Genomic DNA, 259,960 nt, shown 5'->3' on the forward strand with positions numbered 1-259,960 from the left:
CCACGCAGGTGGATCGGCTCCTGCTCCCAGCCCCACTCCCACCCAGGAAGTCCTTCATCTCCATAAGACCTTTAGGCCCATTGGAATGTTCTTTAGAAGCACTCTTAAAACTACAGTTGTCGCCTTTCCAGATAGTTCGCCCGTTGCTGGGCTCCTATAAATCTCTTTTTATAGGAGATTCCCATACTGTCACTTTTCAGAACTCGGAGGAAAGGAGAGACCACTTGACTGAGGCTTCAAATTGAGTCTGGAAAGCTCAGTTTGAAAGCTGTCGTTGAAGGGGCCTTGGTCCCTCTGAACAGACTCCGTTTTCTACAGTTTGAGTTTCTTTTGCTTGAATGAATTGCACCTCAGATCATGGTGACCTCTAGAAATCAGACTAAGAACCGAAGTAGAGGGATGCCTGGATGGCTCGGTGGTTAAGTGTCTGCCTTTGGCTCAGGTCATGATCCTGAGATGGAGTCCCGCATCAGGGAGCCTGCTTCTTCCTCTGCCTCTCTCCCTATGTGTCTCATGAATAAATAAATAAAATCTTTAAAAAATAAAATAAGGTTAAAAATAAAACCTATTTCCTTAAAGAAGAAAAAAAAGAACCAAAGTAGAATATACATATGAGCCAATGCCACGGTTCACGGTTCGTGATCAAGGGCCAATCTTTTCCTACATCCTTTTGTTATCCTCATTTCCCAAACATTTAAGAATGAGTAGGTGGCCTCTAATATTTCTTCTTTGCCTTAATCCTGTCATAGTAATGTAGATTTCCAAAGAGGAAGTTTTCTGACATTTCAAAACAAGTCAATGCTGAAAGATCTAGCCTAATCTCTACCAAACTGTGTGACCTTTTCCCCTTTAGTGGTAGGAATACATATGATTTGGTTAGCAAGAGTTAGTGCTTTCCTGAGTATTTTCTGTTTAATTTTAGTTTGAGGTTGATCATTAGACAAACTGGGGACAGGCAATTTGTAAAGATAATAGGGGCTGGCATCTTCAATCCTGCCCCCACCAGCTGCTTGATCTTGGGCAAGTGCTTACACTGTAGTTCAATCTGCTTCTCCTCTCAGAGAGTGGACTGAAGATCTGTGTTCTTAAAGGCCCCATATTGTGTGATTTGCATAAAAGTATGGCTACAATGTATACCTAGGCATCCCACACATTTGGAGTCTTGGGGAGGTAAGAGTACTATTCTGAAGAGCATCCTGTGTAGGTCTTGAGAAAAGACTTCTGAGTAAATGCCCTAAAACTAAATTCAGATTCTTACCGTACATATGATCAGTGAACTAGAAAATATATGGATGAGTCTTTGAGTGATTCTCTAGGTTTTTTGTTCAATCTAGAACTATTCCACCCCCAAGCAGAAGAGCAGGGAGGTGGGGTAAAGGTACTCCGGTTTTTTGTTTTGTTTTGTTTTGTTTTTTAAATTTTTATTTATTTATGATAGTCACAGAGAGAGAGAGAGGCAGAGACACAGGCAGAGGGAGAAGCAGGCTCCATGCACCGGGAGCCCGATGTGGGATTCGATCCTGGGTCTCCAGGATCGCGCCCTGGGCCAAAGGCAGGCGCCAAACCGCTGTGCCACCCAGGGATCCCAAGGTACTCCGTTTTAAAAAAGATCATTAAAAAAGGATTTTCTTTAAAGATTTTATTTATTGGGCAGCCTGGGTGGCTCAGCGGTTTAGCACCACCTTCAGCCCAGGGCATGTTCCTGGAGACCCGGAATCTAGTCCCACGTTAGGCTCCCTGCATGGAGCCTGCTTCTCCCTCTGCCTGTGTCTCTGCCTCTGTGTGTGTGTGTGTGTGTGTGTGTGTGTCATGAATAAATAAATAAAATGTTTTTTTTTTTTAAAAAGATTGTATTTATTTATTTATTTGAGAGGGAGAGCATTAGCAGTAGGGGGCGCTGAGGGAGAGGAGAGGGACAAGTAGACCCCCTTCTGGGCAGGAAGCCAACTGAGCTGGAACCCAGGACCCTGGGATCATGACCTGAGCCAAATGCTGATGCTTAACTGACTAAGCCACCCAGGTGCCCTGTGGGGGAAAAAAAGATATTCTTCATAAAATTTTAATTTGGAGGAAAAAGAAATTTTTCCTAGATACACACACAGAAGAAATAGAAACAGAAACAAAGGGACGCCTGAGTGCCTCAGCGGGTGAGTGTCTCCCTTTGGCTCAGGGAATGATCCCTGTCCCAGGATCGAGTCCCACATCGGGCTCCCTGAGAGGAGCCTGCCTCTCCCTCTGCCTATATCTCTGCCTCTCTCTCTGTGTCTCTCATGAATAAATAAATAAAATCTTAAAAAAAAAAAAAAGAAGCAAACAGAAACAAAAAACTAGGAAGGTAGAGAGTTGTCAATGGTAGCTCTCTTTCAAGTGGTAGGATCATTCATTTGGGGAATATAAAAATTAGTGAAAGGGAATAACGGGAAAGGAGAGAAAATGAGTGAAAATATCAGTGAGGGTGACAAAACATGAGAGACCCCTATCTCTGGGAAATGAACAAGGGGTAGTGGAAAGGGAGGTGGGTGGGGGTTTGGGGTGACTGGGTGATGGGCACTGGGGGGGGGCATTTGGCGGGACGAGCACTGGGTGTTATGCTAAATTTTGGCAAACTGAACTCCAATAAAAAAAATTTTTTTTAATAAAAACAAAACAAAAAGTAGTAGGATTATGAGTATGCAATTTTTATTGTCACTTTGCTTCTTGGTAATTCTGTGTGTTTCTCTGTAGCTTTTTTGATCTTCACTCCTCTCCCACCCAGAGAAGAAGAGGAAAAATAAATATCCTTGATCCCTTTGTAGGAAAAGTCTAACTCCTCATATAATGTAAATCTTTAATAACCATAGCATGTGTTTAGGACTTATGAAGAGCCAATTCATCAAACATTTCAAGAAGTCATTCAGTAAATATTTGTCCCGTGGATAAGTACTAGGAATTCAAATGAGGGAAAATCCTTTGGGCTAAAGTTGTCTAGCAGGGTTTCATGGAGACAGAACCAAAGCCTGCCCTGAGGGGTTCCAGGTAGAGAAGGGAAGAATCTGCACCAAGGGAAAAAGGGAGAGTATGGGCACAGCCACCAAGCTGGGATGGAATGAGTAGGCTCATCTGAATGGAATGAAGCAAGAGGTGGAATTGAAAATAGGTTGAGACCAGATGCTAAAGGGCCTTGTAACGGCTTGAATCATATCATACTAATAGTTATTTAGTTGATTATTTGTAATTATTTAATGCTGAGTTTGTTCACTATAAGGGTAGAAACCTGTCTGGTTCTCTACAATTCTCCCAGCACCTAGAGAGTGCCTAGCACATAACTGGCTCTCAGTACACATTTGTGACTGAATGGCTAACTTGAATACCAAGCTAAGAATCCTGGCTTTTGTTTAGCAGATAAAAGGTTATCATGGAAAGCTTTTGCACAGGGCTGTGAGGGGATGAGATGTCTCTGTAACCTAGGACTAGAAGAGATGAGGAATGTAGAAGGTGCTTACTTACATTGGTCATTAAAGGATGTAGGTCCCTTGCTGAGTGGAGACTAGAAAATGTGTATGTGGAAACTGACATGATAGACAGCAGTGACAGAAATACCAGCCTGCAAAGAGGAGAGTACAGAAAGGGGGTCGTGGAAAATGAAATTGACTAAATAAAAGAAGGCCAGATTACAAAAAGACTTTGAAAGGCTGATGGAATTACCAAGATTTTACTGCTATTAAATTTTCCAGCAGAGGTTGACAAATATCACCCTAAAAATGACCATGTTCTCCACACTGAAGAGTATAGCATCAGTGGTGCACTTGGCAGTAGACTTGTGCCAGATCATGATTTATCCTGGCTCATTCATTCAAAACTCTGCAGGGCACCTGGGTAGCTCAGTGGTTGAGCATCTGCCTTTGGCTCAGGTCATGATCCTGGGGTCCTGGGATCGCGTCCCACATGGTGCTCCCCACAGGGAGCCTGCTTCCCCCTCTGCCTGTGTCTCTGCCTTTCTGTGTCTCTCATGAATAAATAAAATCTTTAAAAAATAAAATAAAATAAAATCTCTGCAACTTTGGGGGCGCCTGGGTGATGTAGCCGTTTGAGTGTCTGACTCCTGGTTTCAGCTCAGGTCAGGATCTCTGGGTCGTGAGTTGAGCTCCATATTGGGCTCCTCACTCAGCACAGAGTCTGCTTAAGACTCTCTCCTTGGGACACCTGGGTGGCTCAGTGATTGAGCATCTGCCTTCGGCCCAGGGCATGATCCTGGAGTCCTGGGATCAAGTCCTGCGGCAGGCTCCCAGCAAGAAGCCTGCCTCTCCCTCTGCCTGTCTCTGCCTCTCTCTGTGTGTCTCATGAATAAATAGATAAAAATCTTAAAAAAAAAAAGAAAGACTCTCTCTCTTTCTCCCTCTGCCTCTCCCGTTTGTGTTCTTTCTCTAAAATTAATAAATCTAGGGCAGCCCGGGTAGCTCAGCGGTTTAGCGCCTGCCTTTGGCCCGGGGTGTGATCCTGGACACCCGGAATCGAGTCCCGCGTCGGGCTCTCTCCATGGAGCCTGCTTCACCCTCTGCCTGTGTCTCTGCCTCTCTCTCTGTGTCTCTGATAAGTAAATAAATAAATAAATAAATAAATAAATATTAAAAATTTTAATAAATCTAAAAAAAAAACAAAACCAACTCAACTGTGCAACTCTGGGCAAAGTGCCTGTCTGAACCTCAGTTTCCTCACTGTTGAATAGGTATAGCAATAGAAACTCCTTTTTCCAGAGTTTTATAGGTTCAATGAGATAAGTCATCCAGAAGCTCTTAGCATGCTGCATAGCACCCACTAAATAGTCAACATATTGCCTCTCTCCACTGCTCCTCACTGTCAGAAACACCCTTCATCAAGCCCTAGAAAGCTGCAGAGGCTTCCTCACCAGGGGGTTAACTATGGTTTTCCCTCTAGAAAAGAGAAAGGAGGGAAAGAAAAGAAGCAAGGGAGAAAAGAAGGGAGTTAGCATGGAGGCAAGGAGGAAGCAACGAGAAGGACAAAGAAAAAGAATGATGGTCGAATCTGGGACCTTGGAATCTCAGACGTGGAATCCATTCTTGCTGTTTGCAGTTAGGCAAGGCAACCTCCCCTCCCCCAGTGTTCCAGATCCCTCCTTAGGAAACTGAGGATAATAGTACTTATCTTACTGGGCTCCTGGAATGATTACATGACACAATGTCTATTACGGGCTCAGCACAGAGTCTACTGAAGAGTAGTTATCATTATTATTACTTGAGCCTAAAATGTGATTTGGTAAATGAATGTCCTGCTTTCACCAGTTCTGGAAAATACAGTAGTCCCATCCCCCCCTTATCCTGCATTTCACCTTCTGCAGTTTTAGCCACCCATAGCCAACAGGAGCAGGTGATCCTCCTCCTGGTGTATCATTAGGAGGTCAATAGTAGCGAAATTCTCCATCACAACGCTGACATCCGTCACCTCACTTCGTCTCACCAAGGAGGCTGTTTCATCACCTCATGTCATTGCAAGAAGCAGAAGGGTGAGTGCAGTAAAATGAGATGTTTTGAAAAAGTGAGAGAGCGTATTCATGTAACTCCTATTACAGTATCTTGTTATAATGGTTCTATTTTATTATTACTTATTGTACATCTTACTGTGCCTAATTTATACATTGAACTTTATCACAGGTATGTACATATAGAAAAAAAATAGTATATACAGGCATCCATGGCATCCTGTAGCATATCCCAGCAGACAAAGGGAGGGACTCTTGTTTTGTTTTTAATTTATTTTAATTTATTTTTTATTTTTTAATTTTTTTTTAAGATTTTAAAATTTTATTTATTCATGAGAGACACACACACACACAGAGAGGCAGAGACACAGGCAGAGGGAGAAGCAGGCTCCATGCAGGGAGCCCAACACAGGACTCGATCCCAGGTCTCCAGGATCACGCCCAAGGCCAAAGGCGATGCTAAACCACTGAGCCACCCAGGCTGCCCAGGGAGGGACTCTTATATTAATATCAGTACTTCAGTGCTAAAATCCGTCAGGTAGACATGGAGCTTTTCTGAGTCAGCCTACCCCCCTCACTTCTTGCCATTCAAGGAGAGGAACCCTAGTTCCTGCCTCCTAAACTCCATTTGCATTAGATATGATTTTCAGTGTTTTGGGAAAGGTGTGTGCTGGGGCTGCTGGGACAAACATTTCAAAGCAACACTCAGGTTCCTATCCGGGATCAACCAGTGACTTCAGACAAGGCGTTTTATTTCTCAGTCTCTGTTTCATTCCTTGTTATATAAAATGAGTAGGAAGTGAGGATCCAATGAAGGAAGAACAACTCCTAGCAGGACCTAATGCACACTCAGTAAATTGTGAATGTTTTTATCTCAGTCAATAGTATTATAATTCTTGTCTTGTGATGAGAGTTAATGGGGCTTGAAACTTGAAAATGGTAAGAAATTATCCTCCTTTCTCCTATGAAATCTTGATTCAGAAGACAACTCTATTAAATAAGGCAGCTGTTTAAAACATCACGCCTCTGGAGAGCGAGTTGTAGTGTAACAATGATCAGAGCCTTGACTCAACGAATGAAGGTCAAACAGAATTCTGCTTCATTCAGCCTAGTGGGACAGCCCTCTGTGAAATCACACCTCTCACGACTATGCTGTGGCTCTGCAAGAATTCCACTCAAGTATTCTTTATTTTATTTTATTTTATTTTATTTTATTTTATTTTATTTTATTTTAGAGAGAGAGAGAGAGAGCAAGCATGGGGAGAGGGGTGTGCAGAGGGAGAAGCAGATTCCTCACTGAGCAGGGAGCCTATGTGGGCTCCATCCCAGGAACCTGAGATCATGACCTGAGCCAAAGGCAGATGCTTAACTGACTGAGCCACTCAGGTGCCCTCCACTTAAGCATTTCAGTCAAGTGCCCCAAGTAATCAAAACAAGAGAAAAATTAAAGAGAAAAATCATCCCTATGACTGGGGTTTTTGAAGAACATGTGATGACAGGGAAAATGATCACATAAAGTTAAAAAAAAAAGAAAGAAAACTGTTGTAATCTTGAAGTAATTTTAAAATTAATTCATCAAGAGGAAGAATCATATACATAATATATTCCCGATTTTATGGAAAATATATTTGCATAATTATTGAAAGAAATACATCAAAATGTGAACAATTATCTCTAGTCTGGATGATGTGATTAGGAATGATTTTTTTAATCTTTGTCCTGTATTCGGTATTTTCTACCATTAAAATGTACTCATTTGCTAATCAAAGAAGTGTGTTATTATTGATGATGATGATGAAAAATCTTAATGATGTGGAAATGTGCTTAGTATAATGATAAATGAAAATTAGTGGAAAAAAAAACCCTTTATACTGTTAAAAACAAGATAACAGGGACACCTGGGTGGCTCAGCAGTTGAGCATCTGCCTTTGGCTCAGGGAGTGATCCTAGAGTCCTGGGATGGAGTCCCGCATTGGGCTCCCTGCATGGAGCCTGCTTCTCCCTCTGCCTGTGTCTCTGCTTCTCTCTCTCTCTCTCTCTGTGTCTCTCATGAATAAATAAATAAAATATTGAAAAAAACAAGATAACAAACCCCAAATGGTGTCACTTATGCTAAGCCCCATGTCACCAAATTGAGATTTATTTACAGTTTTGGCCTCTCCCAGAAATGGAGTCTCAATATGGTCAATCAGGAATCACCTAGTCAGTGCTAGTGAGGTTCATCTGCCCGTTAGACCCCTGCCATGCCCTAAAGGAAAGTGATTTTGCCATAACCAATCCACTTGTTGCCCAATTAACTTCCTGTTTCTGCTCCTTCTGCCTATAAGAGTCTTTCATTTTGTACAGCTCCTCGGAGCTCTTTTCTACCTGCTAGGTGGGATGCTGCCCAGTTCAGGAATTGTTGGATAAAGCCAGTAAATCTTTAAAATTTACTCAGTTGAATTGTGTTTTTTAACAACACAACATGATCACAAATGTGTGTGTGCGTGTGCACTTGGGTAGTATCAAAACCTTAGTTATTTCTGAGCTGAGTGGTGGAACATGGGTAATTTGTAATTAGAATAAAGAACCACAAAATCATTCATATTTGTTGTCACCAAAAGTAAATTTCAAGCCAAAAGCATTATTGTTAGTTGGAGAGGTGGTAGAGGAGGGGAAAAACTAGAATGTAATGATATTAATGACAATGGCTACTATGAATGTAGGACTATGTGTCATGCGCTGTTCACAATCTGTTTTATTTGTCAAAGTCTTTAACAGCTTTTTTAAAAAAACACTTTATTTATTTATTCATGAGAGACACACACAGAGAGAGGGGCAGAGACACAGGCAGAGGGAAAAGCAGGCTCCATGCCAGGAGCCCAAGGTGGGACTTGATCCTGGTTTCCCAGGATCATGCCCTGGGCCAAAGGCAGGTGCTAAACCACTGAGCCACCGCGGGATCCTCTAATGGCTGTTTCAAGTAAAAACTAAGAGGTCCTACCTAGGATAAACAGTCCAGTTCTTCCCTAGCCTTCCTGCCTCCTGGAGGGAACATTCTTGGTTACGTGCAGACAGACATATGGCTAGATTCCAGTAGACATATGGCTACTTACCTTTAGAACTAATGTAGTATATAGCTGGAGTCTCACCTAGCACTGGCACTGACTTTTTTGTTTTTCAGCTTTTCATCTTGGTCTTTAAATCATGCTGGTGACAAAGATGTAGCTGAAATTTCCACTCAGTGTTTTTGCTTTTGAGATTTATGCCTTTTTATCTGAAAAAAAAAATCAACGTAATGATTTTTGTTATTTGTTTTTGCAACAAACCAGAGAGATGTGATGAATGAGCAGCTCTCACAGGTGTCCACGAAAAATAGATTTTTACAATAGGCTGCTGTTTGGATCACAGACTAGACTCGGCAACGCCCTCTTAGAGACACTGGTAGGCAACTGCGCCACCGTGTGGTATCGAGGGGTATGGTATGGAGGCACATTTCTTTCTTTTTCTTTTCTTTTCTTTTCTTTTTTTTTTTTTTTATGACTTTCCTAGTTTTACACTGTAAGTGCCGAAAGTAACTTTAGTGGCCACTGGGTGGGGCTCTTTCTATTTGTTGTGGAAACTGAGACCCAGACAAGGGTTCCCATCAACCCGGGGCTTGAATCCAAATCTTCAGGCCCTCTTCAGACCCTTTCTTGCCTCACAGCTGCTTCCAGTTCTAGGTATTAACGCAGGGATGTCTGCCTGTCAGCTGTGGGGAAGCTTCGTGCAAAAACTCGGTTTTACATCCAAGGAAACCGAAACTTAGAGGGGCTAAATGATTTGTTGGAGGATCCACACAGCTCATATTGTGTCCCTCCATTCATTTACTCACCAAATATTTAGACATGTGTCTACTATATGTCAGGCTCTGTTCAAGACACTGAAGACACAATAGTGAGCAAAGTAGACAAAAATCCCTTCATACATCCTCTACCAAGGGAGACAGACAAGATAAGCAAATAAAATGCATAATATAATATTTAAAAGGGCTCAATGCTAACATGAGAAAAAGGCAGAATGCTGTTTAGGGGGAGAGAGAGGTGAACTACTGGAAGAGGTCACATTTCAGAGTGGCCAGAGCAGGGCTCTTTCCCAAGATGACTTTTGGAATAAAGATCTGAAGGAATTGAGGAAACCAGCCCTACAGATATGGGGGGAGGACATTCGGGTGGAGGAGACAACCTAGCGGGAATGAGAGTTCCAGGCAAGAAGGAGGTAGGAGAGGTCATGGAGTGGGGGGGGAACAGACCATGTGGGGCTTTCGGGTCAAAGAAGGATTTGGGCTTTTACTTTGAGTGACATGGAAGTCACTTGGGAGTTTTCATCAGGCGAGTGGTGTGGTTGGACTTTAGGATGGAAACTCTTGGGCTGCCAGGCTCACAATGAGCTGCAGAACACAAGGGTAGAGACAGACAAGGAGGCTCTCTGGTGACTGTGGTAAGAGCTAACAGTAGGTCGGGCAAGGGAGGTGACAATGGATATGGTAAAATGTGGCCCCAATTTTAAAATATATTTCACAGTAGAGCAAGAAGCTTTGCTGATGGATCAGGAGTATGAAAGAGAGGAGACAGGGGTGACACCGAGGTTTTTGACCTGAGCAACTAGAAGCGTAGTGTTACCATTCCTGGAGATTGGAGGGAGCCCCTCAGCAGCTTACTATTAGACCCGCTAAGTGTGAGATTGCCAGCCCACACCACGGTGTCAGGCCCGCGGTTGATTATGTAGGTCTGGAGTTCAGCCAAGAACCATTAAGTTGTAACAGTCAGTGAAAACATCACCTCCATAAGGTGACTAAGGGCACCATAATGACTAGAAAACATCCAGGCCCAAATGATAAATACTTCCTGTTTTAGCATTGGGCTTTCCCAACTTCTACCCAAAGAAACCTTTGAAATTAGCTCTGCCTTGCATACAGGAAGCTATTAACCTTTTGCTCACAGACATGAGACTTGAGTCTCCTGACACTGGTTAGGCCTTTTGGAGGATGGATGAGTGTTTCCTAGGTTATGGAATGGAGCCTGTGTGAGGTCAGAGGGCAGCCTGCCAGGCCTGCAGAACATCAGGGAAACTATCCTAAGCTTTCTGTCTTACTAAAGGGAGAGGAGATCCAACCTGAGGCTTTCTCTTCTTTGCCTCCTTGGATTTTATTGATACCCAGGTCAGGTGCAATTGCTTGCAGCTGTGTGGTCTCTTTATTATTTTATTACCTGCACTTGCCATCCTGCACAATAGCTCTGTACATGATGAAACTGACATTCCTTCTTTTGCATCATGTCCTCTCTTGGGGACAAGGACAAGGGAGGGCAGAGTGACTGAGCACTTACGGAGTTTAGGAACTGATCCATATGCCCTCAACCAGTATACAAAGACAATGCCACCGACCTACCAACTATGACACTGATTGTAACAACTGACCTTCAAACAATGGTTTACAGTTCCAAAGGCACTTTTGCATAAGAGCACTGGTGCGCTGATTAAAAGTATAGACTCTGAAGCCAGACTGTTTGGGTTCGAATCCCCCTTCTGCTATGACTTGCTGTTGGTCTAAGACAATTAAACTATGTGTTAAGCCTCAGTTTCGACTGCAAAAAAAATCAGGATAAAAAAAATCGTAACCCCTAAAGTGTTTTAAGAGCTTCATTGAGGTATAATTAATGTATGAATAACTGGATATGTTTGATAGGTACGATTTGATGATCATGTAGGTCTGTAATCCTCTGAGGTCTAAAGTGATTTTAAGGATTGAGATGATACATGGGCAGCACTAAAATCAATGCCTGGGACATAGGGAACCCTTAATCAAGGCAGAAGTGATATTACCTCCTGGGGCCCTCAAAAAAAAATCCTATAAGGTGGATATTCTTTTTAGCCAACTTTACTAATAAGGAAACTGAGGCTCAGAGAGGCTATTCCGTGTGGTAATACAGCAGGACATAGCACAAGCACTAGACCCAGTCGTGAGGATTCCCAAGCTTTCCCACTAGAAATCTAATTCCTTAGGGGTTGACACATGGGGCAGCCCACTCACCCTTCACCCTCCCCTTCCCTTTCTTCTTCCCAAACTCAGAGGCTGAGCCCAGGCGTCCAAGCCCAGGGCCAGGCTGAACCCCTGCCACCACTGGAGATGCAGCATAGTCTCCACCTCAGAGGATCCCTAGTCCAGAGGTTCTCACCCAGCTGGAGGACTGACTGGGGTCGTCTGTTTGGGCCCCAGGGAGAGTGCAGAGACAGTCGGGTTTCAACTCAGTCCCATACCTGCCTGAGAACTAGCAGCCTTGGGAGGCACCTTTCTGCGCCAGCACTGGGGGTTATCCTTGGCCTCTAGACATTTAAATTCCCATGCTCCGCTTCTGAGCCTCTGGCACGTCGTGAGTAGAAGCTCTCTCCGGGGGTGAAATGGAACAATTTCCCCATTGAGAAGTGGGCTGGATGTGGAGGAACAGAAAACCTCCCAGGGGCTTGGCCTGAGCTTAGGTTTTGACTTGAGCAACCTGGCATCTTGTTTTTCCTCTCTCTCTTAATCCTCCCTTCCTTCCTACCTGCCTACATTCCTCCCTTCCTCCCTCCCTCCCTCCTACCTGTTTTTTGCCCTTCCTCCCTCCCTGCCTTTAAAGAGAATGGTGCTCTGTGCTCTGCGGCCTGCTCCCCATGGGCAGAATTGCGACAGACATCCTAAGTGAGCACTAGAGATCTCAGAGATCTGGCTACTCCGACCTGAGGCCGCCTGCTTACTAAACTGGGTGAGCTGGGTTCAGAATGGTCACTTTGCACAATTCAGGTGTCTTTGGTGTGGGGCATGGATTTGGCTAGGTGTGACTGTTCTGCTCCTAATTTAAGCCACTAGTTGTAAATATAGGTCTTGGTGCCTATTAATAACCCGCAGTCAGCACACTTGTCTCCTGTTCCTCCAGTTACTGCAACCGTGCCCTCCTCTCTCCACTGCCTCCCTCTGCAGCTCTGCAAGCACAGGCTGAGCCATCCGTGTACCTCATGAGCCGTGGCTGAGCCTGTGCATGCCGTCCACTTTGTCTCCCTTCCTCTCTTCTGGCGCCAGGACACCAAGTCACTAATGTGGCTAGGTGAGAAGGAAAGGAAAGAGGAAAATAAAATAATAGCACTTCATTCTGATAAACCTTGAAACCCTTAAAATTATAGCACTGGGCTATCCTTGGCTTGCTGTCCTTGGCTATGAAAATAGTGGTCCTGGTTCTTAGCACTCCCGAGGTCAGAGGTTTGGATAAGGAGCCTTTCCACTGGGTAGGATTGCTAGCTTTTGTCTATGAGATTTCCAGTGCCCCATTCAGTTTGCTCCCTCCCATCAGCTTCTCCTTTTTATAACCTGTGGCCAAGAAAGGAGTCGAAATATTACATGTAAATAAGGAATACCGCAAATATTACCTGAAAATGGGGGTTTGAAACTTGAAAGTCACCAAAGAAAAGAAGCATCTTGATAGAGGAGACCAAGAACTCTAGGACAAACTGTCCTGAGTTCTGTGTCCCTAGTTACCAACTAGAGCCCCCTCTTGCCCACAGCTGCCTCTTCCAAAAAACGAGGATAGCAATCTACACCTGCCTTGGTGCAGAGGATGACACCAGATTGTTTCTCAAGATCTCTCCCAGTTCTGATGAAACAAAACTGAACAGAGGAGTGGAAGCTACCAGCAAGCTGGGCAAGAGGAATCAAGAGCCTGTGGTGTCCAAGAGCCTTCTTGGTTGGTACCCATGAAAGCAGATTGCCAAGTGTGGCATCTGCAGAAGAAATGTGAGATCCTAACAGTGTCTGACAGTAGTAATATCAGCCTCGAGCCCTTTGGTAATTCCATCCCAGGTAATCACCCTGCTATAATCCTACCACCTCCCGCAGACATCACTTCCTCTGCCTAGCAAATTCCTTTAACACCTAGCACAAAGCTTCACACACTAGGAACCCTTTCCTAGATATCCTGAAGACACAGGAGGCTTTCTCTCTGGGTCCCGTAGGACGGACCCACATTTGGAGCCCCCAGTGCTTTGCACTGCCATCTGCTGCCCATCCTGGACCATCAGAAAGACTTGGCCTCTTTACCTTTGTGGGGCGCAATTTCTGTATGTCCTCCTTGAATGGAGAGACATAATAGTACTTATATAGTGACCTTCCATCTGTAAAGGGCTTTCCCCTACATATTCTTGTTGAGCCCTCACACAGCCCTGGGAGGATGACACAAAGAGGTGAAGTGACTTGCCCTGGTCATTTGGTGAGAGGCAGAGCTAGAAGATCTAGATCAGTTCAGGAACCATAAAACCCTTGTAGGTGTCCCTGACTGCTTCTTGTCATGTAGTAGAAAGCTTCCCAAAATAGTAATGTCCCCCTCAGCTTCTTTCTCCTTTCTTTCCCATCAAGTTCAAGTGTCAGACAATGAAGATAGCTGCTGAGTCAAGTCCCAAGGGAATGAAAGTGGTAATATCCTGCCTTCTTTACTTGCTTGTCTACCTCCTCTGGCAAAGACCCTTTCTGGAGGCATCTAATGTCAGGGCCTGGGCCCTCTGTCTTAAAGTATGATCTTTATGAGCTGTGTCGCAGACCCTCTTGCTCAGCCGGCAACCTGGTATAAGCCACAGCCTAACTGGGGGCTCTTGAGGGCTTGTCTATATTGAAATACTGTGCAACTCAGTTTTCTCACCTGTAAAAATAGGAATTCAACTGAACAAGCATCACTTAGATGCCACCATGTACAGAGCCCAGAGCTAGGTACTGGGGATAGAGATGCAAGGATACATAGGGTATGGTCTCTGTCCTCAGTAAATGTAAAGTCAAGTGGGAAAGACAAGAATTGAAAAAAAGACAACACAGTGCTCACTTCAGCAGCACATATACTAAAATTGGAACGATACAGAGAAGATTAGCATGGCCCCTGCACAAGGATGACACGCAAATTCGTGAAGCATTCCATACTAAAAAAAAAAAAAAAAAAAAAAAAAGAATAAAAGAAAAACAGACACTACAGCAGAGTGAAATAAAGTAAGATATGAAAGAAAGGCTATTACCTGATGTGCTTACCTCACACAGGCCTAGAATCAAGTATTCTGAAGGCATCATACAAATATAAGCAAATATTACACTATCTGGCTTCTGTAGGAGACACCAGTTGGGTCGTCTGTTCACATCCTTTCTTTTCCAAGAACTCCTGGAGCCAAATTCATGATGTAATGGTGCTCCCTTCCCATCCCACCTCCTCTAAGCACCACCAGCCATTTTACTTGATTGAATTAGGAGCAGACCCCTTGCCCCAGGTAGGACATGTAGAGTCCCTGTTCTGTGTTTGGAATGGGACTGAAGGTCAGTCGGTCACAGTCACCTGGGGCTTTGAGAAGAAGAGATACAAATTCTGGAGGCATGGACCACTATCTTCTGACAAGGTAGCTTGACAGTTAAAGAATGCCAAGCTGCCACATCTGGGTGGAAGCGTGGAGCAGAGGCTTGGAGAGGAGGGAAGACAAGAGGCAGAGGCTCCCTGATATTCAGGACGAGGTTCAAATCTGTCCCTGCCCACCGGAATGATAGCCCAGCAAGGACCATCTTTCATTAAAGATAGCTTTGATGGGCTTCAATCACTTGCAGCTGAAAGGTTCATAATTAAGCAGTTTCTAAACAAATTCAGCTCAGGCTAGTGTTGAACAGAAGTCCTCTCCTAGCCTATGTAAGAGTTGTGTCATTCATTCATTCAGCCAATCAGTTAATGAATATTATTGAATGTCAACCATAACAAGCCTCATAAGAAGAAAAAAAAGTTGGCTGTACCCTCTATGATATAAACTACTGCTGGATGTCAGCCTTCTGACCAGCCAGCCCTCAAAGCTCCTGAAATTACCCAGGTGTGCCATGGGAACACACTGGTGTTAACTGAACTTGCTGTTTTTGCAATTATCCCTGAGAAGTTTTGAAGCATTAGACACTATGATGTTTGTCTGCACCTCCCCACTCTCCCTTATGGTAGCATGTCAGACCCCACTCCGCCACACACACACACCTTTGGGGGGCTTTTCCATCCTGGCCCATGCTCTGCAGGTGAGGTTGCTAATCACAGGATCCTTCCCTCTGATCACAGGATGGACATGGGACCTAAGCTAGGCAATCAGAATCTCTTCCTGGAAAATCTGGATTTAGAGCTGAGACAAATACAGAGGCTCATCTCATAGCAGCACCACATAGAAAAGATCCCCAGCTACCCTGCTGAGCTCAGGGCAGCCGGTGTCCTGCTCTCAATTGTTCAGTTGTCCCTTTAAAGCTGTAGCCTCTCCAGTACCCATCACTCAAAAAATAAGAATCTTTTGAACTAAATTAGCCGATCAGGTATTTATAACCAGAGTCCTGACACATCTTCTTTTTGGACAAAAAGCCCATGGGTGAGTGAAGAAAAGACAAGGAAAGGTCAGGAGAGAGAGGACGGTTGCATCGTGTCCTGTACCCAAGCCTATATCCCAAGCCTAGATCCAATTTTTAAGACTCTTTAATGAATCTATATTTACCATGAGTTTTTTTTTATTTATGGAAATATACACGTGTCGTTTGGCTGAAGGCTCAAACTTATTTCAGGAAAGCAAGTCTGTCATTTCTCCAAAGTCCCTGTTAGCTCCTTCCACACCTGTTCCCCATTCTGCTAAGCCACCTATTGCTCATTTCCAAAGCAAAGAATAAGGACCCAGATTCCAGGGTAGGATACAAGTGATACTTGAAGAGACAGGTCTGTGATTTTTGTCATAAATGCTCTTTTTTTAGTAGGCTGCACTTCTAGTATGGAGCCCAATACAGGACCTGGACTCACAACCCTGAGATCAAGACCTGAGCTGAGATCAAGAGTCAGATGCTCAACTGACTAAGCCACCCAGGTTCCACTCCTCCCTTTTTTTTAAAGTTTATTTATTTAGTAATCTCTACTCCCAATGTGGGGTTCACACTCAAGACCCCAAGATCAAGAGTTGTGTGCTCTTCTAAGCCCACCAGGCATGTCACAGGTGTTCTTAATGGACATTCTGTATTCTTTCCAGTCAACACAGATCCCTTATGAAAATACATTCCATATCTCATAAAGTTGTCTCCCAAAATAAGACTCATAGAATCCCTAATAATAGATCATTAATCCAACCCTGTTATTTTACAGATTGGTAAGCTTGGGTGCAGGGAAAGTAAGTGGCATACTCAACAGCACAGTAGCAGATCACAGAGAGAACTCAGGTTTTATTAGCACCACACCAGAGTCTTTTCCACCACTTCATGTCTTCTTCCACAGTGCAATTCACTTTCTTTTCTTTAAGGATAAGACTGTTCTTAATCTTAAAAAAAAAAAAAGAATGTTATTAATCTCTCTATATAAATGTTTCATTGGGCAATAAATACTTGACAAAGAATCTGGTTACAGAAACCCTAGAGAATTTGCTTCCATTACCACCTGAGATCTGTAAATTATGCGAATTATGACAGTAAGGATACAGAATCCAAATAAGACAATTTAAACACGTTCAAGTCTTAATTAAATATAATGTATACAAAGTAAGTTACCTGGTACCTATGTATGTATATATGTAAACTCCTCCAAGTGACTCAATTACATGGTAGACTTAGAACTAAGGAAAGAAAATGACAAGGAGTTTGATTGGCAGAAGGTGTTTACAGGGACTTCTCAGTGGTGGTGAGTTCTCCATCACAGGAGGTCCAGCAGAGACTGGGCAAACAACCATTTGTCAGGGATAGAGCACTCCAACAATTTCATAAGCACCAGAACCTTCCCAATAACTTTTTTTTTTTAAGATTTTATTTATTTATTCATGAGAGACAGAGAGAGAGAGACAGAGAAAGAGAGAGAGAGAGGCAGAGAGAGAGAGAGGCAGAGACACAGGCAGAAGGAGAAGCAGGCTCCATGTGGGGAGCCCGACGTGGAACTGGATCCCAGGTCTCCAGGATCAGGCCCTTGGCTGAAGGCGGCGCTAAATTGCTGAGCCACCTGGGCTGCTCTCCAAGAGCTTCTTTAAACAGAAATTGCTGCGCCCCACCCCAGAGTTTTTGATTCAAGAAGTCTGGGATGGAGCTTGACATTTGGCATTTCTACCCCGTACCCAGGTAATACTGCTGCTGCTCATCCAGGACCACACTTTGAGAGACACTGTGAGAGAAGGAATTTGAAAGTAATGGAGGTGAGCCACTTCACTGCAGTTGAGCTATACAGAACAAGGTCCCATTACTCTTTAATGTCCAATCAGACAGCTTGAGTCCAGTTTTGCCATGCGAGCTACCTTTGGTGATAGCTCTAAATCCTATGCATTCTGTGCTCACCTTGAGGTTGGGACAAAGGGAACCACCTTGAGGCTGAAGGACACCTAGAGGGCTCCGAGTTGCTGTTTTTTTAGGATCAGCTGCCAGAGATGTGGTGTCAAACTCACACCTGGGACATGATATCCCTCTGAAAACAGCATCACAGGCAACAGAAAGAGCCATTGGTGGTCTTGTGACAGAACGCTGGTCCTCACTCACTGCCAGTGACTTACAGAAGCAAGAGAATCTAGCCATTGCTGCCTGTGGGACCACTACTAAAAGAAGGACATTTTGGGGGTGCCTGGGTGGTTCAGTCAGTTAAGTGCCAGACTCTTGATTTTGGCACAGGCCATCATCTCAGGGTCATGAGATCGAGCCCCAAGCCCTGGGTTGGGCTCCACACCCAGTGTGGAGATTCTTTCTCTCCTTCTCCTTTTGCCTCTTCCCCTCCCCTGCCTCCTCTCAAAAACAAAAAACAAAACAAAACAAAACAAAAAACAAAGAAAAAACCACACACACACAAAAAACAGAAAAGATAAAAAGACATTTTGCAAAGCCCTATACAATCTTTGCCTATACCTATGAAAGCACATAACCAACATTTATTGACCTTTCACCCTGCATCAAGTATTATTCTAAGCAAGTTAAATGCATCCATCTCTCATTTAATCCTTATAAGAACTCTGTAAGCAGTATTGGTAGGACTGGGGCTTGAACCCAGAGACTTCAGCTCCACACCCCACACTGACACCCTTAATCAGAGAGAAAATAGTTGTCAGAGTATAAGGAATAGAGGTCTCTTCTCCCACTGGTCCGCCAGGCCAGAGCTTTAACCTCTGGGTGTTATCATGGCCTTGCTACACCTCTAAAGGGCCGGGCTCCTAGAGTTTCATCTGTGTGCCTCACATGTACATGTAGTTACTGTTTCTGAAGCTTATTCAAAGTCCCAGGTGACTAGGTCAGGCAAGGTTTTCAGGTGTATACACCTCACTGCCCACATGGGCCTTTCCAATATGACAGTCTCTGCTGGTGCTGAGTACAAATTGCCATTCCAGGTTCCCCCACCACCACCGATTTAAGTTACCCTTTGGGGAGCCTTGGTGTCCCCTTCTGCCTGTTGACCTTAGCTGGACTCACCTGAGGCATCAAAAGTGTTGAATAATATTAAACCCCAAAGAAATGTTGTCTGAATATTGGATCCCTTTCATTCAAGGAGGGTCCCTGGCCTCCAATGCTTACTTCTCCAACCTGTCCCCAAAAGTCAACCACATACAAGGGATGAGACACAGCTCTAGCTGGGAAACTCATCTTGATTGCTTTCTTCCTCCAGGACAATTCCTTCTTCCACTGGCTTTGTCTTAGGAAACTAAAAAAGACAACTCAGACAATTCTTGCATACCAAGATCTGCCCCAAGTCCTTTGTTGTATCCATCCAAACATGGGTTTTGGTAGGTGCCTCTTTTAAAAGGCAGCTTCCCTCTATAATAAAATAATGAAGTTTTTACCTTCTTTGGGTCTTCCTACCCAAGCATTGGCAGTTTAACAGTGTTATCATTCGAAATATAGTGAGCACCCATTACATTTAGGGCACTGTGCTAGGAGCAAGGGGTACTAATAAGATACATTCTGTCCTAGGAGCACCTGGGTGGCACTGTTAGTTAAGCATCCGACCCTTGGTTTTGGTTCAGGTTATGATCTCAGGGTCCTGGAATCCAACCCTGAGTTGGACTCCACATTCAGTGCAGAGTGTGCTTGCACTTCTCTTTCCCTCTCCCCTGCCCCTCCCCCCCATGCTTGCACATCACACACTCTGTCTCTTTCTCAAATAAATAAATAAGTCTTAAAAAGATACAGTCTGTCCTAAAAGAAAAGGATGAAAGGCTGCAGCATCCACCCTGGATCTCCTGCCCCAAAGATGATGAAGAAGGACATGGGGTGGGGAGAAGGGGTGGGTAGATAAGAAGGAAGAGGCAGTAATCAGTAGTCTGAAGACTATCTGCTAGTAAAACCAGAATAGCCTGACATTAATTCTATTTAAGGACAGCCTCAACAGAGAAGTCTTATTAGCCAAAGCTATCAAAACAGACCCACTTTCTAAATATGTGGCTAAACTTTTCACTCCCCAACAACTACATACAGAAACATGCTACAAGAATAAATTTTTTCAACACACTCTCTCTAATACATAATGATGTTCCTGTTTGAAGAGCAAAATAATTGAGGTGTAGATGGTGAGTGACTTGCCCACTATTATGATAAAAAATACTACTAAGTGGTTCTTAGGAGCTTACTGGCAACGACCTTAGATTTCACGTGTGGCTGGCCCTTGGGTGAGCATCGTAGGTATCTTATTACTACATAACAAGCCACCCCCAAATTTAACCACTTACAATGACAATTATCTATTTGCTCATTATTCTGCAGTTGGGGCTGGGCTTATCCAGGCTCACATGGGGTCACTCATGTGCTTGCAGTCTTCTGGTGGGTTGACTGGAACACAACGATCTAAGATGAGCTCACTTACGGCCTGGGACAGCTTGATGCTGTCAGACGTTCCTGTCCCCCTGATGTCATTCAGTAGCCTAATGCAAGCTTACATGGCTGCAAGAGTGTGCCAAGAGGGCCACTGGGGAGCTGTAAGAACTCTTAGGCCTAGGTTCTGAAACTTGCATATTGTGATTTTTGCCACATCCCATCAGTTCAAGCAAGTCACAAGGCCAGCCCAAAGTCAAGAAGCAGGCACACAGACTCCACCGCCTGATGGCAGAAGCTGCAAAGTATTGTGACCATGTTTTTCATACTGTGAGATAGCTGGGCCTCATTTCTTCTGCTCCAGACACCCCAGCTCTTATTGTCACTGCTAGGGCATGGCCAGCATCTACCAGCCCCTGCTGTCCATGGGAGAGGATAGATTCATTGGAGCTTCAGAGCTTGGGGACTTAATCTTAGCCCTTGGATGATACCCAAACATATTGATGTTCTTCCAAATATATATTGAAATGATCAATGAAGTTGCAGACTATCAATCACTATGTAGATGCATTAGTGGTAATTGCCGCCTATGCATCAACCCACAGGTGCACAGGTCAGACATCATCATACATTCAAAGGGCACGTGATTTCTCAGGTGATATCCTGGCATCCCCAGGCATGGCCCGTCATTTCCCCAATGACCAGTTAATACACAGTGATAAATAAAGCCATATTAAATGTGTTTAGTAATTTTATTCAGATTTCAAAATATGTTTTAGAAGAAAATTCTTTTCTACCCTTAATTGTTGTTTGTCTCTATAGGTAGGCAGACCTCTCAATATTTGGTGGAAAAGAAAGAAAAGAAAATCCTGGTTCAGACAAGGAGGCCAAGAGTGAGGGAAGAGCCAGAAATAGTTCTGTACAGGGTATGTAAGAGAGGTCAGCATTGCTACAAATGAATTAAACCCACCCAAGTGAGAGCTTATAAAATGCAAATTGTTTTACAGCTTCAAGGTATGCTTTACAAGGTATGTTTTACAACTCCAAGGTATGAGGTATGACTGAAATGGTAAGCTTCATGGGTTTCAAGCAGACAATATGATAATAACACCATTATCTATGAAGCCATCAGTACAATCAGGATAATGAACATACAACTCTACAGATGCTCTTGTGCCACTTTGTAATCCCTCCCTCCTGTTCCACTCACCTTTCCCCATCCCCAGATCATCACAGTTCTGCTTTCTGTTGCTATTGATAGCTTTGCATTTCTAAGATTTTTTTTTTTAAGAGAGAGAGTATGTACCCAAGCAGGGAGAGGGGCAGAAAGAGAGGGAGAGAGAGAATCTTAAGCAGGATCCATACTCAATGGGAAGCCCAAAGCAGGGCTTAATCTCATGACCCTGAGATTGTGACCCGAGCCTAAAGTAAGAGTCAGATGCTTAACCAACTGAGCCACCCAGTGGCCTAAGATTTTATATAAATGAGATCACCTAGTATGTATTCTCTTTTTTGTCTAGCTTCTTTCACTCTGCATGATTATTTTGAGTTTTATCTATAGTGTTGAGTACATTGATAGTTTATTCTTTTGAATTGCTGAAGTATACATTGTGTGGACACAGCATAACTAGTTTAGCCATTCCTCTGTTGATGGATATTTGGGTTAAGCTATGCACTGACATGTGACTCTTCCTTTCCCCAATTAATATGTTGAGACCCTAACCCCCAATGTGACTCTATTTGGAAATAGGGTCTTTAGGAAGTAATCAAGGAAAAATGAAGTCAGAAGGGTGGGGCCCCGATTGGAGAGGATTAGTGTCCTTATAAGAAGAAATACTAGCAAACTCTCTTGCTTGCTTATGCTCTTTATCTTTCCAAGCGCCCTCAGAGGAAAGGCCCCATGAGGACAGAGTGGCCATCTGTGGGCCAGACAGAGAGCCCTTACCAAAATCTCAACACTACTGGAACCCTGATCTTGGACTTTCCAGCCTCCAGAACTGTGAGAAAATGAATTTCTGCTGTTAAAGCAGTGCAGTCTGTGGGATCTTGTTATGGCAGCTCATATAGGATTAGACTCATATAGGTTGTTTATAGTTTGGGGCTGTTGTAATGAAGCTGCTATGAATGTTCGTGTACATCATTGTGTGGACATCTGCTTTCATTTATCTTGGGTGAATATCTAAAAGGGGAATATCTGGGTCACATGGAATATGTACATTTATGCTTTTAAGAAACTGTCAACACTTTTCCACAGTGGCTATATCATTTTGCATGTCCAGCAGCAGCGTATGGGACTTCCAATTGCTCTACATTCTTGCCAATACTTAGTATGTTTAATCTTTTTAATTTTAAAAAATTCAATTTTTTGATGGCAATTTAATTTGCCATTCTGGTGAATGTCTACTGGTAGCTCACTGTGGATACAGTATGTATCTCCCTAATGGCTAATAATGGAGCTCACCTTTTTCACGTACTTATTTGCCACCCTTATATCTTCCTTAGTGAAGTATCTTTTCAGATCTTTTGCCCTCTTAATCACTGAGAGCTAATTAAATGCAAATTCAAATAAGCAGAAGCATGGAATATTCAATTCTGAATCTTCCCAGCTGCCCAGGTTGGCAGGCTGGGAAAGGAGACCAGAATGTCCAGGAAGAGTATGTGGCATTGGAAACTTGGCAGAGGGGGGTGAGGGCTGTGAGGAGAGTGACAGGGCTGAGGATAAATTCTGCCAGCTTCACAGTTTTGTCTGAGTTTGGCCTTGTGACCTCCCTACCAGCCTTCTCACCGCGAGCACTGAATTTCAGCCCCCGGATCATCTGAGAACCCCAATTTCATGACACTTGCTGTGGGAGTTTCTTGTCACAGGAGTGCACCATCTGTGACTCTTGCCTGAAGACGCCAAGTCTGGAGGCAGAGACAGAGACACCCACAGAAGCACCTAGATAAGATCTGGCCCGGAGTCTTGTCTGGGGGCAGAGTTGATCACAAAGTAGCATCTGACACACAAACACATTCCACTAGAGCAAGGGCCTTGGAAAGGAGGGCCAAGGAGAAAGGGCCAAGGAGAAAGGACGATAGGAGGGAGAACTGGTGATAAGAGTCGGAGCCGTGCTCAAGCACACTGTGCTGGGTCCTGGCTCCCTCTGCGCCCGGAAAAGATAAGCAAGAGAGAATCCAGGAAAGAGCAGGATACATGATTAAAGAAAGAAGCAGCTGATTTATGAGGCCAACTTCACAGAGCTCGCTGAAGCTAGTTCATCTAATGAAATGTAACTGAAGCTAATTTTCCATCAGAGCCTGAAAGGCAGTGGAAGTGCTCATATAAAAGATTAGGAAAATTGCAAATGTGAGAGTCAGCTTGTCTAGCAAACCCATTCAGTAAAATTAAAATAACATCTGTATGAATCAGACCAATTCCTGATCTAAACTTGTCTTCTCTGTATCCTGACAAGCCTCTTGTAGACCTTCTCTCATTCTCTTCCACCTCTCTCTCTTTATTCCCTCCCTTTATTTTTTTCTGGCAAATGTCATAACTGTACACAAAACCTCAGCTCTACAAGTTCTTATTGTTTCACCTTGAGAGGAATCTTCCTGGTTGGCTGGCGTCATGGGTCTGTCCATCCATGGACGTATCCGTATTCATTTGGCTCCATCCAGCTCACTGGGGCTAAGGTTTACCCCTATCCCTTCTCTCACATCCCAATTGCTCTTTTTTTTTTTTTTAAGATTTTATTTATTTATTCATGAGAGACACACAGAGAGAGGCAGAGACACAGGCAGAGGGAGAAGCAGGCTTCATGCAGGGAGCCCAATATGGGACTCGATCCTAGAACTCCAGGATCATGTCCTGGGCTGAAGGCAGGCACCAAACCACTGAGCCACCTAGGATTCCCCCAATTGCTCTTTGAATTAGGCCTTTCTTCAAGCCAGAAGCTTAGGAAAAGATAATAAATGACCCTTAATTCGGTGGAATCCTGTTAAAAAGAAACAACTGGCCCCAAATGGAGTCACTTTTGCTAAGTCCCATCAACACCAAATACCTAACTGCAGTTTAGGAATGGAATTTTAACCAATCAGTCTGAAATTTTCTGATCAGCACCACTGAGTCATGGCATAAGACCCTCTCTTGTCCCCACTCTGAGGGAAGGTGACCTCACCTGAAACAATTTTTTCTCTTGCTAATAACCTCCTTGTCTTGCCCCATTTCCGCCTATAAAATCTTTCCACTTTATTTTTTCCCCCTTTTCCCCCAAGTTTTTATTTAAATTCCAGTCAGAGAACATAATAGTGTAATATTAGTTTCAGGAGTTGAATTTAGTGATTCATCACTACAACACCCAATGCTCATCACAAGTGCTCTCCTACATGCCCATCACCATTTAACCCATCCCTCCTCCCAACATCTTTCCATTTTGTACAGCTGCTGGGAACTCCCTCTATTTGCTAGATGAGATGTTGCCGGGTTCAGGTATTGTTGAATAAAGGCAGCTTAGATGCTCAAATTTCCTCAGGTGAATTCTTGTTCAGCAGGCCTCACTTTGCTCATAGCATCATGCTGTGTCAGCATCCAGAGAGTGAAAAAGCAAAAGGATTGACTCCCCTTGTCAGATGGGCACTTGGGGATGGGGCGCTGAGAGCACTGAGTAAAGGATCAGAGAGTCAAGTGTGGAGAGATTCATGGAGCCTCCCATCCCCCACCACCTAGGAAGAGCAGCACCAGGCAGGATGTTGGTGGCCCAGGAGAAGCTGAAGGGGAATAGGGCAGTCACGCTGTGCTCCTTCCTACTCTGAGTCTCACCATTTACAACTTTGCCTGGCTCAGGAACTCAAACAGCTTCCCCAGAGCCTTAGCTTCTTATAAGACAAGCCACCAGATGTAAGTGAAATTGTCCTTGACTTTCCCAAGAAGTGCCTCCCTAGTTACCTCTTTTCATATAGAGGCATAATCTGGATATATAGCCCACTAACAATCTCTTCAAGCTTCTGTAGCTTTTTAAATGACGAGTCAGTGAGCATTGAGTGAAATCCACTGACACTGAGAGTCGCAGAGTAAACATTTCTACTCCATGTTAATGATGCCAAAGTCTTGTTTCAACTGTTCAAGTCTAGTAGCATCTATATTAGAAGATAGGGATGTCATTTCTCCATTGTCTTGAGCAGCAGTGGAAGCCTGTTGTCATTTATACAAATCAGCCCAGTTATAGCAATGGGTAGAGGAATGATGTGGAAGTTTAGTGCTCTATCCCTGATTGGCTCTGTGACTCTAAGCCATTTTACCTTTTAAATTTCAATTTCTTATTTGAAGAAATCAAAAGAGGGATCCCTGGGTGGCTCAGCAGTTTAGCACCTGCCTTCGGCCCAGGGCGCCAGATCAAGTTCCACATTGGGCTCCCTGCATGGAGCCTGCTTCTCCCTCTGCCTGCTTCTCCTTCTGCCTGTGTCTCTGCCTCTCTCTCTCTCTCATGAATAAATAAATAAAATCTGAAGAAATCAAAAGATTGCGCCAGAAGATTTCATCAGACCTAATCTGTATTGATTTCCTTGGGCTGCTGCAACGAAGCATCACAAAATGGGTGACTTATCAAGGAGCTGGAAGGGCTGGGGTTCTGAGGGAGAATCTCTCTTGTCTCTCTTCTAGCTTCTGGTAGATACAGGTGTTCCTTGGCTTGTAGATGGCTTTCTCCTCCCTGAATCTTCACATTGTCTTCCCTTTAAATCTGTCTATCTGTCCAAATTTGCCATTTTCAGAAAGGAGGACACAAGACACATTGGATTACCTCATCTTAACATGATCCTCTGCAAAGATCCTATTTCCAATAAGGTCACATTCATAGGTACTGAGGATTAGGACTTCCGTGTGTTTTTAGGGAGATACATTCAATACATAGCACTAACTTTAAAAAAAAATCAGTAAGGAAGAATATATGCAAACCCAAAAGTAAACTGAAATATCTACCAAGAGAAGTCGGAATGAATGATGGGTAAGTCTCCATTGCTGTCCACCTAGCCTGATCTTTGCCTAACTTAAAAAAGATTTTACAGACTCCTTCCATAGAGATTACAGGATCTATGGCAGCGATAGTACTCAGGAGGAAAATACAGTTTCAGAGGCTTCCTCAAATAATACCAGAAATACATACATATGAGTGCAAAGGTATATATGGATTTATTTGTCCTATATATCTATAGAACCAGTAACACACATATCAGTCTAGCCTTTCACACACAATGAAAAGCCAATGAATCTCTTATGTAAATATTCAAAAATCTGCCACTGGAATATTTTCATTCATTCATTCATCAACTAGATCCACCTGCCTATATAAACTCCATCTTTATTTTTCCTGTGGGGTGAAAATGGAAATTTCATTGACTTACCCTAGCCCTTAAGTTCTTAGAAATAGTGAGGGGTGCCTGAGCCATCAGGTTAGCCATCAGGTTAGCCTCAACTGGCTCAGTCAGTTGAGCTTTGGACTCTTGCTTTCTGCTCAGGTCATGATTTCACCGGTTGCAGGATTGAGTCCAGTATGGGGCTCCCCACTCATCCAGGGAGGGGGGACCTGCTTGAAGATTCTGTCCGCCTGCCCTGCCCTCATTATCCTGCATGCATGTGCTCCCTCCCTCTCTCTCTCAAATGGATAAACAAGATCTTGAAAGAAAGGAAAGAAGGAAGAAAGAAATAGCAACGCTTTCATCAGCCAGACATTTAAGCCAGAGCCTAGAGAATGGTTTGTACACTGACCAAAGGTCAGTTACTTTTTTGCCTTTGCCTTCTTTGTTCCTGTCATACTCTTTCCTTTCCCTCACCACACAGTTCTCTGTTGAAAGATGCAAAATCTTCGTTAAGTAGCAACCTCTGGAACAATGAGAAAACTCCTCCCCAGAAGACTTGGGACAGATTGGAGCCAAAGCATTTCCTCCAGTCCCCAAGCACATTGTTCCCCTCCAGTGACTTCTGCAATCCAGAAACAGCTGCAAATTCCAGTAAAACAACATTCTGATCCAATCCTTCGAGCTATCCTTACCCTTTTGTTTTTCTCTAGGGAGGGAGGAAAGAGGAAAATCCTTGAAAAGCTGGCATGGTGCATTATTTCCAAGCATCTGTTGATAGAGGTGTGAGCCAAGCAGCCTTTTTTGTTAGAGGAAAGAGAGGGCAAAAATGTAGGAAAGAAAAAGTTTTAAAATAATGGAGAAAAATCTGAGTGAATGAAAGAAAGTTGTACAATGGGAAAAGCATGGAGCAAAAACATTGTTCATGCAACACAACTGAAATGTGCTCCTTCAGAAGGCTTAGGTTCACCTTGCCTTACACTTGGGATGAGCCAGGAAGTCAGTTAAGTTCAATATTTAACTTGAGCCATTCTTATTTGAAACTAACCTAACAGGAGAACAACAGGATATATAAAAATGGCACATAAAGGTGCATAAAGAATATATTACTTCACAAAATAATTTACAGTAATACTTCTGTAATTAGCAACCTCTTTAAGACACTTAAATGGTATGCCGGTTTATGAAATTATCTTTCATTTCTCCTTTCAGATTCACTGTTTACCTTTTCTCATTCTTTGCTGTGCCTGGACGACTGGTCTTTATGAGTAGAATCAATGCCTGCCCTCTAGCCTCTAGTGGGGGTTGGCTAAGGGAAGCATCATCAGGATACTGAAGAGATTTATTAATGTGGCCCCCTCCCTTATGGATTTCCATAGGTTGGCTGCTTCTCCCTCCTGGAGATCACAGCTCCTGGGATAGGAGAATAGCTTTTCCTCTTCACACAGCTATGCTCTGCTCCATCACCTTGTCTTTGCATGTGTGTGTGTGGGGGGCGGGGGGCGGGAGGGAGTAGGTAACAGAATCCCACTGCTGATCCCAGGGCACTCACTGCATGTTCCTTCCCCAATTTCCTAAACCTCACCTGTACCATAAGAAATATATTAGTCCCTTAAACCCTTCTTAATTGTACAGTTTGAATACGTTCTCTGTTTCCAGGAGGTGCCCTGACTACTACAAGGCATAACTTTTTCTTGGAGCTAGACTGTCTCTTCAGTGCAGCCTTATAGGATGCCCTGTGTCTCCTTCAAAACATCTAGCTTGGTCCTGTGTACAGAGTAAACATTGGTCATTCCTGCCGTTGATGATTTGAGGAAAGACTTCACTTCACTGGTCCCTATTTCCAAGGTCACACTGCCAAACCCATTTAGTGAATCATATAAGATTCTATCTGTTTACACAAAGACTGGCCATCATTGTTGCTCAAAACTTGCATTTAATGGGATTTTGCTGCCTCTAAAAACTGTGGTATAATGGAAACAGTAGGTGTTGTATAATGTGGTATAATGGAAACAGTAGGTAGTTGAAGCCTTACTGACCCAGGTTCAATTTTTGGCTCTGCTACTTACTAGTTGAGTAACATGAGGAAAACTACTTACAGTCCCTGGGAACCACTGCCATCCTCTATAAATCTGAGACGCAGCATTGCCACATCTCTGCCTTCTCCCCCTTGCTCCTTTCCCATCTTCACTAGTGTGGCCAAGTAGAGTTCTTCATCCCTGGTTTGAGCACAATGTCTGGTGGTAGGATGAAGCCAGGTTCCTGAGGAAGAGGGGATAGAAAAGAAAGAAAGGGAAAATGATAGAAATTTTAGATATATTGACAACATAGACCATATGGATGATTAATATGGAAAATGTTTTGGGGAGATGTGGAAGAAACTGAAGCTAAGGAAAAAACATAAGAAGAGGGATAAAATATGAGCAAGGTGGAATATTCCAATTATGCCTGTCTGAAGCAATGCTGCTATATTAGTAGTCTTTTCATTGAACACAGATTGAAGAATAAATTTATACAATATATAAAATAGGGCACTGAGTAGAGAACATGTTCAAAAGAGGAACATAGGAAGTGACCATATTTTTTTCCACCCCTCAAGTGAGTTGGTTTAGAAGTAACTGATAAGTTCTGATCAAAATGGAATTTTTTTCTCTTTTTCTAATCCCACCAATAAATTGAGCACCAAAATGCAGGACTTTTGGAACAAGGTGATTTACTCTTATTATTATTTTTTTTTAATAGATAATATCCCAGTTCCCTTTTTTTTTTTTTTTTTTTTTTTTTTTAAGTAGGCTCCATACCCAGCTCCCACACTGAGAGTAAAGGAACACGACTCGGGGCTTGAATTTATAACCTTGAGATCAAGACCTGAGATGAAATTAAGAGTCAGACGCTTAACCAACTGAGCCACCCAGGTGCCCCTACCCCAGTTACTTTTATGGAGTAGGGGAAGAGGTATCTAAGCATCCCTATAAGGCAGCCTTGGTGTGGACTGAAAGACAATTCAAGAGAAAAGGATACAACTGTTTGTATCATATCCAGGGCTCAGAGTGTCTCCATCACTGGCTACAGTTAAATGTGTTCTTTTGGGAATGGGCCAAGCCTGCGTGCCTGCCTGGCTGTTACGAAGAATCATAGCAGGGTCACAGGGATTATAATACCTTCTTTAAAGGGTTGCTATGAGGCAGGTCAATTGAGACAATATACATAAAGAACCTAGTACCCAGCACATAGGAAGAACTTCATACCTGCTCTTTATTATTTTTTGTAGGGATTTAGACTCTGTATACAATTTAGATAAAAGACTTTTTTCTTTTTAATTTGGAAAATCATGATGGTTGATATTCTTCTATTGGTCATGCCAACTACTGCAACACCTCCAAAGGGTTTTTTTCCCACCTCCTTTACACACCTATCTCCGCAATAAACAATAAAGACATCTGATACCATCGAGGACCAAATAGTACAATGGAGTTAAGTACACAAGTATGTAAGTTGTTCAAAGTTGACTATGTGTTCAATAAAAGAAAAATACAGATGAATATATACATATATGTCATTTCCTCCCCAACAATATGGCCCTTAAATCCACGCCAACTACTTCATCTGGTGCTTAACCAAAGAAACAGCCATGGCCATCTGTTCTAAATCTGGGGGAAAACTGGCTGTGTGGAACTTACTAAGAGATGGCACAGAATGCATGGAGCAGTGTAATCTGTACCGTAGGAGTGATTAAAGAGATTTTTAATGTAATTTTTCCATATATGATTTTAGAACCCCAACTCCAAGCAGTGGTGGTAGCCACATGCTAGTGTGTGTTATTTCAAGTTGTCGGACCCTAAGTATACAAGGAAAGTGACTCCTGACAATACCCAATATTACTTTTAGGTTAATTTGGAGACTGTTTAGGAAGCCTCATAGCTATGAAGACATCTGCATGACCATGTTCCCTCTAATACATTCCTTCTGTCAATTCTGGCACTATTGGTATTTTTCAATTATTTATTTTAAAAATCTGTACTTAGTATCTACTACCTGCTAGGCCCTGTGATCATCTCTAGGAATATAGCAGTGGGAGAAACAAGCTTGGTCTCTGGTCTCACGAAACTCACATTCTAGGAGGGAAGTCAGATATACTGATCAATTAGTCACACAAATTCATTAAATCATTCATTCAACAAATATTCATTAAGAGCCAAGTATGTGCCAGGCATTATGCTAGGCACTGGGGATAATATAATCAACAAAAGAGACTCAAACCCCTCCTTCATGCCATTTATATTCTATTAGGGAAAATAGGAAATAAATAAGATAAATATGTGGGCAGCCCGGGGGGCTCAGCGGTTTAACGCTGCCTTCAGTCCAGGGCCTGATCCTGGAGACCCGGGATTGAGTCCCACATCAGGCTCCCTGCATGGAGCCTGCTTCTCCCTCTGCCTGTGTCTCTGCCTCTCTCTCTCTCTCTCTCTGTCTCTCATGAATAAATAAATAAATCTTAAAAAAAAGATAAATATGTAAACTATATTGTGGTGCTCGCTTCGGCAGCACATATACTAAACTATATTGTGTAGTAGATACTTGTAAAGCCCAAGGAGAAAAGAATAAAGTAGGGAAGGGGATCTTTAAATGTTGGAGGGTGGTAAATTTCAGATAGAATGGCTAGATAGCATCCCTGAGAAGGTGACTTTTGAGTAAAGCCTTGAAAGAAGTGATAGTTCTAGCCCTATGGGTATCTAGAGGAAGAATATTCTAGGCAGTGGAAACAATCAGTGGAGAAGCATTTGTGGCTGCTGTGGAGAGGAAATGTTAATAGTCTACAGCATTCTGGTCTCGAGGGATAGATGATCATTCTCCAAATGGTTTCTGGGCAGAGCTGGGACATTGAAGACAAGGGACACAGGAGTGGTCTTTGCTGTGAGCTCTCAACTGCTGTAGAATCTATAGCTTCAAACTGATTGGTCTTCTGTAACCTCTACAATGATGACGGTCTGTGTTCTCTTCATGTGCAATCATCACACTAACCTGCCACCATGATAGCATGTGCTTTCAATTGTGGTTATTGCTTTCTACCAAGATGATAGATCTGTACTGCTTTAATCGGACTCTTCCAATTGATCATCTTCTAAACAATGGATGTATTTACAGATGGCTGGCCAGGGTCAGGGGAGCAGTGTGCAGCTATAAAATAGATAAAGGAAGGTCACCATATTCTGGAAGTAAAGCCATGTTGAGCAAACTAGGCCTAGATTTTGAATTTGAACTTTTTGAATTTGAAATTGTCAGCTGGAAGATTCTTGTAGGAACTAGAACATTCTTCTGCTCGCATATGTAGCACATATGTATGCCTTTCAACTGGTTTTGCACATGTTCATCTTTGCCTTAATTATATTCACTCTTTAAATACCCTGATTATAATGAAGAGAAGAGACAGAAATGAAATGATTCCATTCTATTCCTCCCTAGAAAATTGATTCTGTGACTCTAACCTTGACTCTATTTCTGAACCATCTATCACTCTAGGATATAGCAAGGAAGAAGAGGATACAAAAACAAGGCACAATCAAAAAAGAATGAATGAAGAAGGAAATTAAAATAGTTAACCTTTATTAACCACTTTCCATGTGCATCATCCAAGGAAGTGTAATTATTAGGTATGATTCACCAATGAAACATGGAAGCTTGGAGCAATGATGTAATTGGCTAGAAAGTCACAGCTCGGCTCAAAGTCAGAATTCCCAACCTGGAAGCCTGACTCCAGATTCTACACTCTTAATCTTTACTATGTTGCTTTCCTGAAATGAGCAAAGAATAAAAGAACAAAAGTAGTAACAAGAAAAGCCTGGCTCAGTTGGTTAAGTGTTTGCCTTGGGCTTAGGTCATGATCCCAGAGTCTTGGGATAGAGCCCTGAGTCAGGCTCCCTGTTCAGTGGGGAGTCTGCTTCTCCCCCTTCACTCCTGTTCTCTTTCACTCTGTCTCAAATAAATAAATAAAATCTTAAAAGGGAAAGAAAAGGGACAGTTAAACAAGAGAGAACAAAGAAAGGAAGAGACTTAAGTAGATTCTACATTCTGGAAAGTAAATGAGTAGAATTAATGCTGCCTTTAAAAGAGAACTACTTTTTCAACCTTCATTCTATTTTTTTAAAAAGTCATTGCATTCCATCCTTTTTCTAACTTTGCACAGTGCTTAGAATAATACTATCCAGACAGCATGTGTTCAATTAACCCTACTAACTAATCATGTATTTGCACAGGAAGCACTGAAGGACCCTTAGACCAGCAGATACATTGTAATATCTGGGGCAATGAGATCTTTTGGATGATACATTTTCCACTGTATACTGCTTGTTTAAAATGGTAAGTTCAGGGCAGCCCTGGTGGCTCAGTGGTTTAGCGCCACCTTCAGCCCTGGACATGGATGGAGTCCCACGTCCGGCTCCCTGCATGGAGCTTGCTTCTCCCTCTGCCTGTGTCTCTGCCTCTCTCCCTGTTTCTCATAAATAAAAATTTTTAAAAATCTAAAAAAATAAAAATGATAAGTTCATAAGAACAAACCCTTAATGGGAGTGGCCCCCATAAAACTGTCTGCTGTGTAAAAAGTCTTGCATTGACTCTCCAATGTGGGTTCTACCACAGTCCAGGTGGGCCCTCAGTGGTTTGAGCCCCATCCTTATCCCCACTACCAGTAAATGGGTCTGGATGAGGCTGGCTGAGGCCCATTTGGGCCAGAGTCACAAAGAGAAGTTTTCTAGGCACTTCCAGAGAATATGCTTCCTTATTCTTAAAAAAGAGCCATAGAAAGTTAGCAGAATATAGGGGTGCTTGGGTGGCTCAGTCAGTTAAGTGTCTGGCTTCAGCTCAGGCTCAGGTCATGATCTCAATGTCCTGGGATCAAGCCATAAATTGGGCTCTCTGCTCAGAAAGGAGTGTGCTCCTCTTCCCCTTGTTCTCTCTCCCCACCCCCACTCTCTCTCAATTAAATACATTTTTAAAATCTAAAAAAAAAATAGCATAATATAAAAAGGGAGACAATTAGTCCAATAACTACTAGAAGACTTCCCCAAACCAGGCAACTTACCTTACCGATGGGGACAGGACAGTAGAGAAATGGAAAGAGGCTTTGAAGCCACCAATCCTGACCCCTCGCCTTATCTCTGACTTCCTGTATTCATTCCAATAAATGTATTGGCCATGGAAGCTAGGTTGAAGAGTTGGGTTTTCTTTTACTCATATTTTAAATTATCCTACTGATACAGCCTAGTAAACATTAAAACAACAACAACAACAACAAGAGTGAACATGCCGGTCTGACGTTACCCCCAGCATGGTTAAGTTTTTCATCCTCTTCCATAATTGTGATGGCCTGTTTATCTGACAGACACAGCCTTTCTCCTGTCATAGCAGCCTGGTGAAAAACCCCAGCCAGAGTTTCAATACTTATAACCTCCCTTCCATGCATCCATCCACCCATTCATCTACTATACAGCTGATGGATCAATAGATTTATAGCAAGCACTTATCAAGGCATTTCCTAGGCATTGTAATGCTACCCAAAAGGAAAAAATCAGTCTAAAAGAGAAGAAAAATTATGTACATACTTACCTATGGTGAAATGTATAAAATTATTGTGTCACCAGAGAAGTACAAATAAAGTACCACAGCAGATCACCCAAAGGAAAGGATTATTTCCAGCTGGGGGGAGTAGAGCCATTTTTGTGCTGAAGATGGATTTTGAGCTAGATCTCGGATAATACAGAAATGGTGCAAAGAAAATGAACATTCCTGGCAGAGTGGAGAAGCAAAGGCTCAGCATTAAATGGCAGAGAATGGACAGGGAACAGTTGGCTGGAAAATAGGGCTGGTACTTGGAAGTGTCATTGAGGCCAGATTGTGAAGGGACATGATTCCAGATCAAGGTGTTATTCTGTGAGCTGTAGAGTGGATTTTGAATCAGGTATGAACTGAACCGTAAAATGTGGTTTTGAAAGAGAGAAAGAATGTTCAAGACATGGTAGAACAGGAGCAGAAACCAGAACCTAAGTAGAGTGATTTCCCTGTATTAAGAGGTAAACTGAGGCACATTAAAAAATTTTTTTTCGGGATCCCTGGGTGGCGCAGCGGTTTGGCGCCTGCCTTTGGCCCAGGGCGCGATCCTGGAGACCCGGGATTGAATCCCACATCGGGCTCCTGGTGCATGGAGCCTGCTTCTCCCTCTGCCTGTGTCTCTGCCTCTCTCTCTCTCTCTGTAACTATCGTAAATAAATAAAAATTTAAAAAAAAAAAATTTTTTTTTCAAGGGTTTATTTGAGCATACATCCTCTCCGATTGGGAGCCAAACCAATGATGGTCAGGGCCACTCCACTGACAGAAGATAGGGGAAAGGTTTTTATAGAGAGGATAAAGAAGCAAAGCAAGGATACTATTTGGTTAGCTATAGCTTAAGCAGTTCCCTTATTTGGGAAAGCCTGGTTGGCTGTTTGGGATTGGTTGTTCATAAGTTTCTTTTTCTCAGGTTTGAGTGCATCTGCTTTGGCTTAGATTTTGGTTTCCTTATGTAGGTGGCCAAGGCATTAGAGCCACCGCAATCTAATGGCCTCCTTATTTAATTACTTTAACACCTGGAACATCCTGGAAACACTCTTCTGTAATCATAAGCCAGGCTAGAGGATATAGGAGACTCTACTTGTGAGGTGGGATCCCAGGGGAGGGACAGTTATCCAGAGTCTAGGAGTGTACATCTAGTTCTTTACTGGGCAGGCCCAGCCAGCACACCCATGAACAGCGAGATGAGGAACCCCATAGATCACAACCACGTGGACAACAAGAAAGAGGTGTATGCTATATTTGTCCAGGGGCCAGACAGGTGGGCATCTGGGCAGAGAAGACAGGATCCAAAGGTGGTACACACCTGGGAAGGACAAGAGAAAGGCACTGTAGGAGTCTACTGGCAGTAGCATCAAAGATCCAAGGATGGGGTTCAGGAAGAAGGTCAGGAGCTTATTAAAGGAGTCAGGACAACAGCTATGTTGTGGACAAAGTGAAGAGACCATAGGCTTCTGAGCCAAGCATGCCCAGGTTTCAATCCAAGGGCAAGCATTTACCTGCTATGTAAACTTAGGCAAGCAACTTAACCTCTCTGAGTCTATTTCCTTGACTAGAAAGAAACATAATAATGTCTTCTCCACAGAGTTGTTATAAGGAGTATAAATAATTCATGAGAAGTGCTTGGCACTTGGAGCACTCAACAAATGAGGGCTATTATTATTATCAATACCATCCTCATTATTTATATTGAACCATAGAGATTTCTTCAGCTCAGGCTCAGAGGATAAAGCAAGGGAGAGGAGTGTTTGCCAAGAACAGAGAAACCAGGAGGAGGAGCCAGACTTCTCGGACCTCTCAGAGCCTAGGGCAGATGACTTCTCTCCTGTTCTGGCCATTTGTAATTGCCAGTATGTTCATTTGTCCTTATACTCGCTGCTGAGGTCATTGTCACCATTCCCTCCGGCAGAAAGGAAAAGAACCTTAGATTTCTTTTAAACCAGCCACAGCAGCTCTGCTGCTGGCATATCCATTCATCTCTTCTGTGGGGTGAGCTGTCACTGATATCCAGGGACACCACCTGCTCGGGGGTTTCCAACACCCGTCTCCATGGTTTCTGGCCAGATATCATTAGCTAAGTGAGGTGGAGCCCAATGGGGTTAATAGGTTAATGCTGGTAGGGGAGACCTCTCAGGGGTGGGGGGGTGGGTGGGAGGCTGGGAGACACAGGTGGTTACAGGAGTCAGTGCTTGTGATGGGAGGGCATGACTGATTCTGCCTGGGGTCAGGGGATGCTTACTGAGGTAGAAAAGCAAGGTCATGACCTTCTGCAGCCTCTGAGGAGTCTGTGACAATATATTTCCTCAGAGGAGGACGTTCGTCACAGTGATCCTGCATGTTTCTAATTGAAAGGGTTTGCCCCTTTAGACTCAACTCACTCCACTCTTGGCACTCAATCCTATAACGACCAACATTTATCAAGCCCTTATTGTGTGGCAGGAGGCACTGGGCTAATGTGTTTTACATACTGTTCCATTTAATCTGCACCATGACCCTGTGAAGTTGGTACTATTGTTTGCTCCATTTTATAGATTAATAGAGACTCAGAGAGGTTAAGAAACTTGTTCAAGGCCACAGTCAGTAAAACTATGGGGCCATGTGGAGAATCGAAGTTTTGCTGATTCCAGGTTTTCAGCTCTGAATTAGGATGCTAACCAGTGCCTCACACTTTAAAATGCATATGACTCATAGGGGATTTGTTAAAATGAAGATTGACTCAGAAAATCTGGATGGAGCCTGAGATGTTGCATTTGTAATCAGCTCCCAGGCCATGTGTATGCTGTTGGTCCATGAATCACACTTTGAGTAGCGAGGGGCTTGCATGATGGATGTCATTCACAGTAGTTGACAGGCTGATAGGTCTCTCGCCAGGGGAGGTTTAATTTTGGTCTTGGATAAAAAGCTTTAAAACCATTTGTGAGTATGCATTTGTTTTCTATACTGAGTAACATATTATGACAAATTCAACACCTTAAAACAACAGACAGTATTGCCTCACAGATTCCATGGGTCAGGTGTCTGGGAAAAGCACGATTCTCCATTCAGATTCTCACAAGGCTGGATCAAGGAGTCATCCAGGCTGTGTTCTCATCTGAACTCAGGGCTCTTGTCCAAGTACATTTGTGTTGTCATGAAATTCAGTGTCTTGCAGCTAGAGGACTGAGGTCTGTGTTTCCTGACTGGCTGTCACCTGGGGGGATGTGCTCTCAGCAGTCCTAGAGGCTGTTGCACTTCTTGCTCCCTGGCCCTTCCATCTTCAAAGCCAACAATGGAGTGTCTCCCTTTTGTTGAATCCTTCTCAGACTTCAAATATCTTGGACTTTTTCTGTCTCTGACATCTAGATCCAGATATAAAGGGCCATGTGATTAGGTCAAGACCAGCCAGCCAAACTCCCTATCATAAGGTCAACTGATTTGGGAACTTAATTACATCTGCAAAATTTCTTCACAGCAGGAGTGAGGTTAGTGTTTGACCAACCAGCTCGGAGAAGGCTTGAGCATGCCAGGGGCCAGACATCTTGGCATCCATGTTAGAATTCTGCCCATAACAAAGTGTTCTGGTTTTCCTGGTCGGGCTGTGCTGTTGATTGAGCAACATTTTTAGAGTCATGGAAATTGAGCTTGTGTGAACTGCCTTATTTCTGCTTTCATTTCTACTTATTTATTGTAAGCCTCTTCTCTAGCATTAACATTTACCAACACTTGTTTCAAAATAAAAATGAACTGTCATGAGGGAGATTCCAGCAAATTGAGCTCAGTCCTTTTTCTAGTTTGTGACATAAACTGAAAGTGCAGGAGAGCAAGTGATACATAGATCATTTGGGGCTTTTCACTGACTCATAACCGATGTCCAGGAATAAGACTTCAGATGTGGTGATGTTTACATGCAAGCAGCAGCTTCTCACCAAGGAAGTCTAAGTTGCTCTGTAGATGCCGTGAGCTGAAAAACATTTTTAAGGAGAGTTTATAACACCCTGACAGCAAAGATCTCACTGAGGTTCCAGGACTCCTGCCCATCTTTTGTGAGTCTATCCTGTTTCCCTGCCAATGGCACTATCCTATAGTTACAGGGCTCATAAAATGTTCACCCAGCATCATTTTCCTTACATGGGTCTAAGAGAAGACAAATCAAAGGAAGAAGTGAGGGGGAAAGCTATAGGAACCTGCAGGGGGAGGCAATTCATAAGGGTTTCCTACAGTGGGGAAAGCAGGGAGAGCTGCAATACCCCCTACCCCCATGGATTCTGGGTTTGGAGAATGTGGACAAAGGCAACCCCTTGTCAAGGCGTGGGGCTGGATGAGACCTAATCCTAAAGATGCTGCTTCCACTGCAATTCTCCTTAGTACCTCCAAAGCTGTCACCAGATCACCTAGGAAAAACTGCAATTTTCTTAGCCAGATCCCAGCATAGAGAGAATAGTGAGGGAATGGTTGTAGGAAATCTGTTGTCCACTTGCAGTGAGGCAGGGATCGGGAGTGGTATTGCTTCCTCCAGAGGGTGAAAGGTTCAGTTGAGGTGACTGCCCTTAACTACATTTTTGCCAACACATAACAAACTCTGATTTGCATTTTGGGTCTCATGGCATCATTTCTGAAATGTGAATCATAAAAGCAGTGCATTTCTGCTGTGCCTGCTGCGACTTGCTTTATCACTCTCCTATTTCAGTGTCAATAAAATGATGCTGTCATTCCAGCTGGGAGGTATTTTGATTGTTCCAGACGGAAAGCTGGCTGATCTCATTGAGGAAGAAAGAGAGAGAGAGAGAGAGAGAGAGAGAGAGAGTAAAGGGAGGGGGAGGGAGGGAGAAAGAATTTGTATGTGTCTCCTTTCAGGGGCCGAGAAGGAAATTATCTCATTTTAGCAATCAATGCATTTTGGTGGTAACTGATTACCAAGTTGAGACCTACTATAAAGTCTTCTAGTACCATAGTAATTTACTAACAGACAAAGAGAATTCCTTGGTAAAGTCATCATTAGCAAAAATCTTGTGCCACTGGCTTCTAAATAAGCATAAATGTAGGGTTGTAAAATAGAGACAGTGGATAAAATAAGAGGGTTGGAGTGAATGATCTCCTTTGATTTAAAGAGAATTCCAAGCTGGATGTTGGAAGACTTAGCAGTGATGAGAAATGTCAGAAGAGGGAGAGTATTAATTTAGGAAGGTAGTGGAAATCTTTTCAACTGATAAATGAATTTGTGAATATGGGTGTGTATGTGTGTTTGGTTCAAACTTTGAGGTATTTTTTTAGTCTCGGAATGATGGCTCAGTTGAGGGCAGAGTGGAAAGGACTCAGAGACCAGCCAGAAGCCCTGGAGCAAGACCGGCGTTTCCAGAAGGTCTTGGCAGAAAGAGTCAGATGGAGAGATGGGCTAGCTGGTTAATGCCAGGGAGGGTGAGAGATGAGCTACAGGTGGGTGGAGCACACCCCACATGGTAGAGAGGTCTGGGCAGTCTGAAATTCTAATTAGTTGCTCTGGGTAGTGGGTAGCAGGGACTGAGTCTCAGAATGTGTGGTTCAGAGATGGGATTTGCGTTCTTGGGCAGGGAGGGTGGGGGGAGGATGGACAGATGAAGAGCACACACTCAATCCAGAACAAATAGGATACAGCATGGGTTGCGGGAAAGGGACTTGATTTCTAAGCATGCAGTCGGCTCTTAGAATCAGCAGAAAGGTTGGTAGAGGCCCAACAGCAAGGCTGATTTGATGCCATCCTCTTGAGAAACCAGCTTTGGGCTCCTTAATTCCCCAGGCTGCAGAGACACTGAGTACCCCAGCTGTACCCAGCTGCACTAACTGCTAGGTCATAGAATCCGGTATGTGAGGGGATGCCTGGGTGGCTCAGCGGTTGAGCATCCTTCAGCTCAGGGCATGATCCTAGAGTCCCACATCGGGGTCCCGTAGGGACCCTGCTTCTCCCTCTGCCTATGTCTCTGCCTCTCTCTCTCTGTCTCTCTCATGAATAAATAAATAAAATCTTTAAAAAAGGGGGGGAGGGCAGCCTGGGTGGCTCAGCGGTTTAGCGCCACCTTCAGCCCAGGGCCTGATCCTAGAGACACGGGATTGAGTCCCACGTCAGGCTCCCTGCATGAAGCCTGCTTCTCCCTCTGCCTGTGTCTCTGCCTCTCTCTGTGTCATTCATGAATAAATAAAATCTTAAAAAAAAAAAAAAGAAGAAGAAGAAGAATCAGACATGTGATTTCAAGAAGTTTAAGATATGGTTCTGTCCTCCAGGAGTTTCTAATCTATTTGGGGATAAAAGGTGAGCGCACATTAGATAGAAAAGAATATGTCTGTGTGCCCATTAGCTCTAGGTGTACAAGTTGCATGTGTTAGGAAAAAAGAAACGTCAAAGAAGCTTTCATGGGAGAAGCGAGCTGTCAGGGATGGCTTGAATTTTTTTAAGCAAGGAAGAACAGATTCTGGGCATGGGGGGGAGGGGTAAATGTTTATGGGGGGTAGAGAGAAGAGGGTAAGAAATATCCTGAGATACTTCCTCATCCTGTTCCTACCCGGGCAGAAATGGCTAAGCCACAAGGCGAAGAGCCAGTGGGCACTTAGAAAGTAGAACATAGAGAACGGAACTGGAGTTTGCCTGACAAGACAGGATGATCAGAATGACAGTGGAGATAGCTCCCAGATTCTGTGTCTGGGGCTGAGAGTCTATTTCAGACTCCAAGCTAACAGAGACTTGACTTGCACCTGCTCCCTGCCCTTATCATGCCCACTCCTTATTTCCCTTCTATTGGTTTAGTGACTACTGTAGAATCACATTTTCCTTTTAACTAAAACCCTGGGGATCTTGGAGCCTCCATCCACTTTTTCCCCGCATAGATGACATAATAAGACACACTGTGTTCCACTGGCTCTGAATCCCAGGGCTGACTGAATAGGCCACCTGCTTAGTATCGTCAGGATGAGTGTCACCATCAAGATGACTCCTCTATATTGAGGGATATGAGTCAACTCAGCATATTTGTCTATCTTTGGGACTTTTACTGTAAAAAAAAAATGAGTTTTAACATGTTTCTTTAACACTGGCAGTTGCGTTTCCCAGTCGGCTGCTGCTAAAGAAATTCCTAATGGCTCATGTCAGATCCCAGGATACCGGCCTATAATGCTGAGAAAGGAGTTGGTGTCAGAGTCTTGGCACTCAGCTATGGTTTTACTCTGTGGGAGCAGCCCCAAGTAGGAACTGGGATAATCCCTTTCCTTTAGCAGCTGCTTAAGCAGACCTGACATTTGGATTGGAAAAGTATTTCAACTCACCCAAAGTAGAGAAATTACTTTTTTCACCATCAGAAAATAACATGTGTACTGCATAACTAAGGAGGCTTTTCCTGGACCTGCAGCAGGAAAAAAGCCGGACACTGCAGGGCTACTGTGCGGGGCATTGGTAGTACTAGGAGGCAAGGACAGGGATTGACACTTGTTTAGCCATTTATAGCAGATTGTTTTAAACCTCATTTAATCCTCTCAACAAGCCTGAGATAAAGAGGTCATTTTATTATGTATTCTACAGGTGAGGAAACGGATGCACTTTCTTAAGCAACCACCAGTGAGTTGCAACCCAGAAATGAACCCAATCTCCTTGAATGCCATTCCCACATCCTTCCCAGTAAATTAGAGGTTCTATGCCACTGTGTGGCAATCAGCTGTGAGATGTGTCACACAATAGATATGTCAGTAAAAACAACAAAATTAGATTAAATGTTGGGGCGCCTGGCTGGCTCAGTCAGTAGAGCACACAACTCTTGATCTTGGGGTTGTGAGTTTGAGCCCTATGTTGTGTGTAGATATTACTCAAAAATAAAATTAAAACAAATTAGATTTAATGGAGTTAGACCATGTGGGATCTGAATCTTGGCTCCACCATCTTTTATCTGTGTGACCTTAAGCAAGTTACTTAACTTCCCTGTCTCTTAGTTTCCTCACTATTACAAGGGAGAAAAATAATAGTACCTACCTCATAGCACTGTTATAAGAATTGAAAAAGGTAAAGCATGGGGAGTTCTGTAGTTCAGTGGCTGATACATAGCTGCTGAGCAAATAGCAAGTATTGAAGTGTGGGCTCTATGAGTAGAGAAAGTATGCAATAAGCACATTCCTATAGAGAGGGATGTGTATACGAAGCTATAGGGATTCAAACAAGACAAAGAGCATCTGCCCTTAAAATAACTCCTGGTCTCCTGGGAAAGATAAAGATGTAAACAAATGACTATAATGCGATGTGACAGTGCTACAGCAGAAGTCTGTTTGTACTTGTCAAAGGATTTTTACTCAGCAGTGACCATGACATTCCATTGCTGTGGATAGATGTTAGTTTTTATTCCACTAGAGAATCACAATGCATATTCCATTCTCCTTGCAATAAAAGGGAGATGAGTAAGTGTCCCTGGGTATCTGGATTTGACCAATCTCCATAGCTTAGGAAACCAAGATATGTCTGCATTCTGTCTTTCCTGGCTGGGCTCCCATCTCCCTAGGTATCATTGGAGGGGGGCTTCATACCCCTTGTGCTGCCTCTTGATTAAAACTCTGGGGACAGCATCTTAGAATGCACCCAGAAGTAAGCTACCTGGCCCAGGTAATCTATGGGAGATTAATCATTCCATGTCTAAAAAGAACCTAAGTTAATAAAGAGAACTTACATTCAGTTTCAAGTGACTTAAATCACTTAAGCTATACTTTGTTGTTGTTTTTAAGATTTTATTTATTTATTTGACAAAGCACAGGTGCAAGGGGATGGGCAGAGGGAGAGGGAGAAGTAGGCTCCCTGCTCAGCAGGGAGCTAGCCGATTGACTTGATCCCAGGACTCTGGGATCTTGACCTGAGCAGAAGGCAGACACTCAACCAACTGAGCCACCCAGGGGCCCTACTTTGTTATTTTCAATTGTTTATATTTTGAGTGCATGTCCTGAGCAAGGACATTTCCAAATAGTGATCATGATGAATATGCAACAAGCATTATTTCTTGTGTGATTTCAAGACCTTTTGATCCCATTGTCTCTCCAACCTCCAGCCTATATCATGGCCTAGGGTAAGTTATAGAAACTCTCAGAGTTACTGATTTGCTAATTAAAATCAATGAAAACTTAGATGTTTTAAAACATTTACAGAGAATACTGGCAATACCTTCAGTGTCATAAAACAAGAAGAGGTATCATCATGAAACAGCATAAAATTAAAGTCAATCAAGTGGGGAAAAAAATCAAAATTGGTTTTATTCCTCATACTTGGCCAGGATAAATTCCAAGCAGATATATTTAAATGTATAAAAATGAAACCATCTTCTCTTTTAGAAGAAACTAAAATAGAGTTATTCACCAAAGAATAGGGGAAGGGCTTTTTAGTTACGACATTAAACACAGAACTATAAAAGATTGATATGTTCAATCTCATAACATTAAAATTTTCTCCCTGGGGGGATCCCTGGGTGGCTCAGCAGTTTAGCGCCTGCCTTTGGCCCAGGGCACGATCCTGGAGTCCCGGGATGGAGTCCCACGTCGGGCTCCCGGCGGAGCCTGCTTCTCCCTCCTCCTGTGTCTCTGTCTCTCTCTCCTCTCTCTCTCTCTATCATAAATAAATAAATAAATCTTTAAAAAAAAATAAAATTTTCTCCCTGGATAAAACTATGAGCTAAGTCAGAAGACAAACGGCAAATTGGATGGAAATATTTGCAGCTCTAATGCAGACCAAAGACTAATTTCTTTTATCATAGGAGCTCCTACAAATCAGAAAGCAAAAGACCAATGGTGCAATACAAACATGGGCAAAGAATAAGAACAGGCCAGGCCTGGAAGAGCAAGAAATGGCTCTGAGGCACATGAGAGTGGCTTAGCCTCACTCATAATAGAAGAGATTCAAATTAAAATTATGCTGAGATAATAGGGGCGCCTGGGTGGCTCAGTTAAATGTCTGCCTTCAGTTCAGGTCATGATCTTGGGCTCCTGGGATTGAGGCAGGGACAGGCTCTCTGCTTCTGGGTCTCCATCTTCCTCCCCCCTCCCCCCTGATAGTGCTCTCTTTCTTTTTCTCAAATAAATAAAATCTTTAAAAAAAATTATATTAACAATGTTCAGTGATCAGATTACCAAAAATCCCAAAGTCTGATTACATGCTCTTTTGGTAAGGGTGCTCTGAAACAGGCACTTTCATGCCTTGCCAGTGGCAGTATAAATAGGTGTAGTAGTAGGTAGGGCAATTTGGTATTAACTCCACTTTTAGGAATTTATGCTTTAGATATTTCCCAAATATGCACAATGAAATATATATGATATCATTCATCATAGCTGTATTTTAAAGGTGAAACATTATTAGCCACCTAAATGTCCCTGCATGGGTATTAAATAAATTGTGGTATATTCATACAGTATAATACAATGCAGTGAGAGAAGAATGGCAAAGCTCTTTAGGTGCTGATACAGTAATCTCCAGTATAAATCGCTCAGAAAAAAAAAAGGTGCAGTACAGTGTTTATAGAATGCTATACTTTGTGTACAATGAGAGCTTATATGTATATACTCTTGATTTTTTCCTTGTATATACATAAAATATCTCTATGTGGCTGGGGATCAGCAATAGAAAGGATATTTATTGTATATACTTTTTGTTTGGTTTTGTTTTTTCTTAAATATTGAACTATGTGAAGGTATCACCTAATAAAACTTTAAAAAATGAAATACTAGGGGACACCTGGGTGGCTCAATGGTTGAGCATCTGCCTTCAACTCAGGTCTTGATCCTGGAGTCTCAGGATAGAGTTCCACATGGGACTCCCTGCATGGATGGAGCCTGCTTCTCCCTCTGCCTATGTCTCTGCCTCTCTCTCTGTGTCTCTCATGAATGAATGAATAAAAAATCTTAAGAAAAATAAAAATGAAATACTAAACAATAACAAGCCAAAATTTGCTGATTAATTAAACACAATTAATTTTATTAATAAATTAAATAAATAAATGGCCAAGTTTCTAAACCCATGTGTAGTTGTCCATCTGGTTAGTCTGCATTCATTCCTCTGATTCTTAACATAATCCAGTTTTTATTTAGGGATCTACTGCTCTCAGTGTATGCCTTGTGTCTCAGTCCACACCTGGGATTGGCTGGTCTAACAGCAACTCCATTCTCATGGCCAGTAACTGGTTCAGGAACCCTGGCCAAAGTCAGTGTCTAGCATTGCCCTGAGAACAGGACTTGACTCAAGAATGCTAGAGGCTCTTGGGAAAGAAGTTTCCTTGCTCCCAGATAAACTGCACACAGATGGATAGCATTTCTAGGTAAAACCAGTAACTGCTAACAGCCATGTTGCTCCATGAAGGGAGCAGCCTTAGGTGAAAGCCAACCCAGAAAGGAGGTCATCTCAGGGTACTGCAGAGACGGAGATCCAGGGCCAGTAAATTAAACTGCCCTTGAAGCCACCCTACCTCCTGGACTTATAGTTTTATGAAGCAATACTTTTCCTTATTGTTTACGTGAGTTCAAATTGAATTTTCTGTTACTTGAGGCTGTAGGCTAATACCCATGTCGCACAGAGGAATGTTTCCAAGAATCTAAGTGAAACACATGGGGAAGTCAGAAGGAAAAAATGCCTCCTGAAGTTTCTCAGACTTAGCAAACTGCCAAGGCACATGGCATGTGTTGACATAAAAACTTTCCCAATCAGGCTCTGAACTCCGATTAGAATATGGTACAGAAGTAGTTGGGGAGGGGGGAGGGATGGAATGAAGAGACAGTGTAGGATACCAAGATTTTCAGTGGTTGTGGCTGGGTAGGGGTCTACTGGGTAAGTTTTAGCTCCTTTTTCTATATTTTCTCTGGTAAAAAAAAATGCTAAAAAAATTTTTTTTTTGAAGATGATGAAAAACTAAAATAGCAGCCAAAAAGGCCGCTTGGAAGCAGATTGGTAGAGAGGCTGTTAATGTCAGGTTTTCAAAATACAAGCCTGAGAGCTAAATAAATAAATAAATGCTTGTAAAAAGCTTTTCATAAATTAGAAATTAGGAAGTTTAAGAACTCCTAGTAACCTGAGGCTATCAGGAGTAAGGGATTTAAAGCAAACAAAACCCCAAAAGCAAATTTAGATCACAGCTGCAATATTTACAGCAGAGGTCATCTTGAGACACTAATTTTCACAAATACTTTTGAGGTGTTGTGTTTCTAATCACTCCTCCTCAGGACTTTGTTTTCATTTTCTGGTGCTTCACATTGGCTGAGGGTCACTACAGGACTCAGGTTGGGAGGTGTTAGCATCTCCTGGAAGTGGATGATAGGAAGTTTCTTTCCTTCTTAATCCACTGACAACCTTTGAGTAGTGGAAGAGGAGGACTCCATAAAGATGACCAAGTCTAGGATAATCAGGGAAGGAGGTGAGAGGAAACCAGGAAGAGAGAGTGATGACCCAGGAGCAAAACGTTTAAACAGAGTAGGGACTGAAAAGTACCTGCTGGACTTCGCAACTAGGAAATCACAGGTGACTCGAGCTCAAGCGTAGCAGAGTCAAATTCAAGCAGGTGAAGAGCATCCTTCCACTCTTTTTTTTTTTTTTTTTAAGATTTATTTAACAATTTGAGAGAGAGAGTTCACAAGCAGGAGGGGCAGAGGGAGAAGGACAGGGAGAGAAGCTGACTCTCCATTGAGTATGGAGCCCTACTCAGGGCTCAACACTGGGCTCAACTTGGGCTCAATCTCAGGACACTGAGATCATGACCTGGGCTGAAATCAAGAGTCAAACGCTTAAGGGACTGAGCCACCCAGGCGCCCCCATCGTTCCACTCTTAATAAACTTGGCTGGAAAGGAGAGGAGAAAGAAGGTGGATGTTGGAGCACACAGAAGGCTTGCAGAGGAGAGTGCTTGTTTGTAGCCTGAAGAAAAGAATCAGTAGAGAGAGAATGCTTTTTGTGCCCAAGGAGCCAAGGTTAACAGATTGAGTATGGTTCAGAGACTGTAGGAGAGGGGTCTAGAGAGTACAGATAGAATTCCTTAGGCAGAGTGACACCTGTTCCACTCAGAGAAGAAAAAAAAAGAGAAGGAAAGATGGATGAGTGTGTAGATAAATAAAGTAGAAGGGCAAGAAATTGAGAGATGCCAATCTAATATCCTCTATTTTCTTTGTGCTATGGGAGCAAGAGGGGTATATGAGAACATTGGTGAGCTTTTATTTTATTTTTTTTTTATTTTTTAAAGATTTTATTTATTTATTCATGAGACACACACACACACACACACACACACACACAGAGGCAGAGACACAGGCAGAGGGAGAAGCAGGCTCCATGCAGGGAGCCTGACGTGGGACTCCATCCTGGGTCTCCAGGATCATGTCCCATTGGTGAGCTTTTAAAAATTGTGATGAGGCAGGGCACCTGGGTAGCTCAGTGGTTGAGCATCTGCCTTTGGCTCAGGTTGTGATCCCAGGGTCCTGGGATGGAGTTCCACATCGGGTTCCCTGCATGGAGCCTGCTTCTCCCTCTGCCTGTGTCTCTGCCTGTGTCTCTGCCTCTCTCTGTGTCTCTCATGAAAAAATAAAATCTTAAAAAAAAAAAGTCACTACAAGGGACGAAACAGATACTAAGAACCAAAGAATGTCAGGAAAAATCCAGGTAGCAGCTGAGATTAGAACTTGGGAATTTAGCCTGTGTGCTGAAGGTAGAAAAGGCAGATCCATCCTGGATTGTGGTTTTAGTGAATGGCAAGTGAGGGAGGGGAAGGAGTGACAAGAGCACTGGTCTTGGAGTCATCGAATTATAAAATCCTGAGACCTACGCTAGGTAAGGAAGTGAGAGCAAGAGAGGTGGTGGCAGTAGAGAGGTCAGGAGAAAGAAAAGAAGGAAGGAATTAAAAAAAAAAAAAAAAAAAAGGAAAAGTTAGGGACAGTGGTTCTCTATCCTGGCTTATGGAATAAGGTGCTTAAAAATGCAGATCTCTCAGCCCCAAGTGAGAGATTTCAATTTAGTAAGGCTTGAATATAACCTAGGGATCTGGGATTATTTTCCAACTTATTAATTACTCTTTAAAAATGGGTAACGTGAACATGACATAAAATTTATAAAGTACAAATGATACACAAGAAAAAGTAAATCTTTCTCTCACCCCTGTGGCAACTCCTGCTGCCATTGTCTCAGATGTTCTGTTAGGCACAGTCAATACATAAGTCCATACAAAATATGGATAGCATATTATAATACTTCCTACACTTTTTTTCCACTTTGCCATATATCTTAAAGAGCAATCCATTCTATTAAAAGCTCATTCAATGTAGGGGTGCCTGGCTGGCTCACTCAGTGGAGCATGCAACTCTTGATCTTGGAATCATGGGTTTGAGCCCCACATCAGGTGTAGAGATTATTTAAATAAATAAAACTATTTTAAAAAAGACTATTTGTTCATTTATGAGGGACACAGAGAAAGGCAGAGATATAGGCAGAGGGGAGAAGCAGGCTCCCTGAGGGGAGCCCGATGTGGGATTTGATCCCAGGACCCTGGGATCATGACTTGAGCTGAAGGTAGATGCTTAACCACTGAGCCACCCTGGTGTCCCAAATAAACATTTCTTTAAAAAGCTCCTTCAGGGATCCCTGGGTGGCTCAGCGGTTTAGCGCCTGCCTTTGGCCCAGGGCGTGATCCTGGAGTCCTGGGATTGAGTCCTGCATCGGGCTCCTGGCATGGAGCCTGCTTCTCCCTCCTCCTGTGTCTCTGCCTCTCTCTCTCTCTATCAAAAATAAATAAATATTAAAAAAAAAATAAAAGCTCCTTCAATGTTCTATTGGCTGCTTGGAATTCCATCTTTTAATAACAAAAGATGGAAAATAATAGATGCTTATATTAACTCTCTATTTTAGGGATTCCCAACCCTGGAGGAGTTTTTCAGTACCCTGTATATAGATGTATCAGAATTTGGAATTCTATGTTCTTAATAGATTGTGATGGAGGAGGGGATTCACGCACTACACATTGAAAAATATTTGTCACAGGATGTGAGAGCATAATGAGTTTAAAAGATGGAAATACTGGGGATCCCTGGGTGGCGCAGCGGTTTGGTGCCTGCCTTTGGCCCAGGGCGCGGTCCTGGAGACCCGGGATCGAATCCCACATCGGGCTCCCGGTGCATGGAGCCTGCTTCTCCCTCTGCCTGTGTCTCTGCCTCTCTCTCTCTCTCACTGTGTGCCTATCATAAATAAATAAAAGTTTAAAAAAAAAAATAAAAGATGGAAATACTGAGAAAGAGAGTGAGAAAACTGGATGGACTGGGAGTTTTTACTTTGCATCATGATCTCTACTGATTTATTTGGGAGATTTTATACTGAAGAGATCACTCCCCCAGAGTGATGCGCAAATATACTATTTGTGCATAATTAGGAAATGGTTATATATATTAACAGATGCTGAATCCTGGTGACAATAGGCAAAGTAAAAACAAAAATAAAAGACAAAAACCAAAAACCAAACCAAAGGAAAAAACAAAACTCATAAGAAACACATTCCCATATGCTGTCAAGTTTTCCATAAAGAAAGCTGTGAAAAATCTCCAAGGGAAGGATCTTTTTATTACATCATTGTTTATTTTTGCATTAGAAAAAGTAACTGAGGGGTGTCTGGCTGGCTCAGTCAGTAGAACATGTGACTTTTGATCTCAGGGTCATAAGTTCAAGCCCCACATTGGGCGTGGCACCTCCTTAAAAAATAATAAATAAAAAGCAATCGGAACTAACTGCAATGAGTTTGCAACATTGAATTCTCCAGGATTCTTCAATTCTGCTTGGATTTCACTTCTTTTGTTGTTTCTTCATGAGAGATACAAAGAGAGAGGCAGAGACATAGGCAGAGGGAGAAACAGGCTCTCTGTAGGGAGCCTGATGTAGAACTTGATTCCAGGATCCTGGGATCACAACGGGAGCCAAAGACAGACACTCAACCACTGAGCCACCCAGGCATCCCTGCTTGGATTTCTTGAGCTGGGGCTAGGACACATTTAGAAAGCAGAAAACTCTGGATTGAAACACAGGTTGATTCATGATATTCTACTACAACACCACTTTGCACCAAGAAATGTTCTTAGTGCTCCATGCCAGAAGGGCCAGACATCTAGCTTCCAGAAGTGAAGCTCTCATTTCTGCATTACTACAGGCAGGTGCTCTGGATGACACTGGTAGCTACTAATCAGGTGAGCTCTTCAGAGAATCACCCAGCTAGATCACTTGGCCCAATAGGTCTTGCCAGAATTATGCTACCGTGGCTGAGACAGAAAGGTAAGCAAGGTGTTTAATATGGTACAGCTAAATGCATCAGACATCTGCTGGCATAGAAGAATCCTTTAAGGTGAAAAAAGATGGGAAATAATACATGTGTTTCTAATTCAGGGATTCCCAGCATTTGAGGAGTTTTACAATATCTTACACACTTCCCCTTTCCTTTCACTGCCCTGCCTCAAGAGTGTTGTATGTGAGCTTAAGAAAAGTGAATTGGGGGGGGAGCTCGGGTGGCTCAGCCTTCAGCCCAGGGCATGATCCTGGAGACCCGGGATCGAGTCCCACGTCAGGCTCCTTGCATGTAGCCTGCTTCTCCCTCCGCCTGTGTTGTGTCTTTGCCTCTGTCTCTCTCTCTCTGTGTCTCTCATGAATAAATAAATAAAATCTTAAAAAAAAGAAAAGAAAAGTGAATTGGGATTTTGAGATATAACAGAAGATACCCTCAAGATGACACAAAACCATAGCAAGAATTAAGGAACTAGTTACTGTCAATCAAAACATTTTCTAAAGTACTCCTCATATGGAATCGGCATTTAAAAATCCCAATAGAGGGGCACCTGGCTTGCTCAGTCAGATCATGACTCTTGATCTCAGAGTGGTGAGGTCAAGCCCCATGGTGGCAATGGAGATTACTTAAATAAATGAGTAAAAAAAACTTTTAAAAAAAGTTTTAAAAAACCCAGTAGATTGAGTTGAGATTTCCCAGAAGGATGAGCTACTTTACTTATTTAACTACACATTCATTATATTTTATAATTATATAATGGAGGATTTGGGAAGTTCCCCTCCCCTGCTTTGACATTTACTTTCCTGATGTGATAAAAAGTGGTATATAGCAAATAACTATAAAGAGAACCAAGGAAGGATTCAAGGGCTCTTCCCTTCTCTTCCAAATTATCCTCATCTTTATTCCAGACTCCTTCTGAGATGGCAATAATGTTTTTGAATGTTGAAGAATTACCAAATGAAACCTAAAATAGACAAGATCTTTAATGAAAAAGTCATTGTATTAAAAAAAAAGGCGCGGGGGTGGGTGGGGGTGGGGGATCCCTGGGTGGCTCAGCAGTTTAGCGCCGCCTTCAGCCCAGGGCATGATCCTGGAGTCCCGGGATTGAGTCCTGCATCGGGCTCCCTGCATGGAGGCTGCTTCTCCCTTTGCCTGTGTCTCTGCTTCTCTCTTTCTCTCTCTCTCTCTCTCTCTGTCTCTCATGAATAAATACATTTAAAAAAAAAAGTCATTGCTTTCTGTAGTGGTTTATTTTTTCAACTTATATGGACGGAATGTCAATTGACTTTAACGGCTTTCTGCTAGGCATTATGGGACAGGCTGAGAAGTGCCTTGCCCTCAAGGAATGTACAGTTTGGTTGGAGGGATACAAAATAGCACCCATTTTAGTGCTAAATGAATGGAACATATGAGTGCTTTAGGCTATTCAAAAAATAGATGAACGGATTTGAAGTAGTCATAGTGGATTTTAGTAGGCAGATGGAGGAGTAAGTTTTTCTAGGTAAGGCAAATGTGTCAGTAGGAGCACAGAGGCAGAAATAAATAAATGGATGGCCTGGTAAATAAAATTAAATAGGTATGCTGATATTTGCCAGTAAAATGGCTTATGCTTGGGAGTAGTGGGAGTTATGTTAGAGAAGACAGTATGATTCCCTTGTTGGGGACCTTGAATGCCTGGCTAAGGAGTATGCCCTGGGTACTGTAGGCACATGAAAAGAATTGAAAGCTTCTGAGAAGAGGAGGGGCACAGAAAAAGTGGATTAGGGGGATTAATTTGTTGGTGGAATGTAGAATGATTTTTGAAGAGAGACTGGAGGCAATAGAGGCTATTTGGTATGAGTTGATGAGGGTATTCACCAGGATGGTTGATCGGCTTTGCGAAGGAAGGATTATGCAGGAGAGACTGCAGGAAACTAGACCGTGGGGGAAGGTATATTAGGTTTCAAGTCTGAGCTAGTTGGAAAATAGTGGTTTCACTAAGAGAAATAAATAAAAAGGGCTGGTTTGGGTTGAGGGAGAAAACAAGGATAACTGCTGCATTTAGGTTGTTGGCAGGACGTGGGCTGTAATGTCCAAAGTACATAATTATTGCCGTATAAACTGACCAGAACTGCCAGTTTGTTCACCTCTTCTTCAAGGTGGGCTTGGGTGGGGGTTATTAGAAAGCTTTGCACAAGGGTGCCTGGGTAGCTCAGTCAGATAAGCGTCTACCTTTGGCTCAGGTGACCATCCTGGAGTCCCAGGATCAAGCCCTGTGGTTGGCTGCCTGCTCAGTAGGGAGTCTGCTTCTCCCTTTCCCTCTGCCCCTCGCCCTGCTCATTCTCTCTCTTCTCTATCAAATAAATAAAATCTTTTTTTTTTTTTTAAAGGCGGCTTTGCACACTCAGCTTTGTTCCTTTAAGGCAGGAGGGGAATACCTGCTGTTAGAGCATTCCCAGTCCTCAAGGGGCCCATGAAGTAGTGAGGAAGTATAATCTTAATAGAATTAGCTGAAAGATGAGCAAATGTCAGGCGGTGGTTTCGTAGTATGTCATTGCTGCTAACTTTGACATGCTAAGTGTAACATTATTAATAGCTTTTATGCAGGGCTCAGAGGACTAACACTTAGCAAATTAGATTCTTTAGTTTTTGTCCTGTTCTTCTATTTTAAGGTATATTATCTTTGGGCAAACCATTTAACCTCTCAGTGCCTTGGCTTTCTGTCTATTAAATAGAAATCTTATTGTGGCAGCATTCATAAACATTTCGAAAGCTACAGATAAAAAGCATTGTAGGGTTCTCCCCTTTGGTCCCCAGTCCAAAGACTGAGTCAGTCTTTCCAAAAGGTCATCCATTTTGCTGAATTCTTTCAAGTGCTAACTTAATTAGCATTTTTCTAAAATGCACTTACCAATCCAGAGCCGAAAAAACGTAGTCCATAGCTGCTTTTTCTACCTTCGGGGCCTGCTTATTCTGTTCACCCCCTTTTACTCAGTGGTTGGTATCACTGGACTCACATCTCTAGGCTCCTGGATCATTCCCAGCCATATTAGAAGGAAATTAGAGTTCTGTATTAACTCTATGGAACCTCAAAACAAGGCAACTGTGATCAATGTGAAATTGGGTCTCAGTTCTAGGCATTAAATTCCTGCTTTGTTTCTAAGTCTCCCTCTGGGGATCCCTGGGTGGCGCAGCGGTTTGGCGCCTGCCTTTGGCCCAGGGCGCGATCCTGGAGACCCGGGATCGAATCCCACATCGGGCTCCCTGTGCATGGAGCCTGCTTCTCCCTCTGCCTGTGTCTCTGCGCCTCTCTCTCTCTCTGTGACTATCATAAATAAATAAAAATTAAAAAAAAATTTTCTAAGTCTCCCTCTGTCTATCAGATCTGCCCTTTGGATACTTGTGATTTAGCCCTGAGCCCAAGACCTTGCCCTGCAAACTTACCCAGCACATTATCTCAAGGACCTGAATTCTTTCATCAGTTCCATAGGGAGAGGAATCCAGACCTGGAAGACAGCACTGAAGCGGAGGCTTTGCTACAAGCAACATATTTTCTTAATGCTTGCCATGATTTCCTCATTTTTGTCTGCTCCTGGACTTCCCAAGGTTGTGTTCCAGCTGCCCACTGGCTTATAACATTTGCATTCTCTGTGTTGAACCAGCCTCGTGTTGGCTGCCTTCCTGGCTACTACCCATTCCACACCCTCCAGATACTGTCTTCTGGCTGCTTGCTCATCACGCCAGCTGGGTCTGCCTCCGATTCCATGAGGTATCTAGATCTGGTCTCCACTTCTTCCAGTCTACCTCACCCTTATTACAGTTAATCCTTTTACATTAAACTAAAGCAGATATTTGCTGGTGTGGAAACTGATGTGGTATTGGAATTTTATCCTTGTTTACATCTTTGTTTGGGTGGAAGAGCTTGGGGATCACTTCCAAAACCTGCTCAGAGAGCTTTCCTGTCTCTTCTAGGTGGAACAAATGAATCCTTGACAATACCTTGTGTTTAAGACCAAGCCTCAAGGCCACTATTTTATTTTTTTGTTTTTTTTTTTAAAGATTTTGTTTATTTATTCATGAGAGATACACACATACACACAGAGGCAGAGACACAGGCAGAGGGAGAAGCAGGCTCCATGCAGGGAGCCTGACACGGGACTCGATCCCAGGACTCCAGGATCACATCCTGGGCTGAAGGCGGCGCTAAACCGCTGAGCCACCCAGCTGCCCAAGGCCACTATTTTAATTGTAAAGTTACATTATTTAAACTTGATCGTGCTTTCAGACATACTCATATATATATATATATATTTTTAAGATTTTTATTTACTTTTTATGAGAGAGAGAGCACATGCACAGGCACATTGGAGCAGAGGAGGAGGGCAGAGGAAGAAGCAGATTCCCTGCTGAGCAGGGAGCCCCATGTGGAACTCATCCAGGACCCGGGACCCTGGGATCATGACCCTAGCTGAAGGCAGAGGCTTTACCCACTGAGACATCCAGGGACCCTAGACATACTCACATATTTAAGTATATTTTGGCCAGTGTTTACTCGTGTCTCACAATTTGAAGGTACTCGGAATCTGATGGCTTTGTGGTTATAAGGAAATAAACTAATCAAGGCCGGGGATAGTTTTCTACAATGGTATTTTCAACCTTTAAGGTACATTGGAGGGGCACCTGGGTAGATCAGTGGTTGAGCATTTGCTTTCAGCTCAGGTCATGATCCTGGGGCCTAGGATGGAGTCCTGCATCAGGTTCCCCACAGGGAGCCTGCTTCTCCCTCTATGTCTGCCTCTCTCAGTGTCTCTTGTGAATAAATAACCTTAAAAAAAAAAAAAAAGGAACATTGGAATCTTCTGAAGGGCTTGTTAAAACAGATTGCTAGGTCCCACATCTGGAGTTGCACTGGAGTGGTGCCTGAGAATTTGCATTTCTAACAAAGTTCTCAGGTGATGTTGACGCAATTGCTCCTGGTACTACACCTTGAGAACAACTGGTCATAACGTTTAAACTGGCACTGGTAACCAAAAGCTGCCGAGCAGCGCGTTGATCAGTTCAAATTCTTGTCTGAATGGGTAAGGTAGGGAGGATGCTAAGAAATTAACTAACTCCAGTCAGTGCAGTTAGAATGACTGTTGGTTTCAGAGGTCTTCTCAGCCACTATTACTTACGAGAACGTGTGCAATCACTTACTTCCTCTGCACTTCGGTTTCCTCAGCCATAAGATAAAAGCCTCTATGCTGCCCTTACCTGAGTGGTGCATGGGTCAAATGAAAAGAGTCTGAAAACGTTTGCGTTGTAAAGTGGGATGGCACTGGGAGGCACTGCATGGTTTTCCAATACCCTTTTTAAAATAGCACCAATTTCTTTTGGCTTTATAGGTTTTTTTTTTTTCTTCTTTCCATTAATTAATAGCAGCTTTCATCCAGGAAGATAGAATACTTTTATTGACATAATAAACTCAAACTTCAAAAGGAGAAAAAAAGGAATTTCATTCGATGAGATCAGACATGCCTTATAAACATGACAAAGAGCCAGCAACGATTGCCAGTCTTTACAGCAGTATTAAAAAGAGAACCGCGAGACACTAACTGTGACTTGGGGTGGAGTCACAGTTAATCTTTCGAGGCTGTTTAGATTGGTCCATTCATAAAGACAGCTACATGACAGCGCCTTAAGATATAAAATCACCGTGTAAAATGCTAAACCGGTCTACCCCATCCTGTTACATGTCTCGAAGTTGGCATTCATTTACCTGTCTTTGGGAGCAGTACATCCCTCCGATCCTGGCGATTCTGGCGATGCTAGGTTTCTCACCCTCCCTCCAAGGCCCAAGCCAATACGGTTCTTGTTCTCCGTCAGATTGGGCACACTTGTCACTTTTCGTTAGTCACCAGCTGTGTCGGATTCTCCCGGGCCTTCCAGAAGCATCGCAGATATTAGGCTCGCCGTCCCCAGGTGTTTTGTGAAACCCCACAAAAGGTCAGGGGTCAGCCAGTGAGGCTGCTGATCAAGGTCGGCCAGGGAGGATGCTGATCAAGGTTCACAAAAGGTCAGGGGTCAGCCAGGGAGGTCAGCCAGGGAGGATGTGCTGATCAAGGTTCACAAAAGGTCAGGGGTCAGCCAGGGAGGATGCTGATCAAGGTTCACAAAAGGTCAGGGGTCAGCCAGGGAGGATGCGGATCAAGTTTCACAAAAGGTCAGAGGTCAGCCAGGGAGGTCAGCCAGGGAGGATGTGCTGATCAAGGTTCACAAAAGATCAGGGGTCAGCCAGGGAGGATGCGGATCAAGGTTCTCAGGACAGGGTTCGAGCTGTCCCGGGGTTGGGGGCCGGTCAGGGCACGCGGCAGGCTGGTTTACTCGACTCAGAAAGGAGCGTCCCCGCCCCCTCCCCTCCCCCTCCCCCTCCCCCCTCCCGCCGCCCCGTGCGGTCCGCGCGCGCTTCTCCAGGGCGCCGGCAGGAGGCGCTCGCGGGGGCCGAGGCGCTGCGCGCACCCGCGGGGGGGGGAGGGGCTGGAGAGGAGGGGCTGGAGGGGGCGCGGCCTGCTCTGGCTCGGTCGCGGGCGCGCGGCTTCCCTGTCCTCCCGGCCCCGGGCTGGTGTCCGGCGGGGGTCGCGGCGGCGGCGGCGGCGGCGGCGGCGGGCCGCGGGGCCCTGGCTCCGGCGCCCGGTGTTAGGAGACAAGATGGCGGCGGCGCTGTGGAGGCTGGTCTCCTCCTCTCCTCCGCTGTCCTCCGCCCCGCCGCTCGCCGCCTCCTCGGTCTCCTCCTCCTCCTCCTCCTCCTCCTCCTGCAGCAGCCCTAGCGACCGCCGGAGCTCCGGAGGGGGATAGACGGGGCAGCTGCGGGCTCCCGCTCCGCGAGGCCGAGCTGGGGCCGGGGCGGGGACGGGGCCGGGGCCGGGGCCGGGGCCGGGGCCGGGGACGGCGGCGGGCGCGGCGGCGGCGGCGGCGGCGGGTGGGGATGGGGTCGCAGACGCTGCAGATCCTCCGGCAGGGGGTGTGGGCCGCGCTCAGCGGGGGCTGGTACTACGACCCGCACCAGGCCACCTTCGTCAACGCGCTGCACCTCTACCTGTGGCTCTTTCTGCTCGGCCTGCCCTTCACCCTCTACATGGTGAGTGTGGGGGCGGGGAGGGCGCGGGCCGGGGAGCGCCGCGCGGGGCTCCGGAGTCCGGCGGCCGCTCGAGCCTGCGGGGTCCGGGCCGGGGTCGCGCACGCGCCCTCGCTGCCTCCCCTCCCCTCCCCTCCCCCCCCCCGCGGGGCCCGCCGCCCACCCGCTCCCACGCTCCCTGCCCACGCTCCCCTCGGGAGGGTGACGGCCCGCAGCAGCCCCCACCTACCTGGCGCCCCCGCGGGCCCCACCCTGTTACGGGGCGGTGGTGGCGGGGGGGGGTCTTGAACCCGCAGCCCCTCCAGCCCCTCCAGCCCCTCCAGCCCGTCCGGCCGGGGAGCGGGGAGCGGGGAGCGGGATGCGGAGCCCAGCGCGGCTCCCGGCCCTCCAGGTTGTGGCAGGCGCCGCGCACTCCTGCCGCTCCCGAGGCCCGCCGCGCTCCTCCTGCGCCCCGTCCCCGGCGGCGCCCGGGCAGCCCTGCCCTGTCCCCCCGGCCCCCCCGCCCCTCGCCTGCCCTCCGCCGCGTGCGGGGCCCCGGGGCCCGGGGGGCGTGCATGCTCGGCTCGGCCCGGCCTCGGGAGGACTGGCGGGGGCGGGGGCGGGGGTGCGGGTGCGAATCCTGCCTCCTAACCCTCCTGCCTCGAAAACGCACTGGGGTTTGTTTTCTTGTTTGTTTGTTGTTTGTTTTCTTCCCGCTGGTTCTTTTCTGCTGGGCTGTGCGGGCAGTGGCTGCTGTGTTTGCAGGCCAGCTTGGGGGGCCGGGGGGGGGGTGGTGATACGGGGAATCTGGCTGGCATTTCAGATTTGTTTGGATTGGTTCAAGGCCGTGTACTGATAGGAAAAAAGGAAGTCCTGCCTGTTGCTGAATCCAGCACGATCCGCTTCTCCCAATGATCTACGTTTTTACGCTGTATTTTCAGTGGAAGTTGTACGCACATTTTTTTTTTTTTTGACACATTAGGTTAGGGTGGGGCATTCGGGGATGTGGAAGAAAGAGGATACTTAGACGTCGGTTAATTATTTTTTTTATTTTTTTAAGCTTCAATTAAGTTTTTTAAGTAACCGCAAGGGAGGAAAGGATGATCACTTTTTTTATTTTAGGAGAATTCCTTCTAATTTGTTTCTGTTACCTTGGTGGTTCTTCATGGAGCTATATAGTAAGGGGGCTGGATTAGAAAGTCTGGGAGTACGCCTAACAAGTGCCAACGTGAGGATGCCCAGTGCTTTCCCGTGTGCAGCTCCTTTTCACCGATTGGCAGGAAAAGTGCCAGCTTGGGGGAAGATGTGCGAAATTTCACATTCTCAAGCAGATTTTAGTTTTTCATTAAACTTGTTTGGAAGGGACTTCTTGCTGGAGGTAAAAAAAAAAAAAAAAAAAAAAAAGACATTTAAGAAAATGCTGATGACTGATGACTTTTTTTTTTTTTTTTTAGGGGACTTGTTCAGTCTTGTCCCATTCTGAAAATTTATCATGAAGTGTTAAAGTTTTCAATTAGTTCTGGCTTAGGTGGTTCTGTTTGCACTGCTCTACCTTCCAGGAACATGACATCATTAAGGAACAGGTTAATTACTTCGGGTGTAAGAATCCTCAGGCTGTCCCAGAGCTTTCATAGCAGATTTCTCTTAAATCTAGGAGGATTGTAAATTTAAAAGCGCAACTAGTACTTGATATGTCAGGATTACTCGCTGTGTGGTGGTGTAAGGTTTCCTTGCAAGCACGTGAACTGTGTTACTGGCTAAGTCCTTGTGTAATTAGCAAACATTACTAAGGGAAATTAGAGCAAATAGAAAGCAATACATCGAGTTTACTGTTTCATTTTGGGAGTTCATTCAGTTAAATTTAATTCACAAATATTTGAGGGTCTACTATGTACTGGACGATTTGCTAGATTCTAGGAAAATTGCCTCTCTGACTTTTCTTGTCTCAGTTAATGCCAAGTCTGCTCTTCCTAATCCTTTAAAATATCTCCTTGATTCATCTTCCTCTCCTTTCACATCCAGTTCATCAAATCTTGTGGTTTCTCTTTTCAAAACCTAACTAAAATCTAGCTAATCATTATCACTCGTTTGTTTCAACCCACCATTATGGCTTCCCTGGATTATTGCAGGATTTTAATGAGATTCACTTCTTTTATTCTTTATTCTCTATTTCTCTTAGCAAAGTCTGAGTGATTCTTTAAAACAAGTCAGATCGGGGATCCCCTGGGTGGCTCAGCGGTTTAGCGCCTGCCTTTGGCCCAGGGTGCCATCCTGGAGTCCTGGGATCGAATCCCGCATCGGGCTCCCAGTGTGGAGCCTGCTTCTCCCTCTGCCTGTGTCTCTGCCTCTCTCTCTTTCTCTCTCTCTCTCTCTGTCTATCATAAATAAATAAATAAATAAATCTTTAAAATAAATTAAAACAAGTCAGATCACGGCACTCTTCTGCTTTCAGAGCCTCCCCTGCCATGTGTGTCTATTATGCCCCCTTCCTTGTCTTAGAATCTTTCCCACATAGTAGCTAATGTTTCTGCCTCAGGGCTTTGGCACTTGCTGCCCGCACCCCCCAGCAACCCTCCACCCCCAGGTATCTATGTGACTTGCTCCATTTACTCAGATTTTAGTTTTATATGAGGCTCTCCCTGATAACCCTATGTAACATAGCAACCCTCCAGCTCCTACAATATTTTCTAGCTCTTCTTCACTCCTTTTTTTAAATCCCTTATCACTATAATTGTGTGTGTGTGTGTGTGTATATATATATATATATATATGTATATATATTAGTATCTCTGTCTCATTGGAGTATTAGCTCTGAGGAGGGCGGAGACTTTATTTGGTTCACTGCTCTGTTGTCGCAAAGACCTAGATCAGTTCCAGGCACATAGTAACTACTCAGATACTGACTGATTGGAAATGTGTAAGACAGGTTTTGCCTTCAAAGGCAAAACTTTGCCACTGTAGCTTGGGGGTAAGGAACAATTTATAAGCATTAGAACTGTTAGGAAAAGGTAAGTACAGAGTGACCCTGAATTTATAGTCAGGACTGATTCTAGTCTAGGGGCAGTCAGCAAAGATGATCTGTCAACATTTTCATTTATTTTTTTATTTTATTTTTTTTAAATCTACGATAGTCTCACACACACACACACACACACACACACACAGAGAGGCAGAGACACAGGCAGAGGGAGAAGCAGGCTCCACGCACCGGGAGCCCGACGTGGGACTCGATCCCGGGTCTCCAGGATCACGCCCTGGGCCAAAGGCAGGCGCTGAACCGCTGCGCCACCCAGGGATCCCCATTTTCATTTATTTTTAAAAGATTTTATTCGTCTAAGAGAGCACGAGCAGGGGCGAGGAGTGGCAGAGGGAGAAGCAGACTTCTTGCTGAGCAGGGAGCTACATGGGACTTGATCCCAGGATGCCAGGATCATGACCTGAGCTGAAGGCAGATGCTTAACCAACTAAGCCACCCAGGCGCCCCTGATTTGTCAACATTTTCAGAAACATTACTACTTCTAGTACACTATTGAGGCAGAGAGTTGGAAGCATACACTTGAGGCAAAATCCAACATTCCATGTAAAAAATAAAATCTCTGACAGTTATAGATTATTATTATTTTTTAGAAGATTTTATTTATTTATTCATGAGAGATACAGATTGTGAGAGGCAGAGACACAGGCAGAGGGAGAAGTAGGCTCCCTACAAGGAGCCCGATGTGGGACTTGATCCTGGATCCTGGGATCAAGACATGAGTTGAAGGTAGATGCTCAACCGCTGAGCCACCCAGGTGCCCCTATAGATTATTAATTGTATGTTCTTCCCATAATAACTGTCAAGGATAGTGACTATGAAGTGTATAGGTTCTTTATTCCAAATGCTGTGTTCTCATTTTACTGAGGACACCTGAGGTCAGCCGTACGTATGACTTGTTTTGTGACCTTCGGCAGAGAAATTGCCGGTAGCCACTGTATAGGTAGTGTTTGTTCTTAAATTAAAGACACACAGCCTGTGAAGAGGTAGTATGTTAGGTAGAGTCTTGGCGCTTTTTCTATAGGAATAAAATGCTTTTGCTATTAGTAGCTTTTGTGAATACTTTGAAAGGTAGAATTTATAGTTTCTGCAATTATAAAACATTTGAGTAGTGAAGTAATTTTTTCCTTCTTACTTTCACTGTCCCTTCTGTTTCTCGTAGGGCACTCACCCCATTTTTTTCTTGCTATACAGTTGACCCTTGAACAACATGGCAGTTAGGGGCACCAACCTTCACTCAATTGAAAATTCCACCTGCAACTTTTGACTCCCCCCCCAAAACTTGGCTACTAACAAGGCTACTGTTGACTGTACATAAACAGTCAAGTAATACACATTTTAAATATGTATTGTATACTGTGTTATCATCAAGTGAGCTAGAGAAAAGAGTGTTAAAATCATAAGAGAGAATAGGGATCCCTGGGTGTCTCAGTGGTTTGGTGCCTGCCTTTGGCCCAGGGCGCGATCCTGGAGTCCCAGGATCGAGTCCCACGTCGGGCTCCCAGCATGGAGTCTGCTTCTCCCTCCTCCTGTGTGTCTGCCTCTCTCTCTCTCTCTCTCTCTGTGTGTCTATCATAAATAAATAAATAAATACATCTTAAAAAAAAAAAGAAAAACATAAGAGAGAATAAATACATTTATCGTTCTGTGCTGTATTATCAAGAAAAATCTGCCTGTTAGTGGACCTGTGTACTTCAAGCCTGTGTTGTTCAAGGGTCAACTGTAATCATTTTTGCACATGACATGTGACAGATGGTAAGCTTTGTAGTCATGAGGTTTGTGGTATATTTGTGTTGTGGAAAGCAGATTGGAATTGGTGTTATTTTTGATTTGTGAATTTTGGCTCTTCTTGATTACAAGTTCTTTGGGCAGGACTACCTTTCTGAACCTTGATTTACTCATTTGTGAGTATTTCGTGTATATTTTGTAAGCAAATATTTATGAAGTTAAAAATTATTCACCTTCAGAATGGTCTTCAGTAAATGTCATTAGAAAGAATGGCTAATTAGAACAGTGTTTCCTCTATAATGCAGAATGACTGGAGTAGATTAGATAACTGTCAATTTATTAGTCAAACCATTTTCTTATTGCTTATTGCTTTTTTCAGAGTTCTTTCCCCTAGGTGATGAACTATATAACATTAAAATCTATTTACATAAGTGGTTCTCAGACTCCATTTGAAGTCAGAATCACTTGAATTGTTAAAAATGTGCATGTGCACATGGTCATTCTGATGCAGAATATCTGGATGGTGGCTCTATTGTTTGTATTTTATAGACATCCAGGTCAGTTTAAGGAACTTGACTGATATGCCCCTAAATCCCATCCCCTAACCTAAGTCTAGCTGCCTAATCATCATATCCTCTTGGCTGTCCCACAAGCATCTCAGAGATACCATGTCTGAGAGACACCTAACTCTAGGAAACGAACAAGGGGTGGTGGAAAGGGAGGTGGGTGGGGGGGTTGGGGTGACTGGGTGATGGGCACTGAGGGGAGCACTTGGCGGGATGAGCACTGGGTATTATGCTATATGTTGGCAAATTGAACTCCAATAAAAAAAAAAAAAAAGATACTATATCTACATTGTTCCTGATTCCCTGCTAAACCTTCCCCATACCACCATGACCAAACTTGTTTTACTCTTTGTCACCTTAATGGCACCATCCTGTATATAGTTGCTTGTACTGTCTCCCTCCCCCTTGCCTTATGAGCAAATCTTACCAATTCTACTGTCAGAATATCTCAGACCTTTCCACTTCCTAGTTCACACTGTTTTTTTTTCTCTTTTGTCTGTATTACTACTTTAGCTTCTATTCTTGCCCTTTACAACTCTTTCTCCACAAAGTAGAAGGTGTCCATCTGTTTGTGTCCTTCCCCCCCCTTTTTAAAAAATATTTTATTTTATTTATTCATAGAGACACAGAGAGAGAGAGAGAGGCAGAGACACAGGCAGAGGGAGAAGCAGGCTCTATGCAGGGAGCCTGACATGGGACTTGATCCCGGTCCAGGATCACACCTCGGGCTGCAGGCGGCACTAAACCGCTGCGCCACCGGAGCTGCCAGTCCTTCCCCCAATTTAATACCCTTCAATGATCTTCTTTTATACTTAGAATGAAATCCAACATTCTTACTAAGGCCTCGCTGAAACTAATTCTACCTTTGTCTTCAATTTGTGCCATAGTTACATCACTGGACTTTTGGTTACTTCAACCAACTGAACTTCTCTTCCTTTTGGGCCTTTTTACGTGCTATGACTTCTGAAGGGATACTCTTCCCTCTGCTGTTTGCAAAGCTGGCTAGTGCTTGGTCATTAGAGCTGGGCTTAAATATCCTCTCCTCAGAGAGGTCTATCCTGATAACCATAAGTGGGTTCTCTCTCTTTTCCCCAATTCCATCTTGTAACTTTCTTTCATAGTTCTAATCATAAACACATACTTAGATATTTGTTTGTTTACTTATTTGCTGTCTCTAATACCCCTCCCCTACCAATATTTTGTAGGTTCTCTGAGGGCTGGGATCATGTGATTTATTTGGCATTGTATGTCCAGTGTCTGTTCTCATGCTTGGCTGATAAAAGCTTTGATAAATATTTGTTGAAGGAATTTTTTTTACAATATATGTGAACCTTCCTTAGACTTCTCAATGTAAATGATAGAGAATATTTGGGGATAGGGAATTACTGTGGTAGACTGTATTATATGGTATAGTTACATCTTACTTGGGGGTAGGTTCAGTGTGCAAGACAAAAATTAAATATAGAATTATTAAAAAATCAAATGTAGAATGACTCTTGAAAAGTCCTTAAATCACTAAAGTGTAGTGTATATATATATAGATTTTCTGTATATGCAACTTCATAAACATCGATACATATATATAGTAATATGTACTATATAAAATCTATGGAAAGATTATAGTCAGAAAATAACTTACCCATATCAAATTTATGAAGTATTCAATTTTTTCTTGTAGGTTATTTTATTGTATTTTCTGTAGCTGATCTTTATCATCTATAGAATGATATACCCTTTATTAGTAAGGATTTCTCTGAGGCCCTCATGTCATTTTCTTTTGCAAAGATTTAAAAATATTTTAAAGATCAATATAAACAAGATTTTGTTATGATTAGAAGACTAAAACAATTTTCATAGTTATGTTTCCTAAGAAGTTTTTATTTATTTTATTTTTTTATTTTTTTTAAATTATTTTTTATTTTTTATTTATGATAGAGAGAGAGAGGCAGAGACACAAGCAGGCTCCATGCACCGGGAGCCCGATGTGGGATTCGATCCCGGGTCTCCAGGATCGCGCCCTGGGCCAAAGGCAGGCGCCAAACCGCTGCGCCACCCAGGGATCCCCCCTAAGAAGTTTTTAGTTAGGAAAGTTATTGTATTATAAATTAGCAATTAAACATGGTTATTATTTTCTGAGTCCTTTAGGAAAAAATTGATGAATATTTGGCTGTTTTGACCTATATCCTGTGCCTTTTCATACCACTATTTTCAATATTTAGTATCAAGGTATATGTAATTGTTTCCGTAATTGGCTATGACATAGATATAGCTCTTATCTCTTTATAATGTCACCTTTAATAAATTAAGGATACATTGTGCAAAGATGGCATATAAATGAAGTTTCCAAGAAAGCAGCCATATTTGTCAACTTGTAGAAGTGCTTGTGAACTTACAAAAATGTCAACTGATTACTAAAAATCTTCTAGTGTCTTCTAGTGAAAGATGGAATGTTTTCTGCTATTTGAGAGATTACTCCCAAGTTGTTGAATCATTTGGTAACTGAAAAACTAGGAGAGTTAAATTTTTCCAACATTTTGTTATGAGGATTTTCGGATATAGAGAAAAGTTGAGGGAATTATGCCCACCATAATGCTTCTATAGTTTTTAAAGTTACATGGCATTCTCTGTCTATGCTTCTATTAAGACCTTTTTAATGGGGGGAGGGGGATCGATGCTTGTGGGGTAAGTTGCAGACATCAATAGAGATCACCCCTAGACATTTCAGCATGCATATCACCTAGAATTCTAATAGGCACAAGTCCTAGGGAACCATTGAATAAGTTTTGAATTTTGATAAATGCATGCACCTGTGTAGTGCAAACCCATCATGTTGTTGAACATTAATGTCATCCCAGAACTTCCTACTTGCCCTTCCCAGTCAACTCTCTCACCCTTAATTCTGATTTTTTTCCTCATTGTATATTAGTTTATCCTGTTCTAGAACTTCATTTAAATGGAGTCATGTAGCATTTTCTTTGTGTAAGCCTTTTTCTTCAGCATGTTTTTGAGAACTATCCATATTGTATATATCAATAACTTGTTCCTTTTAACTGATGGACAGTATTCCTTTATAGGACTATATTAAAGTTTGTTCATCTTTATCTAGTCTCCTGTAGACGAGGACCTTATTTCACTTCTTGGCTTTATGTGAAAGTTGCCCCCCCAACATCAGGGTAGGTTTGTTTGTTTTTTTTAAAGATATTATTTATTCATGAGAGAGGCAGAGACATAGGCAGAGGGAGAAGCAGGCTCCATGCAGGGAGCCTGATGCAGGACTCGATTCCAGTGCTCCAGGATTACACCCTGAGCCGAAGCAGACATGCTCAACTGGTGAGCCACCCAGGTGTCAATTTTTATTTTTATTTTTTATTTTTTTTATGATTCAGGGGTAGGTTTTATCACAACTCAAAAGAAATGCGAAAAGTTTATTAAATATCAAAAGCATTTTGTCTCAAATAACGTTTTAATTTAAAGTAAATTAATGATAATTGCATATTTTATCCTCTCATTTCAGTTTTTGTACTCCTCAATACTGTACTTCTCTTTGCTCAGTATTTAGATTTTTCTGTCAGTGCAATAGAGTCTTTGTTCAATTATATATGTGTGTGTGTGTATGTGTATGTATTTGTGGGTTTTTTTTTTTTTTTGTGTGTGTGTGCTAAATCTGAAATTATAGAGAAGTAAAAAGAAGAAAATAAAAACCACTTGTAATCCTGTTCACCCAGTCTGTTTAACATTTTAGTAACCAGAGTGTTATTTGGAACTTATAAATATGTATTATGTTTCTTTCTTACAAAAATGGGCTCCTGAAATTTGTACTGTTTTGAAGCTGCCTATTTTTGCTTGACTATAAATTGTGTTTCCATGTGGGGAAAAAAGTTAACAGTTTTAATAGCTCTGTAGTAGGTCATAGTATAGATGTATTACAGTGTATCTAATCTTCTGTTATTTTATAGGTTGTAATTTTCAGCTATTTAGAAAATACTAGGGTGATTATTCTCACTGTTAAATCTTTGTACTAGTCTTTTGTATAAATTCCTATAAGTAGACTTGATGGATTAAAGGGATATGCCTATTTGTGTTTGATAATCATTCAGTTTACAATGAGAGAATCTTTCGTTATATTGAGAGAGAACAAGAATGAGAGAATGGTGGATAATAATGCAAGGTTCCTGAGAAGGCAAGAGAGGTTTGTGGTCCAGAGAGCACAGGTAGTAAGGCATCATCCTCAGAAAGGAGGAATGCTGGTGGAAGAGGGGATGAACAATTGGTGGTGAAAGTTGAGGGAGGTCTTTTTAAATTTTTATTTCGATAGTCTCCTTGGAGTACAGAGTGTATTCTGTAGAGAATGAGTGGGGAGGTGAGGAGGATATTCAAGATTTGAGGAGGATTTCCAGAAGGTGAAATGCTGCCCTAATTTTTGGAGAGTGGGGAAGTGAACTGACTAGCAAGGGATGGTAAGGTTGCTGGGCAATTTTGAGAATACATGTGAAGATTGAGTTGAAGAGATGATGTCAGATTGTTGAGAATTTGGAGTAAAATTTACTCAGAAGTTATGACCTTTGTACAATTGTCACCTACCGGGGATAACTCCAAGCCACAAGTAGATAAGATCTGGGGAGAAAGTGTAATTCATTAAAAAGAAAATGGGTCAGACAGAGAACTCCACGCTTAAAAATCAGCTGCTAAGAATCAGCAAAGAAGACAAGAAAGGCAAGAGGAAAATGAAGAGAAGAACTGGTTACAGAAGCCAAGGAAAGAGTATTTTGAAAAGAAGAAAATGGTAAAAAAACAAAACAAGTTGCCCTCTCAAAAGGCTGTACTAATTTAAATTTTCATCAACAGCATTGAGGGTACTTCCCACCTCCTCTCAACACTTCCCCAAACGGGGTGTTATTGTTGTAAATTTCTTATTCAGTGGAACGGTAAATAAAACCATTTCAGTAATACTCTGTTTTTGATAATAGAGTTTCCCTGGAAGTAGTTTATTTTATTTTATTTATTTTTTTTTTAAGATTTTATTTGCTTATGAGAGAGAGAGGCAGAGACACAGGCAGAGGGAGAAGCAGGCTCCATGCAGGGAGCCTGATGTGGGACTCGATCCCGGGTCTCTAGGATCATGCCCTGGGCTGAAGGCGGCGCTAAACCTCTGAGCCACCCGGCTACCCTCCCTGGAAGTACTTTTTAACTCAAACTTAGTACAGATTAAGGGTGTTTATGGCACTAATGTGTATCATGTAATATCTTTCTATCTAATCTTTTTTTCTATATTCTATACTCAGGTAATTTTCATGGCAGGCAACTGATAAATAAGCAGAAATGTGTCTTTGAGAAGAAATTGTTTCTCTCTGTTATCTAATTTGAGGTAAATCAAATAGTTTTCCTGTGTCTGCATAGCTGGGGAGAGCAGAGAGTTGTTTTGTGGGCTAGGACACCTGAGACACCTGGGAGTAGCAACAAGAATAACCTTGACTAATGGTGTGAAAAAGGGCAGATTACAGCACATATTTTCCGACTGTTGCCTTCTTTAATATATAGGTGCATTTTACCAGATCCTAGTAAAATTAGTAGCTAGTGAATCTCATTGCTCTGCTTATTTCCTAAAAAAGTTGGTTAAATGCTTCCTTTGGTAGGATTATAAAATGGTTCAGAATTTTCTTTTCTTCTTTTAGCATTAGAACCTGAGGGGTTGTTTCTTTTTTAACTTGCACTGCTGGTGCTAGTCTCTGTTGCTTTATGTTATGATAAGAAAGAAAAAACCTAGGGAAAGGCAAGCCATTTCCTTTTGAGGTTTTTAGGGGGAAAAAAAGTCCTATTCTGTAGAGCTTTGTACAAACCAAGTAGAACCCTGAGTGCCAACTGTGCTGAGAATAGACAGGAAGATTAGTCACAGATTTGAGAAGCTTGAATTATGTATCTGGGTGTTTTCCTTTTCCTATACTCCCTGAGTGTTGTCTAGACATAAACTAAACAGATTTAACCACTAAAGTTATCTTTAAAATTTTATATTTTGAAATAATTTTAGATTTACAGAAAAGTTACAAAAATAGTATAGTTTCCCCCAGCTTCCTCTAATACTAAAATGTTACATAACCATGGTGCATTTATTAAAAGGAAGAAATTAACATTGGTACAGTACTGTTAGCCAAGTATTGACTTTATTTGTATTTCACTAGTTTTCCCACTAGAGTCTCCTTTCTGTTTTAGGATCTAATCCGGAATACTTAATTGCATTTAGTATCATCATCATTAATATGGTTTTCTTAATGCTTTCCTTTACCATGCTGGGGTTCTATTTTTTTTTTTAAGGAATTTTAGTTTATAACAACTTACCAAATTGTATAAGAAAAGTTAGTGAAAGGTTTTAGGTCTGGGATCGATACATTTGAGATGAACACAAGAGGAGTGTATTCTGAATGATTTTTGAATCTGGCATTGACCATTAACCGGTGTTGTGCTGTCTTAAAATTGAGATATTTCATGTATGAAAAATTGTATGAAATGAAATAATCCTAATGGTGAAAATGACTTACTTTAGACATCATTCAAGTAAAATGCACAGCAGTATCTTAACTTCCTGTATAATGCTGTTCTTCCTAATTTATAAATTAGACGCCATGAGACAAATATACAACCATATTACAGGGTAGAATATGACTAATCCCTTATGTGTCATACAGTGTGCAGGAATTGGAAGGAGGATGCAGATATTTCCTAGAAGGCTTTATGCAAAGGATCATTCTACATTCAAAACATTTACTGTATGCTGGGCACTGTAGTAGGCCTTGTGGTGGGGGGACCTTTATGAGATTTGTTATTTGAGTTGGAGCAGAGTTTTCCATAATCTTCCCACCAGGGAAATGAATCTTTGTTCTGGAGAAAAGATTATTTATTAAAAGAAAATATGTTCTGAGGTGTAGTGATTTGCTCTGCTAGGGAGTATTTTATTGTAATATGTCCAACATATTAAGTCTTTCTCAGTGAATTATTTTTTTAACTTCTCACAATATCATTTATGCCCATAATATTACTGTCTCTGAATAAGTATCTGGAATGATTAAAGGAAAAGATATAAAAATAGTTAAGAAGAACCCAAAAAACCGATTATCATTTGCACTATCTTATTTATGCCACAACATACGTCACAGAGTATCCATTGCACATCCTTTCCACAAGCGTCATAGACCTTTAAGACAGAATCCAAGTGAACTTTGCAATGGAGTAAAGAGGGCTTTTGGGGCATTTTAGTAAGGAAATCCTCAATTTAAAGATTTTCAAAAAGTGAGAATAAATTTAGTTGATCTAAAAAAATTATATCGTATTATCAAAAAATCTTTTTTCAGTCCTTTATGCTATAGTAATATTAAAATATGCAGTATGTGCTATTGAAGAATAAGTTTAAAGTAATTTTTTCAATTTCTTAGTATGAAGAATTTTCATATGAACAAGAAAGTTGAAAGAGTAACGTATGATCATCCATATGCTTAGATTCAACAATTATGAATCTTTTTAAAAATCATATTTATGAGGAGCCTGGGTAGCTCAGTCAGTTGAGACTGACTCTTGATTTTAGGTTAAAAAAAGAACCCCAAACCCACCATCTAAAGATTCTAGTTGCCTAAGATTCTAGTTTGCTTCATTCCAACGAATCCGTACCTGTAGAGATTCTGGATGTGCATATTTTGAAAAACTGCTACTCCTAAAATACCAATAGAAAAAGCCCATAAGTGACTCTGATAGATACTTCAAGTTAACAGTCACTAGCCTGAGAGGTTTTATTCTTTTTTTGTGAATGTGTGAAAATACCTTATTGTTTCCTGGTTAGGTTGTTGGTGTAGGTCATCTACATTTTTTAGCGTGAATATATTACTGAATGACTTTAATTCAGGTTGTAGTGGAAACTTTAATAGTATCAATAATAGCAGTGCTTACATAGTGCTTTTTACCCAGTATAGTATATTCCTTGAGCATTTCACTTACCAGGTAAAAAACCTCTATTAGATGTTTATCATGAAAATAATACTGACTGTAGAAGTGTATACAGTCCATAATAAAAGTATAGATCAAAATAAGAACAAACAATGCTGTGGTGCATATTTGTGTATATAAAATCTTGCTTGTGAGAGTATGCAGCATATGATTCTAGAAAAGAAATTGCCAAGTCAAAAAGTATGCATATTTAAAATTCACCTAGATGTTGCCAAATTACATCTCAAAAAAACCCTATATCAATTTATATTTTTACCAGTATGAAAGGATCTGTTTCCCTTTGTTCTTACCAATGTTGGTTATTAGGATTTATTTTAGTGTGATAGTGCAAAATGATATCTTCTTAAAATTTGTTTCCTTAATAAGTTCAAATATCTTTTCATATGCTTAGTAGACAATAATATTTTTAAAATTGCTTTCCATATCCTTTATCTTTTTCGGTGAGTCATGTTGTCATGCTAAGTGGTTTTTTAAAGATTTTATTTATTCATGAGAGACACACAGAGAGAGGCAGAGACATAGGTACAGGGAAGAGAAGCAGGCCACCTGTGAGGAGCCTGATGCAGGGACTTGATCCCCATCCCAGGACTTTGGGATCAAGCAAGCCCTGAGCCGAAGGCAGATGCTCATCCGCTGAGCCATCCAGGCATCCCCTAAGTGATTTTTGAGAACCCTTTTGTGTATCAAAATCAGTATTTGGTCATATATTAAATTTTCTCCTTACATTGTCATTTAATTTTATGATTGGGTTTTTTGAAAATAAAAATTTAACATTTTTAGTAGCCACATTTACTAGTTTTCTTCATGCTTATGAAGACCTTCCCTATTAAAAGTCTGTAAACAACAATAACAACATGTTTTCATTTAATTTTTTAAATTTGGGAATAAATTTGCATGGTTAGATTAACACACACACACACACACACACACACACACTACTGTAAGGGTAGTAAAAAGTTGCCCTTTTATATCTGCCCACCATCTTCCCAGTTCTCCACCTGCACTACCTCCCATAAGAAACCACTCTGAATTTCACCACAACCTACAGATTCAAATTCCCCCACCTACAGTATTCTATATATTGTTCCCCCAACATTTGCTATATCTTAAAATTACTTAAACTTATCTTACGATATGTGCATCAATACCAAAAGTGCTTCTTCAGTGTTTTTTTTTTTTCTGAGATATACTTGACCTGTAGGATTGTTATTTTCAGGTGTGTAACATAATTTGGTATTTGTATATATTTTGAAATGCTCACAATAAGTCTAGTTAACATCTGTCACCATACATAGTTATAATTTTTTATGATGAAATCTTTTAAGATGTATTCTCTTAGCAACTTCCAAATATACAACAAAGTATTACTAACTGTACATTATATTATATCCCCATGACTTATTTATTTTACAGCTGGAAGTTTTTGCCTTTTGACCTCCACCCATTTTGTCTTTTACCTCCCCCCCCCCCCCCCAAATCTGGTAATCACCAGTCTGTTCTCTGTATCAATGAGCTCAGTTGTTTCAGTTTTGTTTTTAGATTTTATGTATACAGGAGATCATGTGGGGTTCCCCCCCCCCCCCGTTTAACTTAATTCACTTAGCATACTGCCCTCAAGATTAATCCATGTTATGGCATATAGCAAGATTTCCTTCTCTTTTATGGTTCAATAACATTCATTTGTTTCGTTATCCATTTCTTTTTTTTTTTTTTTTCTTTTTTTTTTTTTTTAAGTTTTATTTATTTATGATAGTCACAGAGAGAGAGAGAGAGAGAGGCAGAGACACAGGCAGAGGGAGAAGCAGGCTCCATGCAACAGGAGCCCGACGTGGGACTCGATCCCGGGTCTCCAGGATCGCGCCCTGGGCCAAAGGCAGGCGCCAAACCGCTGCGCCACCCAGGGATCCCTCGTTATCCATTTCTTTATCCATTCATCCATTGATGGACCTTTAGATTTTTTCCGTGTCTTGGCCATTGTAGATAATTCTGCAGCGAATGAAGGGTTGCATATATTTCTTCAGGGTAGTATTTTGTTTCCTTTGGATAAATATCCAGAAGTAAAATTGCTGCATTATATGTCAGTTCTATTTCCTACTTTATGAAGAACCTCCGTACTGTTTTCCATAGTACCAATTTGCATTCCCATCAACTGTACAAAAGTTCCCTTTTCTCTACATCCTTGCCAATACTTGTTATTTCCTGTCTTTTTGATAATAGCCATTCTTTTTTTTATTTTTTATTTTTTTATTTAAAAAAATTTTTTTTGATAATAGCCATTCTAACAAGTGTGAGGTGATATCTCATTGTGGATTTTATTTGCATTTCCCTGGTAGTAATGTTAAACACCTTTTCCTGTACCTGTTGGCCATCTTTATGTCTTTGGAAAAATGTGAATTCAGATCCTCCACCCATTTTTTTAATCTGGTTGATATTTGCTATTCAGTTCCAGGTGTTCTCTATTTTAGATATTAGGCCCTTATCATAGATAGGATTTGCAAATTTTCTCCTATTTTCGTTTTTGCTGATGGTTTCCTTTGCTGTGCAGAACTTTTTTAGTTTGGTATAGTTCCACTTGTTTATTTTGCTTCTGTTTCTTTTGCTTAAAGGTGTCAACCCCCCAAAATACCTTGCCAGGACTAATGTCAAGGAACTTACTTCCTGTGTTTTCTTCTAGCAGTTTTAGGGTTTCAGGGCTTAGGTTTCTAAGTCTTTAATCCATTTTGAGTTACTTTTCCTGTGGTGTAAGCTAATGGTCCAGTTTTATTCTTTTGCACGTGATTGTCTAGTTTTCCCAAAACTATTTACTAAGGAGATTGTCCTTTCTCATTGTATATTTTGGATCCTTTATTGTAAGTTAATTGACCATATAGGTGTATGTGTATTTCTGGGTTCTTTATTCTGTTCCACTGATCTGTTTTTAAACCAATACCATATTGTTTTAATTACTTCAGCTTTGTAATGTAGTTTGAAATCAGGGAGCATCATGCCTACAGCTTTATCCTTCTTTTTCAAGATTGCTTTGGCTCTTTTGTGGTCCCATACAAATTTTAGGATTGTTTCTTCTATTTCTGTGAAAAGTGACTATTGGAATTTTGATAGGGATTGCATTGAATCTAATTGCTTTGGGTAGTATGGACATTTTTAGCAATCATTTTTTAAAAAGATTTATTTGAGAGGAGGAGGGGCAGAGGCAGAGGGAGGAGAGAGAGACCTCTAACACGGAGCTCTGTCGTGGGACCTTGAAATCATGACCTGTGCTGAAACCAATAGACTCTTAACTGACTGTACCACCTAGGTGCCCCTAGACATTTTAGCAATATTAATTGTCTTAACCCATGAGCATAAAATATCTATTTATTTGTGGTTCAACTTCAGCTTCTTTAATCAGTGTTTAATAGTTTTCGGTGTACAGGTCTTTTACTTCCTTGGTTAAATTTATTTGTAGTTATTCTTTTTGATGCAGTTGTAAATGGGATTGTACTCTTAATTTCTCTGATAGTTTATTATTATTGTATAGCAACTACAGGGGCTTCTGAGTGGCTTAGTTGGTTGAGTGCCCAACTCTTGGTTTTGACTCCAGTCATGACCTCACAATTTATGGGGTCAAGCCCTCTGTTGGGCTCCATGCTCACCAGGGAGTCTGCTTGAGGATTCTCTCCCTCTGTCCCTTTGTATGTGCACTTTCTCTCTGTGTCTTTTAAAAAAAAAAAATCTTTAAAAAAAGAAACAAATTTTTGCATACTGATTTTAAATCCTCAACTTTGTTGAATTCATTTGTTTGTTCTAATAGCTTTTTTTGGTATTTTGGCTTAAACAGTCTTTGAGGTTTTCTAAATATAATATGTCATTTGCAAATAGTTTTATTTCTTCCTTTGCAATTTGGATGCCTCTTAGTTACTTCTTTTTCTTACCTAATTGTTCTGGCTAGGACTTCCAATACTATGTTGAATAAAAGTGGGAAGAGTAGGCATCCTTGCCTTGTTTTTGATTTTAAGAGGAGAAGCTTTCAGCTTTTCACTGTTCAATATATTAACTGTGTGCTTGTTATATAGGGCCTTTGCTATGTTGAGGTATGTTTCTTCTATACCCACTTTCTTGAGAATTTTATAAATGGATGTTAACTTTTATCAAATGCTTTTTCTGCATCTATTGAGCTGATCATATGATTTTTATCCTTCATTTTGTTAATGTGATCTATCACATTGATTTACAGATATTAAGCCATTCTTGTATCCCTGGAATAAATCTCACTTGATCATGTTGTAGGAGTCTTTTAATGTACTATTGAATTTGGTTTGTTAGTATTTTCTTGGGGATTTTTGCATCTATAACCATCTAGGATATAGGCCTGTAATTTTCTTGTGGTGTCCTTGTCTGGTTTTGGCATCAGGGTAATGCTAGCCTCATAAAATGAATTTGGAACTGTTTCTTCCTTTTCTCTTTTTTGGAAGAGTTTGAGAAGGATTGGTATTCTTCTTTAAATGTTTGGTAGAATTCACTAGTGAATCTGTCTAGTCCTGGATTCTTGTTTGTTGGGTTCAGTTGTTTTTTTTAAATAGTTGCATAGACTTCCATTGAATAGATATATAATTTACTGTCTCCTGCTGATAGACATTTAATTTGTTTGCCAACTTCTAACACAAACATACCAGGATAAATAATTTGTACAAATGTCATCTCAGATGTGTCCAGGTATAGTATTAAGATAAATTCCTAGAAATGAGATTGCTTGTTCAGAGGATAAATTTTGAAAGATATGCCAAATTGCCCTTCAGAGGGGTTGTATTACTCACTTGGCATGCTTGGAAGCAATATGTGAGGGTGTCTGTGTTCACATGTGCCACAATCTCACATAGTTTTGCTATTTTCATGGGTAAGAAATAGTATCTTAGAGTGGTTTTGATTTGCATATCTCCTACTTGGAGTGAGGTTGAGCGGCTTTTCATAAGTTTAAGAGTCCTTTTTTTTTTTAATTTCTGTAAAAAGTTCATGTGCTTTATCCATTTTCTCTTAGCTTGTTTCTTACTGATATCTGAGCAGTTACATATTAAGGACATCAGTCTTTTGTAATATAATTGCAAACATCTAATAGTTTTATATTTTAACCCATTTGGAATTTATTGTGCTGTAAGCAATATATGAGTGTCTAGTTAAAAAAATTTTTTTTGATAGTTGTCCCAATCAACCTAATTTATTTAAACCATCTCATATTCTTCTTAGTAGTTTAAATGCCATCTTTTTCATAATCTAAGTTCTTATTGGGATATTTTTCTGTTTCATTAGCTCTTACATGGATACTATATTTTTTGGTAACCCTTTATATATATATATATATATATATATATATATATATATAAAATCTTTTTTTTTCTTTTGTAGTAGGAGTCTTGTTAAGACTTCTTAGTTTTGGGGGTTTGTTTTTACTATTCTTGAATGTTTATCCATTTTGTTCTTGAATGTTTATCCATGTTGTTCTTGAATGTTTATCTGTTTTGTTTATCCATTTGTTCAAAATTTTTTTTGATAGTTGTCCCAATCAACCTAATTTATTAAACCATCTCATATTTTTCTTAGTAGTTTAAATGCCATCTTTTTCATAATCTAAGTTCTCATTGGGATATTTTCTATTTTATCAGCTCTTACATGAATACTGTATTTTATGGTAACTCTCTCTATATAAAATCCTTTTTTCTCTTTTGTAGTAGGAGTCTTGTTAGACTTCTTAGTTTTGGGGGGTTTGTTTTGTTTTTACTATTCTTGAATGTTTATCCATTTCAGTTTCCTAGGGATGCTATTGAATTTGTGATTGTAAGACATTGAATTTGTAGATTACTTCAGGGATGGAAATTTGACATGTTTATAATAGTGAGTTAAGGTGATCTATTCCTTTCTTTTATGTCCCTAAAGAGAATTTTCTTTTTAAGTTTTTTTTTTCTGTTAACTTTGTACATTTTCCCTTAGGATTATTATTCTTAAATTTTAATTTCTGATATTGTGTAAAGAAACCATTTTCGCCCCACTGTTTCCAACTGGTCATTGCTTACATATGAGAAAACGATTGATTTAAAAAAAACCCAAAAACTTCTTTTAGAGTAGTAGTAGACTTACAGAAAAGTTGCAGAGGTGGTACAGGAAATCCCATATATCCTGCACTCATTTTCTCCTGTTGATTACATCTTGGATTACAATGGCACATTTGTTACAACCAATGAGCAATATTTGATACATCATTATTAACTTAAAAGTCCATATTTTATTCAGATTTCTTTAGTTTTTACCTTATGTCCTTTTTCTGTTTCAGGATCCATCTAAAATAATTGATTTTAATGTGTTGATTTTGCAACCAGACACTTGGGAATTAGCTTATTTTTTTCTAATAATTTTTCTGCTTTTTTAAAAAAGATTTTCAGATATGCAATTATGCTTGAAAAAAATAATTTGAAGTTCCTTCCAATATTTATAATTTTTTCTCTTGTGTAATTATACATGGTACTTTATATATCTGTATTGGGTAATGCTGAAAATATAGACAGCCTTACCCTGTTCCCTACTTTAATAGGAATGCTAGTGTTTTACTATTAAGCATGATATATCTTTGTTTGAAGTATAGATTCTTTTTTCTTTATTGTGTTGTAGAAACTTTTTGCTATTTTTTAATGACTTTGGTTGTGCACTGTCTGACAAAATATTTACCTCTGGGCATTCTGTGGTCTCACAGGTCTTATCTAGCTCATCTTTTTTGTAGCTCATCTTTGGTTCCTTTGAACCATTTCTATTCAGAGGTTTTTCTGTTTGCTTAGCTTAGTTTTACCACTACATTGCTTAAACATGATTAGAAACATCTCATAGTTATTGTGCTATGCATGCCATGCATGCCCATGCATGCCCATGCATCCGCCGCTGTCACATTTTACCCCATTAACCCTCTCAATAGCCCTGTGAAATGAAGTAAATGTTATTCCCCCTTACAGCTGAGGAAACTGGCTCAGGGTCCCGCACTTCGCCTGCCTCTCCTCTTTTCCCCTTTGACCTCAGGACCACCACCACATTGCTCTTCACCGTCCCCCTCCACACAGTGCACAAGATGCTTTCCTGATTCAGTTCCCGAAAGCCTACCTGTGATGGATGAATTTGAGATGAATTTAGCGTCTCCTGATCTTTTTTTGTAATGTATTCTGAATATGAAACTCTCAGAGCTGCCCTTCCCATCACTATCTAATTATATCCTTCATCTTGGCTCCTCTTGACCAGCATATTGTGTGACTACAATGGAAGCCTATTATAAAACACAGTGTTCTCTGAGGGATTTCGTTATGGTTCTCATCTATACTTAAAGTGAGATAATTTGTCTCACTCATCATTTTGGAGGGAGGGGTTACTTAGCTTTATTCTGTGGCATTTATTATAAATGGATTTTATTAAAATTTAATGTCCTTTCACTTACTGGTCTAATGTGTTCTTTCCCTGCTATGTTTATATGAAATACTATTTCTTTCTTGCTGCTGCTGCTGCTATTACACGTGCTCCTTCATGACAGCTACAGAAGTACAGCATTTGCAGTCTGCCTGCATCCCATCCATTCCAGTTTTTTTTGCGGTCAAGATCAGGAACTATAGTTCTTATGACTGTGTAAAGTAAGGGCAGCAAGAGAAGCAGTTAGTGCTATTGCACATTTCTAGGGCTGAAAGATTTTAACCTAGCTTTGCTATAATTACCACTCAATTTCTAGTTGGTGGAGGCCAGGGATGGTGCTAAACATCTTTTCATGCATAGGGCAGCACCCACAACATACGATTACCGGGCCCCAAATGCCAGCATTGCTGAGGTTTAGAAACTTTGCTTTAGACATCATACTTTCTCAGTGGGTATGGTGTTGCCCTCAAGGGAGTGAAAATGAGTTACTTGATAGGGAAGTGTGGGTGGTGGTGGTGGTGAAGAGATCTTTTTATGTGTAAAGTATACATGTACATATAGTACATACAGAGTTGATATATCTGGTGATAAAATTATGTGAGGGGGAGTGTTTTGAAATCCTATATACTTCCATGTGTTTTTCTTTTACTCTTATGCTGCTACCACACTTAAACCATTTCTGATACCAGATGTGGGGGGTTTTCCCATAGCAAGTGACTCTCCGAGTAACCAGCTGAGTGTCCTACAATTTAATTCAATTCTGGGCAGCTGGGTGGCCCAGTGGTTTAGCACAGCCTTCAGCCCAGGGCGTGATCCTGGAGACCTGGGATCGAGTCCCACATCGGGCTCCCTGCATGGAGCCTGCTTCTCTGCCTGTGTCTCTGCTTCTCTCTCTCTCTCTCTCTATCTCTCTCATGAATAAGTAAATGAAATCTTAAAAAAAATTCAATTCTAACACCACCTGGAGAGAGCATCAGATCCCAAAGGTTAAGGACTCAGTCCCCCCAACCCAGATGCCAGTAACAGGGCCAGGATGTCACCTGTGCTTCTGACCCATTGTCTATAAAATTGGAGGTTCCCATGATCCCATTCTCAGATTCAATTAATTTGCTAGAGTGGCTCATAGTACTCAGGAAAACAGTTTACTTACTGTTTACCAATTTATTGCAAAAGGATATGATAAAGCATACAGATGAACATCCAGCTAGAAAGAATATGTAGGGCAGGGTATGTGGGAAGGGGTGCAGAGTTTTCATGTCTTCTCTGGGTGCACCATTGTCCAGTATCTCCACATGTTCACCAATCTGGAAGCTGTCCAAATACTCTTGGATTTTGTGAGGGCTCATCATATAGGCATCATCAATTATTAACTCCATTTCTAGCCCCTCTCCCTCTCTGGAAATCCCAAGTTTCTAATTATGGCTTGGTCTTTCTGTTGACCAACGCCCATCCTGGAACCCACCAACAGCTACCTCTTTAGAACAAAGACATTTCTATCACCCAGGAGATTCCAATGGACTTAGATATCAGGAACCAGAGTCAAAGACCAATATTAGAACAAAAAATGCTCCTAGGGCTCTTATCACTTAGGAATTACAAAGGTTTTAGGAGCTCTGTGCCAGGAACCAGGTGCAAAACCAATATATTTATTTTCTATTATTTCACAGGAATGATTAGTAAAAAAATGTCTGAAAAGACTCCTTAGGGTGGTAATGAAAAAAAAAAAATAGTGAAACACTGCCTTGGAGGGAAGACTGCCTAGTGTAGTGGTTTAAAAATTGATTCTTGGGACACTTGACTGGCTCACTCAGGAGAGCCCACACCTCTTGATCTTGAGGTCGTGAGTTTAGGCCTCATGTTGGATGTAGAGATTACTAAATAAATAAACTTTAAAAACTCCACAAAACTCAGATTCTTAACCACTGGAGTTAGATTATTTTTTACCACTTACCAGCTGCAGGCAAATGACTTCATAGCCTCAAGTTTTCTTATCTATAAAATATTTTATTCAAAGGATTGTTGTGAGATAATTCATTTAAAGTACCTGGTTCTGGGTAGAACACTAAATTAGTCATTCCTCTAAGAAGCTCAAAAAGAGTAAGGATCTTGTTTATTGCAATATTATCATTCTTTAGACATTAGTATAAATATATGTTGAATCAATGAATAAAGCCCATATTCACTGAGTTAAGTGTGTCAGAGTTGCCTTTATGGAAAATGAGTAAATGGTGGTATTAGATACGCTATATTTATTCATTAATTCATTTTTTTCTGTTAGGCATATTTATCTCATCTTAAATCTAGTGTGTATCATACCTTGCCTGATTTTAGCATTTACTTTTTTTTAAGAGAGAGAAAACATGTGCATATAAAAGTGGGGGGGAGGAGGGGCAGAGGGCAAAGGGAGAGGGACAGAGAGAATCTTAAGCAGGCTCCATGCCCAGCACAGAGACTGATACAAGTGGGGGTGGGGTGGTGAGCTTGATCTCACGACCCTGAGATCATGACCTGGGCTAAAATCAAGAGTTCAGTGCTTAACTGACTGAGCCACCCAGGCTCCCTTAGCATTTACTTTTAAAGCTAGAGATGGATAATATAGTGTGCGATACCATCTTTCTGTTTTAAGCAAATTTATTGAGCTTAAGCCAAAATGATATATGGGTTCTGTTAATATTCTTGAGAATATGCATTTAATTTATATATCTTACTGATTTACATTATTATTATTATTATTATTTTTTTTTTGAGAGCTTGTGAGTCTGGGGTGGTGGGGGAAAGGAGTGGAAGGAGAGGCTTCATGCCCATTGTGGAGCCCCATATGGGACTCCATCTTCACAACCCTGAGATCTTGACCTAAGCCGAAATCAAGAGTCAGACACTTAACTGACAGTTACCCAGGCGCCCCCTGATTTACAATCTTATATAAAGAATATACAGCTTGCAATTTGTTCCACTGACTTAGTGAAACAAAAGAATACAAATAACTTTTGATAACCTAATTTTTGGTGTATATTAATCTTTTATTTAAAAATATTTCTTTTTAGGGTGGCTGGGTGGCTCAGTCCTCTCTTTTCCCCCAGCATTCTCTGTTTGCCAGAAATGAAAGGTAATATAGACAGGGAACTGTTCTACACATGGTAGGAATTAACTTATCATTTATATTCTTTATGTGAATAAACTGAAAGGGATTTTCCATCAGGGTAAGTAAGCAGAGGTGTGTCCCCTGGTGTTTTTTGTTTGTTTATGTGGGTTTTTGGTTTAAGAATTATTTATTTTAGAGAGAGAGAGAGGGACAGAGCGCATTGGTGGGGAGGGGGAGAGGGAGAGAGAGTTCCAAGCAGACCCTGTGCCCAGCACTGAGCCGAATGTGGGGTTCAGTCTCATGACCTGAGCTGAAACCAGGAGTGGATTGCTTAACCAACTGTGGCACCCAGACACCACCCCCACTTTTGTCTTTTTACATATTTTAGGGATTGAAAAAAATCAAAAGAGTAATATTTCATGCTATGTGAAAATTATATGAAATTCAAATTCCAATGTCCATAAATAGTTTTATGGGAAAACACCATGCTTGTGTGTTCGTGTATTGTTTAGGGCTGCTTTTACACTGCTGACAGCAGAGTTGAATAGTTGTGACAGATCCTGTGATCGGTAAAGCATGAAATATTTTTTGTTTGGCTTTAAACAGGAAGTTTGCCAACCTTTGACTTAGAGGCCGTTAGGTGTCATGATTAATAGCGAGGACTCTGCAGTCAAACTGCTCTTTCCTTAATGCCTCAGTCTGAGACCTTATGCAAGGAATTTAACTCCTTGTACCTCAGTTTCCCTATCTATAAAACTAGAAGAATCACAGTGCTGACTTCATAAGGTGATTATCACTTAGAAATGTGCCTGGTACATGGTAATCACTAAATATTAGATATCAGTTGATATCTAATTATAAGATGTTAGTTGTCACTAAGTATTAGATAGCTGATAATCACTTTGTAACAAGGACTAGAAAATACGCATTGAAATCATTTCTGATTGAGAATAGCTACAAATTTATTAAGGAAATACTTATTTGTTAACAGTATGCTTCCACATTTTGATTCAGTGGTGTTCAAAATGGTGAAATTTGAATTCAAAATATGAAATTAACACAAAGCATAGATAGTGAGCATATGTTTTTATATTTTCGCACATAAAAGGAGTATAAAAGATTGCTTTTTACCATGCAGTGTGCTAGCCATAGGGGAGAATTACTCAATTTTTGACATGAAATATAAGTAAGATAAATTTGGATCCCTGGGTGGCGCAGCGGTTTGGCGCCTGCCTTTGGCCCAGGGCGCGATTCTGGAGACCCAGGATTGAATCCCACATCGGGCTCCCGGTGCATGGAGCCTGCTTCTCCCTCTGCCTATGTCTCTGCCTCTCTCTCTCTCTCTGTGACTATCATAAATAAATTAAAAAAATTTTAAAAAAAGATAAATTTATTTCATGACTGTGATAAAACTAGTATTATTTTTGTGATTCCAAGTGGCTTTCTCAAGAACCCTATCGGAAATATATTTGTCATGTTGAATAGCTTGAACCTATCAAAGTTTTTTTTTTTTGTTTTTTGTTTTTAGTGTTGAGGATAAACTATCAGAATTTAAGAGACTAAACTATGTATACAACATAAAATTTACCATTTTAACACATTTTTAAAGTGTATTATTTGGTAATGTTAAGTATATTCACATCATTGTGCATTGGATCTTCAGAACTTTTTCATACTATGAAACAAAGTCTATACCTATTAACTCTGTTTCTTCCTCCTGCCAACCTCTGGTAGCCACCATTCTGCTTTCTATTTCTACAAATCTATTTTAGATACCTCATATACCTCAATCATCCAGTATTTTGTCTTTTTGTGATTGACTTATTTTACCTCAAGGTTCATCTCTGTTGTAGCATATTCCTTTTAAAGGCTGAGTAATATTCTGTGATATGTATAGACCACATTTTGTTTATCATCCACTGGTGGACATTTGCATTGTTTCCACCTCTTGGTTATTGTGCACATTGTTGCTGTGAAAAGGTACACAAATATCTGAGAATCTGCTTTTAAGTCTTTTGGATAAATATTCAGAAGTAGGATTGCTAGATCAAACATAGTAATTCTACTTATATATATATATTATTTTTATATTTTTTTTAAATTTATTTTTATTTTTATTTTTATTTATTTATGATAGTCACACAGAGAGAGAGAGGCAGAGACATAGGCAGAGGGAGAAGCAGGCTCCATGCACCGGAAGCCCGATGTGGGATTCGATCCTGGGTCTCCAGGATTGCGCCCTGGGCCAAAGGCAGGCGCTAAACCGCTGCGCCACCCAGGGATCCCTATTTTTATATATTTTATATTTTATTTTTATTTATTCATGAGAGACACAGAGAGAGGCAGAGACATAGGCAGAGGGAGAAGCAGCTCCCTGTGGGGATCCTGATGTGGGACTCAAGCCTGGGACCCCAGGATCATAACCTGAGCCAGAGGCAGACCACTGAGCCACCCAGGTGCCCCTACTTTTAATTTTTTGGGGAGCCACTGTACTGTTTTCATAGAGGGTACACCATTTTACATTCCTGTCAACAGTGAGTGAAGCTGCGTTTCTCCACCTCCTTGTCAACACTTGTTATTTTCTCATTTTTCCTCCCTTCTTTTCTTGGTAGTAGCCATCCTAATGATGTGTGGTAATAGTTCATTGTAATTTTGATTGGCATTTCTATCCATCCAACTTTTAAGAGAGATGATCTTATTAAAAGTATCTAACAGTATCTCAGTAAGGAGACATACCATTGTTTTGGGGTCTATATATATTTTTAAAGATTTTATTTATTTATTTGAGAGGAGAGAGAGAGAGGGAAAGCATGAGCATGAGTGTGGGGGACTAGGGGAGGGATATAGGGGAAAGGAGAAGCAGGCTCGATTTGGGGCTCAACCCCAGGAACCTGGGATCATGACCTGAGCCAAAGGCAGATGCTTAACTGACAGAGTCACCCAGGTGCCCCAGGGGGCATCTATATTTGATCTGAATGTCTAGATTAATACTTGGTGCCATTCTTAGGGATGTATATATAATTGAGAGTTAAGATTTTTTTTTTTTTAACTTTTTGCAAATAAAGAAGTAAGGTGAGAAACTGCCTTGATTGGCTCTTGATCTATTGCCAAGTCATGCGTTATTGAGATGGATATAGATCATCTCTGTAAAAGATGAAAGGTAATATGAAAACCTTTTTATCACTATTAAAATTTTAGCTCTTCTAATTATAAAAGAAATACATGCTCAGTACCAAAAAAGAAAAACCAAGAAAATACAGTAAAGCCTAAGTTTATGTTTAAAATGTAATACATACTGTATTTGTACAGTTAATGTGGCTGCATTTGGTTGCAGTTTTCACTGTCATACTCCCCTAGTCTACAGTTTTCCATTTTCCCATTGATTTTCAGCTGAGTTTTTGCTCCATTTTCTGTATGAAAGTCTTAGAGTGTTGCATATATACAAGAGTTTATATCAATTTTATACTTACAATAGGAATTGCTAGATTTTGGGTGATTTACCTATCAATTTGTATTTCTACCAGTAGTTTTTTTTTTTTTTTTGTTAAGAGTTCTGGTTCTCCATACTTAGTTTTTGTCTATACAGATGGCTGTTAAATGATATATTGTGGTTTTCTTTTTTCTTTTTTTTTTTTTAAGTAGGCTCTACTCCCAACATGGGGGCTTGAACTCACAACCCTGAGATCAAGAGTCACATTCTCTACTGACTGAGCCAGCCAGGTGCCCCTATACTGTGCTTTTAAATTCTATTTTGCTTATTACTGATAAAGTTGAACATGTTTTCTTTTTTTTTTTGAACATGTTTTCATATATTGTTTTTATTGGCTATTTATATATATTTTTCTGTGTAAGATCTATTTATTGTCCTTTATTTTCATTGGTTTGTTTGCCTCTTTGTTACTGATTTCAAAAAAAAATTCTTCATACATATTTACTCTTTTTTTTTTTTTAAAGATTTTTTTAAATTTTTATTTATTTATGATAGTCACAGAGAGAGAGAGAGAGAGAGGCAGAGACACAGGCAGAGGGAGAAGCAGGCTCCATGCACCGGGAGCCCGACGTGGGATTCGATCCCGGGTCTCCAGGATCGCGCCCTGGGCCAAAGGCAGGCGCTAAACCACTGCGCCACCCAGGGATCCCACATATTTACTCTTTATGTATTATATCTATATACATATATAAGTATACATATACCTACATAATAATACATGTTTTAATAGATCTAGTTTGTAGCTTGTTTTTTCACTCAGTTTATAGTGTCTCTTGAACAGAACTTAATTTTAATTCATCAATTCTTTCTAGCGTGTGCTTTGGAAACCATGGTTAAGAAATATCCTAAAGGTCAAAAAGATATTCTTTTACAATTCTTCTAAAATTTTAAAAGTTTTTCTCTTTACATTAAAGTATCTAATCCATCTGTCAGTTTAAGAAATTAGGATGTAATTAAAATGTGATGAATCTAAAAAAAAAAAAATGTGATGAATCTTATGTAAAATACACAGTTCATATGTGTGCTTGAATACCCCTTCAGGCTGTGATGCCAAAAGTTTGCTAAACATTGCCTTAAATAATAAGGTAGTTTCAATAGTGGAAAAAACCCCAAAACGTATAAGGTATTTTACAGTAATAATAGCTATTTTAAGAGATTTGTTAATTTTTTTTCACAGCCTTGACTTCAGTTGTGGGTGATAGTCATTCCGATAACAAAGTTATAGATGACTGATTACTGACTAAACGGACCTGAATACTTGAGTGTGACTACATAGATAAGCAAATTCCCATATTAATAAGTAGATCATAGAATAATAGAGCTAAAAAGATACCCAGCTTGTCTTTTCATAACTTTTTGATACATGTGTAAGATGCATAGATGGTTAAGAACACTTGAAATCTGTGATGACTCTGCAGGTCTTTATTGTGAGTTTGCAGTGCTGTGACCTTTCTGGGTTTTCAATGAGGGCCTTATTTGTCCAACATCAGTAGTATGTCACCTGCTACCCCATCTTCATTTGCTGCTGTCCACTGTTTGTTGGTATTTTAGGGAAGAAGTAGAATCAACTTTTCAATATAAGCAATTTTTACCTGTAGATAGACCTTGGAGTGAAGATAAAATAGATTGGTTTTTATAATCAGAGAGCAGTTAATGTGCTTGGTTGCATCAGCATTAACTTTAAGATAATATCTTTGATAAAATATAATAACTAGGATGAAACATGACTTTTGGAAATATTAGTACTTTTTTTAAAGTATTGTTTGTTATGGAACATAATTAACCTTAAATTGATAAGTACCTGCCAGGGGCACCTGGCTGGCTCAGTTGGTAGAGCCACTCTTGATCTCAGGGTGATGAGTTCAAGCCCCATGTTGGGTGTGGAGCCTACTTAAAAAACTAAAAAAAAAAAAAAAAAAAAAAAAAAAGCAAACTAAAATATTTAGAGAATATATAAATAGGTACCTGCCAAAACATTTCAAACTAAAAATTTTACTTTAGAGTTGGATTGTGGAATGGGATACAAAAGTTGTATTTTTACCAGAAAAGTAAGCAATTTTATCTTATACAAGTTTTTTCTTCAGAAAAAGAACCTGCTTTCTCACAATATGCTGCTTGTTGATGAATAGAATTATGAATGTTTCTGAAAATCTTTCTTTGAAAACAGTATCAGTATATCTAATTTAATAAAATATAAAAGCAAATAGTAAATACTACTTGGTTTGCGCTTTGTGTATATAATCCAAAAACTGAAAAATAGGTGACCTAACTGGTCTTTAGTTGTTTGGTGTTTGATTTTAGGGAAACCACACTGAAATTATGTAAAGGCAGATACCATTTAAAATTTTCATGTAACCTTAGTAAGGTAGTTATAGGAAGGTTTATAATATATTTATGATTGTACTAATATTTTCAGCTGTGCTGGATTTCAGCTGCGATCCCAGTGAACTAACGTAAGTAGAGAACAAGTTTGAATAAAATCACACAACAGCCCAGTTTGTGTCCATGCATTTTTATCCTTCCTGGGAAATGTAAAACTTACAGCACAGCTGTCCTCTGTCATCTAGTAATCTCCAGAGTAACCATTGACATGGCTTATATATTTAAACCACAAGGTGTAAAATAAGTAGATAGCTTCTATAGTTTGAGTAGAAAATACAAGGGTTCATCATTTGATACTAGTTTCTGGTATGAAATGATCACTTGAATTTTTTTTTTTGTCACTTGAATTTTTATTTCTCTTTCAGTCTTTTCACTGTTCAATGTTTTAGGAAAAATTCTGTACTTTATAGATTGTGTACATTTTGTATGTTTTATTTTTTAAAAGATTTTATTTATTCATGAGAGACAGAGAGAGAGAGAGGCAGAGGGAGAAGCAGGCTGCACATAGGGAGCCCAATGTGGGACTTGATCCCAGGATCCCAGGAACATGCTCTGGGCCGAAGGCAGTGCTAAACTGCTGAGCCACCCAGGGATCCCAACATTTTGTGTGTTTCTTAGCATTCAATAATCTACTATTAGTAATATAATAGTACTATTAGCAATATAATAGTAGTATATTAGCAATATAATAGAGTTTATTTCAATCTGTTTTAAGCATTCATAATCTTTGACTTTTTTTGTAGAGACAGATACAGTAGACCATTCAATATCAAGTAGTCTCTTTTCTCTTTTCCCATTTGGAGGGGCCATTGACATTTCCATTGAATTTGTCTACCACTCTGAATAATAATGGTGAGGTTGTTCACTTCCTATCTGCTTAATTAATATAATCAATAATTTTTATTTTAATATTCACTATGGTGAATAATGATAGAACTGACATATTTTTCATTGACACTTTACATTTGAAAATGAAATTGGGATTGGTGTGTAGTAAAGCATTCAGTGACTTAGGCAGGAGAAATATTGGTTAATTTTATCATTAAGATGGATAATCTTGGCTAAATCATTCAAAGTTAATAGGTCTTAATTTTCTGTCTGAAAATGAAGGTGTTGAACTAAATGATTACCAAGAATTCTAATTCTAATGTGAACATATTGTATAGAAACCAGCATCATGCTGAACTTCTGTAAATACACTAAGCAGTATATGTTTCTATATATATTTATGTGTGTATTTACTTTGAAATATTTATCAATGTAAGTGTGTGTGTATATGTGTGTTTTCTGTTCAGGAAAGGTTATTTGGGATGCTTTTTTTTTTTTACAAAAATATTATATTAAAGTTCTAAAAACAGTTTCAAACTCACATTGAACATATTTTTAACAGTTATGATTTAGAGGTTTGTTTTTTTTATAAATATAGCTTAAGATCCCTTTAAATTGCACTTAAAAATCTCTTTAGTTTAAATTACACTTATAAATTTAGTATTCATTTTTAAGTAGATTATCTAGTGAATCTTTCAAAGTACTTTTCTAAACCTGATATTTATGGATTTTCTCCATAAATTTATTTTATTTATTCATGAGATTTTATTTTATTTATTTATTTTATTTATTCATGAGAGAGAGAGAAAGAGGCAGAGACACAGGCGAGGGAGAAGCAGGCTCCATGCAGGGAGCCCGATGCTGGACTCTATCCGGGCCTCCAGGATCATGCCCTGAGCTTGAGGCTGTGCTAAACCGCTGAGCCACCCGGGCTGCCCGGATTTTCTAAAATTTTAAATACATTTTTCAATTTGAAATCATAAGTCCACATCAGTCATTCAGTGACAATTAAATTGGGATCACAGGGTTTATGTTTTTAGATAAACTAGAAGGATTTCTTAATCCCAGTTTTTAAAATACCACATGTATGCATATTATGCCCATATCCAACTCAAAGTAGTAAACTGTGGGATAGACTTACTCCCCCCCCCCATTTCTAACCTACACTCTTTCCTTCTGTCTCCCCACCAAATAACTTTTTTTTTTATTTAACTTTTATCATATTTGTATTCTGAACTCCCTTAGTTCACTAGGATCTTTTAAGTTTTACCATCTCAAGCAATTCGAAGTAACCATTCCAAGCAAATTTGGAGCCATGTTATCAGATGACTGAGGTTCAATCTTACAAAATCTAGAGCTACAGACACCGGGAATGATTTGTGTCTCACGAAAGTGGGCATAAATTGACCACAGTTTTATAATTTCTGCCAGCAGTGACTCTGAGGCCATGCCTTCCAAGTTGGCTGGTTGGTCTCCATACCTGTCACCCCTGGACTCAGGTCCACATCAGCAGATCCTCAGGTATGATGGATCTTCAATCCTCATGCCCAGGAAGCATCTGAGGTTCTTCAATTAACCTTTTTTTTTTTTTTTTTTTGCTTGATTCTGTTCTGTATTCTTTTTTTTTTTTTTTTTTTGATCAGGCTACAATTTTTAAGTATTTTAAAAGAAAATATATTGGATTTCGCATGTCTCCCATGTCTCCCCTGCATTTTCAGTCATAATTCAAAGGTTATTCTTTTAACAGTTTTAACTAGAACCACTTTCTAGAACCCAAAGAATGTTTATATCCTGAAGAAAGTTACAGAGCACATAAACAGGGCTTATGTATATTTGGACCACAATCCTGTCTTACTCATGTATTACATAATGTGACATCTAACTCTTTAATTGTATCATAAGCTTTTAGGCATGGACTTTATACTGTGCTCTCCAGTGAAAACATAACACAAGCCACATATGTAATTTAAAATCTTCTAGTAAAAAAAATAAAAAATAAAAAAAATAAAATCTTCTAGTAGCCACATTAAAAATAAGTAAAAAGAAACAGGTGAAAATCAGTTTAATAATGTATGTTATTTAACCCAGTATAATCTAAACATTATTTCAACATGTAATCAATATAAAAATTATAAAAATTATATTTTACATTCTTTTTTTTCTTATACAGACTCTTCAAAATCCAGTGATACTTTATTCTTGTGTGTGTGTGTGTGTGTGTGTTACTTTATTCTTAGGGCACATCTCAGTTCACAGTAACCATACCTTACTTACTCAGTAGCTGCATGTAGCTAGTGGCTACTGTGTTGGGCAGTGCTGTCTTATACTTTTGCACTTTAGTGCCAGTAACATAATTGTTGCTTTGAGTGTGAATGTGTCTATCCTTTTAGTTACAGATTTCTCTACTTGAATTAAATCTAAAATATTTTTAAATGTCTGTCTTTATTTTCTTTCTCTTAAAGGCCCTTCCTTCTTCAATGATTATAGTGGCAGTTTATTGTCCTGTGATAGCTGCTGTATTCATTGTTCTGAAGATGGTCAACTATCGACTCCACAGAGCACTTGATGCTGGAGAAATTGTAGATAGGAATGCAAATGAGTTCCCAGATCAGAGAACCAAAACTGAGCAAGGCAACTGTTCAACTAGAAGAAAAGACAGTAATGGACCCAGGTAAGGAAACCTGTGCCGCTCAGTTTGTAATGATGTGGAACATGTGTGCCTACAGTGATGTGTTCATTGTGTTCTGATTTTTTATGTTCTGATATATGGTTTTAAGACAGTGTTAGATCTTACCACTAGAGATATGATAACAAGGACAGATTGTCACATTAGACCCCAGCAAAGCTAACTGGCATATTTGGGATTAAATAAATGCATTTGGTTGTATTACTAAGTAACATGCTATAACAATAACAGTTATTTATAATTGTAGAATAGTTGTTCACACCAAAAACCAAAACTGGTGAAAAACAGTATAAAGAAATAAGACATGGCTTATAAATTTTAGCATTTATATTTTATTTATATGTATAAGTAAAATGTGGCTATATCTTAAGCAAATTGTGATAATTTTTCCTTGATATTTATAATCTGCATTTTTTCACTTAATCTGATGTAAATATTTTTCAATTATATATTCTCACCTTAGAAACAGCTGTTCCTTCCCTCCATCTTTGCATAACTTACCTCTTAGCATTTAAGTTGGTGTAGATGTCCCCTTCTTTACTCTCAGCTGAATATTCTTCCTACCTCTCAGTCACATTTCCCTTCATTACCTTGGCTTCATCCCCTTTCTCTTGTTGACCAAAGGATTTACTTTATTCATAGTCAGAAGTTTATTGTGATTTTATAGAGATGGCAGGTGCCACTAGAAACAGTTACTATATGAACTTCAAAAAAGTTACTATATGAACACTTGTTGTGTCTAATAGTCTTCACAACAGTTCTTTGAGATGGATGCTGTTTTTATTCCTGATTTATAGATGTGGAAACTAGGGTGAGAAAGATGAAATATTCCAGGGACTCTGATCTGGAGCCTATGTTTTTAACCATTCAGTATAATATGAAAAGTGGGTACTTATCTCTTAATATTTCTATTTTCCAGTGCATCGAGTTTATCCCTTTTCAGTTATGTCTTTCTCCACCCTTAACATTAAACAAATGTTTGTTCATTGAGCAAATATTTTACCTCTGTAATAATTTTGTTTGTAGCATTAATCATTACCTGAAATTGTCTTACTTATTGTTTGTTTGCATTTACAAGCTTCTTGAAGGCAGGGGTCTTGTTTTTCCTATGAACTATTTTATTCCCAGGATCTAAAACAGAGTCTGTCACTGATAGGTATTCAGAAAATATGTAAGGTAGTGAAAGCATTTTTTTCTGCAATACTATCTTTAATAACTGTGCAGTATTCCATTTTGTAGGTATGTCATAATTTAACTTTCTTGATTTTACTTCAGTTATTTTCAAATTTAATTTATATGTTAGATCACTGTGATGTTTAAATTTTTTTATTTAAAAATTCAAGTAATCACCATTCCAAGTGGTGGGACTTGAACTCACAACCCCATGATCAAGAATTGCTTGTTCCACTAACTGAGCCAGCCAGTTAATTAATTTAATAAAATTAAACAAAATTTTAATTATAATTTAGCAGAGGCAGAACACTAGAAAGCTACATGTATTTTTAAGTTTTTCAATATATATTGCCACGTTCCAAAGATTTTACCTTCTAATTACCATGACCAGCAATTTTAGGGTTTCTTTTTCTGCACTTTTGACAATATTGAGCATTTAGACAAAACTGTGGTTGATCTCTTATTGTTTAATTTTTAAGTTTTTGGATTACTAGTTAAATAGGTGGTTTTTGCAATTGATTTGGAGAAGGTATTTATGAAGGATATTAATTCTTTATATTTCGTGTCAAATACTTTTCCTCAGTTTATAGCATTTTATTTATTTATATGCCACAGTTTATTTTTATGTGGTCTATTTTGTGAATGTTTATTAGTTCTGCCTTTGATACCAAGTTGTGTAAGATTCCCTTCATATTAAATAAATGTTTGCATGTGTCTACTTTCAGCATTTTTTGTAATTTTTCATTCTTAAATTGTAATCAAGCTAAAAACATTGTTTTTGTTTTTAGGTTAGTCCCAATGCTATTCAGTGAATAATGCATTTTTCCCCAGTAATTTTAAATGCTTTTCCTTTTCGGTTACATGTAGCATCCTCATATATACTTATGTCAATTTCTGGGCTTTGTTTTCTGCCCCACTGATCTCTTTCTCTTTTGTTTACACCATATTGTGTTTTGTTTAGTTATTTTTTGTTTGTTTTTCATTTCATACTGTTTTTATGATTTACTAATATGCTTAATATTTAGCATTGTGAATCCCTTTTCAGTATTTTTCTATTTCAGTATTATCTTGGTTCTTCTCATGTGTAAACAACTGACCCTGAACCACGAGGGGGTTAAGGGCACCAAACCCTTTTCCCAGTGCAGGTAGAAAACTGTGGTATAGAGGTGCCTGGGTGGCTCAGTGGGTTAAACATCTGCTTTCGACTCAGGTCATGATCCCAGGGTCCTGGGATTGAGTCCTACATTGGGTTCCCTGCTCTCAAGGAGCCTGTCTCTCCCTCTGCTGCTGCCCTTGCTTGTGTTCCTTCATTCTTGCTACCCTCAAATAAATAAATAAAATCAAAAGAAAGAGAGAAAGAAGGAAAGAGAAGGAAAGAAAGAAAGAAATCCATGTATAACTTTTAACTCCCCCTGGCCCCCAAATTAACTACTAATAGCCTGCTATTGACTGGAAGCCTTATTGAGAACTGGAGCTCAGTGTGGGACTCGATCCCAGGTCTCAACTAACAGGTATTTTGTATGGTATACGTGTTATATATGTACTGTATTCTTAAAATAAGCTGGAGAAAAGACATTGTTTTTAAGAAAAGCATAAGGAAAAGATACATGTACAGCCCTGTAAAATATAAAAAAATCCACATATAAGTAGACCTGTTTATTTCAAACCTTGTTGTTCAAGGGTCAACTGTACATAGTTTTTTGTGAGATGCCCCCTTTGTATGCTCATCCTCTAGAAAATTCCATTAGACTTTGATAAGTGTATTCAGTATGGAGAGAACTTGACCTTTAAAATATGAAGTCTCATCAGAAACATGGTGTATATATCCATTTTTTTCACTTGCCTTTTATGTCTCATAAAACTTCATATTTTTTCTAATGGATTCTGTGTATTTTTTAAGTTTATTTTTTATTAGGAAATGCATATCCTTGTATTATGGGTAAACAAGCAGAATGTAGACTCTGCTTAATCTGCTAGGCCTTGAATCACTTCCTGACTGTATGACCTTGGGAGATTAAGCCTTCTTATGCCTTAGCTGCCTCATCTGAATGATGAGGCAAATAATAGTACTATATCCTATGATATAAAATACAAAGCATGAGAAATAATTTCTATAAAGCATTTAGGACCATTCCCTTTTACAAAAAAATTTTTTTTTGAAGACTTTATTTATTCATGAGAGACACGGAGAGAGAGAGAGGCAGAGACACAGGTAGAGGAAGAAGCAGGCTCCACGCAGGGAGCTCAGTGTGGGACTCGATCCCAGGTCTCCAGGATCACGCCCTGGGCCGAAGGCGGCGCTAAACCACTAAACCGCTGAGCCATCCGGGCTGCCTGTTTTTTTTTTTTAACGGGGGCAGAGGGGCAAAGGGAGAGGGAAAGAGAATCCTCAAGTAGACTCCCTGCTGAGCACAAAGCCCAATGACAGGGCTTGATCCCAGACCTGAGATCATGACCTAAGTCAAAAGGAAGTGTCATATGCTTAACCAACTGAGCCACCCAGACACCCCTAAAACCATTCTTGATACAGTAATCACTCAGTAATTGTTAGCTCTTATTTTTTCTGGATATTATATAGCTTTTAATTCCTTTCGTTACTGAATTGTTTTTCCATTTTCTTTTAGTTAAAAAAAATTTATTGTGAAATATATGTATTTCAAAACAGCTTATCATTCAGTATAATTTAGAGAATAATAATCAAGTGACTACTTGATTACCTACCACAAAACTTAAGAAATGAGATATTATACAAATATCATAGAAGCCTTTATGCACTTCTTTCCCATTTCATTCTATTTTTTCCTTCAAGAATGACCATTATCTTGAATTTTATGTTAATAATTCCCTTGCTTTTCTTTCTTGTTATACAGTCTTAGTTCATATTACTAAACGTATATTAATTTTATCTGCCGTAGGATATCCTGAAGAGAATAATACTGTATGTATTTTTCTGCAAGGGGCTTATTTGTACCAAATATTATATTTTATAGGCTTATAGCTATCATTTATTCATATTTACGTTGCATAGTCTACCACTGTAGGAGTAGACTACAATTTTATTTATCCATGTCTTCTGAAAACATTACTGTGTTTCCTGATATACGTGTGTATATCTAATGACTATAAACTGATTCATAGGGATTTTCACATTCAGTTTTATTAGATAATTCCGGCCTATTTGCCCAAATGATTGAACCAGTTTACACTCCCACCATTATGTGAAAGTCTTTATTGTTCCATATCTTCATCAATATTTTATTTTGATAAGCTTTAAAACTTTGCCATGCAAATAAGTGTTAAATATGTCTCATTGGGACTTCAGTTAAACTTCCTGATTACTAATGAGGTTGAGAATCTTATCATACATATTTGGTCCATTTAGTTTTTCTCTTTTTTCCAGTGCCCATTCATGTCTTGTTTCATTTTTCTTTATTTTTTTTTCCTCACTGAATAATAGGAATTTTAAAATTATATTCATGATACTACTACTCTATTGGTTATATACATTGCAGACATTTTCTCCTAGTTTGTGGTTTGTCATTTTGCTTTCCTTAAGGGGTTTTATGATTAGCTTACATTCTTAAATTTAAGAATTACCATTTTTTGGTAATTAGCATTTTTATGCCTTATTTAATAAATTATTTCCTACACAAAGATCAGAAATATATTCTCTTATATTTTCTTTCAAAAGTTTTCTCATTTCAATGCAAATTATTTTAATTTATAGTGTCAGGGATTTGAGACTTTAGTTTCTTATGAATAACTGGTTTAATCAGTATTTATTAAATAGACTGTCTTTTCCTTGGTGATCTGTAGTACTCATTCTGTCATTAGTAAATTTCCATCTATAATGGGTGTGTTTCTGGGCTCTCTGTTCTGTTAATCTGATTGTCTGTGCCTGGGCCATTACCATACTATCCTAGTTACTGTAGCTTCATACATGACTTTTGGGATCTGGTGGGAAGACCTCCTACTTTGTTCTTTTTCAGGAGTGACTATTACTCTTGGCTCTTTGTTCTTAGATCTAAAACTTACAGCCTGTTGTAACAAGAACTTAGGATTTTTATTGAAATTACATTGAATATGTAGATTCCTCTGTGAGAACTGAGATCTTTATTTATTTGTTTGTTTGTTTGTTTGTTTGTTTGTTTATAGACAGAGAGAGTCAGAGACACAGGCAGAGGGAGAGCAAGCTCCATGCAAGGGAGCCTGATGTGGGACTCGATCCTTGGTCTCCAGGATCACACCCCAGGCTGCAGGCGGCGCCAAACCGCTGCGCCACCAGGGCTGCCCATGAGATCTTTATAATATTGAATCTCTCCCATTTATTTAGCCTTCTTTAATATCCTTCAGTAAAGATTTATCATTTCTTCATTAAAGTCTTGCATAGCTTTTGTTAAATTTGCCAAATTATTTTATAGCTTTTCTATTACAGAAATTTTTTTAAATTACCCTTTTGGATTTTTTTCCCCCTTTAAATATAACAATTTATTTTTTTCCTTGATTTTCTATAAATGATGATGGTTTTATTTCTTCCTTAGCCTCTATACTTGTTTAACTTTCATGGGCTATGATTTCTAGCACATGGTTAAAATAAAATAGTATTGGCTTACATCTTTGTCTTTTTCTAATATGAAAGTGTTTTGAAGTTTCACCATTAAATGAAATCTTTGTTGTAGATTTTTGTTCTTGATATCTGTTTTCCCCCACCCTCCCATTTGGGACTCACATTCTGTTCTGAGGAGAAGTGAACAAGAAAATACTTATTCTCAGAGCCTGTCACTGTACTTGGTACAATGTGGTTGTCCGTTTGTTGCATGAATGATTGTATTAGAGCTACTTGAGCCTTATGGTTTTCATTGGTTCTGGTACAGCAGTTCAAAAATCCCTATTAAATCTGTTTCTTAGAGAGAGTAAAAGTCATTTATGTCTGTGTTACATTTCTAATATTTCAGAAGAGGAAATGAACACATTGGATTTTAGAATTTGAATACAAGTATTTTGGAGACCATATTTTCTGTTTCTCATGGCGGTAATGCTTGGGATATTGTGAATTAAGACCCATTTAAGCTATATGTGGGTAAATTTTAGGCTGAATTTTTTGAAGAGGATTTGTTTAAAGACTTTGTTTTTACCTATTTATACTTTTATGAACATCATAGTGATCTAGATTAGATTTGTAAATTTAGTACTGTAATGGTACTGTGAAGTTTCTGATTAAAGCCTGAGCAGTTAATGATACTAATCAACAAATTAGTTTGTGAAGTGTCCTTTATAATTCAGATTAGACCCCTTCTGCTTTTCTGCCTCTTCGTGTACCTGGTATTTTTTTTTTTTAACAGATGGGGAAATTAAGGCATAAAGGTAGAGATTCCCTGAATTTGGTGTATTGCTTACTGCAGTAGACCACTTTGCTTCTGTGAGAATTGTAAACTACTATACTTTCCAGGTATGTGCTGAAATTGCCATTGCCAAAAATCTGCAAGTCTTGCTAATAAAGAAAACTCTTACTCAGCCATTTTGTGTGTTTAGCTATATTTAGGGCAGTGACAGCTGGCTAAAAGTTCTGCTTCTGAATTCATAGAGAAGAGAGGGATAGTAATTTTGCTAGAGGATGATTTTGTTATAAAAGGAACTGTCCATTTTTTCATTCATCCTTTTTTGCTCTAATACCTCCTTCCCACTCAGTGTTGGCCACTGGGCTCTAGTTCTGGATCACTGTTTCTCAGCTGGGGGTGATTTTCCCCACAAGGAGACATTTGGCAATAATTGGAGACATTTTTATCACAACCAGGGGAAGTGCGGCTGGCATTTAGTGGGTACATGTCAGAAATGCTGCTAACCATCCTACAATGCACAAGATAGTCCCCCACAGTCAGGAATGAAGTGGCCCCAAATGTCAGTAGTGCTGAGGATAAGAAACCCTGTTTTAGACAATGGCATTTATTTTCGATTCTGAAATGGAAAGAAAACTTGAATGCCAACTTTTTTGAAAGATAGGTATTGGTGTTTTGGAGTGTACTTTAGAGCTGTACAGTCAAGGTGTTCAAATCTTGTCTCAGTTCTCACTGGCCATAAGTACCTACATTAAGATGTGTGTATGGGGGAAAAAAGATATAACAGATTGTAGGCTACTGTGTAAATATTTGTATCCTTCCTTCCCACTTGAACTCCATTTACCAATGACCCAGTTTATGTTGTTCACTCCTTTGAGACCTTAGATTTTTACACCTTTTGGTTTCAGCTTTTTCATTTGTAAAATGAGGTTAATAATATTTATTTCTTAGATTTTAGGAGAATATTTCATGAGAAAATGCAAATAAAGCACATGCCCCTATGACTAGAATGTATTCAGTACTTAGTAAATATTTGCTTTTATTTGTTAATTATAATAACTTTACCTTCAGATTATAATCCTTTGTACTTGCTATCAGAAGTGATGTCTATAGCTAGGCAATATTGTCTATTAGCTGATGAATAGACAAAATGTGTTCTGTCCATGCAGTACAGTATTATTTGGCTATAACAAAATATGAAGTACTGATAGTTGTTACAACATGTATCAACCTTGAAAACATTAGGCTAAGTGCAAGAAGCCATTCACAAAGACTACACATACTATGATTCCATTTATATGAAACATGCAAAACAGGAATATCTATAAAGACAGAAAACAGATTTCTGGCTACTTACAGCTGAGGGTGGATGGGATGGCTAGGGGGTAATAGCTAAAGGGGTTTGTTATGGAGGTGATAAAAATTTCTAAAATTAACTATGGTGAGGGTTGCATGACTTTATAAATATATTAAAAACTGTTGATTTGCCAAGTTTAAATGGATAAATTGGATAATACATGAATTATATACCAATAAAGTTGATGTATATAAATTAGGGAAGAGGGGGCCTCTTTATCCTTTCTCTGGGCTTGAATATTTTATTCCTTAACCTTCACGTTGCTCTTCATCTTCTGATTTCCGTGGACTCTGACTTAGAGAATGCATTCTGGAGAAGAGTGGAGACAACACTGATGTTGCTGGTTAGTACTCACCACTCATTCAGTGTGGTGATAGCTGTCTATACATACATACTCAAGATTTTGCCAGATTAGAAAAAGATTTCTCATTCTGGCCTACATATCCGTATGAGTTAACACCAAACAGCTAACACACTTGAACATGTTTCACTTTTTTCACACATGGATATTTGTGCACTGAATTGCTATCAAATTTGTAACTGAGTCGCAGTATATTTTATTTGTATAAATGGATAGCAAGTTAGGAAGCTAATTTTTTTTTTATTGAACATAAATTAGCTAACTGCAGTCAGTGGCCTAGAGTTTAAAACCCATGAATTAAATAGGGACATAATAGGAGACCATTAATAATAAGTCACTAGAATTCAAACAGCTGTAGTGATAAATATTTATTAAATGGAAGGTTTATTTGTAAGCAAATTCTTTTCTGCCCATAGGGTTTTTGTGTGTGTGTGTGTGTGTGTGTGTGTGTGTGTGTGTGTTTAAGATTTTATTTATTCACAAGAGACACACACAGAGAGAGGCAGAGACATAGGCAGAGGGAGGAGCAGGCTCCCTGCAAGGAGCCTGATGCGGGACTCAATCCCAGGACCCCGGGATCACAACCTGGGCCAAAGGTAGGTTGGCTTGCTCAACCTGAGCAAGGTTGCTCAACCACTGAGCAACCTAGGTGTCCCCTGCCTATAGTTTTTGATTGCAGCTGTCAGAATATGTTATTGAAATAGGCTTTGGGAATTTATGGCACACACTACTGAAAAGTCTGTGTGTGAGGGATGTCTTCAAATTGGCAACATGCGGTTTCAGTTACTTCATGATCCAGCTTCCCTTGACCAGGCTGGGCTCCTTCGTTTTCAGTTGACTTCTTAGACAGTCCCCCCTTATGGTTGTAAAATGCCTACAGCAGCACCAGGCCTTAAATCTTCTCGGTATTTAGACTAGCAGATACAGAGAAATATCCTTTCAACAGTAGACCACTCCTGACCTGATTCATACTAGCCTGAGTTGGGTCCTGTGCTTGTTCTAGAACTAAGTTTTGTGACGGAAAGAATGGCACATGCTAATTGGCTTTGGCCAGTGGTGCCCACCCCTGAACCTGACCATATGGTCAACATTACCCAAAACCATAAGGGAGTTTAGTATGAGGTGGCTCAACAGAAGAATTTTGGATTGCTTTTTAGTGGTGGTGTTAACCAGATGATTGAACTAGAGGCTGGATGGCAGGATAGTTTATATCTGCTCTAATTCTAGCCTGTATACTAGAACTTTTATCTTTGATAATAGTAACTTAATAGTTACCAAGTACTTTCTCTCTATAAACCAGGTAGAATGAGTAAAAATCTTTAGGTAAAAATAGGACAATGGTAACTTTTAGGCCTGGGTTGTTGTAAAAGTTATGTTCCTAAGGAAGCTTATTATAAAACTTTCTATAAGTTTTTTGAAATGTCTGTGATATTTTCCTCTAATTTTAGGATCCTCTTATCTTTATTTTTTTTTTCTTTCCACGGCTTCGAGGTCTGTGGTGTGACAACCTGGCTGTGGGAGGGTGGGCAGTAGAGTCTGGGGGAGAAGGGACTCCCAATGGGCTGGGCCACATTGATCCGAGGCTGATGGGTAACCCCAGAGAGTCTTTAAACCTCCTCACTGGGTCACCTGTGCTAGGTACCTGGACACGGGGTGGATCCTCTTATTTTTAAGTACTCTTTGTAGACTTCCTCACTTCTTTGAACTTAGTACACTTCTCTCTTGTCTTTCTAATGCCTGTTTTACTACATCATTTTGTTTTTGAAACTTAAGCCTTTCTATCTAACTCATTACAAATCTAAAATCTTAGCTTTCTATTTTTGTAAAACAAGTTAGTATCCTAGTTAAATGCTATTAACATAAGAAATACAGGTGTAATTAGCTTGACAAGGTGGACTATTGTCCTGAATGTCCATCATAGTGTCCTGCGGCTCGGTCAGCCTGTGCTCTTGGAGAGTTGGCAGTGGAAGATCTGATTGCTTTCTGTGTTTGCCATGGCCAATTTCTCTTTGCTCTTGGGAAACAAAAGGCAAATCATGTCTTTGCTAGAGTGGTTTTATGGCACATGTCATAAAAGATGTGCTATATTTAGCATCTATAATTGTAATTAAGGCTAGTTTCTAATGTTGGATTGAGTGTAGAGCGTTTGGGAGACTTTTAAATATTTTCAAGTAGTGATGTGGTTATAAAATAGATTATAAGACTTACACATGAATAATGATCTTTTTAATTGCTATTTGCTCTATAGAAATTAGAACCTTTTAGTTTTATAGAGAAAGGTATTATAATTTAAAATTAATAAACAAAAAAACATTGGTGGCAGAATAATGACAATTACTCTCTTGTTCTCATTTTTTTCCACAGTGATCCTGGTGGAGGGATTGAAATGTCTGAGTTCATTCGAGAGGCCACACCCCCAGTTGGTTGCAGTTCAAGAAATTCTTATGCTGGCCTAGATCCAAGCAACCAGGTAGGAACCTGTAATTTTGTTTTGTCTTTTTCCCTCCTCCTGATGGTGGTCTCAAGTAATTCTGTCAGTAATAGTTGGTGTTTGGGGTAATCATGCTGATTAATAAGTTTTTGATTGTTTATTAATAATATCTTTTGCTAGTATTCTTATTTTTTTTCAAATATTTTATTTATTTATTCATGATAGAGAGAGAGAGAGAGAGAGAGAGAGAGAGAGAGGCAGAGACACAGGCAGAGGGAGAAGCAGGCTCCATGCAGGGAGCCCAATGTGGGACTCGATGCCGGGACACCAGGATCATGCCCTTGGCTGAAGGCAGGCGTTTAAACTGCTGAGCCACCCAGGCTGCCCTGGTATTCTTATTTTTAACTGAATTTTCACATTAAGTACATTTTTGCTACGCACACATTATGTGCTCATTGCCCAGGGTACTTTTGATCACAACAGTTGTGGTGAATGCCCTTGGGAAAATTAGGTCCTAACTTTCACTGTCTTATTTACCTTCACATTTTTGGTGTTAGAGGGGGTAGGTGTCTGGGGCTATTCCTAGCTTAAGCATGGCAAAAAAAAAAGTAACTTCTTCAAAATCTACACTTATTGGGTTGGGCACTAAGTAATTTATAGAATTGTTGAGTCAGTGCATTGTACACCTGAAACTAATATATGTTAATTATATATCATAAAACTTCCTCAAAATCATGCTCTTCAAGGTGTTCATGGTAGAGCTAGATATAGAACACAGAACTGTTTTTGCCAATTTTAATGTCTTTCTGTTCTGTGACTTTTAACTTTTTATTTTTATTTTTTAAGATTTTAGTTATTTATTAGAGAGGGAGAACAAGCTGGGTGAGGAGAAGGGAAGAGGGAGAGGAAGAGGAAGAAGCAGACCCTCCCGCTGAGCAGGGAGCCTGAAGCCAGGCTCCATCCCAGGACCCTGGGATTGTCACCTAAGCCCAAGGCAGACGCTTAACCGACTGAGCCACCCAGGCACCCCTATAACTTTTAACTTAAAATAGTAACTCTGAAAATATGTTCTCAAAACTTGGCTGACACCTGCTGTACTGTCATTCTGTCTAACCCCAGCTGGGCCTTCACTGCTGCATTTCTTTCTCTCATCCAGAGCCTCTCCCACACAAATCAAAGTCCCACTTATGCTTGCTTGCCTTCTCAGCAAAGTCTGATAGCTGGAGTAACGTTATAGAAGCCTAAGGGAGTAAACCTAGCCAGATGCTGAGAGCTCTTGTCATAGTGGAACTTTAGATAACTTTGGGTTGTATTGGGTTCCTCTGTCAGCCCTTACATTATATAGAAGAGGAAACCGCTGATTTTTATCAGGGTCTAGACCTCCGCTTCTTGATTTTCACTGCAGTCTTTCTACTGTTCTCCTGCACTGCTTGTGAGTTGAAATGATTCTTCCTCCTTTCTGAATCAGAGACTTCATTTTTAAAATTTTCTGGCCTAACTCTAACTTTTGTTATAACCATCCTGTTTCTCAAGATTTTCAGAGACCTGTGGTATTGCCTCTTTTCTGTTGCAGATGGAGTGCATATGTATGTATGTGTGTATGTATGTATATATTTATTTTAAAGTGTTATTTATTTATTCATGAGAGACACAGAGAGAGAGGCAGAGAGATGAAGAGGGAGAAGCAGGCTCTTCGCAGGGAGCCCGATGTGGGATTCCTCCCTGGACCTGGGATCACACCCCGAGCCAAAGGCAGACACCGCCAAGCCACCCAGGCATCTCTTATGTATTTATTTTGTACTTGGTTTTTGTGTGATCATATGTGGCAGTCTGTAAGCCTCTGCAGAATAAGTTTTCCTCTTTCTTCCATGGCCTTAATAGACTGCCTTGTGCATAGTTGACTTTCAGTGAATGGGTGCTAATTGTCTTTATCTATAGAGATAATATAACTTTAGAGGTAGAATCAGACCTGGCTCTTCATTTAACCAGTGATTAAGAAGTAGACCTAATTACCCTGACTGCCCCACAGCACTACTGTTCCACATTGTTTTGCCCTATGCTGTCTCAGAAGAGTACTAGGGAAAACACCATGTTCTGTGAATCAAAATCTTGAATAGGGTCTTGTTTCCTAATATATTTTGATAGAAGACTTGCCTCTGTTTGAATTGTGTTTCATGATTCAAATTTCCAAGGGGATGAATTTTGGTAGCAGTTTCAGTTGTGATTAAGTGTGGTATAGATTAAATAGGTCCTTAAATTTGTGTTCTTTCCGTAACAAACATGGGAAATGTTGGAGTTAAAAACAACAGCAACAACAGCAATGGGACACCTGGGTGGCTCAGTTGTTAAGTGTCAGTCTCTTCATTTCAGCTCAGGTCATGATCTCAGGGTTGTGAGATTAAGCCTAGTGCTCTGGATTCTCTCTCCCTTTTCCTGTGCCCCTCCCCTGTGCTCATGTATGTATTTTTTCTCTCTCTCTCAAAAATAAATAAAATAAAAAAGAAACATTATTGCAAAAGGTTGTGACATTTTAATTAGATCCATACCTTTAAATTTTTAATTTTCACAATACTAGTTGAAAGAGAAGTGTTATTATCCTTGATCCTCTTTTGGTTGGCCTTGCTTTCTCATTCTCTTTATGAAGTGAATGAAATGGCTTAATCTTTAGATATGGCTGCATATTTTGTATGCTTAATTAACCCTGGCCTTTGTCCATACTGACAGATGTTGGCAATGTCAGATTACCAAGGGAATTAAGCCTATGTTTTTCCCACAATCTTTTGGAGAGCCAAACTACTCCCCCCTGCCCCCCCCCCCCCACCTTTTTTTCAGTAGGACAGCTGAAAGGGTATAGCAGTAACCAGCCATCTTCAATAACTCGACCATAGCATTGTGTCTTTTGGAACTTGCCCTACTTGTTTTAGGGAGGGACTCCCATCTTCAGTGTTATTAAAGCTTGCCTGCACATAAATGCGCAGCATACCTAATTTGGTTTTCCTTAAAATATTAACTCTTGGATAAAAATGGGCAAATATTGAAAGTTACTATGCTACTTGGATTTTGGTATTTCAGTTTTATCCTGTTTATAACAAAATAAATGGTTGACATAATTACTGTTCCCCTTTAGGGTAGTTGGAGTGAAGAAGTAGAGTCAGCCTTTCTGTATATTGGTGGAGATATTACCAGTAGACATACTGTGTTTCTTGTCCATATTTTATCATATAGCATTTGTTACACAGTATCATAATTGTTTATGTAAGTGTTTTCTTTTTTTTTTTTTATGTAAGTGTTTTCTATACTAGATAATGAACTTGAGCATGGTGACTATGTCTTAATCATTGTGGTCATTCTTTCCTTCTTGCCACCTTTTCTCTTCTCCCTTCCATCTTCCACTCTCTATTTCCTTTCCCTTTCTTTTTCCTTGTTTTTTTTTTGTCCTGTACCTCCCTCTCTTTCTTTTTGTCACTTGTCTTCCCTCTAACATTTCAGTGCCCGATAGTTTTCAAGTCAATTTAATGGGGAGTGGGTCTTAGCCTCAGAGAGTTTACAATGTCAGGGTAGATGTGCTATAAGTGACCAAAGTCATAAACATGATATATGCTACCAGGGAACTATAAATCTAAGATGCAAAGTAATCATTGGCATAGGAATTGTACAGAAAAGGGGTTAATGATTTTAGAGGTGAAAATAATTGTTTCCAGCCAGAGGAGGGGCAAAGCCTTCATGGAGGAGGTAGCCTTGCCTGATTGTTCTTTAGTTGGAAGAAATTTTTCTTCTCTGACACCTATAAGCCTTTCTGACCTTTCCTATGGCACTTACCAAGGAGAAGAAACAACCAAACCATTTTTGGTTTGTACAGACCACTTTTTTTTTTCTTAAAATTTTCCTTTTCTAAATCTGTTCATTTTTAGAAAAATAGCTAGTGAGGGAAAGGAAACAGAAGAAAAAAAATAATCCATAATGTCATAATAAAAAACCATTTTTAAAAAAGTTGGGATTATAGTGTGCATGCTGTTTGGAATTTGATTTTCTTTGTTGAATATATCATGAGTGTTAATGTCACTTGGTGTTTTTCTGCAGTGACATTTTTGCAAATGCATTCTTCTATTTGGATGTACTCTAGTTCGTATTCTGAGTCCTCTGTTTCATTTTTTTTTAAGATTTTATTTATTTATTCATAGACACAAAGGCAGAGGGAGAGGGAGAAGCAGGCTCCATGCAGGGAGCCCGAAGTGGGACTCCATATCCCTGGTCTCCAGGATCACACCCCAGGCTGCAGGTGGCGCCAAACTGCTGTGCCACCGCCACCAGGGCTGCCCTGAGTCTTCTGTTTCATATGTAAATAGTCCCGACTCCTTTATATGAAAGGGGCATAAATTTAATAATACAGAAAAGCATGAAAAGTAAAATATAACCACCCATTGTATCCATTACAAAGGCTTTTGTCAGCAAGTAATAGAACTCAACTATAATTAAGTGACTTAAAGAAATAAGAGTTTATGTTTGTCCTCCAACTCTGGAGGTGGATGTGTGGCATTTGTTCAGCATCTCAATTCATGTTAGAGCTTGGATCAGCTTTTCCCTCAGGATTGCAGGATGAACATGGAATATTTTTCCATCTCTTTGTGTCTTCCTCAATTTCTTTCAGAAGTGTTCTGTAGTTTTTACGGTATAGATCCTTTACCTCTTTGGTTAGGTTTATTCCTAGGTATCTTATGCTTTTGGGTGCAATTGTAAATGGGATTGACTCCTTAATTTCTCTTGCTTCAGTCTCAGTGTATAGAAATGCCACTGATTTCTGAGGGGGGCACTTGGCGGGATGAGCACTGGGTGTTGTGCCGAATGTTGGCAAATTGAACTCCAATAAAAAAAAAAAAAAAGAAAAAGAAAAAAAGGATTGCGGGATGAGCACAGTAGCTTCAGTCATGAATGACCCTGTTGAAAGATCAGAAGCAGGCAACAGTGTGGGCAGAGTTGTCCTTGATTGTCGTCTTCTCAGACATGCAAAGATCTTTCCCTGGAGCCCTCCAGCAGACTCTTCACACATGTTCATTGACCAGAACCAGAACACATATCTAGACCGGGGACTGGGCCACTTCTCATTGATCAAAAGATAACCCAACATCTGAACAAAGTGGGAACTTTGTTAAGGAAAGAAAAGGGAACACTTTGCAGTGGCAGACAAGATAACTACTATACCCATATTCAAAAGTTGTTTCTTAAGCTTAAATTTCCAGAAGGATGTGCATATAAAGTTAGGGGTTTTTTGTTTGCTTGTTTGCTTACTTGTTTTTTTTTTTTTTGTCTAGGAAGTTATGTATATTATTCTAGCTGAAAAATAACATATGTTCTATAGCTTGTTTAGCAGGTGTGATGAGAATGAAACTTTATTTTGTAGTAAAATGCTTTTTGACTTTTTTCTGTCTAGTTGCAGTGCCTTTTATAGCTAATTGAAAGCAGGAATTAGGAAAAATCAGGATCATCAAGCTTAATAGTTCAAAAAATGTTGCAAAGCTTATTATTTTTTTGGCTGCATCAAAATGTAGTAGTTCTAGCTTGTTTGTATATGCTTATTTTTTACTCACCTTTTCACTGACATAGAACCATTATATAGCATAGTATGTACTACTTAAGTGTATAGCACAGTGGGTTTTTGCATATATATACACCCTTTAATTGCTGTCCAGATCAAGAAAGTCTCTCATGCCCCTTCAAACTCAGTATTAACTTATATTTTGAGCAAATTTCTTACTTTATATTCCTCTATCAGTTGAATCAGTAAAAGGAAAGATTTGGGGGGGTACCTACTTGACTTAGTCAGTAGAACATGCAGTTCTTTGATCTCGGGGTTGTGAGTTTGAGCCCTAGTTGGATGTAGAGATAACTTAAAAATAAAATCTTAAAGGAAGGAAAGATTTGGTAAAATACAAAATATTATATGAGTACTCTTAATTGTATTATAAAATATTAACTTTGCTTGACTGTGTTCTTAAATCCCTTGAAAACAGGTTCTAGAAAGTTAGTAAGATTTGTGGATTTAGTAACTATCATGTTATGTTTGGTTTCCTTAATGTGTTTGTGGAATCGTGGTATTTATATGATTTTTATGGTAGTATAGCGAATGATGGCTGAGATTTTAGGGAGGTGTTATATCATCTGGGAATATAAGCATTAAAAACTCAACAGATTTTAGTTTTCTTTTTATAGTTAGTGCCAATCATTTTTTGTGAATCCTTTAGTTTTTAAATTTTTATATATATGTTATAGTAGTCTGCAAAGAAGTACTTTTTGTCTAGAAGTCAGGAAAGTGTATATTGATACACCAACGGTTTGACAGCAAGAGTTAGGTTGTTTTTTGTAATATATGTTTATGTTAATGTTTTGTCCCAAACCTTTTTTTTATGTGCCCTGATAAGTCTAAATTTGTTTCAGGTAGACTCAACACCTAGTTTTGCTTTTTTTTGTTTTTTTTTTTTTAAGATTTTATGTATTTATTCATGAGAGACGCACAGAGAGAGGCAGAGACACAGGCAGAGAGAGAAGCAGGCTCCATGCAAGGGAGCCTGATGTGGGACTCGATCCTGGGACTCCAGGATCACACCCTGGGCCAAAGGCAGATGCTCAAAACCACTGAGCCACCCAGGTGTCCCTGCTTTTATTTATAATATGAACATGTCACAACACAATATAAAAAGTGATAGTAATTGTATGGCATGTATTGCTTGATGTTGGCGGCATCTTGCTCTGTGGGCTCCCCATCAATTCTAAGCATGCAGAGGGATTCAGTGCCATCATTCATGCACATCGTAATGTATATGCAGAATGTGCGACAACAAACAGGTTAGGCAGCTCTGATACAACATGCCCAGCGGGTGTCTTTTAATACTGGTACAAGTGACTGATAGCATGTTTTGATAATATGATAGTTTTGCTTGATAATCTTGCTAGTTTATGTTGATAATGACATAGCATTTTAATTTATTTTACTTGATATCTTATTTTCAGATTGGATCTGGTTCCTCTCGTCTTGGAACAGCAGCAACTATTAAAGGTAGACATTAAGTTGAAAGTTGCCTGTGACTTTCCATTTCATTTTTGGATGTAATAAAGATAACTGAGTACTATATGTTCACATGTAATTAAAAATCATTCTTGAAATTATTTTGTAGATGTAATATGTATCTTACACTAAGAGTTACTTGATTTAAATTTGGGTTCTCTTTTCATCATCCGGATTTCACAAATGTATTTGAACATTTGCATTACATTGCATGAATTATAAGTTTTAATTCATAAGAAACTTTCTTGCCTTGAAGGAAAATACTTTGATGGGTTTTGGTGAGGTTTGCATATAACTGAGTAATTTAATGTGAATCCTTTAAATTGGAGTTCAAATGAATAGTAAAAAAGAGGGAAAGTGGTTTTTTTGTAAATCTTATATAGCCTTTTACATACATCTATTTCAGATGAATTTTTTTACCATATACTTTTTTAGGGGAATTTTTATAATTTTCCCTGGGAAGGAAATTTATATTGCTGCAAGTTATTATTACATAATTTGTTTCTTTTTAAAAAGTGCGTCTTTTTTTTTAAAGTATGTCTTTTTAAAGAAAGTTTTATTAGCTAACAGTATGAAGCTTTCTTTATTATTTGGTTTATAGTGCTGTGAGAATAAAGATGTGGTCTGATTGTCCATGATGCTTCCTATTAGTTCAGTGCATCATCCATTATTATAACCCATGGTATACAAAAACTACTCTAGTAGGCATCATGTGGTAATATAGTATATAGTACGCTAGAGCAGTTGCTATCCTTTCTTGTTATGCCACACTCTGCAGCCTTTACTTTTAATGTAATGCTTTTACGTGTTTCTCTTAACTTTGTAGGAGATACAGACACCGCTAAGACTTCTGATGATATCAGTTTAAGTCTGGGTCAGAGCTCTAGTCTTTGTAAGGAAGGAAGTGAAGAACAAGGTAAGAACATTATACTTCACACTGATGTTATATATTGTAGTGGCCAGGATAAGTTCATAGAATATGCCACTCACATTTTGGCAGAAGTTTATAATAATTCAATATGATATTTTTAAGAAATATTAAAATAAATTAACAAGGATAATAGTAAAACAATGTTATAAGTACTTTTAGCTTAATGGAATTCAATTACACATGTTCTGCCAAGTAGACATGGAGAGAAAAATTTTATGAGTCTGTGCCTTGGAGTAAGTATGAGATAGGAGATTATCTGCTAGTCTGTAGTGTGTCAGAGCATCTTGCCTAGTTTAGTAACCTAGTAAAACTGTTATTTTCCATCTAGTATGACCTCTAAATGCCAATTGCTCCATATCTTGCCCAACAGTATATTTTAGTAGAGAAATAAGTTGCTTTTGGACTTAAAAGAAACTATGTCTGCCTCCAACATGGTACTTCTTATAGCAGATTTTTAATAAAAATTTGGGCTTTAAATGTTTTTTTTCCCCCCTACGTATTCAATTCCATTATAAATGAGTATTTTGGATTTAATGGAGTTTTTTTTTTTTTTTAAGACCTGCCACATTTTTATGTTTCATTTTTAATTTTCAGACATGAAAGGATGGATATGTTATCCCATTTCCAAATGGAGATTATCCCAAGTTACATAATCAGTGAGACAGAAACCCATTTCCCTATTTCTGACCTGTTGTTTATTAGCCGATGTGTGATTTTTGGAAGGCAGACAGGCTGATAAATTTTGTAATTAAGTACAGGAAATTTGGGATCCCTGGGTGGCGCAGCGGTTTGGCGCCTGCCTTTGGCCCAGGGCGCGATCCTGGAGACCCGGGATCGAATCCCACATCGGGCTCCCGGTGCATGGAGCCTGCTTCTCCCTCTGCCTGTGTCTCCGCCTCTCTCTCTCTCTCTGTGTGACTATCATAAATAAATTAAAAAAAAAAAAAAAGTACAGGAAATTTATGAAGTTACAAATAGATTACTGAATTATGATATTTTCCTTTTAATTTAATATTTTATCCTGGTCCAGTTCTTATAAGCATGTTTTATTCCTGATACTTGGAATATAAGTTTATTGTGTTGTAACTCTGCTTTTTAGAATTGCAGTATCCTGTCCTTTATTTGCTTTTGTGGACAACTACTGCTGACATTTCCCTCTCCCTCTAAAAAAAACTTCTAAACATACTGTATAATATAGAAATTATTTTCTTATAAAAGGCTAAGATGAATTGATTAGTTTGAGAATTACAGTGTCCCTTTCTGTGATATGTAATCATTAGAATGTCTCAAAAATTAGGTAATGATCTTGGGCTAGTGCCACTGCTTTTAGGGTCATATTTCTTTATTTTGTATCTGGAAAGTACTATACTTAAGAATTTTGTAGTACGTTGGGTTGGGAATTACATGCACACAGACCTCCCATGCAGATACATATTGACATAGATAGTGATGTCTAACACTCACTGAGCACACACTATTATTTAGGCTAGAGGTCAGCAGACTTTTTCTATAAATGGTCAGATAACTTTGTAGGCCATATGGTCTCTCTCGCACCTACCCAGCTGCCATTGTAGAGTGCAAGGAACCATAAACAGCACATAAATGGGTAAGCGTGGTTGTGTTACACTAAAACCTTATTCAAGAGCAGGCAGAGGGCCAATTTGGCTCCATGGGTCTTAGTTTGTCAGCCACTAGTTTAGGTCTTCTTTTAAGCATTTTATATGCATTCACACCATTAATCGTCACTGTAAGCATTTGCTGTTAATAATATGATTCTCACATTACATATAAACATATTATGGCTTAGAAAGGAGTTATAAGAAACTTCCCCAAAGTCACACAGCTACAAAGTGGCAGTCCTGTAATTGAAATCTAGTTTTTGGGATCCCTGGGTGGCGCAGCGGTTTGGCGCCTGCCTTTGGCCCAGGGCGCGATCCTGGAGACCCGGGATCGAATCCCACGTCGGGCTCCCGGTGCATGGAGCCTGCTTCTCCCTCTGCCTGTCTCTCTTTCTCTCCCTCTCTCTGTGACTATCATAAATAAATAAAAAATTAAAAAAAAAAAAATCTAGTTTTTTTTTTTTTTTAAGATTTTATTTATTTATTCATGAAAGACACGGAGAGAGAGGCAGAGACACAGGCAGAGGGAGAAGCAGGTTTCCTGCAGGGAGCCCGATGTGGGACTCGATCCCAGGACTCTGGGATCACACCCTGAGCTAAAGGTGGATGCTCAACCGCTGAGCCACCCAGGCATCCCTGAAATCTAGTTTTGAATCATGCTTTTAATTGCTATGTTACACAACATTTATACAGTTTAGGAACTTCTATCATTTTAATATGATAACATCTAACACATAGATAACATAGATAACATTTAACAGATATTATTTAGTACTCATTATGTGGTCTGAGCACCATTCTAAGTACCGGAAATAAATCAGTGAACAAACAAAAAATTCTATCTTTATGTGGCTTCCATACTACTGGTATGGAATCATACCAGTATAAATCAAATATATATGCAATAGAAGGGACAGAAGATAGGGAATGGTGGGGGCTGGGGAGTTTTTAAGTTTAAATAGAGTGGTCAAGGGAGGAAAACCTTGCTGAAAGCGAAGACCTGAAGGAGGTGAAGAAGTGAGCTATCAGGATATTCAAGGGGGTGGGGAGAGAGGCTGCCTCTAAGTAGAAGTAATACTATTGGCAAAAGTCTTAATGTAATAATATGCCTGTCAGATTTGAAAAATAGTGTGGTTGATGTGAAGTAAGTGAGGGGACAAATCGTATAGTCTTGTAAACCATTTTAAAGATTGTGGTTTGGGGTGCCTGGGTGGCTCAGTTGGTTGGGCATCTGCTTTCAGCTCAGGTCATCATCCTGGGAGCCTGCTTCTGCCTCTCCTTTGCACCCTCTCTTTCTCAAATAGATTTTTTTTTTTTTTTTTTTTAAAGAAAGGTCATTGAGATGCCTGGGTGGCTCAGTGGTTGAGCATCTGCCTTTGGCTCAGGGCATAATCCCAGATTCCTGGGATCAAGTCCCACATTGGGCTTCCTGCATGGGGCCTGCTTCTTCCTCTGCCTACATCTCTGCCCGCCCCCCCCCCCCCCCCCGTGGGTCTCTCATGAATAAATAAATAAATATATTTTTAAAAAAAAGATCATAGTTTTAATTGCCAGTCAGATGAGGAACTGCTAAAGGGATTTGAGCAGAAAGAGTGTCATGATCTCAATTACAGTTTTATAGAATCACTGTAGCTTCTATGTTGAGATTAAAAGGGGCAAAGGCTGAAGCAGGAAGCTCAGTTAGCAGTTGATTGCAATAATACAGGGCACAGATCAGGGCAGAAGAAGTAGTCTGTGGATAGAAGATAATCAATGAGAGGCTATGTTGATGTTGATGGCTTTGGATATATTATGTGAGAGAAATAGTACTCATGGATTACTGAAAGGTTTTTGGGTTAAGTGATGGGGAGGATGGGAAGAGGGAAAACTGAGAAGGAGCAGATTTAGGAGCAGGGAGAGCAGGGAGGAGGGTAAGATAGGGAGTTCAGTTTTGAGCATCAGTATGAGATGCTGTTGGACTTCTAAGTAGCAATAATTAATAGATAATTAGGTAAGTCTGGATTTCAGGTAAGAAGTCTGGGTTGAGGTATTAAATTTAGGAGTTTTCAGTGTATAAATACCAAAAAAATCTAGTCTCTAGTCATGTCAGCTGTGGGTTGGCTTATCATGAAGTTCATAAACTAAGTGGGCAAGCCTGCATGGTTAGCCTAGGTTAGGTGTCCTGGCTGCCCTGATCCAAATTTGTTGGTCGTGGCTATGATTTGGCACCACCTAGTGGCAGATGCTCATTCTGGCTTCATTATCAGTTTGGGCTCTTGGGGTCCTCTAGCTGGTTTGGGTTTTCTGGACAGTGATATTTTACTTGATTGGCAAGCAGTTAGTGATTAGTTGGCACTCATATTTGTATCAACATGATTCAGAGTGATTGAAAGTGAACCAAGGATGTAGGGATGTGTGCTCTGCTTTTTTACTTTTAAGAAGGGATTATCTATCATTTCCTTTTCCAGTTGCTCTCCTGTCTTCCCTATGCAAAATCAGTACTTCAGCCTATTCCCATATGAGTGTGGGGGCTGGGTAGAAGATGGAGGAACCTAGTTACAAGTATTTCTGAATTTTAGTTATCATGAGACCAGAATACTGGATGAGAGAAAAGAGGGAGTGTAGATGTAAAAATGAGAAGCTGCTAGGATTGAACTTTGAACCACTTCAGTTTAATAGGTGCAGGAGACTGAGTAGGAACACCAGGTAGGGCGCAGAAGACCTAGAGTGTTATATCCCAGTTTTTCAAGGAAAGTGCAGTGCTCAGCTTTGTCAAACGTTGGTCATAGACCAGGTGATACGACTTGACCATGGGATTAGCAGGGCAGAGGTTGTGGGTGACTTTGATGAGCATATTCATGATGGGGATCAGAATTAGAGGAGGCGAGCTGAAGAGAGTGAATACAGACTATTCTTGGTAAATTTGTGTAAAGAGGATCAGAGATGCAAGGTGTGAAAATCAGCAGGGAAAGTGAGGATAAAGGAGAGATTTGGATTTTGTAAGAATGCATAAGAGAACAGCTTGTTTTTTGTAATTGATGGAGATGATCCAGAAGAGAGGAGGAAAATGTGGTTTTTGTTTTTGTTTATGAAAGGAACATATGTTAATTTTAGAAAAGATGGTTAATTTGAGGAAAATAATTCACACTTTTGGCACTGAAATAACTTGATTTTTTTTGGTGTATCACTTTTTAAAATTATTTTTGTATTGTGCTATAATTCATGTACTGTAAAATTCACTCTTCTAAAGTGTACAACTCAGTGGGTTTTTTTTTTTTTGTAATTTTACACAGTTGTGCACTCATCACCACTGTCCAATTCCAGAAGATTTTTATCACCCCAACAAGAAACCCATACCCATTACACTCCCCATTTCTTCTTCCACCAACCCCTGGCAACCACTGATCTATTTTCTGTTTCCATGCATTTGCCTACTCTGGATATTCCATATAAATGGGATTATAGAATATGTGACTTTTTGTGTCTGGCTTCCTTAGCGTGTTGTAGCATGTCAGGATTTTATTAATTTTTATAGCAAAATATATGACTTTTAATATTCCGACAAACATATGCAAATATACTCTTAATATTCTTTTTAACTCTTATAGATTGGAACCATACTTCTTATATAGTACTGTCATTTTCACTTAAGTATTTTCTCATATGTAATCTTTGAAAACATTTTTAGTACCTTTGTGAGATTTTAATAGATAATTTATTCAATCTTTTTTTTGGACATTCTCATACTTAAAACTTTAGGTTTTAAGAAGTTTTCTAATAACTTGAAATGAACAATTTTTTGCTAAAACCTTATGTATATACCTGATTTTATCCTTTAGCAGCAATTTCTAAAAATAGATTACTGATCATGAGTGAGTATACTTTTGGAAGGCTTGTGGCCATATTGTTAGATTGCTTTATAGAAGTTACACCAGTTTGTACCATGATGAACATGCTTTTCTTATCCTAATGACTGGTAGCGGTCATTGAAAAAAGAAGTTTAATTGGATGAAAAAATAGTATCTCTGTGTTGATTTGAGCCTCTTTGACATTGTTATCAGTAAGAAAAATGTCTAAGCAAGCATAGTTACTTGAAAATTTCCTAAAACCACCTAAGGTTCTTCCTGACATGATTAAATCTTTATGGTATATTTAGCAACATTGAGTAAAGTACATATATTAAAGTTATTTTGGGTATGTCTTTTTAAATGAAAAACTTAAGTTTCTGGTTTATTAATGTCTTAGAAGGGAATCAGTTTTGATTATTAGCATTTTTTTTAAAAAGTCTTCTCTTGTGTGTTAGAATTAGTGGTTTTCAGCTACTTGTTCAGTTAAGTTCTATAAAATTCATGACTTTGAAATTTGAATATCACACTTTTCATAATTCTTATCAGGGTTATAGAGTTTTTAGAAATAACTTTACAATTTAATACTACAAAAAGTAAATACAATGCTAAATTTTAAATTTTGGTATTTAGAGATCTAAGAACTAAATACAGTGGCAGCTGTTTTGGACAAATGATAAAGAACATGTATTTTACTTATAAAATTGAAGACTTTAAAACATAAGATAGAGCCTGATAGGTCATTTATAAATCATTTATGTGGTACATTCTAGAGTCTGTTTCTCAGTTTTTAATTATTTAAATTTAGTCCAGATTTAGATTTTTAAAAAGTTACACAGTTTTAATAATTCATTTTTATTGTATATTAATCTTCGGGAGAAAGATATACTTTTATTATTGAGATTCTCCTCGGAAGAGTCTTGCTTGACTACAGAATCTATCATTGTATTATTTCTATGCAGTTATAACAAATAAGATAGTAACTTTTCTTTTTATTGAACTAATAGCAAATTCAGCCATCCTTGTCTGTCAAAAAGTATATACAAAGTCAGCTATTATGCAGTTCAGTTGCCAAGCTGTATTTCATGATAAATTACCAATGTAGGTAGGTAGGTGGATTTATTTATATCTGTATACATAGTACATACAGTAATTCAAGTCACTAATCACTGCCTTAAGTTGAAAGTTAAAGGAATAGTCTTACAGATATATAAGGATAATGTAGTTTTTCATGAGGCATTTTGTAATTGTTGCATCAATGATGAAAGAGAAAATGCAGTATTTTGCTCCACAACTATTTTAATCTTTTTGGTCATTGTGAATAACAAGATCTTATCAGGTCTTCTTGGGGGACTGTTCAGTTGTCTGTCTTTCTTTAAAGATTTTATTTATTTATTTGAGAGAGAGAATGAATGAGAGCACAAGCAAGGAGTTGAGGGGTGCCAGAGGGAGAAGCAGACTCCCCACTGAGCAGGGAGCCCAATGTAGGGCTCCATCCCAGGACCCTGGGATCATGACCCAAGCTAAAGATCGACACTTAATCGACTGAGCCATCCAGGTGCCCCCTAGAGAGATTACTTCTAATAAAATCTTTAAGAAAGAAAAAATCCAGGGCTATTTTAAATATAATGCTATGTTGCCTCTTATTGTTGATAGTCTATGGAACCTTTTCTTTGGCCATTCGAGGATTTGGAAGTTCAGTTCATTCTGTCAATAGAATGCTTTCTTTGTGCAGCTATGAAATAGAAACCAGCTCTTTGGAATGACAGGCCAACTTTTATTCAGTGAGCTACTTGGGAAGTTGTTTTTCCTTGATTTATTGTATGCTGTGAGTTCTTTCCATGGTTAAACGGTGGGGAAAACAGATGATAGATGTGTGTTAACATTTTCAAATGTGTGTTTGAAACAGATCTGGCAACTGATCGGAAGCTCTTTCGTCTGGTCTCCAATGATTCCTTCATCTCCATTCAGCCTTCCTTATCCTCCTGTGGACAGGACTTACCAAGGGACTTCAGTGACAAAGTGAGCTTGCCAAGTCACAGCCATCACCACCACATTGATCAGTCTCTGTCCAATGCCTGTGACACAGAAGTAGCTTCTCTTGTCCCTTTACACTCACACTCTTACAGGAAAGATCACCGGCCACGAGGTGTACCACGGACTTCTAGCTCTGCTGTGGCTTTTCCGGACACTTCACTGAATGACTTCCCTCTCTATCAGCAAAGACGAGGCTTAGATCCAGTTAGTGAGTTAGAATCTTCCAAGCCTCATTCTGGATCCAAAGAATCCTTAGTGGAAAATTCTTGTTTATCTGGGGAATTTCAGCTCATTGGTGAGCTTAAAAGCAGTAATTCTCAGCCACCTACAAAAAGTGGGAAGAGCAAACCTCTGAAAGCAGACAAAAGCATGGATAGCCTGAGGAGCCTCAGTACACGGAGTAGTGGGTCAACAGAGAGCTATTGTAGTGGAACGGACCGCGACACCAACAGTACCGTCAGCAGCTACAAAAGTGAGCAGACCAGCTCGACTCACATAGAGAGCATCTTGTCAGAGCATGAGGAGTCTCCTAGAGTAGGAAAGAAAAGTGGTAGGAAGAAAGAGTGCTGTGCTGACCCCGAAGACAAGAGTAACTGTACCAGTGACAAAAGGACTAGCAGTGAAAAGACTGCCTTGGAAGTGAGTACAAATAGTGGAGTTCAAGAGGCCAAGGATTCCAGTACCTCTGATGATATGCACAATCAGAGACGTCTCAGCACCTCTGCATCTGAAGAAGCTAATAAAAACCCCCATGCAAATGAGTTTACTTCACAGGGGGACAGACCACTTGGCAAAACTGCTGAAAACAAAGAGGAGCAGAGTGATAAGCCAGCTGTTTCAGTGGACTCCAAAGTTGGGAAAGAGGGTGGTGGCAAACAGAAGGAAGGGGACGTACGACCTAAATCCTCTAGCTTGATCCACCGAACAGCCTCTGCCCATAAGTCAGGCCGGAGACGGACAGGAAAAAAGCGGGCCAGCAGTTTTGATTCAAGCCGGCATAGGGACTATGTTTCCTTTCGAGGTGTTGCTGGTACAAAGCCACATAGTGCTATATTCTGTCACGATGAGGACTCTAGTGACCAAAGTGACTTGAGTAGAGCATCAAGTGTTCAGTCTGCCCACCAGTTCAGCAGTGATAGCTCTTCTAGCACCACTTCTCATTCGTGTCAGTCTCCTGAGGGCAGATACAGTGCCCTAAAGACCAAACATGTCCCTAAAGAAAGGGGCACTGACTCTGAGCATGTACACAAAGCCCATTTGGGTCCTGAAGGAACTGGCAAAAAGCGGACAACACGTCGGACTTCCAGCACAAATAGTGCCAAGACTCGGGCCCGGGTGTTGAGCCTGGACAGTGGCACAGTGGCTTGTTTGAATGACTCCAATAGGCTGATGGCGCCCGAAAGTATAAAACCTTTAACCACTTCAAAATCAGATCTTGAGGCCAAAGAGGGAGAGGTGCTAGATGAGCTATCTTTATTGGGCCGGGCTTCCCAGTTAGAGACAGTCACTCGGTCTAGGAATAGCTTGCCAAGCCAGGTGGCATTTCCTGAAGGTGAAGAACAAGATGCAGGCAGTGGAGGTAAGTAAATTATAGGAAGAGGTTTCCTCTTCAATCCATTCTTCTTGATTAGAGTAGTACTTACTCATATATGCTTTGTGCTACTACCCCTCCTTCCATGATGTTAAGAAAATAAACTTTCTTCCGTGTGGAAGGAGATGGTAGTCTCAGAAAAGGTTTTGGTCTGCACACTAAAAGTTTTTTTTCAGGTGTATTATTTGAATATATCAATTTTTTCTTGGCCTGGAGTTTTCCTAAGTCAATTGCCACCACCTAATGTTTTACCAGGAATAATAAAAATCCATTCTCTTCTTGCCTTGTACAACAGATGCGACAACAAAATGTAGAAATTTATTAGGTCACAAACCATTTATAGTCATCTCGTATGTGGCATGTGCCACTGAGCCTTCAGAATTAGATCACTTAATCTGTAATATAAGATTTTTCCAAATATTACTTTATCTCAGACTACACGCTTTGAAAACTTGTGCTTCTTTTTTGTCTGTCTCTTTGGTTTTTTTCCTTGCTTACTCAAGTATCAGGCATTAACTTTTTTTTTTTCTTTTAGCTTCACACTTAAAGTTTATTAGATTGATGTTTGTAGTTTATGTTGGCATTTAGTGTCCATCCGTGGATACATGATACTCCCTATGAAACAGTGATGTTTTGTTTAAAGTAATAGTTTATTTATTTGAGATGTATGGGAAATTGTGTGAAATTTAGTGGGTGATTTTATATTGTCAGTGTGTTTTGGCTATTTTATTTATTTCAGAGCTGTTTTTTGCTGTTTTCTCTTACCCAGAATAGTAAATTTATTCTGTTGTGCTTCTTATGGAATCTGGTTCTTGAGAGGATTGAAAGAGTTCTGACATCTTCTCTTGGTGCCATCATAAGCTTTTTTTTTAATCTGCTGCCCCATTCCCTATATTCAAGCTTATATCTTGTAAACATTCTCTTATTTCCTTTGGTATTGTTTCTAATAAAGATTAATTTGTAATTGGAATGTAAAAAGATGATCTTTAGTACCTAAAGAAGAAAATGTTCTATCACACTTAAATATAATTAATTATATCTGAAGTGATTATCACCATTTGGTGATAATATAGTAATTAGATTCCCTTGAACCTTTGATGATGTAGCTATCATTTTGTTTTTTATAAAAGTCTTGAAATGCTTTTAGTGATTTCTCACACAAATCATACCACAAATGTTCACGACATGGAAGAAACCATGGAGTTTTAAAATATAGTTTAATTTTTCAGGATGTCATTAAAATGAACTTTAAGAATGAACATGCTATGGCAGAAAAATACTGCTGTTCCAAATACTATGGAAATTTAAATACTAAAAAAAATATGTACTTACCATAGTAAGTCCTTATGTCTTTGTATTTAAAATGTCATTTCCTTTCCACAGGAAATATGAGGTGTCCTGATTTGTAGGAAAAGTTATAGAAGGTTTTATTCATTTCTTGGTGCAGATCTTTGACTAAATACAAGCCCTTATTTTTCCATATTCCAGGTTTTGTCATCTTCTGTGTTCTTGTATTAAAAAAAAAACAACACGTCCTTGAATATTAATAAGAAGCAGATAATGAACTCAAAATTTCCACATACTTCGATGGAATAAACATGACTTTTTTTTTCCAAAGGAAGAACATTGTAGGGGTGGTTTTTGAGTTTCATTGTGTTTAGAATGAAATAAGAGGAAAACTAAATTGCTTAAATGTGTGGAGAATTTATACTGAGTTGGTTTTTATCATTTATTAGGGTTTTGTTTGGGCTTTGGGGAAGATTGAAGGTAGTGAGAGGGGACATGTTTTGGTTCTCATTTTAAAAATTACATAAACTGTCAAGTAATTGGTAAAGATTTGTTTATATTAGAATTAATTGCTACAGTCCTTTCTGGAAATTTAGAAGAGATTTTTCTAGGCTGTTCTTACATACCATACTCTTAAAATGTATCAACCAAACAAGATACTGCTTGACCATTCATATGGCCATACATAAACTGTAAACAGATTTTATTCTCATGAACTTGGAGGTATTGATGAGTTTTCCAACGATTTGGTTTTATTTTTAAGCTGAACAATGTTGGCAGTGTGGCAGGATGAAATCTAGAAAGTGTACTTTAAAGTACTAAAATCAAATACTCTAAAACAAGAGGTGATCTAACATGATGACATGAACTCGGACACCCTTGCCCACATGTATGGGCTCCACTGTAGGAAAGCTGCTTCTCTTCTTGAAGCCTCAGCCTCCTCATCTCACAGGGTTATTGTGGGGATGGAAGGAATTGCTATATATAAAATGCTTAGAAAGTGCCTGGCATGTAGGAAATGCTTAATAGTGCTACCCTTTCTATTATATAGACCAGTCTGTTATGCTCCTCAAATGTATCCTATCCTTAAAATAGAAGAAAAAATGATTAAATAGACTTATATTAGAGATTTCGAATCAGGCCATTGTGAAACTCGACAACAGTCAAAGTAAGAATATCGGTATTCCTAATTTCTTTCATAATACCAACAGAAAAACATTAACATCTAATCTGGTAATGTGGATTTTAATCTGATTTTGGCAACAATATGTTGTATAACTTACCTATTGATATTCAGTCACAAGTGATTGTTTTCATAGGACTTTTCACCAATAATCAAGTGCTTCAGTTAAAATTAGGTTTCATCAGTTTTCCTGTTTTGACAGGAAAAAAAGTTTCAGGTGCAGATTAAGGCATTTTCTCTTGTTGATCTCTTTTGCATTTAGTTTTTCTTTTATAATTATAAAGCATTACTTCAATAATTTGAATATTTCCTAATATTTAAAGGAAAAAATACAGATAGTTATATATGGTAGAAAAGTGTCTTGTTTTGTAGCTTACACTACTTTTAAAAAACTATTTTCTTTTGCATTTTCCTTAATTTACTGCATGAGTCAACAGATTAAAAAGAACAACCAGAATGGATGGGTTTATATTTGCTCTATTCTTTGTAATTTTTTTCTTAATTTCTTAACCTCTGTTTTTCTGTTCAAGAAAATTATTTTAAATATAATGTTTGGGTCCCTATTCTATAAGCATGTAATAGGATCCTATTATTATTACTTTTGTGTTGGGAACCAAAGGTAATCTTTTGTTAAGGGAATATTAACTTTATTCAAAGAAAAACCAAATCTCAATAAATAATTTATGAGGGTTTGTGCCATTTGTGTAAATTGAAGGTCAGTTATTTGAACCCAGATATCATTGAACCTTAGAAATACCACTGAATAGGCAAGAACATAAGAATTAAAGCTTTTGTACTTTACTAATTAGAGGGACTCTAAATTCTAATATATTAATTTTCTGATCCGTCAGTCCACATGGCAAGTTAAAAGCAACAAATTAGTAGAAAGGGATTGGTGCTTAGAAAGGCTGAAGTAACGACAGCAGCAGGAATGCACTAACATGAAAGGAGAAGCTAGAATGACCACACAAATAGAGTGGGTCATTAGAAGCAGGGGCAGATTGTCTTTTTAATTTGATAATGTTCAAAGGACAGTGTGGGATCATAACTGAATGCTGTATTGTAGTACAATGCTGTAACAAATGCATATGCAGCTGACCCTGATTCAGGGAAAGGTTACATTAGTTTATATGGAGAAGAAAGCTCAGGCATATAAAACAGAGAAAGATGCTCATTCGTGTAGTAAACAGATTTGGATGCTTCATTTACTTGGAAAAATTATCTTCTCTTAAAGCACGATGAAGAAAAGATATTTTATTGATGTGGCAATTAAGATGTGGAATTATAGAATTCCCCAAACCAGCTCATGCCTGATTTTGTGTCATAGGAGCAGACATTATAGTATTTCTCTTTCTTAGCACCAAAAAAGTTCTGGATGAGGAATCAGTTACATTTTAATACCACCTCTAATTACTAACTGGATACTCTGGGAAGTCATTAAATATGGGCCTCAGTTTCCTCAGTTATAAAACAGGAATGATGACTGTCTAGGTCTGTCTCACCATTAACTGTCAGATTCTAGCGAGGTTATATTTGTAAAAGTACTCTGTAAATTGTAACTTTATTATAAAAAGTAAGATACTGATTTGTTAAGGAAATTTCCCTCTTCAGATGGATGTCACTTCAAATATATATTCTTCACTAATGAATTACCCCTTCTTAGATGAATCTCTAAAAAACATGCAAAATAGTTTGAATGCAGTTTTCTGGGAGGGGGTCTGTATCTTTCATCCCATTTACAAAGGATCAAAAACATTAGGAGACACCTCTGCAGGTAAGTGATCCTGAAACTAACTTTTAGGAACTGTTGTGTGTATATCATGACTCCAGAGTATCATTTGACTTCTTGAAATATTTTGTCTACCCATCTGTATTTGTTTGGGATTTTGGAAGATATCAGTGGGATGTGCAAATCTCTCTGACTCAAGACACAGCTAATCCTTTGTCATTGGTTGCTGTTGTTTGTTGACTTACTCAGAAAGTAGAGTAGTCCTTTAAAATGTATTCACAGTTTGAAATTGTTTTAATTCAGAACGAATCCTTCGATATGTTGCAGTAGATTCTCAGTGTTCTTTGGCCTCCCAGAAAATGACACTGATGAGTATTTGTTTTTATTTTAGAACAAAATCTTGGCATGCTGGTGTTAGCATCATCCTTGGCTGACATGGAAAGTAAGAAGGGGAAAGATATTTAGATCAAATGGGTTTCAAGCATAAACTTAAACTATATCTTTGAAAAAAAATTTTTTTTGTAAAATCATTTGAATGTTTATTTCTTCATATAGTAACTTTATATTCTTAAATATAATAGTTTTTATCTTGAAGAATATTTCCATGTATTTCAGGATATCTGCATATATATTTTATTTTTCTGAGATATGTGTGTGTGTGTGTGTGTGTGTGTATATAAGTAGAAAGATACTTTTCTCATATATATATATGCTTGTTTGTATTTTCATTTCTCTTTAAAGTCTCATTTCATAATAGCATTTGCTTCTAATATGTTTGAGGTACCAAAACCCAATTTTTAATTTTCACAATCGTTCCAAACTTTTTCCTATAATAAACACTTCCCACTGAAAATAACACCTTTCTTGAGTAGTTTCATCTAAATTTTTATTCATTTAATAGCAACTGAGCTATCACCAGAGGCCAGTCACCACTATATACAGTGACTAGACAGTAACTTATTATATTTGAACCCTGGTACTAAGCAGTCAGCTGTATGATTTACATGTTTTCAAGTGGTGTCTTTTTCTGTACCTACCTACAACTTTCCAATTTTTCAAATAGAATATGGATAACCCTCACCTCCTACCTCCCTACATTTTGCTGTTTTATACTCCCCCCATCCCAAAAGTACTCATTGCCTTTAATACTCTTCCTGTTTTCATTCACAGAGTAAAATGAACTGATAGTCTGTGGTTTCAGCATCCCCAATATAAAAATAAAGAGTTGTACTAAAACAATTCAGTATAGAATTTAGAGAATTTTCCTAAACTCATTTAGGTAAGTGGGAAGTACCTTCTGAGGTGGGAGGTATGTATTATGGATTTGGTTTTCTATTTGATCTTTAGGAATAGATCAGATCATGTAGCTAAAATGTCTTAGGATCTCTGTGCCTTGTGCATGAATTGCCCTTAGGCCCCCAGAAAATGTTTAAACTTAATCGAATGATTGTTTTAATTCCTCAAAAGTGAAGAGCTAAAAATGATCCAGGGTTCTCTCTCAAACTTGTGCTTGTAATTTAGTCTCTTGAAGTTTTCTAACACTAAGAAATGATTCATGAATTTAAAAATTAAAAAAATTAAGTGTCAAAATTTTCAAAAATATATGTCCTTGAAAGTATTTTTAAATCTTTCTTGTTATTTAGGTTTTTTAATCATTTAAATGTTTGTGGATTTTTTTCTTCCTTTACCTACACATGCTTTAAATTTAGTTGTACCCAGAGTGTTAAATTTTCGCTATTTGTATTTTATGCTTTTATTATTCTAGTTAATTTGATTATTTTGCCAGGAGGATACTGGGTTTTAAGCAATGTCAAAATGTCAGCTTCAAAACCAGGTTTTAAAGTGTTTTCTCTCTCCTGTCTGGTTCTTTAGTTCAAAGGTTTTTTTGTGTGCTTTGTTTTCTTTCTCTTACAAAGTTAAAGGATTCAAAAAGTTTGTTGTAATTGGGTTGTAGAAGTGAACTTTCATCAAGAGACTATAACTTATGTGACTATGTTTACAGCAAATTATTTTAAGTGTTAAAGATACTTTTCTTACAGCAAATTATTTTTATGAATTGCTTAGAGCAACTTATTTTAAGCTGTAAAGATACTTTTCTTTCCTTGGCACTAATAGAACTGGACCCCTCCTGGATCCTATTCCAAATAGAGATGTTTGGTATGAGTAGTATATTCCTCAAGGGGTATGGTTTAGTCTTGTTTGTTGTGATCATAAACTATGGCATGGTGTTTTCAGTTGAATGTGTGATCCTAGCTGCTGTTAAAGTAGTTGCTTTGGTAAACATTCAAAATTCTTTTAGCATTAGATATTTACACCCCTAATATTATAAGGACAACATAGGTAGTAATCATAACTCCATTTTAATACATTGTTCAGTAGATTATTATAAACTTTCATCTTGAAATGTTTCCAAAACTATTGGATTAAGAGAGTAAGTAGTAGTATGTAGTTCTTTTCCAGATGACAAAATGTAAATGGTGTGATAATAGCCAAAAAAAAAAAAACAAAAAAAAAAAATTACGTTCTGAAGAAGCCAAAGAACATTTTGACTACAAATGGACACCTTAGTTTGTATTTTCATCTTAGTACTATGGAATAACTGGCTTTTACTTAAAATTCGCACCGTTAAGTCTTCAGTAGAAGGAAGATAGTAAAACTGTTCCTATTTCCCTTTTATTCTCAATATTCAATGATTACATATTGTTTCCAAATACATATTGTATCCAAATCCTTCAGAGTAATTTTAGTTCATTTTATGAATTAAATTATTCTCCATACATTATATCTGGGTGAAGAATAAAAGTACCTAAACTAGATATCTAAAACTGGAGATAATGTATAAGTTTCTTTTTTTTTTTTTTTTTTAAGTTTCTTAATGAAATGAATTGACCTGTAAATTTGAGCAGTAGTTTCTTACACTAGAATAGAAATCTTCAATATAGGTTCATAAAATGTCTTGAGTTTTAAGAGTAATTTTAAATTCTATAACCTGAGTTAACCTTGCTGATGTCTAAGCCGTTAACAGGAATACCAGTCACTCATCTAAGTTTTGCTTGTCTTCCTGCAAGTCGCTTGTTTGCTTTGTTTTATCTTTTTATCCAATCAATGACTGCCCTGCCCGTATGTTTTCTCCTTTGTGACAGTGCTGGTTGCAGTTTACTTCTGTTGAGGAGACAATGGTTAGGAGTAGGCTAAACACACAGTATGCTTTGTAGATTGTAGTGACAGAAAGATGTCCTTGAATTTCTACATCAGCATTGTCCAGTAGAACTTCCTATGATGATAGAAATACTCTGTATTGCCCCAATAATGGTAACCACTAGGTATGTATTTTATTGAGCACTCGCAATGTAGTTCATGAATCTGATAAGCTGAATTTTTAATTTTATTGAATTTTAATTAAGTTTTACAATTAAGTTTTAATTAAATAGCCACACGTGACTAGTAGCTACCATGTTGGACAGCACAGGTCTAGATGACCAGGTTTAATGATCATTTGTTCTCACAGGCCATATGTAATTTTTGCATACGTGAGCTTTTGCATCACAAGTAACCTTTTTCACATTTTAAGTAATTTTCATTATATCGTAGTTAAACTGGAGGGAAAAAAAAACAAAAAAATATTAGCTCAAGGAGTCAAGTCTGATTTGGAGCCAAAGCCCCAATGCCTATTCTTATTTAGTTGCCTAACTTCAGAAGGGGGAAAAAAAAAAACAACAATTGTCTTGTAATTTGTGACTTCTTACTGGCATAAGCTTGCCAAATGGGTAAAATAATTGTGTGCTTGTCATTAGCGCAATAAAAGGAAACAGTGCCTACATAGAAACACTGTGCCTTCTGGAGGTAGTGTGTACATTCCTAATCATAATAGATTCATTACACAAAGAATATTCCCTGGTGCAGTCAGGGAAAAAGATACAAAATGTAAACATTAAAAAGCATACTTTATTAGAATCAACATTCACATTGGTAGAAATGGCTATTGCTAAGCAGAATAATTTGAGAATCAGTAACTATGCTTTTCAAATGTCCAGAAAGCTTGCAACAGAACTGAAATCTGAATACAACAACATTCTTGGATTTGTAATCCTTTTCATACTGAATAGAAAAAAATGTGTTTGGAAAGAATGTTTCTGTACTAAGTTGTTTTGTCTTTATTCATACTTAGTATGAAAATATCCTTTGTCAAAGTAAAAAATCATTCCTAAAATATTTAGATCACAGTGTTTAGATCACCAGGAAGCAATTGTTTTAAATTCAGATAAGCATAATCTTACATTTTGTTTAAGAAATTGAAATCTATTAGAATGGTTTTATAAAATTTTACATAATTCTGTTAAGCCATAGTGATTTTGTCATTGTTGTGTATTTGGTTTTCTTTTGTACTTTATAGTTTTTGGATTAAATCAAATGTCTGTGCTTGTCATCTTGGTGATACTTGCTCCTGATGTTGAGGGGACCTGTGCTGGGGCATAGAGTTGAATAAAATCTGATGGAAGCAAAATACCTTACCTTAAGATATATCCATGCTGTCTTGAATTAAACACTTAAAAAGCTGCCAGAGTTGTGGCATAGGGCAGTGTGGGATAGACTATTGCTTTACTTCTCAGCATCAAAAATGAAGTACTATCATTGCTTGCTTGTACTGTCTTCTTGACAGGAAATAATGCTCCATTCCTATTAGTTGGAACTAACAAATAATGGTACTTTTGAGGTTGACTTAATTAAAGGGGGGAATAGAGGATTATGGGACTAATTGAGGCTTTTAGAGAAAGATTTAAGGCAGCAGAGATAATAAAATAGGAAATTGAGTTTGAAGAGAAGATGGTGAGGCCAGATGCATCAAAAACATTATTTTTAAAGAAACTGTGATCCTTAAGTAATTGACGTGTGTTTTGTGTATTCCTTGATACGATAGATTAACAGCATAGGTATGAAAACCGTTTGGCTCAATTAGACAACTCCTCTTTACCTTTGAGGGTGGGAAGTCAGGGGAAAGGCAGGCTCAGCTGCTATTTACATCTCTGACCTAGGCTCCTATTTGACCTAAGTCTATCTTGATGCAGCAGCACAGGCCAGCGAGGAGGCAGTATCCTTTCGCCGTGAACGCAGCACATTTAGGCGCCAGGCAGTACGGCGCCGGCACAATGCAGGGAGTAACCCTACCCCTCCTACATTGCTCATCGGATCACCCCTAAGGTATGGTATTTTAAAATTCCACCAAGCTTAGCATGCATGTTAACAGACCTTCTAACCTGTTCTGTCAGTCTGAAGAAAGCATTCAAATAAGGCTTTTCTTTTCTCCCCAGTTTCTCTCCTATGGTTTTTAAGTTCTTGGAGCTTTCTCTGCATGTCATTATGAGTCTGTTGCATTATGCATGCCTTATGTTGCACTTTTTCAACAAAATGATCAGATTGGTGTAGCAAATTTTAAATAGCAAAATTACTTTAGAGTGGTTATATAAATGTAAATAGAGGCCTTAAGTCAGCTTTTCATTTTTTTCCTACTCCAAATTAATATTAATGCAGCATCTTTTCCCCAACATCTTGACAGTTTAATAAGAACAAATATGGACTGAGTGGTGAGCTTGTTGAGGAATACTGATAACTGACCTGAGCTTGATAAACCAGCTATTTTATTTCACTAAAATATGTATTTTGCATTGCTTAAAAATTGGTGTCCTTTATTTCATAATCACTAGGACCTGGTAAATTACATGGAACTAAATAAAATATTCCATTTATAGTAAAATATGGTCAATTGGATATATGTGTATGTATTTGTGTATATCTGTGTTGAATTTCTCAACTTCTGCATAGAACTGAAGAAAAAACATTTTTACTTTTCCCAATATTTCTAATTAAGAAGGCATCTATTTATAATATTGGGAATAGTTTTCCATTAAAATTTTAGTGTTTTATTCTCCATTGTGTCTTATGAGACAAAATATTTGTGCTCTATTTTAAGAATACAAATATGGACAAAAATGTTCTACTTGTGCTTGCTTAAGCAGTGCATGATGTCATATACTTTTATTCATCTCTGTGTTGAAAAACGCCATTACCAAATTATTTTCCTACATTTTAGTTTGACATTCAAAAGGAAGAGCACTTGATGACATAACTCCTGTTAATGCATGGTAGATTCCAAAAGCCAGACTTCTTCCCTTGGTAAAATCTTGTTCTTGAGAGTAGCAAAATGTTTCCTTTTACATTCCCCTGGGATTTAAGACTTGCTTATTTTTCTGGATTTTACATTACAGTCAGGAACTTCATCTTTTGTAGGTCATGTTCCTAATTAATCCTGCAGTAATACATAATTCTGTAAAAAGTAGTGTGGATTAGTTAAACTGACACTTAAAATATAAAAATGGGAAGGCACCAGTTCAAAAAACATTTGGTCTAAAAACCTTTTCTGAGCACTGTTGCTTTTTGTGAACCCTCCTTTTCTACGTGCCTTCTCCTCTTTTCCTTTGCTCCCTGAACTAATTTTTCCTTCTGCTACTGGATTGGGGGTGGAGTCCCAACCTACAGAAAGAGCTCAGCATCTCATTTTATTTTTTGTTTTATTTTTTTCTAACCGCTTCATTTTGCCTCTCGAATAATACTTGCCTTAAATATGTTTGCTTTCTTACTCCATGTTGATATTAATCCTTTTTTTAGCTTCCTCCTTTTAGTCTTTACAAACCCTTTCATTCTTTGCCACAAATAAGCCTGCTGGATCCTACTCACCAAACAAATGCAGACAAATTACTTTTTTTTCTTTACCTGGTGGAATATTAAAGAACTCTAGCCAGTCATGTAGAATTTTGTAGGGTTTTAAATACATCACCATTTAAATGAGGATATGGTATGAAGCTTATTTGTAAAGGGCTAATGTTAGAAATTTCAGAAAGTCTAGTAGTCAGCATGTAGATTTCATTAAGGTTTCAGGATCTTTCCAGTATAAAGGTTGCATGTATCTTAAATAGGCTGACTTCATCATGGATGAAGTAAGATAAAATTTAATGTAGAGAAATTAGAAGAAACACCAATTTGAGAAAATCTTTTTTTAAATGCAAAAGTATTCAGGTAGAGAATACTGGTGTTAATTTTCAGTTTGACTTCTGTAATCTCAACTTTAAGTAAATATAGGGTGGCAGGGTCATGGAAGAGTTGAAAACTTGTTTGTCTAAAGGAAATGGAATAGGAGTAATAATAACTTAATTATTTATGTAAATACCTGTAAAATATACTAACTTATTTTAAACTTTAATGAATAGTGTGATTGACAGTCAAAAGCAACTTGGTAAAATATATGTCTCCAAGGATTGTGAATGAATCATAAATTGCTTCACAAAGGGAATTTGCAAATATTTTTTATAGTTGTTAGACTATCCTGTTCCATAATTATTTATAAATGTGGTTTTTTTTTCATTAAGTTAGCTTTGTAGGTAGGTTTTATAGACCTTGACGGTTCGTCTCAGTTACTAGAGATAAAAGCAAAGATCAATATTAAAAATTTTATGATACTAATATTGAGTTAGTTCTGTATTTATCTATTTTTATCAACCCAAATATGGTATCTTTTAGAATAATTAACGAACTGGAATGAAAAGAAAGTAGTGCATTTTGGGGAAGGGAAAAAATATTTACTATATTCCTAGGTTTATTTTTTTAAATATTATAGGATTGAAAGATCTGGAGTCAAATAAGGTCATAGTAATAAAAACAGAATCCATGGTTAGAAATTTATAGGGACCATTTTGTGATGCTCAGGAATAAATCCACCAAATATTTGTGAACTGTGTTCAAGATACTCTTGAGTATTCTTTGGAATCTGGCTATTCATAAGAATAATGTGATCAAATTCTTAGAGTTTATTATTTAGTTGTGGAGACACATACAAAAACAACCAACATATATATAAGGCAGAATGTGCCAAATACTAAATAAGTGGTACAGAGGACGGAGACCAAGACCAGCTATATTTTTTCTACCATTTAAATTGGAGATGTTAATTACTAAGATTGCATGTCAGTGATGCTATTAATAGGCAATAGTTAGACCTAAATTTCTACCTTTCCTTTTACTATGTTGTAAAATAGTACCTTTTCTCAAACTGGTAGTTTTGATATATAATTGGCACTGTAAAGAATATTAGTTCCTGTAAGTTATTGGTTAGATAAAGTACAACCTGCCAGGAGTAGTGTTCCTACCAACTTCTGCAAAAATGATAGACTTTTTTGTTGTTGAAGGATTTTGAAATCAGGAATTTAAGGGACGTAACATTTATGCCTAGCTTTTGATGTTCAGAAACTTGACGGCCACACAGATTTTCACTTGTTTCTTTGGTTTCTTTATTCTGGAGTTGATTTCCATGTGTTGCCTGTTATTTTGAAAACCTTTTTATATATTTGGATATGTTGAGGATTACTGTATTCTCAAATGTGCTCACAGTAAAATACATCTTTACTGTTATATACCACCTTTGACTTTAAGTGAAAAAAAAAGTATAGGAAAATTTGTTTGTTGAGTACATATCGTATAAAGTTCTTCTGTCTTCTGAATCAGAAAGGACCTAGTACTTGAACTACTTAAAGGTTTTATTCATTAGAATTTTCTCCCTTGCGAAATTTGGTCATTTATGTAAGGTTTTGTGGATAACTTTGGATAGATTTTTGAGGAAGAATAGCAGACTTATTATGTATGTATAGAAGATACAACCATATTTAATTAGTTTCCAAGATCATCTCATGATTTATGTTGATTGTACAAAGATTCTACTCCAAAGAAGTTAAAACACTCATCATTAATTGCTTTAAAAAAATAATACAAGTAAGCATCGACAAGTCAGCATTGTTTAGATTTCGTTTTTTTTCATGGATTCTGTATATTCCTCTGCCCTACCTAGAATATATACTTTTCTTTGGCTCTAAAAGAAGCCTGAAATGTGAATGTTCCAGATAGTGATGGCTAATAGAACTTTCTGTGGTGGTGGATATCTGTATAATTCACACTGTCCAGTGTGGTGGACACTTGATACTAGCTCCTGCCCACTCTGGTAGGTTTTAGCTATGGCAGCCACAGGCTACTTTGTGTGGAGGAAAGGAACTAAGATTTAAGTTTAGGTAGTCACGTGTGGTTACTGTATCAGATAGTGTAATTCCAGAGTATATTCTGTTGCCATAACCACAGGCTTTAGCAACATAAGCAATATTTTCTACTTAGTCTTTTATTATATGGTTACTTCAAATTACAGCTCTTTTCACAGTCTGTGCAGATAAGTTTTATAGGCATCATAGAAGCCATTGCATTGAATTCAAAACATTAGAAGTTGATACTCAAGAAAATGATAGAGTAATTGAATGAGGCTCTCCTAAGCAGCATTCTTTTTTTTTTTTCTAAAAGTGTAATTTAATAACAATGCAGAGTTACTTTGAACCTCATGTAGAGAATGACATATAATAAGTCATGAGTTTCATTACTTTAAATTTGAGTATTATATGAAGAACATTAAAATTCATAATATTTTAAAATAAACATCTAAAATATAAAATGAGTTAATATAATAGTTTCTTAATCATAGATTTTTAGATGATTTTTATAATTTTAATAAATGACAAAACAAAATACTAAGTATTTTAAAAACTCTAAGATTTTAAAAAGACTGTAATAAACCCTGAGAAATGACTGGTTTTCAAATTACTTTTAAGATTTTCTAAAATGATGGGTTCTTGTTATTGAAACAATGAAATGGATCAGAGGAAGGTAGTAGCATGTATACAGAGCCTGTGGCCTTCTTTAAAAAATATGTAGGCTTTTCACAGAAAAAATATTTAATAAATTCATCACTCTTCCAGCATCCCAGCATCATTTGTATTTCACTTGGTTGAGTCGGTGTTTGTTACTCTGCTTCTCTCGCATTAGTTTGTGATTTTCCTTTGATTCAAAATTGTCACTTTGGTTGCATTTGATAAAGATTCTTTGGTTCTCAAGTGTATAAAACCTTTGTTTTATTGTGACTCCGAGATGCCAGGATATTTGAAAGAAGAATTCTAAAATTCTTATAAAGGTTATAAATAAAAGTACATATTTAAACTGAAAAAGAGGATTTATTTGTCAGGGACCAGCTACAACCCACATATATTTAACATGCTTGTATTTCTTTGCTGCTTTCTTTGTCCTCGTACTAGAATTTTGTTGGCTTGCTGTGGGAAAAAGTCACAGATTGATTAGCTTACATGTACGTTAAATGTTTGCTGTGTTCATCACTATGAATCAGATTTCTAAGGATCGGAAGATTTAAGGGCCCAGTATAATCTGTGTATTTTACAAAGTTTGTTAGCTCTTTCTTAGGTTATGTTGAAAAAAAAATCAGGTTATGTTTCGAAATCAGTTTTCTATATTGACTTCATTCTAGCTGTTGTTTTTTTCTTTTCTTCCCTGTAATGTCTCCCCAATCCATGTTTTTTCCTAGCCTTCAAGATGGTCAGCAAGGCCAGCAGTCCACAGCCCAGGTCAAAGTCCAGCCCCGCCCCCCTTCCCAGGCTGCAGTGCTCAGTGCTAGTGCCTCCTTGCTGGTGAGAAATGGGAGTGTCCACTTAGAAGCCTCACATGACAATGCATCTGCTGTAGGCGGCAGCAGTTTGCACGATGAACTTGGTATGCAGGCCTTCTGTAATCTTGGTGGTAAAAAACTTGAATGCAGCAGATAATGGGTAACAATGATTGTTGTTCTTTTGTGAGATAGGTTTCTTTGGAACTATGCATAAGAGCACTTGTTATAGGATATGTCCTGTGTGTGAGGAAAATTTGACTTGCTTTCCCCTTTTTTGTTTCTCTCAACATTTATTCTACATTTTTTTTGAGCATGTCTATTACTGATAGGTAGTTAAAAGGATTAACAAATGTTTATGCATTAGTGTTCTCTTATAATGTGTCGGGCAATTCTGTTATTCTTTGGCACTTGTACCATGTAGGAAATGTTGATTTTTTTTAAAAAAGTTATTTTGTTTAAACCTTAATTTCTTTGAATTCGCTGAACATGCTGCAGGAAAGGCAAAAGGCAAAAATACTTTCTAATGGTGTGTTTCTAGAGAACCTTTCTTTTGGGTGTTCTATATTTCACTTCGGTGTCTGTCACCTGAAACAGACTTACTATACTCTTAAATGCAGTACTCAGGGTGCCATGGCTCTCTACTACTATCAATAACTATATCAAGTTTTTTCTTTTTCCTATTAATATATCTATAAATATAAGTTATTAAGTAGTTAATGCTCAGAGGAGGTGGTATAGTTTAAAATCTCATTAATGCATATCCACTTAAATACCTATTTTGTCCCTTAAAGACAGTATTTTATACTGTTTTGGTTTCTGTTTCTCTATATAATCCATCTTTCTTGTGTTCAGAATGTAGATTAATAACATTTAAGTCAATACAATGAAGAAAATTTTGGTATAAAAAACACACAGTTGAAGGCATTACATTTGCTCACCGTGATTTTGTTTATCCATGTTTAGAACTGCATTTCATTTATAAAGATGATAATCCACTTGACACTTTGGCTGGAAGGATGTGCAGTGTAATGGGCTCTTTATTGACTCTTCCTATTTTGTAAAAATCCTTATTAGTTCCAGAGAATTAACAAGTATTAGATATGCATATTGATGAAAATAATTATCTTTAGCAAATCTTAGGGAAACTTGAAAATGGTCACTAAAAGAGAAGGCAATAAAACATTGAGATTTTAGAGTGCTTTTGCTTTTGCATTTATAATTTGAAAAAGCAAAGGAGTTTATTAGGGTCCTCAGTTTTACTTGTGTTGAAATAGTGATACTTTTTTTAGTTGCAAATATATTCAATTAATGTCTTTCACTATTTCTCTCAGATTAACCCAAAGTCTTTAGGAACAGAGGATTTATCAGTTTGTGCATATAAAATTATAGTGCTATCACTGTTGCCCTTTGGGTCTCTGGTAGTAGATTTGCTAAAAAAAAAAAAAAGCTTAATTTTGATCCATTTTGGATTTTTTTTACTTCTGTCAAATGGAGCATAAAATGATGCAGTAGATGATTTTCCTCTATGAAACCTAACCTACTCGAAAAACTTGGTAAGAGAGCCTTTGTTGTAAAATACCATCCTTAATCCACTTGTAGGTTATTAAGAATATGTGCATTCATGAACTCTACACAGTTCTGAAGATGAAGGTGACTTTAGCATCTGTGGGTGAATATTCAGAATGTTGTCTTGAAATTTGGATTTTTTTCTGATTGTTGGCCTGTGGTAGCTGGATGCTGCCAAATTGAATGTATTGTGATAATTAGCACAAAACAAGCAATCGGTTGGACAGTGTATACCTGTTCCATAGTAAATGAAATTGGCCAAAAAAATCCTGAAAATGGGCTGAAGTTGAACTTAAAGGATTGGGTAGAGACACTGATTTTTGTAATACATTCCACTAGAATATTTTTGTTGCAAGGTTTAATTTCTACATTATAGTTAACAGTAGTAAGATAATTTTAGATAAATGAATTTGGATACTATATACTCAGATGTTAAAGTTAGTCTTAATATTCCCTAAAAAAATGAAGTATTCAGAAATAATTGTTTCCAAATTTAGCTGCTTCAGTTGAAAATTTTTTAAGTGTATAATATTTACACGTGAAAATGTATATATACACAAAATATGTTTATATAAAACATTCAAACTATATATATATACATTTTTACATATATATGTTTTAGTGCATATAAGTGTTTGCCTCTGTACACATGTATAGGTAATAATTGGCTGTTTAAGCAGAGGCATAGCTTTGTGGATTAAAGGAAACTTGCAGTCAGGCACTGTTTAATTCTAAGCCTAGGTAGTTTTCCTTAACTGTTTTCTACATCTTTACTTTGTGGTGCCATAGTAGATAACCACATTTATTTCCTATATGAAGCTCTGAGAATCCTTATTTCTCTTTTGAATTTTAACTAGTGCTTCAAGGCTACCAAGTAACATTAGACATGGTGGAAAAATTCACTGAAGATAGTATTTTATGGATTTTATTAGTAGCTTTTTCAGCAGATGAGACTGTATTTTCAGCATACTTAACTCAGCAGGCATAATTGGTAATCATAATTAATGTTAAAAACTGAATTATAAGTATATAATTTAGAACCTAGTTGGAAAAATTTGGGTGGTTTTCTTTCTTATTTATAGACTTCTGTGCAAAATAAAAAAGGTTCAAGTGATGTAAGTGACAGATAAGTTTTGAAGTTAACACTTGAAAAAGGCAATTACTATCTAAGAATTTCTCAAATCTTCAGTGTAACCTGTTACTTTTTTTTTTAAACACATCTTAAAGGTTAATTTCCTTCTCAGTAGTCTTTTAGTGGACTCATTTTTTTGCAGTTGATTTCCTCCTATATTCTGAATTAAGTTGCAGTTACACTTAATAAAATAAGCTGTGCTTAGTGCCCAGATAAGTCACTTGGGAGACTGAATTCAGGTAGCCTTAAAGTTCTATATCTTATAAGCTTTTCCTATGAAACTTGACAATTCCTTCACAGTTTTTATGTTAATCTCAGCATCCTCTTATAAATTAAGACTAATAAATTGATATAATGATGCCTGTATTGTTGATAATTAAATTCTTTAATATGTAGCTCATCTCAGAGATGTTCTAGATAAGGTCTGGTAAAGCAGGAAAATTTATGTGGTTTTTTCTTTTTCCTGTGTATGAAATTAGCTGTGGTCAGTGGTGAGGATATGCTTTGAAAAAGTATATATAAAATTACATAAAATGCTCATGTAAAAAATAAACTGGTATAGACAAGAAATAAGGACAAATTTGTATCTATATTTAAAATATAAAATATGTAAATATCATAGGTGATAGTCTTTTGATGAATTTAAGACTTTCTTAATTTCATTAATGCATTAGAGGTTTAAAAAGTAATGTGTGAGTTGATTTTTCTAAGGTTTTCTTTTGTTTCATTGCTATGCAAGGATTGACAAAGAAGGTATTCTTTGAGATAATCTGCTTTACTACAGAATTTATTAACTTGAAAATGTGGTCAGCTCTAGAGAAAGTCTTAAATCTGGCTATACCCTATTGCCCTTTTTATTAAGCGGTTTATAACAGCTATGCATTATTAAGCAGAAAAATGATTTGGAGGCTTTTAAATTTTTTACTTTAAAAAACAGAGGCTTAGATGATACTTTCAGTGATTTTTATTAGAGTTAGTCTTGGTATTTAAAAAAGGTTATATATATTTATGTACTAGTCTTAGCATTTTGTGCTACATTATAGGCACTTTTCCTTGTTACTATAAATACAGTTATGAGGGTATAAGGGATCTGATTCTATACTTCAATGCCCTGTGTTATGGCAGATCATTTTCATTTATCTAAACAAAGAGTCTTTTTGTAGCAACCTTGACCTTGTCCTTTATTGTTCTTCATTGTTATTTTTAAGTACAAAAAAAAATACTGAATTCTATTTTATTTTTTGGGGGGAAGAGTGCAACACAAAGTATATATAAATGAAGGTAAATGTTTATTTTTATTGAAGCAGTAAAAATCCTTTATTATAGCTAAAAGGAAGAAGTGTTAATAAGTTTGGGGATATATTCTTCCTTTTGATAAAGTTAGAATGTGCTTTTCCCATTCTTAGGAATATAAGTTTAGAAATAGAAAATATAATGAAAGTGAAGTCATCTGTAATTTCATCACTTAGAGATATTCGCTTTGAAATTTTTAATTTTTTCCTTCCTGTCTTTTTTTAATGCATACAATTATATACTTTTCTGAAACGTACTTGGGATCATGATGTGTGACTTTTGTGCTACTGTATGAGTTTTGTATCTTGCTTTTTTCACTTAGCATGTGTGTAATTTACCCATGTTATTAATTGTTCTTTAATTTGTTTGTGACAGCAAAATATTTTCTCTCTTAAATCTCCATGAAAGGCAGTGTAGCATAATAGACTCCAGAGTCAGACTTCATGGATTCCAATCTACACTCTGCTGCTTACTAGCTGTGTGACCTTTTTCAAGTTATTTTCTCTCCCTGTGTATCAGTTTCCTCATTTATCAAAGGGTCAGTAGAGGTTTATGGTGAGGATTATATCTATTAAAATGTGCAAAGCAATTAGAACTGTGCCTGGCAATAATAATTCAATTACATAAATAATCATTGCTATCATTATTATTAACATTATTTAATCATAATATATGCTTTAGGCATTTTGTAGAAGATAACTAGAGAAGATAACTGGGTCTGGTTGAGATATCCAGTTTGTTTTTTTGCTTGTCCATGTTGTGAAGAACTAACTAAAGTACTAGACTAGATTATCTACTTTTGAATATGAACATTTTTAAGATTCTAAGTTAAACCTGATTAATATATGCATTAACTGAAATCTAGGTTGGATTCTTCAGTGGAGGACACCATCCCCCTAGCCCCTCACCAGTCACTTACTGAAATAAAAGAGAAGTTTGCATGTCTCTCAAACAGTTTAATGGGAGCTATCCCTAGCAAATGGATTGGTTCTGTTATCTTCCACATGTGGCTTCCCTGCTGGTCCATGGTAACTGTTCTAGTTATTGACTTTATCTGAAAAACAGGAAGGGGAGGTATTGCTAAAAACTGTAATAACAGTTAGCCTGTATCTTTCACATTGTGACTTGAGACATGTGCCTGTCACTTTCTCCCACCTCCTGTGGGCCTATACATAGTCATACGGCAACTTCTAGCTGCAGGACAGGCTAGCTAGCAAATGTCCCTAACTAGGTGGACATAAGCCCAGCTGAGATTCAGTGAGGAGAAGGTCATATGAAAAGGAAGAGGAAAGGATGAATACTGGAGGTCAGTCATCAGTCTTTGCCACAATAAGCACTTCAAATCAGTAAGATAAAGATTAATAACTAGAAAAGTTGAGAGTTTAAAAAATAAAATGGTTTGCAATCATAGGGAAATAGTTCACTTTACTCAATTTTTTAAATTGCAAATTAAAAACAAGGTTGAGATATTTTTTTCTTTGAATGTGTAGTATGTCTATTATTGGAAAAGGTCTGAAGATTAAATGTTTTTGGAGGGCAGTTTAGAACTATAGACTAAAAATGCTGACAGCTGTTAATCTACATATTTTACAAACTGGCAAAGATATATGTACATGGATATTCATTGTAGCATTGCTTGTAATTTTGAAAACCTTTAAGCAATCTAAATGCCTATTATTAGAGAACTCCTAAAAGAAATATTACATAAACATAGTATAATACTTAGAACTTGATGCATCTTTATTATTGATATGAAAAGTTTTAAGCTAGTTAATAAACAAAAGTAAATTTTAGAAAGTCTATATGAGGAGAGGGATCCACTTGTCTTAGAAAAACATACACACACAAAAAAAAAAAAAAAAAAAAAAGAAAAACATACACAAAAATTATTCATGAGAACACAGTGGCTATCTCTAAGGAGTGGGGAACTTTTTTTCATTTTATATACTACTTTGATGACACAGTATTTTTAGAAATGAAATGCATAAACAAAAGAACAAATATCACTCTCCAAAATCTTGATTTATATTTTGTAGGAATTCCATGTATTGTCTCATACTCTTCCATCTACTTAGACTTTTACCTGACCAGTCTTTTTTTCTTTGTTTTTAAATCAATTTTATTGATACATAATTTAGGTGTGATAAATTGCATCCATTTAACATCTACAATTGATGAGTTGTAACAGATGTGCACATCTGTGAAATACTACAATGGACATACATTTCTATCATCTTCAAAAGATTCTTTGTTGCCTCCATTGTAATCCATCCCTCCTCCACCCCTGCCACAGGCAGCCGCTGCATTCTTTGTCATTATTGTTTTCCCTGTTTTAGGAGTTCATATAAATGCAGTTGTAACATGGCCTTTTGCACCTGATGTGATACTTTTGAGTTCATCATGTTGCATGAGTTAGTTTATTCTTTTTTGGGATGAGTATTATTCCATTGTATAAGCATATGTATATTGTATATCCATTCATCTGATAGGCGTTTGTGTTGTTTCCAGATTTGGGCCATTGTTAATAAAACTTAACTGTCTTCAGAAGTGGTTTTACATTCTCACCAGCAGTGTATATGAATTGTGCTTGTTCCCATTCTTGACCCCGTTTGTTATTGTTGGCCTTTAAAGTTTTGGACCCAGTGATTTTTTATCTTATTTGTAGTTTAAATTTGCATTTCTCTTAGAACTAAGGAAGATGGGCATCTTTTGATGTGTTAACTGGTTATACATATATCTTCTTTGTGAAATGTGTCCAAATATTTTGTTCACTTTTAAAATTGGGTTGTTTTATTATTGAAGTGTCAGGTTTTTTGATATTTTAGATGTAACTAATTTGTCAGATACAAGTTACAAATATTTTCTTCCATTCTGTAGCTTGCCTTTTTGTTTACCTGATTATTTGTAATGTCATCAGTATTTTTGTTGTGTTGTAGATTTTACCAAGATAAGGATATTCCTTTGAAAAAAAAATGTTAGCAGATGATGAAATCATAGCAGAATATGAACTTACCCATTCACTTTTGGAAGGTTCACCTGATCTGGGGGTTAGGCAGTGAGAATGGAGACTTAAAGAACTGAGACTTGTGGTGTTAAGTCAGAATTAGAAGACAATGGCCATGTCAGTAAAGCATATCAGTATATAAATCTATTTTACTGTTGCCAAGCGATAGAGACCTCAAAAACTCTCTTCTAAACCATTAGCCTCTTTCTTCTCATACCTGCTCTTTTCCTTATTCTTCTGTTTGAAGAACCTAGCATAGTGTTGAACATCCCAGGAAGAAAGACTGATTCTCAGTATTTAAACTTTTAATTACAAATAGCATAGTGATTTGATTACCATTGTAGTACAGTAGTTAAAGAGTTTTTAGAAGCCTACAGCTTTCTGTCCAGGACAGGGGTTAGCAATGGCCCATGGGGTAAATCCATTCAGCTTGATGCTTATTTTTATAAATGAAGTAAAATAAACAAATGTTATGTGTGTTCTGTGGCTGCTTTCATGTTACAGTGGCAGTCATATTATTGCATCTGACCGTCTGGCCCACAAAGCCTAAAGTATTTCTTTTCTGGACTTCTATAGATTAAGTTTGCTAACCCCTGGTCTATGGAGGAACAAGTCCATTAACCTATAAGCAGAAATAAAATGAGCTATTTCTGTCAAAATGAAAACTCATGTTTCCTCGGAGACTCCTAGGTACCATTAATGAAGATAAGGATGGTGCTATCCAGGAAACTGGAACTAGTCTTAAAGGTCTTGTCTCTTAAAAATATAGTAACATATTCATTGAAAGAGCATTGTGAACACAATACACCTCACATCAGAAATAAGCACTTTTTGTGGAATACTGAAGTTAGTCATGTAGATGTGTGTGGTCCTCTAACAGCCTTCTAAAAAGCACTATATAAAGCTGCCTCCCTTGTGTCTGGCTTTGCTCTTATAGCAACTTCTAAGAGTTACTATTAGAAAAAAGAGAGATAGTTTAATAGCATACCAGGATTAGGCTTAGAGGATGCAGAATTAACAGAGGTGAGAAAGAAGGTCCAAAGAAAGAAATCAAGAAATGTAAGAAGCCTCCTTTGTTGTTGGTACTGGGAGGATTAGAAAAATCCTGCAGATGATCTGTCCTAGTCACTACCTCTTTCCAAGGGACATAAATGAGAGAAGTAACATCAAGAGTGCAATAGGGGTTTCCTAGCTGAGTGAGCAATCTTCATACAGTTTGTGCCAGGTAGTAAGGAATTTTATTGAAAGGATGAGTTAGAGAATCCCCTTGATTTCTCATGCTTTTTATCAGTGTAATGCCAGTGTTTGAGTTTGTCTGCTGCACCATTCATGATTTCAGGGAAGTGTTTCGAGTGTCCTTTTCTTTAAATCAGTATCTAATTTTACTCATCTTCCTGTTGTTCATCACTTATTTATTCACTTAATGGTTGTTTGAAATTCTCCTACCTAAAAAAATGGTTTTGTGCAATGAAATGTAATTTTTTTAGGCATTAGCAATCTATTGAACATTCAAAACCAAGAAATACCAGATACCTTAACTTTTTTTTCTTTATCTGTAGAGGTGCTGTCTTGTGGCCAATACCATTAAGCCTGAAATTCCAGCCCCCAGTCTTGTTTATTTTGTCAGAAAGTAATTGTTTTCTTTTAAAATCATGACAGAGCCATTCTGTCAGATATAATTAATTATGACCTGGGAGTTGACTATGATGAGATAACTTAGTTTTTAATCCTAATTCAAAAAAAAAATTTTAAAAATCCTAATTCATGTGAGAAAGACACATTTCATTGATATTCTCCTCAATTTATATTACTTGTAGTACAGTAGTTAAAGAGGTTTTAGAAGCCTAAGGTTTTTGGTCCAGGACAGGGGTTAACAATGGCCCATTGATTTTTTGAAAAAAATCAATACTTAGTCTTTTTCTTAATAGGGAGTAAAATAAAAATAGGATTATTAATTAAAGCCACATTTTACTTTGCACCTCAAGGATAACTACCTTATGGTTTTAATCCTAAATGAAATATATATAAAATTGTTAACGTATGCTAAGGATATTTGTACTAATTTAGGATATTCTTAATCCTTTCTTAATCTTTTTAAACCGGGATCCCTGGGTGGCGCAGCGGTTTGGCGCCTGCCTTTGGCCCAGGGCGCGATCCTGGAGACCCGGGATCGAATCCCACAACGGGCTCCCGGTGCATGGAGCCTGCTTCTCCCTCTGCCTGTGTCTCTGCCTCTGTCTCTCTCTCTGTAACTATCATAAATAAATAAAAATTTTAAAAAAAAATCTTTTTAAACCAATAATAATATATGCTTCTTTATGTTTTGGTCATTTTTTAAGATGCTTTTAGTAGATAATTATACCTTAAAACATTACTAAGTTTTTCACTGAAACCTTAGGCTCTTTTTAGTGTAATTTTTTCCTGAGTTGTTGATCCTCTGAATAAAATTTGCTGCTTTTGAAGTAGTACTGGTTGCCAAGCCCAAAGATATAAGGGGAGACAGAGAATCTGTTCTTTTGGTGGACTTACATTAGGAATATTATAGCATGAAGCCTTTATTAGCTTATTCTGACCTAAACATGTTCTTAAAGTTTGTAAGTAGACAGAAGCTTCTTAAGAAAAAAAAAAAAAAAGCACTGTTGAAGTCATTGCACATTTGTTAAAATTATAGCCGCCTTTTTCATATATATATATTCAATTTTATTATTTTAAAAAAGATTTTATTTATTTATTCATGAGAGACACACAGAGAGAGAGGCAGAGACATAGGCAGAGGGAGAAGCAGGCTTCAGCAGGGAGCCCAACGTTGGACTCGATCCCAGGTCTCCAGGATCAGGCCCTGGGCTGAAGGTGGCGCTAAACTGCTGAACCACCTAGGCTGCCCTCATAGATATATTTTATGCTTTGTTTAAATTTCTAAAATTTACAACTTTTTAGTCATTGGTTTATAAAGCATTCGGGTTCTAGATTTACATAGTAATAAAACTACTCAGCTTCTCTAGCTTTCTTTGTCTAAAAAGCTTTTTGGAGGGCATACTTTATTTTTATGTTTCTATTTATTTAAAATGCAACTATGTTTCCTGTGAGATATGTATACATAAAAGATAATATAGTTGTATAATGACTTAATGTTCTTTTAGTGTTTCATTTGAAAATTACAAAGAATAATATCTCTAGTCCATTTCAGTTGCATATAAATATTTATTATATTCATTATTCCCCAAACAGGACTTCTATTATTAAAAATCTGATACAATGTTTAATTACTTAATATATTTCAATAATTTAAATTCTATTGAATATAGTATTATTTCTAAAAATACACACAAATTAGGTGATATAAACACTTATATTTATCCATTCAGTTCTTACTGGATTTCACACATAGTAGCCAAGCCCTCCCAGCTCTTTGTTACTCTGTGATTTAGCCATTTACATGGGTTTATAATTCTGCATTTATGCAATCTGTGATTTTGATCAGATGTTTCTGTTTTCTATTAATATGAGCTAATTATAGTAGTACAGCCGATTTTTCATTTTCCATTGTAACTGAGGAAAGAGTACAGCATAAAAAAATCACAATTTAAAAATAATTTTGAAATCTTGGTCAAGCCAGTATTTTTAATATTTTTCTTCACTAAAAATTTCAGCAATCACCTTATCACTTCAAAAGTTTCTCAATAATACACTTAAGAAGAAGCCAAACAGACAGCTATTATTATTTCATTTTAGTCCATGAATCTGGTGTGTTTAGAGGTGCTAAGAGCGAATGATTCATGACTAAAAAGATGAGGGCGGCACATGGGGGTGGTAAAAAGCAGTTTTAGATAATCCACTTGCTGAATAATCCTCTGAAAAACAGCAAATGAAGAAAACATTTCACAGAATGCTTTTTTCCTCAATTTGTCACAGGAGTATATTATTCTGATTTGTAAAAAATGCTACTACAGAAAACATCATAATAAAATATTTGCATATTTTGACCCATAGAAAGTACTCAATCTTACTTAGTACTTTATAGATTCTAATCCTTTTATTTTATTTTATTTTTTTTGATTCTAATCCTTTTAAAGAATGAAATTATTATTGAAATGTATTGCTATCCCTTAGTTACAGGATTAGTATATTATGGGGCCTATTATTGTTATTTTTCAAGGATTTCATTTAAATAAGTCTTTATTGTATACTGTGTTTGCATTGTAGTCATCTAAGGGAGATCTTTTAGCCCTGACATCCTGTTGAAATTGCCTTTAAGATTCATCATGTTTATAACATCAATAAAAAATAATCAAAAGCAGCCTAAACTAGTCCTGGATGGTTGCAGTTATATACCTCATCTCATTGCCCTACTGGAAACTTATATTCATTTATTTATGCTCCTTACCACTGATGATCTCCCATGGGTTGTTAAAGTGAAGAACTCATTGCAATCTCCAGATTTTTAAAATTTCCCTATCAGAAATCATTTTATCTTACAGAGTTCATTTTAAGAGTTTTTAAAGTCTATATTCCTTTGCAACCAATGTAATTTCTGAACTTTTTTTTCAAATCTGTAGAGATATTTGGCTACAGCAAATGATATCCCTAAATTTTTTCATAAAGTTCTTACAGACTCATGCAACTAGTAATGTTCATTAAATACTGTGATTTAATTATCACCAAATTTATTATACTTCATTCATAGAACTTCCCTAGATCTGTTTTGACACTTCATTATTTCTTAGAAAACTAAGCATGATGATTATTAAGGAGGGCACTTGATGAGCATTAGGTGTTGTATATAAGTGATGGCTCACTAAATTCTGCACCTGAAACTAATATTACACTGTGTTAGCTAAACAAGACAAAAATAAAAAATAAAACACAACAAAAAAAACCCCAAAACTCTGAAGGTAACCTCAGAAATTTGTTGTCTTGCAGTTTGAGCTATCTTAAAACTTAAATAGCTTTCCAAATGGCCATGCACCAGTTGCAAAGTGGTCAGGTGCCTTTAAACATTAAATTAATTCATGTGATTACTTCAACTGAGAATGTCCTGGGAGGGGAAAAGAGGAGACTGGATTGCAAAGCTGACTTAAATCCCTTACTGTTAAAACCTGATTATGTATGTTGACATTTTGTCCTGCTGTTCAGCATTCCTTTTCAGTTCACATCATGCTGAATTACAGGCAGATCATTGTCTTAAAAATATTTTGGAGAAAGTTTATACTACATTTTCTTAAATTGTAACAAGTTTGAAATGTAATGTTTCCAGATGGAAGAATTCTGAGTATTCTAATGGCTTTTTAAAAAAATCATTTGTTTGCTAGGTAAGTTCTCTTCTACGCTTTATGAGACTGGTGGCTGTGATATGTCACTTGTGAATTTTGAACCAGCTGCAAGAAGAGCATCCAATATCTGGTATGTGTGAAGTCATATTAGGAGACATATTTGCCATGTTTAAGGCTTTTAGGCCTTGAAATGGAAAAGTTATTTTGAAAACATTTGTTCATGTTGGCTTAAATAATTTGTCTCTGTACATTTGTCTCCAAAGATTTAGGGTAGGACTTACTGCTCTGGAAAAAAGAAAGCATTATTCTTAAAACAAAAGCTGTTCTGTATTTTAAATAATTAACTTAAAATTCCCTGTAGATTTTATAGTGGGGGTGGTGGTTTCCCACAATTTCAAATTTAACTGTAAATTTCGTGCTATACACACACACTGCATGAGCAATAAAAAAGCTTATTTTAGAAAAGCTTATTAGAAAAATAATTATACAACTAAGTTCAAACTCATCAGTTCTCTTTGTGTAATTTAAAAGTTTTATTTCTATGTAAGGTTTTGGTCAAGTATCTTTTTACATAATCATTCTTACTTTGTTTTAAAATCTGTTTAATAGCTATAAGAAGAATTTCTTAAAATATGGGTCATATGTTACATTTAGTTTCTTTCTCTCCTTCCCTTATGAGGAAATGGCACTATAAGATAGAAAAGCACGTAAGAAATAGAAATCTGGATCGTGCAATCAGTTACAACTTAAAATTTTAATCTTATTCACCTAATCAAGTTGTTGCCTTGAAATCCTTTATTAAGTGATTAGCTCTCTTCTTTTACAGAGATTATTTGATTCCTATTTTGGGCCTTCTATTTAATAATGAGACATATCTATTTATATGTTATACACCTGTGGGCAGTTCACTTAGTTTTTAAAAAGTTTTTAGGGGCCATTTAAAGCATTAAGATCTTGCAGTCACTTAGCTTGCTGGAAAGATAAAACATGCTGGTTAAGCTTTTTGAGTCCAGTTTCAGAACTGACCCAGTTGAGAATGACCAAATTGGAGTGTTAGGTGATTTCTTAACAGTGGAAACGATAGAAAGATGGAGCAATGGAAACAGTTAAGTGTAATATAATTTAAGGTAAGAAGAGTTCCTTACACCGTAAATGTGGTCAGGTCTCAGGTTCAGAATCTAAACTTGACTGTGGAAATGGAATGTTCACATTCTAAGCTGTTGTATTACAGCTTAAATTTGTTGTGGCTCCAGGCAATATGTTAATTGCTTTCTTAAGCACTTCTCTCAAGAACTTTGTGGCAAGGCATACTATTATCCTATGTTACTCATGTGGACACAGATGTATAAAGGTTGGAAAACTTGTCCAAGATCTTTTTTAGCTAATGAAGAGATTTGAATGTAGGTACTGTGGCCCCGAGGCTATGCTCTTCATTACATCTGTAGGAAAATGCTATTTTGCATTTTGAAGTACATGGAAAAGTGAAGACAGTATAAATATCATCTAATTGTTAAAAGATTTATTTTTCTTTCTGTTTCTCGACAAGCTATTTATTCCATAAAGTTTTTTAATTTTATTTTAGTGACACGGATTCTCATGTATCCAGTTCTACCTCAGTTCGATTTTATCCACATGATGTGGTAGGTTTTCCTTTATTTTTATAAAATGATGTGTGTTTGATTAGCTATACAAATCAGAAAAGTTGAAATTATAAAATAATAAATTTTGTTGAAAACTATGGCAGAATCACCTTTGCTTTTCCATAGTGGATCTCTTCTTCTTGTAAGTTCTTTGTTAGGAAACAAACATCAAACACCATGAAGTTTCATTAGCTGTGTATGAATCAGTAATTACACTTTTGAGAATATGTAAACGCCCTTTGTTCACTAGTGTCATAATCTGGTTGTGCCATTTGAAAACTTCACTTTGAAAATTATGACTTTGAATATTATTTGTTAGCTGTAACTCATGTAGCAGTGTATATGGGAAGCTTAATGATGATATCACTGTGTAAAATATATACCATGTGAGACATAGTGGGAATATTTTAAAAAGATGACAGTGCTTTTGTCCTCAAGATGTAAATACTGTATTTAGAACAGACAAAATAAATGAAATTCTTATATGGAACACATAAGAGATACATATAAATAAATGTAGTGCCAAAGGGGTTGATTGTTAGTAGCTTCCTGCAGATGATTGGTTGTGAGCTGGGTTTTAAGACCATAGACATGAGTTGGCACAGAATAATGTTTTTCAACATTTGGCAATGTCTAGAAACACTTTTACCTGTCACAGTTAGGGGAATGTTCTGTTACCTAGTGCATCAACAGAAGCCAGGGATACTATAAAATGACCTACAGTGGACAGTACAACCCCAAACAAAGGATTATCTATCTGGCTGAAAACATGTATGTGCCAAGATTGAGAGATCCTGGCATAGAGGATTAGGAAAAAGCTGTTTGGGGAGGTACCTATCAATGCTAAGAGAGAAAATGACTATAGGAAGCAGATTTTCTTTACTATACCCACATATGTGTTTGAAAAATAAAGATTGTCTCTGCTTTTTTACTGGAGTGTATTCCTGGAAACTTCATAGGAAAGCAAAAAATAAGAAAATGATTATTTTTTTGTTTTCTACCGTTGAATGGTGAAATCCTGGCTAGGGCTGTGCTAGATAAGGGAAACTTTAGACTCTTTCAGCAGAAGGGGAAACTGGTGAACTGTTGAGTGGATGAATTAAAGCTAAAAGAAATGTAATGTGGTAACTTCCTGTGTAGCCTCTGAGGAGTAGCCTGCCAAAACAAAAGAAGAAAAGCGGTGTAAGAGGGTCTTGAAAACAACTGTGATAAGAGACTATAGGAAGAAATGGGAGTTGAAGGCACTAGATCCAATTCAGGAGCTTAAACTTAGCATGATAATGAGGTTCAAGCTTAATGAGAAAAGCCATAAATGTGACAGGAAAAGAGAAGCCACTAATGATTCACAGTAAATGATTTTAATGGATTCACAATCATACAGTGTTAAGATTTCAAATACATTTTCCAATACAACTCTTCCAAAAGAACTATTGATTAATTTGCTTTGTTTACTTCCTATTATCACCTTTTGTAGTTTATGATCATAAAATGTCTATAAGGAGTGTAGAGAATTAAGGGAGCTCAGATAATCTGTGAGCTGATTGAATCATGACTTGATGGAAGATATTTTCAGCCTTTCATGCTGACTTTCTTTTAGCTCTCTCTTCCGCAGATTCGATTGAATAGACTATTGACCATCGATACAGATTTATTGGAGCAACAAGACATTGATCTAAGCCCTGACTTGGCAGCTACTTATGGTCCAACAGAAGAAGCTGCTCAAAAGGTTAAACACTATTATCGCTTTTGGATCTTACCCCAGCTATGGATCGGCATTAACTTTGACAGACTCACACTTTTGGCCCTGTTTGATAGGTGAGAATATAGTGTGATATTAAAGATACGCGTAGATTTTGTTTTTAACTTGAAATGTCTCTAACCATTGAGGTTGTTACTTGGTTAACATGTTAGAAAATGTTTTCTGTTTTGGTCCTTTTGAGATAAAATTTAAGTATTTAAGGCTCCCAAACATTTAAAACTTTTTGGTGGCAATTTTAATATGTTTATACAAAAAAATCCTTTTTTTTTTTATCATCGATAAGGATCATGGAACTGTACTTAAAAGCCAGAGAATATGAAGTGTTAATAATCATAAGGTTATAGGTAATATAACTCTAAATATAAAAGGTATTAGAAAACTTCTGTTTCCCTATTTTGTAGTACTAGTCTTAATAGTTAACAATATTAGTCCATTAAAACTTGGTGCTTCCTACTGAGAGGAGTAATAAAGATTGTATTTACTCTCCTATCTGAAACAATGAAAAAAAGAGAAAAAAAAATGCATGAAACATTTCAGGACATTGGATATAAACAACAAAGGCATTAATTCCTGAGAGATTGGAAACACATTATAGGAGTCCTACAAGTGCCCCAGCTTACTACTGTAAGAGAGTTCCCAGTTTTCCTTGTTGGCTCCAACACAGGGAGAAGGTACTAAAGTGGAGCCCAGCAGACTTTCTGAGTTGAGGAGATGGAGCTATGAGTCCAGGGAGACCCAGAGCAGATAGGACAGAATATAGGAGAGAGGACTGCTATTCACAGAGAGAACCTCAGAGTTCTGCATTGGGTCTCCACAACTGCTCAGCAGGGTGTACTGATCTATAAATGTATGTAAAGAAACTACTTGAGGTCAGAAATAGATGGACAGAAATGGACAAACAGATGTCCTGACACACAGGTACAGGAATAGTGCCTGTTCCCACCTGTCTGATTGAAGAAGTTCATAATTCATGTTTTATGGTGCATTGTATAGAGTAATCAAGAAAGTTTTGCCTTAAAAGTGGGGAGTAATTAGCCCTAACATGCATACTGCTCCAGACCCACCAAACAAATTATAAAAGCAAGACCTAAAATGATCAAACTGTTTCCAAGTAGCCTAACAAAGTTCAAGAAGATTTATAGAAATCTCAAAATTGTTACTTGGCATCCAGTGAAAGGATTCATGATGACATCTAGCCAAAAATGCCAAGAAGCAGTTAAACATGATTTATGAGGAAAATAATGAATCAATTGAAACTAATCTGTAATTGTCACAGATGTTAGAATTAGCTATCAAAGACATTAAAACAAGTACAATTGTACTCCATATGTTAAAAGAAAGTTAAGTAGGAACATGAAAGATGGTTTAATTAATTAGAGAGACAGAGAGTATGCAAGTAAGAGGAGGGGTAGAGAGAAAGGGGGGAAGCAGACCGCCATCTGAGTAGGGAGCCTGACATGAGGCCTCAGTCTAGGACTCTGAGATCATGACCTGAGCCAAAATCAACAGTTGGATGCTTAACTAACTGAGCCATCCAGGCACTCCGACATGAAAGATATTCTAAAACACCCAAGTCACACTTACTGAGATAGTTCTTTTATAGAGATGAAAACTGCAATGTCTGAGATGAAACAACAGATGGAATTAATGGTAAATTAGACATCACAGAAGAAAATATTAGTGAACTTGAAACCATAGCAATAGAAACTATGTAAAATGAAACAGAGAAAAGAATCCTCTCCCACTCCTATCCCCCGGTGAAAACAATATATAAACAAATGAAAGTAAGCTGTGGGACAACTTCAAGAGACAGGAAGAGAGAAAAAAATTTTGAAGAAATAATGGAAAACTTTTCAAATTTGATGAAAATTCTAAATCTACACAGTCAAGAATGTCCATGAACCCCAAGTACAAGAAGCATGAAGAATATACCAAGGCACATAATTGCTCAAAATCGGTGGTAAAAATCTTAAAAACTGCAAGAGGAAAAAAAGACTTAGTTTGTACAGAGGAACAAGGATAAGTAAGACATTAGATTTATTGCTGGAAATAATGCAAGTAAGAAGAGAGTGGATCAGCATGTTGCAAGTATTGAAAGGGAGAGGTAAAAAACCTGTCAACTTAGAATTCTGTACCCAGAAAAAAATATCTTTTAAAAACCAAGATGGAAAAAGACATTTTCAGACTACAAAAAACTGAGAGAATTTTTCTCAGGCAGATCCTCACTACAAAATATTTTAAAGGGATGTCTTTCAGGCAGAAAGAATAATACAGTGGAAATATGGACCTACCCAAAGGAACAAAGATCACTGGAAATGGTAAGTTAACTACATGGACAAATATATAAGGCTTTTTTCTTGCTAATTAAATCTCTTTAAGAGATAAAAAAAAAAGAATAACAATGTATCGGGTGATTTATAACAAATTAAAGTTCATGATAGTAGCATAAGGTTGGCAAGGGGCTTCCAGTACTATAAATTCTTATATTAAGTATGAATTGGTATAACATCACTTGAAGTAAACTGTCATAAAATGTATACTATAATCCTAAACCAACCACTAAAATGAAAGAAAGAGTTATAACTAGGATGTTAAAAAAGGAGATAAAATGGATTCATAAAAATGACTCTGTTAATCTAAAAGAAGGCAGAAAACAAGGGAAAAGAGATCAAGAACAGATCAACAGATAGAAAATGAATGACAAGATAGAAAAAGTCAAAAATTGAATTGGAAAAAAAGCAAGACCCGACTTTGTTGTCTATAAGAAATGCACTTCAAATATAAAGGCAGAAATAGGTTAAAAGTAAAAGGATTGGGAAAGGCATACCATGCTGATACTAATCAAAGTAATGCTGGAGTGGCTGTATTAATGTCAGACACAGTAGATTGATTGATTGATTTATATATTTTATTTATTTATTCATGAGAGACACAGAGAGAGAGAGGTACAGACACAAGCAGAGGGAGAAGCAGGCTCCATTCCATGCAGGGAGCCTGACGTGGGACTTGATCCTGGGTTTCCAGGACCACACCCTGGGCTGAAGGTGGCTCTAAACCGCTGAGCCACTGGAGCTGCCCAACACAGTAGATTTTAGAGTCAAGAATATTACCAAGAATAAATAAAGTCACTTTTTGTAATGATAAGGGGTCAGTTAACTCATAGGAGTCAACTATCCTGAATGTTTTTACACTTAAAGCAGAGCTTCAAAATAAAAACTAACAGAAATAGGAAAATAGAAAAATTCACAATTACAGTGGAATTCAGTACCCCTCTCTGAATAATTGATTAGAAAAAATATGTAAAAAAAAAAAAATGTAGAAGATCAGCAAGGACATTGCAGATTTGAACAATCCTGGCAGCCAACCTAAGTTGACTGAACACTACTCAAAACAACAGACTACACATTCTTTTAAGTGCAGCTGAAACATTAACCAAGATAAACCATATTCTGGACCATAATAACAGAGTTAAATTTTAAGGATTCAAGTCATACATAATGTGTTCTCTAACCATAGTGGAATTAACTATAAGATAAAAACAAAAAGACCCAGGATCCCTGGGTGGCTCAGCAGTTTAGTGCCTGCTCAGGGCGTGATCCTAGAGTCCTGGGATTGAGTCCCACATCGGGCTCCCTGCATGGAGCCTACTTCTCCCTCTGCCTGTGTTTCTGCCTCTCTCTCTCTCTCTCTCTCTCTCATGAATAAATAAATAAAATCTTTTAAAAAATTAAAAAAGACTCTTGGGAAATCTCTAAATATTTAATGAAGCTAAATAATACTTCTACATAACTCATGGATCAAAGAAAAACATCAAGAGAGAAATTAAAAAGTATTTTGAACTGAATAAAAATGAACACAACATATCATAATTTTGGTGATACCAGTAACATACTACTCAGGAGAACTTACAGCACTAAATAAGAAGAAAAGTCAGTTCAATGGCTTCACCTTCCACCTTAAGAAACTAGAGAAAGAAGAGCACAGTGAGCCCAAGTAAGCAGAAGAGAGAAAATAGTAAAGGATAAAGCAAACATCTGTGAGGAAACAGAAAAACAAAGAAAAATCAAGGAAACCAAAAGCTTGATTAAATTGATAAACCTTAAAAAAAAAAAAAAAAAAGATAAGCCTTTAGCCAGTCTAATTAGAGGGAAAAAAAGAGAAAAGATACAAATTGCCTTTAACAGGAATGAGATAAGATATCACCACAGATTCTACAGGTATTAAATTAATGAAAGTATTATGATCAGTTAAATATAAATAAATTTGACAATGGACAAATTTCTTAAAAGCTAGAAATCATCATAGTTCATCATACATTACCTTAATGGTACTATATTAAATAAATGGGAATTGTGGCTAAACACCTGCCTATAAAGAAAACTCCAGGCCTAAGTGACATCAAAATAATACCCTAAATCAATTAAGTAGAGAAATAATAGTCTTTTCAATAAATGATCCTAGGACCATTGGATTTTGATATGAAAAACGCCTTTTATACTTACATTGCACCATATTATAAAATTATAAAAAGTAACTCAAAATGAATCATAGGTTTAAATGTAAAATCTAGAGCGATAAAATTCCAGATGCCTGGGTGGCTCAGTGGGTTAAGTGTCTGCCTTTAGCTCAGGTCATGATCTCAGGGTCCTTTAGAGCCCCTACTCAGCAAGGAGTCTGCTTCTCTCTTTCCCTCTACCCCTCCCTCCTCCTATATTCTCTCTTTCCCACACTCTCTCTCTTGCAAATAAGTAAATAAAATTTAAAAAATATAAAACACTAAAATTCCTGGAACAAAACAAAACACGGTAGGAGAAAATTTTTGTGACCTTGGGTTAGGCAAACTTTTGTAGATGACACCAAAAACAATAAATGAACAAGTTGATAAACTGGACTCATCAAAATTAAATACTAGCAAAAGCTGAAGGAGAGCACACCTACAGTGATGGGAACTATAGACAGTATGTAATATAGCAGAACTGCTGAAAGTCATTGGATTTGACAAATCTGCAATTCTATAATTGCTTTGTAAAAATAAATGAAAATACCAGTGTTTATTGATTTGAAAATACTATCAAACTTGTTTTCATCTGAGAGAACTATAAAATGAATTAGTACAGAGATATTTGTGAATTTTTTAGGTCAATTGATGATTATAAATATGGCATTGACTTAATAAGAAACAAGTTAATAAAAAATTTTATGATTATAACAATAATTCTTTATCTTTTCTAGAAAATTTAAATATATATGAAGATTTTAAGATAGGAAAAGGCCAACTATAATTCTTCTACCCAGAGAGAACCATTATTAATACTATCATTTTGATATGTTGTTTTTTTAACCTATATGTGTATGCTTTTAAATAACAACTTGTATCTTTCTATACATACAGTTTTGTGTCATTTTCTTTGTATAGCAGATATATTGAATATGTTCCCATGTTGGTAAATGTTTTTTTAAAAACCCGGCTTTTTACAAGTATTTAATATTTTATGAATAAAATGAGATAGATTCTTATTTTTCAGTACGACATATAAAAATCATCTTCATTGCTATGTTTAATAGCTGGGTCATCATATTATTTTGCAGTCTCAGTTAAATAAAATATAGAACTATCTCAGCAGCTTTGATAGAGGCAGCATTGATGGTTTTTGCTACTGTCTTCATTTTCAATATATGTAAGTCTATTTTTAAGTAATCTAGTAAATAAGTTTTGAGGTTATTTCAGATGATTTCAGAATGCAGAAAATGAAATCACTTGGTATCAAAATTTGGTCACAAACTTTGTCATATAAAATAACTTTTCCATTTTAATTTTCTAGAAACCATATTGAGTTTTTAAAAAATGTTTTCTTTGTATATCTCCTTTTATTTACTATTCAGGTTCCTTAGTTATTTGGCAACAGATGTTATAGAAAAGCAGATGTTAAAGAAGAGTAAACTTTTAAAATAGAAATTGAAACTAATATTATTATGTCTTATAATTAGAACTTTACTTACTTACTTTAATTACATGGTTAATCTGCACTTAGGGTTTTGTGTTAACTTTCCATATTACCTAGTTTCTTTTTCAGTATGCTCCAAAACCTTATTCAGAACCAGTACCAAAAAATCATCTCAGCAAGCATAGTATGAACTTCTTCATGATGTCCTCTACTTTTTCACTCTTAATTTCTTATATTGATGATATACTTACTTACTCATAAATTTTTCTGTCTACAGAAATCGTGAGATTCTGGAAAATGTGTTAGCTGTCATCCTGGCTATCCTTGTGGCTTTTTTGGGATCTATTCTTCTCATACAAGGCTTCTTCAGAGATATCTGGGTCTTCCAGTTCTGCCTAGTGATAGCCAGCTGTCAATACTCACTACTTAAGGTACCAGCATCTCTCTTCTTTTCAGACTAGGGAATAATATTTGTGTTACAAGGCAGAGGTTTTGTATCATTCATTGCATTATAGTAATATGTTAATTTTTAGATTTATTTTCCCTGGGTGATTACATTAGATTGGGTAGGGAGCAAAAGGGACATATAAACTTTAAAAAAAAAAAAAAAAAAAGATGTGTAAATGAAGATTCCTAGGAACTATTGGAAGAAAATATTTGGGCATTTGTTTAAAATGAGAATTAACATTCTTGAAATTCATTTAAAAAATATCAACATCAACTATCCTATCCCCATTCTGTAAGATGAAATTTATTCAAATCCATCAGTGGTTAGGTATAATAATGTCAAGACTAGTATATATATATTTTTGGGACACTGAAAGCCAGAAGATTGGTATTCCTTTAATTGGTATACTGTTTATAAACAGTAGCTTGAAAATACCAAATGTTATTAATTTTAAGCTTTCTAAAAATGGAAAAATCAAATACTTAATTTTTCACTTTCCATGCAAAATCGGTGTGGACTGTTAATGTGGATCATTTGCTTTTTTTCTGAGCTAGTAGAAATTCTTGCTTGTATTGGTTATTTGCCCAGTATATGCTAGCATGCAGAACTCTCCCCCATCCTGAAAACAATTTGTTTAGTTCCATTTATACTGTTAACTGTCCTTTATAGATAGACATCCAGCAAAACTACCTGTGCCAACTTCATTTCTTCAAGTCTCATCTACACTTTTTTCTTCATTGCTGTACTGAAGTTGCAGTCTTTGTGGGCTAATAATCTAATTGCCAAATCTGTGTCTTTTTTCATTCTTCATCCTTTTTTGAGTGCTGTATCATTTAGTACCTATGAATACTATCTTCTATTTTTATATTATCCTCATTGTTCATCTGTGACTTTATCCTGCCCTGATGATTATCTTACTTTTCAGATAACTGTAATTTCCTTTGTTGATTCCTCTCTGGTCTTTGGACTACTCCATAGTTTATGAGAATTTTTTAGGGTTTTATTTGGCCCTCTTTTCAGCTTGCTACTCCTTGCCAGTGAAGTTACCCTCTTTTATTACTTTTTTGTTGTTCCTCCTATGTATGAATTATGTCCAGATTTTTTTTTATGTGTCCAGATTTATATCTCAAAGTCTTCATCTTTCTCAAAAGCTTTAGTCCTATCTATCTAACAAGCAGTTTGGCACATTTTAAAAATAGCACATCATCATCTTCTGATTAATATTTCTCTTTCCCGATTCCTTTGCTTTTGACAGTAGTATACTGACTCAAAATCCTAAAACCTCTCTGTTCCTTACTTCTCGATCCCTAATAACAAGTAATCAGGTCACTTTGATTAAATTTGGTGATTCTCTGTCAAAATTTTTGGCCTCTATTCTTTCTATTTCAACCATTATAATCCATCTCTTTATTGCCTTAAACTATTTAAATTCATTCCTTTGCTTCAGTGTCTCTTGTCCTGTTAACTTTGTCCACTGTTTTCAGGTTAATCTGGTTAGACATAGGAAGATAAAGGATGATTGAAATTTAAAATTTTTTTTAGATTTAAAAAATCTAGTTGACTAGAAGAATAGTAATATGAAGAGAAGTAAGAAAGACTGGTCCAGAAGCTTTTAGAGGCCAGATGTTGGAATCGAAAGAGTTTAGTTTACCTGATCTCATACCCAGCCAAGAACCACATGCCAAACCTAGTGAGCTTGGCCTTTTGTAGAGTTGTAGGGTGGTGATAGATCATTTTAGTGAAATTGTTTGATATGCTCTTAGAAATGAATTGGAACTTGGGAGAAAAGTCATGATTTGGGAAGTAGCTGCCAAATATGTTTTGAACATTTTTATGGAAAGTTGATAAAATTTCTTACACGGAGACAACTTGATGATTTTGGTGTGAAAATGCAGATAATTTTTAAAAACAAATACTTTTGAATTATTTAGTAAGCTTGGAATTTGTGGGCTGAACTAAAATTCTTCTTATAAACTAACCTATATTTTGTGCATTTCCTGAATTGGAGTGGTATCATATAAGAAAGCTTCTACCTTAACTATACTTATGTGTAGTGACGAGCCAAGGAGTAAGATAGACTAGCTACCATATGCCATTTCAGAAATATTAAGCTAGATGCAAATTATTAATTAGTAATAATAAGCTTAAGAGTCAGGAAAGATTTGAGATCTCTTTGATATCATAGTGATTTGGAGTTTCATCTTCTGTTGATATTTCAACAAAATTAATATAGGTTATTTCTTAGCTGTGGAATTTTTACTTGAAATTATTCCAGGCATTTTGAAGGTTGCATATAAAGTTACCAGGATCTCAGTAGTATAATCTATCTTTTGTTTCATTTTTAGAGTGTTCAACCAGATTCTTCTTCTCCCAGACATGTAAGTTGTAATTCCCTAACATTCATCAAAACCTTCTTTTCGTCGTATGTCAGATTGAATTAAGATTTATGTTATTATTTTCTCATTTAACTTTTGATGCTCTACTAGAAAGATAGATGATTTATTAGTGTGAAATAGCAATGTAATTGTAGACTCTAAATCTCAGTTGAAAATGAGCATAATTCATTTTTGGCAACCTTTTTTTAGGAGGAGGTTATCAATTAGGTAGACATGGTTCATATAAACTCATAGTTATTTAATAACTTGTGTTTAATAAATTTTAAAGAATAAATCATCAGTAAGTATTAAAAAATAGAATTTTGAAGTAGGGAGAACTGTATATTATTTTGCTTAGGTAATTGTTAAGAGCAACAATAAAGAGGTAATAAGTTGATCTGGTGTTTAGACCTATGGACACTGAGGAGATTAAAAACTTTATTATTCACTTTGTGACTTTGGAAAAGAATATTAATTACTAAACAGTATTTTTTGTGAAGTGTGATCCAATTTTAGAACTGACCATAAAGTATTTAGCAGAAAGAATGCCAAAGGGCATTCTCTTTAAAATAGTCCAAAAACAGACTCCCAAGAACAGTTTATGATGATGCCTTTTTTCTTGACCATAATTATTATTTTTACCCATACACTGGAATAGTGTAGATGAGCAAGACAGAACAAGAAAGCAAATGATTTCCTTTCAAGTGATTGTTTAATATTTTTTAAGAATGCTTTTGAAGTGTAATGATATATGGCAGCATTGTTTTCAACTTCAAATTTTGACATAATTTGAAATTTAGGGAAAAGTTATAAGGATTATACAAATAATTTTTTTTCTTTAAGATATTTATTTGAGAGGGAGGGGGAGAGAGACAGCATGTGCATGCACATGGGCAAGTGGAATGAGGGGCAAAGGGAGAAGCAGACCCCGGGATCATGACTTGAGCCAAAGGCAGACGCTTAACCGACTGAGCCACCCAGGTGCTCCTGTGCAAAGAATTCTTGATGCCATCTACCCAGATCCCTGTGTGAACATTTACCATATTTGCCTATTCCTTTATTAGTTTCTCTCCACCACTTCCCCCATCTCTATTCACTCCACACACAGTTTTCTGAGAGTGAATTGTAGACACAGTGCCCCAGGACTTCCATGTATTTTCTTAGAAACAAAGGCATTCCTTTACATGATTAGTTTCAATATAATTATTAAAATCAGGACATTGAACATTGATAGAATACTGTTTTCTAAACTACAGATCTTACTCAGGCATTTCCGTTGACTCAGTTGACAATAGAAAATCCCTGATTTTGCATTTGTTCTTTTTAGCTTCCTTTAATCTGGAGTTCTTTAGTATGTATTTGTCTTTCATGCTTTTGACACTTTCGGTGGGTACCTGCCATTAATTTTGTAGACCATCCCTTAATTTGAGTTTGTCTGATGTGTCCTTTTGATTAGATACAGGACATGCTTTTTTGGAAGGAAAATTATGTAAGTGTTGTGTTCTTTTCAGTGTGTCATACTGGGAAGCACATGATACTAATTTATCCTTTTACTAGTCATATTAACTTTCATCTTTTGGCTAAGGGTAGTATCTGCAGGGTTTTCAGACTCTGCAGTACTAATATTTGGGCTGGATAATTCTTTGTTGAAAATCAGTGGGAGGGAGGAGTGCTGTCCTCTACGTTATAGGATGTCTAGCATTACCTCTGACCTCTACCCACTAGATGCCTGCTGGGAACACACTCCCCAGTTGAGACCACCAGAATGTCTTCAGACATTGCCAAATGTCCTCTAGGGGGCAAAATTACCTCCCAGTCCTTTGAGAACCACTAATTATTGTAATGTGAACTGTTTTTTTCCAATAGTTAATAAATGTCTCATAGCAAAATATTTGAGATTTTATATTATGTCTCCTTGCCCCACAAACTTCCACCTACTTGTTTTCAATAAATCTATTGCTATTACTTGCCTGCATCATTTATCATTTGATGGTTGCCAAATAGTGATTTTCTAATCCCATCATTCCTTACACATTTATCAGTTGACTTTTTACTATAAGGGAGAATTTTTCTTTCTGTGCTTACTTATTTGTATTGCTGTGGATTCATGTTTTATTCAGTGAACTATAATGTTATATTTATTTTGATGGACAAATTGTCCCTGATTTGGCCATTGGAAGCCCACACGCTGCCCTTCCTGTTCTTTTGATTTATCCTTATCAGTCTTTAAGTACTTCCTTCCTTTTCACAGTATGTTCCAGGCTAATCTATACTTTCCCTACCCTAGCCCAAAACCAGCCTTTTCTCTGTGAAGGCCTAGTTTTTTTAGTCAATGTGTTATTTGTAAACTAAAATCTTGATGCTAGTAATGTTTATTACTAGAATGTCATTGCTTCTGGGCCCTCTGAATGGATAAAGCTAAGAAATATATTTGTGTATATACACGTGCACACATATATGTATACACACATCTTATAGCTATCTGTGCATTAAAAATAATAAGTTCATACTGATACGTCTGATTTCAGTCCTGTACCACAGGGTTCATTCTATTCTTCCTTCCTGTATTTGTAATTTCCTTCTGCCACAGTCAGAAACTTTGCTTCCACGTGGATACATTTTGAATCCTTAGAATATAAGCTACCAAAGATCTCAATAGCTAGTTGTAATTCTTAAAATCAACTAACATGACTTTCTTTTTTTAAATATCATTTTCAGGGTCATAATCGTATCATTGCCTACAGTAGACCAGTTTATTTCTGTTTATGTTGTGGTCTTATTTGGCTCTTGGATTATGGTAGCAGAAACCTTACTACAACCAAGTTCAAATTATATGGAATAACTTTCACTAATCCACTGGTGCTTATATCAGCCAGGGATTTAGTTATAGGTGAGTTGTCTTTAAAGTATCTCAGATCTTAACATAAATTTATTTGTATACAAATAGTTCCCTGATAAACAGATCAGTTACATAGTTAAAAATGATTTTAATAGGCTTCCTTTGCTGTTTATTGTAATCCTCTCCATGAGGAACAAAACTATAGGGCTATTACAATGGAAAAAGTTAATGAAAAAAGTTCTGTTCTTGAAGCAAATGTTCTTAAAGTTTTCCTTTGATTCTACATCTCAGATAACTATTATATGAAAATGGTTGAAATAATTTTAAAAGCTGTTCTTTATCATTGAAAAATTTATTTAATACCCAAGCAGTCATGTAGAAAGAAACAATTTAAAATGATGTTTTTTAAAAAATTGTTTTAATTTTTGTATTCATATACATTTTGTATTTTTTTAATCATTTATGATCTTAAATGATCTTAAGATCATTTATGATCTTAAAATGAACAAAAGGATGATTGTTATATATGTTTTTAACATGCTTTTCTTTTCTTCTGTAGTGTTTACACTCTGTTTCCCAATAGTATTTTTCATTGGTCTCCTGCCTCAAGTGAATACATTTGTAATGTACCTTTGTGAGCAATTGGATATTCATATCTTTGGTGGTAATGGTGAGTAGTTTCTTTTAAAAATTACAGATTATAGTTTTACAGTTTATTAATAAAGTAACATTAAAATACCTTTCTAATTTTCATTTTAGAATTGAAATTAAAAAGAAAAAGGCATTTATTTAATAATTAAAGACTGAGCAGGAATTAATTTGTAGATAGAACAAAGTAGTCAGATCTGCCACTTTTTTGAAAGATCCAGGAATAATGGAATTACATTATAAGAAGTGATGAAGTACCATTATCTAAAACTAAAAGTTGTAGTGAGTTTAGATGGAATCTGTATAAACTTATGAAATATTTGTGAAAGCCTATCCCAAATAAATTGACTTCTGACACATGACATTATATTTGGATTCTGTACTAGTTTATTTGGTATGTCTCTGATTATGGTTTCAGAGCTCTGTTATTTCTTTAGAATGGAAACGCCAAAACCAGATGCTTTTAGTAAAATATTTTACTAGATAAGATTTTTAGAAGTATCTCTGTGTTTAGAGTAAGATATATGGGTATGGATTGATACACTTAGAAATTTATTCCCCTCTTACATGTATATTTTACTTTGAAAATGAGACCATACCAGTATTACTCTGAAATGGATAATGGTTTGCAGAACTTGAAAATAATTTTATGGACACTGTGGTTAAAATACATTGTTATATAACTTAACCATTTAAAATTTTACTTGAAAGATGAGTGTACAACTAGAGAAAAAATATGAAAGGGAAAGAATTACTATATAACTTTTGTGATCTGTTTCTCTTCATACTCCACATTTGTAGTCCATATCTTCCAAGCATATGCATTGAAATCATCTCTGTTGATAAAATGTTATTGTAGCTTAAATTTTAAGTAATCTTAATCTCTTTCTATGTTGCTATGAATCTAGGGCATTTTTAGTGTTTGAAAAATTTTTGAAGGGGTATGAATTAGGAGTAAGCTGGTCTTCATAGATTAATGGGTAGAAGACTGTTTCAGTATTTAGGGCATGGAGGGGGCTTCGGGTAGGTAATTTATAATAGTGGGCTTCATCATATTGTCATTTACAAACTTGTGCAAGGTGTTAGTTTTTTAATATTGCCTAAAGAAAATTTTTTCATGTAGATCTTTTTATGATTACCATATAAAATTACTATTAACAAAAATCTTGTATCCATATTTTAAAAATAAAGGGTAACTATCTTAGCCATCCCCTAGTCCTTATTATTAATAATCCCACTGAATCTATTTTTTTCCACTTATCAGAATAGAATTTAAGAAAATTTTTTATTAAAATATAGTTGATGTTGACATACAATATTATATTAGTTTCAAGTATATGACATAGTGATTCAGTAATTATAAACATTAAAAAAATGCTTACCACTGTAAGTGTAGTTATCACCTGTCACTCCACACAGTTATTACAGTATTATTGACTGTATTCCCTATGCTGTACTTTTCATTCTGTGATTTATTTATTTTATAACTGGAAGTTTGTCTCTTTATCCCTTTCACCTATTTTGCCCATCCCCTCAGTTTGGCAACCACTAATTTGTTACGTGTTCTTGAGTCTCTCTCTGTTTTTGTTTTTTGTTTTGTTTTTTAGATTCCACATGTGAGTGAATCATACAGTATTTGTCTTTTTTTGTCTGACTTACTTCACTTAGAATAATGACCTGTAGGTCCATCCATGTTGTTGTTACAAATGGCAGTATTTCATTCATGTTTGTGGCTAAGTCTTTATCCATTCATCTGTTGAAGGACACTTGTGTTGCTTCCATATCTTGACTCTTGTTAAATAATGCTGCAATAAATATAGTGGTGCATATATCTTTTTGAATTAGCGTTTTCACTCTCTTGGGTAAATAGCCAGAAATGGAGTCACTGGATCATATGGTAGTTCCACTTTTAATTTTTTAAAGAACCTCCATACTGTTTTCCTTAGAGGCTGCACCAATTTATATTCCCATCAACAGTTGCATGAGGGCTCCTTTTTCTCCACATTCTCGCCAGCACTTACTATTTCTTGTCTTTTTGATGCTAGCCACTATGACTAGTATGAGCTGACATTGATTGTGGTTTTGGTTTGCATTTCCCTGATGATTAGTGATGCTGAATGTCTTTCCATGTATCTGTTGGCCAGCTATGTGTCTTCCTTGGAAAAATGTCTATTCAAGTCCTCTGTATGTTTTAATTGGATTATTTATGTGTTTTGCCAATGTTGAGTTATATGAGGTTTTTTAAAAATATATTTTGGATATTAACCCTTTATCGAACATGTCATTTGCAGATATCTTCTTCCCTTCAGTAGACTGCCTTTTTGTTTTGTTCTTAGATTCCTGCACTCTGCAAAGCTTTTTCAGTTTGATGTAGTCTAATTGTTTATTTTTGCTTTTGTTTCCTCTGCTTGAGGAGACAGATCCTGGGAAAATATTGCTAAGGCCAATGTCCAAGAGATTACTGTTTATGTTTTCTTTTAGAGGTTTTATGGTTTCCTGTCTTATATTTAGATCTTTTACCCATTTTGAACTTATTTTTGTGTATGGTGTAAGAAAGTGGTCTAGTTTCATTCTTTGGTGTGTAGCTGTCCAGTTTTCCCAAAGCCACTTACTGAAGAGATGGGTCTACTTTTTGTTGTTAGTAATTAGATCTGTACTTTTTTGTGAGAGTTAATTAACACATGGGAATATAAATGTACTTCTTTGGGTAATACTAGTTCTGTTTACAGAGACTAATATCTTTTGGTGAATACCTAATACATTGCCAGTTGTTTTAAGCCTCCACAAGCTTCATTTCCCCATACTTTTGTAAATAAGAAGATACATTCTTGAAGCATAATATAGGTACGGTTTTTTTCTGCTGTGTATAAACATTTATTACTTATAAGGTGGATATATTTTGTCTTGTATCAAAAATTGTGGGTAGTAAACCTTTGTCACTTTAAAATCTTTTGAAAGGATAGGATAATGTAACTGAATTTGACTGAATTTTTAAAAATCAAATGAGTAGATATTTCATTGTAGTCAGTATTACAACATTTTACATACTTTTCAGTGGCCTTTTAAGATGTGTTTTTTCCATAAATGTTTATAAAATGCTAAATTTTTTTCATTTTCTTGTCTAGCCACTACAAGTTTGCTTGCAGCACTTTACAGTTTTATCTGTAGCATTGTGGCAGTAGCCTTACTGTATGGATTGTGTTATGGCGCTTTAAAGGTGAGCAATACATGATAGTACAATTTTATGTTTAAGGCTATTTTTCTATGTGAAGATTGTTTTTAATTGACTAATAATGATGTAAGCCACCTTCCCTCTTTCTCCCTGGGGCCATTGTAGCATTGATTTCCATGATTTTTGTATTTTGAGCATTATTTTCATTCTTGTTTACTTTGAATTTGAAAGCAATTTCATGGTTAACGATTATTAAAAGTAAATCCTTTTTCAGGTAGTAATCATAGGTTAATATTAGAAACAGATTATTAAAACTAGGTTGGTGATAATAACAATATGAAATTAATTTTAGATCTTTAAGAATATATATATGTCTTATTCACATCAAGATTTCTTGAAGCTTCTGAGCACAAGTGCCAAGGACTGCAAGTTAAGATACATTCTAGTCAAAATTAATGCACTGAAATTTAATGTCATTATTGACTTACAAAGATCTGGATGAGCCTTAATTAGCTTCATTTTATTTATTTATTTATCTATTCATTCATTCATTCATTCATTCATTCATTCATTCATTCATTCATGAGAGACACAGAAAGAGAGAGGCAGGGACTTAGGCAGAGGGAGAAGTAGGCTCCTTGCAGGGAGCCTGTTGCAGGACTCGATCCTGGACCCCGGAATCATGCCCTGAGCTGAAGGCAGATGCTCAACCACTGAGCCACCCAGGCATCCCAATTAGCCCTATTTTAAAAAGATTGTCACCAAGTTGTAAACATAAAAATCTTAAATTTCTTGTAAACAATTCTCAACCTCAAGTTTTATTTTTTTTTAATCTTTAATGCAAGACAACCAGAGGATGATAGGGTTGAAAGGACTAAGAAAAGTGATCCATAGCATCCTTTTTTGCATCATTTATTCAGTAGCATTTAGGGAATGTTTACTGTGTGCCTGTTACTGTGCTAAACACCATTTCCTGCTTTTAAGTTGCTTGTCTGTTAGATGTGATTAATAAGTCAGTCAACACTTTCAGTAGAGGATGATGAAGGCTATGAAAACAGAGTGGTATAGGCATATAAGTTATCACCTTATTCAGCCAAAAGGAATTAAAGATAATTTTCCAAGGGAGTTCGCTTTTTAACCAATATTTGACAAACAGAAATTAGCTAGTTGAAATAAGGGATGAAGAGCCATGGAGCTCTCAAGAAAATGTGTTGTGTACAGGAAGCAGCAAATAATTTGAAATTGCTGGAGGTTTTTGGGTACATGAGGAAAGATGGCCTTTAGTAAGGCTGGAAACGTAAGCAGTAGCTGGATTATGAAATATCTTACCCTGAACTTACTGGTGTGGAGATGGAAGGCCATCATAATTTTTTTTAAGAGACTATCAGAATATTTTAGGTAAGGTAAAGAAATGATCAGTGTTGCGTTTCAAAAAGATTACTTATAGTCTCTGGTGTGAAAGGAGATTGAAATATAATCAAGAAAGATCAGAAATCGGGTGAGTTGTATTGCAATCTTGAAATTATGAGGGACCAAACTAAAATTAGATTCAGTGAATGTATTTGGAGACTCTATGGATAAAGAGAAAAAAGCCAAAAGAGAGTCCAGCATGACTTCTGGGTAGAGTCTGGCTTGAACAGCTGGTTAGATAGTGATACTAGTGCCTAAGATTGGAGATCTCTGAGTTTAGCGAGGAAGGTGGTTGTTTATAGATGGACACATTAATTTGATGACATCTATGGGGTATTTGAGAGATGCATAGTGGGTAGTTTATGTAGAGAGGTTTGAGATAATGATGAAAAGATTTAGGATTCATCAACTCAGTGAAAATGTAAGTAAAAGACTGCTAACCTGGGTTGACAAGAGGAAATGGATGCAGATAGAACCCTGGAAAATGCTGATATTTAAGTGATGGATAGAACAGAATCTCACAAAGGAAACTTCAGAGGCAGAATTGTCTGAAAAAAGTTTTTATTGAATTTGGCAGTTAACAGGTTATTGGTGACTTCAACAAACCACTTCTTTGATGTTTTTGCGGAGGAAGCTAGATGAATATAAGATTGGGTTTGAGTAAATATTAAGGAAATGTAAGATACTCTTTCTAAAATATAGTTGGATAATGTGTACATAATGGGGGTTGTTTTCAGGTTTTTATTTTTTAAAAGATCTGAGACTTGATTTCATTTCAAGGTGGGGGGTACCCAGTAGAGAGGGAAATACTTGATGGAGCTAAACCAAGGAAAGAATTGGAGGCAGCAAGATCCAAATGCAAACTTCTCCAAGGTGCACTGCCTGTAAACCATCCTACGGTACAGATTTTAGATCTGTGCTTTAAGACATGTTTTGGAAAGTGAATCATTATTTGGAAGTTGGAATCGTAGAAGTTAACAGTGCAATAAGTTTTCTAGACCAGTGTACAATGGGCTATTTAACTCTAATTATCTAGCAGAAGAAGAGCAATTATAAAACTGCCAAAGAATCCTAAAGGTACACAGGAAGATAAATTATTTTCTTCTTTGTTGGTGACGTTTCATTATACTCTTTTAGTTTTACATGTCACCCTTACAGTAAATCTGCAGATTTAGAACATTTTTATATGGTAATGTGGAATGATTTTCAAGACAAGCCATTTGTTTTTTCAAGATTTATTGAAGTATAATCAACAAATAAAATAAGACATTAAAAGTGTATTTGATGATCTGAATCACTGTGAAAGGATTCCCCTCATCAAGTTAATACATTTATTACCTCATATTTATCTTATTTTGTTTTGTTTTGGTGAGAGCATTTAAGTTCTACTCTTAGCAAATTTCGGTTATACAATAGTGTTATCAACCATAGTCATTATGTTATACATTAGATCTTCAGACCTTATTCATCCTTGTAAAATATTTTTAAGTTTATTTAATTTTTAATGACATATAATTGACATGTATCATTAGATTAGTTTCAGATGTACAACATAATTTAATTGTGTGTATTATGAAATAATCACAATAGGTAAATATTGTTCATACAGTTACAAAGCTTTTTTGTGTACATTCTAATGAGAACTTTTAAGATCTTTCTCCTAGCAACTTTCAAATATGCAGTGCTGTCTTATTAAATACTGTTGCCATGGTTTGCATTACATTTTAATGACTTAGTTATCCTATAACCAGAAGTATTTGTACCTTTTGACTTTCACTTATTTCTAACCCCCCCCCCCCACCAGACCTTTACTGAAAGTTTATACTCCTTTACCAACCTATTACCTTTTACCTATTACCTATTACCTTTCCCTATTTCCCCAACCTCCCAGTCTCTGGCAGCTATTTTCTATTCTGTTTCTATGAATTTGACTTTTTCTTTGAAAAAAAAAATTTCACGTATACATAATACCATGAAGTATTTCTCTTCTCTGTCTGGCTTATTTCAGTTAGCTTAATGCCATCCAGTTTCATCCATGTTGTTGCAAATGACAAGATTTCCTTCCTTTTTAAGGTTGAATAATATTCCTGTATGGGTGTGCTATATATATCACATTTGTGTGTGTATGTGTGTGTTTTAATAAAAAGGAAGGTAATATCCCCCCCAAATGGATGTTTCCTTTGTGCTTTTTTTTTTAAACATACCCAATGGCTTGTATATACATAGAATAATGATAGAAGAATATACAAGAAATTTATAACCATAGTTACTTCTGGGCAGTTGGATACATTGGGAGGCATTATTACATACCTTTAGGAATGGATTTTCTTTTTATCTATACAGACTTTTATATTTGTTATTTCTGTTTATATTTGTTATATTTGATTGATTTGTTTTCCTTTTGTTTATTCTTTCATTTTTCCTTGAACTTTTTTAGCTCATTAAAAGCTAAAAATTTTTTTCTAAAACAACTTTAGTGCATCCTAATAATGTGTGTATACTTTCTAGATGCTTTCATATATTTTTTAAAGATTTTATTTATTCACAAGAGACACACAGAGAGAAAGGCAGAGACACAGGCAGGGGGAGAAGCAGGCCCCATGCAGGGAGCCCGATGTGGGACTCGATCCTGGGTCCCCAGGATCACACCCTGGGCTGAAGGTGGCGCTAAACCGTTGAGCCACCAGGGCTGCCTGATGCTTTCATTTTTTTTTTTTTTTTAATTTTTATTTATTTATGATAGTCACACAGAAAGAGAGAGAGAGGCAGAGACATAGGCAGAGGGAGAAGCAGGCTCCATGCACTGGGAGCCCGACGTGGGATTCGATCCCGGGTCTCCAGGATTGCGCCCTGGGCCAAAGGCAGGCGCCAAACCGCTGTGCCACCCAGGGATCCCTTTCATATTTTTTAAGAGATTGCTAGAATTTGGATGTTCAAACCCACTACAGTGGGTAGAACAAACCCATCTTTTAATCTGTCAAAGTCGGTCAACTTCTGTTTTGTTTTTTCATAGTTACTGAAATTTCTCCCACTTCTAACCAGAGTTCATTGAAAAATCACGTGGTTTGGTTTGTTTTGCTATTTGTTTTTCTAGTTAGTGATTCAATAAAGGTTGTAGTTACTATCTATTTAAATATTCATGAATTATATTGAATGTATGAGTATTCTAAATTCTTGATATAAATAAGTGATTTTGAGATCAATTTAAGTATGCTTTTCTTTTGTCTGAGAGCAATAAAAAAGTAGTGTCAAGAATTTGTCAGATGAAAGCAGGAATTTTTAGTTTTCTCCAAACACTTGTTTTGCTTTAGTTGAGGAAGAATTTATATATTTCTTTATATAAGAAATCCATGTATCTTAGACAGTTTGATAAATTTTAACAAATACATATACCTTTATAATACACACCCTTACCAAGATGTAGTTCCATCACCATGAGAAATTTCCCTCATATTCCTTTTAATTCCCCCCCCCCGCCCCAACTACTTTTACTGTAGACTTGGTGTTCTTGAAATTCATACAAATGGAATCACACCTCTTTTGTAGCTGATATATTTTGTTCAATATAATGTTTTGAGATTCATCCAAATTATTGTGTTCCTTTTTCCTGCAGGAAAATACCCCATTTAGTTTTAAATCATCCCTACTCCCATTATATGTATATGTCAACTTCTCTGTTGCCTTAGAAGTGAACATCTGAGTTGTTTAGAGTTTAAGAATATTATGAATAAAGCTGCAATGAACATACACATGTTTTCATTCTTCTTGGGTAAATCCCTGAAATGGAATTGCCAGTTTTCTAAAGTAGATGTACTGGAAATCTTTTTTATTAGTTTTAATGTTTACTAAAGTTGTACATGTATATCTTTCAAAGAATCAGATATTTCTACAATACGTATTGCCAGGAATAACCATCCCCTCTCTATCCCTTCCTTAGAGTTGCCACTTTCAATTCTTTATGTTGATTGTTTTGGTATTTGCCCCCCTATGTCTAAGTAACTAACTTTACGCTTTGTGTATATTGTCAAGTTTTATGCATTATCCATGGACTCTGCTTTATGGAAGCTGTAGGCTAACTTACTTTCACCTCTCACTGCACATCTCGACCACACATGGTCTTCCTTGCCTGTCTCATATACCTGATATGTTTCCCTGATTATCACTGTGCAAATGCTATTCCTACACACAGTTTCTCTTTTATTTCCTTATGTATTTATCTCCCTTTCATTCTCAAACTCCTATATTGCTTAACTTCCTTCTCAGTAAATCCAATCATCAGAAGGTTCAGTTCTTGACTTTATCACTTAACAAATTACTTGAACCCTTTGTGCCTCAGTTTCTCATCTGTAAATTGGGGAGCAGTGGTATATATCTCTAAGGATGGTCATAAGAATTGTTTAGGAAGGGGAACCCAGGAAGGCTCAGCGGTTGAGGGCCTGCCTTTAGCCTAGGGCATGATTCTAGAGTCCTGGGATTGAGTCCCACATCAGGCTCCCTGCATGGAGCCTCCTCCCCCTGCTTGTGTCTCTGCCTCTCTCTCTCTCTCTCTCTCTCTCTCTCTCTCTCTCTCTCTCTCTCTGTGTGTGTGTGTCTCTCATGAATAAATAAAATCTTAAAAAAAATTGTTTAGGAAATAGCAAAGATCTAAGAATGGGGCTTAATATATAGTGTTCAATATGATGATAATGATGTTTTGATGTAGCCATTACAGAAAGATCTGTATGTTGTGTGATGTGTAACAATTTTCAAGACTTTATTATTAAATGGGGAAAAAAACCCAAGTACTATAATAAACAACCATTTGGATTCCCACTCCTACCATTCCCGCTTCTTGAGTCCCAGAGAAAGAAGGAATAGTATGCTGTTTACCTCACTGGCCATACTTAAGAATTTTTAACTATTCCTTTTGTCAGTATTATCTACTCTTTACCAGATATCTTGCTAGTAGACTCCAGAAATCTTGCAGTGAGCAGACATGAAATGCGTATCTACATCCACATGTTTGGTTGACTTTAGAAGCTAGCCTTTGCATTATTTATTTTGGGGAATATGGAGTTCATTATTCAAGAGCGCTGAATGCCTACTCAGTTTTCTGGAAGATAAAATGGCAGCATATTATGAGCAAAGGTATCAGGATAAAAGCACAGCGATGTCAGCATTCTGTTTTATCTAATGTGTTGTACTATGTGTTGCTTTTTCCCTCCTCTATTATACATAATCAGACGTGTGCACCAAGTTATTTCATTTTTCTAAAGGGAGAATGTAGTTTACCGTAAGCTTAATACCACATGAAATATGAAAGAAATCAAGAGCGACATCTATCCGGCGCAAATGTTTCATTCCTAGTGTATAAATAGAGCTTTAGTACCAAAAGAAACCTGAAGATGATCTAGTAAAGTTCTAGTTCATCAGAAAGTAATAAATCTAAATTTATCTAGAAAAGAATACAATTGATAATATGGCTAAAATTTTTTTGTTAAATTTAGTTATCTTCCTCCAAAATACTGACATGAAAGGATAATATAATAGATGATAAAGTAAAAGCATATTGTTCTCTGAAACAGAACATTTTTTTCCAACAGGATTCTTGGGATGGCCAGCATATTCCAGTACTTTTCTCCATTTTTTGTGGTTTATTAGTGGCAATATCCTATCATCTCAGCCGACAAAGCAGTGATCCATCTGTACTTTTGTAAGTGCAATCAATTGTTACTGAATTAAAGAAATTTAAATAAGTTTGGATTTCTTCCAGATTTAACTTAAGATCTGTTTTCCCACCACCTTGTCAAAGTGCTGTTGACTTAACTGTATTGGGTTTCAAATATATTAACTTTGGATCATTCTAATCAATTTAGCTAGGATTGTTCGTTAGCTTTTTCTCTTCTAAAAATTATGTTTTAATAAAAATATTCTTATGTGCTTATTTATAGTATTGTAAACTTTTTAGAAATTATCAGTTACTAATGATTAAATATGCTTGGAATGCTTGATTTTTTTTTTTTGTAAGATTTACTTATTTAGAGAGTGAGTGTGCCTGTGTGCATGAGTGGGAGGGGCAGAGGGAGAGAAAGAGAGAATCTCAAGCAGACAGAGCTGAATGTAGGAACCCAGCATGGAGCTCAGTACCACCACCCTGAGGTCAGGACCTGAGTCCAAACCAAGAGTTGGATATGCTTACTCTATTGCACCACCCAGGCACCCCGGAACACTTGTCATAAACTTCATTTGTCATTTGAAGTACTGGTTTTCACGTTATGAATTGATTTTTTATTATTTTTCCTTCCTTCTTTCTTCCTTTCTTTTCTTTCTTTCTTTCTTTTTTTTTTTTTTTTTTAATTTAAAGCTCTTTGGTACAATCCAAGATTTTTCCAAAAACAGAAGAGAAAAATCCAGAAGATCCTCTGTCTGAAGTAAAAGATCCACTGCCTGAAAAACTTAGAAATTCTGTTGTAAGTTTTAGCTTTTTACAATCATCTAAAGATGTAAATTTTAGACAGTTTGTCATGTTATATAATGAAAGCCTTTTGTAATTGGGGAAAATGTGTGTGCAAATAATATATTGTTGACTGCTTTTATGTCAGATTTTAACCTGTTAAGAAATGCTCATTCTCAAAAGTTGTTACTGTATAAAAGAGTATGCTAAATATTCATTTTAAGATTAGGTGAAATGAAGTAATTTCATTGTTTATAGAATTCTTAATCCTATTCAGTTTAAATTAGGATTTGAAAGATCCATATATTAACATAAATTAGATTTTCTTGTTACTGTTCTTGTTGATAAAAACTGTCCTTGTAAATCACCTGCTAATCTTAGTGTGTTTTATTCCTCTACAGCAGTCTGAAAAGTGTATGTGTGTTTATTTTTTAGATAGAAGGAGATAGCAATTATCTCTACTAATTTTATTTATACTTAAGAAAATGTCATAATTTAAAAATTTTCTAATTTAGTAAATTCAATGTCTATATTTTAGTAATTATTTGAAAAATGAATTTTATAGATGCATATCTGTTTTATGAAGCAAAGCATATTTCTTAGTTATTTTAGATTATTTCCACTTGTGAAAAACTGAATTTATATAGGTCTTGAATTAGTCATGACATTTGCCTTAATGAACTTGAGCTGTTCACATGTTCTTCAAACTTGAGAAGTATAAAGCTGCCTCAGGATTTTTTCTGACTTCAATTTCCATGTTAGCAAAGCATATTTCATGTTACACGTAGTAACATATTTCTAAATTTAGTTTAAGGTTAGCATATACCTGTGGGTCAGTTGATGACTAGTTAAGATATTGAGAAGTTTCCGGTTTACTATAACCACTAAAAGAACCAAAATCCAGTAAGTAAAATAAGACATGTAGTTTCAACATTTTAAAAAACCAATGGGAAAGCATAACTTTGTTATCCAAAACAGTATCCCCCTATAACTGATATAGTGATTTAAGTACATCATTTCCTTTTGTGTAAAAATGAAACATACAGATCAATTGAGAGAAAGAAATCTTCATTCTAAAAGGCTTTGTATTGAACACCAATAAAAAATAAATTAAAAAAAAAATAAACCAAACATAAATAAAAATAAATAAATAAATAAATAAATAAATAAAAATAAAAGGCTTTGTTAGAGGAGCCCATGGTTGACTCAATTGGTAGAACACGCATCTCTTGATCTCAGGGTCATGACTTTGAGCTCCATTTTGCGTGTAGAGATTACTTAAAAAATAAAATATTTAAAAGTAAATAAATAAAAGACTTTGTTATGTTATACAGTGTGTAGAACTAGTTTCGTTTCCTTGATATTTCCATTGTCAAACCAAAATATCAGGAAATTCAGGAAGAAAAAACTTATAGCTGATTATTATGTATAAGAATTATCTAGAAGAATAGGATCGATAAAATTATTTTTTTTGACTGTGGGAATAAAAGAAATACATATTTTTGAATTTTGTGTAATTGTTGGATGATTCTGTTTTGTTCCAGAGTGAGCGTTTACAGTCTGACCTAGTAGTATGCATTGTAATTGGTGTGCTGTATTTTGCTATTCATGTAAGCACAGTGTTCACAGTATTGCAGGTAAGAAATCATTTTGATCTTTTGATTGGGGGAAGATAACAGTTTAGACTCATTTTTTATTTGGTTGTAATATTCATCCATAGTGCTGAAATATATGACTTTTCATTCGGTTTTAAAAGTATTTATTTTCTTATGGTTTCTCTGGGTCATGACTCTGATTGTAGCTTAGCTGGATGATCCCAGTTCAGGCTGTGTTACAATGCTACAGTCATATGGGGCTGGCATCAATCGAGGCTGTCAGCAGGCCTTAGTTCTTTCCTGACCATTCGCCTGAGATCTGAGTTCTTCTCTATATGACCCTCACCATAGGCTGCTTGAGTATCCACACAAAATGGCAGTTGTGGTCTAGAGCCAGTGGTCTTAGAGTGAGAAAGCCTACGACAGAAGCTGCAGTCTTTTATAATTGATATCTGGTGTGGCATACCACCACTTCTTTTGTACGTGTTGATCTACGGGGCAACCTTAGTACAAGTTTCAGAAAAACCACATAAGAAAACAGTGTTAATACTGAAAGGGAATAAAGGGGAAAGGAGAAAAAACGAGTGGGAAATATCAGAAAGGGAGACAGAACATGAGAGACTCCTAACTCTGGGAAACGAACAAGGGGTGGTAGAAAGGGAGGTGGGCGGGGGGGGGGGGTGACTGGGTGACGGGCACTGAGAGGGGCAGTTGATGGGATGAGCACTGGGTGTTATGCTATATGTTGGCAAATTGAACACCAATAGGAAAGGAAAGGAAAGGGAAGGGGAAGGGAGAGAAAGAAAAGAGAGAGAGAGAGAAAGAAGGAAAGGAAAGGAAAAGGGAAAGGGAAAGGAATGTGAGAAAATGAAAAAAAAAAGAAAACAGTGTTAACTGTTTTTAACGTTTAACCACATAAGAAAACAGTGTTAACTGTCATCTTTGTTGACAGATGTTTGGTTTTTAGATTTGAAAATTGACTTTGCCATTTTCTGTTAATAAGTAGAAAATTGAATTGACAAATTAGAAGTTCTATGGATCTCAAAAAACACTTTTAATTTTCTCAATTTTATTCTCCTTTTAGCCTGCTCTCAAGTATGTGTTGTATGCATTGGTCGGCTTTGTGGGTTTTGTAACCCATTATGTACTGCCTCAAGTCAGAAAACAGCTACCATGGCACTGCTTCTCTCACCCTCTGCTGAAGACAGTAGAGTACAGTCAGTACGAAGTTCGGAGTAAGTATTTTGTTAACATTGCTCTTTTTAATATTATGGACTTTTTGTCGTTGGTTTTTTTTGTTTTTGTTTTTGTTTTACTTTAGTAGATGACAAATAAGTATCATCAAGTAACACTTTGGCTTGTATTTGTTAGATTTGTTTTTTTTGTTTTGTTTTGTTTTTTTAAAGATTTTAGTTATTCATTCATGAGAGACACAGAGAGAGGCAGAGACTCAGAGGGAGAAGCAAGCTCCTCGCAGGGAGCTGGATGCGGGACTCGATCCCTGGACCTGGGATCACACCCTGAGCCAAAGGCAGATGCTCAATTGCTGAGCCACTCAGGCATCCCTGTTATACTTAGATTTGAAGCTGTAATGAGTCAAGCCTTTTGCAGGATGCTTTAATTTCAGTTGAAGTATAAATGTCAGTGCCACAAGACTGACTTCCACAGAATAAGACTTCTTTCTATATTGTTCTTAATAGACCTCTCAATGACCAATCCTGTGCATGTCTACAGCTTCTCTCTCCAGTCCTTATCCTTTCCTTAAGTTTTCTTTTCTATATACAGGCAATCCAGTCCTCCTTAAGATTTCTTTGAAATATTTTTAGCTCAAAGCATGGGGGAATAGAGAGAACTTTGTTCCTGTTTCTATCGATAACACTATGTCCCACTAGAGAAGGGTATAAAAGAGTTGATCAGATGAAAAGAAGTTTAAAACACTTGTAATGTTCTTTCTTGTTCAGATTTGGGATAAAGTATAAAATGCCCCCCAAAAGAGGAAGAGGGCCAGTCTACTTTAAACTCTGACTTGACTTTCATGTTGTAAGTAGTTGGTCTTTGTTCATTGGCCCTATGACTTGTGATATACCATAATTCCTCATTTTAGAGAAATAATAAAAGTTCATAACTATGTAATCATTTATTATATATCTGTGATTAAACAAGCCAATAGTTTGACCTCAAACTTTTTCTTCAGTTAGTGCATTATGATAGAGGATTCCTCAGTTATTTGGAGATAAATTAACTCGTTTTGAGAACTCTGATGCTTTTTTTTTTTTAAGATTTTTTATTTATTTATTCATAAGAGATAGAGACAGAGACACAGGCAGAGGGAGAAGCAGGCTCCATGCAGGGAGCCTGATGCGGGACTCGATTCCAGGACTCCAGGATCACACCGTGGGCCGAAGGCAGGCGCTAAACTGCTGAGCCACCCAGTGATCCCCAACTCTGACGCTTTTAAAAGCCTTCTATACCAAATTTGACTATTCATTCTCAAAGCAAATTTCCTTGGCCTTTTAGTAAAAGCTTAGAGCATCCTTTTGAAAGGAATCTCTTTTTCTGATCAATAGGCCTTAACAGTGGGCTTAAAATAATCCTGTAAACCATGTCATAAATAGATGTGCTATCATCCAGACTTTGTTGTTTCATTTATAGTACCACGGGCAAAGTAGATTTAGCATTCTGAAGGGCCTGAGGATTTTTGGGATGGTCCATGAGCCCTGGTTTCCACTGAAAGTCACCAGCTATGTTAGCCCCTAGCAAGATAGCGTGGCTTTCGAGGCTTTGAAGCCAAGCATTGACTTCTCCTCTCTAGCTGTGAAAGTCCCAGATGGCATCTCCTTCCAATAGAAAGCTGTTTAGTCTACACTGAAAATCTGTAGCCAGTTTCTTTAATGATCTTAGCTGGATCTTGTGGATAACTTGCAGCTTCTCCATCATCACTTGCTGTTTCATCTTACACTTTGATGTTATGGGGAGATGGCTTCTTTCTTTAAACTTCATTGAACTAGCTAGCCTCTGCTACCTTCAGACTTTTTTTTCTGCAGCTTCCCCCCCTGTCTCAGACTTCATAGAATTGAAGAGAATTAGGGATGTACCCTGGATTAGGCTTTGGCTTAAGGGAATATTGTGGCTGGCTTGGTCTTCTCTCCAGACCACTAACCTTTCTCCATATCCACAGTAAGACTGTTTCACTTTTTTATCATTTGTGTGTTCACTGGAGTTGCACTTTTCATTTCCTTCAAAAACTTCCTGTACAGTCACAACTTGACTAGTATTTAGCACAAGAGCCCTAGCTTTTTGGCCTAGCTTGGCTTTTAACATGCCTTCCTCATTAAGCTTAATTATTTCCAGCTTTTGATTTAAAATGAGAAATACTCAATTCTTTCTTTCACTTGAACACTTAGAGGCCATTGTAGAGTCATTAATTGGCCTAATTTCAATCCCAAGGAATAGGGAAGGCTGAGAGGAGGGAGGAGAATGGTAGAACAGCCAGTCAGCAGAGCAGTCAGAACACACGCATTTCTGGTTAAGTTTGCCATCTTATGTGGATAGAGTTCATATTATCCCAAAGAAGATACAACAGAAGCATTGAAGATCACTGATCAGGGACACCTGGTGGCTCAGCAGTTGGGTGCCTGCCTTCAGCCCAGGATGTGATCCTGGAGACCTGGGATTGAGTCCCGCATCGGGCTCCCTGCATGGAGCCTGCTTCTCTCTCTGCCTATGTCTCTGCCTCTCTCTCTCTGTGTCTCTCATGAATAAATAAATAAGATCTTAGAAAAAAAAATCACTGATCATAGATAACTGTAACAAATAGAATTATAGTGAAAAAGTTTTAAGTATTGTAAGAATTACCAAAATGTAACAGAGAAACATGAAGTGAGCAAATGCTGTTGTAAAATGGTGCTGATAGACTTAACACAGGGTTGCCATAAACCTTCAATTTGTTTAAAAAAAAAAAAAAAAAAAGGTAGTATCTGGAACGTGTAATAAAGTACAGCAAAATAAAATGAGGCACGCCTGTATTTTATACATTAGATGATGTGATCTTGTATTGCCTTGTTAGATGCAGCCACTATGATGTGGTTTGAGAAACTTCATGTGTGGCTTCTTTTTGTGGAGAAGAATATCATTTATCCATTGATTGTTCTCAATGAACTTAGTAGCAGTGCAGAGACAATTGCTAGTCCAAAAAAACTGGATACAGAGTAAGTACAATACTCCTCTCATCTATATTTAACTGCTAGGGGCTGTCATAAGCAATGTCTTAAGACATTGATCAAGTAGAAATAAATAATTTAGGGTATCTTTGGTGTAATACACTGTGAGATAAAAAAAATTCAGGTGAAATTGTGTCTTTAACTTCCCTTCCTGAACATCTGTTTCTGCTCTTATGTATCATTACTCTGGACATCTTATTGTCAACTAATATTTTATGAGAAGTCATTTATTAATAAAGTTAATTTTTAACATTAGATGGTAAGTTTGAGAAATATGTTTTTGTGTACTGTGTAAGTCAAGCAATATAGGTGGTCATTTGCCTCTGCAATTATTCTATAGGCTTATCCACTGAGTAGACAAGGTAGATATTGTTGGGTAAGCCTTAATACCTGTTTTTTTATGTGCTAAATGCTATTAATATTAAAGAAATAAAAATATTCAGAAACTGGAGAACCATATGTTAGAATTACAATACTTACTTTTTTAAAACATTCTTATTTATATAAAAGAATAAGAATCAATTACATATTGTTAAAAGGAATACTATAATAGTTTATTTTAGAATATGATTTGCCTAGCTATATAAATCGTTTTTAGACGTTTATATTTGATATATATATATTTTGTAAGCATAGTAAATGAAATAGTGATTTTTCTAAAGTTAGTATGTTTTCTAAAGTTTTCAGTCATTGATTAATGAGTTGTGCTTTCTTTATATTATAGATTAGGTGCTTTAATGATCACCATTGCTGGTCTGAAGTTGCTACGATCCTCTTTTAGCAGCCCTACATATCAGTATGTCACAGTCATCTTTACTGTGCTCTTCTTCAAAATTGACTATGAAGCGTTTTCAGAGACCATGTTGTTGGATCTCTTCTTCATGTCCATACTCTTCAACAAGGTAATTATCACTCACTGAAAGGAATATCCCTATCTGTAAAAAGTGTCGCCCTAGGTAATACTCTGTTTAGGGAGGGTTCTGCCTGCATATCATTTGCTTCATTATCTTTTAAGTAATTTTTTTCAGTCAATCAGTTATTTAGGAGCATATTAGAATTCCTAAATAATGCTAAGTCACTATGATCCATGAAAGATATATTTCTTGCTATAGGTAGAAAGATAAGATTAAGCTATATAGAAAATTAGAGAAACACCATTAGCTATGTATTTTTATATATCTAGAATCTTCCAAAAGTGGGTGTGGTTTTGAATAATTCTGGAAATAGACGTGGTAATAATGGAACTGGGCTGTGGGCTGCTGGATAGATGGAGGGAGGAAATAACCTGATAGCTAAGTGAAGATAGTACTGAGGCCAGGGAGGCCATGTGGGAGGAATCAGAAATTAGTTTGATGGTGACATTTGCAGAATACTCTGAAAATTACAGAATGCTTCTAAAATTTATTATCCACTCCTCTAAGGTACTTTTAGTCCTTTTACAAATGAGATGACAAAACCTGGGTCTTCTGCTTCCCTTTCTAACCACCTTTTTTGCTGAACCCTACCACCATTCTAAATGAAACAGATTGTGAGTCAGATTATTTATAAATTAAATAGAGCTTAGATTTCATGTTAACGCTGACCACATACAAAGGACTTTGACATATATTATCCCATTTGATAGGTAACAGAGAGCTGAAGCATATGACAGCTACAAAACACAATGAAAGCCCAATTTTAGGCAAGTTAGCCTGGTCAGCCACATTTGGGATGAATTGGGGAAGAGAGAACCTAAAGGTATGGAGAACAGTTTAAGAGACTATGACAGTAATTTAGATGTGTTAGAAGTCTAACCTAGGATGGGAACAGTACATGGAAAACCATTAATTTGAACAAGGTTTTAGTGATAGTCAATTTCAAAATATTGTGTTAAACGTTGTACTAAGTAGCTTCTAAAATACTGCAGTATTGTATTTGTTCAATCACTAATTTGTATGCATTTTTATCATTTATTTCCTCTTCTAGTGAGCATGGTTAACCAAAGGAGGAAGCCAGAAAGTTAATGAAAGAATTGTTTGTATAAAGAAGCATGTGGTTTCTCACAAATTTAAATATTTAGCTTGGAAATTTTATGGCATCTTATTTTACTGGTTGGGAAAAAAAGTGAAAGTTTCAATAAAGTAGAAACAATCTCTGAAATAGACTTAATTTGCATTAGTTCGGATATTCTTAATACTTTCATTTGCTAAACAAATTGTTCTTGAAAGCATACAATGTTCTAGAACTGTTCTAGATGCTTAGGCTACATTAGTGAACAAATAGCGTTCTGCCCTTAAGGACTTTGTATTATGTAAGGTTAGTTGACAGAACTTAACAGTGATAATAAGTAATTTTCAAGGGATCTCTAGATATATTTTTTAAGGTATCATTGTTAAGATGCACCAGCAATTTAAAAATCTTACAGGAAAAAACTACTACGAATGTATAAAAAGTGATTTTACCTACTAACCACTTGTCTGTAATTGCATATAATTTTTTCTTTAACATTAGAGTCAAAGTTTGAGTTCAATCTGACTCACATTTAGAATCTGAAGTTCTCTGAGTTACTACTTTTAGGCAGTTATAATGACATCTTGATAATATACATGCTGCTTTTACTTCCTGTCATCCTGATCACATTGATAATCAAGGATTACCAGCATAATTTTGAATCATGGCAAAGAATGCAGAAGTTCATCTGCATTTTTTAATTGGTTGACGTTGTAATTTCTTTTTTAAATTGGAAGTTAAACAGGTTCATTTGCAATTAGTTGAACAATTTAAATATGAGGTGTTTAGTGCCTGAATCACAGCACCGAATTAGTATGAACCTCTTGCCCCAAGATCCAGCGTCTGTTTTGTTGAGTTGGGCCTTGTATTGCCTGACATGCAGAGGCAGTTTTGGACAAACACAATAATTCTGTTTCAGTGTTGAAGATATATTCAACAACAAAACAAGCCCTAATTTATATAAAATTGTGTGTTGTGTTTGTACTGACAATAATAATTGAAGAGTATGAACAGATCCCTGATATGTTCTACTAAATCCTTAGGCAGACAAGCATGGACAACTATATTACAACTTATTTCCTGCCTAGCTGCTTTCAGATTTCTTTTGACATTGAAGTTAAAACATACTCCGTTTTCAAAGCACTAAAATTTGATGAAAATGTGTCTTGGAATAAAAATATGTATGAATTACTTAAGCTTTATAAACGTCTAGATTTCCTACCTTTCTGTGTTTTGCTTGTAGTAGTAGTAATATAACCAAAAGAGGGCATTGAATTTTTTAAACAGATGAAACACAAGTCCATAAATCAACTAGCTGTCTTAATTTAAATATATGTTCAGTGTTTTGGCAGTTGATATGTTCATTTTATGCAAAGAAAAATAATTTTAATGCCATTTTCCTATTATGAAAAAAAATACATTTTAGAGGTCTTTCATTTTCTAATTCAAGTATCTCATGATAGGTTTTTTTACTGATTGTTTTTCTTTTCCTCCTACAGCTTTGGGAACTCCTTTATAAATTGCAGTTTGTATACACTTACATTGCCCCATGGCAAATTACATGGGGTTCTGCTTTTCATGCTTTTGCTCAGCCCTTTGCAGTGCCCCGTATCCTTCTAATAAAAATTGTGTAAGAAAGGGCAATCATATCCTTACTGTGAATGTGGTTTGTAGGCATAACCTTTCACAGGCATAGAATATAGGTTATTAATTGATAGATTATCAGATATTCTCAGTCCTTTGAGTCCACACCTGTACCAATTTTGATTGTTTAATTTGAATTTGTATCAGCATTGGTGACCTACAGATCATCTAAACATGAAGACAGTATTAAGGTTTTATAATTAAGTAATCTCATTTAAAATTTTTTTTCATTTAAAATTTTATGTTTACATATATCAGTATTAAAGTCTAGGAAGTTTTAATAAATATGAAATTCTTAGAAATATTTTTAAATGAATAAAAATAAACATTCATAATCATTGTAATTGAACTATGTTTAAAATTTTATATTCTCATCATTTCTTTAAAAGTACTTTCTAAATAAAAGTAAAGGTTAGTGACCACATAGATGTTGAAATGCAGACTTTTTGCATACGTAAATTTTAGTTTGATCTTTTGGAAAATTAAACCCAAACGTATTTATTCAAGAATTAGTATATGGACTTTTACCAAATACATATTAGCAAATATTTATTTGAATCCCCTCAAAGCATTATGCCAAGCTGTACTTTTCCTGGCTCTGTGTTTCTGCTTGTATCCCCTTGTATTGTCCAATGGCATCCCCTTCTTCACTCCACCGTTGAACCTCATTGTTCTCATTGCCGTAATCGCAGTGTGTTTGTGAGATGTATTTATGTGTGTGTGTGTGTGCGTGCACACGTGCACTCACTCAGATGAGTGTTAAAATCCTTAACCCGTTTTTTCATAGATTCAGCTATGTTGTTTGTTCAGGCTGCTGTATCTGCCTTTTTTTCTACTCCACTAAATCCCTTTCTGGGAAGTGCAATATTCATCACTTCATATGTTCGACCTGTGAAATTCTGGGAGAGAGATTATAAGTGAGTACAATAAAACATTTGAAAGCCAATTTTATCTACTCTTTACTAAGAAAAACTGTCAACAGCATTATTATAGTAATTCATGGCTAATAGTTTTTGTGTTGAAATATTTTGCTAAAACTATTGTATAAATACTCTTAAAGTTTTTAAGTCATATAAAATTAGAAGAGTTAGAATAACTATATTTTTCTCTGCCAGTTTTTCTAAGATTTCTTAAGACCAATTTTTTTAAATAATATACTCATTTTTCTTTTTTAATGTTATTTGAGTTGGTTCCGTATTGCTACTACTCTGAATCTTTATGCCATATGATGTTATTTCATTATAGCAGTTGTTATTAGTTATAGCTTTCTTAGAAATAGCTATTTGCAGAGCTAAAGTTTCTATAGATTATTTCTGTTTTTTCACAAGGATGACTTTTTAATGACCATCTTTGTGCATAAAGTATTTTCTCCAAATAGATTTAGTTCCTTTGGCTAGCTGTTTCATCTGATGCCTACTAACTATCCTTATATGTAATCTCTCCAAATTTCTTTTTTTCTTTTTTTTAAATTTAAGAAAGATTATCCACAAGGGGAATTACTGAGTCATGAAGCCTAAACATTTTAAGGCTTTTAACATGTATTAACCTAATGATTCAGTAAGAGCTTATATTAGTTTGTAATTGTACAGGCCATCTCCATGACTGCTTCTTTTCTGTCTATACTTTCACACATTAGTGTATATAATTGGTTAAAGTAGTAGTCTCACCTGTTTAACAATGGACTAGCTTGGGGATATGAAACTTTTGCTCTGGTCTTTAATGTAAAACCACATATGGCATTGCTCTTTTAAAATGAATTTCAGTGTTATTTAGATTCTGTTTTTCTCACCTAACTTAAATTTAATCCAAAATAATCTCTGTGGCAGCAGTTTTGGTCTCAGGACCCCTTTATTCTTTTTATAGTTATTAAAGTCTCCAATGAGTTTTGTTGGTACAGGTTTTATCTACAGATAGCTACTGTATTAGAAATCAACACTCAGAAAAATTCAGATGTTTATTATTTCGTTTAAAAATAGCAACAATAAATCTATTATGTGTTAATATAAGTAATATTTTTGTAATGAAAATTACTATATTTTCCATCCCACCAAAAAAAAAAATTCAGTGAGAAGAGTGTCACTGTTTTTGTAGTTCTATAAATCTCTTTAATGTCTGGCTCAGTAAAAGACAGCTGGATTCTCGTATCTGCTTCTGCAGCCAATCTGTTGTTGCAATATGTTGTTTTAGTTGAAGTATATGAAGAAAATCTGGCCTCACACAGACACATAACTAGAAAAGAAAAGTATTTTAACAGCCTTTTTAGGCAATTGTGTATATTTTTCTTTGATCTTTCACTAGAAGTCGACACGTGATAGTTTTGTAAAGATCAGTTGCAATATAGTCTAAAACCGTATCTGTTTTGGGGGAAGAAGAATTTCCTCTGCCCTTCAAGGTCCCTCTAGCTCAACTAAGAATCACATTGGCAGGAGACAGATAAACAGGAGAAAATCAAATTTAATAGTATACATGTGGGAAATCCACACAGATATGGAAATTCCAAAGACAGGTAACATGATGCTTCTATGAACTCAGGAGAGGGGTAAGGGTCTTAGGAAAAGATGTTGGAGTTCGAAGCCAACAGCCAAGAAAGAATTCTTGAGACGTCTTTGGTGCAAAAAGGTGATTTATTAAAGCAGGAAGAAGGACAGCACCCAGGGACAGAGCTGCACTGAAGTCTTGAGATGTGGCCAGTTATATACTTTCAAGTTTCGAGGGGGGGTAGGGAGAGCATAAGTCTCTAAGGAATTTTGGAAGCAAGGTTTCCAAGACCTTGAGGGGGCTAGCTGTTGTTGGGAAAAGGTCACTTATTACTGTCTAGTTAACCCTTAGTCATGAGACCCTTCAGATGTATATTGGTGGGTCATATGCTTGGAGGATGATTGCCAACATGTATTTTGAGGGGTTTAAAAAGAAAGGAATTTTTTTTTTTTAAAGAAAGGAAATTTCTAAAGGAATTTTAAATTTTTATATGTTAAAGTAGGCTTAGAGGATCAGGGTGAAGGGGGAGGGGGGCTGGCTAGGATTGCCCTTTTGCCCTTAGCCAAGTGTCAACATGGAGGCAGTTGAGGCCCTAGAGAAAGGTCATTCTGCCTGTCTCAAGGACTTGTCAGTGGGCTGTAGGTAGTAAGGAAATTTAATAATTTTTCTTCTGCCTTTGTTTCCCACATCATTAGCATGCAAAGGGGAGAAAGATCATTAACAAGAAAGTAAAAAGGTTGTTTGGAAAACAAAAGTTGCCCCATTATGTAGATAAGTTTCTTAGGTGAAGAAGAATCTCTGTTAATAGCTCTTTTGAGGATGGTAAAGATCTTTTCCTGAATCTGCTAGGTTTTGATTACTTTTAACTCAAAATACTGTTCATGTCAAAGTGGCCTATCTAGGGGCTTCCTGCCCTTGGACCTGTGAACTTTTGGAATTGTGTTGCATCAAAATCCACTTATATGTCTTACACTTTGAATGGATTTTTTTTTACCCATGTATAATCTTATAACACCATTTATTGATCATCTAGAAAATATTGGTTTACTGGGTAATGTAGATCTTAGTAATACTAGTAAGCTATCAGGCTTGTTATGGTAAATATATATATTTTTTCCCAAATTCTAATTGTTGCTTAGAAACTTGAATTTTGTTATTGGTGATAGGACAAGACTCACTTTCTTCATTTTTGAGAAGTATCTGTCAAGTATGCAAGTCTGAATAATCATAGTAAAAATGGTGTTCCATGAAAAAAGAATTGCTAGTGCAGCTAGCATTTCAAACAACTACACGAATGCTTGCCATTGAGACAGCCATCCTATTTCAAAATGCAGCAGACCTGCTTTATGTATATTTTGCTACATGCAATATTGAAAAGACCTGTACTGAGGGGTGGATTGTGATTTAATAAAATTATTTTTTAATTGCTTTATTAAAGGGATTTTAAAGCAAAACTTGAATTTCTGTTCATTTTTTCTTGTTCGTGTTTGGCAGTGAAAAATACAGTTTGGTGCCACAGTCTTCATTCATGTTAAAGTGCAATAGCCTCATCCACCGTTTTTGCACTTTTGCACTATCCACGACATGGTGAAAAAAGTGAATAACAGCTCAGTATTATGAAAATCATTTTGATCTGGAAAACTCCCTAAAAGGGTCTTGAGTCTCCTGCTTTTGGGTTCTGTGGACCACATTTTGGAAACCACTGTTCTAGGAACATTGTACCACTGGACCTTAATAGATGGACCTTCCCCTAGCACAGAAGCACTATGTATTTCTGAGAATTGCATATAGTGTGCATGTTTCCTCCTGATCAATTTTTTTTTGGCATTCAATTCATTAATGTCTTTCTACACCCTGTTCATTGAAACACCAGTTAGGAAATAACTCCTGTGTTTATGTATGATGGAGGTGGGAGAGTAAAAAACTTTACCCCTAAAAGTACACTAATGAGGAGTTTTATCAATATGCCAATCATAGATTTTTTTTTAGAGATATTCATGAAGCGATAATATTTATTTTATTTATATTGCATAATTTCTTCCTTTTTAATTAAAGGTTACTAAAAATGTTCTGTTTTGCCTTCTTCAGCACAAAACGAGTGGATCATTCAAATACCAGATTGGCTTCCCAGCTTGATAGAAATCCAGGTAAAAGCTCTGTTTGTGAGTAAAGAAGCAAGTCTAAGGAATTTGTTTTATATATTTTAATCTTAACTTTTTGGGAATACTGAATGAGTTCCAAGGTGTTCATTTTTTAAAGACTCTATATCCTTTGTTTTTTGTATTGCTTTAGCAAATGATACGTGAATTCAAGTATCTACAATGTATATACCCATCTTTTATAAAATGCATTTTAAGAATGCTCACAGGAATAAAAAATGCCATTCAAAGATTTTTCTTACATAGGTTAAAAAGTAGAACAGTTAAAGTAAAACTAGCCAACTGTATCAAAGAGAATGCAATCTGCCCAATAGGTGTATTAATATATTTGCCTCCCCCGCTTCCCAAAATATTTAGGTAAATATTCATTTAATTTTGTGTAGATTATTGTATACAGAGATATCATGTGGGGGGAGCCAAATAACCACTCAAGATAGAGCTTCACTGGGTGACATTTTGGTGGTGATACCATTATCTAAAGTCTGGTTCCTTAATTTTGTCGTTTGGGAAACATCCTTTTGTCTGCCTACCTGTTAGTAATCTGACACACAGAAGGTGAATCTCACTAACCCAACCATAAGAAATAAATCAGAATTCCAAAGTATTAATTTACTAAAAGAAATCTTACTCTCAGATAGATTGGAATATTTGTATCCATTTGACTCTCAGATTCCTTCAAATGCTGATTCCTTCAAATGCTGTACTTGAGAAACTAACAATAATCACATAGTTTTAGAATTATAAAATTGGTTTAAGTAGGACTAGTTCCTTGATATAATGCCTGTCATTATCACATTCTGGTAGATAAAACAACTATCTCAGCCTTAGTATGCCCTTGTATATAAGGGGCTTAGAATTCTCACAATGCTAGTGATGCCATCTCACATATCAGAAAGACCGTGTCCTGAATGAATATGCACACTTCTGTAATGAATAGACAGGGCATTAGATATGACCGTCTTACTGTTTAGGCTGAGTTTAAAATAAATATTAAGCTTTGTATATTTTGCTTTTCTCCACTATTATACTATGGGTATCTGTTTACAGATTACTGCTTTGCATGGGTTACTTATAAAGATGGTTAGTTTTATCCTATTTTTTTTCTTAAAGGATGACTAATAAGTTTTATAGGTTCTTTGCTGCTATTTATATATATATAAATATGTATATAGTTTATTATATATATAATATATATAATATATATAATATATATAATATATATATACAGTTTATTTCTATTAAACTAGTTTTAGCCATCTCAATATTCAGGGATTTGTTTTATGGGTTTTTGTTTTGTTCTTGGTTGTTTGGGGGGTTTTTTTTTTAGACCAGCTTCTGTTCATTTTGGATACTTTGTTCAAATTTTGTATTCCTTTACCCACTTTCTTTATTAATACATATTTTTGGTCTAGTCCTGAATTCCTTTTATCTTCTTCATTTCTCTTGTGTGGTTTTAATGTAAATTGGAGTTCATTGAATAGTGATGGAGGAGATTGTGGTTATTAAAGAGGTGAAAATCCTTAGATTTCATCTAATCTAGTTCCCACATTTTATGGATGGAAGCCAGAGACCCAGAGAAGTTATGTGATTTCTAACTCTAAATTTTGGAATTTTCTCATCACTCTGTGTTTCATTTTTATATAGGAATTGTATGGGTGTTAACATTAGTTTTCTTGTCAAAAAATATAGATACAATCTTAACTGAAAATTAGTTTTAATATTTTTAGTGATCTTGGTTGTTGATATAATGAAGACTTAGGGTAAAACGTAACATATTTAATCTTTTCTTACAGGATCAGATGACAACAATCTGAATTCCATCTTTTATGAACATTTAACCAGATCCCTACAACACAGTCTTTGTGGTGATTTGCTCCTAGGACGATGGGGAAACTACAGTACAGGGGACTGTTTCATTCTTGCCTCTGACTACCTCAATGCATTAGTACATCTTATAGAGATAGGCAACGGGCTGGTCACTTTCCAGCTGCGGGGACTTGAATTCAGAGGTAAGATATTCACCTTCTATTTCTGTAACATATTCCTATGACATCTGAGTTTTATGTGTTTACATCTCAAATTAAAAATTATCATGACACTAGATCCTTAGTCTTTGGAATTGTGAAATGAGAAGAGTTGTTAAAAGAGCAATTCTTAGATTTTTTTTCCCCAAATTTCACATTCAAAGAAGAATCATTTTTCTAGTATGCTAAAATATGTAAAGGTAGTATTCTTTTATAACTCACTATTTTCCTGGTGATGTTGAATTTCTTTTTTTTTTTTAATATTTTATTTATTTATTCATGAGAGACAGAGAGAGAGGCAGAGACATAGAGGGAGAAGCAGGCTCCATGCAGGGAGCCCAATGTGGGACTCAACTCGATCATGCCCTGGGCCAAAGGCAGGCGCTAAACCCCTGAGCCACCCCGGGATCGCCTGAATTTCTGTTGTTTTGTGGTTGCTCCCTTGCCATTCTCTTTGTGAGAAGTTACCTGTATTTGTTTCATGGCTGGTAGCATAGAATGCTATGTTTTATGTGTGGCTTACCAAGTACTTTCATGTAGACACCATGCCTTTGTGTGCCAAACAAATTTTGGTTTTGAAAACGAAGTTCTCATTACATCAAAATAACAGTTTTAAAGTGAACAAGTCAGTGGCATTTAGTGCACAGTGTTATACAGCTGTGTTAGAATAGGCAATTGGTTAGGTTCTAACAGGACGCCTGGAAGTCAGTAAAGAGGAAGCCAGGGCCAGCTCTCAGGGAAGTTAGAGGCCTATCCTAACAGTACTCCAAAACAAAGAAGTCACAAGAAACCAGTTCAAATATGATTGGCCCAAGATGGCTGATAGAACAGGCTAGCTAGAGGATTAAATCAGACGTATACCCCATAGGGTAGCCCGGGTGGTTCAGCGGTTTAGCGCTGCCTTCAACCCAGGGCGTGATCCTGGAGACCCAGGATCGAATCCCACGTCAGGCTCCCTGCATGGAGCATGGAGCCTGGAGCCTGCTTCTCCCTCTGCCTCTGTCTGTGCCTCTCTCTGTGTGTCTCTCATGAATAAATAAATAAAAATCTTAAAAAAAAAAAAAAAGACGTATACCCCATAGCTTTATTTTCACCCTGATGTTGAATCAGAAGGTTTGGACCTTTCTTACGTAATACCTTTGTTAATGGAGCAAGTGCTTTTCTCAAATTACTCTACTCACTGGAAATAAGATTGTACTTGTATGACACTCAAATTAAGGCAGTAAAAGTTGATGTTTGTTATTCATTTGTGATGTTTGTCATCCACTCCCTCTTTCAGAATGTCCTATTCCTGTTTGTTTCTGCCTCTCCCCCAAAGCCCAGGACCTTAATTCCATCCCACTAGTCTTACCTAATGTTCAAATCTAAACCAACTAGACTCATCCAAAAGTTAGTACCTCCTCACCACTACACCTATTACTGCCATGACTTTAACTTCTTTTTAAATTGTTGGTACCTGAAGATTTCATCTTTGTTTTTTAACTTTTTTTTTTTAAACAAATTTGTGTAGGGAGGCTGTTTTATCTAGCATTTCTTTCTGTGTGAATTGGAAGAGGGCCCTTTCTAGGATTTGCTCATTTCACCATATTGGTCAGAAATTCTCCAAATTGGAAACTGATCCAAATACTCTCTCTCAGCTTTGACTCTCTGGTACCAAGTAGATTCAGGAAAATTTTGGACAAATTTTTTGCTACTCAAACTCTATCTGCCAAACAAAACTCAAACTGATTTGGGAACATAGTACATCTTACTATCTGAACTTGTGGTGGATTTGGATAGCAAGAGGTATCTCTTGCTATAAGAGTCTATATCTATAAGTCTTCACTCAGCCATAGTCTTTTGTGTGTGTGTGTGTGTGTGTGTGTGTGTGTGTGTGTGTGTGTTTTGAGGCAGATTTGATCATATCCCTTTCATGCTTAAAATTGTCCATGGCTTTCCATTGCTTTTAAAATAGAATTCATACTCCTTAACATGCCCTACCACACTAATAGTCTTTGCCAGTTTCTCCAACTCTACTATATACTTTCATCCTTACTGTAGCCACACTGGCCTTTCTTCAGGTCCTAACTATGCTAAATTCTTTACTAAGGACTTCCTACTGCCTTTCTCTTTGCCCAGAAAGTACCAGCCATCTCCCCTTTTCCCACCAGTCTTCCATCTGGCTAATTCTTTAATTATCTTTAAGCATTAGCCTAAATATCACTTTCTCAGAGAAGCCTTCTCTAACCATCTGTCCCACATGATTATCTCTTATACTGCCATTTTTACCTCCTTAGCACGTAGCATAATTATAATTTCATAATTTCATATTTATTTGTGTTTATTTGAAGCTTATTTTTTCTTTAGCCCAGGGGTTGGCAAACTTTTTCTATAAAGGACCAGATGGTAAAGAGTTTAGGCTTTTGGAGGCATGCACATTTTCTATTGCATATTTTTCTGTGATTTTTTTTTTTTTAACAATGCTTTAAAAATATAAGAACCATTCTTAGCTTGGATTTGGCCTGAGAGTGTATTTTGCAAACCTTTAAGTTCTTCAAGGGCAGGAATCCTACCTGCTTCATTCATTAATATGTATCTAGTTACTGTTCCATCAGTTAGCATGTAATACATGATTAGTTAATTTTATAGTATGATTAAATGATATAAGTAAATAGCTGTTTCTCCTTTCTCTGCATTCCAGAATTCTCATGAGATATGATTATATTCTTGTTCAGATCTTGTGATCTTTGGTTATTTTCTTTCCTTCAGGGTATTATTCCCTGTCCTATCTATCTCCTGCCTCTCAAAATATTAATCAAGAGTATCAGTATGTTGCAAGGCAGATATTTGGATCTCCTGAGCATTTTGATGTGTTTTCTGGGGGTATTTGCCATTAAGCCAGTTTTTATTTTTAAGATTTTATTTATTTATTCATGAGAGACATAGAGAGAGAGAGAAAGAGGCAGAGACACAGGTAGAGGGAGAAGCAGGCTCCCTACAAAGAGCCCAGTGTGGGACTCGATCCTGGATCCTGGGATCCTGCCCTGGGCTGAAGGCAGACAGATAACCGCTGAGCCACCCAGGCATCCCAAAGTCAGTTTAATTCCTTGATTTTATTGTGTCTTGTAGTGGATGCTAAATGCCATGTGACATTTAACTAAACAAATTTCTTGATCAGTTTCCTATATGTCTTGGTTAAATCCCTTTATATTTATTTCATTCCCATTTTTATTTCACTGATATTCTTAATATTATTTTCCATGTAAATTTTATGTCATAGATTTGAGTTATCAATCATTTTTTGTGTATCAAAATTTTTTAAACATAGCTTCTATAGTGTTAACTTTCTGTTTGTAAATATTGCTTCTACCAAGTACGATTTTCCAGGTCAAAATTTATAGATCAATAATGTATTATGTTAATTGAATTCCTTTTAGTTTTTACTCAAATTACTTGTAACATGTCTAGTTTTCATAACTGCCGGTTTTTATTTTGTTTTACCAAAATATTTGCTATGGAGTGACTAAAAGAGCTAATCCAGGAAATAGTGATAATTCCTTATAAGTATTCTAGAATCCCTTTCCAAGTCTGAGTTTTTTTTCAGTTGGTAATATTAATTCCTAAGTTTATTGTTGACTTCACTTCCTAAGAAAAATGTATTACTAGGGCATGTGGCAGTAGAAAATATTTTTGGGGATTTGTATGGTAGAGTAAAAAATGTCCCACATCAATTACTCTGTTTACTTTATTCTGGTGCTCTAAACAAAGATCTCATTCTGTCTTCTGAGTAAATGTCAAAATCTCCAAGTTCCCTCTTGCTGCATATCTTTTCTATATACTATTAACAAAGTGATCTGCATAAAATACAGCTATTATGTCATCTCCTTTACTTAAAAACCTTTGAGTGAACCTTTCAGAAAGGTGACAGAATGAATAAAATGAAGTAATAACACATAAAATCTAAGGAACAGATTCAGCCTCATGCCACAGTTTTAAAACCCCAATCTCATGATGATTTATTTATTTATTCATGACAGACACAGAGGGAGAAAGAGGCAGAGACATCAGAGGGAGAAGCAGGCTCCATGCAGGGAGCCAAGTGGGACTCGATCCTGGGACTCCAGGATCATGCCCTGAGCCAAAGGCAGATGCTCAACCACTGAGCCTCCCAGGCATTCCCAGGATGTTTCTTTTAGAAACTAAATCATTCTTATGCCCTCTTTAGCCTACTCTAGCACATGGGTAAAGAAGGAACATTTCTCCAGGCTTTTTATAAAGCCACTGTAATTCTGATGTCAAAATATGGCTAAACTGGCTAAAAACTAAGTGTAGTTTAACTCACTGTGACTCTAGATGCAAAAATCCTCAGAACCTAGAATAAGCAGAAATCAGTCCTTCTTTTTTAAATATCTCTCCCTAGTTGAGCCATTTTTATTTCATTTTTGAAATTAAGTATTAGAAAGCAAATTAATAGAATTCATCTTTTAATAGGTTATAGGAGAAAAACAACAAAATATGATCCTCTCAGAATATACCAAAATATTTGATTGAATTTCATTTCCATTATTGGTTTGAAAAATACTTTATAAAATTACACATATCCTTATTCTAAAAAACTTTTGTGGATGTAGATCTGTAGTCATGACCCTGTGTGAGAGTCAACTGCAGCAGGCATTCCTGTTCATGTCAGGTTCAAGCCAGGGTTTTTCTTTTCACCACTGTGTGACATTGTCCTGGAAGTGCTCAGCAATGGAATTAAACAGAAAAGGAAATGATAGCATTGTTGAGAGTTTTAGAGCGCCAAACAATGCAGCTCAGTTAGCCCGGCTCTGCTTACCTCTTCTGCCTGTCTTTTATACCAGCACCACCTGAGGTAGGTTTCATGGCTTTTTTTTTTTCTCTCAAAGCAGTGTTTTTCAAGCATGAATGATGTACATATTCTCTTTAAAGGAAAAGATTATTGTGAAGTCCGTGTAAGTTACTATAACCTAAATATGTGCCTTTATAAAATTAAGTGTAATCCCCTTACAGTCCTTATAGAATATAAGGAATTTACTCATTAAGTGGAAGCAAGGCCACTAAGCAAAATAAAAATTAACACTAGTGTGACAGATGATATTTTGCTGGCGCTAGATTGCTGTGGGTATGATTCTGTATTTATTCTGGTTTTGTATTTTTACTTCAGTAACATTTATGCAGGAAACGCCTGTTTGGTGTCTTGTATAAAAGAGTGTAACTTCAAAGAATTGTTTGCTAGTGTTGAATAATCAGAGCTCATATCTAATTGAAACTTTATCAGCAGGTGAAGTTCAAATGCCAATGGTGTAATTTTTTTATCTTATTACTGTTGGACTTGGCAACGGAAAAAGCAATTATGGATTTAATTTTTTTTTAAGATTTTATTTATTTATGACAGACACAGAGAGAGGCAGAGACACAGGCAGAGGGAGAAGCAGGCTCCATGCAGGGAGCCCGACGTGGGACTCGATCCCGGGTCTCCAGGATCACACCCCAGGCTGAAGGCAGCGCTAAACCGCTGGGCCATCGGGGCTGCCCAGTGATGGATTTAGGATTAAATTATCATGAACCATTACAGTCTATATCCAAACATATGTATATAACTTTCCTGCTTACCTCATGGACATGGTACTGATCAATAGAGCTCACGGTCCTTTAAGTTCTGTATATCTGTCTATATTGTGTGCCCTGCAATGATTTACTTCTAATTCCATTCTTCCCTCACTGAACTAACTCAGACAGGCATGACATGTCCCTTTACTCATCGGCCTTCATTTGATATGTATGCAGTTGTAAACTCAAAGTTTCGGATCAGGAAGTGAAAATTAAGGTTACTGCAGAAATGTTCAGAACCTTTCATGTGATAATACATATTGTGATTCTGCAGGAAGGGAATACATAATATGCCTAGTTTCTGGAGCTTCTTGCAGTCTGCTAATGAACATGCCAAGGCAAATCAATCACATACTTTCAATTACTATAAAAGATGTTTTTTTTCCCCTAAATTTCTGTGTTTTTGAAGCATTCATTTTTCTACTTCATGTGGTTATTCTCTCCTATGTATGCAGTGGTCTCTCTCTCTCTCTCTCTCACTCTCGAAGGTACTTACTGTCAACAGAGGGAAGTGGAGGCCATTACTGAAGGCGTTGAAGAAGATGAAGGATTTTGCTGTTGTGAACCTGGCCATATTCCTCATGTGCTTTCATTTAATGCTGCATTTAGCCAGCGCTGGCTAGCTTGGGAAGTGATAGTCACTAAATATATTCTGGAGGGTTATAGTATCACTGACAATAGTGCTGCCTCTATGCTTCAAGTCTTTGATCTTCGGAAAGTACTTACCACTTACTATGTCAAGGTAAGGGTATGTGCCTCGTTAGATCTTCTGATAGTAGGAGGTTCTTGGGAAAGACTTTTTTTTTTTTCCCTCACACTTGTGTTTTGCTTTCTAAGTAGTGGTGATTTAAATTCTCTAGTATTGGGGGACCTGGGCAGCTCAGTGGGTTGAGTGTCCTAGTCTTGATCTCAGCTCAGGTCTTGATCTCACAGTCGTGACTTCAGGCCCGACTTTGGGCTCCATGCCCAGAGTAGAGCCTACTTAATGGGTACTAGAGAACTTTTTTTTTAAGTCAGTAAAGTATACCTTGCTATTTCTTTCTTTAGTGGAACTTATTCCATTTGTTCATAAATAATAATAGCTACCATATGAAACTGTTATTTTAGGCACTGGGCTAAGGAATATGCATATGTATATGTATCTGACCCAGTTCTCTGAAGGAATGTTACATCTCCGTTTTACAAATAAACAAGACTCAAAAGTTACCTGCCCAATGTCCTCTAATATCAATTGGAGTTAAGGATTTAAAATCTAGGCTTGTCCAACTCCTGAGCCCTTGCTGTTAACTACTGCCTTGCACTGCTTTCAATAACCTGAATAAAAGTGTTGCAAGATTTGGGAGATTCCCAATGCCACCCTCACTTGTAACACCAGCTACAATTTTGGGGTCTCCAAGAGCCACTCTCTGGTTCAGTAATTTGCCAGAAGGACTCCTAAAACTCATCATACATGTTTAGGATTTCTTACAGTGGAAGGATACAAATTAAAATCAGCCAGGGGAAGAGGCATATAGGGCAGAGTCTAGAGACACCAAGGCATGAGCTTCCAGTTGTCTTCTCTCAGTGCAGTTGTGCAAATAATGCCCATTTCTCCCAGCAACAACATATGACAGTACTCATAGACTGATGTCAACCAAAGAAACACCTGAGCCTTGATGTGTAGAGTTTTTATTGGAGCATAGTCACTTAGATGTGGTTGACTACCCACATGACCAGCCTTAGTTTCCAGCTCCTCTAGAGAGCATGGCTGTAAGCTCATAGGTGAACAAAGACTCTTAATCAGGTAAGACATTCCAAGGGAGTAGAAGTTACTTCCCAGGATCCAAGGGCAAAAACCAAACCTCTCTTTGGGCAAGGTTAGCTCTTTACAGGTGTTCTGTTTTTGCGAAATATTTTACAAGATTACAGCAAAGCTATGCTTTGTCAGCTTGCAGGCAAAGCCACTATTTTAAAGAAGTAAATGTGTGCTAAATTTTAGTGACCCATATCTGGATTTTTCCATAGCTGTGCTATTGCCTCTATGTACCACTTTATTTGTGCTGATTGCAATGAATGTTAAGTCTTTTTTTTTCTTTTAAGATTTTATTTATTTATTTATGAGAAACACAGAGAGGAAAGAGAGAGGCAGAGACACAGGCAGAGGGAGAAGAAGGCTCCAGGCAAGAAGCCTGACATGGGACTCGATCCCGGGTCTCTAGGATCACGCCCTGGGCTCAAGGTTGCACTAAACCGCTAAGCCACCCGGGCTGCCCAAATGTTAAGCCTTATAATTAATGGTTGGTTAAACACAATCTCAGGACACTAAATAGATTGGCTTTACATTTTTTACATGCTGTGCATGTGTGTGTGTATATATGGCATTTTCTATCTCTGATTCTAAGTAGTTATATTTCCATTGCTTTACTATCAATTTTGTTTCATAAGTTGACCTAGGATCAGATGATTTAACAACTTTCTGGGAGAAATTTCTCAAAATCAAATGCATCACATAAAGTTTTTCTATCTCTTAAAATATCCTAAATTTAAAAGCTCTAAAATCAATGGAAAGGAATTGTTTTGAATTTGTCTAGCTAAATTTATGGTTGGGACTTTTAAAGTATTAAATTAACTCTTCATTCAGACATTCAGAAAGGCCTGAGGTGTATTTTTTACAGCATTCCTAAAGTGTATTCTTAGAGTTTTAAGCTAGAATAAAATATTTTTTAGTTATACAATCAGTATAAACCATTGGAATTTATTTAATGAGTAATTGAACTTAACTTGGGTTTTTTTTTTTTTTTATCTTTTCCCCATTAGGGTATCATTTATTATGTTACAACTTCTTCTAAACTAGAGGAGTGGCTAGCCAATGAGACAATGCAGGAAGGACTACGTCTGTGTGCAGATCGAAATTATGTTGACGTGGACCCAACATTTAATCCAAACATTGATGAGGACTATGACCATCGACTAGCTGGCATATCCAGGGAGAGTTTCTGTGTGATTTACCTCAACTGGATAGAGTATTGCTCTTCCAGAAGAGCAAAGGTAGAGGTTGTTCACTTCATTTATAATTCTTTTTTTTAAAAAAAATATTTTATTTATTCATGAGAGAGAGAGAGAGGCAGAGACATAGGCAGAGGGAGAAGCAGGCTCCATGCAGGAAGCGCGATGTGGAACTTGATCCCGGAGTCTTGGGATCATGCCCTGACCCAAAGGCAGATGCTCAACTGGTGACCACCCAGGTGTCCCTCATTTGTAATTCTTTGAGTCTGTTTTTTCAGAGATGGAAAGAATATCTCCATTTATTATGAGATAGTTTTTCCAGACCTTCTTCTCTGACCATCTGAGGACGTTTAGTTGTTAAAAAGAAATTCAGAGGTTGAGGAGAAGCAGGAATCCACAGGTATCAATTTGATTTTCTTTAGTATAGTCACTCGTAGGCTAATAGAGTTCTCACTAATAGCCTGCTTACTGGACTATGTCCAGAAACAACTAATTGATAGTTAGAATATTGTATTTTCAGCAGAGGACGTTATTAGTAATGAAGTATGCCAGTAAGTACTTTGAGATATTTTGCTAAGATCCTAATATTTTATAGAAGTCAGGTTTTAAAAAAAAAAAAAATATGTTCCAGTATTGTTAAGCATTGGATTTTTCTTTAAAGGTTTCAAAGAAACTCCTCATATACATTCATACTTCATTTTATACTGATTTGTTAAGTTTCTTCTTGTTAGAACTATTTGAAGACCTAGAAAATATATGCTAGTTAAGTTCTTCATCCTCTGATTTATTAGCTGTCTTCTGATTTGTTAAATACCTTTTGCCTTTCTGATAACTATAATATTCTTTGTTTTTTAAAGCCACTGGATGTAGACAAAGATTCATCTCTGGTGACTCTTTGTTATGGACTCTGTGTTCTGGGACGGAGAGCTTTGGGAACTGCATCCCACCATATGTCCAGGTAAGGAAGGCATTTCTGTTTCCAGGAAGAGAGTAGGAAAAGCTGTATGACATAAATCTGAAAAATCTGAAATAGGTTTTTATGGAAGCATTCTATGCTAGTTTATTACAAAAGTCTCTTCTCATACTGTTTTTTATAGATCTTTTGCTGAATACAATTGAGTTCTCCCAAGTGGTTAATAGCTGGCTTTTAAAATTCACATATGTGTGGGTAACTATTAATAATAAGAATTTAATGGATTTAAGACATTTTTAAAACTAATTGCCCATAAAGTTTGATTGGTCTCCTCCCATTTTATATCTATTTTTCTAATGTTTTATCTCTTTTTTATTTTCCCATATTTCCTTGTAGTTTGTTTTGGTCCAGAGCATTTATGCTTTTAATATAGTTAATATAGTACATTATATTTGGAAAGTATAAATATAAGCTGAATTTCTTAACATATACATCTGAATGAATTAGAACTAAGAAATATTACATATTTTAGTTTCTTTTTTGATTACTACATGTTTTCCATTAGTCCCACTATACATTTTTGTGGCTTATGTGCTCTATTGTTGATTTTCATGAACTTACTGTTATAGTTGTTCATAAACAGGGGTGTCAGGTCAAAGGGCCCCTCTTTCTTGTGATTCTGACTCAGAGGTGTTGACATTAGTATAATCATTGGAATCTGTATTTGCAAAACACTCCCAGATGATTCTGATGCACAACCACATGTAAGAATCAGTGTAATGGAAGTTCTTTGTCAAAATATGTAAACTTTTATCTCCAATCCTAACAGTAATTTAGAGTCATTCCTCTATGGATTGCATGCCCTATTTAAGGGAGATTTCCGTATCTCTTCAATTCGAGATGAATGGATCTTTGCTGACATGGAATTGCTAAGGAAAGTAGTAGTCCCAGGAATCCGCATGTCCATTAAACTTCATCAGGTAAGAAAAGGAGACTTATAATGCATTATTGATATTTAATGGCACTTGTTCATTTAACTTCCAAATTACATTTCTTAGGAACTTTTTGAGAAATACTATGATTTGAAACACAGGGCAGCCCGGGTGGCTCAGCGGTTTAGCGCCACCTACAGCCCAGGGCATGATCCTGGAGACCTGGAATCGAGTCCCACGTCAGGCTCCCTGCATGGAGCCTGCTTCTCCCTCTGCCTGTGTCTCTGCCTCTGCCTCTGTCTCTCTCTCTCTTGATTAAATAAATAAAACCTTTAAAAAAAAAAAAAAAGAAAGAAAGAAACACAGAAGAACATGACTTAGGGCAAGATATTAGATCTTAGTAGCCTGAACCTGTGTTTCTAAGGGTGAATTTGCATATTAATAGCAGAGAGTGACTGATCTGGACATGAACTTGAAAGCTGTCAGCAGTGACAAACTGGAAATAAAGCTCTCTGGCTTGTATAATTCTTGTTTTGACCTCACATTTCACATGATTGTAATTCAGACCTCTTCTGTAGGTGAATATCACTCTGTAGGTGAATGTTAACCAACTCCCAGTGCAGTGCAGTAGCATCTCAGGAGGGTTGTTAGTGCTGCTGTTACTGAACTATGAGTTTCATGTAGCATGTTATATAGAATAATAGAGGATTAGGACAGATTTAGCCTCAGTTAAACTAGTAGGGTAATAAAATTAAAATGTGGACCCAAAATACATATCCAAAGCCCTGGATCATTTCAAGACTATATTAGGAAATTAAGTACTGGTACTTGCTACTCTAATCATTCCACTTGACAGTAGTCATCAGATCTGATGACAAAGACCACATGATAAACTTCACTAAAATGCATCTACTGTCCTCGAATGTTTGAATTTCTTTTCCTCCAAATAAAGAGTGAATTTACTCCTCAAGTGATTTTACTGTGATCTAAACTGTTGGAATGAAGTCAATGTCCCATATTATTTAGGAAATTACTGATAAGGGATATATTATTAGAAAGGCTCTGTGGAAAATGGAGTACTATTTTGAGGATCATGGAGAACATACACATTTGGGAACAAACAGAGTTTCCATCTTCAGACTAGCTTTATAGTTTTGAGCCTAATCAGTGTGTTTAAAAGAAAAAGATGACTAAATTAAAATTTTTTTAAAACTTCAGAATTTCTCAAAAGGCACTTAATCTATTAATATATCTGCTATGTATATAAAAGATACAAAAGGCACTTAATCACTATTAATATATCTGCTGTGTATATAAAAGATAAAATAAATACTCTTTTATATAGCATGATTATCTAACAGCTCTAGATAGACATCTTTAGTTAATTCTAAATAGTATGACAGGTGTTTTCTCTGTCAGAGAAGAAGCTGAGGCATAGGGAATCTGTATTTTATGATACCTTAGGTCTTTGCCCCTATCTCTCCCTACAGTTGTTTTTACCTGTTGCTGCTAGATCCATTTCCTTACATGTTTCTTTGGGTATGGCATTATTAGTGTTTCTCACCTATATTTGGCCCAACACACTTGGGCACAGCTCACTCTTAGTAGCCATGACTGACAACAATGGTGGCAAACGGTGGGAGTTGGAATCAGGAACCCAGGAGCCACAGAAGGCTGGTGGGAAGGGGGAAGGTAGAGAACACAAATACAACCTGGAGAAATTCCATAATTCTGATTTACCTTTGAGGAGGATGAGATTGACCTATGCAGTAGCCAGAACAATATTTATTGAGCATCATTTTGAGCCAGATGCTGGGTTGTGGAAATCTCCAACATTCATATATTATACTCATATATTTCATATATTGTTCACAAAAGTGAACAAATAGACTTATATATCAAAAGAAAGGATATACATACACATTCCATACAACCCAGCAATTCTCCCCCTGATAATTACCTAAGAGAATGAAAGTCTATGTCTACACATGTGTGTGCCTAGCTGTTTTGGTTGTAATAGCCCCAAACCGGAAACAACTCAAATGTCCATCAACAGACGAACATACTAATTATGGTTTATCTACATGATAGAATATTACTTAGCAATAAAAAGAAATAAACTACTGTTAGATACCACAACATGAATAAATCTCAAACATTATGCACATAGGAGAAGCCAGACATAAAAAGAGTATATATATACTATCTGATTTTACTTATACGAAATCTAAAACAGGGACGCCTGGGTGGCTCAGTGGTTTAGCGCCTGCCTTTGGCCCAGGGCATGATCCTGGAATCCCAGGATCAAGTCCCACGTTGGACTCCCTACATGGAGCCTGCTTCTCCCTCTGCCTGTGTCTCTGCCTCTCTCTCTCTCTCTCATATGAATGAATAAATAAAACCTTTAAAAAAAAAAAATCTAAAGCCAAACTAGTCTATAGCCACAGAAAGCAGGTTAGTGGTTCCTTAGGATGTGGAGATTGAATGCCAAAAGACAAGAAGGAATGTTTTGGGGTGATGGAAAAGTTTTATATTGTGGCAGTGATTATATGAGTGTGCATATTTGTCAAAATGGGTCTAATTGCGCACTTAAGATGGTATAGTAAAATGAGGTATGTAAATTGTACCTCAAACTTGAAATGATCTTGTTCCCAGAAAGCTAGAAATATAAAATTTCATTTAACTCTTGCCTTGACAGTCATTATCAATGTGTATTTAGCACACTTTATAGGTGTTTTAATTTTTGCTTTTTCCTTTATAGTCTATTTTATTTTAAATTCTCCAATTGATTATATTATGCTTTTACTTTATAAATAAAAACTACTCTAATCTGTGTGATATTTGTAGTTGTACAGTGTTGTATAGCATATTAGTGCTTTCGTATACATCCAGAAGATTATTTTAGTCCAATTTGTAAATGAAGACTCAGAACTCAGGGAAATGAAGCAAAATTGCCTTTATCATGTGTTCTCATGTTCTTGTCCTCTATTTAATCATGTTGTAAAATACTTTACCTCCTTCTCTGTTTTACCTTTTTCATTAGTCTCTTTGAAGATTACATGGTTGTTAGAACTAAAATAAACTAATCAGAGTCTAGTTTGGCTTATAAGTGATATATGATGAAAATCTTAAAATATGTGGTTGAAGACAGAGATCATTTTTTACCACTCCTTGTCTTTCCATTGCTTAGCACAATGCTTGGTGGTCAGTGAATGAAAAATGAATGAGTTTCGTTATTTTCCTGTGTGCACTGGCTTATAACTTTTCAAGTATATTTTTTAAATGGCTTTGAAAACTTTTCTCAGAACTGGGAACATTTTTTCTGTATTTGAAAAATAATGAAAAACATTAAAAAGTGAGCTTCCCCCAAGAGTAAGTATTCTCATCACCCCATACCATTGTATAACCCTTCCAAGAAGCAGTCACTACTAATAATTTGATGAACATCTTTTCTATTTCCCTGAGTTTATAGACATTTCCATCTATATATGCAAATATTTTCCTTTGTGCTACACAGAGCAATCTGTAACACATGATTTTTCCAACCCCTGTTTAATATAACACGGATACTTTCTAAATCAGCATATATAGAGGCACCTCATATTTTTAATGGCTCCATAGTATTCCAGAATGTAATTTTTAACTGTAGTATATTCAACCATTTCCCTATCCATGGACATTCTGCTTATTTCAAATACTTTGCCTCTAAAACAACACTCATCCAACCATCTTAAGCCAATGAAAAGAAATATTTGAACAAGATTAAACATATTCCATCTTGGCATGCCTAATAATTTCCGACTTTGTCCATTTATTAAGAGTATAACTATTGCCTATCTCTGCACTTTGATTTTTCCATTCAAAAGTTGCACCAACACTACTGTACAAAGATATGGTTCCTTTCCTAAAGGACTGTTTGTTGAAAGAGAGCACATCATCTGACATCTAGCTATCTGCTGGTATAAGAAAATGAGCTCCGTATTTAAAAGAAAAGTCAGGATGGTTGGTGTATGATGTACAGAGGTACTGTAAGTGCTAGCTTAGGCCACGTTCTTTAGAAGCAGAGTTGAGAATCCAGGATTCCTGTGCAAGAGATTGACATGGTGCCTTTAGGGGAGTATGAAAGGAAGGGAGAGAAGTAGGAAAGAATAGGGAAGGAGCTAACCAAAACTGTTTTGGCTGAATTCTAGCTCCTGCTGGATTTAGAGTGAGTTCTGGAGCGTCAGTGTCACCAAGAGTTACATGGTGTACCTTGAGCTCCCCCACAGTCAGGTGATGACTTGATGTCAAATGCCAATGATGGCATTTCCTGCCCAGGCAGCTCCATCAACTGAAGGCAGTTCTAAGAGAAGGCAATAACTATGAGCTGTTAAGGGCCAGTGTGCAAAGCAGAGGAGAGGGGAGTGAGTGTACCAGCCCAATAAAAGAAATCTAGACAAGGTACAAGGAAAGTGCTCTACAATCCGGCTTAAAGCTAGTTTTCTAATTTTTTTTTAGTATTTTCTAACTAGACCCTGAGTTCCATGAGAACAGTGCTCGTATCTGTCTTACTACTCTTTCCCAATGTCTAGCACAGTGCCTGGCAACAACATGGAAACCCAGTTCCCACAGAGAGACTTCAGGTTATAATCACCCTTATCAGGTTCTTCCCTGACCTGTGCTTCTCCCCTGTAGAATGTCTTGCCTGGAGCTCTCTCCCTTTCCTGCACGGTGCCTATCTCTCTATCCGCTGAAATTGTCTTCATTCTTTAAGATCCAGTTCAAAACCAGCTGCACTGTGTAACTTTCCCAAATCACATCAACTAGACTTGACAGGTTTTTCAATTAACACTTATAATCATATAATTTTTTAAAAGCAGAATGATACATTCTCTTTAAAAATGTGTTCAAGTTCTGGCTTAATCATTTACTAACTTTCTAAACCTAGGAAGCAGCTAAGACTCTTTGAGCTTCAGATTTGATATTTGCAAAATGCTAGTATTATGTACTAAACCTACCTGGCAAGGTTTTAAGAGATGAAAAAACGTGTTACATTATGTTATGAAGCTTCATTTACGTATACAGAGAATACTTTCATTATTGTTATATAGGCCAGTTCCCAGACATGGAGGTGTATCGTTGGGGAGTTTGCCTTCTTACTCTCACCCATTGCCCCTGCAGTATCACACAATCTGGTCACTTGGCTTGAGTACAGATGAGTTTCTTTACCTGGATGTAAAAATCTATCAACCTCCCTACTATGAATATCTAAGATTGTGTATTCTTCATTTCAGAAGTTCAGATTTATGTTATGGTTATGTGGGTATATGTCCTGAATACCCTGTTAATTTGCAGGTTTCTGAAGGGCGGATATATTCCACATATTCCTTTTTCATCTTGTTCTCTGCCACAGGATCCTGCACATGATAGATATTAAGTAATGGCTTGTGGAATGCAAGAGTGGTTGTTACATAGACCAAGGGATTTCACAGGGAAGACTTGACTAGCTTCTTCAGGACAAGGACTTGTAATCTTATCTTCACTAGATGAGAGGCAGGGTAAAATGCTGTATTGGAATCATTCTAGAGATGTGGCTTTATGTGAAAAGTGCCTTGTAAAGAAACACAACTTAGAGAACTTATGTGGTTTAGTCTTCCTTAACTGATACCAGTGAGACAGTCCTTTAACAGAAAAAATTATGTATGAATGAACACATGTAAAACCCCAGTTGAACAAGAAAAAATAAAAATTGGTAAAATATTTATATAAAACTCAGAAATTAGGATTGGGTTGAAGAATTTTAAAATTCTTCAATGAGCTAACTCCTAACCTGGTTAAATTTAAGACTCTCTAATTTATCTCTAACATTAATATGTGGATATGAAATATTTATATTAAACCAGTATTTCAGAATTTTCATTTAGTAACTGATTAGTAACTCCAGAAGCTTTGATCATTCCACTGGAAGTCCTTCTTTTCCTATAAAATATATATTTTTATTTCTCTGTTTAGGATCATTTCACCTCTCCAGATGAATATGATGACCCTACTGTGCTCTATGAAGCCATTGTGTCTCATGAAAAGAATCTCGTAATAGCCCATGAAGGGGACCCTGCATGGCGGAGTGCAGTCCTTGCCAACTCTCCCTCCCTTCTTGCTCTGAGGCATGTCATGGATGACGGCACCAATGAATACAAGATCATCATGCTGAACAGACGTTACCTGAGCTTCAGAGTCATTAAGGTAAGTTTTTGAGGCATTTATTCATGTCTGGGGGGAAAAATAGAACTTACATAACCTCATCCCAACTTTAAAAAGTGACTGGAACTCTTTTTATAGAAAAAAAAAATGACCATACCACGTTAGCATTGATTGTTTATGAGCACTCAATTTGATTTATTTTGTAATTTATTCTGCCCTCTGAAATTTTTACATGTACCATAAAGCCTTAAAATTTTTACTTATTTCTGTTTTGTCAGTCTTTTATATATGCTCTCTGGGCCACATTTCTTCTTAAAACATCAGCACTAATCTGATTTCCAAGTTGCAAAATAATATTATAGCTTGTACTTTTTGTGTGGTTTTTTGTTTTTTATTAGTTTCATTAATAGAATTTAGTGATTCATCAGTTGCATATAATACCCAGTGCTCATTACATCAAGTGCCCTCCTTTTTTTCTTCTCCTAGATTTTATTTATTTATTCATGAGAGACACACAGAGAGAGGCAGAGACATAGGCAGAGGGAGAAACAGGCTCCCTGTGGGGAGCCCGATGCGGGTCTCAATCCCAGGATCCTGGGATCATGCACTGAGCCACACAGGCACCCCCATCAAGTGCCCTCCTTAATGCCCATCACCCAATTATCACTTCTCCCCACTCACCTCCCCTTGTTTGTTGCTTTTTTAAACATCTCATGGATTCAGGAGACATAATTTATGAAATTTTATTTTAATAGTTTTGTAACGATTCACTTTTTTCCACTTGATTTAATCAACATGCAAAGTCACATCTTTTTAACTCTGAATATTTGTTACTGCTCATTCCTATCAAAAATATTATCTCAGTTACAAAATTCAATGCATTATCAATTTGGAAAACTTGATATTTTTTACCAGACAGGCCAGAGAAAAGAGTTCTTTGTGTGCTTATTATTTAACAGTCCACTATAACAGTGGGAAATTGATGAACTCCTATTCAAATATGACCTACTTGTATTTGTTAACAACTGCTTTTCATAGTTGGTTCTCGTATGTCTTTTGTATCCTTCCCTTTATACTCTTCTGTTGATGTGAATTTCATCCTTGGCCCTTAACCTACTTCCCATGTGTTCTGGTTTTTAGGTTAATAAGGAATGTGTCCGAGGTCTTTGGGCCGGGCAACAGCAAGAACTTGTTTTTCTACGTAACCGCAACCCAGAGAGAGGTAGCATCCAAAATGCAAAACAAGCTCTGAGAAACATGATAAACTCATCTTGTGATCAACCTATTGGCTACCCAATCTTTGTCTCACCGCTGACAACTTCTTACTCTGACAGCCATGAACAGCTCAAAGAAATCCTTGGGGGACCTATCAGTTTGGGAAATATTAGAAACTTCATAGTGTCAACCTGGCACAGGTGAGCCATGCAGCTGCATATCATTGGTAGTGTATCCTGACTCTCTTAATGGAGACAGTTTACATGAATATCAACCTGGAAAGCTTATAGAAAAAATGCAATTGCCATAACACAATATAAACCTATTATATCAGGAATTTCAGAAACTAGTCTGATGTCTTTAGACTCTTATTAGATAAATCTCATGTACAACTCTGCTTAAGAGTCACTGATCCAGCATTTGGTAGAATCTTGAATAGTTCTCTTTTCTTTAATTTTTTTTGGCTCTTTATTGCAGCACAGTGCCACTATTAGGATGTGTGGGCCAACAAACAGCAAATTAGAGAAAAACATAAACTTGTTTTGCTTACCTTCTGTTTTATTCCGTTCTAGCAGTAGGGGGAGCACACTGTACTTACTGAAACTCCTAGTTAGGTGATACTATTGCCATTTTAACAATCCAGTCATCACTCAGATCTGAAATCTGTTGTGTCTTCAAGTAGGTAGATGAATTTTTTCTTTGCCCTTTTTCTAGTAAATTATGATGTTCAATATAGGAACATCATAGTTTGGTGGATGGTGAAGAAAAATTACAGAGTATCTTTTCAATTTCTTATGAGCTTTTGTTTAGATCCTTTAAATAACAGAACTTAAGAAAAACAGAATGTGGGGTTAGGGTGGCAAACTCTAAAATAGGCATTTTCCGTTAGGCATACTAAAAAAAAAAATCACCATTTTAATGTCAGCCCCTATCCAAACAGAAAGAACATAAACCAGAGTGGTGTTCAAAGAAATTTCTTTTCAAAAATCATCTGTTATGCTGGAATTGCCTTAAAGAAATTGAGTTCTCTTTTCCCGAGAGAAATGATAACAGAGATTAGGATGCTCAACTTTCCTGGTTTGCCCAGGACTCAGAGGTCACCTGGGAAGCAGGTTTTCTAGCAAAACTGAGACAGTTGTGGGTAATCCAGGATAGTCAGTCACCCTAATTTAAAAAAAAAAAAAAAAAGGCAAAAATGATTAGAGCAACTCTCTTCCAAGTGTGCTACAGCAGAAATTAGGTTTTCAGGCACTGCACACTTCAGAGGCACCAACACACACTGGCAAGAATCCTATTTCCATCTTAATGTTACAATTTTGTTATGTGCAGTTTATTATGGTTAAGGAAAGATAATGGAGTATGTAAAAGTGAAGGTAGATTAGGAAGAATTGAAGCAATGAGTATAAGAGGGGGATAGTTTTTAGGCCATGCTTTGAAAATGCAGCTGCCTTTTTTTGTTTCTAATATTGATTGCACTTTAAAGACTTTCAAAGATGAACATTAATAGCGTTAAACAGTCAGAATAGTTATAAATAGAATAAGACACCTATCTTGAAGTGATGGTGGGATAATGCTGTTTGCTCTGGTGTTTGTTCCCAGGTTAAGGAAAGGGTGTGGGGCTGGCTGTAACAGCGGTGGCAATATTGAAGATTCTGACACTGGAGGCGGAATGTCCTGCACTAGTAACAATGCGACAAGTGCCAGTGACCCTCATAGCAGTGTGTCCCAGGGAAGCGCTGGAAATCCAGGGCAAGGGTCAGGAGCAGGACTCCATCCTCCAGTCACGTCTTATCCTCCAGCACTAGGTAATGTGAAAACAAAATTATGTGTCTAACCTTCTTAGTATGTGTGTATAAAGAGAATTATGTATTACCAGGGCTCCAGGGTGGCTCAATCAGTTAAGCATCAGACTCTTGATTTCAGCTCAGGTCAGGATCTCAGGGTGATGGGATTGAGCTCCGAATTGGGCTTCATACTGGGCATGGAGCCTGTTGGGAGTCTCTTTCTCCTTCTCCCTCTGCCCCTCCCCATGCCTTTCTATACACTACTTGAGGGTACACACACATTCTCTCTTATTCTCTCTCCCTCCTTCTTTATCAAAAAGAAAAAAGAGAGAAATAATTCTATATTACCTAACTTGGAAATATGTAAAAATAACATTTTGATTGATTCTTGGTTGGACATTATCCTATTTATGTTAATTAAATATATTATTTAATTATAATATAATTCCAAATATATTATTTGGAATATCATTTCTTTGAAAATATCATTTTTAAAATTAATATTTAGTATAATGAATTTAACTTTTCTTTCATTGGACAGTGATTTGGTTTCTTCTGAATGTTATAATTAGCTTTTTTCTTTTTTTATAAAGATTTTATTTATTTATTCATGAGTGACAGAGAGGCAGAGGGAGAAGCAGGCTCCCCACAGAGTAGGGAGCCCAATGCGAGGCTCAATCCCAGGACCATGAAATCATAATATGAGCTGAAGGCAGATATTCAACATGACAGAGCCAGCCAGCACCCTATAATAAACTTTATTAACACTGTTTTCTTGGGTTAGAGACTTTAAAAAAATACAATAACTATATCAAAGTTTATGAGAATATTTAAGATTCATGGCATATAATGCCAAAACTATTTCTAGCAAGTTTTTGTTTTTGTTTTGTTTTTTACCAATTGGTACTCTGTCCAGTCATACATTGGAATGCCCATCCTGAGTTCCCACCTCTGCTCCCTGCTTGCTCAGAGGGACAGGAGAAGGGTAGTCTTTAAGTCATTGTTTTAATTTGCATTGCTCTGATACCTAAGATTGGAAGATTTTATTTTATTAAAAGATTTTATTTATTCAGGAGAGACACACAGAGAGGCAGAGACACAGGCAGAGGGAGAAGCAGGCTCCCCGTAAGAAATCCTTGGATCACAGCCTGAGCCAAAAGCAAGATGCTCAACCACTGAGCCACCCAGGGGTCCCATATTGGAAGATTTTAAAATGAGTTTGGCCCCTTTTTCTTTTTTTGAAGTACCTATTAAGGCTCTTGCCCATTTTTCTCTTTGATTACCTTTTTTAAAAATTTCAAGTTAGTTAACATACAGTGCAGCACTGGTTTCAGTGCTTCATCAGTCTCATACAACACCCAATGCTCATCCCTACACATGCCCTCCTTAACGCCCACCATTCAGTTACCCCACCTCCCCACCCACCTACCCTATAGCAACCCTCAGTTTGTTTCCTAGAGTTGCTTCCTATGGTTTGCCTCCCTCTCAATTTTCATCTTATTTTATCCTTCCTTCCCTTCTCCTATGTTCATCTGTTTTGTTTCTTAAATTCCATATATGAGTGAGATCACATGATATTTCTTTTTCTCTGACTCACTTATTTCACTTAGCATAATACATTCAGTTCCATGGTTATCTTATTCTTGTTTGTATATACTGTATTTGAATTATTTGTCAGTTTTCTGTATTACAAATACCTTTGCCCATTCTATCCCTTGGCTTTCCATTCTCTTCCTGAGAAGGGTTTCTCCTCCTCTTTTGAAAAGTTCTTAATTTTTTTTTTTTTTTTTTTTTATGATAGTCACAGAGAGAGAGAGAGAGAGGCAGAGACACAGGCAGAGGGAGAAGCAGGCTCCATGCACCGGGAGCCCGACATGGGATTCAATCCCAGGTCTCCAGGATCGCACCCTGGGCCAAAGGCAGGCGCTAAAACGCTGCGCCACCCAGGGATCCCTGACAAGAAGTTCTTAATTTTAGTGTAGAGCAATTTACTGATCTTTTCCTTTATGATTAGTGTTTTTTAATATCCTACTTAAGAAAATTTTTCCTATCCCAAGGCAAGAAGGTTTGGGTTTTTGTTTGTTTGTTTTTGTTTTTTGTTTTTTTTGTTTTTTTGTTTCTTTGGTTTTTTACTAATTTACCTTTTACACAAGATCTGCAGTCCACCTGGTATGCAATAGGAATCAGATTTCATCTATTTTCATATGGCTGGTTGGTTGATCCAGAACTGTCTTTTCTGCTCTGCTTCACATGAATGATATGAAGTTTTAAGGCATTTAGTTAAATTAAGAAAAAAAAAAAATCCAATAGCATTGGAATTAAGACTCTAAATAGGTGTATTACCAACATTTTATAATTTCTATTTTGACTTCTGAGTGAAAAGCTGAAACTTTCAGTGTGCTTTAAATACTCTCATTTTGATCAGCTCTTTATTTTCAGATAGAAAGTATGTGAAGCATTTTTTAAAATATAATTAAAAACTATTTCCTAATCTTCACATTTCTATTATAAGTCAGGAAAAGATGAACCTGATGAATCATATCAAGCCATTTGAAAAAGAACACAAAAGGACACACTATTCAGTATCACTGATGATTCATATTTAGTAGTAATCCCTTAGTGGATATGAAAATCACAGTGTGGCATCACCATCTCTCTGTAGACTGTGTAGTTTGTCATTGGAATGGATTGCAAGGACATTAGTTCTATGCTCTGAGAAATAGTAGTTACAGCTCTTGCTGCATAGTAGACCCTTAATAAATATTTCTTGTCTTATTTCCATGAGATATTTCATTTCTGAAATATGAAAGAGGTGTTCTTATTATCCTGAAACATTTCTGTGGAATATATTTTAGGATTTATCCCAATGTTAAATTCTGATAGCTTCTGAAATTATATGGTTTTTTTTGTCCCAGAATTTTAATTTTATAAAGCTTTAGCAAATTATATTATCAAAACCACATAAGAAAAGAGATCTCAGATATTCGTTTCTTTTTGACAACATTAAAAGTTTTAGGTATAGGGGTGCTTGGATGGCACAGTCGATTAAGCATCCAATTCTTGGTTTTAGCCCAAGTCATGATCTTACAGTGGTGAGATGAAGCCCCGCATTGTGTTCTATGCATAGCAGGGAGTCTGCTGGAGATTTTCTCTCTCTCTCTTTCCCTCTCCCCCCACTTGTGCATGCACACTCTCTCCCTCTCTCAATAAAAAATAATTTTTTTTTTAAAGTTATAGCTATATGGACAGCCCCGGTGGCGCAGGGGTTTGGTGCTGCCTGCAGCCCAGGGTGTGATCCTGGGGACCCAGGTCGAGTCCTATGTCAGGCTCCCTGCATGGAGCCTGCTTCTCCCTCTGCCTGTGTCTCTGCCTCTCTCTCTCTGTGTCTTTCAGGAATAAATAAATACAATCTTTAAAAAAAGAAAAAAAAAAAAGCTTTAGGTATAAATGTTAAATTCAGTGAATTCACCAAGTAATTACTTAAGGGAAAAACTCTTAGAAACTACCAAAAAAAAAAAAAAGTGTTTGAATGATTCCAGTTAGAATGAGTGCTGTTGTTTATCCTTCGCTAGGCACGAGCCACAGCTCCCATTCCGTACAGTCCAGCCTGGTCAGACAGTCCCCTGCTCGAGCCTCAGTGGCCAGCCAGTCTTCTTACTGCTACAGCAGCCGGCACTCGTCTCTCCGAATGTCCACCACAGGATTTGTACCTTGCCGGCGCTCTTCCACAAGTCAGATATCCCTTCGAAACTTACCATCCTCCATCCAGTCCCGCCTCTCTATGGTGAACCAGATGGAGCCCTCTGGTCAGAGCGGCCTGGCCTGTGTGCAGCATGGCCTACCTTCTTCCAGCAGCTCTAGCCAGAGCATCCCAGCCTGCAAACATCATACTCTGGTGGGCTTTCTTGGGACAGAGGGAGGTCAGGCCAGTGCCACTGATGCCCAGCCAGGCAACATCTCAAGTCCTGCCAATAACTCACACGCCAAAAGGGGGGAAGTGATTTACAGAGTCCAGGTGAGTAAGCACACCATTCTTGTGCTGTATGTGTCACTCGTTTGTCCTTATTTTTTGTCAAGTGAAGGATTCTGGTGAGAACACACCTTCATATTACTTAATGTGAAGATTAGAACATTTTTAATATTGAACAAGTTTCTGCCAGCGTGAGAACTGAAAGCAAGTAGCTCTTCAGTGGTGATTTTTGTTCCCACTCAGCTTTTGTGTGGCCATTGAAGTAAGGTCTGCCAGTGGGCTAAAAGGAATTCAGGAGGTGGCCCTTTAGATTGCTTTTTGTTCAATTATAGGCAGTGGAAAGCTTGAGACACAGAGTCTGAAAGAAATTTTGTTTGAGATTATGTAATTGTCATCAGAAAGAAAAAATTGAATTGGAAATGACCCCTATTTATTTGCAATTTAGATTGTAGATCCCAGTCAAATTCTGGATGGAATCAACCTGTCAAAAAGGAAGGAGCTGCAGTGGCCTGATGAGGGTATTCGGTTGAAAGCTGGGAGAAACAGCTGGAAAGACTGGAGTCCTCAGGAAGGCATGGAAGGCCATGTAAGTTCTCTTATGAAGCTGACCTATGGTCTCACTTTTTTGTAGCCTGACTTGTGTGTTTTTAGCTAATTTTATGTGCTTGCTTTTTTAAATGTACCTTTTGCTAAATTACCAAAAGATACTACCTCTAATTTTAAGTGAATTTTGTCAATATTTTCAAGGTCTTTGCCACTAATCTATTGTATTCTGAATCATTAGGTGATTCACCGATGGGTGCCTTGCAGCAGAGATCCAGGTACTAGATCCCACATTGACAAGACAGTACTTCTGGTCCAGATTGATGATAAATATGTGACTGTCATTGAAACTGGGGTACTAGAACTTGGGGCCGAAGTGTGAGCCAGTGTTTTATAACTACATTTCTTTTCCCTCTCCATTCCAAGATGTTGGAAAAAGAGAGGCGAGCGTGGAAGATGCCTGCAGGTATTCTTTGCTCCTGTATGGGAGAGACTTGGATGGAGAGCAGGCTTGGTTAAGCGCCTCTCCTTTGCCCTTCACCTTGACTCCTGTCACTGTCTCCATCCCCAAATAAAGCTGAAATATTTTTTTAAGTTAGCTGCTGAGAAAACATTTTGCATGAAGGATAAAGTTCTGTTACAATACATCTTTAAAAAAGGTTTTTTCCTATGTATTGCCTATGCTTTACATCAACAAACTCTTTATTTCTAAACTACGATCTCATATTTTTCTAATTTCTTTGCCAAAAATAATTGCCATGTTTGGTCACAGAACATGAAATCCATTTACCTTGATTTTTAAGAACAGACCAGTATATAAAACCTTCAGTTCGACGTTTAGCAGTATGAACGTTTAATGTACAGTGAAAGAGACTATGAACATAGATTTATCTTATTCCTTGAGCGCTAAAAACTTTAATGAGAAAACTGCACTAATTTTTTACAACAATGCACTAAAGTCTGAGATTTCTCAGAACATTTATTTATATATAAAAAAATAAAATACCATTATTTAAATTGCCTTTGGGATTAACCCCTTCCCTTTCCTTACACATACATAGCAGAACTGTGCTGCTGCTTTTCTGTTAGTAATCTGCACTTCATGCCAGTACATTGGGTGTTTTCTTTAAAATGAACACTAAATCTCAAGATATACTTAACTTCACCATTGGCATTTCCTGGAGACCATAGTCAGTGCATCGGTCCTGTGAACACCACTGCCAGCTCCTGTGTCCACATGTCAGATGAACTCCAGCAACAGGTGTGCCCCAGGCAGTCTGCTTCTCTCCACTTGGGGCAAGCCCTGCTGGGGTCGATTCTGGGAAGAAAATATTTTCGTTTTTCAAAGAAGAAGATGAACATCCAAGAATTTAAAGAGAGAATCAGTTGCTTTTCTTTTAAGAGTTATTAGCTCTTGATGTTACTCACGTGCAGTTCAGTTAATCAAGTAAAATTTTTTCAAAAACAAGATTATCCAAATGGTGCAGTTCTTATTGTTATATCCCTCTTGAATAACCTCACCTTTTGTTTTGCTCCTCTCTTCTTTTTTCTATTACTTGAATTTTTTTCCTGTAATTTATAGTGTGTAGGTGTAATTTGAAATATTTATAACTGTGAAATTGACTTCATATGTTGTCTCATAAATTTTATTGGTTTTTTAAAAAATATGCGTGTATTCAGGGAAATATATAATTCAGATTTACAATTGGGTTAGGTGGAAACTGCAGTTTAGATTTCATTTTCAACTCTTGGCATTTTTTAAACCCTTCAGAGAACTTTCCCCTTTTGTGTGAAACTCCAAAGACGACTGTGTATCTCCTCTGAGCATTTAGGAGCAGCCATCTTTCTACCCCTCTGTAAATGTGATGTGAAAAGAAGCAGGTGAAATTGACTTAAATCATATAATTTAGTTATCCAGTGCATCCAAAGTGTTACTAATTCAAACATGGCACGAGCCCTATTTCCAGTACTCACTGACCACATGTGCCTGACCACATGTGTCTTGGATGGTAACAGGTTTAAGGTGTCTTGATCAGGTGATGGGGAGAGAAGCTGCCACCTTCCTTGCTCCCTACTGCTGCTCCTACAGTATAGTGTAACACTTCAGTAGAAGGAAGGGAAATTAAGGAAATCAGTAGCTAATATATGCCACCCAAATGCATTTTTATCCCAAAATCTATTTGGCCCTTTTCTAATTTAAAATTTCTATAGTAATTCAGGACTCAGTGTGCCACACACAGAGGTTTCCATACTTCACACTTTGCAAAATTTACTGTTTAAGAACATTTGTCGAATGATTTACTGAACCTTTACACAAAGGATACCCTTTCTAAATTGACCAGTTAAAAAGTATTTTCCTGATACTGTTGTGACATTCTGTATTTGCCTCATTTTGGCAAATCTACAGTATGTCATTAAGGTTTAGGCTTTTGTTTTTCTCTTCTCAAACAGTATCTGATCTGTCTAACCATCTACATTTATTTAAAATATTCTCAAAGGAATTGTGATTCCTGCTGCTTGTTTTCTTTCTAAAGTGAATATGATCTTTTCATGGTCATTACCTAAATGGGAAGATAGTGGAGCCCTTTCAGTCTTAAATGAAGGATAATTCATTTTCCTCCATGGGGGAAAAATCAGAGCTTCAGGAGGGCTAGAATTATTTTTATTTCTAGCCTCCCACTCCCAATGTGTTAAATACATTATACACTCTAAAAACACAAGACTAGATTTTATACAGAATAGATATATTGGGTCTTGATTTGGGGTGGTAACTATGGACATTCTTCTCAAAACAAGTTGAATTTTATTATCAAGTAGCCCTGTAGTGAAGTTATGAATTAGGAACCCTAACAGGATCCTTGTTTGTATTTTTTAAGTCTAAAACTGATAGTCTTTTTAAAGTCAAAATAGTTCTCTAATAATTATGTTGGAGGAAGCAGTAATTATTGAAGGAAAGATTCACTTTTAATAATTGGACCTAAATCACTACATAGAAACATATGTGCTTCCATTAAGTAGAATGATCATCCTTAGTCTACCTTCTCCACCCCACCTTGGAGAGTAGTGAGCTGTTTGTTTAGGTTCCCTGATTAACTTTCTTCATCAGTGTACAAAAGCTAGTGTCTTTCATTCACAATTGCCAAAACTTTCAGAGTTCCATCATTTGAAAATAAGAATATGTAATTAAAATACTAGCTTTTTATGCATTTCCCTTAAACAGAGTTTCATTGATAACTTACTGGTCTTTTTCTTATTTGGTTTTGGTTTTTCCTTCCTTTGAGAGTCCTGGAGTGAATTATAAATTGCTAGCTGTTTTTCTTATTTCCTCATTCAGTGGCAAAAATCTTTTTTTTTTTTTTTTTTTTTTGGCAAAAATCATTTTATAACTCAAATTTAAACTTTTGGTTAATCTTCCAGCTTGTAACGTGTGTATGAGTCCTCTTTTTACACCATTTTCAGTACTTGATAAAACTTTAAATATTCACTTTTTTCTTGAGAATTCTAAATTTTCCAAGAGTCTAGATTAATATAAGCTGTTGATATTTAAGGGGCTTGGGAGAGTAGGTGGTGAGACTGTATATTTTTTAAGGTAAGAGGAGATTAATTACCTTTCAGGAAATTAATGAATAAACTTCATCAGTGTTCTGCCTTCTTTGGGTTTCTATTATTGGAAGATGAGCTTCCATTAGATTTGAAGTAGTTTTAAAAATATTTCAAGTATATCTGAGATACTTCTACTAATCCTTGAAACAGAAGTAGACAATGTTTCTATCCTGAGTGAGGTGTGGAAAATCACTCTGTGCACCAAATATCAGGCAATGAAAATGTAAGTTTTTATGTAGAGACTAAGCTTATTGGGAAGATGTGTTTTTCTTCCTGTGTTGCTTTATTTTTCTATCCTCTATCAGCATATAAAAAACAGCCTCAAATCTAAGCAAGGGTAGCTTAGCCTTAATAAATTCCACTTTGCTTCTGCCTCTGCTTAGAAATTCTTCATTTGGTGGATTGCTGCACTGAGTCACTCATCCAGAACGAGGTCTTTTAAACTTATGATTTGCCCAGAGTCTAAAATTATCTTCTTTAACTTTCAAAAATCTTTCCTCCTAAATATATGACTTGAGAAAAAGATACCTTAGTAATTTTGCTTGAGAAGTCCTTGAATTTATGTTTACTAGTGATTAAGTTATAAACTGCTGTCCAGATTAATTACCTTTTTGTTTATCTTCCTTATTCTTTCATTAATATAGACAATCCCCCACCCCTTTGTTTAAGCCCTCAGGATTCATTCTTGTTCTTTTCTGTAGTGTATAATGTAATCATGCAAATTACTTTGCCTAGACTTAGACCCAGTCTAGTTTTTCCTTTGATATGATAAATTGTTCAGATAAGGTATCCAACATCAATTTTTATTCCAAAGGCTTTTTCTTTAATTCTAAAATGAGTGGAAAGAATAATGTCAATCAAGGCTAAAATGATACTGGGAACTTTTTGGTTTCAGTCTTATGTAGAAATTGAGTTTTATTGATCTAGAGAAAGAGAAAAGTCATATATGACCATGTATTTGTGCAGTGTAAGTTTGACTATTACATTGGGTATCTGTAGGGGTTTTTAAGTATTTAAAAACCAGCTTCTCTCTTCTTCATTTTTCTATTTAAAAAATCTGGTTGGTATACACCTAGGCCTTCTCATGTTTAGCTTGTGAAATGTTTAGTAAGAATTGTGACTGGAAAGGAATTAATTATTATACAAGTAGATCTGGTAGGTATGTGAGTGGAGCATTAATTTTGCTTGAAACAAATATATTTTCTGCTTTGAATCACCTCACCAGGGTCATCTCAAGAATTACGTATAAGAATTTCTCTTTATTGCCTATCAGCCACATATTCTTTCTGAAGTAGAGTAAATAAGTTCTATTTACGAGCTGAACTTTATTATCTGTCATTTTATGGAAGCAACACAACAACATTCTTTGGGGGAACCAGAACCGATTGTCATCGCAAGGTTACATGACAACGCTTTCGTAAGACATACCTATTATATAGGGTCAGACCTTTTTTCCTATGCCCAGCTCTGCACCTGACAATTTGTGATTCAGTGGAGCCATGCTAGAAGGAACAATGGTCATGGAAGATGATGGTAAGGATGGATACCTGCGTGTTACTTGCACAGATGATGTGATGCCTTGGTATTCAGAACAGAGTAGTAGGTAGAAAATGAGATGGCTGCTCCAGATGACTCTCGGGTTTAGTGTGACTGTGGTTGAACAAGATTTTTTATACCTGAAGCTTGATTCTGCAACCAAAATAACAGAAATGTGGGGGAAATCATGTCTGCTTATGCTTTTTAAAGCTTACAGTTTAAGTAAAAATAAATTGTAAAAACTGGTTACCTTACCTTTCTACAATGAGCTCTGCATGAGGAAATGGAAGGAAGAATGCTAAAAATGGTTCAGGAAGATCTGTGTGAGGAAGGAAAATGGGTTTCCCTTTTCTGATCATGGGCTCTGAAAGCATTCATTGCCTTTACCAGCATTCAGTATAAACCAGAGATAAGAATATATGTACTCGCGTGGGTCCGTGAGTGTGTGTGTGTGTCTGGATGTTTGTTATTCTAAATAGCTTGTAAATATTGTAGTTGTTTAAAATGGAAAATAAAAGCTGAGATTGTTTTTTTCTTTGCAAATATATTGCATCAAAAATACAGTATTGACGGTGGATAAAAACACTGAGGAAATAAATTTTTTTTTCATTTTGCCTTCTGTCCATTTTTGTCAAATTAAGAAAAATTCAAGTATACCATATTAAGCTCTGCATAGCATATTTTAAAACATGTACTTGGTTCTGAAATCATTTTAATCAGAAGCTTTGGCCTGTAAACATGAATCAGCTGACATGTACATATTTCATATTAAAAGGATATCTTTTCATACTTGGTAGAAAGGTGGTAGTTTATATCTTTTATCTCAATGTGTCATATTAATGATATTAGATGGAACATGTAGGATAATAGTGTACATGTGTTCACCACATTACACTAAGTTACTATATAAAAAAGGAAGTGAACATTTGGATTATGGTCATCAAAATCAGGCAAACGCTAACCTGAGGCATGTTCTTAACCCACTTTTTATCTGTATAATACTTAAAGAAAGTACAAGCTGACCCAACAATGAGAATAGATACACTCGTGATCAAATCACTTAAGCCATTAGTGAGTCATTTTAGCTATTAGTAACAACCCAAACCACCAGGCTGCAGATTATGTGCCATCTATATCAGAGTCCCAGACAGTTTGCTGTCTTCCCGCCCAGGATCACAGTGGCACAACTGGAAATGTGGTATTTAGTCTTTTTTCTAGTGACAGGAAACCTGCTGAGTTAAATGAAACACATTTTCAAAGAAAGAAATTACTCATATATGTGAGCTGTATCAACCTTAAGAGCCAGAGACTCAAGGAGGGGGGAGTGACGTGACATGTAAGTCCCATAAAACCTTTTCATCGTTCTTAAAGTACAGTTTACTGGATTTTTCCTCCTAAAGGATCCAGAAGTTTTGCTGATGGGTAGCCACTGAATCTCACCAGATTAGATGCATTTTCCTGTGGAGAAGGTGAAAACGGCCTTGTGAAGTAAGGGCATGACCAAATGGTGGTTTCTTGGGTATTCAGGCTGCATTCATTATACAAAATACGTGTTTCATTCCCCCTTATTGTGCTAATATGTGCTTATTAAAGGAAATTAAGTATAACTAAACTTCATACTTGGGGAAAATGTAATTTGGTGTAAGAGAATACCTGGATTGCTTTGTAACTTCTTAGGATACACAGAAACAGCAAGTGGCTAGAGATGAATCCATCTTGTCTGGCAGCCTTTTAAGAAAACATTCAATTTCAATGTGCAGTATAAACTGTGCCCAAAGGAAGAGTCCTTCTTTGGTCCAGGGCTCCCTATTGCTGCCCAGAATCTTGTGTGAATATATAATAATTGGCCTACATAAAAATACTCTAGGTCTCCAGTCCAATTCTAAAGCACATACTCTTGACCTTTTTTTTTTTTTAAGATTTACTTATTTATTCATGAGAGACAAGGACTGATAAAGGCAGAGACACAGGCAGAAGGAGACACAGGGAGCCCGATGTGGGACCCAATCCCAAATCGCAGGATCGTGGCCTGAGCCAAACAAAGGCAGGTACCCCAACCACTGAGCCACCCAGGCGTCCCAACCATGTGTTTATCAGATAAAAACATCCCAGGACAATGATGAATTTGAGCTGACACCAAGTAGTGCCTCTGTTCATTATACTCTTAATGGTTAATCGGTTTGTTCTCACACACCACCACAACTTCTTGGTTTTCTACCAATACAGTGTAGCATAAATGGAGGGTGTACCTTTCTTCAGACAGAAGCAGGTTTGTCTAGCTTATAAATTTGGGAGTGACTCCTTTTGTACAATTGCAATATAAAACTATTCATTTAAATAGTTTCAAAATACTAATTTACTTGGGATGCTTATACTTGCAAGAAAGAAAACTCATTTCAAAGTTGCTGAATATAGGAAATTGGTTCACTGCAAAATTAAGGGTAGACTGGGCTTTCAGGATTGGTTTGTTCATGTTACTCCAACTCTGTATATCTGTGATTTTTTTTCCCTCTACCTCCTATGTATGCTGGCTTCCTTTCAGATTTTGGCTGTCTGTAGGTCTGGAACCCCATTCTATACCCATCAGAAAGAAAAAAACTAACAGTTACCTCTCTTACATGAGAAAATTTCCTAGAAGCCTCAGCATAGTTCTTGCACCTTTTTTTTTTTTTTTTTGTAAAGATTTTATTTTATTTTATGATCTTCTAAACCAGTCATGGACAAAAACAGAATTACCATGATTGGCTCAGACAAATCAGAGCTAGCCTCAAAGCTGGAGTCCGTTCCCCAAACAGTGTGGTTGCTACACAGTGCATGCAAAAGCATTGACTACAATGTCCACAACAGATTTGTATATAGTTCTCCAAAATTTAAGTATTGTTTTTAAGAAACAGGGACTCAGACCACCTGAAAATTAGGTGTTTCTTCTAGGATGCATCTGTAGCAGATCTAGAGCAGAAAATCAGCAGATACTTAGGGGGACACAGGTCCAGATGTTTGCTCTCCTTTTCTCAGGGGTTGCCTTACATCTCATGTCAATTTTGCTTTTCTCTGTGTAAATTATTTCCTTCCTTAGATTATTTTGTGTTGGGGAGGGGGGAAGTTCCCTGTGAAACCAACTGGACCTGGAACAATTTTTTGGCAAATGCTTCTAATTATGGATTAAGATTTTTCTGTATTGTTAGTTTGGGCAAGTTGGTTTTTTCTAGGACTGCAGTTCTCAAACTTTTGGGTCTCTTAATACTTGGAAAAAAAATTACCAAGCACTCACCCCATCCCAAAGAGCTTTTTTTTTTATTATTATTATTAAAGATTTTATTTATTTATTCATGAGAAACACAGAGAAAGAGGCAGAGACACAGGCAGAGAGAGAAGCAGGCTCCACGCTGGGAGCCCGACGTGGGACTCGATCCTGGGACTACAGGGTCACACCCCGGGCCAAAGGGCAGGCGCCGAACCGCTGAGCCACCCAGGGATCCCCAAGAGCTTTTGTCTATGTGGTTTATATCAGTATTTGTTGCATTAGAAATTAAAACCTGTTTTAAAAATACTATTTCTAAATGAATAAACTCAAAGAATTAATAAACTCATTACGTGTTAACATTCTTTATTTGAAATTAAGCTTCTAACTTAAATGTGTAACATCTGAACTCTTACCTGCTTCTACATACAGCGTATTGCATTATATTATTTTGGTTGAAGCATATGAGGAAAACCTGGCCATATATATATATATATATATATATATATATATTTGGAAGAGAAGAGTTATTTTAATAGTCTTTTCAGGAAATTGTTGATATTCTGTTTTATACTTCACTAAAATTAGACAAGTGGTACTTTCTTAAAGGTCAGTTGTGATATAGAATCCCATTTGTCTGGATTATTTTAAAATCTGTTGCCTTACCTAACTTGGAATGGATCTTTTACCTGGGTGTGATTTTGTAACACCATTTATTTATAAGGTAATAGTTATGCAGATCTTCCAAATGTTAACATATTTCATTATGCATTATTTTTAAAATCACCTTTTTTCATATCAATATCAGTCAGATACACCTATATTGGGGAGCTAGAAAGCTCATAGTAGCAGATACAAGTGTTCTAAAATTGTTTTTATCAAGAGTTCAAATTTTATCGTTGGTGACAAATATTCTCAGTTTTTAAAGACACAGACTCGCTTCACTTTTTAGAAAAATCTTTCAAATACTCAAATCTAAACAATGTAGTTTGTCTCTCAGTCTTTCTTTCAAGTAAAAATGGCATTCCACGAAAAATAATTGACTAGCTTAGCCCATAACACAAAAGGACTATTCTTTGAGAAAATCATATTTTGGTATGCTGAAGAAATGCTTTGTGCATACTTCACATTTTGCCACATAGACTTTTAAAAAGATATATTTTGAAGGAACAAAATATAATAAATTGATAATTTTTATTGCTTCGTCAGGGACATCTTCGGTGAAATTGAAATCCCTTCTGTGAATGCATGGTGGTAAAGACTACAAGGGCTAGCAGTATAGCTGGGTGCCATTGCCTTGACTCCTTCTAAGGTATCTGTAGTTTGACTCATCACATCTTCTGCACAATTATTATAAATGTGAGCACAGTGAAAAAAGGCAGATGATATCTTAGTATTAGGAAAATAATTTTGATCTCATAGATTCCCTGAGTCTTGGGCACTCTCAATGGTGAGAGTCACTGTTGCAGGAATACGTCCATCCCATTTTCATTTTCAAATTTATTGGCATAAAGTAATTCATAATATTCTTTCACCTTTGTAATGTCTGTAACATCTGTATGTTTGTCCTCTTTCTCATTCATAATACTGATTATTTTTGCCTTTAGGCTCAATAAGGGATTATTGTGTCAAAGAACCAACTTTGGGATTTGCTCATCCTTTGTATTGTTTTTTGCTTTAACTGTATTTCCACATTTATATTCCATTTTCTTCTGGTTTTCTGGTTTTTTTCTAACTTGTTGAGATTGACACTCAGCTTTTTGGTTTTAAACCTTTGCTCTTACTATATATACTTTAAGGCTGTAGTTTTTTTTAATTGTTTTTAAAAGACAGAGCTCTTGCGTGCAAGTAGGGAAGGGAGGTGCAGAAGGAGAGGGAGAGAGAGTTTCCATACCCATTCCATACCCATTGCCAACACAGGGCTTGATCTCACAGCCCTGATGTCATAACCTGGGCTGAAACCAAAAGTCAGATGCTTAACTGAGACACCCAGGTGCCCCTAAAACTGTACATTTCTCTTTAAGCATGGCTCTAGTTCATCCAACAAGATTTGACATGTCATATTTCCATTACCAATCATTATTAAATTATAATTTCTAATTTCCATTGTGATTTTTTTCTTTTATCCATGGGTTAATTAGGCTCATATTGGTTAATTTTCAAATATTTGGGATTTTCTAGTTATTGCTTAATAACCGTGGTCAAAAAAACTCTAATAATCCTTTGAAATTTGCTTAGCTTTGCTTTGTGGCTCTGTATTTTGTCAATTTTGGTAAATGTTCCAGTGGGCATTCAGGAGAGAAACCTGTATTCTACAGTAATGAGAGCCTTCTATACTAAATATACCAATTAAGCCAATGTTGTTACGTTACTGAGATCCTGTGTATTCCTACTGATTTTTTTTGTTGTTGTTGTTGGGGGGTAGGGGTCCTGTGGTTTTAGATTTATTTCTTTTAGTTCTGTCAGTTTTGGTTTATATATTTTGAGGCTATATTATTAGGTGCCATGAATTTGGAAGATTTATGTTGACCAATTGATGACTTTAATCATTATGAAATGCCCTTTTCATGTCTAGTGATACCTGTTGCCCTAAAATTTACTTTATCTGATGTTAGTATCTCTAAAATTTGTATCCATCCTTTCACTTTCAACGTTTCTAGCTCTTTAGAGTGTGCACTTATAAACACCATATAGTTGAGATTTTTTTATTCAATTTTATAATCTTTGTCTTTTAAAAAAAATTGTTTTTAAGCAATCTCTACACCCAACATAAGGCTTGAACTCACAACCCTGAAATCAAGAGTTACACATTCTATTGACTAAACCATCCGGGCACCTGTACAATCTTTGTTTTTTAAATGGAATGTGTAGTCCATTTACATTTAAGATAATTATTGATTTTTTGGCTTAAATTTATCATCTTACTATTTGTTTCCTTTTTGCCTACTGGTTTTCGTATATCTTTTCTCCTTCTTTGCCACATTGTAGAATAAGTCATTTGCATTATTATACTCCTCCTTTTGCTTTTACCTATATATCTTTTTAAATTATTCTTTTAGTGGTTATTGAAATTAATACTTACCTACTTAGTACCTAACCACCTCGCGGACTGACTCTATTTCTACCTTTGCATCTTTTTGCTCTTTTGTCATATATTTTTAACTCTGTGTGTATTTTAAACTTTGAGGGCATTATTATTTGATATAACTTAATTTAGATTTATCCACATATTTACTCTTTCCATTGTTCCTTATTGCTTCCTATATTTTTGTGATTTCTTTAGGATAATATTCCTTCTGCCTAAAGAACTCCCTTTACAGTTTTTTGGTCCACTAGTAACAAATTCCTTGTTTTTATTTTTCTTGTATGAAAATGTTTCTTAGGTTTTTTTGAGGAGGGAGATACAGAGTACTGAATTGGCAGTTATTTTCTTTCTGTACTTGAAAAGTATTACCCCATTGTTTTCTGACTTCCTTGATTTCTTTTAGTCTTAACTTCTCTTTTAAGAGGCAATACCTTTTTATTTCTTTGGTTATTTTTAAACTTTCATTTTTGCCTGTGAATTTTAGATTTTCCATATTTAGCTTCTGTATAGTTTTCTTTGTATTTATCTTGCCAAAGCTTTGTTATTGTCCTTTGAATCTTGGCCATTATCTCCTCAAACATTCCTTTTGGTATCTTGCCTTTCTCTCTTCACACTGCAATTACAAAATATATTAAACATTTTTGCTGTATTTTTATCTCTTACACTTTTTTTGAATTTCCTATCTTAAGGTTCTCTCCATGCTTCAAACTGAATATTTTTCTCTACATATCCTTGTTTATTTATTTCTTCTTTCAGCTATATCTAGTCTTCTGTTAAACTGATCTATTGAGTTCTCAGTTTTAGTAATCCTATTTTTCAGTTCCACAATTCCCATTTTTAATATAGTTTTCAATTAACTCTTGATCTTTTCACTTATTTGATTTATTAAACATATTAGCTACCATTATTTTAAAGTTTATGTCTAGTAATTTGATTTATTAAACATATTAACTACCATTATTTTAAAGTTCATGTCTAGTGATTTTAATACCTGGACCTCTTTTACTTTATTACTTTACTTCCTCAGTTTATATCTTTTTTTTGCATACTTCTGACATGAACTTGTAAATGAGAATATATAGATAATCGAGGCTCTGGATGTTCACATCTTCCTTTCAAGAAGGTTTACTTTTATTGTTGGCAGACAAGGTAGGAAGTTAGCTTTTGGAAGGTAGCTTTTGGAAGATGGACTTCAGTCTCATGAAGACTAGTCTATTATTTCTAGTTCACCTTTACTCCTATGCCATAGCCCTGAGATATCCAAACTTCAAAGTCTGAGGTTTCATCCGTGGTGTTCCCTGAATTATAATTATTGACATCACAGTCTTGGGAAGGTTCAGAAGCTCTGTTCAGCTTCTCAGCCTCTCAGCCATTGTTTTCAAATTGGCAGATGTGGCACCAAATACTTAAGCTTTGGCTAGTCTTCACCTTGACTTTACCTGGTATTCTTTCAAGTTCAGCGATGTCTTCAGTTACTAGCTAACCTTAAGTTCAGCCCTGTCTTAAGTTGCAGATGTATTCACCTATGATAGGGTTTGAGGTGTTGAGCAGAATGCATAGGGTCTCATTGTATAAACTAAGTCCACTGAGGTGTCAGGAGCTAAGAGAAAACAGGGTCAATGACCTCAGAAATAAGTGTGGGTGTGGCAGCCGTTCTGAAGTTTGTGTCCCGTCCTGTACAAAGTGTATCCTAGAGATAGACCAGACACCTTAGATAAAACAGGCAGACCAATGAAAAATACATGGGGTTTCATTAACATCTTGCATATCTGCAGGCACTGATTAAATTATAGGTCACGTTATTTTTTATTTAGAAATCAGTGTTTTCAGACACAACACAATGGGTTTTCCATGTTCTCAATTATTTTCTTGGCCCGAGGTCCTTATTGACTCTCCTGTATTAGAACACACCGGGGTGATAGAGCGGCAGTAACAACAGAGAAAGGATAGCCAAAGTCCTTTTCCAGCCCTGAGTTTAACTTTTCAATTCATTTTAGATGGAACAAAATCTCCAGTGATAAGCTAAGCACTGAAATGTGCTTCAGGCAAAAATTAAAGGAACTTTATCTGTCTTTTTTCTGAGCTGGCTGGGATGAGTGGAGAGTAAAGTGGTTTAATTATTGAAAACTATTCTGTCTAGAGGCTTATGATTCATTTTGTGTGACCTTAGACTTACTTTTTCTTTGGCCATATGGGGCCAGAGGACAAGAGGTAAAAAGTAACTTCATTTGAATAATAACTTTTCCTTTCTGGAAACCAGAAAACTCTCCACTTCCACAAGTTCCAACATGTCCCTAGTTAATATCTGTATTTCTCAACGTAATTAGGTCACCCTCAAGAATGCAGGTCAGAGAGAAAACACAGAGGTGATCTGGGCCAAGGGTGAGAAGGCCGAAGAAATGACAAGTACTGAAACTGAGAGAGCTTCTGTGTCTCCAATAATTAGATGGTATGGCATAACCGCCAAGCCATGCACTGGCTCATCTGCCCATGGCCAGTACAGCAAGTCTCATGGAAATTAGACATTTGGCCTAAAAAAAATACAAGATCCTCAGCCCCCACTTTCTGGATAACATGGAGAATGAAGCCAAATTCAGGATGCATTTGTTTTCATAAAGAAATTTTCATTAGCATCACTTTATAGCTAAAGTCACACAAGGTGTGTTTTAGTTAAAGGAGTAAGATGGCAGGAGAGCTAAAATTAACGTGGAGAGAGATTCTAGGGAGGGGTAGATTAGCTATCCAAATATGGTTGGCTTTGTAACTCATTAAGAGTTATTAATAAACTTGGTTTTGTGAGAACCTAAGTTTTGTAGAAACTTGGTTTTTTTTTTTTTTTTTTCAGAACCTAATTTAACTTCAGAACCAACTGGTGATAATAAAGGTAAAAGATAAATATGTTGATCAAAATGCCAGTTTACTAACTTACAGTTCTCAAGTTTAGGGTATTCTCTGCCTCATCGGAAGATAAATAATGGGCAACATTGGCCATCAGAACTAGTTAGTTTATGGACATAGGGGTTAGAACACAAGGAAGCTCCTTTTTTTTTTTTCTTCCTGGCTTGGAAAATGTACTTTATAATTTTTCTCCTTTTCTAGTGACAGTATATTTATGTCTGTCAGTTTTAGATTTTTTTATTCTGTAGCGGTAAACACTATCAGACTTTGGGTTTTGGCTTTCTTGTTCCAGACACCCAAGCAGACCACATTTCTCCTATTGCCACATTCTTCAGCTATGTGAATACAACTATGTTAGGCTCAAGCTTTCCCACACATTCAGCTTCTGCTTCTGCCTGGACACTTTAACTGGATCACTGTAACACCTTGCCCTTCCTGTTTTGACTGGGGAGGATTGGTCTAACTACCAGTGTGAATTTTACTATTTAAATTTGGGGAAGTCTCTTTATCTTACAGGTCAGAGGTTATAAATTTACTAGACCTCCTGCTTTATTACATTTCCAACTAAAAACAATTTAGTTTCTCCAAATACACCATCAATTTGGGGGAAAAGGGGACTTTTTCAAAGAATTTCTCCTAACATTAAGAGCAGATCTTTTAGGAGGTTAAAAGTCTCTTTTGAAAAAGAACATTTAAAATGGTCTTACTCCTTTCTAGAATCTCTCTCCATGTTGATTTTAGCTCTCCAGCCATCTTATTCCTTTAACTAAAATATACCTCGTGTAACTTTAGCTATGAAATGATGTTAATGTAAATTTCTTTATGAAAACAGATGCACCCGAAATTTGATTTCATTCTTCATGTTATCTGTTTAGCCTGAAAAAGATTGTTGTAAGTAAATTGATCTTGGAAATATTCCATATTCGAGGACAGACGATAAGTTACAATGACAGGCTGATTTGATAATGGATCTATTAGTGAAAAGAAAATAAAAGTCTGACGTGTCTGTGGCAAAGGGCTGGTATATGGTAACTCTTGCCAGATTAAAGATTCTGGAAAATAGGTTCTATTTCCATTGCAGGTTCTGGCAAAAGGACTGTCTAGAATGCTGTAATGCTTTTCTTCGAAAAGGGTTGACTGCAGTAAGATCTGTAATGCCGGATAAATGTACAACAAACCTGCCAGATGTTTTTACTGTTCCCTTACATATTTGGAAATTAAGGGGTAAAAGGAAATTTTCGGGAAAAGGTAAAATTATGACTCAGACATAAAAATGTACACATGTTCAGAAATTTATTTGATGCATTAATCCAGATGACTGACTACATGTTATGATGGGTTCAAATTTAAGTTTTCTGAAAAAGCACAGTTACATGGAGTAAAGGAATACTGAAATGAATTGTAAATTGAAGATAAATGTTTTGTTGTTTCAGAGAGTCTAGTAGACTCTAGTAGAGGGGATAGAATTTATAGGTTTTAGCAGTTCCCTACAACCTACAAAAGTATAAAATAGCTCCCACAGAATCAGAATCTAAGACAAAAGGGTACGCTATAGACCATCCCTAGTTTTCCATTGACATACAAGTTTTTTCTACCTGATGTTCAGTAATTCACCTGAGATAATACACATTGATGGAGATAAAATGGAGGCAAATTCCTCTTGGCAGCGTACAGGGTGTTTGAATTGCAAGGGAATCCTGGAGGAGGTCATTGAAGACTATTGCCTGAAGCAGTTGGCCTGAACCAAGTTGTTGACTCTAGTGAGTTAGCTTCAGTGGAAGCAGACTCTGAGTCTGAAATTTTTGCACAAGAAGTTGACTGGGGAGTGCTCTCCCATGCATATTCTTAGGAACAATATGCATGAGGGAGCACAAGAAGCTGGATTGATTGATGCAGAGGAAGAAATTGAACTGTGATGCAATTAGAGCAACAGTTTTCATCAAAGTCTGTGGAGGGGGATCTGGAGCTGGGTGGCTCTTCTGAGATACTCTGAATCAAAACAAGAAGCTGCAGGCACTTCCTGGGGAGGACAGTGCTCCCAGCAGCTTGGGGGAGTGATGGTGCCCATCCTGAAGTGGAATTTGGGCAGAGCACAACAACATCCACTACATTTCCCCAGATCTCCCTCTTCTGCTGCCCTTTTGAGATTTCCTCTTGACTAGCACCTCTCCTAGTCCAGGCACCTACCTGCTATTACCCCTAGGCTTACCTGTTGGGGTGACCCAGACTCCCTCATCTTTGAGAACTCTAACCCCCTGGTCACCATGCCCTACTGAAGCAGTACTGAAGTACTACTGTACTTCACTATTTTCCACTTGAACTGGGCAAGAGATTACCAGGAGACACCACAGTGTATCACCTGGATGGCAGGTGTGTTTCCTGCCCTCATAATGTGACAGCAGCCCTGCCTCCTGATGATCTGGGTCAGTTACCTCCATCATGGTGGTAACTTCTTTCTTTGCCCACTGGTCTGTTAGCACAAGGAAACCAAAGTGACAAGGTCATAGACAAAGCCTAAAGTTGAATGGGGCTCTTGCTGTAGCCCCTGGTAGAAGTTACCCCACTTTGGAAATCAAGTTCTTTAGACAAACAGAGCCTAAAGTGCAAATTCCACAAGTGGGTCACTGATAAAGATGGTAAGTGGGGCCATTCCCATTTCTACCTGTTGGTTCCCAGTCTTGTGTATTCCACCTATTGGGGTCTCAGAACCACTAGAATGGCCATTGAAGATATATCCTGCACCCTAAAAGATGGTACCCCAGCCTTACAGGATATCATTTCCAAGTTAGTACCTCAGCTGCACCTTTGAAAGCCCATTCAATTGTTGGATCAGGCCAGCAGCTTCTACAGTACATATGACCAGTGGATCCCATCCCCACATGCCCACCATTCTACCCTTTTTGCTATAAAGTCCCTTAATCTGATTCAGTGTGTCAATGGGTCCAGTATTAAGCCCTCATATGATCATAGTGCTAAAGCTCTGCAAACAGGGAAGGCAAGACCCATACTTATAACGTGTCAATTCTAGTCAAGATAAATGCCCTATCTGGAGTGGAAGAGGTCCTTCCAAGGGTCCTTCCCTCCCAAGACAGCTTGCCATCAAGTGGATGGTTGTTCTCCTTGAGGGATGGGTATTATATCAAGGGCTCAGCAGTGATCTCTGTAGCACTCAGGTTAAAGGTTTGGTAGCATCTGTAGTTACATCAGTCCTAGTAAATGTAATCCTATTGTATATCTTCCATTGCTGCCACAGTGGCCACTCCTTTCATGCACCCATTTTGCCAGCACAGGAGTGGCTAATGAAGAAGATGGCGGATATCAACCAGCCAAATCATTTGGACTGTTTGGATGTAGTACTTCTTCCGTAGCGGATGCCTCTGGTGGCTATTAACACACATTCAAAGATCTTTTTAATCCATGCCCACTTCCATCCATCCGTGTGCCTCTACCCTTATCTGTGACCTACTTTCTCCTTTTAGGCCCCTGGCCAACCAGCCAAGCCATTTGCTACTTTCATAAGTTGTGGTGTTTTTTTTTTCCCCCTGGGCTTGGGCCTGTTCTATTTCTACAGAAAGTGGGTGTATGGATAGCCTGATTTTTGCCTTGCAAGGATTTCCCTTCACCACTGTCTTAAAGGGCCACCTGAGTGGAGCTATCTTGCAGCAGCAGTTTATTTCTGTTTTGCATCTACATACCAAACCAATCTATCTGTGAACCAAACTTGGCTTTTTTTCCTCTCTTCTATAAGTTCGTTATATGGGACACATGCCCACCTTCTTGGTCATAGGTATGAGCAGGTGAGGGAGAGGCACCTGTGCAACAGTAGTGAATGGCATGGCAGGCAGTCTGGGCCACCTGGTCACATCCAATGCCCTAACTACCACATGCCTTAGAATGGATTGCTGCTGGGACTACTCAGATTTATGACTTAATATCTGTTGAGTCACACTGCAAGCACTCTACAAGGTCCAGCAGCAAACCAGGAGCTATCTTCAAATGACCGATAGTTCTTTGTGGCAAATGCCTTACTCCAGAGCCCTATGGAGTAGGGATATATTGTAATTCTCCAGTTAGGTTTACTATATACTCTATACAGCATCTTTGCCCATCATATATGCCTTAAATATCATAAGATCTACCAGGTTTTATGGACCAAGGGGCAAGGTTGCTTACACCACATGCTGGACTGGCTGCAGTCATTCCTGCTCTGAGCCCTATTTAAAGCTTTCCACGTGGCTTGGCAAATGGGTTAGAGCAGGATTCCCGTGAGTGGACTTTGCTAACCTTAAAATCCATACAGACCTATGGAGTATATGATCGCTTTATAGTGATGAGAAATTAGCCCTTTATTTTGAAGATGTCCCAGCAGTTTCCTGAATCTTTATAGGCTTTATCTCCCATCATACGTGTACTTTGTGCTCATCCAGTTTGATTCACACAAGGCCATCAATGTATTGGACTAATGTAATGTCCTACATGTCTACAAGGTCAGGCTTCCTCAGACTATATTTTGACAGCAGAAGAATTAATATATAGCCCTGGGGCAAGACCATGAATGTATAGTGTTCTCAATCTTATGTGAATGTTAACTGCTTCTGGCCCTTACTCTCAGTAGAGATGGATAAGGATACATTTGCCAAGGTGGCCATGTATGAGGAATCACCATGTGCCTAAAGCAGCATTTTTCTGACAAAGATACCACATCTGTCTGGTTTTTTAGTGACCTGACTGGTGAATCAGTTGGGAATAAGCAGGCTAACACCTTTATATCTTTTCCTTTGCATCTCTTTTATACCTTTGTATCTCTTTTATATTAAAAAAAAAAACTAGATCTCTTTTAATCTCCTTGATAGCTCCTCTCGGACTCACAGGATATAGTATTGTTTATGAGTTACTTTCTTTGCTGGTAGGGGCAGGAGGGTAGTTTCGTAGATTTCCACTTGGCCTTCTGCAATGTGATTAAGCAGATGGTTTACCTAACTATGCATTCTGATTACACATTCTGGGACTAGGCAAATAACCAATGGGTAGGTCTGTGGACCCAGTGGGCCCATTCTAAGTCAAACCTACACATATCTCCACTCACTTTCTAACACAGGTCATGATGACACTTTGGGTGCTCAATAGCAATGTCAGCTCAGATCCTGTTTCCGTGTCCAACTACTCCTTTGAATCTCTGGATCTTCCCGTTGGCCCATATATCTCTTGGAAAAGGACAGAGAAGGTAACCATCCCATATATGTTGTGTGGAATTGCAGGATACTTCCTTTTGAGGGCCCAACTTTACCTTCAAGTCACTGAGTTCTAGGTAGAAACTGGGCAACAGGTTATAATTTTTTTTTAATTAGGATACTTCCCCTCAGCCTCCTTGATTTCTTTTGATTGTGTATAGATTGCGTGATACCCTTGTTGGCTGCTCATCTGTCTAACTTGCCCTTCAGAATGTCATGTTCTATTAACCATTTCTATGTTCTTTTTTAAAAAATAGTTTATTTATTTGAGAGAGAGAGTGGAGGAAGGAGCAGAGGGAGAGGGACAAGCTGACTCCCCACCGAGAATGGAGCTCGATGCAGGGCTCAATTTCAAAACCCTGAGACCATGACCTGAGCTGAAGTCAAGAGTCATACACTTAACCAACTAGCCAACCAGGTGCCCCAAACCATTTCTATGTTCTCTCTGGGTTAGGCTATCTTGGCTGCCATGCTGACTTTGCTCCTTATTACAATAAATACATCCACCTTGCTTCTGATGCCATATGCTTCTCAGCCTCTCTTAATTTGAGCATCATCCCATTGTAGTCAGGGAAGCTAGTTCTATAGCAGCATCTCCTAGTCTCAGCCCTCACCCACAGGGGACAGCTACCAGGGAGCTTCTTCAGTAGTGCTTGTGCCCCCTCACCAACACATTTCTTATTGTTTTGTTAAACAAAGTGTCCTCCTGGCCCTCCCTCCCATGGAACATAGTTGGTGGGTTTTCTGATCGTAGGTAATATACCCATTTTAACACATCTACTTCTCTGGCCCTGGGATCCCTTTCTGTACCACTTACCTTGGCAATTCTGGCATTTCTGTTGTACTTAGTATGGACTGTTGCTTTTTCTAAGCTCATAGGAAACAACATAGCAGCATAGTTGCATAATTTTTAGGGTCTTTGCCGGGGTGTCAACCTTCTACCAGAGTGTCCTCATATCAATAAACTCTCTTATCTAACTTTATATTCTGTTTCTGTCAACTCAGCATCCTCTAGATCCTGTCCCACATCTATTCTCCTTGCTTCTGCCAGTACGCACTGATGGGGTCTTACAGCTCCTTCAACACAAGCCTCTTTCCTCCCAGCAGATCCAGCACTTCCCCTGGTCAGGTGACGGTGTGGCTTGACCTGTTATTGACCAGGCAGCCAGGAGAGGAGGTGGGAGCATACTCAAGAGGATGAGCAGACTTCAAGTGGTCTGCAGGCAGCAGGGAGGGGGGTCACATCTGCTCTGGGTTCCAAGGTTCTCAAAAGCATCGGGTTGAACTGCAGTGCAGTTATAACAGAAGCATTGGCCAGTTCTCCAAGAGCTCTAGAGCTGCCATGATCTGCCATTTCAAGTCTCAGTCCTTCCCCACTGGGGACCTGCCCTGGGCATGGCGGACTTGCCTGAGAATTTAGTCTTCTCTGGAGCTCTGCTCCCTTAGCATTATGTCTCGGCCCAAGCCTCAGCTGCTTCTGTCCTCTGATTACAATGAGAGGTTCTTTCTATGCTTCCAAGCTGGCCCCTTTGACACTTTGCCTTAAATAGGTAATTGTCCTCAGCCTGTTGCTGTCATTACCCAGTGCATTGATAGCCCTCCACCTGTAAGGGTGGAGGAAGCCTACTGGGGCAGGGAGAGATGGTGAACTGCAATGCAGCCACAACAAAGGCCTCAGCCCATCTAGAGACCGTCCCAGCTCTAGAGCTTCTGTGGTCCCTCATAGGTATCTCAATTTGGGGATAGCTGGAGCTATTCCTGGCAGCACTGACCAGTTACTGGATGTGGGGTATGCCCAGAGGAGGCTTAGCCTTGGGTTAGTAGTTTCCTTTTGAAGGAGGGTAACCCCTGGGAAGAGACAGCTTTGAGTGGTCAAGGGGAAGGAGTGTCTCATCATGAAGGGACATCTGGGTGGCACACAGCATGTATTGCCTTGACCTTGGGAAAAAAGAAGGCTAAGATAAGAGAATGACTTCTGGAAGAAGAATTGACAGGATATGCTGACCAGATAGCCTAGAGTTCTTTCACTTAAGGACATTTACTACCTTTTTTGTGCTAGATACAGGCAATACAGAGTCCTTGATCTCAAGGAGCTCACAGTTGGAAACCATACATCCACAGAAGAGTCAGGACAGCACCAAGATGTCAGCAACAAGGTGTATACAACATGAACCAGGTGGAGGGAGGTGGGGACAGGATGTGACTAAGAAGAGAAGACAATTCTTGATATAGTGGAGGCTTTTTTTTTAGCTTTGGGATTCATATTTTCCCTTCCTCAAGAGACATTCAAATCTCTGACTCAAAAGGAGAAATCTTCCTAAGGGACCCTGAGGTACAGAGCTAGTATTAGTGCCATTCCTGCTGGTACCTGCTCAGTCAACAGGGATACGGCCACCCCTTCCCCCCTCCCCACGTGTGTCCCACCTCACTGAATTGTGCAGCACAGGAGGACGGGAGACCTGGACTATGGACTGTTGAGAGTCCCATGGCAGGAGCAGGGTGCTCCATCAGAGGTGAGACCCTCACAAGTGCAATTGGTGTCAAGAGTCTGCTCATGAGTCCAGAAAGGTCCCAGTCTACAAATAAAAGCATAGCAGTGGGGAGCAGTAGCTCTGCCTGTCTGATGTCCCTCATAAAAACTGCCACAAGATGGCAGCAGGAGCTCAGTCCATAGGGAGCAGGAGGGGGGTTGGTATTGGGATGGAGTTGGTACCCCTGACATACGCACGTTCCAGAAGAGGTGTGAGGAACAAAAAAACTGAATGACAAGGCTCTTGGAACCCATTTATTTATTTATTTGGGGTAGAGTGAGGAAGAGAGAGAGCAAGCATGAGTGGGGGGAGAGGCAGAGGGAGAAGCAGGCTCCCCGCTGAGCAGGAAGACCAATGTGGGCTCAATCCCAGAACCCCAGGATCATGACCTGAGCTGAAGGCAGATGCTTAAACGACTGGCCACCCAGGCGCCTGCAGGAACCTATTTAAATCAGGCATTTACACACTGGTAGCTCCCCAGGCCATGTGCTGTGCCGCTACTTCCGCCCGCTCAAGATTCCCAGGTGTTGCTTGTCTCCTGTACCTATTTCCATTTGCCCCATTTGAGTTCCTTCCTCTGGCCCACATTTAATGTGGGCCCTGTCATCACAAACCTCAATAGCCTGACTGCCCCTTCCGTCGGGGGGTTGTGCAAAGTCCTCTCCTTCCACTGTTCCACTGCCCCTCACAAGACACTTGCCTTGGAGGCCTAACACCAGTGCTTTTCACAGGACCCAGGAGAACACCGTCTGCAGGCCCAGCCTTTGCTCTCAGGAGAAAGCAAGTGGTAGCCTTTGGAGGACAAACCGCAAACAATGACTGAGTTGAATGTACTGCAGTGAAGGAAGCCAAGCGTCTGCGATTCTTCTGAACCCATCATCCTGGTGCTGGGCACTTTCGGATGACACCCCCAGAGTCAGCACTTGGGTGCTATCTACACAGGTGCTGGAGGGGAGTACGTGCAGGCAGGGACCCCTCCACACACACCACCTCACTAGAAACCTCACTGGGCAGCCCAGGATAGACTGTCATCTGAGGGGTTAACCATGAGGGGGCCGGTGAGGGAAAATAGAGCAGAAAGGGCCCCAAGAAACAGTACTGGTGATTCCGGCAGGAGCTCCTGCCCCAGGACCAGGAGCCAAGGAAAGAGGTGAGTGCTCTCAGGGGAGAGGAGAAGTTGCTCTCAGTTGCAGGGGAGAAGGGCCTGGCTGGGCTATGACTCCAGCTCTGAGGAGGGCCCTGCGCACAGCTGCAGGTACCCCTGAGGGGCATGTCCCCCATGCTGGGAACGGGCAGACAGGTGAGTCGTGTGACAGGCTCCCCTCCTGCTCCTTTCCAGGCTCCCTCAGCCCTTTGGGTCCACCCTGCTGCCAAAGGAGGAAGGTCACATGGGCAATATGGAAGGGGGCCTGGGCACTGAGGGGGGACAGACCAGCCCCTGGCCTGGCAGCTCTGCCCTGAGCTGCTTCAAGGGAAGGCCTGTGCTGAAGGGTGGAGTCGCCACCCAGCTGGAAAAGGAATTATGCTGGGAGAGAGGAGAGGAGGGGTAGAAGAGGAGGAGGAGGGAACTGAACCCCCAACCATGCAACTCCTCATCACAGCTTCCTGGGTGGTGCTTGCGCCTCCCAGGGACTGCTGGGCTAGCTCCAGCAACTTGCAGACCAGCAGAGCTCCCTGGAAGTCTGGCCCCATAGAAGACCCCAGAGCCTGTGCCCATCTTTGGGGGGGTGTGGGGGAGGAGGGGCCCCCAATTTCCCAGAGGGCTGAGGGTTTATGGTCCAAATCAACTTGATTTAAAGGAACCAATATAGGGGCATCTGGGTAGCTTAGACGGTTAAGGGACTGCCTTCAACTCAGGTCATGATCCCGTGGTCCTGGGTTGGAGCTCCCTGCTCAGTGGGGAGTCGGCCTCTTCCTCTGACCACCACCCCCACCCCTGCACCGGTCATGCTCTATCTTAAATAAATAAATAAAATATTTCAAAAAAATAAAATAATATAAACAACCTGAGTTTGTAGAGAAAGTCCCTTCTGGTTGCACTGATGACCCACATTGCCATGTGCCCTTGGGCACTTGGGCCTCAGCCTCAAGCCCTTTTTTTGTCAGAGGACCACCCGGGTGCTTCTGCGTCAGTACCTGGCTCCTCTGGATTGTAGGGACATGGTAAAGTCCTTTCATGTAAACTAAATAAAAATCACAGCTGCTGTTTACTGAGAGCTGTTCTGTGCCAGGTGCTTTCTTACCAGGGCTCCTTGACCGGTTGACATTCTGGGCCTGACAGATCACTATTGGGGGATCGGGGTGGGGGGCACCCTGGTAGAGAACCACTAATTTACACTACATAACTCATTCAATCCTCACAACCCTAGGCTGTTACGCTTCCTGATTTATTTTTTAATTGAATATTTTCTTTTTCTTTCCTTTTCTTTTTTAGAGAGGTGGGTATAGGGGGAGAGGGAGGAAGAAAATCTTAAGCAGGCTCCATGTCCAGCTCAGAGTCTGACTCAGGGGTCCATCTCATGACCCCGAGACCATGACCTGAGCCAAAATCAAGAGTCGGACGCTTAACCCACGGAGCCACCCAGGGGCCCCATATTTTTTTTATTTAAAAAAATTGTGAAATACACGTAACATAAAATTTACTGTCTTACCCATTTTTAAATGTACAGTTCAGTGGCATGAAGTGCATTCCTGCTGTTGTACAGCCATCACCCCTTCCACGTCTAGAACTCTTTTCATCTTGCAAAACTGAACCTCTGTACCCATTGGCCAACTCTGCATTACCCGACCCCAGCCCCTGGCAGCCACCATTCTGCTTTGTCTTTATGAACGTGACTACCCTAGGCCCCTCATGCGAATGGGATCATACAGTGTTTGCCCTTGCACTTAGTGTGAGATCTTCAGGGTTCATCCACGTGGTAGCATGCGTCAGGGGTTCTTCCCATTTAAGGCTGATAGCCCACTGCATGGATATGCCACATTCTGTTTATCCAGGCACCCACTGGTAGCCCCCGGGGCTGCTTTCATCTTTTGGCTCTTGTGAGTAATGCTGCTCCTTAGAACCCTTTGAGAGAGGCAAACCCTGAGGCCCACAGCTAGTAAGCGGCAGAACTGGTATTCCAGCCGAGCAGTCAGTTTCAGGGATTGTGCTGTTGACCACCGGGAGCCCCTCTGAATGCATGCAGGCGGGCACCAGGAAAGCGAACCCCCTCCTTTGCCATCTGTTCAACTCAGAACCCATTACTGCTTTGCTGGGAGCTGAGTCAGATTGAAAATGTGGAGAGATGGGGAGAAATGTTGGGAATTAGAAAATGATTACTTTTTTTGTTTCCCCATCAAACCTTGACTCTTGGGGATCCTTGGATGGCTCAGCAGTTAAGTATCTGCCTTCGGCCCAGGGCATGGTCCTGGAGACCCGGGATCGAGTCCCGCATTGGACTCCCTGCATGGAGCCTGCTTCTCCCTCTGCCTGTGTCTCTGCCTCTCTCTCTCTCTCTCTCTCTCTCTTTTTCTCTCTCTCTCTCCTGAATAAATAAAATCTTAAACAAACAAACAAACCTTGACTCTTATTTTATCCCTGAAGAACCTGGGTCCAATGAGGAGGTAGACAGATTTCTTCAGTGATGGGTCCTTCACAGGAAAGCCCCGCTATTTCTGTTCTGCCCCCACCAGTAACCACAGCATCCTCAGTCAGTTGCCTGTTTGGGGGTGAGGACAGGAGCTCACCTACTTCCGTGTATACTACTAAGAACATCTACTCTGCATTCTTATAGGGTCTTCCATTCGAAAATCCCTAAATAGACTCATTAATAAATTCTTCTTTGCAAGCTGATTCCCGTGGCATAGGCATATTATAAAAGATGTATGTGACCACTGTGTGGTGGAGAAGAAACCAGAAATCCCATTGTTTCACACAGCGCTTAACAAAAATGTATCTAATGAAGTCTACAAAATTCAGATGGGAAACATTCGTTATTTGGGGCTTTAAGTAAAGGCCCACCACACCTAATGAATCAGCTCTTTGTCTGGATAGCACTTGTGTATCAGGTTTTCATAAGAAGACTCTTCAGGTCTGCAGGTTTCCAAATATCAGATTTCTAAGCAGATATCACCGCTTCCCTTTGTTCATGGATTCCTTCCTGTGGGACTTAGCCCTTAACCGGTGGTGTCTGTGTTAACTCCAGCTTGGTGGTGTCAGAATTGAACCGAATTTTTGCACACCCTGTTGATGTCAGAGAATTGGTTGTTGGTGTGGGAAGAACTCCACAGATCTGGTGTCAGAAAAAAAGATACTGTTTTCTCACCAAATAGCGGAATCCTCAAACTACAGTCTGTTCCTGCTACATGTTTTTCCCCTCTTGCAATTCCACTTTTCCTGGAGGTTTGGGTGATTAGCCTAGATTGTTGCCTACACACCCTGACAGCCAACCAAATTGACATCTTGGGCATGACAAATATTTGTTGTGGGGGCTTCTAATAATGCATCAGCAACTCATTCAGCAACATCCTTGATCTCTACCCACTAGATGCCAGTAGCACCAACCTAAAAGTTCCTGGCTGAACAAAGTGTGATAATCCCATTGTGACAAAAGGTAGACCTTAAAAAAAAAAAAAAAAAAGTGTAGTGTAGTCATGAAGGAGACCTGGGTTCTGGTCCTGCCTCTGCTCCAAACTCCCTCAATGACTTTGGGCACAGCTAACTTAGCCTCTTGGTGTCCTCAGACCAGATCGACCTAGTTCGTTCAGCAACAAAATGCTCTGCTGCTGCACTTGTTTTACCTCCCTAACTGGAAATTAAAGGCAGTAACTTGAGGTTTTCCCTCTTTCTTATTCTTTAAAGTCCTGAATTCCCATCCGTCTGAATGATTTGACCCTGAATCTCCTATTTCACATAGTGAGGTCTGCAGAGGCCTAGAAAGGGGTCCATGCTGGGGGCAGATGCTGCTGACAACCTGGAAGAGTTGTGACCCTGTGACCCTGGAGATGACCATGTGAAGGAGTCTCATGGGCTTAATGAGAGCACCTATCCCACTGGAACCTTCATGGAGAGCCCCAGCCCAGGTGTGTGTGTATGTGAGATGTGTGTGAGATGTGTGTGTAGGGGGCAGGGTGGGAATCCAGAGGGTCCATTAGGCCCCAGTCTAATGGCACATGTGTGTGTGTGTGTGTGTGTGTGTGTGTGTGTGTGGTATATGGTGGGTGTGGAGTGGTGTGTGGAGTGTGTAACTAGTGTGTGTGGTGTGTGTATAGTGTGTAGTGCACGTGTGTATGGTGTGGTGTGTCATGTGCGTGTGCGTGTGTGTGCATGTAGAGCGGGCAGGGTGGGAATCCGGAGCGTCCTTGGGCAGAATTGTCCTGGGCTCTGAAGCCTGACCTCGCTGCCTGCTAGGTCCCTCCAGGGTCCGCAGCCCCACAGTCCAGCTGCACTGGGCTGACCACGTTCCGGAGGCAGCCGTCCCCAGCCACTCACCCTGCTGGGCTCTGTCCTTCAAAGACAGGTGTCTGTCCTTCTCAAAGACAGAGAACCTGAGCTCAGCAGCCAAGAGCAGTACTGGGCGGAAGTTCCATCTCTCACATAACACAGAAAGTAGAAGGAATTAAAATCCATCGAAATGGTGTCTTGTGTTAGCAGTCATATCAGCCGTCACGGTGCTCCCATGATTAAGAGCTCACCAGGCGCTCTGAACCAGGCTCAGTAAAAAACTTATTAATTGCCCAGTGTGTGTCATGTATGGCACAAAAGGCTAGGGATCCAAAAAAAGAGTCCTACTGCATGCCTGTCCCCAAAGCATCCCCGGTCCAATGCTGTTGGCTGGAGGTTGAGGCCAAAGTCCCAGAAACAAGTTCCCCTTCCGGGCCTGTCCTCTTCCCCGGGCCCACCTGGAAATCTACCTGGATTCACATCAGGCAAAAACCTCACAACTTAGTGATTTCGTCAGACTGGAATTCCCTGGACATTTCCTTTTTTGTATTGAATTGGTTGATGTTCTGAACATACACCCGGTAGGCGCGTGGGCCACCTGCGGTCATGAGGCCCCAGGAACTCTATTCCCAGCTTCTCCGGTCCCAGGACGTGATCTGTGGGAAGCATCTCCCCGGACACGAAGTGCAAAACGGGGCAGGTGGGGGTAGCTTAGCTGGGCCTGGAGAAAATAGCTGAGGGATCCGTTTGCTGCCTATCGCCTTTGGGGTTTTGCGGCCAGACAGTGGGCCCAGATGCTGTCTCTTCCCATCCTACAAGCCCACGCTTCCTCCCCTTCCTCCTCTTCCACCCAGTCTTCACCAGGGGCTGCAGGGAGCGGTTGCTCCCACAGCCTTTGCAGTCAGATGGAAAGTGGGGTCTTCCCTCTGATGCAGGAGGCTTCTGAAAGGCAGATCTCCTCCCTGTTTCTAGGAGGTTTCCCGGCTCCCTGGTTGCTATGGTACCAGCCCTTCTGTCCCATCTTTGGGGCCACCACCTAAAGAATCCAGACATCATAGCAGAAATCTTCTCTAGCCCTCTTGACCTGGAAGTTCATCACCCTATTCTCAGAGCAGGGAGAAACTTGCACCCTTGTGCCCCCATCGCCCCTGCTGCACCCCTGCCTGCACCTTCACCCTCACACGGGGTCAGCCTCTGCTTCCCTGAGCACTCCAGTGCTCCACCAAGCCCTGGGCTAGAGACCTTCAGGCCCACCCTACAGTGCAATGGACTCCCAGGCTGGCCCCCGAAAACCCTTTCTTCCTCTCTCCTACTCTTGGGAGCGTGAGCTCCTTCTGCAGCGGGCTCATGCCGGGAGCATGAACGGAGCACTGTGCCCCCCCCACACACCCCAGTTTCAGCCTTTCTATCCCCAGTCTTGGTTTGTCCTGGACTAGACGACTAGACTAGACCAAGGCCCAGATGCCCGGATGAATCAGACACATTCCTGCCTTCAGGGAGCTCACAGCGCAGGTGGTAGGGTTGTCAGGTCTTAGTGAATTTGGAGACAGACCCAGGAATGGAGAAGACAGAGCTGGAGGACAGAGGGAAGCAAGGAGAAGGGGATGCTGGAAGCAGCCCTGGGAGGGAAGGTAATGGGGACTTCTCTTTGGGAGGAGCACCTGGGAAGAGCAGTCTGAGAACAGAGAGAAGCCGGCCGTGGCTAGAGGAGCCTAAGAGGTCCACCCAGACTGTCAGGATTATCACCATCACTGCGTCCTACCTCTGTGGAGGGGGTGCTGCTCACTAGAACCTCTGAATTCAGACTCCCTGGCTGTACAGTGCGGATCCCGGGCTTAGAGCTTTGGTTGTAACTCAGTCGGTACAAGGAAAGGACAGAGCGTGCTAGCCTCATGTCATGCCCAAAGATGTCAAAACTGAGCAACAATTTTCTGAATGAATAAGTAAATGAGACTGGAAATAGAGGACGAATATTACTGCATACTTCCCAGGTGTGTGAGCTGCTAGGGTGTATGAAATGGGGCGGAGCCTAATAATGGGCTCTGGGTACAGTTTCTGCAGTTTCTACTATATGCAAAGCACTTTACATTTATTATTTCTCTCTCTCCTCTCTCTCTCTCTCTCTCTCTCTCTCACACACACACACACACACACACACACACCAGTGATAAAAAGCTATAATTGTTCTTGAAATAATGATAAAGAAATTGAGCTCAAAGGCCGCCTCTCCCTTTGGTCAAGATGCTGTTCTCTTTGCCTAGAATGTAGGCTCTTGATGCTCCCCAGCCTTTGCTTGGAAAGACAGTCTCCACTCTAATGAGTTATAGGAAACAAAACCAAAGGTAAAAACTTTTGAAGGTGCTTAGGAGATGGTCAGGCGTGGGACCTTTCTGCTCCCTGGGAAAGGCAAGAAAAGACCACATAGCTACCTTTGTGTTATGCAGGAGATCATGAGTCCCCACTATCGGAAGTTGAAGCTGATAATACCAATTTATGGGCTCTCCTTTGGGCCCCATTGGACCTGGCTTTGGAGGCCAGTTAGCCTGTATGGGCCCCAGGTCCTTGTTCAGTAAATATCCAGCTGGTCAGTGGGGAGGTAGAAGCCCTGGCAAAGTCAAAGGGGTCGCTCTGGTGCCTGGTCTGGAGCGAGTCCAACCTGGATTCAAAGTTGGCTCCATCACTTACCGGCTGTGCCATGGCGGACAAATGACTCAACATTTTAGAGGTATACTGAATGGAGACAATGATAACATGCCATAGAATTGTGGTAAAGACTGAAGATAATGTATAAAAAAGGATAATAAAGACAGGTAAAGACTGTGACTTCCCAGTGTCATTAAATTAATGCAAATTTTAAAGTTATGAGTTATTTTTCAGCTCATGGGCAAACATTTTAAGTTTGATAATGGACATTGTTGGCAAGGGTATGAGAAAGCAGGCACTTCACATATTGTTGGTGGGAGTATGAATTAGTATAATAGCTGTGAAAGGTGATTTGGCATTAAAGATCAATTTTTTAAATGCATATAATTTTTGAAATAGCAATTCCACTGTTCTGAATTTATCTTGTGAATATATTAATTTTAATTAGGATATTGGATTGATTTCTATAGTACCCAAAGTAACAGTGGTTTGAACACAATAGAGATATATTTCTTTCTGGAACATCACAGCACAGATTAATTAATCTAGGGCTGAGTGGTGTGTGTGTGTGTTGAGGGGGATGATTCCATGGCACTGGGGGACTAGATTCCATGTTTCTTTGCTCTTCCCCACATGGTGGAAGACAGCTCCCTACCATAGCCACATTCCATCTAGGACCAATCAGGAAAGGGATGAGGGGGCACATCTTTTTCCTTTAGGGCAACAATCCCAAAGTTGCACACATCACTGCTGCTATATCGTGTTGACTAGGACTTAGTCATATGTCTATACCTAAATGCAGGCATGCCGGGAAATGTCATCTCTATTCTGGGCAGCCATGTGTCTACTAAAATTCAGAGACTCTATATCAGAGGGTTTTGGTTAACAGAGACCATTGAGCAATCTCCAATAGAACACTCTTGCACACAGAGTAAGGGTATTCACTGCAGCATCTTTATAATGGGAAACCCCCTAGCAACAATCTGAATGACATTTACAAGTACAAGGCTGACTAAATAGAGGATAATACATTTGTTCCATGGAATACTATGCAGTAGTCAAAATGAAGGTGGTTGATGTTTATCTGCTAATAAGATGTGTATCTGCTTGGCATGCTAAAAAGAGGCAGACACATAGGAGGTGGGCTTCCAAAGGCAATTAGCCTTTTCCTAGGCAGACTTAATGATCAGTCCCAATCCTTTACCCCTCCCCTGCATCCAGACCCTTGCCATAGCCTTAACATAGGCAAAGCACGCCCCTTGGCAATGACTTTGGCCAAGGAGGTGGATTGAATTAGTGATGTGAAGTTCTGAGCCTGAGAGGCTTCATATGCCTCTACTTGTCCTCTTGCATAGGTAACTGCCACCCCTTTAGCCCGGGCCCCAGGCCGAACACAGGGTGGGGCAGAGTGGCCCACAGAACTGCAGTGAGGAGTGGAGTCATGCCAGCTGAGCTCAGCCTGGATAGCCAGAGGCGTCCAGCCAACCCACAGATCCAGGATAATGAGTGATTGTTATTTTATGCCAGTGAGTGTGAACTAGTTTGTCATGTGGCAAAGTGAAACATAGTCCCATCCTGGCCTCCAAGTTCTGTTCTGTAGGCTGATCCAAGAGGCCACTGGAGCACTCTCATGCTCTCTGAAGCTTGCCTTTCCTCCCTGCAGAACAGACTTTTCCAAATTTTTCCTTTTTCAGCTATGGATTTTTATTTTAAAGAAAAATTCTTAAGTATCCTCATGTGTATATAATTGGTGAGACTTGGTTTACCAGTTTGTGGTACAATTTGATATATACATATATATCACTCACATGCCTCCTTGCAGAAAGTCCAACACCCTTCTCTTGAGGCCTTGAATTGTCCTTTATACAAAGGGCTCAGCCCAAAGGGCTCACCTCCTTCCAAATGTCAGGCAGAGAGAAGCCAGGGTGGCATGTCACTAGCAGTATTAAGGTCTCCATTTTCATTGCCTCTGTTGCTACCACATGATATCTTAATGAAAACTAGCCCCATAAGGCCCAATGTGACCTGGCCCCTGCCCCGCTGGAATGACAATCTGGCCCATATCCTAAGCATGGCTATCACGGCAATGTTTACAAGTCTGAGGGGGTTTCTAGCCCAAGCTGCACTTCCCGAGAGAAACAATACCAACCTCACTGAGGCACAGACTGAACTCTCCAGCAAGCTCTTCCTTCTGAGGCATCTCCCCTTGGGGTCTCTGGTTCCTTTTGTTGACATTGGACCTGGGGAGGCAGCATCTTAATCTATCAGGAAGTTCTAATACCATTAGTGGTATCAATTTCCATTCTTTTGTCTCTCATAATTCATAGAATCCTTGGTTTCTAACTGGGCAATGATGTTCAAAAGTCAAGAGCATGACTTTCTTACAAATATAGGATGAACACAAGTCAAAAATTTTATTTAATTCAGCTATTAATGAGGCAAACAGTAAAACAGGCTGGTTCAAAGAGCAATGGCGGCATTGGGGGCTACATAATCCTATAAAACAAAGAATATTGGATACATAGGTTAGATACAAAAGTGCTTTGTGTCCTACAGGACAATGAACCCTAACCTTTGAGGTTGTCTTTTCTACCAGACAGGAACCATTTGCATCCACACAGCTCTACGAGCTAACAGCTAATTTCACAAAGTCTGAGCCCTTAACCAATAGTCAATTGTGTAGTCAAACAAATGGACACATTCTCTGGGAAGGTGAGTAATCCTTGGGGAAACCTGTTCAGCAATATTTCAGCATGACATTGAAAGGACACGCAGATACCCTCTTGACCTCGTTTCCAGGCTCTAGATAGCTTTTCTGAACACTTGTCAGGTAAGCTTCATGGCCAAAGCAGCTGGTCGAGGGCACAGCTTCGTGGTGGCCATGGTTCTCTGGACAGATTCTTCTCTGTCAGGCAGGGGAGGGAGAGGTTGCTGAAAGTGGACGTAGAATGCCAATGAGAAATGGCCAAATTTTCCCATTCTGTCAACAAGCTCCAGAGCTTTGAGCAAAAGATCAGGCCCTGATTAACTGGCTAGTCGGCCTGCCTATTTGTGTCCTGTGCAATCACAGTCGTCCGATGACAGGGTGTGGATGAGTATGTTCCTTGTCTGAACCCCTACACTGCTCTGGACTTTCCTCAGGGCCCCTCTCTGTCACTGCTAAAATGCCCCAGAGTGTATTTTAGAATGCCCAAATATGCTAGCTTTTGAAAAGTATTTGCTTTTTTTGTGTGTGGCTTCCTGCAGCCCCTACAGTATCTACAGTGACCCACCACATAGTAAATGCTTCATGTACACAATTAGCCACCTATCTCTGTGCCTCATCAGATGTGGTCATAGGTCTTAGAGCTCAGGCCCCACTTGTTCAGCTCCAAGCTACTCTCTGTGGCTTCCCCCGACCCAAGGCCGGACCCTCTTCTATGCTCACCCTCACCCTACCCAGCCTTTGAGACTCAATTCTGATGCCGCATCCTTCAAGCGGGGGAGTTTGTCTCCCTGCTCACAATGATTCCCCCTTTCCCATGCAGCTTTTCTCTGTACTGGGGCCCCTCATCCAGCTGTGTGTCACAAGTCATTCACATTTTACACTGCCCGGGTAGTGGGCTTCCAGAGTCGGGACCAGGTCTCAATCACCTTGATGTTCGGCAGCAGCACTTTGCACCTAGTGATGCTAACAAATGTTCTCTGACGCAGAGAATAGCCATGTGAGGTCAGGGCTGGCTGTTTCTGGCTTTGGCAGCAAATTCTTTCTTATTCTTGTTGGCAGTGTTCCAGGGCTCATCGATCACCTGCAGGATTCCGGCCTCTGAGGTGCCGAGCAGGAGACACACGGCGCCTGTCCTCTGCCACACTAAGGGTGTCCGTGGCAAGCAGCTGATAACTGCAGCAGGTCCCCTCGTGCTTCATCAGCAGCTCATCGCTTTCTCCACTGGGGGAGGAGGGAGGCCGCTGCCGCCTTTGCTGTTGTCCTAGCCTGCAGCCCACTCAGGCCGTGGAGCCGGACCTGATGCAGAGGCAAGCGCCCCTCGGCTTATGCCCAGAAAGCCCAGCGGCTCCCGGGAGCTCCTGCTAGGAAAAGGCCTCCCCGTCCCTGGCGGTTGTCGGATGCTCCAGGGGAAGCAGCTGGGGCTTTGCAGCTCAGGCAGTGAAGCTCTAGGGGCAAGGCACTCAACGTGTGGTGCGTGGTGCGGGGCCTGCAGCGTGCCTAGCACCTGAGCTCATGAGAGCCGCAGGCTCTAGGGCGCGCCCCGCACCTTCTGCATCGGGACCTGCATTTAGGGAGATGCCCTGAGCCGTGCATATGCACAGCGTGGGAGAGAAGCAACGCTCTAGTTAATCCAGGCTCCTCCGCACGAGATCAGCCGCGCTGCTCAGGCCCAGGGTCTGAGCTCGGAGCACCTGCAACGGACACCCTGATAATTCAGCCAGGGGTGCTCGAAGGAGGGGTCACTGGGGGTCAGTGAGAGACCGGAAATGCTCAAATGCAGACTTGTTTTTTACACACATGAGTGACAGGTGCAGAGCAGGAATCAATACCTCCGCTCTATTAATAGCTGAGCTGTAACAACCCAGTAATGTCTTTGTAGAGGGGGTGGAGGCTGGGTGGGAGGCTGAAGCCCGGGGCTCTTACCCCACTCCTCGCTCTGGGGGTCAGGCTGCCAGCACAATGAAGCTGAGGACAGAGCTGGGTGCCAGGGCCCGCCAGGGCTGCCCCGTAGGCCGCGGGCCCTCCAGGCCACCCGGGGCAGAGGCAGAGCCTGTGGGGCCGCGAGGATGGTGACTGGGCTTCGGTGAGCTCCCCGCCCGCAGACGGAGGGTGTGGGGCGCAAGAGCCCAGCCCAGCTGACCATGAACGACGGCGGACTCTGGGCCTGCAGCAGTCCCCGGTGGACATCTTGTCCTTATCTGCTCAAATGTCCATAAACACTTTCTTTGAGATGTTTTCATTTTTTTAAACTGCTTTATTGTGGTATAATTTACATACCATAAAATCCATCCATTTTAAGTGCACCATTCAATGATTGTTAGTATATTTACAGAGTGGTGCCGCGTCCCCACAATCTAATTTCAGAATGTTCCCATTACCCCCAAAAGGAACCTCGCGCCCCCTTGCAGTCACTCCCCGTTCCTGGTCCCACCCCCCGGCAGCCACCAATCCACCTCCTGTCTCTCTAGCTTATTTTCCTAAGTGTCCAGAAAATGGGGAGTTCCAGCACTTTCCTGATCCAGCCCTCCCAGTTACCCTCCCACGGCTCCTGGGCTGCTGTTTTCCCCTGCCAGGGGCAAGGAATGATGTAGAAACACACACAGTAGGCATATAGTAAGTATTTTAGAATGAAAACAAATTTGCTACCATTTTTGGGGGATTTGTATTTTGTAAGAGGAAGGGGGAGGACCTCAAAGGAATGAGGCCTTACTGGGGATGTTCAGACGCTGAGGCCCTCAGGAGCTCGCACCCCGAGCGGTACTGCGGGGTTCCTGGAGAATCGGGGCGCGGCATCTCCTAGAACGAGATGCTCCCTGTTGGTGAGTCCAGTTGTCAGAGCCCGAAACGTTGCAGCCAGCACCGACCTTGGACGCCAGGCAGGGGGAATAGCAGGAGCTCCTGGCCTGCCCTTATTCCTGGTGTCACCTATTACTCTAGCTCCCCCCGTGTTTTTGCAGCTGAGCGCCTGTCCTATCTCCCCAGCCTCCGGGCCCTCAGCTCTGGACATTTGTTGTTCTCATTGCCTCCAGCCCTTTCTGGAACCAGAAACCTCCCTCCTTAGGGAACAGTCACCTCCCTAGAACACTCATTAATTGTCTTTCTGCCTCCAGCTCAACCCCTGCTCTGGGATGCTGGGGCTGGGACGCCACGGACACTACTATGCTACCTGCAAAACTTCCTTACTTGGCTCTGCAGAGAGGGGACTTTGGAGGGTCCCTCAGAGGCAGGAGTGAGTGGAGGAATGTGCCCTTGCTTACGGTGTTCTGGCTATAGTAGTTGCTTTCTCCTTCTCTCAGCTTTATTGAGATACAACAGACATAGTGTATAAACTTAAGGTCTGCACTGATTTGATACACTTATTGTTGCAGAGTGATGAGCACCAGAGGGTTGGCTAGCACCTGCATCATACTTGCTTTTCTTGGGATGTAATTCACAAACCATAAAACTCCCCCTCTTAAGTGTTTGCATATTGGCAGTCGTGCAACCATCACTACAATCTTCTCTTATAACATGTTGGTCAGCCCAGAAAGAAACCCCAAGAGCAGTCACTCCCCATCCCCACCCCCACCCAAAGCAACCACCAATCTCCTTTCCGTTTCTATAATATCTGCCCTTTCTGGATGTCTCATAAAAGCAGAAGCACACAATCTGTCCCCTTGTGGCTGGCTTCTTTCACTCTGTGAAATGTTGCTAAGATTGATTCAGTGTCTTTCATCCCTTTTAATTATCAAATAGTACTCCATTCTGTGGACGTACCACATTCTGTTGACCAATCAGCATGCATGCCGGTAGGAGCAGCTAAATCCAGTTAACACTTTTCCAGCCCACCTTATTTCATTCCCCTCAGAGATGCCAACCAGCTGGCGTGCTCCTTCCCCAAAACCCTGGGCCTCTGCACCCATGGGGTCCTTTCTTTAAACTTCTGAGTTTTAATAATTCCAGCGTCTTCCCCCTGTCTCCAGCCCCAGGGTTAGTAATTGTTTCAGGTAGTAGCTAACTCTGTGATCCAGGTGAAGTCTCTTCTTACCTTTCCAATTACTCAGTGAACAACTTTACACAGAAGTAGAAGTTCTTTATAGACATTTCTGACAGCTGTGGCTTCTGTCTCCTGACCACCATGATTCCAACATGTGGTCTAAATGGGAGCAAACACTTCTGAGGGCCCTGCCTCCTTGGTTCCTACCATCTGGAGATCAGCATGTTGGTCTAGGTAGGCTAGTCAGCGGTCTTCCCTGTGATCTTTGTAACTGAAGCCTAGAGGAGGAAGGTGAGAGGCGCCTGGCTCCTCTCTCTGGGGAAGTGCAGTGATGGTAGGCCTGGGGGCTCCCTGTGGCTGGAGAAAGCAGGCCTGAGAAGACAGGCAGCAAGCAGGAGATGGAGGGGTGGTGACAGATTCAAGAAATCCATGGAAAGTGCCTCCCGGCAACCCTGGAGTCCTGGTTCCAGCAGGTGATCCGTGGAGCGGCCCTGATTGTGCTTTCCTGGGCCTGACTGTGTGAGCTCATTTCTTTCTACCAAACGTCACATCCTTTCCTGGTGCCCCTAACCTAGCTGAGTTAGATTTCCATGGCTTGCAACCCCAAGTTTGCAAGGTCACACACAGACTATTGGGTTTCTTCCCTCTGGGTCTGTTGCTCCATGACCTAGATTTCTGCAGTGTCAATCGACTGCCCACTGGAATCTTCACCAATCTTTCTGGTCTATGTCTGGGTGATAGCGCCCCTTTGGGGCAAGGATGGAGTCAGAACTGCAGGGATTTATGTCCTGGAGTGACCCATGCTACCTAGCGGGTATGGGCAACCTCTCTGCATGCAGGTTTCTGGCACAGGGAGGTGGCTGGCATAAGGGATCTCATCCTCAGTAAGGAATTAAATTAGAGCACAAGACCAAGAGCCTCTGCCCAGGCTCCATTTTTAATCAAGAGGCAGTGTGCACCCTGCAGGGGGAGCCGGTGCCATCCAGCTCTGGAAGTGGTGTAGGGGATCTCCTCTGTCTGGGGGTGTTGATATTCACACCTTCACTCCGACTAGGTGCAAATCAACAGGCCTGGTCCTGGCTGTGATTTGTGCATCAGCAGGCACCGCTACCCCCACCCATCCACTGAGCTACAGGTTTTTACAGAAATGCAGATTAGGCGGCCCTAATGTGCTAAAACGGGATGGCCCTTTTTGGAAGGTCGGCAGCTCTCCAGAGTTGCTGCTAAGGTGCTGTGGCTAGAACTGGGAATTAGAGTCATAATTCACATATTCATATACTCTCCGGTGTGTTTCTTCCCCTGGTTTCCATCCTCCCTAGTACCTAATAATAACCGAGCTGCCATTTGTTGAGCACTTGCCATCTGCCAGGCACTGTGCTAAGCACTTTCCATGCGCTACCACAGTTCATCTTCACAACCCTCTGAGGTAGATAATACTTTTTAAATAAATTTTTAATTTTAGAACAGTTCTAGATTTACAGAAATATTACGGAGAAAATTCAGAGTTCTTGTCTATGCCATGCCCCATGTCCACTATTATTAACATTTTACACTGGTATGCTACATGGGTCACAATGAATAATTCAATATTGATACTTACTAGTAACTAAAGTTGGTACCTTATTCAGATTTTGTTCAGTTTTTTTTTTTTTAAGATTTATTTATTTATTTTAGAGAGAAAAAGAGCATGAGCAGGAGGGGCAGAGGGAGACAGAGAGAATCTCAAGCAGACTCCCTGTAGAGCATGGAGCTGGACTCTGGGCTCAATCTCATGACCCTGAGATCACGACCTGACCTGAAACCAAGAATTGGATGCTTAACTGAGCCATCCTGGCACCCCCTCACTTTTCATATAATGCCCTTTTTCTGTTTAAGGATCCTGTCTAGAGTATCACATTACACTTAGGTTCCTGTTGCCCATGATAGCTTCTTATGATAGCTTCCTTGTTTCTGATGACCTTGACAATTTTGAGGAGTACTGTTCAGGAATTTTGTAGATTGTCTCTCCATTGGAATTTGATGCTCTTCTTGTGATTAGACCAGCCTTGATGTGTTTCAGGAGGAAGACGGAAGTAACGTGCTCTTCTCATAGTATTCAAGGGTTAATATGATGGATTGCTGGTGGTGTTACTCTTGGTCACCTGGCTTCAGGTAGGGCTTATCAGATTTCTCCCCTGTAGTTACACTTTTCCCCTCTTTCCATTACAGTCCTCTTCGGAAGGAAGTCACTATGCATAGCCCACACCTCCTTGAGGGCAGAGCAACTATATAAATTATTTGGAAATCTTCTGCATGGAAAACTTGTCTCTTCTTACCCATTTATTTATCTAATCATTTCTTTATATCAATATGGACTAATGGAAATTTTGTACTTTGGGTTATAATCTGATATTATCTTATTTATTTTGTTGCTCAAATGGTTCTAGCTTTGGTCACTGGGAGTTCTTTTGGTTCTCTCCTGTGTCCCTATGACAGCCCCAGGCCCCACCCCATCACTGTCACCGTCACTGTCACCGTGAGCTGGCTGGTTCTCTGTTTTGCCTTTTTCAGCACTTCCTTCCTTCCTGGCACTACCAGGTGCTCCAGGCTTCAGGTGTATTTCCTGCCCCAACCCTAGAATCCACTATTCCTCCTGGGATCCCTGGTTCCTTTTATTGGAAAATATGAATTAGATAACATTTTATCATTTTCAGCAAGAGAAGGAAGCTGCTGCTTGGAGAAATTAAATAATTTGCCCAGAGTCGCGTGGCTTCTTTACTCCTAACTCTGCTCATTTCATTAGAAGGCGTCATCTGATTCCCGCTCCTTGTAACTTGTCAAGCATTGCACCCAGATGGGCTGTGGTTACTGTTATTGCTGCCTCATTTCTTTTCTTTTTTCTTTTTTTTTTTTTTTTTTCCAAAGGAAAGTCTCTATGTGTGGTACATGCCATGTGCAGCAAGCAGCCAACTCAAACGGGAACTCTTCCAGCCTCTTTAGTTCATCCCCAGCTAGGCCCAAGGCGCACACAAGTGCTGAGTCAGGAGGTTCTCGGAGAGTCTCTGCCAGGTCCCCACAGCCTCAGAGCAAGAGTGGGTCAGCCGTACCTGCCATCAGGCCTGGGCTGCCATCAGCAAACCCCTGCTGGGGACATAAGTGGGACTAACATTGGAAATTGCCAGAACACTGAGGCTCTTCACCTAGAACAGGTGCTGGGTTTTTTGGTACCACAGCAGAGGACCTGTGTGGGGTGGGCAGGGATGGCTCCTGTGAAGACATTTGGAGCCCAGGACCCCGGCCTGGCTGCTGAGATCAAACTCACCGCGGACAAGGGGGTATTGGGTGGGTGGCACCATAGGGGATTTTGTCCTTTCTCTGTTCCTCAAACTGTCTGCAGAACGGTACCATCTTTACCTTCATACTGAGGGAGAAACCCCAAAAAAGAGCAGTATGGATGCATCACACATAAGGGAGTCAGACTAGTTTTCACGTGCAGTTTGGGCAAGAGGAGGGAGTTGGGAGGGCCGGGCTGGAGGGGCTGGTGGTGTGCAGCAGAGGCAGCCTCTCTCTGCAGGCGCATGCTGAGTAGTTCACTCACTCCCCAAGCAAGAGGCTCCAACTCCAATTAGCGGCACAGTGGGGTGCAGCAGGGTCTGCAGGGACATGTCCCCGGGTGGGGATGGGGGCCAGGCCCTCTGCTTGGCAGCCTCCGCCCTCTGGCTGGCAGCACATCTCTTCCCCTTTGGAAATGCGGCTGCCTCCTCAGCTGCCGTTTCTGCTGCCCACCCAGGGCTGCCCCAGGACCCTGTCCTGCATGTGTGAGGCTGGGAGGCACGAGCAGCACAGGGATCCAGCCGGGGCCCCACTTTTGCCCACTCCCCATCCTTTCTAAGGCTCCAGGAAGGCCTGAGCAGGCCATTAAGGCCTTCCTTCGACAAACATTTGCTAAGAGTTAGGTGCGAATGCTTCTTCCTTTCCAAATTACACAGGAATGAGGCTGACTAAAATGAGTGCTTCCCAGGGGTGCTTGGAATAGGCCTCCACATCTTTGAGTTTGGCCTCTATGGTGGTCCCTGTTGCTCCCGCCCCAGCTCTCATCCTATTACGTTGCACCAGAAGACAGCATCTGTGGGGCTGGGGATTACAGAGCCATGCAGCTCTATTCTCGAGCACTGTGTAGTGCCAGTTGCCACCTTCCTGGTGTCCTGTATCAGCATGCCACTTGGATGCAGATGAGACAGTGAGGAGGTGTCTTGGGGACAGAGACTGGCACAAAATCTAAGCTAGATGAGGAGTGGGTTAGGAGTGGGGGGGATATGTAGGTTCCTCAGATGTCAGAGTAGGCGTGGCCTTTGGGGGGAGGCATTGAGTATATAGCATCCTCACATTACAGAGCAGCTCACCTGCCTTCCCAGAGCTAGTCAGCAGTGCAGGTGGAACCAGAGCCCAGTGAGAGTCTTCTTAGCAGGGGGAAGCTCACACATAAACACACCAGTGAACAAGCATTTGGGGACATAAAAAAATCCTTGTCTGGAGCCCTCGTTGGTCATCTCCTCAGGGAAGGTGTCTCAAAGCTTGCAACTTATCATTCCTGTTGTCACATGATTTTAGAGATGGCACCATACTCCTCTCCTCCATGGAAATAATCAGTTTTAAATTTTAAATCTTTAGCGTAATGATTTGATGGTATTTGATGACAAGGGCCAAGAGAGGGGACTGTGTTTGTGTTTGCTCATCACTGCACATGGCATGTACAGAGGTAAGACTTCTCAGTGGTTAATAAAACTCAGGCTCAGCCTCTCCTCTATGCAGCCCCTGTAAGGCTGGTAGTCATAGAATGTTCTAGTGGCTGCAATGAGGGAAGCATTCCTATATGAGCATGATGGGTCGTTTGCCAAAAAAAAAAAAAAAAGGCAAAAGACCTCAGGATGAAGGACCTAAATGTCTAAGACATCAATAACGTGTCGCGATTTCTCTTTCCACATTTTGGAAGTCCATCATTAAGAAAATACCCACGACACGGCAAGCTTGCCAACATTGTAAACTGTTGCTTTCTGATTGTTGACGGTTTGCTTTGATGTGTCTCAAACTCCTTTCCCAAAATATCATTTTAGTGAAAACTTTTAGAATCGGCTTATACTTTTTGTTTTGTTATTCCCAATGACACACTCCTAGGAGAGGCTCATGCCTATACTTCCTAACACCCTTCCCCTTCTTCCTGAAAACACCATTTAAGGCAGAGGTGGCCAGCTCCCTGGAAGCCCTGCTCAGAGATCAGCCCAACATGCTTCCAGGGAGCTAGTTTTTCCAAGAACAGCAATCCCAACCAGTCACCATTTATCAAGTGTCCTCAGCCTGTACCCAGGCACCAGTTCACCCAGTGTTGAGCCAGGCCACGTCCAGAGGGGTCTGGGCATCCTGAGACCTACGCCCATGGGGAGGCAGGTAGGTACCGAGTTTGGTGAGAAGCACGAGCTTTGCCTTCCAAAGACTTGGCCGTGGCCAACACCGAGGGTGGTGGAAGGCACAATGCATAGATGCTCTTGGAAATCTGTAAAGAGAGTGCTAAGAGGGGAGTCATGCGGAGTCAAGGAGGCCCTGGAAGAAGGTGGCATTTGAGAAAGTGGAGGCAGGGGCGGCTAAGAGATTTTGACAGGCAGAAATGATGGTAAGGACATGTCTGTCCACTTATCTGTGTCCTGGGAGGAGTATGAGGAAAGCCAGCAACCCTAACTGCTCCAGTGGAAGGTCCTGAGGGGCCCTCTTGACACTCTGACTCCCGTTGGCAGCCTGGATCTGTGTGATGATTCATCACATCCATCTTTGGGAACAGTGACTAGTTAGGCTAATCAGTTATGAAGCTGCCAGCATCCAGCTGGGATTGAAAAGCAACCCCGGAGAAGCCCTTGGAAGCCCAGGGAGATGAGCTTTATGAAATCTGTGCCACCTGTAGGTCACCGGGCTGACCCTGCTCCCACACAGTGGCTTCGTGGGAAAATGGTCCTTGCCAGAGCTGCTGACAACATTTTTATCAGGGCTAATACTTCAACTGTCAGGCTGGGTTTTTTTTTTTTTTTTAAGATTTATTTTTGTTAAAATCTAGATGAAAAAAAAATAAAAAAATAAAATCTAGATGAATCAGTCTGGGGCAGCACTGTCCAATAGAACTTCCGTAATGATGCTGTAATCTGGTCTGTTTAGCATGACAGCCACTCGTCACGTGTAGCTGTTCAGCACCTGAAATGTGACCAAGGTGACCGAGAAACTGAATTTTTCATTTCACTTAATTTCAATTCATTAAAATTTAATTGGCCCCAAGTGGCTAGTAGCTCCTGTATCAGAGAGTGCAAGGCTGGGGGATCTTGGATCAAAATAAAGAATTGCACAAATTTGGGAGCATAAAAGCAATTCTTCAAATCTTACGTGACATTTCTAGGACCCCGGTCCTATAGAGCAGGGAAATCTTATAGGGTGTTTTGAAAGGGGGCAAGCAAACAAGTATTCTCCTCTCCAGCCAATAGGTGAGGTGTTCTGTAAATGCTGTTGGTTATCAGAGTGTTCCTTTGCAACCCCCTCAGAAGCTTTCTGGGTGGAATCTGAACCTGACCCCTGTACTCAGAGGGCGGGGAGAGATGGAAAGAAGAGGAAAGTCACCCCAGGTGAGTCGAAGGCTGTATTAATAAGCAAAAGGAATTACATAATGAGGCTTGGCTTGGACTGCACCAAGGTGAGGTGATCCCTGCACATACCAAGCCTTAAAAGTTCATATTGGGGCCGCCAGTGGGTGCAATCATGTAGACCATGCAGGTGTTCTCGATGCATCATCATCTCAAGGCCGTGTCCTTGGAGCAGCTGCTGGGATCAGAGAAGGCATGTGGAACCCGCATTCTATGGACAATGGGGAGGGATGAGGAGCCTCGAAGTGCCTGGGTTCAGCCCACAGGTCAACTGGTGGTCATGTCCTTTCAACAACCTTCCCCAACACAGATGTAGGGGTGACCAGTGAGTTTGAGTGTGGAAAGTATGGAATGGAAGAAAAAAGTAGTATACTCCTAAGACCAGGAACTAAAAATTTCAAGATGTTTGTTTGGTTTTCTTTTTGTCAGCATCCAAAAGGCAACTATTTTTTCCCTTTGATCAGAGACCATCATTTTATTTTATATTTCTTTTCTTTAGGAGTAAAATTTCTTTGAGTGCCTACTATGTGTCATACACCTTACATATGTGATCTTTTATCCTCACATCAACACCCCAAGTTAGGTATGACTGAGGGATTGCATTTGAGAAAACAGAAGCTAAGAGAAGTGAAACAGTCTCATGAGAGGTAGTGTTCCAAGTTACGTTTGTTGTGTTCTGAGCCCATTGTTCCGAATGTGAGAGAGTAACACCCCAGGCAGCTGCGGGTACAGAAAGGAGCTTGACTTGGACTCCATATAATGATCATAAGATCATCAGTTATCAGAGTTGGAAGAGGACTCAGAGATGCCCGGTCAGAATACCTATTTCACAGATGAGCCTCAGAAGCCAGTAGTAACTATCTTACCAACCAGCAAGTTGGCACCCATCTCGAAAAGAGATGAGATGGAGCAGTAATGTGTAATAATTTATGTTAAATCTACCATTTGGTGAAGTTCCAGGATGGAGTTACAGTCAACTGTGCAACCCAATGTAATTCTAAAAATACTCATTTACTTGTAGTTTTCTGACCTAATAGAAACTATGGCTCCTAGCTTCTATGTTCTCTCTTTGAAAGCCTTGGGAACTCCCCAACTACCTCCAGACCCTCCTAATTCTACTTCTATTCTTTTTTTTTACCTCTCCTATCAGACTTCTATGATGTGCATTGACACACTTTCCCAATAAATTTTTCCCTCCCTCTCCCCATCTCTTTATTTCACTCCTCTTTGCCTGTTACATGGTTTTCCTTGCCCGAGAAAACAATCTTGTCTGGGCAGTTTCTTTCTTTGGAGGGCGGGGGTGGGGGGCCAGGAGAAGAAGAGGGAATGAAAACTGGCCGACAGTAGAGGCCACTTGAATGTGCAGGGTTGGGCACCCCTTGGGAGCATCCACATTAATGATTTCCACCCTATCTCATTAGGGAGTGCAAACATGATGTGTGACTAGGGAAATCTGCACAAAATCAGCTGCACCTTGTTGTGGTGGGGCGTTAGCCAACCCAACATCCACTCCTTCCCCTCCTTTCCCTGCTAACACAACCCTGATTTGGTTTAACAAAGTGAACAGATTCGGATGATGAAGCATGATTAGTCTAAGCCAGCCATGACTGGCTACACTCCCTTCTACAGGCTAGTTGATTTATCAATCTCCCCTTGCAACTGGTGATGGCCAGTGAGACCTGGTTTGGCCGAGGACGCTGTGGTAGACAGAATAAAGATCTCCCAAAGCTGTCCACACCCTAATTTTTGGAACCTGGAAATAGGTTACGTGGCAAAGGGTAATTAAGGTTGTAGATGAAATTAAGGCTGCTAATCAGCTGACCAATAGGGAGAGTAGCCTGGGTTATCCAGGTGAACCTAATGAAATCAGAAGCGTCCTTACATGTGAACTAGGAAAGTAGTGTTGCTGGATTTGGATATGATAGGGTTACAAGCTAAGGAATGGGGGGTAGCTTCTAGAAGCTGGAAAAGGCAAGGAAATGGATTCTCTCCCCTAGCCTCCAGAAGGAAGGTAGTCCTGCTGGCACCTTGATTTTTTCCTAATGAGACCCATTTCTGACTTCTGACTTGCAGAACTGGAAGTTTGTGGTAATTGTCACAGTAGCAATAGGAAACTAGTACAGTCACGTAAGGGATACTCTGCTGAGGAGCTTCTGCAAAAGCTTTTGCTTTTCTTTCTCTTTTTGCTTTTGTGTTTTCTTTTTTTTCTTTTCTGATAAAAGGAAAAACATGGCTGGTCCTACCCTTTCCTTCACTTTTCCTGCCTTGAAAACAGACATCAGAGCAGGAGCTGTAATATTAGGTCACAGCACGAGGATGAAAAGCCACATGTCAAGGATAATTGAGAGGAAAGAATGAACAAAGCTGGGAACTTCATTATGTTGTTGAGTGACTAAAGTAACCCTAGAACCGTGAATATCCAGGCTCTTGTTCTATGAGACTATGAGTCCTGTGTGGCAAGCCTGTGAGTTGGGTCTTCTGTTATTAGTACGCCCATCAGAGTTCTTCTCGAAGGGCAGGTGCACAAGAACCCTAAAGGAATAAAACTGCCATTTATTGAGCACCTACTAGATGCTAATCATTGTAGAAAGTAGGTTGCTTGCTTTCTCTCACTTATGTATGGTAAGGAGATCATGTGGCTTTACTGGGAAGGGAGACAAAGGGGCAGAATATATCAGCCCTACAGAGCCCATCTGCAGCCCCAGGCTTAAGGAAAAGTGACTCTGGCTCCAGCTTTTAGCCTCACCTCCTCGGAAAGCCTACTCCCTCTATTTGGAGTCTGGAAAGGAAGCGGGGCTTCCAGCAACTCTCCCACCTGAGGAGGCAGGTGGACTTCCCTGGGCAAGTGCTGAAATGTGGCTTTCTGCCACCTGACCACAGCTTGAGGCTGTGGACTGAGTTCTGCGGGACCTCTTGACACCCCCCATCTCCTTAAAATTTAGTAACGTATCTATTTCTATTAGAGAAATAGAAATAGAACTAGTATCTCTCAGCTTTGCCAAACACTGGAAGGCAGGAAAGCAAAGAGTGAGGGAGGGAAGGAGGGCAAGTTCTTGTTCTCTCCAGGCTGGGTAGGGAGCTGGGGTTTGGGATAGGGCTGGGGTGACTTAGAGCTGCAGCTCCCAAGGCTGCCTCTGCAGTCACCACCCTGTCACGTGGGCAGATGCCAAAGGGAGCCCATTCATACCTGTGTCCTTGGAGGGGCGGGCAGCTGCATGTGGGGAGACTGCTCCGCACTAAGGCTGGCCAGCAACATCCTGGACACTAGCAAACCAATCATTCTCCCTTGAACCACTGACCACTGTGGGTCATAGCTAGCTCCAAAGTCAGTAAATAGGTCCCCAGCGGCCCTTCCTGCAAAGTGGAATGCGAGCAGGAGAGGACTTGGACAACACACAGGAAGCCCATTTATTTAATTCTGTGATACTGTGATTGACAATAAGAACATTATATTTGGTCTATGTCTCCATTTCTGGCAGAGCTTCTAGTCCTTGGAATTTCCTGTAATGAGAGTGATACAGATTTCTCTTGTTATGCTAATGAGGTGACTTTTGGACTGCACCCAGGGATGGGGGCTGGTTGCGTGGAGAACCAACTTCTGGGATTGAAAGGTTGGAATTTTCAGTGCTACCCCCTGGACCTGGGGAGGGGTGGTGGAGAGGGGCCAGAGGCCAACTCAATCGCCAGTAGCCAATGATTTAATCAATCATGCCTCAGTGGTGAAGCCTCCACAAAATCCCAAAAGAATGGGCGTTGGTGAACACGTGGAGATTTGGGGTGTCACGCCCCGGAGAGCATGGAAGCCCCATGCATGCATCTCCTCTGTCTGGCTATTCCTGAGTTATGTCTGTTTATAAACCTGCAATCTAGTAGGTAAAATGTTTCTCTGAGTTTTGTGAGCCACTCTAGCAGAGTAATGAAACCCAGGAGGGGGACCTGGGAACTCTCAGTTTACAGGTGGTTGGTCAGAAACACGGGCTGGACCTGCACTGGTGTTTGTAGGAGTGGTGGGCAGTCTTGTAGGCTGAACCCTTCACCTGGGATCCTCCACTGTCCCTGGGTAGATGGTGTCAGAATTTATTGAGTTG

The 259,960-nt window shown here is 38.7% G+C and overlaps 2 protein-coding genes, 1 long non-coding RNA gene and 1 other non-coding gene across 26 annotated transcripts; 3 read left to right on the forward strand and 1 right to left on the reverse strand.

Moving 5' to 3' along the window:
• The first annotated feature begins 10,541 nt into the window (after positions 1–10,541).
• Positions 10,542–21,256, forward strand: LOC144320838 (uncharacterized). Its single transcript, XR_013386476.1, has 5 exons — positions 10,542–10,655; positions 13,031–13,325; positions 16,254–16,363; positions 17,592–17,665; positions 21,078–21,256. It is a non-coding gene; the product is annotated as an uncharacterized LOC144320838 (long non-coding RNA).
• On the forward strand, positions 14,327–14,433 carry LOC144321503 (U6 spliceosomal RNA). The gene has a single exon (XR_013387146.1). It is a non-coding gene; the product is annotated as a U6 spliceosomal RNA (small nuclear RNA).
• On the reverse strand, positions 16,696–57,968 carry LOC144320837 (uncharacterized). Of its 11 annotated transcripts, XR_013386473.1 has the most exons (7): positions 57,762–57,968; positions 56,177–56,659; positions 53,863–53,924; positions 53,330–53,447; positions 37,158–38,127; positions 28,685–28,847; positions 16,696–16,807 (listed from the first exon to the last, which is right to left on the reverse strand). XR_013386473.1 is itself a non-coding variant. In XM_077909827.1 (4 exons), the coding sequence occupies exons 1-4, from the start codon at positions 35,633–35,635 to the stop codon at positions 16,803–16,805; spliced, it is 414 nt and encodes a 137-aa protein (XP_077765953.1). In that variant the 5' UTR covers positions 35,636–37,151; the 3' UTR covers positions 16,696–16,802. The 11 variants fall into 11 exon arrangements, 1 of the variants encoding a protein (XP_077765953.1); XR_013386468.1 differs by lacking the exon at positions 57,762–57,968 and having other exon boundaries at positions 37,186–38,127; positions 56,177–56,853; XR_013386466.1 differs by lacking the exons at positions 53,863–53,924; positions 57,762–57,968 and having other exon boundaries at positions 56,177–56,853.
• On the forward strand, positions 57,367–221,072 carry PCNX1 (pecanex 1). Of its 13 annotated transcripts, none has more exons than XM_077909812.1 (38): positions 57,367–57,535; positions 90,486–90,694; positions 101,301–101,406; positions 108,373–108,418; positions 109,254–109,343; positions 116,711–118,417; positions 123,020–123,070; positions 127,695–127,827; positions 133,088–133,272; positions 145,473–145,563; positions 147,016–147,073; positions 148,671–148,888; positions 155,055–155,208; positions 157,571–157,603; positions 160,319–160,490; positions 160,999–161,109; positions 164,213–164,304; positions 171,252–171,361; positions 172,013–172,118; positions 173,647–173,739; positions 174,782–174,932; positions 177,764–177,905; positions 178,642–178,819; positions 181,406–181,514; positions 182,338–182,467; positions 186,117–186,175; positions 187,981–188,196; positions 194,310–194,563; positions 196,618–196,848; positions 197,664–197,764; positions 198,549–198,699; positions 204,643–204,873; positions 205,972–206,246; positions 207,646–207,851; positions 211,403–211,845; positions 212,246–212,386; positions 212,585–212,621; positions 220,817–221,072. In XM_077909812.1, exons 1-38 carry the CDS (start codon positions 57,383–57,385, stop codon positions 221,044–221,046), a joined length of 7,203 nt encoding a protein of 2,400 aa, XP_077765938.1. In that variant the 5' UTR covers positions 57,367–57,382; the 3' UTR covers positions 221,047–221,072. The 13 variants fall into 13 exon arrangements, with proteins under 13 accessions (XP_077765938.1, XP_077765941.1, XP_077765939.1 ...); XM_077909815.1 differs by having other exon boundaries at positions 148,686–148,888; XM_077909813.1 differs by having other exon boundaries at positions 127,698–127,827.
• The last annotated feature ends 38,888 nt before the right edge of the window (positions 221,073–259,960 follow it).

This window comes from Canis aureus, chromosome 9 (genome assembly GCF_053574225.1).
Source record: "Canis aureus isolate CA01 chromosome 9, VMU_Caureus_v.1.0, whole genome shotgun sequence".
NCBI classification, from domain to species: domain Eukaryota; kingdom Metazoa; phylum Chordata; class Mammalia; order Carnivora; family Canidae; genus Canis; species Canis aureus.

Excerpts from the sequence above, each read along its gene's own strand:
- LOC144320837 (XM_077909827.1), bottom strand. The coding sequence starts at position 35,635 with ATGGTCTCTTCACTTTGTCCACAACATAGCTGTTGTCCTGACTCCTTT. Across the intron at positions 28,848-35,493 it reads CTTTCTCTTGTCCTTCCCAG|GAACCTGGCTTCATCCTACC; the intron begins GTGTGTACCACC and ends CCTCTTCCTCAG. Across the intron at positions 27,385-28,684 it reads GGCAGTGGTTCCCAGGGACT|GCTGCTTGGCTCACACCTCT; the intron begins GTAAGTAGTTTT and ends CTAACAAAAAAG.
- PCNX1 (XM_077909812.1), top strand. The coding sequence starts at position 57,383 with ATGGGGTCGCAGACGCTGCAGATCCTCCGGCAGGGGGTGTGGGCCGCG. Across the intron at positions 133,273-145,472 it reads CAGTTTGCACGATGAACTTG|GTAAGTTCTCTTCTACGCTT; the intron begins GTATGCAGGCCT and ends TTTGTTTGCTAG. Across the intron at positions 145,564-147,015 it reads AGAAGAGCATCCAATATCTG|TGACACGGATTCTCATGTAT; the intron begins GTATGTGTGAAG and ends ATTTTATTTTAG.